Source organism: Homo sapiens, chromosome 7 (assembly GCF_000001405.40).
Source record: "Homo sapiens chromosome 7, GRCh38.p14 Primary Assembly".
Lineage (NCBI taxonomy): Eukaryota > Metazoa > Chordata > Mammalia > Primates > Hominidae > Homo > Homo sapiens.
The window spans coordinates 30746280-31027216 of record NC_000007.14 but is presented as its reverse complement, the minus strand read 5'-3'; the positions used below and the strand labels follow the sequence as shown (position 1 = coordinate 31027216).

The 280937-nt window shown below is 49.1% G+C and overlaps 4 protein-coding genes, 3 long non-coding RNA genes and 1 pseudogene across 12 annotated transcripts in view, besides 24 other annotated features; 1 reads left to right on the top strand and 7 right to left on the bottom strand.

Moving 5' to 3' along the window:
• Positions 1-399: part of an enhancer, noted in NCBI's record as "H3K4me1 hESC enhancer chr7:31066433-31067036 (GRCh37/hg19 assembly coordinates)", that runs on past the window's edge. NCBI's record gives its function as "activates a minimal SCP1, AML or CMV promoter by ChIP-STARR-seq in primed H9 embryonic stem cells {active_cell/tissue: H9 hESC(primed)}" and the evidence as "EXISTENCE:reporter gene assay evidence [ECO:0000049][PMID:30033119]".
• The window catches only part of LOC105375222 (uncharacterized), a 46023-nt gene extending 2630 nt beyond the window's left edge, over positions 1-43393 (bottom strand). Inside the window, exons 1-4 of one of the 4 annotated variants that reach the window (XR_001745156.2) lie at positions 42858-43393; positions 33865-34044; positions 1102-1199; positions 1-436 (exon numbers count right to left, since the gene is read on the bottom strand). The exon at positions 1-436 is cut by the window's left edge and continues 2630 nt beyond it. This is a non-coding gene — a long non-coding RNA (uncharacterized LOC105375222). The other 3 variants (XR_927159.2, XR_927160.2, XR_001745155.2) reach the window with 3 other exon arrangements.
• On the top strand, positions 20227-33592 carry LOC105375221 (uncharacterized). The gene is made up of 4 exons (XR_927158.3): positions 20227-20347; positions 25887-26123; positions 29340-32518; positions 33047-33592. It is a non-coding gene; the product is annotated as an uncharacterized LOC105375221 (long non-coding RNA).
• Positions 32907-34106: an enhancer, noted in NCBI's record as "BRD4-independent group 4 enhancer chr7:31032726-31033925 (GRCh37/hg19 assembly coordinates)". NCBI's record gives its function as "activates an origin of replication core promoter dependent on BRD2, P300/CBP, MED14 and CDK7 cofactors, and independent of BRD4, by STARR-seq in HCT116 cells {active_cell/tissue: HCT116}" and the evidence as "EXISTENCE:reporter gene assay evidence [ECO:0000049][PMID:35650434]".
• Positions 36545-37325: an enhancer, noted in NCBI's record as "H3K27ac-H3K4me1 hESC enhancer chr7:31029507-31030287 (GRCh37/hg19 assembly coordinates)". NCBI's record gives its function as "activates a minimal SCP1, AML or CMV promoter by ChIP-STARR-seq in primed H9 embryonic stem cells {active_cell/tissue: H9 hESC(primed)}" and the evidence as "EXISTENCE:reporter gene assay evidence [ECO:0000049][PMID:30033119]".
• Positions 42224-42749: an enhancer, noted in NCBI's record as "NANOG-H3K27ac-H3K4me1 hESC enhancer chr7:31024083-31024608 (GRCh37/hg19 assembly coordinates)". NCBI's record gives its function as "activates a minimal SCP1, AML or CMV promoter by ChIP-STARR-seq in naive H9 embryonic stem cells {active_cell/tissue: H9 hESC(naive)}" and the evidence as "EXISTENCE:reporter gene assay evidence [ECO:0000049][PMID:30033119]".
• Positions 43359-43518: a silencer, noted in NCBI's record as "silent region_18074". NCBI's record gives its function as "represses an Ori minimal core promoter by ATAC-STARR-seq in GM12878 lymphoblastoid cells {active_cell/tissue: GM12878}" and the evidence as "EXISTENCE:reporter gene assay evidence [ECO:0000049][PMID:35858748]".
• On the bottom strand, positions 47689-63264 carry GHRHR (growth hormone releasing hormone receptor). The gene is made up of 13 exons (NM_000823.4): positions 63092-63264; positions 58281-58383; positions 58047-58154; positions 57253-57350; positions 56001-56098; positions 55122-55254; positions 53079-53232; positions 52728-52788; positions 52177-52246; positions 51349-51440; positions 50659-50788; positions 49895-49936; positions 47689-48098 (listed from the first exon to the last, which is right to left on the bottom strand). Exons 1-13 carry the CDS (start codon positions 63146-63148, stop codon positions 47973-47975), a joined length of 1272 nt encoding a protein of 423 aa, NP_000814.2. The 5' UTR covers positions 63149-63264; the 3' UTR covers positions 47689-47972.
• Positions 51998-52357: an enhancer, noted in NCBI's record as "active region_25821". NCBI's record gives its function as "activates an Ori minimal core promoter by ATAC-STARR-seq in GM12878 lymphoblastoid cells {active_cell/tissue: GM12878}" and the evidence as "EXISTENCE:reporter gene assay evidence [ECO:0000049][PMID:35858748]".
• Positions 52168-52346: a silencer, noted in NCBI's record as "fragment chr7:31014486-31014664 (GRCh37/hg19 assembly coordinates)". NCBI's record gives its function as "represses an EF-1alpha promoter that drives an FKBP-Casp9 reporter gene in an ReSE screen in K562 erythroleukemia cells {active_cell/tissue: K562}" and the evidence as "EXISTENCE:reporter gene assay evidence [ECO:0000049][PMID:32094911]".
• Positions 88166-88315: an enhancer, noted in NCBI's record as "active region_25820". NCBI's record gives its function as "activates an Ori minimal core promoter by ATAC-STARR-seq in GM12878 lymphoblastoid cells {active_cell/tissue: GM12878}" and the evidence as "EXISTENCE:reporter gene assay evidence [ECO:0000049][PMID:35858748]".
• Positions 101701-115364, bottom strand: AQP1 (aquaporin 1 (Colton blood group)). 2 transcript variants are annotated; one of them, NM_001329872.2, is made up of 5 exons: positions 114924-115364; positions 104987-105151; positions 104573-104653; positions 103609-103767; positions 101701-103390 (listed from the first exon to the last, which is right to left on the bottom strand). In NM_001329872.2, exons 1-5 carry the CDS (start codon positions 115305-115307, stop codon positions 103208-103210), a joined length of 972 nt encoding a protein of 323 aa, NP_001316801.1. In that variant the 5' UTR covers positions 115308-115364; the 3' UTR covers positions 101701-103207. The 2 variants fall into 2 exon arrangements, with proteins under 2 accessions (NP_001316801.1, NP_932766.1); NM_198098.4 differs by having other exon boundaries at positions 101701-103767.
• Positions 105304-105484: a silencer, noted in NCBI's record as "fragment chr7:30961348-30961528 (GRCh37/hg19 assembly coordinates)". NCBI's record gives its function as "represses an EF-1alpha promoter that drives an FKBP-Casp9 reporter gene in an ReSE screen in HepG2 liver carcinoma cells {active_cell/tissue: HepG2}" and the evidence as "EXISTENCE:reporter gene assay evidence [ECO:0000049][PMID:32094911]".
• Positions 117876-118375: an enhancer, noted in NCBI's record as "H3K4me1 hESC enhancer chr7:30948457-30948956 (GRCh37/hg19 assembly coordinates)". NCBI's record gives its function as "activates a minimal SCP1, AML or CMV promoter by ChIP-STARR-seq in naive H9 embryonic stem cells {active_cell/tissue: H9 hESC(naive)}" and the evidence as "EXISTENCE:reporter gene assay evidence [ECO:0000049][PMID:30033119]".
• Positions 119500-119999: an enhancer, noted in NCBI's record as "H3K4me1 hESC enhancer chr7:30946833-30947332 (GRCh37/hg19 assembly coordinates)". NCBI's record gives its function as "activates a minimal SCP1, AML or CMV promoter by ChIP-STARR-seq in primed H9 embryonic stem cells {active_cell/tissue: H9 hESC(primed)}" and the evidence as "EXISTENCE:reporter gene assay evidence [ECO:0000049][PMID:30033119]".
• Positions 123383-124185: an enhancer, noted in NCBI's record as "H3K4me1 hESC enhancer chr7:30942647-30943449 (GRCh37/hg19 assembly coordinates)". NCBI's record gives its function as "activates a minimal SCP1, AML or CMV promoter by ChIP-STARR-seq in naive H9 embryonic stem cells {active_cell/tissue: H9 hESC(naive)}" and the evidence as "EXISTENCE:reporter gene assay evidence [ECO:0000049][PMID:30033119]".
• Positions 124186-124989: an enhancer, noted in NCBI's record as "H3K4me1 hESC enhancer chr7:30941843-30942646 (GRCh37/hg19 assembly coordinates)". NCBI's record gives its function as "activates a minimal SCP1, AML or CMV promoter by ChIP-STARR-seq in naive H9 embryonic stem cells {active_cell/tissue: H9 hESC(naive)}" and the evidence as "EXISTENCE:reporter gene assay evidence [ECO:0000049][PMID:30033119]".
• On the bottom strand, positions 134830-255800 carry MINDY4 (MINDY lysine 48 deubiquitinase 4). The gene is made up of 18 exons (NM_032222.3): positions 255661-255800; positions 248666-248785; positions 245005-245240; positions 241225-241468; positions 235643-236052; positions 198480-198538; positions 190453-190559; positions 187901-188017; positions 186369-186457; positions 176662-176763; positions 174938-175001; positions 173758-173823; positions 167893-167960; positions 154911-154974; positions 151561-151722; positions 144856-145036; positions 144224-144296; positions 134830-135260 (listed from the first exon to the last, which is right to left on the bottom strand). Exons 1-18 carry the CDS (start codon positions 255721-255723, stop codon positions 135212-135214), a joined length of 2274 nt encoding a protein of 757 aa, NP_115598.2. The 5' UTR covers positions 255724-255800; the 3' UTR covers positions 134830-135211.
• Positions 134830-275082, bottom strand: INMT-MINDY4 (INMT-MINDY4 readthrough (NMD candidate)). The gene is made up of 20 exons (NR_037598.1): positions 274913-275082; positions 273279-273483; positions 260656-260872; positions 248666-248785; positions 245005-245240; positions 241225-241468; positions 235643-236052; positions 198480-198538; positions 190453-190559; positions 187901-188017; positions 186369-186457; positions 176662-176763; positions 174938-175001; positions 173758-173823; positions 167893-167960; positions 154911-154974; positions 151561-151722; positions 144856-145036; positions 144224-144296; positions 134830-135260 (listed from the first exon to the last, which is right to left on the bottom strand). It is a non-coding gene; the product is annotated as an INMT-MINDY4 readthrough (NMD candidate) (long non-coding RNA).
• On the bottom strand, positions 136350-138117 carry OSBPL9P6 (oxysterol binding protein like 9 pseudogene 6; annotated as a pseudogene).
• Positions 142272-143173: an enhancer, noted in NCBI's record as "H3K4me1 hESC enhancer chr7:30923659-30924560 (GRCh37/hg19 assembly coordinates)". NCBI's record gives its function as "activates a minimal SCP1, AML or CMV promoter by ChIP-STARR-seq in primed H9 embryonic stem cells {active_cell/tissue: H9 hESC(primed)}" and the evidence as "EXISTENCE:reporter gene assay evidence [ECO:0000049][PMID:30033119]".
• Positions 165359-165518: a silencer, noted in NCBI's record as "fragment chr7:30901315-30901474 (GRCh37/hg19 assembly coordinates)". NCBI's record gives its function as "represses an EF-1alpha promoter that drives an FKBP-Casp9 reporter gene in an ReSE screen in HepG2 liver carcinoma cells {active_cell/tissue: HepG2}" and the evidence as "EXISTENCE:reporter gene assay evidence [ECO:0000049][PMID:32094911]".
• Positions 172760-173662: an enhancer, noted in NCBI's record as "H3K27ac-H3K4me1 hESC enhancer chr7:30893171-30894073 (GRCh37/hg19 assembly coordinates)". NCBI's record gives its function as "activates a minimal SCP1, AML or CMV promoter by ChIP-STARR-seq in primed H9 embryonic stem cells {active_cell/tissue: H9 hESC(primed)}" and the evidence as "EXISTENCE:reporter gene assay evidence [ECO:0000049][PMID:30033119]".
• Positions 178687-178756: an enhancer, noted in NCBI's record as "active region_25819". NCBI's record gives its function as "activates an Ori minimal core promoter by ATAC-STARR-seq in GM12878 lymphoblastoid cells {active_cell/tissue: GM12878}" and the evidence as "EXISTENCE:reporter gene assay evidence [ECO:0000049][PMID:35858748]".
• Positions 226302-226431: an enhancer, noted in NCBI's record as "active region_25818". NCBI's record gives its function as "activates an Ori minimal core promoter by ATAC-STARR-seq in GM12878 lymphoblastoid cells {active_cell/tissue: GM12878}" and the evidence as "EXISTENCE:reporter gene assay evidence [ECO:0000049][PMID:35858748]".
• Positions 227298-227417: an enhancer, noted in NCBI's record as "active region_25817". NCBI's record gives its function as "activates an Ori minimal core promoter by ATAC-STARR-seq in GM12878 lymphoblastoid cells {active_cell/tissue: GM12878}" and the evidence as "EXISTENCE:reporter gene assay evidence [ECO:0000049][PMID:35858748]".
• Positions 242707-243207: an enhancer, noted in NCBI's record as "H3K27ac hESC enhancer chr7:30823626-30824126 (GRCh37/hg19 assembly coordinates)". NCBI's record gives its function as "activates a minimal SCP1, AML or CMV promoter by ChIP-STARR-seq in naive H9 embryonic stem cells {active_cell/tissue: H9 hESC(naive)}" and the evidence as "EXISTENCE:reporter gene assay evidence [ECO:0000049][PMID:30033119]".
• Positions 255240-255389: a silencer, noted in NCBI's record as "silent region_18073". NCBI's record gives its function as "represses an Ori minimal core promoter by ATAC-STARR-seq in GM12878 lymphoblastoid cells {active_cell/tissue: GM12878}" and the evidence as "EXISTENCE:reporter gene assay evidence [ECO:0000049][PMID:35858748]".
• Positions 255390-255684: an enhancer, noted in NCBI's record as "tiled region #4; HepG2 Activating non-DNase unmatched - State 4:PromP". NCBI's record gives its function as "activates a minimal TATA promoter and a strong SV40 promoter by Sharpr-MPRA in HepG2 cells {active_cell/tissue: HepG2}" and the evidence as "EXISTENCE:reporter gene assay evidence [ECO:0000049][PMID:27701403]".
• Positions 255760-255809: a silencer, noted in NCBI's record as "silent region_18072". NCBI's record gives its function as "represses an Ori minimal core promoter by ATAC-STARR-seq in GM12878 lymphoblastoid cells {active_cell/tissue: GM12878}" and the evidence as "EXISTENCE:reporter gene assay evidence [ECO:0000049][PMID:35858748]".
• Positions 255870-255919: a silencer, noted in NCBI's record as "silent region_18071". NCBI's record gives its function as "represses an Ori minimal core promoter by ATAC-STARR-seq in GM12878 lymphoblastoid cells {active_cell/tissue: GM12878}" and the evidence as "EXISTENCE:reporter gene assay evidence [ECO:0000049][PMID:35858748]".
• On the bottom strand, positions 269615-275082 carry INMT (indolethylamine N-methyltransferase). Of its 2 annotated transcripts, none has more exons than NM_006774.5 (3): positions 274913-275082; positions 273279-273486; positions 269615-271795 (listed from the first exon to the last, which is right to left on the bottom strand). In NM_006774.5, exons 1-3 carry the CDS (start codon positions 275064-275066, stop codon positions 271366-271368), a joined length of 792 nt encoding a protein of 263 aa, NP_006765.4. In that variant the 5' UTR covers positions 275067-275082; the 3' UTR covers positions 269615-271365. The 2 variants fall into 2 exon arrangements, with proteins under 2 accessions (NP_006765.4, NP_001186148.1); NM_001199219.2 differs by having other exon boundaries at positions 273279-273483.

The following is a 280937-nucleotide window of genomic DNA, read 5'->3' as shown; positions in this document are numbered from 1 at the left end:
AGAGGGCTGTCTTCTTAGTGAGAAGTAATCTGAGGAAAACTCCCAGCTCTGATCTACAATAGGAAGTGAGTGAGCGACCTTGCTGTTCTTGACATTGCTTTCTCCTGATACGGACACAGGCAGGCCTCCGCCAGCATCACCTCCTCTGAGAAGCCTTCTGGGCCTGGGCTGACCCTGCCCAGGCTCTCTGCAGGGTCCCCTGACCCTCCCAGGGCCCACTGTGAGATTTCAGTCAATGGTCCTCTGTGCGGCCCTAGAGCTTCAGTCTATTTCAGAATGAGACTCTGGGTCACACCGTTTGTTGCTTTGTAGGGATTTTGGAGATGGCTCTAGGCTAGAAGACTTGTGGACTCCTCCAGGAAGAATGTTCCCGTGGAATCGGGAAACCTGGGCAGGCCGTCGGGATGCAGCGCAGCTACAGATCCAGCTTGTCTCCCTTTGGGGAAAAAGATAATCGTGACTTAGACCTTCACACCGCTCACGATTTCCTGTCTCCGTGCTTCCCCATGGGTTCCCACCACCTGGGATACCCTTCAAGCTACCTGGCATGCCTACATTTCTTCTATCTTAGTTGCCCCTAAAACCCCAGTTCAAAAACAAAACCCCAACCCTCCCTAGCTGAAGGGGTCCTCCTGCCTCCAGTGAGCCTTTGCACCTCCAGCTGGCATGGTGTTCATTTGAGGAGATGTCAGCCTGGGCTGCTGTGGTCTCACCTGTCAGCCCCTGGATCCAGCCTAGGGCCAGACATGGTCAATATCCTGGAAACATGCTAAGTGAGTGAAAGTGAAAGTTTCCTCTCTCCCAGCCTGGCCTCTCTCATGGCTTCCACCTCTGTTAGCTGCTATGGCTGCCACCTCCATCTTCTCCCTAATTTATAAGGAGGATCCTTGTCATGACACTTTATCCAGGGCCCTCCTGCCCGTCCTCTTAGGGAGGGAAACTAACATTCCCTAACTCCAACATGCCTTCATCCTGCCATGTAAAATGATAAGTGTTTTACACATTTATCTAATCTAACACTCACAGCAACAATGCTGTATATTTGCTGTAATGTTACCCACCTTACAGATGCAAAAACTGAGGCTCCGAGAAGATACAGACCTGCCCAAGGTCCTTGGTGGCAGAGTGAGGCTCGGTGTTCCAACTCTCTTGTTTCTGAGACAGGGCTCTTTCCTCTGCAATAGGCCACCTCATTCAACCTTCAACCAGAGTTCCAGTGACCAAGCTTCAGACAAAGAGGGCTGCTACTGGGAGAGCCCACACACCACAGCTCCCCTCCAGGGCGGACACTCATTATTATCAGCTAACCGTTGTGAGCATTTACCATATGCTGGATACAGGGCTAAGTGTTTTGCATAAATTGACACATGATAAATTGCAGATGAGGAAACTGAGGCACAGAGAGGTTAGCAAACTTGCTGAAGCTCATAGCTATTACGTGGCAGTCCATCTTCTTAATAGCATTCAGGCTGTGTGACACAGAAAATGTGGGTCATCTGCCTTTACCCTGCAGCTACACAGAATGCCCCCACCCAATTGAGGCAGGGTGCGAGCTCCCCTTTCCACCCTGCCTGCAGCTCCTGAGGGTAGCCCCAGAGTCCACCACCCTCTCTTTCCAAACTCTCATCCTGACCATGAGCTTGTCAAGGGCAGGGGCCAAATTCAGCCTCCTTCATTTCCTCCCACAAGGGAGCAGATACCAGAGTCAAACGAAAAGGGAGCATAATGATTTTATATGTGCATTTATGATGTTTACTCTTCCTGCTTCCAGAGCAAATGTAAGGTGGTTTCGAATATTGAAATGCATAATTAGGACAATAAAATTATTCTTTAAAACAGAGCTGTTGGGATGCAATCAGTAGGCAGGAAGATGGAGTTCTAGCAGGCAGCTGGGAGGAATCAGGCTGGGATGCAAGAACTTGGGTTTTTGTCCCTGGCTGTGCCACAAACGTCCTTGTGTAAGTCACTCCTTCTTTCTTAAGTCTCAGTGTGCCTATCCATAAAACAGGCAGGCCAAATATAGAATGCAGAGGGACTGAAGTCAAGAGACAGTTTTTCAAACTCTGCTACCTGGAGCCCTAGGAGTTCATCAAGGACACTCAGTGGCTGATATGGGTAGGCAGGAATAGCAGGGTCAGTAAGTGAGCCCAGGCCTTCCACCCACACTGCGATCAGATTGACTACTTTCATCTGTTTTAATCATTTGAGCTTCTAAGATGCCCAGTCCTTTGAGCTGCTAAAAATGTTTGAGAAACCACACTGGACAAGACTTTCTTTAAAGGCCTTTCCACGTTTAAGGCCCTCTGCCTTTCTTGTTGCCAGCTTGCCTACCCCCAGCAAGCCTCGGTTCTGGGCATAGCCTGGCATTCCTGATCTTGGAAGGACGTTTGAGCGCAGGGGTAAGATATGGGCATCCCTTGGGGAGGCGGCTACAGTTCAGGGGTTCACACGTGGTGGAGGTTGTTAAAGTGGAAGCCAGAATCCCTTTCCTCTCCAGGTAGGAGCTCACTCTCTGTCCCCAAGACCCAAGACTTGGGCATTGGTCTAGGGAGCTCATATGGTTTGAATTTGTGTCACTGCCCAAATCTCATGTTGAATTGGAGGAGGGGCCTGGTGGGAGGTGATTGGATCATGGGGGTGGATTTCCCCCTTGCTGTTCTCATGATAGTGAGTGAGTTCTCAAAAGATCTGATGGTTTAAAAGTGTGTGGCATTTCCCCCTTTGCTCGCTCTCTCCTACCACCATGTGAAGAAGGTGCTTGCTTCCCCTCTGCCTTTTGCCATGATTGTAAGTTTCCTGAGGCCTCCCAGCCATGCTTCCTGTTAAGCCCGCAGAACTGTGAGTCAACTAAACCTCTTTTCTTCATAAATTACCCAGTCTCAGGTAGTTCTTGTTAGGAAAATATGAAGGAAGAGAGAAAGAAGGCAACTTGATGGCCAAACAGGTTTATTTACAAGAATAAGCCTGTGAGGGGTCCCAGTCAGGAATGTGGCTGAGACCCTGTCACTTAGAAACTGAGGTTTTTATAATAAAGTTTCTATAGGGGAGGGTTTGCGTAAGTGCTGGCAGGTTGGAACTGTTGGGGGCTGGAGAAGGATGTGGTAAGGGCCATCAGGCTCTGTTGTGGTTAGGGTTGTTATGCTCTATTAAAAGTATGGGCAAGGTTGACACCTGCTTTGTTTCTGGGAACACCGTCACCAAGGTAGAAAACACAGTCACCAATGTAGAGAAATGGCATCGCTCTTGTTAGTCCCCACATTTCTTTACAGCATTGTGAGAAGGGACGAATACAGGAGCCATAGATTTCAAGGGTCCTCCCTTACCCCTCCTCAGCCCACGTCTGCAGGGCCTCCGTGCTGCAGGCAAACATAGGCCCCTGAAGGAGATCACATCAGACATAGGCAGACAGGCACATGGTCCAAATAAGTGCCTGTCCACCAGTGGGGACTGGATGTTCCAGGCCCAGTGGCTGCAAGGATGACTCAGTCACTGCCCAGATCACCAGGTGACCCCTATATGTGCCTCAAGGAGGCTGTGCTATCAGCTCCCCACTACCAAGGGTGTAGACTCCCTCCCTCAACCTTTGCCATAGCTGTGAGCACTGATTTTTGACCACTGTGATGGGGAGGGCAACATAGAGCCATTCATGCTGCCCCAGCCAGTGCTCCTATAGCCAACTTGCTGGTGAACTTTGTCACTTCAAAGTCTGGTCTCAGCTTGAGCCTCCTCTTAAAAGTCTAATCCCCCAAGCCCAGTCATAAGCGATCCATGAAATCAGAGGTCTGAGCTGCAGCATAAAATTCAGGTTCAGTCTGAGTACTCCTGCACTCCTGGAAAGAGAAAGTTCTAAGTCCTGGGAGAGGGCAGGAATGAGGACACACTCAGGCCTGTGGTGGTCTAGTCCTCTGGCCCTGAAAGTGGGAGGAAGAGAGAAAAGTAGGTAGGAGGGCAGCTGGCCAAGACCCAGGGCAAATGCGCTGGGATAGGGTAGAGCTGCTGTGAGTCAGCTTCCCCATCCATAATCACAAGATGGGACTTTGGGGGCCTGGAGTAGTGCAGCCCCACATTCTTCCCAGGACAGCTTGGAGATCCCAGCCTACCCAAGGGGTGCTGACAATGGCAGGCCTGACTTGGCTTCTGAGACTTGGGCTTTTCCATCAGCTGCCCCCAGGAGGACTCAGAGTCCCCATGACCTCCTGGTCACTGGGCCTGCTAGCCTCATGCCTCACCTTACTCTGTCTCTGTAGCACAGGACACCTATGACCACACCCCTCAGCCTCCTTGATCCCACCCACTGCCACGCCTCCTCTGCCTCCCTGGGTAAGCCTCGCCCCTCCCCTTCAAGGAGGGTGGTCCCCAGGGTGTGGGTCCTGACCTTCTTCTCCTTCTTGCCAGTAACTCTCAGCCAACACTTGAACTAGGACACAGCACAATCTCTGTGGGACGGGGGACTATGTAATTAGAGATGTCTCCCAAGGGGGTCCAGAACTCGGGGGAGGGAGTGCAGGGCAAACCGCCCTCCAGCATCTGGAAAGACCACTTCATGCCATTGGCCCTTACCTGGCCTGAACAACAGCTTTATGTCTCAGGGGAAAAACTCTGGGCCCCCAGTTGTTCTGGAAGAGTTTTGTACCATGTCTTGTTGGGTGAGGGGTTTAGGAGCCTGCATCTTGCAGAGGAGAAGCCTGGGCCAGGCCCCCTGACTCTGGCATTTTCTTCTCCCCCAGCATCTACCTGGGACTGATGGCTGCTCTCGGGCCTTGCTGACACCCTTTGATTCGGAAGCTATTCTCTTCCTCCCTGCTCCATGTGCTGCTCATCACCCGCCTTTCTCCTGAACTGTAGGCTGAAAGCTCCAGGCCATTTTAGTCCAATTTTCTCCTCAAATAGGCAGGTGATTGTAGCATTAAGACCTAGTACATGCTGTTCAGAATCAGCAAGGAGCAATAAATGGGACAGATAATGAGAGTTGTCGGGCAGGAACTGAACCTGTCCTCTCTCCTCCCCACCATGTCCCCAGCCCTCAACACCCCCTGAGGTTTCTCTCCAGAGATCAAATTGAAAGGAGTCTCCTCAGGCACAGGGAGTCCCAGCCTCCCCAGCTGGTGAGATCCTCCATGTGGCTCTGGGCAAACTACCTGTCTTCTCTCAGCCTTAGTTTCCTCATCTGTACAATGGACATTAATACCTCCCTCAAAGGGTGAGAAATGTTTTTTAAAGCCAAGGAGGAAGCCAGTCATTGGCAACAGTCGCTGTTACAGTCCATCATCAACATGGATTCTCTCACCATCCATGGCAGGCTGTCTGAGCCAGGCTCATTCTCCTCTTTTCTGTGAATAAGGAGACAGGTGTGCAGGAGTTAAATGTGGCCTGCTGTCTCTGCATCTGTTTGAAGCACCCCAAGCAATAATAGTACATATTCGGCCAGGCGTACTGGCTCACACTTGTAATCCCAGCACTTTGGGAGGCAGAGATGGGTGGATCACCTGAGGTCAGGATTTCGAGACCAGGCTGGCCAACATGGTGAAACCCTGTCTCTACAAAAAATACAAAAATTAGCCAGGCGTGGTGGCGCATGTCTGTAATCCCAGCTACTCAGGAGGCTGAGGCAGGAGAATCGCTTGAACCCAGAAGGCAGAGGTTGCAGTGAGCTGAGATTGCACCATTGCACTCCAGCCTGGGTGACAGAGCGAGACTCCATCTCAAAATAATAATAATAATAATAATAATAATACATATTTATGCAGACCCTATGATGCCCCGGGCTCAGCACTCTACTTATATTATCTCATTCAAACATCACATCACCACCTTGAGATGGTTATTTTATTATCTCCAGCTTATAGATGGACAAACTGAGGGAGACAGCATTCAAGCTAGTTGCCCCTAGAATCATTTAGTCAGCAGCAGGCAGATATTTGAGCCCAGACAGTCTGATCTCCAATGCACACTAGGCCATGACCCCTCACAGACCACTCAATGCCCCATGACTCCAAGGACCAGACACCTGGAGAGAGAGGGAATGAACCTGGATGGCTCAGAGTGGTCACCAGCTCATGCAAACCAGGAGTCATTCCTGAAGAAGGTACACTTTAGCATTTCCTATAAACAGGGAGATTCTGTTTTGTCTGACCAAGGGTAAGGAATGGGGAGAACAAAACCCTCCCAGGCCCTCCATTGCTTCTCCCTTCTGCCTCCCTCTTGGCCTCTTTCTTTTCTCCAGGTCTCCACCCTACTCTTCCCCTCCCTCCATCCTGTTCCACCTGGAGCTGCCTCTGGCTCACACCTCCTGCTCTCTCCCTTTTGTGTTTCCCCAAATCTCCATATGTCTACCTGCCCCTCCCCCACGAAAGTGGCTTCCCCTCCCAGACAAGGGCAGAGTGTGAGAATGAGGAAAGTGTGTTGCTGCTCACTCTGGCTGCAGAGCTTACAGCACAAAAGCCAGCATGGGCAGATCTTGGGCTCAAACATCCTGGACCCCCGCCCCACCTTCTCTGGTCACTTCTGGCCAGAGGGTCCCAGCTGGCCAGAAGTGACACCCACGCCTAGCCTCTCCTCCAGGACACCTGCCCCTTCTCTCTCTCCTCTCTTCTTTCCATCTACCTTCCTCCTGCATTCATTCATTCATTCTGCAAGCACCAATCCAATGCCTATTCTGTGCCAGGTATGAGGCCTGGGCCTGGGGGTCAGAGATGAAAAGGACACAGCCCAGGCCCCGGGTGGCAGAGGAGTGGCAATTCCTCTCAGTGTGCGAAGGGCATATAGAGGCTTCCATAGAGAGGCTCACAGAGCCTGAGGAATGGGCCTGTTCTCTGGTATTTGGAAAGCCTCCTGGTGCACTTCCTGATCACCCTGAGCTGATTCATCTCTTTTGAACATGGATGTGTTGATGACCTACCTACAAGGGCATTTATGATATCTGTGCTGAGGCTTGAAGGAGGATCAGAAACTCCTGGGGATGGACCCATCTCCCACCCAATCTCTACCCCACCCCACACTCCTGTCCCCAGCCAGCACGGCTGATGCCCAGGGAGGCCAGGGGTACAAACAAGGAAGGGAAGACGCTGCTTCTGTAGCTCTCTGACTGAGGTGGAAAGAAAGCACAGAGTTCTCCCCTCCCAGCTGGGAAGCCTCCACCCATTATCCTCTCTTTCATAGCAAATTCTCCTCCACCAAGACTAGCACCAGCTTCCAGCTGGGCCCCTCACCCTGTACCCCTGCACCTCATATCTGGGCACTGACTTGGCCCTCTAGTGTCCTCACTCTGATCCATAGCCAGCTTCCTATCATCATGGCCTTGTCCTGGGTGACAGGCTAGGGTCAGGAGATGGGGGACAAGGAGGAGGAGAAAGTCCAGAGCATCACCTGGTGTCAAGTACTCCTGCCTCACATCTTCCCAGGCCCTCCCCACAGCCCCCACCGCCCCACCCCTGAATGGTCAGCTGCTCCTCCTGCTGGCATTGGTGGTGCTATGGAGGAAGTGTGGGTGAGGGTGGGGCCTTCTGACCTCCCTCCTTGTTCATGAAGTTGTAGGAAGTGGGAGACCACAGGAGCCAGGAGGGGCCCCTGGCAGATAGCAGGAGCTCTAAAGGTCCTGGGAGGTGGTGGGGGGATGAACTCAGGAGTCCCCCAGCAGCTCAGAAGTGGCTTTGGTCTTCTGCTTGAGCCCAGGTGAGAGCCAGGAGAAAAGGCTAACTCTCTTGCCCCCGCTCCTTGGAGGACCTGACTGCTCCTCGCCACAGAAAGACAACCTTATACAAGGCTCTTTATTTAACAGATGAGGAAACTAAGACCAAGAGAGGCTATATGAGGCACAGATCAAGTTCCTTGGGATGCCCCAGATGATGTGGGTCCTGTGGCTGTGGTGGGCTGTGGGGTGGGCATTGCTACCCATGATGAATGCCATCTCCTTCCCCAGGGGGGCAGAATAGAGGTGGCCCCCACTGAGTATTGCAGAAGAAGAGCCAGTGCTACCCACCTGCCAGGCCCAGAGAGTGTGCAAAGCCAGTTCCAGCAAGACTTTGCCTCCCATTACCAGCCCTCTCTCCCACCTCCCTCCTGCCCTACCCACACCCAGGAGGGGTCAGAAACTGGCTTATAAACTGGAGGGCGGCTGGAAGAGAGAAGGCCAAGGAGAACAAAGAAACTGGCCATGTCCTCACCCCCTGCCCCTTCCACTGCAGGTTCCAGCCCTGAGTCTGGCATGGGGAAAAGAAGTGCCATTAAATCAATTTCAGAATTTTAATGAACATTTTGTCTGTGACACAGGAGTGAGCAGAAAAAACATGGGACCTACCTGAGTTTTCAGCTCATAAAGCAAGCAAGGATTTCTCCCATAATACAGTTTAAAGGGCCTGTGTGGTACAAAAATAAAATATCTTTTCAATAGACCCAAACTCTGCTTGTTCTGGTGCCTGTCCCAATAAATGTGGGCTAAAATTAACATCATTCCCACACCTTTGTGGTCTCGTCTCACCCTGATGGGACACATCGCTTGTCACGTACTCACAGGAGCACATGCATTCTTGGGTCATCCTTCTGTTTATCTGCCCTGGATACCTCCAGCTGCGGCTTACTACTAACCCATCCAGTGCCTTTGGCTAAGGAGGTCTCTGCCCCACTGGGCCCCAGTTTCCCTATCTGTAGCAGGATGAGACAAATAAGACCATTTCTAAGGGCTTGGTTTATCTTAACTGTTCAAGGTAACAGCAAGGTTTCCCTCATCCATGATCTTGAGAAGGCTTGGGCCTACGTGGGCAGAGGAAGCTGGAATGAGGACTATAGTAAGGAAAAAGGCACACATCAGGGAAGTCCACATAATCTGTATTTCTGGCTTCGTCTGAGCAGTTGGACAATCTGGCAGCATTGACCCAGCATGTGACAGCAGTCAGATGCAGCGTGTAGAACAGTCCCCTCATCCAGAACCAAAGCTCTCCCCTTAACCACACTCCTCACCAATCCCCATTGCTCCCCATCCCTAACGCCAGCTGGCATCTACCACTGGACCTGAGCTGTTGCTTTAGTAGAGATTGATTACTCTATCACTGTGTCACTATCAAAGGTAGAAAATTGAACTGGAGGATGAGAGGACATGTGTGTTTTACAAAAGATAGCAAAAGGGGACTATTTCCTTGGAAAGTACAACATGTCGACCCACCACTTGCCTGGTCCTGTGCTCTTATTGGATGTCCCAGCCTGAGGCTTCTAGCAATTGAGTCAGGGTTCTCAAGCCACTCAGAGACCACCTGGCCCTGCCCTACTTGCTGCTCCCTGCTGCCCCAACAGGACTGAAGGGTCTGCACAGGTCCCCAGCCTGCTGACATTCTCTGGGGGGCTCCCTCATCCCCTTTCTTCACCCATGCTAAGACAACCTTCTCTAGACCCAGAACCTCCTGTGGCAGCAGGGGAAGCCCATGCCTCCTCCCAAAAGGAAGAACGCCTGCATGGCAGACGCGGGAGCCTCCTGGAGCCAGGCTGGGCATGTGAGACGTGGGGCACTAAGGGGCCTTCCTGGGTGAGGGTCTTTCCTGGGACCCTCACTCTTTACCCCCCGCAGATTCCCCCTTGGAGAACCAGCCGAAACTGAAATTAATTCAGCCTCCTCAGGCCCTCTCCCTTCCTCCCTCTGCTGGAGTTCCCATGACAACCAGAGTTCACCTTTGATGCCAAAAACACTGCAAAAACAACAAAACTCCACCCTCCACTAAGAGGGAAGTGGGGCAAGGCCCTTCCCCTATATCCCCCCAAAAAAGCACAGTGCTGGAAATTTGGTAATCTGCAAGGAACCAGAAGCAGAGTGGGTGGGGCAATTCCAAAGGGACTTTTCCATTTTCCCTCCTGGGCTGCACTCCATTTTCTGCATGCTCACTGGTGGCTTACAGCTGACCCAGAGCTTCTTAATAGTGTCCATCTGATCTGGCGCTATTCAGGATGGTGAGCAGAGGACTGCGGGGGAGGGGGCAGTGCAAGGCTCAGAGGAGCAGCTGTAGCCCAGGTATGTAGGTTCAGAAGCTGCCCCGCTCTGCCTGGCCCAGGCTGTGTGACTTCAGACAAGGCGTCTCCCTTTCTGGTTCCCTAAATCCTCCCACTTCACTCCCTAGCCCCCTTCCTTCATTCACACCAAAGTATAAGTGACTGATAAGGCTTCAAGTGGCATGAGGAGCGGGCCTGTGACAGTGGCATTTAAGTCTTGAGGAGCCAGGCTGAACATCTGGGAGCATTTTCTACTTCTCTGAGATCGCACAAGATGAAGAAGGGAGTGAGTCTGACTCTCTGCCCAACCCCAGCCCCTGCCCACACCAGTCCCTTCAGGGGACAAACCACCAGCATGGGCCACTGCCTGAATGCTCACCATGTGAGCTGAAGGACAGTCATCACCAACATCTTGCCCTCCATCCCATTCCCCTAGGGTGGGACAGCTTCTGAAAAGCAGTGGTTGGGCAGCAGGAGCGGGGAGGAGTGTTGGGGGAGGAACAGCGGGACTGAGGTGATGGGAAAGGGCAGATAGTGAGCCTTAGGGCCCATATTTGGACCTGTGAGTGGAGAGAAGTGGCGTCTAGGCCTAGCTCTGCCCTCAGCTCCCTCAGCACAGTGTCTCCTCCCTGGGCCTCAGCCTCCTGAACAAGGAGAGAATTGGATGAACAGTGGTGGAGAGCATGGCATGATGATGTCCCACCAGACTGCACCTCAGTGGGACTTCGCCTTCACATCGGACCCCAGGCTTCCAATTCAGGTTGTGGAATGAAGGAAGGAAGGGTGAGGAGGAAGGATAGGTGGTGGGCATGGAGGTCAGGAGCAGAGGCAGGTGGCGGGGGGGGGGGGGTGCTGAGCCCCAGCAGGTGGCCAAGGCCCAGCCAATGGGGGCAGGTCAAGGAGCTGCCTCTACCTGGGGCCCCGTGGCCCCTGAGCCTGGGGAGGGAAGCTAAGAGACAGAAGGAAGATGCTGTGCCCTATGGGATTTACACCTGCCCCTAACATCCAACAGGGGCTTTAGATGCTCACTGACAGATAGGGAGACCCCCAGGTAAACAGGTACGGCTCCATCACTGCATGGGAGATGGAAGGTCTCCTTAGGGAGCTTCAGGTGAGAGTAATGAGGTGGGTGAGTATGATTCGGCTCTCCCTGAATGTGAGCTATCTGAGCAGAAGAGGCATCCCAGAGAAAGTGACAACAGAACCAAAGCCAGCATGAGGACCTCATGGGGCAAAAAGCAGGGGCAGCAGCTGGCAGGCAGAGAGGACCTAGCAAAGCCTAGAGGATGGGAACAGCCAGGAGCATGGGGGACCCATGGGAAGGGTGTGTGTGCATGTGCATATATATGTACCTTGTGTGTACATATGTGTGTGTGCGCATGTGTGCATATACATGCATGTGTGTGTGCACATGTTTGTGTGTGTATGGCTGAGAAAAACAGAGAAGTGGGAAGGGGCCAGAGCATGTAAAGCTCAGGCTCCTGAAAGCCTTGGCAATCCAACAGTGGAGAGGGCAGATTGGGAGGGGGTTAGCAGGACACAAGGGGACCTGCCAGGAAGCTGTGGCTGTCCAGAGCCAAAGGGACAGCCCACCTCCAGCACCCTGACACAATTCCACCCAGCAAATCTTTCTTGAGTGCCCACTTTGTGATAATTGGCAAAACTTTTGTAAGGCTTATGTGTGCTGGACACAGTTCTAAGCACTTTGCATGCACCAGCTGGTTTAATCCGTACAACAATCTAATTTGCTAGTGTTATATTCATACAGGTTTTGTAGGTGAGAACACTGAGGCATGGAGCAGTGATGGGACTCTGGTTTTCAAATCCAGGCAGCTGCTCCAAAGTCTCTGCCCTTGGCCATCCTGTGCTCCTGCCTCCTGCCCACCCAGCACAGGCAATGTGCCCGGTGGGGGCAAATAAAACATAGACCAGACATGCTGGAGCCTAATCTATGGCTGGCAGGGGTGGTAGGAATAGTGAGAAGAAGGTGGTTTGGGGAAATACTGGGAGATGATGTTTCATTAAGAGGCTATGGGGGAAGCAGTGACAGCAGTGGCAGTGGCAATGGGGAAAGGGCTGGTGCATTGCCAGGGACTGTTCCCCACTGAGGTGGCTGCACCTCACTGAGCTTCTCACTGAGGCCCAGGTGGAGGCGGAGGAGTTGGCACATGCTAGTGACAGTTTCCCCACCCACCCAGCCCTGGATCTGTGCCCAGCCTCTCTGGGGTCCCAATTAGAGCTGCGATGGGAAGACTGTGAAAGCAGAGAGGTGTGACAGGAGGGGCACAGCCACCGTCACAGCAAGAGCAGCAGAAGAAATGTCCCTGCTTACTCTGGACACACCTTTCTCCTTGGGGTCCATGGTGACCCAGATCTGGGTCCCTCTGAGGCCAGGGCACAGTAATTGGCAGGGACTTCTCACTCATCACAGGCTCCTGAAAACCAAGGCAGTTCTCCCTCCTCAGGTAAAACGCTGCCCACTGCCCAGACCACAGTGGACTTCACCCATCCATAATTTAACAAGTATTTAATTGAACACTAAATACCTTGTAACATTAATTTATAACCTGTATAATTATATATAAAATATATTTATATGAATACGTAACATACAGTCTATATATAATTATAAATTAACTATAACATTAATTAACAGGTTTAACAACTCCATGCCTGCTTTCTGCCGAGCACTAGGCCAGCCTCTGGAGGCAGGGTGGGCAGGTTCACACACCCTGGGCAGGGCAGTCAGGAGCCTGCTTTCACAGAGCTTGCAGCGTGATGGGAAGACAGGACAAGACCAGGGGAGGATGTTGCAGTATGAAGAAGGATGGGCAGAAGGGGCACCCATGCAATTTTGGTGAGGTGGGGAGGGCTGCAGAGTTGCAGAAGGCTTCCTGGGGGAGTGACATTTAAGCTGACACCCGATGAAGAAGGGAGGTCGGGCAGAGGAAAAGAGGCGAGGAGAAGGAGAAGACAGAAGATACAGGGAAGGAATAGGGAGAAGAGACAGGGACAACTCTGAGGGCTCGAGGTGAGACGTCAAGTGTGATGAGCACTATTTGGACTCCAGAGCACTCAAGGTGGGAAGTGGGGATGCAGCAGACGGGCCTGATGACAAGCCTCCTGGGCTGGGGCAGTGAGGAACTGCGGGGGAGCTTCCTTGTGTATTTGGGCATGAGCAGCATGATGAGATGGAGAGGTGTCTCTCTGAGCCAGACTTGGGAGAACGAAACCACTTAAGAGGCAGCTGCAGTCCAGTGGAGAACCGATGCATGGGCCAGACTGATCAAGGTGGCAGTGAAAGGGGGTGACCAGAGTCAAGAGGAAGTGGAATTTGAAGTGCGTGACAGCTGCGTGTCTTGGTGGGATGCATAAGGTGAATGGCAGGGGTATCCCCTATGGCAGGACACAAGAGAAAGAGCAGCTTTGGAGGGAGTGGGGATGAGATCAGCTTCAGGGATGTTGAATGTGAGGGGCCTGTGGTCCACACCATGCACCCAGGCCTCTGAGGAGAGAGCTGGGCTGGTGAGTGGAACCAGGGGTCGTCAGCATGGAGAGGGGCCAGGAGGCTTATGAGGCCCTGACTAGATGGCCTTCAGGAGACTTCTGGATCTTCCACGGTCATTTATGTTCTCTACACAGACCCCTGCAAAGCCCCCACTGACAGGAACAGACAACCAGAGGAGACAACGGGAAGCAATATGTTTGAAAAGGAAAGTGGAGGAACAGTAAATGCCTTGGCAGAGCTGAGAAGGCGGAAAGCTAAGTGCTTGTCAGGGGATGGATTTCACCTGGGCACCCGGAAAGGCTCAGGACGTAGAGCACCCAGTTCCTCCGAAAGCAGGAGTGAGGCTGGACACAGAAGGAGTGGTGAACATCTCCTTAAAAAAGGACTTAAACACTCCCCATTGCACTCTTAAATTCCCTTCCCACCTGGCTGAGGATGGAAAGTTTACTCTCACAAGAAATGCACCCAGAGTCTCAGGTCTTGGTGACTCTGGGGCTGTGAAGCAGGGTGGAGGATGAGACACCATACTGAAAACAGGGGATTATGCACAGAATTGTGGGACTCCAGCCCCTAGCTGCTACTCCACTTGCAGAACACTAACCATCCCCAGAGAGAAATTAGATAGCTCCTCTCTGGAAAAGCTAACCAGCCCAAGAGGAAAAAGACCTAGAAGCACTTGGACTTGCCACCTGATCACCTCCAGGAAAGCCCATGCCAGGACAAGCCCTGTCTATGCACACATACTCTCCTGTCAGATTGTTGGTGCCTCTGTCTTAAATATGGACTCCTGCCAAGGGTCCCCAAACATTTTAGAAATGTCTTCTACATGAAAGACATCAGCCAGAGAGGAGGAGCTAGGAAATGACTAGATAGACAGAGACAGAGACTTCAAGGAAACAGAGACAAATATGAGAAAAAACTAAAAATACAGCTAATACCCTTAGAAAATTAATAAAATATATTGGATACATGGGGTTGGCGGGCAGAATGGGGAAGAACATAATACATTTTTTTTTTTTTTTTGAGGCAGAGTTTCGCTCTTGTCGCCCAGGCTGGAGTGTAGTGGCGTGATCTCAGCTCACTACCACCACCACCCCCCAGGTTCAAGAGATTCTCCTCCCTCAGCCTCCTGAGTAGCTGGGATTACAGACGCCTGCCACCATGCCCGGCTAATTTTTTTTTGTATTTTTAGTAGAGATGGGGTTTCATCATGTTGGTCAGGCTGGTCTCAAACTTCTGACCTCAGGTGATCCACCTACCTCAGCCTACCAAAGTGCAGGGATTACAGGCATGAGCCACTGCACCCAATCTATTTTTATAAGAAACATCCGAAGAATAAGCAAAAGTTTCTAGAAAGTAAAAAGAAAAATATCATAGCTTAAATTAAAAATTCAAATGAGGCAGGGCCCGGTGGCTCACACCTGTAATCCCACCACCACTTTGGGAGGCCGAGGCAGGTGGATTGCTTGAGGTCAGGAGTTTGAGACCAGTCTGGCCAACATACTGAAACCCCATCTCTACTAGAAATACAAAAAATTAGCCAGGCCTGGTGGTGCACGCCTGTAATCCCAGCTACTCGGGAGGCTGAAGCAGGAGAATCACTTGAACCCAGAAGACAGAAGTGGCAGTGAGCCAAGATTGCCCCACTGCACTCCAGCCTGGGCAAAAGATAGAGACTATGTCTCAAAAAAAATAAAAATAAAAATAAAAAAGTTCAATTGAAAGGCTGAAAGATTAAGTTGAAAACATCTTTTGGAAAATAGAACAAGATGACAAGTTAGAAAATAAGAGAGATATAAATATCTTTTATATGAAATGGGAGGTTCAAATCATTAAGCGCTAACCCCTTACTAACAGGAGTTCCAGCAAGTGAAAGCAAAAGGAGGAGATTTTTCAAAGAGATGATACAAGATTTTCTAGAACCCAAGGATATGAGTCTCTGCTTTGAAACACCCATGAATCATAGGACAACTCATAGAGAATCCATACCAACGCACATGATCATGAAATTCAGAATATCAGGGGCAGAAAAAACTAAAAACAAGGGGGAGAACGGGTCACATACAAAGGACAAAGGACAAGGACTGAGCATGGCATGAGACCTTTCAACAGCAAATACTGGAAATGGGAAAACAACTGAGCAATGCCTTCAAACTCTTTGAGAGAAATTTTTTTGCAACCTAGAATATCATACCTAACCAAACTATCCATCTTGTAGATAAAACAAAGAGTAAATAAAAGTGAAATAAATACACAATCAGACATAAAAGGAGTCACAAACTCTACCTTCTGTATATGCTTTTCAGGAAGTTACTGGAGAGTGTGCTACACCCAAACAAGGAAGTTAGCAAAGAAGTTGGAAGCCATTGCCTCCAAGACACAGTGGAGTTGATTAGAAAGAGAGGAGAAGAAAACCTTCAACAAGATGAGGAAGGACAGTTCTAGAATGATAGCTGGGGAGACCTGGAGAGCAGCCCTTCCAGGCAGGAACAGGAGGCTCTAAGGAGCATGTCTCCAAAAAAAGAATAACAATTTGAACTGATACATTCCCTGAAGAGGGTGGCAGAATTGAAAGCCATTTTAGGTTTTGTTGCAGATTTTGAGGGAGAATTCATGATAGGTATATAGAAAACTACGTAAACAACAAGCAAACAAAAAAAAAATCCCTAACTTTAGGAAAAAAAATAAGTCCTGTGGAATTTCACTTCTGAAACATCTCCCAGGTGATTCCCACTAGTGCTTCTGCATCCCAGAGAGCCAGTAGCCACCACTCAGTCAGGATGCTGATTCTTCTCAAGAAGAAGAATTTTTTTTTGTGGCCTGAACAATTTTTTTTTGTGGCCTGAACAAAGCCACAGAAAAAGGTAAGATCTGACATTTGGGCATCCCCTAACAGAAAGGCAGGCTTACTGTGTGAATCCCACTGGTAGCCCCACCCTGTCCAGGCACAGTGGGCTTCAGTCAGCCTCTGAGAGTCTCTCTTAAATATGAACTGGCAGTCAAGGATCACCAGACATGTGAGAAAATCCTCCAACATTAAAGACCAACATCCAAACAAAGAAACTGAAAAAAAATAACCTAGAGAAAATAGAGAAGATGCAGGGAACAGAAGAAAACTTCAAACTATGATTAACGTTCTTAATGAAATATATATAGAGAGAGAATCCAGACACAAGAAAGCTTTGAAGAAGGACCAGAGAAGAAAAATGAGCTCTTGGAAAAATTTTTTGAAGTATTAATAAATTACCAAATCAATAGAAGAATGAGAGATAAAGTACAAGAAATTTATTTTAAAAATTTAAAAAAGTAAAAGATACGGAACATAGGGGGGAAACAGAACAACAAAAATTAGAGCTCCATTGTAGGAAGCCCAACATCTGGCTGAAGAAAATTCCAGAACGTAAGGTGAGGGGAAATTAAGAAGAAATTATCAGAAAAATTACACATAAAAGTTTACTGGCCTAGGACAGGGTTTCTGGAATAAAAGGGATATTCAGTGCCCAGCACAATGGATGAAAAAGGACACACAGACAAGCAGAGGGAGGGCAGTGAAGACATCTGAGAAGCCTCCAAGGTGACCGGTGTGGTTTGGATCTGTGTCCCCACCCAAATCTCATATTGAAATGTAATTCCCAGTGTTGGAGGAGGAGCCTGGTGGGAGGTGATTGGATCATGGGAAAGGAGTTCTCATGAATGGTGTTGCACCGTCCCCTTGGTACAGTCTTTTGTGATAGTGAGTTCTCCTGAGATCTGGTTATTTGAAAGTGTGTAGTACCTCCCCACTGTCTCTCTTGCTCCTGCTCTTGCCATGTAACTTGCCTGCTCCCCCTTGCCTTCCACCATGATTTTAAGTCTCCTGAGACCTCCCAGAAGCTGAGCAGATGCCAGCATCATGCTTCTTGCACAGCCTACAGAACCATGAGCCGATTCAATCTCTTTTCTTTATAAATGACCCAGTCTCAGGAATTTCTTTATGACAATGCGAGAATGGCCTAACACAGTGACAAAGCAAGTCACAAAGGACAAAGAATCAAAACGACATTAGGTTGCTTTTTAGTAATCCTGGGAATTAGAAGACAATGGTCAGGACTTTTGAGACTGTGAGGTAAAAGTATTTCCCACCTAGGTAACCTAGGGAAGCCATCAATCAAATGTGCAGAGAGTAACACATTTTCAGGCGTTTCAGATGTAAAAGCACTGAACATGTTGCTTCTTAAGTCCCCTTTCCTAAGTCCCCTTTCTCAGAACACTATGGGAGGATGTATGCAACAAAAACAGGGAACAAACCAAGGAAGAGGAAGAAAAGAGATTCCAGAAATGAGAAACTTAATGGAGAAGGGCAGAGAAGGTAAATCTCAGGCTGAAGAGAGAGGTCCTAAGAGGACAGTCGAGTAGCAGATCCAGCAAGCAAGGAGTTCAGAGAAGAGCCAGGAAACAGAGGGGAAAACGAAACAGATACATTCGATTGAACGGAGATGATTTCTGATTAGTGAGTGGTAGAGATGTGGAGCACTTAGAAAAAATTAACAATAGATACTAGACATCAGGCGAGTTAAAAAGGGGTTATTAACTCCAGAACAAAGGAGGGCTGTATAAAAAAGAATGCATAGTCATAATGTGTAATGGCCTCGACAGTGCTTGTCCTCAATCAAAAACTGGAACATAATGATGATGAGAGGATGGGGGGAGAGAAGCAGGAGGGAGATGGGAGATTTACCTGCTATTTACCATGGCAAAAGCTAATGCCCAAAACTGATGTATCAAAAAAAAATACTGTGTAAGCGTATATTTAAAAATTGAGTTAAAAACTAGAGGAAACACCCAGGAGAATTAAGGGTGATTAGAACCTAAAGGAGGCACTGGGCTTGGAGAAACAGGGAACAAAGATTGCTGCTTTTCATTCTAAACCTTCTAGTAGAATTAAATTATATGATGGTATTATCTGAATTCCCCACATACAGCTTTTTAAAAATTCAATCCCTGTATATCCGTAATCCGGCCTGTCATATAGTAGGATCTCAAATGTATGCTACAGAAGGAATGGAGGGAGAGATCCCGGGACAGGAGGCATTGGGAAGGACTTCCTGGAAGAGAGAAGACATGGGCTGCGCCTAGAAGTCTGTGTAGGATGTGGATGAGCAGAGGGAGGGACCCTAGTTTTCTGGAGTAGGAGACGATAGAGCAAAGGGTCTTCAAAGACAGAGCAAGTTAATTTGTCGTATCAGCTAATCATTCTAGGAGTTTCTGAATTCTAAGAGAATTCACAGAGAATGTCCCAAAGGGATGGAAGTGGAAAAGCAGAATGGCAGTCCCCTTGGCCGATGGGACCTCTCTTGTCTGTTAGCATATAACTCTTAAACAGTGCAGTCCCTTCTGAAGGGACCATATGGCATCTCCCATCCCTTCCCCTCTGCAACCTTCAGGTTTCATGTATTATTTCTTTCAGAGTGGGAGTACTCAAACCTCTGATAGCAGAATTATCTGAAGAGCTTTTCCCAAATATTACCATCTTGATCCCATTCCCAGAGAGGCCAACTCCACTGATCTGGGAGGAGCCCCAAGACTCAGGGCTGGGGTAGGGCGAAATGAGAAAGGCACTTGTTCTCAGGCTCCTGCCGGCACAAGGTCAAATGCTGCCTTTACTTAAGTTTGATGCTCTGTTCATCATGGATTTTTTAATTAATTTTGTTTTGTAAATACAGGACATTATTATGTATTTTGATTATGGGGTTTGGGGCACTCCTTAAATTTTGCAGCCCAGGTGAGTAGGCACTCTTTAGCCCCAGCCCTAGTAAACATCAGCAGTTTTGCTTGAAGCCCGGCCAGGGTCTGAACCGTGGGGCGTAGTCATTGCTCTGAAGCCTCCAGGGAGGCAGGGCAGGGATTCCCACAGCCCTGCACAGCCGGAGATGCAGGACAGGCTGCAGTTGGGGCAGCCCTGAGCTTCTGCAGGCCTTCCAGAGTAAAACCAGCAGCAGCCTGGCCTGGGTGGCTCCCTCTGCTTCCAGGGGCAGTGTCTAGATGAGCAGAAAGACTCCGTTGCCCCTGTTCTATGCTGGGAATCTTCTATGGAGGCAAAAAAGACATCTGCACAACCTTGTTTTTCTGGAAAAGTCATCCAAATAGTTCCCCGACACAGAACCCTTCAATTTTCCAAAGGAGTAAATTAAATGCCTGCTCATTGCTTGAAAAGCTAATGCTCCTCACACTGGTTTGAGGAGAAATTTTCAATCCAATGGAGCTGAATTTTCTGTGATAGCTAATTATCACTTACCATGTGTGAGATAGGGTGCTGGAGGGTTATCTTTGGGAGGGTTATCTAAGCGGATTCTCGTGTCACCTCACGAGGCAGATACCATTGTCACCCTAATTTTACAGATGAGGAAATGGAGGCCCAGAGAGGTTGAGTAACTTGCTGGAGGTCACACCGCTGGCAGAGGGGATAGTTGGTTTTGACGCTCTGTCATCCTGACCCCCATCCTTGTGAGTTCTCTATCATTCTCACAACAGGAACAGAAATGTCTAGCGTCTAGACTGTAGCCAGGAAGCCGGGGTCCTAGCATGGAGCCACTGCATGAGCTTGGGTGGCCTTCCCACATGCTGTTCATTTCCTCACCTGAGAACAGGGAAGGGGACAGCTGTGCTGGCCATTCTGGCCCGGACATGCAGGGATCCTGTGACTGGAGCCATCTGGGCGTTTCCAGCAGTCACGTGCTCTGCTGTTGTTTGTTCTGAAGATGCAGGAGCCGTAGAGGAGAATAACTCACAGAGAAGGGCAGTGGGAATATTCCAGGCCAGGGTCTTGGAAACCACCTTAGTCACCTTCTTCAGCATCCCCTGGTCAGAGGATTCAGCAGCTCCCAAGCAGTGAGTGTTCCCTCCTCTTCCCCCAAGGATCTTGAATCAGCAGGTAGAGAAGGGTAGAGAAGAGGGGGTTGCAAAACCCAGTATTAGTGGGGGAGACGAGGAGCTGGTCTTGGAGAGTACAGGGGGTGGAGTCAGAGAGCACAGACCTACCCAGAGGGCCTGGGGTGATGGGGCCAGGCGGGGATGGAGCCCTGAGAATCCCCCAAGTGCTCAGGAAACAGGTACTCCATGAAATATCTGTGTCTCCCTCTGAGGCAGGAGGGAAAAGGGAAAGAAAGGCTACCTGAGGTCCCCAGTCTGGGAGGAGGAATGCCCCCACAGCCTGTGAGAGGGTGGGGTGGAGAGAAGGGGGTCCAAGAGCTGAGGTGCAGCAAAACTTCTTACAGGGAAGCAGGAGCAGTCTCAGAAGCTCAGGTCTGCCAGTGGACAGGCATGAGGAGCTGGGAGCTCACAGCAGTTGAGCATGCAGTTGAGAGGAAGCTGCAGCCCTCCCTCCAAGAGACGGAGTAGCCTGCCATGTTCTCCAGGGCACCAGGGAGTCCTGGAAGCTGTGAACTCCTGGGAAGCCCCAGTTGGGACTGAGCCACCAGAGAGGCAGTGTCTGGTGACCAGTGGCTCTTCCTAGGATGCTTCCTTCTTCCTTGGTGGCCAAGTGTGAGGCCAGTAACTTTAACTGGAGCCCTGCCCTTTTCTGGGTGAAGGAGAGAGGACCCTAGCCTGCTAATGGCTCCTGGAGCCTCACTTCAATGCCACTGTCCCTCTCCTATGGGAACACACAGTGACCACAGGGTTCCACATAGTTTTCCTTCCTTGGATAGAAATCAAGATGCTTGTCATCTGTCATCAACTCTTTCAGTGCCTGGCTGGGAAACCATGTGGTCCCCAAACCAGAGGGTTACACTCAATCATCACAAAGGGTCTTGGTGTATCAAATAGCTGTGGTTCTTGGTGACCTGGGGATCCCAAGACTTTCACCAAAGGTACGTTCGGATGGTGCATCTTGATCTCCCATGGTGGAGGAACACGTGATTCTCCTGCAACATCTCAAGACCCCAGTCACCAGGCAGCGTGAGAGATTCAGAAGAAAAACAACTGGTCCTGCAGAAATGGACATACTGACCAGATTCCTCTGATCTGTAACCTCCTGACAATAGCAAGGTCCCAGCTCCTCGCCCTGCCTCCCTCTTCTCTCCTTCCTGTCTCCTTCCTCCCAGAGCTTCTTGGTCCCCAATTACTCAGAACTGCAGGAGGCCTGCCAGGGAAGAAATTAGAGCTACACATCAGCTATTCTATATTTACCACCTGATGGCTGAGGAGGATCTATCTTCTGCACAATTAAATGAAAAGATTTTTAATATCGGCAGGCAAAGGACTCTAGCAACAATGGAGAATTAGGTTAGAGCCAGCAATTGGATTAGCGCCGAGCTGTAAGTGAAATGAGGACTCAGACACGGGAGGGTCATACTTCTCCTGGTGACAGGCCCTTCCTTGGTGTGGCGTGGGGAGGGTCTGGGATGGCGAGGCCCAGGCTGGGTTCCTGAGCCTGGCCCAACCCCCATCCCTGAGGACTAAAGGCTGGCAGGGGCAACCTCTCCCAGAATCCTCTGCAGAAGAGGAGGCCCTCAGCCAGGTGCAGGGGCTGAGCAAACACAAGGGTTTTCATGGATGCCACCCTGGGGCCCCACAGACAGTCAGGAGCTGCATCCCCAGCTGAGAAGTAGACCTCACCAACGTCCTTGAACTTCTCCCTAGTTCAGGCCCTCCTCACCTTTCACCAGGGCTGCTGCAGCCATCCTACCACCTTGTCTCTCTCTCACCTTCCAGTCTGACCTGTGAGCATACACAAATCACCCTTCCCTAAGCCAGCCTCCTTCCCTGAAGTGTAGCGGAGAAATTCAAGGGCACACAGGTTCCCATGTGACAGTTATTGAGGGCACAGCAAAGATGCCACAGTTGGAGAGGGTGCAGACAAACAACTATCCCTTCCCTTTTTCCCTCAATTTTGCACTGAGTTATTTTTTCAAGATTTATTAAATGTGAAATGCATGAATGCACCCTGTCTTTGCTAGGTATGTGTTTGGGGACAAATTCCAGCACTGCCTAGGGAGAGATGGCACATGCATCTCACGTTGTTTCTGGCTGCCATCTACCTTTGCTAGGCCACTGCTGCTGTCCTGACATAGCAAACTCAAATTCCTGGCTAGAAACTAGGGCAAGTCTTTCCCATCAGCTTCCTGGAGGTGGGTGTCATGCTTCCCATTCCAAACAGAGCCCTGGGAGGTATCCAGTCTGACCCTGCCTCCTGAAAACATGCAAGCTCCTGTCCTGTTTGTGCAGAGCTCCAGAAGGGAAGACTCCACAGCCAACTGGATCTCTCCTAGTCACATTCCTCTTTCTCACTGACAGTGAGTTGTTCCTTCCTCTGCCCTAAGTCTCTCTGGGAGGGGTCTAAGTTTGCTAGCATTACCTTGAGAAAAGACAGAAGTCAGCTGGTGCTTATGAGAGAGCAGCAGTCATCTTCCCCCAGACTTTCAAATCTAACAGCCCTGAGTGAGAACCACGGGTCCTAGATTGTTATCCCCATTGCAGAGGGTAAAGCAGAGGCTCAGGAAGTGAAAAGGCCACCAGAGAATTAAGTATGGAGAAAGGCTATCCTGGGACTCCCTTGCCCCAAGATCAATAAGTGAAAAGCACAAGCCTTACTTCCCATCATTCCACTACATGCCCAGTCCTGTGCTGAACTGGAGTTGGGATGTCAGGAACAGTGCAGTGTCTGAGATTTTTACCCAATTTACAAGCTAACAAGTTAGCCTGCTATTGTTCCATGGATGCCAGCCAAAGATACAAGATTCCTGGGTCAGAGACAAAGGACTTCATCACTCACAGCAAAAGCACTAGCCAGAGCTGCATAGGATTGCTTCGGTTCTCCGACATCACCCAAGTCCCACAAAGACAATGCAAAGGGCCCATGATGGTGAGTCACCCAATGGATCGCATTACAGGAGAGTAACACTGAGCTTGGAACATTTGCCACTTCTCTAGCGAGTGGAAAGAAACCTGGTCTTTTCCTGGTGGGAGGTGTTACTGCATCTCTCATGGCTGCTCATGGCAAATACAGCCCTGCGAAACAGCCCGGGTAAAGAGTGACTAGAGCCTTGCATTCTCGGCACACCGAGCAAGAATGTTCAGGGATGGGTCCATGGCAAATTTTCTCATGGACCATGGCAAATTGTCTCTCACAACAGGGGAAATTGTCTCTCTCAACTAGGAGAAGAGAAGGGCCTTGTACCTGCCCTCAGGATGCTCCAGATGACCATACCTATAAGAGCTGCCTTGTACATGCACAGTGGATGCCTCGTTGCAGTTCCATATTTTCACTATAGAAGTAACATCAGGAAGAAGGGCTGGGTTCCTGAATATCACACAGTAAAAGCAAGTATCTAAAAAGAATTGTTGTGAAATGAGGTCTGAGTGAGACCCATATTAAAATACTGGAGAAACGTATCTAAATACATCTAGCCAAGAATAAGACTATGCTCATAGAACTTCATGAGTGTGTCAGTTAGGATAAGAAAGGGTAGGCTGCAGTAACAAATATCCTCGAAATCTCAGTAGTTTAAATCTCACACAGGTTTTTTTCTTACTCATGCTACATGCCTATCATGGGTTAAATGGGGCTCTGCCTCAGGCCCAAATGGATGGTTCCCCCAATATATCTGAACCTTTTCCAGTACCTGAGGTTGTAGGTACATGGTGAAGTATGTATTGACTCTTCTGAAAAGAATAAAGACAGGATCTCAGTCTGTCAGCCAGGCTGTAGTACAGTAGTGCAATCATAGCTCACTCAAACCTCAAACTCTTGGGCTCCAGTGATCCTCCTACCTTGGCTTCCCAAAGTGTTGAGAATACAGGCCTGGGCCACCATGCCCAGCCAACTCTTTTCTTTTCCTTTTTTTTTTCTTTTTTCTTTCTATTTTTTTTTTCCCCCTGAGACAGGGTCTTACTCTGTTGCCCAGGCTGGAGTGCAGTGGCGCAGTGTTGGCTCACTGCAGCCTCTGCCTCCCAGGCTCAAGCAATTCTCCTACCTCAACCTCCTGAGTAGCTGGGATTACAGGTGCCCGCCACTGTGCCCAGCTACTTTTTGTATTTTTAGTAGAGATGGGGTTTCACCATGTTGGCCAGGCTGGTATCCAACTCCTGACCTCAGATGATTCGCCCGCCTCCACCTCCCAAAGTGCTGGGATTACAGGTGTGAGCCACTGCACCCGGCCTCAGCCAACTCTTAAAGCGTCTGCCCAGAAGTGACACTCATTGTTTCTATTACAGTCGACTGATCAAGCTAAGTCATGTGACCATAACTAACTCCAGATGGGCACCAAAGGGCCATCCTACACTATGCACAGAAAGAAAGAGAGCTAGGGAATGGGGACTCAGCCCTTATGACACCCAGCGAGGGATTTTATGCTTTCCTTACTCTATAAAGAAACCAGAACAGGAAATCAAAGATGAGACATCATGCACGTGGTTTTTTAAAAATAAAGATATAAAAGAACTCTCATCAGCCAGCAGACTGCTGTTCAAAAAAGAGACCTTGGCCACACATCAAGAGTGCTTAATGAATATATATGATTTTTAAGCTGTCTCCAAATATTTAAGGTGTTTGTCATTGTTTACGATTGTCCACTTTGACTGACTTTTTTGGTTGTCTCAATAACCACATCTTGTAGGGCTTATCTTCCTCAGACTAAATTCTCTCTGGACCTCAAAAAGGAGTGTTTATTTTTTACTGAAGTGTTCAAATAAGTGTCCCAAAGTCACTCCAAACTGAGAGGCAAGACTTCAGAAGGCAGCTCACGTGACTGCTCCCCTGCTCCCTCACCTTTCCCCAGAGGTTTCCTCTTCACACGCCTTCTCCAACTGATGTTACTACCCCTCCTCCTTATCAGCGGAGTAACCTTGGTCAAGTTACATCATCTCTTTGTGCCTCAATTTTCCCATTTGTAAAATGAGATGCTGATAGTGACTGGGGTTTTGTGAGGATTAATTAAGGTGACACGTGACATGCTTTAAACATGCAGTCTGTTGCCGATGTCTGGAATAGGAAAGAATTAGCTATTTGCACAATTATTCCATGGACAACCAACCCTTCCCCTCAAGGTTAAGTGTTTCAGCAGCCCAGTACATCCTTGAGCTTTGTGAACTGCCCTGCCTCAGGCATTTGCTATATGTTTATGAGTCCCTGAATCTGATGGCTCTAGGCAGGAAGCAGACACTTCTATCCCTTCAGAGTCCAAGAGGAAGGCAGTGGCACTTCCACCTCTGGTTGGTCTCTGTACTGGCAATGTTGTACCTGTTTTTTTCCTATGTTCTTGAAAGCAAATACAACTCACCAAGTAGACTGATTTCTGTCAAAGATCACCCTGTCTAGTTCAAATGAAGAGTATCAACTTCTCCAGTTGCCCCAGTTTTGACCCTAACCCATGGGAAATCATAAGCCAGGACTGTGAGCCTGAAGGTGTGTGTGTCTCTTTCCCAGCAGAGTGCCCAGACAGTGGGGTGTCCCAGTGAACTGAAAGTACCCATCCCTAAGACAGTGGATGGTGCCGTTTGAACAGCGTCACTCTTGCGTGGTCAGCTCGGGCTGATGTGACCAATTCCACAGACGACCGGGATAACCGATTCCACAGACCGGGATAACCAATTCCACAGATCGGGGGGCTTAAACCACAGAAAGGCATTTCCTTATGATTCTGGAACCTGGAAGTTCACAATCAAGGTATCTGCGGGGTTGTTTCTTCTGAGGCCTCTCTCTCCTTGGCTTGTAGACAGATGTTTTCTGGCTGTGTCTTCACATGGCCTTCTTCCTTTGTCTGTCTGTGTCTGAATCTCCTCTTCTTATAAAGACACCCGTCATGTTGGATTAGAGCCCACCCCAGTGAACTCGTTTTAACGTGATTACCTCTTCAAAGGTTCTGTGTCTGAATAATCACACTCTGAAAGACTGGGGGTTAGGACTTCAGCATATAAATCAGGGGGTGGGGGAACAAAATTAAGTCCATAACACCTTCCATCCTCAAGTTTCAACTCCAAGAGCAAGGGTGGGGGGCAAGTTTCGATTCATGTCACTGTCAGTCTGGAGTAGAAGTTGCTCCCCTCTGTTATCCCCCCTCTACCTGGCCCCTCCATTGCCTCACCCTAGTTCAGTTCCTCCCAGCCATGCCCTCGCCCGCAGAAAGCCTCCTCCCTGGCCTGCTCTTCCTCCTCTAATCTCACACAGCTCTGGCTTTCTCTCCTGCTACCCCCAGCCTGGAAGGAACCCTGCAGAGGGTGTGGACGGGGTAGGCTTGGCCCATGCTGAGCCAGAGGCAGGACTAGGGAGTCTTGCGGTGAGGCTGGGAAAGAGCCAGGCCGCACAGGTTCCGGAAGCAATGTTTGGGGTTTGGGAGCAGGAAGAGGCCTGGGGGGTGTCCCACTGGATCTATTTGTCCACCCCCTGCCCACATTAGCCCTGGCCCAGTCCTCCTCAGTGGGAGAGAATGGCTCACAGATGTTCCAGATGTTCCCAAGGGCTCCTCCGCCTCCAAGTCCTGAAAAGGGTCAAAGGATAGGCTTGTCATTTCCTGGTAGAGAAGGACTGTAGCTAACCTCGGAACCAGTGCTTTGCAACGTTTCCCTGTGCCTCACCCTATTTCTGTTTTGAACTTCCCTTTTTTTCCCTGTGTATCTATCCGTCTCTTAATTGCCTTGCCAGTCTGTCCTTCTGGTTATGGGTCTCACCATTGCAAGAGGGTCTGTAATGGTAGTGAGGCATCTAAGTCAGGGACTGCTCACATCTTTTCTTGGTCTGATATTTTTGTTTTCATTACTCTATCCATGATGCCTGGAACAGTACCTGGTACACAGTACATCATAGGTTTAATAAACATGTTTGGGGTTTTTTGTTTCCCCCCCTTTTTTTTTTTTTTGAGACGGAGTCTCGCTCTGTCACCCAGACTGGAGTGCAATGGCGTGATCTCAGCTCACTGCAACCTCTGCCTGCCGCGTTCAAGTGATTCTCCTGCCTCAGCCTCTTGAGTAGCTGGGATTACAGGCACATGCCACCAGATCTGGCTAATTTTTGTATTTTTAGTAGAGACGGGGTTTCACCATGTTGGTCAGGCTGGTCTCGAACTCCTGAACTCGTGATCTGCCCCCCTCGGCCTCCCAAAGTGCTGGGATTACAGGCATGAGCCACTGCGCCCAGCCTGTTTCTTTTTGTTTTTTAGAGACAGAGTCTTGCTCTGTCACCCAGACTGGAGTGCAGTGGCACTATCATGGCTCACTGCAGCCTCAAATTCCTGTGCTCAAGCGATCCAACCACCTCAGCCTCCAGAGTATCTGGGACTACACATGCATGCCACCACACCTAGATATTTTTGAATAAATGAATGACAAGAATGAGCAAACCTTGTCTTGGGCCCCAGTGTGCTGTGTAGAGCAGAGAAGAAGTGTCAGGAGCCCTCTGTATAGACAAGGGTAGAGAGAAGCTCAGGAGGTCCTTAGCAGCACCCTGTGGGAGAGCAGGGAAGGCCACAGGAAACCTGACCCCTAAGACCTGGGTCCGGGACTCAAGAGAATGGAAATGGAGAGGAACCAAGAGGAAGCACAGACTGGTAGTGGGCACCCTGTCATTGGAGCTATGTGAGGCGATAAGGTTTGGCTGTGTCCCCACCCAAATCTCATCTTGAATTGTAGTTCCCATAATCCCCACGTGTCATGGGAGGGACCCGATGGGAGGTAATTGAATCGTGGGAGCGGTTTCCCCCATGCTATTCCTGTGATACTGAGTCAGTTCTCACAAGATCTGATGGTTTTATAAGGGGCTTTTTCCTTTTTGCTGGGCACTTCTTGCTGCCGCCATGGAAGAAGGATATGTTTGCTCCCCCTTCTGCCACGATTGTAAATTTCCTGAGGCCTTCCCGGCCCTGCCAAACTTGGTCAATTAAACCTCTTTCCTTTATAAATTACCCAGTCTCAGGTATGTCCTTATAGCAGTGTGAGAATGGACGAATACACAAGGTTACCCAGACGCTAGGAGTCCAGCCCAGAGGAAACACACTAGAGGCCTTAAAAGAGCAGATACCTTCAGGCTCAATGGTGACACGGAACTCTAATTCTAGACCTAGTCCTGCCTTGGGCCCCTGGACCTGGGCAGGCCACTTGCCTTCTCTAATCCTCAGTTTCCTCATCTATATGATGTTAAGAAGAGGTATGACACTGAATTTTTATGACAGCCCATCTAGCCCTGAAGATCAGTTTTCTTGACGCTTGGGAGAGTCTGTCGCAAAAGGGCGGGCTGTGGTCCTTCCCAGAGCTGCTCCAGTGAGCTGGCCATCCTCAGAGGAGAAAGGGAGGAGCCAGAGCACTGGGGAGCCCTGGCAGAGGCACGCAAAGACCTCAGTGAGAACCGGCTTTGCCCTGACTCCCACGCCTCCAGCCATCCCCACAGGCCTGCAGCTCTGAGCTTGATGGCCCCAGGGGTGCTGGAGGAGTGGAGGAAGGCTTAGCAGGGTCAGGGGCCACGGCTTCTTCCGGGGGAACCCTAGACACAGGCTAGAGATGGGCTCCGAAGAGCACGTGTCTGGCAGTAGAAGAGCCTCAGGCAAGGAAGCAGGAGGCCTGGCCTCAGCCCCTGCCCAAGCTCTGATTCTCTGTGTGACCATAGACGAGTGACTCTCCCTCTCTGAGTCCCAACATCCTGATTTACCAAGGCTGGATCTGGGCTCTGCTGAGAAGGGGGCAAGAAGGAAACAAGAAACGTGGAAGGGTCCCAGCCCTTCAGGAGTTCTCGATGTAACTAAAATTTGAGGAAGGGGGGAAAAGTTACACACAGGAAAAGATATTAATAAATAATAAATTATTTGTTGATATAATAACATATAATTTATAATAAACATGGTAAAATCTGGAAAATGGGCTTACTAATCTCCACCCTGCCTTCCTGCTTTCCTAGTGAGGAGCAAGAAATGAAAGCCAGCATCTGCGTGTCACCTGCAGAGCGCCCTGCAGCTGGTCCTCTCATTTGCCCTCCAAGTCAGCTCACAGGCTCAGCCTTAACACGAGGAAAGAGCTCCAAGGAGTTAAGAGACATACACTGACTGTTCTCTCCTTCTGGAACTTTCTCCCTTCCCATGGGCGCCCACAGCCCCCGGGCTTCCCTGTCATAACTCTCGTCATTGCCACCTGCTCCTCGTGGGCCTCCCCCAAGGCTGTGAGCTCCAGAGAGCAGGGTGGTGTCTCTCTTTCTCGCATCTCTATTTACAGCATCCAGCATAGAGCCTGGCCTCAGAAACCCTCCAAGTGCTTGTTTGTAGCAGACCATTGTGTGGCTATGCCCTGAATCAGAGCTGGAATTCACCCAAAGGAAAACAGAAAAGATTCTTTTAGGTGACGTGGGTTTCAAATAATTTGATACGGAAACTTCAGGGAAGTCATGGGAGAAATTAGAATTCTGGACATCCTTATGACTATTTTAATTCAATTTCAATTCATTTCCACAAACATTTTTCTCATGCCTGCTCTGTGCTAGGCACTGCTGAACAAACGGAACAAAAAATCCACCCTTATGCAGCTTACATTCTAATGGAGAAACAGAAATGATACAACAAAGTAAATAAACAAGTTATGTGGCATTTTAGTAGTAAGCACCATGGAGAAAAAAATAAAGTGAAGAAATAGCAAAAGCCACTGCAGAGGCTGCAGGTGGGACTAAGAGTGAAGAGGTGAGTGAGTCATATGGGTGTCTGAGGGAACCTGCTCCAGGCAGAGGGAGTGACAAGTGCAAACGCCCTGGGGCAGGAACTGCAAGGAAGTCAGCAAGGCTGGAGTTGCGTGAGCAATGAAAGAAAGAAAAGAAAGAAGATTCGTCCAGAGAGGCAAGACTCGGAGGTCTTTGTAGTCCTGCGTAGGCCATTGTAAAGCCTTTGGTGTTTTACTTTGAGTGAAATGGGGAGGACTTCACAAATAATAGGATTTATTTTCAGTCATAGTGGGATTTTATTTGAGGGGGCGGGTTGAATAGTTGAATAGCCACCATATCTTCCTGTGCCCCCAAACCTGGCTTGAACCCAAGTGCAACTAACGACAAACGTAGTGCCCACTCCGGAACCCATGCCTCCAAGAAGGGAGAGGCAAGAGAGGAAGAGGCCCTCCACTTTGAAGCCTGAGCCCCGGGCCACGGTGGAGAGAGCTCTGAGCAGCTCTATGAGGGAGTGTGCGGCCCTCTTGGTGACTTAGCCTCCACAGTGCCAGGAATGTGGTGTCTGCCACCAGACCGCTATTGTGAATTGAATGGGGAAAAGGTAAAGGGAGAAATGCAACCCCCAGGGCTGGGGCTGTGCAGCCTGCAGGTTGCGCAATAGACTCTGCTGGCCTCAGGCCTGGCTCTCCACAATCTGGTCCCCTCCCCACGCCCTCAGCAAGCCTCTGGGTCACAGGACTAAAAAGCTGCTTCCAATTAGATTCACTGAACCCCTTGGGCCCTAGAGGGAGGAACTCGACAGGAGCCATTGCTCTGGGTGTAGGGAGGAAGAGGAGGAGGTGATCAGGGAGGTGAGGTGGGAGGATCAGGCAAGCACCTAATCACTGCTTGCCTGGGTGCTCACCGCTCCCAAGCAGTGCTGCAGGCTGGTGTGAAGAGAGTGACCCGGGAAGCTCCAAGACCCAGATTTAAACTCAGTTATGACGTTTCCATGAGTGTCATGACTGAGCAAGAAGGTGAAGAGCCCGCGCCTGTTTCCTCATCTGCGGAACGGAGCGAACACGCCACCTACTTCATGAGACTTAACAGACGATGGAAGTGGAGCATTCAGCACAGAGCCTGGCACATGGTGAGCGTACATTATGCAGCGGTTCCTTTTCTCATCGCCCAGTCCACAAGGCTTCCTGTCTCCCTGTGTGCCCAGATCTCGACATGGCTCAGCAGGGCCGGGAGCGGGAGGCTTCTGAGCTCAGCCTGAGGGGAGACCTGGGCTGGCTGGGGGTCAATGCAGGAACCAAAATAGGATGCAAGAAAGGAGAAGGCAATCTACAGGACTGAGTGTCCTTCAAACTTGTTCACTTTCCCATAGTGAGAAGTTCATTTTTCACTCTGACTCAGCATAAACACGTGCATGTATGTAACATGGAGTTAAAAGCTTCAAGAAGCAATACTGACTCATGCTCTAGCTTCTATTCTCTTCTATTCCATCAAAAAATATTAAATGCTAGTCACAACCCAAACACAAGATTTTTAAAGCTAACGAAAAGTCCAAGCCCGGGCCTGGAACACAGTTGGTCTCACGACTGGTCCCTCTCAGTCTGGGCCAGGGCTGTGTGGACCGACGGGTGAGCAGGTCCACAGGCATTGTGACTATTCTCTTCAAGTCTCCAGAAGGCCACCAAGAGGCAGAAGGGGCAGGAGGCAGCAGAGGCTGAGTGGGCAGATGACGCCCTGAAGAACTGCTTCAGACCCTGTCCAGGACGGCCTTCTGCCCCACAGAGCCAGGTCAGGAGCAGTGGAGTGGGCACCCACGCTGGCTGTCTTCAGGCAGAGGCTAGAGGGCCATCCACCAGGCCACCTGCACAATGTGAACCTGACCTGGGAAGGGCCAAGGGCCTGGAGGACCTGAGAGAGGCCATGTAGCATGGTGGTCAGCACAGAGCTTCTACTACCAGGCTGCCCAAGCCAATGGTCCATGTCCTGGCGCCATGGCCTCCCAGCTGGGCGGCTGAAGGCAAATCATTTACCTCTCTATGCCCTAGTTTTCTCACTTGTAAAGTGGAGATGACGATCCTTCCTCAAAGAGCCCTGTAAGGACTGTGTATGGATGTGTGCATCCTAGAACAGTGCCTGGCGCTGTTGTCATTTTTATGCCAAGTCAGATGAAGGCGCTGACTGGCTGGAGGCCAGCCAGGTTGTGTGCCAACAAATGCCATATGGCTTCGGGGCCCAGCTTTCTCTCTCCACAGCCTCCAACCGGTGAGCCAGGTTCTCCTTGAGATTGGCAGGGGTGGGAGCAGCATGGGTATGTGCCCACCTGCCGCTGCCCTCAGCCAGGGCCCCTCGACAGACATTCTCCACGGTTCATTCATCATTTGCTTGCTGGCCAGGTTGAGCGGTGAAGGGGAGGAGCTTCGTTCTCTAGATCACAGGTGGGTCCTTCTGGGGCCAGGGGCCTTTCAGGGCCACAGGGTGCTGGGAAATCACTCCAAGTCCCAGCCTGCGTGCAGCTTGATACTGCGCCCCCCCAGGCCCCCATATAAACACTATGGAGCCTCGAGCTAGTGATGCTGGTGAGAGGTGACAACGTGCTAGCAGCTCTTGCTCGCTCTGGGCGCCTCCTCGGCCTCACCATCCGCTCTGGCCGTGCTGGAGGAGCCCTTCAGCCCGCGCTGCGGTGTGGAGGCCCCTCTTTGGGGCTGGCCGAGGCAGGAGTCCACTCCCTCTTCTCGTGGGGAGGTGTGGAGGGAGAGGCGCAGGTGGGAGCCAGGGCTGCGCTCGGCGCTCGTGGGCCGACGCTGGTTCCGGGTGGGCGCGGGCTCGGCAGGCCGGCACCTGCTGGGCTTCATAGGAGGCTGGGTCCCGTGCATGGACCCCGTTCCCTCTTCGCAGGGTCATTGGTCACCATGGCTAGTCTCAGTGTCTTTCTCGCTTCCCCTCTTTTCTTCTTGGTTGTCTAGGAGCTTTCTCTGGGCTGCCGGAGTGCCCAGGCTAGGTGCTGCAAACTCCTGCAGCGATTGCCAGTGAGAACTGAAGATGACTGGGCTTCTGTGACGGCTGGGGACTTGGAAAACTTTTGTGTCTAGCTAAAGGATTATAAACGCACCAATCAGCACTCTCTGTCTAGCTAAAGGTTTGTAAATGCACCAATCAGCACTCTGTGTTTAGCTAAGGGAGTGGGGACTTGGAGAACGTTTGTGTCTAGCTGAAGGATTGTAACGCACCAATCAGCACTCTGTGTCTAGCTAAAGGTTTGTAAACGCACCAATCAGCTCTCTGTCAAAATGGACCAATCAGCTCTCTGTAAAATGTACCAATCAGCTCTCTGTAAAATGGGCCAATCAGCTCTCTATAAAATGGACCAATCAGCAGGATGTGGGTGGGGCCAGATAAGGGAATAAAAGAGGGCCACCTGAGTCAGCAGTGGCAACCTGGTCGGTTCTATTTCCCTGTTTTGGGATGTCTGTGTTTTTCCTGTTTGCAATAAATCTTGTTGCTGTTCTCTGTTTGGGTCCCTGCCATTTTTTATGAACTGTAACACTCACCGGGATGGTCTGCAGCTTCAATCCTGAAGCCAGTGAGGCTATGAACTCCCCAGGAGGAGTGGGTAACTCCAGACACACCGCCTTTAAGAGCCGTGACGCTCACTGCAAAGGTCTTGCCCCTTCACCCCTGAAGTCAGACCACAAACCCAGCAGTAGTAAGAAACTCCGGACACGTTCGAACATCAGAAGGAACAAACTCGGGACACACCATCTTTAAGAACTGTAATACTCACAGTGAAGGTTCATGGCTTCATGCTTGAAGTCAGCGAGATCAAGAACCCACCAGTTCTGGAACCACGGGGTGGGGGCGACTGTGCGTGGGAACGGGTTCGGTAGAATTGGTGTGTATGCTCCGCTCACTGTCCTTCCTGGAGGCACGTGTGAGTTCCCACAGGGTCCAGCTACAGGTCACGCTGTAGGCAGGAGGAGGGCTATTACAAACTCAGGGGCTTCTTTTTGATGTTCCTTACATCAAATACCATACTAAAAACCAGAATCAAACCTTTTGTGGGGCACATTTCCACTTAACCTCACAAGGTCCAGAGATCTGTCCCAGTCCCTGTGTCAGACAGCCCCACCTTCAAATCCCAGCTCTGCTAGCTAAGAGCCTTAACCTCTGTGACACCCAGCTCTCTGTTGGTCAAAGGGGGGCCATACCTATCTATTGTGATGGCTAAATAAAGTGTGGAAATTCACCAGCACAGCGCCTGACATTTCACTCCATAGGCACTTGCCAAATGGAAGCTGGGGTTCCTCCTCTGTGGCCTCCCTGCCCAGTCTTCATCCCTGTCCTCCGAGTTCCTCACAGTGCCTCCTCCCGAGGCCTCTTCCAGGCGTTTGGCTCATAAACAGGCTCTGTGGCGGCGGCGGCAGCAGCAGCAGCAGCAGCAGCCTTAATTTTAGTTCTGGGTTTGGTAATTTCCCGTGATTGCAGGCCCTGTCAGCACAGCGGGTGCTCCAGCTGCTAGGGAGCCGGCAGGCCTTGTCAGGGCAGAGCCGGGCACATGCCCAGGCACAAGCCCAGGCACGTGCCTGCACCCTCAGCACACATGCTCCTGTGCGCACACACATGCGTGCGTGCAGGCATGCACACCATTCCCGCAGGACCAGGAGTGGCAACCTCGGCCAAGCTGGACACGTACTGCCTGTGCCCCTGGTGACACTTACCACGGGGAAGTGGACATAATCACATGTGCACACCAGGCTTCCCTGTGTTGAGCGACAGGTCTGACCATAAGGAGAGGGAGAATGGGGATGAGAACGCTTTAGGACAAGGGCTCTCACTTACCCCCGCTTTTCTTCCAGAATCTTTCTCCTCTCCCTTGCCTGTGGTGCCCAGGAGAGAAGCACCAGAGGAAGGGACACTCTGTGTCTTTTTCGCTCTGAGAACTCCTAAGGATTGTGTGTGTGTGTGTGTGTGTGTGTGTGTGTGTGTGTGTGTTGGGGGGCGGGGCCGGGGCAGTCCATTGATAAATACTTATTAGACATCTACTGTGAGACTGGACGCGGTGGCTCAGTCCTGTAATCCCAGCACTTTGGAAGGCTGAGGCGGGAGGATCACTTAAGTCTAGGGGTTTGAGACCAGCCTGGGCAGCATGACAAGACCCCGTCTCTACAAAAAAAATTTAAAAAATAGCCAGGTGTGGTGGCACATACCTGAAATCCCAGCTACTCTCGTGGCTGAAGCAGAAGAATTGCTCAAGGTAGGGAGGTCAAGGCTGCAGTGAACTGTGATCACATCACCACACTCCAGCCCAGACTGGGTGCTGAGAAGTCACTCCAAGTCCCAGCCTGTGTGCAGCTTGATACTGAGAGACCCCGTCTCAAAACAATTTAAAAATAGGGCCAGCCACGGTGGCTCACACCTGTAATCCCAGCACTTTGGGAGGCCGAGGCAGGCAGATCACTTGAGGCCAGGAGTTCAAGACCAGCCTGGCCAACGTGGCGAAATCCCATCTCTACTAAAAATACAAAACATTAGCTGGGTGTGGTTGTGCACGGCTGTAGTAGTCCCAGCTACTCGGGATACTGAGGCAGGAGAATCGCTTGAACCTAGGAGGTGGAGGTTGCAGTGGGCCGAGATCACACCACTGCACTCCAGCCTGGGCAACAGAGTGAGATTCCGTCTCAAAAAATAATAATAATAATTTAAAAATAATAAAGACATCTACTGAATCTTGACCATGACCTGTTTCAGGTGCTGTGGATGCAGCAGTAAGACAATGGGAAGACCAACAATAACACACAAATACGTAAATGACACACACTTGACCCTCATTACTTGCACATTCCATATCTGTAAATTTGCCTGCTCTCTAACCCCAGTGTCAACACTGGCAGCGCTTCCACCATCATTCTTGAACACTCTCAGAGTGGAGAAAAGCTTGAGTGGCCCAATGCACACCTCCCAGCACAGCCCAAGCAGGGGATGCTCTGACTTCTTGTTGCAGCTCTCAGACTATAAACAAGGGTCGCTTCCCTTGTTTACATACTGTCACCAAGTGGTATTTAGTGTCATGTGTTTCACATTTTTGTGCTTTTTGTTGATGATTTCACTATTTCAAGTGACCCCCCAGTGTAGGCTGGAGTGCTTTCCAGCATTCCTATGTGCAAGAGGGCTGTGATGTGCCTTACGAGGAAAACGTGTGCCAGAGAAGCTTCACTCAGACATGAGTCACAGTGCTGTTGGCCATTAGTTCAATGTTAATGAATCAATAATACATATTAAATAAGCTATCTGTAAACAGAAACAGACATGAAACAAGGTTATGTATCGATTGTATCGATCAGTTGACAAAAATGTGACCACAGGTTCACAGGAGCCTATACCCTAGGAGCAATGGTTCCATGTTTGCTAACTCAGTGTTGGTGGTGACTTTATGGAACGTAACTACCACAAATAATGAGCATTGTCTGTAATTACTGCTAAGTGCCATGAAGAAAATAAAACAAGGAAATGCAGTGGTGAAAGTGAGTGATGTCACTAGGCAGCCAGGACAGGCCTCTCTGGGGAGGTGATATTGGTACTGAATTGGGGCTATATGGAAGAAGGCAGCCATGGGAGGCATTAGGGGGAGAGTGTTCCAAGCAGCAGCTGAGCTGAAATGAACACAAGCTCAGGGGATCAGAAGACAGCAGGAAGGCCAGTGTGGCCAGAGCGGAGCACAGGGAAGGAAGGCAAAAGAAGCTGAGGTTGGAGAGCTGGACTGGCCCAGGACACCCAGGGCCTTGCAGGCTGCAGAAAGGAACTTGGATTTATTTTTCCCTGGTCAAATCAGAAAGCAGGGAGTGACGGGATCTGTTTTGTCTCTACTGTATGGGCTGTACCCTGTGAGGGCCAAGAGGGCTGTGATGAGAGCTCTGCCGTGGAGCTCAAGGGGCAGCCAAAGCAGCAGCTGGACAAAGGGTTCTGGGCTCAGGCGGGGCTATGCGTGGGGGTCTCTCGTGTGCCTTGCGTGAAGCTCTTCCTGCTGAGGTTGCCTCTGGGGGTCTCCCTGAGCCCTGTGAACCCACAACTCCAAGTCTGGTCTGTGTTGAGCCAGCCAGTGAGCCAAGGGTTTGCTCCCAGCCATCAGATCCTTCCCTGAGCTCTGTGCAGAGGTGAGCCTGGAGAAGCTTCTACACAAGCACACGGTCTATCTTTGAGAGATCAAATTCCATCCAGTGGGTCCTGCACTCTGAGCTCTGGACTCTCCACCTTCACGGCAGCTGTTCCACCTCCCTGGCGTTTCCCTTCCTCAAATTCTATCCAGCCTTTCCAGCCCCACACACCCACCATTGCCTCCCCCAGGAGGACTTCCTGCCTGCTCTGACCCCCAACTGTCAACTGACCTGTGACTTTTGAACCCGCACAGCTCTGATGGCCTGAGTCACACACACACCTCTGTTGTCTGCCCCCAAAAGTGAGGCTTGGGTCTGCCACTCTTCCCCTCCACCCTGTGAGGGCCCCCGGGCACAGCACTGGTTGTGGCGGGTACAGCACTGGCAGTGGTGGCATCGCCATGGCACCAGCATGGCCCGTGGCTCTGCTGGGCGTGGTGCGGGCACTGAGGGGCTCTGGGCTCTGGCTGCCAGAGAGATCACTGCGGGGACGGCCCTCCTCCTGACTCTTCACAGACCACCTCACTAGGAGGCCACAGCGACTGGGAAAAAACCCAGACAGGCTCTGTGAGCCTGTGGTCACAACATTTTTGTCAACTGATTGATACATAACCTTGTTTTATGTCTGTTTCTGTTTACAGACAGCTTGTTTAATATGTATTATTGATTCCTTAACATTGAACTAAGGGGTTGGGGGAGTGGGGGTGTGCAGGGGATCGGAGGACTGAGGCCATGGCCAGAGTGCAGGCAGAGTGCAGATGGAAATGCCCGCAGGGCCTCGGGGGAGGGCCTAGCTGTGCTCCACGAGGGCTCCAACTGGGCCCAGGTTAGGACTGAGTAAGGGGCTGCAAAGGACACGGGCTGCAGGCCGGGTCTGGGGTCAGGCTGGGGCTGAGACCACAACTCCAAGTGTGGTCTGTGTTGAGCCAGCCAGTGTGCCAAGGGTTTGCTCCCAGGTCACCATGGCTGCTGAGCTGAGGTGCCCTGCAAAGAGTCAAGAGGAAGGTCGTCCCCCGCAACAATCTCTCCAGCAGCCAGAGCCCAGAGCCCCTCCGTGCCTGCGCCACGCCCAGCAGAGCCAAGGGCCACGCCGGTGCCATGGCAATGCCACCACTGCCAGCCTTCCCCAGTCCCGTAACCATGGGAATGTGCACAGGGCCTCGGGCTGATTATGCAACGCCTCTGAGGGAGGGAGACTCGCAGGCCCTGACCTACTCCCAGGGACGCCTGCGGGGAAGCTGGAGCCCAAGCAAGTTCCCCAGGGAAGGGAGTGGCAGGCTGAAGGTCACACAGCCCTCCCTCACATGCACAACACTCTACCTGGGAGGGGACAGCCACGAGGGGAAGACAGGAGAGTTAGGGAGGGAGGGAGGGATGGTGTGGGGGATGGGCAGAGAGCACTCCGGAGGAGAATTCTGACAGATGGGGCTAGCTGGCCATCTGCATGCCAGCGGAAAGCTCCGGCCACCTCCAGCCAGCCCCGGGACTCAGATGTTGGTATCATGGAGATGGGGCAGCTGCCTGATGGGCTGCTCTGTTGCTTCCCCACAGCTAAAATCTGGGGCCTCAAAAAGAGAAAGATGCAGAGAGACAGAGAGTGTGCAAGAGCAAGCCAGAAGAGAAAAATCCACACGAGAGAGTCACACAGATGAGGCAGAACAGAGTGTCAGAAAAAAAAAATAATAATATCTGCAGTTTCCTGTTGGTTTCCAAAGCCTGGATCTGCCCCAAAGGCAGCCCTGTTCCTAACAGTTCTAGGGCCAGGGCCTCTGGCAGCCCCAAAGCTGGGAGGGCAAAGCCATAGCAGGATGGCTGGACTGGTTGCCCAGGCTCCGGAGGGCAGGGGACCAGTGCCTGGGGGTTTCGGTTCCTGCTCCGCACCCTGAGTCCTCTCCACCCCGCCCTGTCTGGACTCTCCCTCTGGTCTGCCCCTCCTCACTCCCTGCATCCCACCTCTGCCCCAGCCTCCTGTTTGCAACCCCCAGGCTCCTGCAGCCCCTTCCCCACCTTCATGGCTGGAGGCTCTGGCTCGAAAGTCATCCTTGCCCTTCAACCCCAGCCTTTGTCTTGAGTGACAGCAGTGCCCAGGCTGATGGTCTGTCACCCACTGACCTCACAGTCCCTGCCCTTCCTTCTCTCAGGGACCTTCTTGACCCCCAGCAGACACCCCCTCCCACACCAACATGGAGCCCATGCTACTGCTGGAAGTCACACCAGCTGTGCTGCAAAGCATCCTGTTCTGACCACACCCTTCTGTCCTCCTAGAACTCTTCCTCTGCACCCCCACCCAGCCCTAGCACCGAATACTCCACTCCCTTCCAGCAGACCCTCCAGCAGGGACCCTGTGGCATTGCACAAATGCTCTCTGACAAACACCTACAAGTCCCTGGTGCCTCAGCCTTTGGGGCAAAACCCAACCCTGAATAAGCCCAAGTCACTTTTGTCTGTACCAGATATTCCACCCAGAAAAAGTGGTCTCACTCCAAGTTTCCGCTCTTGGGGGAGCTGGCCCGCCAGCATGGCCTGGCAACTGTATATTCTTCCCTACTGGCTTGTCCTCCCACCTCTGCCGCAGCTGCTTCCGTCTTCTGCACTCTCAAGACCCACCCGCTCTCCACTCCCACCCCCTGTTGGCGCCCACCCCCAGCAGGCCAGGAACCTCACCTTCATGACGAATGCAGGAGCCAGCAGTTGGCCTCCCTCTCCTGCCCACCCCCAGGCCACACACCCACCTGCCAGCCTCTGGGGCAGAGTCCCCTTTCTCAGCCAAGGCCCCCCACACTGGGTTCAGGACCTGCCTTCTCACTCCTTCTCAACCACCCCGCTCCATGACGTGCCCCCCACTTTTCAGTGACTCCCATATCCACTTCTTAGCATTTTTACAGGCTGTCCTCTTACAACAAAACCAAATGACTCCTCCCGCTCCCTTCTGGCTCCCCCCGCCCTCCCAGAGGAGCCTCGGTAAAGGGTTGTTCTCCTGGGCTGCCCCAGCCGCTCCCTCTCAGCACCCCTGAGCCCAGCCTCCGAGTCCATCCTCCGCCAAATCCGCTCTCGCTGTGAGCTGCGCCTCCAAATCCTCTCACAAAGGCGGCTCAGCAGCACTCGGCCGGCTCAGCAGCCCCTCGCTGGGACAATCTTGGTTGGGGCCCCAGGATCCCACATTCATCCGGTTCTCCTCCCACCTCTCTGAGCACTCCTTCCCCTGCTCCGCCTCCTTTGGGGGCTCCTGCTCCCCCGTGGGATTGTGAATGTGTGGATCCCTCCAGGCTCAGCCCTCAGTCCCCTTCTCATCCTGCTCCTCACTCTCACTGCGGGGTGGCCCCACCTATGCCCTTGGCATCAAACGCCACCAATATACTGGCCACTCATGAACTCCACTTCTGAGCTGGGCCTCGCTCCTCACTCCAGCCCGCTCCTTGGCACCCTGCTGGCTGTCTCAGTGCACCCCAAACCCAATGTGCCCAAACTGAGCTCCTGCTCTTCCCCCAAAAGCTTGCTCCTCTCTGTCTCTCCTCATTCCAGTAGGCTTGTGGGACGCCTCCGTCCGTCTTCTTGCTCTCACACAGTTTCACCCCTGAGTTAGACAGCTTTGGACTTGGTCCTTATCTTTTCCATCACTATCACCCTAGTACGTGTCTCCATTTCCAGCCTCCCTGCTTCCAGCGGAGGTCTCTGCCTGAAATTCAGTCTTCGTATACCAGCCAGAGCGATCATTTAAAACACCTAAGCCTCGTCACATCACACACTTCAGTACCTTTTGGGATGAAACCTTAGCATAGCTTTCCTGACCCTGCGTGATCTGGGTGCCGCCCGCTCTACGCTCCCCTTTTCTCCCTAAGATCCAACCACAGTAGCTAACTTGCATCTCTTCCCACGCCGAGCTCCTTCCCACCTCGGGGCCTTCACACGTGCTGTTTCCTCTACCTGGTTGTTTTTTTTTTTTAATCCACTTCTTTTCCTGGCCAACTCATTCTCATGGTTCCAATCTCAGCTTAGCTGTCACTTCCTCCAGGAAGCCTTTTTATTTTTTACACTTCCGGTCTAGGTTTGGTCATCTAGATATTTGTTCTCCCAACACTTTGCTGTTCTTTCTGCATCCGTCACCGTTACTATGTGATTGCTTGAATGGTGTGCTTGCCTCTTGGTGCCACACATCTGTCATGCTTGTGGCCAGCCAGCATATTCTGAACACCCTTCTTGTGCCTGAGAACCTTGCCACAGTAGGAGGGCCCTCTCCAAGCTAGAGGTCTGAGCTTGCTGTACCAGCCTTCCTTGCAGCTAGTGGGCAGGGTCACTGGACTGTGCCATCAGGGGTAACTCTGTGGGACTTAGATCCAGAAGACAGCAATAAGAGGGAGCTGGTGCCAGGTGGAATCAAATTTTTGGCCAGCGTGGCAGGGAAGGAGTTTGGCTTTTCAGGAGAGCCATGTGGTGGTTCTGGCATTCTGTCCCTGGTGTTGGTGGTGTGAGCAGCTGTGTCCATGACCAAAAGTGGTGAAATGAGGAATTTGCCACAGTAGCCCCCTGGTGTGGGATGGGCACTGCCTCTGGGCCTGAGCTCAGGCCCTCCTAGAGACAGGGGAGCTACCTGATGTCCTTAAACTTGTCATGTTTTTGCTTAACTCAGCCAGAGTGGGTCCTGTTGTCTGCAACAGAGAGCCCTAAATAATGCCTTCTGTATCAGTCAGGATTCTCCAGAGAATAAAACCAACATTTTATATACACACCCCTCACACATACACACACACACACACACACACACACACACACACAGTGTAGAAAGAGCTTTATTGTATGGTATTGACTCATGCAATTATGGAGGCTGAGAAGTCAATCTGCCCTCTGCAAGCCAGAGACCCCAGAGGGCGGGTGGTATATTCGAAGGCCTAAGAACCAGGATCCTGGAGGGCAGAAGATAGATGTTCCAGCTCAACATCCAGGCAGAGAAAGCTCAAGTTCAACCTTCCTCTGCCTTTTTTTTTTTTTTTTTTCTATTCAGAACTTCAAGGGTTGGCTGGTGCCTGCTCACTGGGGAGGGCCATGGCTTTACTCAGTCTGCCAATTCAAATGCTAAGCCCTTCCAGAAACACCGCCACAGACACACCCACAAACAATGACTAATCGGATACCCAGGCATCCTGTGGCCAAGTCATATTGACATGTAAAATTGGCCATTGCCAACCAGACCCTAAGCCCCTTGTGTAGGGGAACATTTGGGGGTTGCTTGTAGCTGTATTTTCAGACTCTAGCAAGGTGCGTGTTCCCCAGATACTCAGTGAACACTCACCACATGGATAAATGTGTGCCCAGCAGACCCAGAGCCCTAGCAGGAATGTCATGAAAGTCCCTGGGGAGAACGAAGCCTGGGCCCGATACCACCCTCCTACCGGAACTTTCCTCCACGTATTGCTCTCTAAACTGAGATCAACCCCATTCCGCTTCCTGCCCAGCAAACGGTAGAAAGGGACCACTGCGCAGCCTGGCCTGGTGGGGCTCTAGGGTCTACACTCCCTGCCTGAGTCCCCTCATCCAGGAAGCCTTCCCTGACTGCTCCTGCCCACACTCACACCCAGTCCTCGGAGCTCCCACATCCCAGAGAGTCTGAGCCCGGCACACCAGTTCTCACCTCTAGGTTCAGGCTCATCCTTGCAGATCTTCCCAACATTCCTGGGGGCTCTCTGGGGACAGAGAATGGGCCCTTCATTTTCCTCTCTCCTCCTCTTTCTCACAGAGGAGCCCGAACATAACAGGAGGGAAGTCCGAGTTTCTTCCTTCTCTTTAGGAAACTCTCCTCTCAGGACCCGCGGGGAGGCTGGCTGGAAGGAGGACACCGGGGTAGTTGGGGGTGAGTCCTGCAGAAAGCCTGGGACCCAGGGAAGCCCCTGTGCTCCGGATCTTGCACGGGCTCTCGTGGTCCCTGATTCTCCTGTCTCTTCAGCTCTCACTCTTCTTAATCCGCTTCTTATTCATCAACACTGGGGTCTGGGGCAGGGGGCGGGGGGCGTGGGGATGTCTTGCTCCTCCACACTCCCGCCATGACCCTCCCTCCCAACCTAGGCTGCCCAGACCAGCAGCCCCTTCTCCACCAGCCCCTTCGGCTCGCTGAGCTCCAGTCAGGCCGCAGGGGTCCTGCGTCCATCTCCAGCGTCAGCTCAGGCAGGCAGCACCGTCGGCCCAGCCAGGGCTCTTGGCTGCAGTTAGACTGCCACCTGGTGGCCAGGATGATCATTGCGCTTCTCAGCCTAGCTCGTTGCTTCCCATCCAGTGTCCCTGGTGAGACGTCCTCAGACATCATCTCCTGAGCAACTCCCCCCACCCCCCCGCTCAGTTGTGGAAGCTGGAGTCCTGAGAGAGGAAGAGCTTGCCAGTCAAAGGATCTGCCCAGGAATCTGCATCGTAGGCCCAGTCTGCGAATCCCTGTCATGGGAGAGACAAGAGAAGTGATAGGAATTTGAGGCTCCAGTTGAAACTAAAAGGGAGCAAGTGGTGAACCTGCAGCCATTGTGAAACCTGTAGGCGAGGGATGGACAGTTCACAGAGTGAGCTGCTTCTGCCACTGCCAATATCATACACTCACTGCTGACACTAATGGCTAACTAACCACCAACTAACATTAACTAACGCTAACCACTCACTGCTAACCAGCCACTAACACTAATCACTAATGAACCACCAACACTAACTAGCCACTAACTACTCACTGCTAACTAACCAGTAACACTAACCACTAAATAACATTAACTAACACTAACAGCTAGCTGCTAAACTAACTGGTAACTAATCACCAACACTAACCACTAACATTAACTAATGCTAACCACTAACTAGCCACTAACTCTACCAACTGCTAACCACTAAAATTAGTCACAACTAGTATTAAAGAGCACTAACCAAGCTAACTAACACTAACTACTATCACCACTATGCTAACACCATTACTAACAGTGCTAACACCAGTTAAAACTCAGAGAAACATATAATGATGCCAGCCAGGCACACTGGCTCACGCCTGTAATTCCAGCACTTGGGAGACCAAGGCAGGAGGATTGCTTGAGCCCCAGAAGTTTGAGACCAGACTGGGCAATATGTACTGAGACCCTGTCTCTACAAAAACATTTTAAAATTAGCCAGTATGGTGGTGCATGCCTGTAGTTTCAGCTACTTGGGAAGGCTGAAGCGGGAGGATCACTTGAGCCCAGAAGGTTGAGGCAGCAGTGAACTGTGATCACTTTACTACACTCCAGCCTGGTCTACAGGTGAGACCCTGTCTCAAAAAATAATAACAATGCAGAAAAACTGTAACACTTATATTGTTTGTGCAAGAATTCTCTAGACCAATTTTCTGGGAGGCAATTTGCCAACAGGTACTAAAAGACTTATCATGTGCATTGCATTGGTTCAAACATTCTTCCACATTAGGATAATTTATTCTGAAGGTCTAGGAGTTTAAGTTTTTGTCTTTTTGAGGTATACATGAAAAAAATGTATGCAAGGAAGTTTATCATCACAATTTTTTTTTTTTTTTTGAGACGGAGTCTCGCTCTGTCGCCCAGGCTGGAGTGCAGTGGTGTGATCTCAGCTCACTGCAAGCTCTGCCTCCCAGGTTCACACCATTCTCCTGCCTCAGCCTCCCGAGTAGCTGGGACTACAGGTGCCCGCCACCATGCCTAGCTAATATTTTTGTAATAAATATTTATTTTTAAAATCGACAGAAACTTTCACGAATAAAATATGTTAAATAACTATTGGCTAAATAAATAATATTATATAGACTTTTCAAATTATGTAGCGGAAAAATTGTCTGCAAATGTTCTCCAGCAAACACTCATTTACTCATTTTTAATAACTGCTTTATTGAGATAGAATTCACGTACCACAACATTCACCATTTTAAAGTGTACAATTCAGTGGTTTTCGTGTATTCTCAGAGTTTGCAACCATCATCACGATCTAATTTTAGAACTTTTCATTACCTCAAACAGAAATAATGGAGCTAATATCCCATCGTATGGATATTCCACATTTTGTTAATTCATTCATAAGTTGATGGATGTTTAGGTTGTTTCTACTTCTTGGCTACTATGAATAATGATGTTATGAATATTCATGTACAAGTTTTGTGTAGACATACATCTTCAATTCCCTTGCCTATATACCTAGGAGTGGATTTTCTGAATAATTCAGTGTTTGACTTTGTGAGCAACTGTGCAACTTTTTACCAAAGCACCTGACAATTCTCTGGTCCCACCAGCAATGCATGAGGGTTCCAATTTCTACACATTCTTGCCAATACTTGTTATTGGCTATTTTGTTTTCCTTTTAGCCATCCTCATGGACATGAAACAATATTGCATTGTGGTTTTGATTTACATTTTCCTAATGACTAATGATATCGAACATCTTTTCAAGTGATTATTGGCCATCTATATATAATGTATATTGTTTTAATGCATACAAATCATATGAAATTTTACAAATATAATCTCAAGCTACTTCCAAAACACAGAAAAAAAATCTTTCTGGAAACATACAAAAGTATCTATGGTGAATGTCTTGGTAATAAGATGATGATTGATTTTTTAAAAAATCCTTCTGTATCTCCTAAATGCCTGCAATGAATATGAATTACTTTTATGATTTGAGACTGAATATGATGGGTTTTCAGACTGGGCCCGCACTTTGACATTTGTCTGACCAGGAAGGTGCCAGGCAGCCGGGCGTCATGGGCAACAATGTGGCCTTGGGCTTCATGTAGCTGTGTCTCCATTCCCTGGAACTCTCACGACTGTAAGGAAGGAGGATGTCCATCTGCTGCGTCCACCAGATACACACTTGTGAGCCAGCACAGGTAAAGGATGCCTACTCCTTCTGTTCCCAGTGCATGAGAAAAGATACCTGGTCCAGGCAGGCCATGGAGGACAAGCTAGATCCTCCGTGCAGAGGAGAGGGCCACCATGCAGGGGATCACAGAGAAGAGAGGCACCCAGGCAAGGACCAGGACAAGGCAAATGGCACCTGGCGATCAGCCCGAGTAGGCCTATTCTCTGTACTGGAATCTCCCTCCACCACTGTCAGTCAATAAATAGGTCCCCACGGACAGAGCCTGGGTCTCCTTCTCCTCCCCGCTGCCAAGAAGGAGGTTGGAAGAGGGACAGACTATGTAGATGTGTTACATTAAGGGAGTCCTCAGTTGGGTGGGGGACAGCAGGCAGTATGCTGGGACCCAGGAGGGCACACAATGGGGACGACGTAAGAGAAAGACCTGGAGTTGAGGCATCTCCACTCCAGAGGAAAATAGGGAAAGAGACTCAAGCAATTTCCAGAAGAAGAAACCCAAAAGGCAAGCGGGTACAGCAAGAGATGTTTACACCCATTAGATATCAGGGAGATGCAAATTAGGACAACAGTGCCATGGCACTTTACACCCATTTGGCTGGTGAACATTACAAAGCTGGGTAATGCCAAGTGTTGGTGGGGCTGTGGGACTTAGGGACCTCAAGAGCTGCTAGTGGGAGTGCAGAACTGAAGCATGCAATCTGGCACCTCCGAATCACATCAACAGGTGGCATAACGGATGCCCAGCACTGCTCCTCCTGGGTGTGAGTCCCGGACAGAGGCTCACTCTCACAGATCCTGGAGGGGACCGGCATGTGCATGTTCACTAGAGTGCAGGGGAGACAGGACAGGACAGTAACACGTGGGTGATGACTCTACACAGCACCACATACAGCCAAAACGACAGACCAGATGTATGCAGGGAAACACGGGAGCATCTCTCTCTCTTTTTTTTTTTTTTTTTTAAGACAGAGTTTCGCTCTTGTCGCCCGGGCTAGAATGCAGGGGCGTGATCTCGGCTCACTGCAACCTCCGTCTCCCGGGTTCAAGCAATTCTCCTGCCTCAGCCTACCAAGTAGCTGGGACTACAGGCACCTACCACCACACCCAGCTAATTTTTTGCATTTTTAGTAGAGACAGCGTTTCGCTATGTTGGCCAGGCTGGTCTCGAACTCCTGACCTCAGGTGATCTGCCTTCCTCAGCCTCCCAAAGTGCTGGGATTACAGGCATGAGCCACCGCGTCCACCCCGGGAGCATCTCTTAAAAGCACAGTGCTGAGGGGGAAACGTTAGAAGCAGGATGAGGCATATGACCAACAGCATTTATGTAAATTAAAGTACAGACACACAAAACACCACGTATTTTGCAAGACACACAGAAACACAAGTATTCACATTAAGCATGCTCTCTTTGCCTGTGAGAGGAGGCGAATGGGAGTGGTGAAGGCAAAAGAGAGTACATTTTAAGAATAAATAAAACAAGAGGCCCCTTGCACAGATAAATAATCATAATGTAGCATGAACTGAGGAATGATGAACGCAACTCAGCACCAGACGTCTAAATAAAGAACGCAGGTGCGCTCCCCTTTAAAGGCCCATTTACTCACTCAAACATGCGTCTATTCATTTACAGGTTTATTGGCTCCTCTGAGCCTTGGGCTAGAGCCCCAGGCCCCAGTAAGAGGAATGGATGAGAGCAGACACAGAGGGACCACAGAAGTCAGAGGTAGACATACAGGGACCTCAAAAGAGAGTCAGATGCAGAGACAGGGAGGAAGGGCTGCACCTGCCCCGGGCTGGGTAACAGCTGGGGTGGGGATGTGGCCCCCTTGCTCCTCCAGAGCATGGCAGACCCGTGGTAGCTGCCCAAATTCAAGTGTGGACTCCAGTGGCGTGATGAGGCAGCCTAGCACATAGATGTCAGCACCTTTGCCGCCGAGCGGGAAGGCGTGGTCCACTTAGCACGGGTCCTCCAGGCTGGCAGAAGCTCAGGGTCATGGCCATGCCACTTCCGTGAGATCTCAGTCCTCACCTCCAGGGACAAGGAAGAGGACGTTAGGAAGGTCCCCCTGTGGCTTTGCTACTCAACCCCAATGAGACTAAGGTGCAGGGAGAGGCCGTGTAAGAGAAACAGAGACATGGGGCAGGAAAAGTCATGCTTGGCAACAGGTACTGCTAAGTACTACCTCTGGAGGATACTACTTTTTCCTTCCTGTGAGTATTTCTCACCATTCTTTTAGCTCCTTTCTCTGCCTTTTAGCCCTGCCTTTGTCTGAGCCCAGTTAAAGACATTTATAGGTGCTTTCTTGAGTTCCTGGCCAAATAACCACCCTGTTCTCTCTTAATCACTTAGACCACTCCTTGCTCTGGGATTCAATTTTGTGAGCTCAACTCTGGCCACTGGAAATCTGTCCAGAGGACATGACCTGAAGGGAGAGAGGATTCAGAACTCTGTCTGAGGGGTTGCAGTTGAGGAAACTGAAAGTAAGTAAAAGAAAAGTAGCCTGGGGCAAGATGGAACGGTGGGATTGGGGGGTGGGGGTGCTGTCTGTATCTTCACATCTCCAAGGGGCTTTCAGGGGCATAGGGTGCTGAGAGAATGTGCCTCATGCAGTAGAGCCGAACTGGGGTTGTGGTGAAAGATAAAAGGAATCAGATATCTGTTCAACATAAAGATGATCTTTCCACAGCTGCCTGACAACAGAAAGAGCTATTGGGATGTAGTAAGCTCACTGTCACCAGAGGTATGTAACCACCTGGTCTCCGGCACTGCTTCCCAAGACAGCTCCCTTCACACCTCTCTGTGGAAACACTTTTTCCACACCCCACCAGCCTCAGCCTGGGATGCTTCTTGCCCCTCCCAGGACCCCCAGGGCCCATGGTCTGCTACAGCCAGACACCAGATAAGGCTGCATGGGACTTAGAGAGGTCAGGTGAGGAATAAAGAGAGGGAGAGTGGAAGGAGCAGTAAGGGACAGAGGTGGCAGATGAGATGGGAGCAAAACTCCACAGCGAAGGGGACAGGGCATCTGCAGCCAACTCTCACAGAATGCAGAGCCCATGGCAAATCCATGGCCAGCAGAGGGAGCGCATGGCCCTGCAGGTGCACAAAGGTGGAACTTGGGAGTCCGGGGCATTGAGATCAATTCTCCCCCGCCTCTCTCCCCAGAGCAGGACTGTCCTAAGGGGGAAATTCAGTGTCTCCTGGGTGGAATTCACTTTGCGTCAGTCTCTGTCGTGTCCCCACGTTTCCACATGTGCAGCAGCACCATCTGTTCTGTCTTTTCATGTCTATCTCCCCTTCTGTCCACTCTCTTTGTGTGTCTGTTTTCTTTAGGTGCTCTCTCTGTTTCTTGGGCTCCAGATCTTCCTCTTTGTCTCTGCATCTGATTATTTTCCTAGTTCCCTGTATGTTTACCTCTGACTTTCTTGGCTCCTCTATCTGTTCTCTCTGATTGTCTCTCCCTCAGCTGGCGTACCCCCTCCCCAACTCTCCTTTTTGTTCAATTTTAGGAACACAGAATTGGGGGATTCCTTCTGACTCCCTACCCTAATCCCCCTCCTTATCCCTGAAAGGCCTCCTCCACCTCCTGAAGAGTAGCTAGTAGAACTTGGCCCAGCTCAGAGGAAGGATGGATAAGAGATGTTTACAGGAAACATTCCGGTTCAGCTTGATCCAGAAGCTCAGGACAGACTACCACAAAAGCTCACAAGAGTGAAGGTGTGGCCTGAGCTGGGGTTTACAGGGCCTGAGTGGGAGAGAGGAGGAGGGGCCTTAGGTCTGGTGGGAGGGGGACTCCATGAGGGATAGCCTCAAAAATCACACACCTCTTGGTTGAGGAAGCAGTAGAGGATGGCAACAATGAAGCCCTGTGGGTCCAAAGAAGAAAGACCCCATCAGAACCCTTTGGCCTGGCCTGAAGGTGTCCACCGTCTTTCTGCTACCTTTTCCCTACTCATCCCCAGGCTATGGCTTGGGCCAGGTTTGATTGAAAGGGGAATTTAAATGCATTCATTACTTACTATGTGCCAGGCATATTGTCATAGAATTGTCATAGCAAGCCTGCCAGGGCTGTACTGTTGGCCCCATTTCTCTGACTTTATTTCTGCATCCCTTGTGAATGAGCACAACACTTGGCACATAATAGGGGATCAGTAAGAGTTGAATAGATTGGATGGATGGGTGGATGGATGGATAGATGGATGGATAGATGAGTGGGTGGGTGGATGGATGTATAGATGGGTGGGTGGGTGGATGAATGGGTGGGTGGATGGGTGGGTGGGTAGGTGGTTAGGTGAGTGGATGGATGGATGGATGGATGGGTTGGTGGGTGGGTAGATGGATGTATGGATGGATGGATGGATGCACGGATGGATGGATGGATGCATGGATGGATGGATGGATGGAAGAATGCATGGGTAGTTGAATACGTAGATGGGTGGCTGGAAGATGGACAGACAGACAGATATTTGAATAGATGGATGAAAAACATAGCCCTCACCCTGTCATGAACTCAGCCAAGGCCCGTGGGCAACAGCACCTCCCTCCAGCACCCTCAATGGAAAGAAAGAGTGCCTGTGGGGGCCCTCACCTGGAAGGAACCCAGTCCCAGCTCCAGGGGGAGGCGGATGCCCAGGCCAGCATTGTCTGGCAGGAAGTTGAAGATGATGTAGTGAATTCCAAAGAGTGGGATCAGGAAAAGTGTCGACTTGGAGAGACGCCTGCAGGAAAGACAAATCCTAGGCTCCCAAGACTGGGATTAGAAACTGTCGTGTGCACTTCATCTCCTCTCACTTCCTACCACCTCCCTATATCCACTCTGTGGAACAGCCACCTTGGGAAACGCCACCTCCCCACAATCACTCTGGGCTTTTTTATTTCTGGGCGCTGGATCCTGCTGATTCCCCTACCAACTGTTATTGCCCCAGTTTATCCCAAAGTCTATGCATCTTTCAAAGTGTGGATCAAAACCACTTCCTCCAGGAAGTCTTCCTTGACCACACCACCCTTCAACTAGAAAGGATCCCTCTCCCCAGGCTCCCATAGAAATTGATCCCAGCACTCATCGTTCTATTTGGCATGGGAGCTGGCTGTTTGGAGTCCTCATCCTTCCAATATTGTGATCCCCTAGAAGGAAGGGGCCAGGTCTATTCTGTCTCTGGGAACATAGGGAAGAAAGAGTATGGGGCTGAGGTCATGAGTGCTTATTGGATGAGACAGACACATTGAATCCCCCTCCAGTTACCCTTTCCCAGTATCCCCAGACACAAACACACAGTACCAATACTGAGACTGGGTATGGAGGCTGCCCTGAGCTGGCTCCAGTTTCCTCACCAGGATGCGGATAATATTGAGAAAAAGCCCAAAGTTCACCTGGAAATAGAGGCATAGGAAGGTGGAAGACAAGGGTCAGGGGGTAGCCTTGGGTGGCTGGGGTGAGCCCCAGCCCATTTGGGGACTAGAAAATTTAAATCCTTGAGACGTGAGAATGTGCAGGTGAATGAATGCACAGATCATTGCTCCAGAACTGGTAGCCTGGAGATGGGGGGGCGGGGGTCCCACATTTGAGCATTGGACAGAGAAGGACCAAGTCCTGGGATCAAGGGGGGCGATCAGGCCTTGCCACCTGCCTCCAGCCACCTCCCAGGCTCTTCTCTAGCACAAAGCAGATGTCCCTCACTTTGCACAGTTGCTAAGTTGCAAAACATTTGTACATTTACCAAAGCCATGCAAAGCAGTCTTCACTGCCTCTGTGTTGTGTGTGAGAGCAGAGGGAGGAGAGGGGTTTAGCTGCAGACTCCATTTACTGCCCCCACCCGGCACCCCTAGTCTCTCACTGTGGTGGTAAATGATCTGCAACCAGCACATTAGGCTCATCAAAATTGAGCTGGAACAGCCTGCATGCTGATGGAGACCACCACCCCTCTAGTTTTACCAATGGGATACTGAGGCCCAGAGAGGGCCTCACAGAGAATCAGTGGCAGAGCAAGGCTGGAGCCCAGTTTTCAAGACACCCAGCCTGGAGTTGCATTTCCTGCTGTGCACAGCCCGTCAGTAGTTCCAGGGAAGTTGACTGAATAAAGCAAAGGGCACTGGCCCAGGGACTGACCCCGACCGAGAGGACAATGGGCCCTTTGATGATCCACCAGTAGGGGGAGGTGTCGTCCAGGTCCCAGCACCTGGGGAGAGAGGAAAGAAGGCCGTTGTTGGAAAGTCCCCTTCACTGTGGTGACGCAGGCACCTCCCTCTCAGGCATTCATGCCTTCTGGTCTCACCCACCTCCCCTCCAGCCTTTTCTCCTGTCTCAGCCAGTTAAGGTCTCACCCAAAGGGGCACCCCAATCCAGGCTGGGCTCACCCTTTCTATCCACCTAGATGGACAAACGTTTCTGAACTCTGTTCAATGCCTCCTTGCTGGCCCCCTGGCAGCTCCCTCACCCCACCTTCCCCCAGCCCCACAGCCCTGGGAATCTGAGCTCCACTCTCCTGCCTGGCTCATGCCCCTTCTGTGCTACTCACAGACTGTTCTCCCACCCCCCATCCTAGCCGGGCAGTCCCTTCTCCTCCTCTTCCCAGCCTGGAGAACAGCCCATGGCCTGACTGTCCACTCCACACCCCATGTAGGACCAGCGGGTATGACAAGGTGGCCGCTCCGACTCACGCGATGTCCTCGAAGGCCAGTTTGCAGCTCACCCACGTGCCAGTGAAGAGCACGGGCAGCCCTACAGGAGTACAGGGAAGACACAAGCGAGGGAGTCTGCATCCTTGACTCTGAGATCTGGCGCCACCTCCCACCACCACCATCAGCCACGTAGGGCACTGCAAAGGCAGGGCCAGGCAGGACCCCAGAGCCAGGGCCCTGGTCCCACCCTCCAACACTTGCTGCCGGACTGTGGCCTGTCCCTCTCCTTCTCTGGGCCTCAGAGTGAGGTGGAGGGGCCTTTATGTAAACTCCCTGGGCCTTTCCAGCCCTTTACCTCCCCATGGTGCCCAACCCGCCCTCAGTGCTCACCCCAGCCAGCGAGAACCAGCCACCAGAAGGCTCTCCTTGAGCTGGGGGAGGTGGAGGCCAGGAGGCAGTTCAGGTAGACGGCTTCTGCCAACAGCCAGCTGAAGTTGGTCATGGTGGCGAAATGGGAGGCGGCCACAGAGACCTTGCATAGAACCTGGGGGCCAGGACCTGGGTGCTTCAGAGCTGGGACACCCACTGGAGCCCCATCCCAGTCTCCTCTACCCTACTCAGATACAGAACCTCCAGGCCCCTCCATGTTAGGCTGGGACCTGCAGCTCCTTGGGCCACCCAAGAGGGGATGTGGTGATATACAGTGAGGGTTAAGAGCACAGATTTGGTATCTAGACAGCCTGGCTTCTAATTTACTATCTATTTCCTGTGCAAATCTCCTCACACCTTAGCTTTTCATCTGTAAAAGGAAAAACCTCCAATACCTAGATCAAGTCCTCATCATAAGGATTAAATGGAAACTGCCTAAGACTTGCTTCTATTTTCACTTACCCCCATCCTTCCTGAGCTGAAGTCAATCCCTAGAGCTGTGACTTATTCAGCCACAGCTCTGTCTTGCAAAAAACACACACAGGCACCCGTGCATTCACTCACTCACTGCATGACTTGATCACCTGCCGGCAGGGGAGCAGGACCACCTCTGAGTTCAGTTGGCCCAGGTTTGATCCCAGCCCCACCCGTGTGCCACTGGGTGACCTTGCCAACTGTCTCTCCTCTACAAAATGGGATTAAAGTGATGCTTTCTTCTTCAAGCTGTTTTAAAAATTCAAGAGATAATGCCAGCTGACTCTTGAACAACAAAGGTGTGAACTGCTGAAGTCCATTTACACATAGATTTTCTTCCATCTCTGTCACCCCTAAGACAGCAAGATCAACTTCTCTTCCTCCTCCCCCTCAGGCTACTCAACATAAAGACGATGAGGATGAAGACCTTCATGATGATCCACTTCCATTTAAAAACAGCCAATTTTTATTTTCTCTATGATTTTCTTAAAATTTTTTCTCTAGCTTACTTTATTGTAAGAATACAGTATATAACACGTGTAACAGACAAATATGTGTTAATCGGTCATTTATGTTATTGGTAAGGCTTCAGGTCAACAGTAGGCAATCAATAGTTAAGTTTGGGGGACACAAAAGTTATACTTGAATTCTCAGCTGAAAGGGGGGTCAACACCACTAAACCCACATTGTTCAAGGGACAACTACATATGTAAAGCACTTAGTGCAATGCCTGGCACAAAATAAGTGCTCAGTATGAAGTATGATTAATTCTTTCATCAGTTAATTGAGGTCATGTGTTAGTTTGCTCCCTGATTTCGCTGTTCATTTCCAGCACACTTGCAGAGGATCTAGCAGGTGCTGGGTCTCCACATTCTGCCCAACTTCCCTTTAATTTCAATTGCCTCTTATTGTCTCCACCCCATCTCTCCCATGGTGCCTTCCCAGTTTCTTGGACATGGCCCAGGTCCTCCTGTCTTTGAGAGTTTGTTCACCCTGGTCTCTCCTCTTGAAATGTTCTCCTTCCCCATCTCCCTATTGTTGCTGCCAATACAGCTCCAGGGTCCTCTCCTCCCTGAAGCCCCCTCTCGTTCTCTCCTAGCTCTCAGCTTCCTCCACTTGGGAGTCCCCTAATCTGTGTGCATTCTGTCCCATGGGCTCTTCCTGAAGGAGGGACCCAGCTCCTCCCAGCCCCTTGCGTACACACCCCCAGCACAGACCTATGAGTGCTCAGGGAGGGGTGAAAGGAAAGGAAAAGGCTGTGCATAGTGAAACGTGGTCTAGGTTGGACTACAGAACGCGGAGTAGAGCATGCAATATGGGAAATGACATGGATCGACACCACAGTCCAGGAAAGGCGTGAGGACTTAGGGGGTGACATGGGAAAGGAGCATTTTCCTGTTCTGTAATTGGCCATGCGGGAGCCCCAGGGTCAGCCCACAGGGCAGGGAAGCCTGACGCAGGCACATCTGGGTCTGTAATCCTACCTCCTCTCTCCCCCACCTGCCCAGCCCCTTCACCCATGGCCATTACAGTGGAGAAGCTGCAGTGGTCAGTGTCGTCGCTGTGGAAAAGGGCAGCATCCTTCAGGAACACAGCTCCCGCCTTGAGGATAAAAGTGGTGAACAGCTGGGTGTGGACGTAGTTCCGGGGGCAGTGGAGCCTCCTGGGGGTAATGGGAGAAATGAGGAACAAGAAGCAAGCAGGGAGAGGGGATTCTGGTGTGCTGCAACTGGGCTGAACAGGGCAGGAGGTGAATCGAATCAAACTGGATGCAATCAAACTGAATTGAATTGAGCTGAACTTGAGGCTTCAGTTTAACCCTTGCAGGACAGCTGAGCAACCATTCCTGTGCTCAGGGTAAGTGTGGAAAGAGAGGAATATCTGGTCCCTGCCTCGAGGGTGCTCACAGTCTCAGGGAACAGAGGCAGAAACGGCAGGTACTGCCCATGGGAGCCCCCTGGATGATCAGAGACACTCATCCCCATGAGACCAAGAACAGCACAGGCCAGATGCAGTGCTCAGACTTCGAAGGCTGGAGGAGGGGGTGGGGTCTTAAAGGGGACAGTGGTCAGAGAGTTATAACAGTCAAGAGGGGCTCTGGGCAGGAGGCAGAGGACTGTCAGATGCAGATAGGAGCTGGGCTTTCTCAGTTATAAATACACTGAGAACAATGAGGAATTCCAAGCAAATAGAATGAGCACCACGTGAGCAAAGGGGCAGAGGTAGGAATGAGTTCTGGTGTTTGAAGAGATGGGTCTACATGGTGGGGAAAAGGGAAGGGAAAGTTAGACATGGGTATGGCGCCTAGATCTGGGAAGTTCATGGCTATGTAGGCAAGGAAGCAGACTTGACCCTCTGGGAAATAAGGAGCCAAGGAAGGTTCTTGAGCTGGTGATGAGGATGACAAACCTGAGAGCAACCAGGATGGTGATGGCCACGAAGAGGGCTACAATAGAGATGCTATGGCCCACGGTGTAGATAATCTTCACTGTGGAGAAGTAAGATTCCTGGGAAGGGCAGAGACAGAAGAAAGTCTCAGCTTCTGGGCCTTTGGAGGAAAGAGAGGCTTGACAATCAAGCAGGTGAAGCCTTTGCCATTCCACCCCAACACTCCCCATCTGGAGGCAGAGGTGTCCGCGAGTACCATGGAAAGCTCCCCCTGTGCACTGGAGCTTTAGTTTACAGCCTGCCTTCCACCTGACCTGCGGGTGAGGGAGGGGTAGTGGCGAGGAGTGGAGATGCTTAACATTCATGATGCTCTGAGGGTGAGGAGAGGCAGCCGCAGAAACTACATGTCCCTGGGGAATGACAAAAGCCCAAGAGGAAATCAGCTTGTTTATTGACATCCAGCTTGCTCACCAGCTTGGGAACACAATGTATCCAAATAAAGGAGATAGCCAGGGACACCTGGGGACAGCCACAGGCAGGCAGGCAAAAGGTTTCCGTGGCCAAGTGTTTGGATCAGTCAGAGTCCAGCCTGGCCCTGAAGATAGAGGGTGCAGGCAAGGGAAGGGAGCAGGGGCCTGGGCACTGGCCCCAATCCCAGCTCTCCTGTGGGGTCCAGGCAATCACTTCCTGTCCCTGACTCAGTCTTTCCATCTGAAAAATGGTTACAGTCATGCTTTACCTCTCAGAGATCAAGGGGACAGAGAAATGGGATGATGGGTTTGGGAGTGCCTGGCAAAGGCCCTGCTGGATACACAAGTGTGCGGTGTGCTGGCTGGTGTTAGGAGCTCTCTGCAATCACCCTGGGCTTGAGTTTCCCTCACTTGCCCACATCGCAACCATGCACACTGCTCCACAGACTGAGGGCCAGAGAAGGAAAGGAGCTTCCCAGGGCTGCTAGGAGCCTTGTTTCCTCTGGAACCACTTTAAGCTCCCTGCCCTGGAGGCCTGGACACAGAACCAAGACAGCAGCCGGCAGATCTCCCACCTGCCCTCTGCCCCGCTTCTCCCTCCAAGTAACTTGGCCCGTGGGTCACCCTTCAGTAACTTAGCAAAAGACCCCATCTCCTCCAGACACTTCACTGCTCTCTGCTGGAAAACTGCTGTAAGTAGTATTCCAATCTGCAGGCTAGAGAATGGCGGCCCCTACAGTTGTGCACCCACCCATACAAATGTCCATGGCAGTCCTTCCTCCAAGATGCCAGAAGACTCTTACCTCCTCAGCCAGCAGCTCCAGAGGCACAGGGCAGGCCACAGGGTAAGGTGGAAAGGGCTCAGACCAGCCAGTGATAGTACAATCCCGTTTCACAGCCCCTGGGAGGCAAGCAAGACTCTCTAGCCACAACTCCTTCCCTCTCCCCAGGAGGGGGCTGGGGGTGCCAGGGACCATCAAGTGACCCTGGCAGGGTTTGCATGGACAGCTCCTCTGAGCAACAGAGAGGGTGGCTCCAGAGGCCTGGGGCCCAGGTCTAGCCTGCCCAGGGACACACTATGGGGCCTTCCTTCTCTGGCTTCAAAGGTGCCATCTCTTCACAAAGAGGATTATTCCCCTGAGGGGTGAGGAGTGGTGAGCTGGGCTGCCAGCATCCTAAGGGCAGTAGGGAGAAAAGAGGCCCTCACTGTCCCAGCACCTAGGCCAGGGAAGTGAAGCAGAGCAGCAGAGTGCCCCACCCTCTCCATCCTGGGCAGTTGGTGGTGTCTTGGCAGTCAGGCAGGCCTGCCCTCCTCCACCCTTGCAGCCAGGCTTCTGCTAACACCTGGAGGGCATCCAGGTCCAGCACTTACAGGTTCTGCACTCTAATACTTTCCTGCACAGTTAATGCTCTTGTTCTCCCCAGTTCACAGCTCAGGAAGCAGAGATCAGGATAGACTGACTGGCCCGAGGTCACCCCAGAAGAGGGGAAGTTGGTATACAAACCCAGGTTAGCCTGCCCCCAAATCCAGTGATGATTCTGCCACTTCCAGATGAAAGCACCTCCCTTTCCCACCGCCACACCCAGCACCCCTCACCTGACTCTGAGCTGAAGTGAGAGAAGAAATCCGGGCAGGGGAGGGTGACCCACTCGCCAGAGCCTGCCGTTGGCCAGCACAGCAGCCCATCCCAGGTCGCAGGGCAGCCTGGATAGAGAGCCAGGAGCAGCAGAGACTCAGCCCAGGTGCAGGGCTGTCCCAATAATCCGAGGGGTGAGGCTGGAGGATATAAAGGAATCAGAGAAGCCACCACCTGCCTCCTAGGCCCCATACCCAGGGTGGTGTTGGGCATCTCCTCTGCTGCTTGTAGACAGGCACTCTCATCCTCTCTCAGCTGGGTGATGAAGTCACATTCTGGGTGCATGTGGCCCAATACCTGCTGGAAACAGTGAACAGGATGAGCCAAGCCATTTGGGTGTCTTTCTGGGCTCTGTGGTCCACATGACCTGAGAACAGGGACAAGGCCTGATTCATATCTGTGCCCTAATCCTAGGCAAAGACCTGCTCACAGTAGTTTCAGGTGTGTTTGGTAGATGTTCAGATGGAAGGAAGGAAGGAAGGAAGGAAGGGAGGGAGGGAGGGAGGGAGGGAGGGAGGGAGGGAGAGAGGGAGGAACAGAAGGTCTAATCCTCTCTTGTGCAGTTAATGCTCTTGTTCTTTCCATTTCACAGCTCAGGAAGCAGAGGTTAGGGTTGACCGACTTGCCCAAAGTCACCCCGGAAAAGAGGAAGTTGGTATACAAACCTAGGTCTGCCTAGGTTTGGATGGATGTTTCTCCATTCTGTCTCATGTAAGTAAGTTCTGAGACACATTAGACAATATGCTTCTGAAGATCTCACAGGGATGGCCAACTCCATTCTCATCAGGGCCTTTCCTCCTTCCCTGTGTCATTCTCCTTGCTCTCCACTCCTGCTCCCTGGAAGCAGTTCTGCATAATAATGGTAGACAGAATAATGGCCCCCAAAGATGTCCACATCCTAATCTGTGGAACCTGTGAATATGTTACCTTAAACGGCAAAAGGACTTTGCAGATGTGATTGAGTTCAGGATCTTGAGATGCAAAGCTCATCCTTGATTATCTGAGTAGGCCTGATGTAATCGCAAGGCTCCTTATAGGATGGGCAGTAGGCAAGAGAGTCAGAATCAGAGGAGGTGACATGAGGATGTGTGCCGTGGGAACTGAGATTTAAAGATGCCACACTGCTGGTCTGAAGATGGAGAAAGGGCATGAACCCAAGGAAAAGGCAAGGAAATGGATTATTCTCTACAGTCTCCAGGAGGAATGCAGCTCTGCCAATACTTTGGATTTACCCCACTGGAAACCATTTTAAATTTCTGACCTTTGTCTCAGTCTCTGCTTTTAGGGGTGCACACAGGCAGGAACACATGAGCAAATGGGTAGCTTAGTAAGTGAGAGAGAAGATGGATGAATGAATGAGCACATGGATGAGTGAGCACATGAATGAGGTGAAGGCTGCATAAAAAAAGGAAGGAGGGAAGGAAGGCAGGAAGGCAGGAAGGCAGAAAAGAAGGAAGGAAGGCTAGTGGAATGGATGAGTATACAGACAGACAGACAAATATATGGCTGGGGAGGTGGATGGATGGATAGACAGATGACTGGCTGCATGGATGGGTGCATGGTGGATGAGTGAGAGAGCTGTGTAAGGATGGATGTGTGGCTTCATGGATGTGTAGATGAAAGGATCATAACCTTGATGGCTGAGCAACCTTGAAAGATTATAGTTTTAGGAGCCTCCCAGATCTTGTGCTACACAGTGGCCATGAGAAATGATCTCTGGAAGCTGGAAACAAGTTGGGGTTTTTTTGGGAATCTTCTAGCAGTACTTCTGAAAGTGTGCCTCAAGAACCAGCTAGAGATCCATTGGGATGGAAGCAGGAATATGTAGAGATCTAGGGTGGATCCAGCACTTTGTATTTTAACAAGTTCTCCAGGAAACTGGAAGTGAACAGCAGGAATTTCTAGCACTTCTCCCTCCCACCGCCCCAAACCGAAGGAAAACCAAAACTGATCGCCCAGCAGGCCAGAGCCCAAACAGATACATACAAGGGAAGCCAAGTTTACAAAACATACTTTCTGCACTGTGAACTGGGTATACAGCATACACATTTTTGTATAAAACACACATCCAAGTCAACCAGTGTAGATGTCTGTTCCCCCAGGCTTTCACAGGAGAGGAGGGGCTGGGGAAGGGAGAAGGGCTGGATCCTAATAGACCCTGCGCAAACTGTGATCAGAAGCAGGACAGGGGCCGGGCGCAGTGGCTCATGCCTGTAATCCCAGCACTTTGGGAGGCCAAGGTAGGCGGATCACCTGACGTCAGGAGTTAAACACCAGCCTGACCAATGTGGCAAAACACTATCTCTACAAAAATACAAAAATTAGCTGGGTGTGATGACACGCTCCTGTAATCCCAGCTACTCAGGAGGCTGAGGCAGGAGAATCACTTGAACCCAGGAGGCGGAGGTTACAGTGAGCTGAGATTGTGCCACTGTACTCCAGCCTGGGCGATAAAGTGAGACTCCATCTCAGAAAAACAAAAAAAAAACAAAAAGAAGCAAGACAGGTACCATGGGAGGGAATGTCCCTCTCACAGGGATTGGGGAGGTGGCATTTGAGCTGGACCTGGGGACAAGGGAGCATTTTTTAGAGCCAGACACACACAGTGGGGAGAAGAGCATCTGGAACAGAAAGCACAGCATGTGCAAGGACAAGGGAAGTGGGAAAAGGTGTATTTGGGAAGTATCAGCTCAGGACTAATGTTTCTCTCCCCATGGCCCCCACCCCCACCCCACACACACACACCCTCAATGTCTAGCAGGATCCATGTCAGCAAATGTTTAATTAACAGCTAGTGTTCTTTGGGAGAAATGCAGGCACAGCAAATAGTGTAGCAGATGTAAGACCAGGGCTGGGGTCAGAGAGTAGAGACTTTGACCACCAGAGTGGGGACAATAGATGGTGGGTGACCACGTGGAGAGACCCGAGAGCTCTGCCGCAGATTTGTGGGATAGGAGAAAATCTGGAGAGCCAGCCCAGTAAGGAGGGTCACCCCCACCAGTGCTACCCTGGCAGGAGAAGTCACTCCTGTCCCGCCCTGCTGACCCCATGGGTCCATGGCTTGGACGCAGCTCTGCCATCTCCTGCCTGGCCCTGCAAGGCCCCAGGGTGCAGATGTCACCCACTACCCAGGCTCCAGGTCTTATTTTGGTGGGTGCCCCGGACTCAGCTCTTGGCTTCCTCCCGAGGACTCAGTAACCTCAGGTCCATCTCAGGGCAGAGCCCCGTTGCGTCTCCCCTACATCTCCCAACAGACTGAGCGCACAAAGCGGGGAAGGAAGAGCAGGAGGGCAGATGGGCCTGTATGGGACTTTCTCACACCATCAGCCTGATATTGACCCTGGGCTGTTGGAAGAGCTGTGGTCTCTGCCTATCCTTCTGCCTACTGCACAGTCTGGCAAGCCCCAACCCTGCCTGGGAAACTTTTCAGGGCCAATTTGGGGAAGCAACTGAGGGCAAAGGATGCCAGGAGAGCAGCCTCATGCCAAAAGGATGAACAGACAGTGCCCACACCTCTAAGAGAAGGAGGGAAATTCAGAGAAGCCCCACTAATGACTCAGGATGTGTGGGCATAGGGCCAGATGTAAGGAGAGATTCTAGGGAGGGAAGTGGTGGGAGTGGAAGGATAGATCGTTCTAAGATTTATCCAAATGCTCCTGCTGAATTAGGACTGGCGAAACACATCCTGGGGCTCCCAGTCACCCCCCCACACACATCGTGGACCCCACCCACCCCTGAGGGGAGGCTCCATCGCCCTGGACCCCCAGGCCTTGCATCTATGCCTGCTGCTCTTCCTGGTATCTGCAGGGGATGATGCCCACACTGGCAAACAGTGATTGAGTTCTAGCTTTGGTACTAGCACCATCTGCTGAATGGCCACCACCAGATCTTGGGTACCCCTGCTAAAAATAAAGCTTTTGCTGTAGAGTGCACACAGATGGCAGACAGGGGGGCAGTCGAAGTTTCCTGTGTTGCACCCCTATGCCCAGCCCTTGACAAATCAGATTCCACTCAATGCACAGTGACCCGGGCCAGCGGATATTTTCTCTTTTAACAAAAGAGATAAAAGCAAGACTCAGGAAGGCTGAGGAACTTGCAGTTCACACGGCTAGTTTCATGCGTCCAGGATTCAAGCTCAAAGCCTGTGCACTCAGGAGCAGGTGCAGCAAGGTGCTCGGGAGGGGCAGCACCCTCCAATAAGGCAGCGGAGGAAGAATGCTTCAGGCCCTCACCATCCCAGAACCTTGTGACTCCCAGCCTGGTCCCTGCTGTCACTTGCAGTAACCTCCTGGAAAGTTACTGGGAAACTGCAGCCCATTCAGGAAGGGCCCTCTCTCCTGATGCCCCGTGCTCCAGCGCTCTAGCCCATGGAGTACAATTTGGTTGCCAAAAGCCTCTCCAGCCCTCAGCATCGTGAGAAGATGATGGATCCCCTAAGTGCTGGAGCAGAAGCAGCTGGTCTCCACCAACTCCTTAGGTTCCATTCCTTCCCTGGCCACACCCTCTTCAAAGGAAACCACCAAACTGGAGAGTGGCTCAGGGAGTCATAGGGCTAAGGAAGGGTCCAGAAAGCTTACCACAGGAGCGTGTGGAAGCATCACAGGTGCACAGCTGAGAGAAAGAGCAAACTGCAGGGACTAAGAGGGGAGCCTGACTTTGCCTCACCAATTCTGAGGCACTGTCTTGTGGCAGACAGAGTCTCTGTGGCCCCCAGAGGCACAGCCAGGCCCTGGGGGAAGCAACAAGAAGGTGAGCTCAGCTCAGCCCCTGGAAGGACATGTTAATAGCACTACCCAGAGTCACTACAGATTGCTGGGCAGAGGGAGATGAGGGAGGGAGCCCCAGTGTCAGGGGCTCTCCAAGCCACAGCCTGCCACCTGCTCGTAGGGAGGGACTCTAGAGCAGGAGAAGGGCAGTAGGGTCTCCGCCAGGCTCCAGTTGGCCCTGTGGCTCCCAAATCTGGAGCCCAGTGGCAGAGGCCAGAGGGTCTCAGCTGGCTACTCACGGTCGGTAACGGGCTCAACACGCAGAAGACGTGGGCCCCCCACATCCGGCGGTCCATGGTGAGCCCAGCAGTGGCTCCCTCCACCAGCCTCAGTAAGCCTTGGCTATCTTCCTTCCCCTGCTGTCCCCTGACACAGCCGTTTCCACCGCACCCTCTGCTTCCCCTTCTCAGGTGGCTGTTTGCATAGGCAGGAGCTAGCCAAGGGGACACAGACCGCTGAATATTCACCAGGATTGCAGGACACCTGCCCAGCTCAGCATTGACCCTGAGGTGGGACTCTGTTTCCAGCAGGCAGGGGCTGAGCCCCCACCCTCATCGCCTTCTACTCTGGCTATAAGTCTGCTTGTGTGTCTGTCCTGATAGCAAGGGCCCAGAGAGGTGACAGCCACAGGTCACTTGGTCAATATTCTCTACCACTTTCTTCTCTAAGCCCAGGTCTCTGGTGGCCATCATTGGAGTGACCCCTCAGATTGATGGGATCTTAAAGAATAGGAAGGGGACCTGGGCCTGCCCTTGGGAAGCTCCCAGGTTATTTGATGTGTGCTCCTAGCCTCATCCACAGGGCTGGAGAGTGAGGTCAGAGCTGTGTGGAACTGGTGGGGAAGGGGAAGGGTATGGTATTAGTGGAGATGGAGGGTTGGAATGGTCTTAGGAAAGGAAGTATGATCTGTAAGCACTGGCATGGGCTGGCCAGGAATGTGTCATTTCAGCAAGACCTGGGTCCTTTACTGGGCAAGGACGCTGGCCTGGATGGTGAGCTGAAGCTGCAAGCATCAAGGCTCTGGATTTCACATGGGGGCTTATCAAAATCTCTCCAAAACTCTCACGGCAAAAGGGGAAAATGAGGTTGGTTGGAAGCCTTGTGAAGGATTCATGGGTCAAGCCATCTTGAATAGGGGGAGGACAACTCTCATCGGTAGCAGAAATGAGAAGACTTACACAGCAAACTATATTGAACATTCATTGCCTGGTCACTTTTATTATAGTTTTAGACTTTAAAATGCAGGGTCTCCATTGGCCAGGCTAAAGACAGTGTTCTAAATGCCCCTGGATCTTGCACAGCACTTTGAAATGTCAAAGATGTCACCTCTGAAAGACCTGAATATCCCAGTAGCCGACAGGTCCTGATGTTTGTGTGCACGTCTCCACTCACAGAAGCTGCTGGGCTGCGTGCTAGAACACCAGACATGTTTACAGCCCGATCACATCATGAATGTTGAAGGCTCCTCGCCCCCGCTACATCTGGATTTAGGGCTTATTTTGACATCAGCAGGGGTTTATTTTTCCATTTTTCTTCATTGTCAACAAAATACTGAAAAAAAAATATTTCGAAACAAAAACATGAACCACCCCAAGCTCCAAAACCCTCCTATCCTGTGCAAGTGTTTTCATGAGCTTAACTGTGAAATGGGTGCAAGCAGCATGCCACACAGAGCTCTGCACACTTTTACACTTTTAGGGGAGAGCAGAGCTCCTCTCTTGGCAGGCTGAGAGCTCACGGGTTGGAAAAGCAGAGTGCTGAAAAGGTATAACTTGAAGGGAAAGCTAGAACCTTCTGTTCCTCAGCTACAAAGAAGCAACAGCACCAGGAAAAAAAAGTCTTACGATTAATCACTGTTGATAATTAGCATCAATATCATTAGCATTAATGATGGCTAATTATTGAGGTTGATAGTGATAATTAATAATAGTTATTACTGTCTAAACGAGTGGTTCCTAACCTGGAGCAATTTTGCTTCCCTAGGGGACATTTGGCAATGTCTGGAGACATTTTTTGTTATCAAAATAAAAACTAGGAGTTAGGGTGAGGAGTGGGGTGGTGAGTTGCTCCTGGTATCGAATGAGTAGAGACCAGGGATGCTATTAAGCATCTACAATGCACAGGATGCCCCCACCCTTGATCATATGAAGAATTATCCAGTCTCAAAGATCAATAAGACCAAGGCTGAGAAACCCTGCTCTAACTGTACATGTTCCCCAAGGATCCCTGCAGGCCTGTTTCTTCATGGAGCTGTCTTCTCTAGCTAATTCTGTATACACTCAGGATTCAAATTCTGCCTCCATCACTTGCTAGCTGTCATACATTTGGCAAGTCATTTAGCCTTTCTGAACCTCTGTGTTAGTACATTTGTATTGCTATAAGGGAATACCCAAGGCTTGGTATTATATTTTTAAAAAGAGGTTTATTGCGGCTCACAGTTCTGCAGACTGCACAGGAAGCATGGCACTGGCATCTGCTTCTGGTGAGGGCCTCAAGAAGCTTCCATTCATGCTGGAAGGTGAAGGGGGAACCCCTGGTGTATCACATGGTGAGAGAGGGAGCAAGAGAGCAAGGGAGATGTCTGGCTGGCTCTTTAAAACTACTAACTCTTGCATGAACTAGCAGAGTGAGAACTCACTCATTACCATGGGGAGGGCACCAAGCCATTCATGAGGGACCCACCCCCATGACGCAAACACCTCCCACCAGGCCCCACCTCCAACAATGCAGGTCTATTTCAACATAAGATTTGGAGAGAACAAAACATTCAAACCATATGAGCCTCCGTTTTCCCATCTGAAAAGTGGGGATGATACTAACACCTTCCTTATAGGATTGGTGGGATAAGTGGACAAGGAAAGCCGTGTACTATAAAGAACCTCATACAGAGCCTAGATCCAGTGGGCAATCATTTATGACAGCATGTAACAAAGATGGACTAACAGCAAGTAAGATTGGAACAGCTGATTCTTTGTACAAAAAAATAAGATTGAATCTCTAGCTCACATTTACAAAATATAGATTCTAGGTTAAAAATCCTAATTATAAAACAACAAAATCATAAAAATGCTTCAAAAAATAGAAATTCATGTTTATGGCCTTAGAATAAAGGAGAGTGTCATATAAAATAAAAATCGTAAAGAAAAAAATCAAGTGTGACCACATTAACATTTTAAAATGTATGTTCAAGAGAGGATGCCATAGATGAAAACTAAAAGCATTTTTCTGCTACAAACTGAAAGAAATATTTGCAACCAATCCTGACAAACAAATCTGTAGTATCAAAAATGTATTTTAAAAATATCTAAAAATCAGCTGGTCGTGGTGGCTCACGCCAGTAATCCCAGCACTTTGGGAGGCCAAGGCGGGCGGATCACCAGGTCAGCCTGGCCAATATGGTGAACCCTTGTCTCTACTGAAAATACAAAAATTAGCCAGGCCTGGTGGTGCACAACTGTAGTTCCAGCTACTCAGGAGGCTGAGGCAGGAGAATCCCTTGAACCTGGGAGGTGGAGTCTGCAGTAAGCCAAGATCGTGCCACTGCACTCCAGCCTGGGCAACAGAGTGAGACTATGTCACAAAAAAAAAAAGAAAGAAGAGAAAAAAATCAGTAAGAAAGATAAAAATAACTCAGAAAAGTGAGCAAATGATACAAATAGACAATTCAGAAAAGAAGTGAAATATACAGGCCAATAAACAGATGAAGAAATGTTTAACATTCCTAATACTAAAGAATATGAAAATAAAAATAATAATAAGCTACCCATTTTCACCTAATACATTGCCTAAAACTTTAATGTCTGATAACACAGTGTCTGGAAGATAATGTAAAGAAATGGGAGCATTCATAAATGGCAGATGAGAGTGAATTTTGTATAACCACTTTGAAAAACAATTTGATATTATCTAATGAATTTAAGAATGAACATACCCTATAAGCCAGAAATTCCAGTTCTGGGTATTTGCGTTCTGAGTTCAGTGTTGTTTATAACATGTAGTAAAAACCAGAAAACAACACAATTGTCCAATGAGAAAGGAATAGCTAAACAAAATGTGATCTATTCATACAATGGAATACTACTGAGCGGTTAAAAGGTATGAACTAAATCTATTTGTACAAGAGGATTTCACAAAGTTCATGGAAATATGGAATTAAAAAATAAAAAATATAAACTTTATTTCTCAACATAAGCTTTCAAGACACTTTTGTAAGCAATGATACCAACCATGTAATCCATCCCTAAAACACTGAGAGTCCTGGGAATTTAGCCATGTCAATGCAGTCTTTTTTACATTACTACCTAAAGAAAAATGAGTGCCCTTAAAAGATTTTTTAAGATTAGAAAACAAAAAGACATCATGAAAAGCCAAATCATGGCTGTGAGGTGGATGTGTAATGATTTCCTATCAAAACTCTCGCAAAACTGGCCTTGTTTGATGAGAAGAATGAACAGGAGTATTGTGGTGGTGGAGAAGGATTCTCTAGTGAAGGTTTCCTGGGCATTTTTCTGCTAAAGCTTTGGCTATCTCAAAACATTTTCACAATAAGCAGATGTTATCGTTCTTTGGCTCCCCAGAAAGTCAACCTGCAAAATACCTCAAGCATCCCCAAAACTGTTTTCATCATGAATTTTGCTCTTGACCGGTCTGCTTTTGCTTTGACAGGACCACTTCTACCTCTTTGTAGTCATTGCTTTGATCATGCTTTGTCTTCAACATTGTACTGGCAAAGCCATCCTTCATCTTCTCTTACAAATCTTTGAAGAAATGTTTCAGGATCTTGACCTACTTGTTTAAAATTTCTGCTGAAATCTCTGCTCGTGTCTCCAGTTGATCTGGGTGCAATGCTTTTGGCAACCATCAGTTGGGAAGTTTGCCCAACTTTAATTTTTCTGCTGGAATTGTGTAGAGTGAACTGATTGAGATGTCTATGGTGTTGGCTATTGTTTCTGCCATTAATCATCAGTCCTCTTCAATTAGGGAATGACCAAATTAATTCTTTTCCTCACAAATTGATGTGGATGGTCTGCTGCTACAGGCTTTTTTTTTTTTTTTTTTTTTTTGAGACGGAGTCTTGCTCTGTTGCCCAGGCTGGAGTGCAGTGGCGCGATCTCGACTCACTGTAAGCTCCGCCTCCCGGGTTCACGCCATTCTCCTGCCTCAGCCTCCCGAGTAGCTGGGACTACAGGTGCCCGCCACCAAGCCTGGCCAATTTTTTGTATTTTTAGTGGAGACAGGTTTCACAGTGTTAGCCAGGATGGTCTCGATCTCCTGACCTCGTGATCTGCCCGCCTCGGCCTTAGAGGCTTTATCTTTAACGTCATCTCATCCTTTCTTAAAAGGAATTATCCACTTGTAAACTGCTAATTTATTTGGGGCATTGTCTCCTTAAACTTTTCATAAAGTATCAATTATTTCACCATTCTTCCACCCAAGCTTCATCATAATTTGATATCAGTTCTTGCTGCAATTAAAGCATAATTTATTTTGCTCTGAAAACAGCTTTTATTTTTTTTTTTTTTGAGATGGAGTCTCACTCTGTCACCCAGCCTGGAGTGCAGTGATGCAATCTCAGCTCACTGCAACCTCTGCCTCCCAGGTTCAAGTGATTCTCTGCCTCAGCCTCCTGAGTAGCTGGGATTACTGGTGCCTCCCACCACACCTGGCTAATTTTTGAATTTTTAGTAGAGACTGGGTTTCACCATGTTGGCCAGGCTGGTCTTGAACTCCTGCCCTTAGGTGATCTGCCCACTTTGGCCTCTGAAAGTGCTGGGATTACAGGCATGAGCCACCGCGCCTGGCCTGCTCTGATAAGAGCTCTTTTCAAACTTATGTCTTATCCTTCTTAGTGCCTCCAACTAGATCCTGTTCAGACACATTACAATAAGTTAGTACCAGTTTTTTCAGTGCTAAAAAATTTTGAAACCTATGCATAGTTTTTTCATAATATTTATTTTCCATGAGCTTTCTGGAGACCCCTCACATCAACATGGAGATGTCTTAAAAATATATATTGAGGAACTGCTTCCAGCCAAGATGGAGTAACAGGAACTGTTACCCTCCTACCTTAACAACAAAAATTTCAACCAAAATATACAAAACCTTTTACTTTTAGACATTAGTAGACAAGCTGATCCCTACAAGCCAGTTTTTTGTTCTTTGTTTTTCCCTAGAGGCAATTTCCAGGCCACAGCTCAAGAAGAGAAACCCAAACATAGTCTGGTGATTTTTATAAGTAAAGGAAATAAAGATTAGTGACTGAGAAAGTCAAGCTTGGTGAAATTTTTGAAGCGGAGCACTAGAGAGAGAACCATGACACAGAGACAGAGTTCCACAATTGTGAAAACAGGTCCTCCCAATGTTTTCACCTTGCAGTCTTTGGCTGGATACCTATCTGAGAATGTGTGAGAAGAAACTAAGGCTGGAGAAAGAATAACAGGAATGGAGTAGGCAGAAAATGCACAAAACTCACATAGGATTAAAAATAGTCTGTGGTATCATTAGCCCAAGTGGAAAAAATAAGACGTGTAACACACAGGGCATGAATGTATAATAGTAATGACTTAGTAGTGTGATGAAATTAACCTTAGCGTAAGGTTGCTCTGGACCCATTCTAACAAAGCTTAAGTGCAAACCTTAAAAAGATCCAAAATATAACTTCACTGAAAAAAAAAATCCAACACCACTTAAATAAACAAAATAAAATATAGAAATCAACGATGTAAAATTCACAACGTCTGACATCCAATAAAAAATTTATCAAGCAGGCAAGGAAGTAAAAAACGATAACTCATAACCAAGGGAAAAATAAATCAATAGAAACAGACCCAGGTCTGACAAAGATGGTGAAATTAGCAGCCGCAGATGTTAAAACAATTATTACAAATAAGCCTCATATGTTTTACAAAGAGTAAAACGTGGTCATAGTAAATAGAGAAGGAAGATATTTTTAAAAGACCAAAATTCAATTTATTAAAATAAAACATACAATATCTGAAATGAAAAAAATAATACACTGGTTGCAACTAATAGCAGATTAGACACTGCAGAATGAAGAGCAATGAGCTTGAAGACGACTCATTTAAACTATGCAGAATGAAATGCAAAGAGGAAGAAAAGACTGGGTAAAAACTGGAAAAAAACTTTTAAAAAATAACAGAGTGTAAATTAATTATGGAACAATATCAAGGGGTCTAATATATATGGAACTAAAGTCACAGAAGGAAGGGAGGTTCAGAAAAATATTTGAATAACAAAATGGCTGACCTTTACCAAAGTTGATAAAAAAATATATATCAAGGATTCAAGGAGTTCAATGAACAATATAAGCAATAAACTAAAAACACTCCAAGGCACATGATAATTATTATAAATTACTGAAAACAGTAATGAAGAGAAAATCTTATCAGCCACCAAAGGGGAAAAGACAAATTGTGTACAGCGGAACAAAAATAAGAATGACCACAGATTCTCATCAGAAACTATGCAAATCAGAAGACAGTGGAGAGATATTTTTAAAGCACTGACAGAAAAAAACTTTCAAACTGCATCTATTTATTAATGAAAATATCTTTCAAATATGGGGGCAAAGACTTTAAAGAGAAATCAAAGATGAGATAATTCATTTTCAGCAGAGCTGCACTACAGGAAATGCCTAAGGAACTTTTTCAAGCCAAAAGGAAAATGAGAACAAATGAAAATTTGGAACTACACTAAAGAATGAAAAATGGCCAGGCACAGTAGCTCATGCCTGTAATCCCAGTACTTTGGGAGGCTGAAAAGGGAAGATTGCTTGAGGCCAGGAGCTCAAGACCAGCCCCGGAAATGTAAGTGAGACCCCCTTCTCTACCAAAAAAAAAAAAAAAAGAAAGAAAAGTATTAATTAGCCAGGTATGGTGGCACGCATCTGTAGTCCCAGCTACTGAAGAGGCTAAGGCATGAAGATTGCTTGAGCCCAAGAGTCCAAGGCTGCAGTGAGCTATGATTGTGCTACTGCACTCCAGCCTGGGTGACAGAGTGAGACCCCATCTCAAAAAGAAAAGAAAAGGAAAAAACAAAAGAGGAGAGGAGGTGAGGGGAGGGGAGATGAGGGAAGAGAAGGGAAGGGAAGCAGAGACTAGAAATGTGAATAAAACTGAAAATAAAAGGTCTTCTTTCTCATTTTACACTGTTTAGAAGATAATTGATCTTTATTAATATAGATGTTAAAATACTCAACAAAATACTAGCAAAACAAATGTAACCACATATTAAGAGGATTATACAACATGGCCAAGTGGAATTTATCCCAACAATTCAAGGGTAGCTCAATATTTGAAAATTAATCAGTGTAATACACCATGTTAATAGAATAAATTTTTTGAAAAAGATAATCTCAAATGATGCAGATTAAGTATGTGACAAAATCCAACACCATTTCAAGATTAAAAACACTCAGTATATTAGGAATAGAAGGGTACTTCCCTAACATAATGAAGGCCATATATGAAAAAAAAAAAAAAAACCCACAGTTTGCACTCAGTTACACTCAGTGAAAGACTGAAAATCCCCCCTGCCCTCACCGAGATCAGGAACAAGACAGACTTCTTGCTTTCACCACTTTTATTCAACATAGTATTAGAAGTACTAGCCAGAGTAATTAGGCAAAAAAAAAAAAAAAGAAATAAAAAACATCCAAATTAGAAAGGAAAAAATAAAATTATTTGTTTGCAAATGACATGATCTTATATGTAGAAAACCCTAAAGAATCCACAAAAAAAACTGTTAGAATTAATAAAAAAATTCAGGGCCATACACTTATCTGCATTAGTTCAAATCCTGCATCTGCCTATTACTATCTTAATCACTCTGTGCTTCAGTTTTTCCTTCTCTAAAATGCGGATAATAAGATAATCTAAAAGGTTCTATGTGGGGATGAAATACATTGATTCATATAAAGGTGTTAATCAACTAGTCACGGGCACATAAAGCACATATGTTTGCTGTTATGTCACGTCTTACTGCTTCTTTTTGACAAAAGTGTCTTGGAAAAAGTATTTGAAATTTCTTATACTAGAATTTAACTTTAAAATTTTGTCTAGATGGCTTTATTTTGGTAATGATATTGAAATTCTAATACCAGACAAGTACTATGACGACTCAGGCACCCAGACTAAGTAACAAATAAAATAGTCTCTCCGGAAAGGAGCTGAGCCAAGCAGGGAGTTGGAAACCATACATGTTAAGCACCCGTGATAACAAAAAGGGTAGGAGTGGTGCAGAACACCAACTACTATGTAAATCGTGTAAACTTCCTTGGCTAGTGCTGTACTCCCCAAGCATTTGCTATGTAAATGCCAACTATGTCTGTGTGAAATAAAAACTTGGACTATCTTAAAGCTTTTTTTGTTTTTTCAGAATTCAAAATCATTTTTGTGGTTGCTGAGGATAAAATTTAGACTATAATATTTCTTTTTATTCATTAAAAAACAAATTCAGAAAAGTTTAAGAATACAAAATTAACATGCAAACTTTAGTTCTATTACTGTACATTAACAATGAGTGCTCTGAAAAGCAAATTAAGAAAACTATTCTGTTTACAGTAGCATCAAAAAGAATAAAATAGTTTGGAATAAATTTAATCAAAGAAGTGAAATACTTTTACATAGCAAACTACACAACTGCTGAAAGAAATTAGAGATCTAAAGCAAGGGAAATGTATCCCCTGTTCATGGACTGGATGACATAATATTGTTAAGAGGACAATATCACCCAAAGTAATATATGGATTCAATGCAATATCTGTAAAAAATTTTATTGCCATTGTTTTCAGATATAGAAAACTCCATACAAAAATTTATATGGAGTTTCAACAGACCCCAAAAAGTAAAAACAATCTTGTAACAAAGCCAAAACTGGAAGTAAGCTGGAAGTCTCACATTTCTAAAATTCAAATCTACAAAGCTATGGTAATCAAAACAATGTAGTGCTGGCACAAAGATGGATATATAGACCAATGAATGGAATACAGAGCCAGACATAAACCCTCACATATATGGCCAATTTATTTTTGACAAGGCTGTGAAGGTCGTTCAGTGGGGAAAAGTCAGTCTTTTCAACAAACAATGTTGAGAAAACTGGATGCTCATATGCAAAAGAATGAAGTTAGACCTTTACTTTACACCCTATACAAAATGTAACTCAAAATAAATGGATAAAGATCTAAATTTAAGAGCCAAAACTGTTAAATGAAAACATAAGGGAAAATCTTCATTACCTTGGGTTTAGCAATGGTTAATTAAGTATGATACCAAAAGTATAGGCAACAAAAGAAAAAATAGATAAATTGGGCATTGCCAAAATTAAAAACTTATGGGAATCTAAGAACATAATCAAGAGAGTGAAAAGACAATCCACAGAATCAGAGAAAATGTTTGCAAATAATATATCTGATAAAGCATTAATATCCAGGATATATAAAGAGCACTGTGATGGTTAATATTAAGTGTCAACTTGATTGGATTGAAGGATGCAAAGTATTGTTTCTGAGTGTATCTGGATGTTTCTGGGTGTTTCCAGAAGAGGTTAACATTTGAGTCAGTGGACTGGGAGAAGAAGACTCACCCTCAGCAAGATCCACCCACACTGTGGACAGGCACCAGCCAATCAGCTGCCAGCATGGCTAGAAAAAGCAAGCAGAAGAAAATGGAAAAAGTTGACTTGATGAGTCTTCCAGTCTTCATCTTCCACCCATGATGGATGCTTCCTCCCCTCAAACATCAGAACTCGGAGTCTTATGTCTGAGGACAGGAGGCATCCAGCATTGGAGAGAGATGACTTTGGACTCTTGGACTTACACTAATGGTTTGCCACAAGCTCTCAAGCCTTGGCCACAGAATGAAGGCTGCACTGTTGACTTCCCTACTTTCGAAGTTTTCGATCTTGGACTGAGCCACTACCGGCTTCCTTGCCCCTCAACTTGCAGACGGTCTATTGTGGGACTTCACCTTGTGATCACGTGAGTCAATTATCCTTAATAAACTCCCTTTCATATATACATATATTGTATTAGTTTTGGCCCTCTAGAGAACCCTGACTAAAACAGATTTTGGTACCAGGAGTGGGATACTGCTATAAAGATACTTGAAAATATGGAAGTGACTTTGGAACTGGGTAACAGGCAGAGGTTGGAACAGTTTGGAGGACTTGGAAGAAGACAGGAATATGTGGGAAAGTTTGAAACTTTCTAGAGACTAGTTGAATGGTTTTGACCAAAATGCTGATAATGATGTGGACAATGAAGTCCAGGCTGAGGTGGAATCAGATGGAGATGAGGAACTTCTTGGGAACTGGAGCAAAGGTCACTCTTGCTATGCTTTAGCAAAGAGAGTGGGACATTTTGCCCCTGCCCTAGAGATCTGTGGAACTTTGAACTTGAGAGAGATTACATGAAATTGGAACTTATGTTTAAAAGGGAAGCAGAGCATTAAAGTTTGGAAAATTTGCAGCCTGACAATACAATAGAAAAAAAATAACCTATTTTTCTGGAGAGAAATTCAAGCTGGCGACAAAAATTTGCAGAAGCAATGAGGAGCAATGTTAAGAACCAAGACAATGGGGAAAATGTCTCCAGGGCATGTCAGAGACTTTCATGGCAGCTCCTCCCTTCACAGACCCAGGGGCCTAGAAGGGAAAAATGGTTTCATGGGTCAGACCCACAGTCCCCACTCCTGCTCTGTGCAGCCTCAAGATTTGGTGCCCTGTATCCCAGCCATGGCTTAAAGGTGCCAACATATAGTCCCACAGTTGCTTCAGAGGATGTAAGCCCCAAGCCTTGGCAGCTTCCACATGGTGTTGGGCCTGCAGGAGTCAAGAATTGAGGTTTTGGAAAACTCCACCTAGATTTCAGAGGAAGTACGGAAATGCCTGGATGTCCAGCAGAGGTCTGTTGCAGGGGTGAAGCCCTCATGGAGACCCTCTGCTAGGACAGTACAAGGGGGAAATGTGGGATTGGAGCTCCCACACAGAGTCCCCACTGGGGCACTGCCTAGTGGGGCTATGAGAAGAAGGCCACCATCCTTCAGACCCCAGAAAGATAGATCCACCAACAGCTTGCACTGTGTGCCTGGAAAAGCTACAGACACTCAATGCCAGCCATGAAAGCAGCTGGAATGGGGGACTGTACCCTGCAAAGCCACAGAGGCAGAGCTCCCCAAGGCCATAGGAGCCCACTTTTTGCATCACCATTCCCTGGATGTGAGACATGGAGTCAAAGGAGATTATTTTGGAGCTTTAGGATTTAATGACTGCCCTGTTGGATATTGGACTTGCATGAGGCCTGTAACCCCTTTGTTTTGGCCAATTTCTCCCATTTGGAATTGAAGCATTTATCCAATGTCTGTACCTCCATTGTATCTTGGAAGTAAATAAACTGAGTCTGATTTTACAGGCTCCTGGGCCTTGTCTCACATAAGACTTTGGACTTGGACTATTTAGTTAATGCTAAAATGAGTCAAGACTTCGGGGGACTGTTGGGAAGGCATGATTGATTTTGAAATGTGAGAACATGGGATTTGAGAGGGGAGAGGCCAAGGTGAAATGATATGGTTAGGCTTTGTGTCCCGACCCATATCTCATCTAGAATTGTAATCCCCAGGTAGGGAGAGAGCTTGTGGGAAGTGATTGGATTATGAAGGTGAATTATGAGGTTGATTATTATGCTGTTCCCATGATAATGAGTGAATTCTCTCAAGATCTGATGGTTTTATAAATGTTAGTTTTTCCTGTGCTGACACATGCTCTCTCTTGCCTGCTGCCATGTAAGATGTGCCTGCTTCCCCTTCTAACATGATTGTAAGTTTCCTGAGGTCTCCCCCACCATGAGGAACTGTGAGTCAATTAAATCTCTCTTTTTTTTTTTTTATAAATTACTCAGTCTTGAGTATGTCTTTAAAGCAGTGTGAGAATAGACTAAGGCAAGAACATGCAACTCAACAATAAGAAACTAAACAATCCAATTCAAAAATAGGCAAAGGACCTGAAAGACATTTCTCCGAAGATTACACCACTGAAAAAATGCTTAACATTATTAGTCATTAGGGAAATACAAATCAAAACCAGAATGAGATAGAACTACTCTGTTTGACATTGCTATAAAGAATAACTGAGCTTGGGTAATCTATAAAGAAAAGAGGTTTATTTCATTCACAGTTCTGAAGGCTGTATAAGAAACATGGCACCAGCATCTTGTGAGGGCCTCAAACTGCTTCCACTCATAACAGAAGGTGAATGGGAGCTGGCATGTGCAGAGATCACAAAGTAAGAGAAGAAGCAAGGGGAGAATGTGCCAGGCTCTTTTAAACAACCAACTTTTGTGGAAACTAATAAAGTGAGAACCAGTTCACCCACCCCCACCAGGGAGGGCATTGATCTATTCATGAGGGATCTGCTCCCATGACCCAAACCATTGGACCATTAGGCCCCACCTTTAACATTGGGAATCCGATTTTAACTTGAGGTTTGGAGGATTCAAATAAACTATAGTATTCCATACCTGGACCCCCAAATCTCATGTCTTTCTCATGTAGAGAATATAATCATTCCTTCCCAATAGTCTTCAAAAGTCTTAACTTGTTTCACACCAACTTTAAAGTCCAAAGTCCAAAATCTCATCTGAGACTCAAAGCGGGTTTCTTACAGATATGATCCCATAAAATCAAAAGCAAGTTATTTACTTCCAAGATACAATGACAGAGCAAACATTGGGCAAACATTTCCATTCCAAAAAGGAGAAATAAGACAAAAGCAAGGGGTAACAGTCCCTATGCAAGTTCAAAACTCAGCAGGGCATACATGAAATTTTAAAGCTAAAAAAAATTCTCCTTTGACTCCAGTCCTACATCCTAGCCCCACTGGTTCAAGGAGTGAAATCTCAAAGCCTTGGGCAGCCACACCCTCATGGCTTTTCTGCAAACAGCCCTGTGGCTTCCACCATGGGTTGGACTTGAATGCCTGTGGCTTTTCCAGGCTGAGGTGTCATGCTGCTGGTGGATCAATAATTCTCAGGTCTGGAGGACAGCAGTCCTGCTTCCACATAGCCACTAGGCAGTGCCCAAGTGGGGACTCTCTGCAGGGGTTCCAACTTTATATTTCCAAGTAGCATTGCCTTAGTAGAGTCATTCTGTTGGGGTTCCACTCCTTTAGCAGGCATCCTGGCTTTCAGATACATTCTGTGAAATGTAAGTGAAAGCTGCCAAGCCTCCACCGCTCTGGCATTCTGTGCACCTGCAGACGTAACACCACATGGAAGCCATGAAGGTTTATAGCTGCACCCTTCAGAGAAGCACCTCAAACAGTACCTGAAGCCATTTGACCCTCAGCTGGAGTCAGAGTGGCTGGGATGCAGGAAGCAGTATCCTCAGGCAACATAGGGCAACAGTGCCACAGACCTCTCCCCCAAAATTATTCTGTCCTTTTAGGTCTCTGAGCCTATGCTGAGAGGTGCACCTTGAAGATTTCTGAAATGCGTTCAGGAACTTTTTTCCATTGTCTTGACTATTAGCACCTGGCTACCATTTTTTTAAGTTATAGATTCCCTTTTATCTATGCTAATCTCTCTAGCAAGAGGTTGCTTTGCAGCACCCTTGGATTTCTCTCCTGAAAATGCTCTTTCCTTCCCTACCACATGGCCAGGCTGAGAATTTTCCACATTTTTCTGATCTGATTCCCTTTTAATCATAAATTCAACTTTTAGGTCATTTCTTTGCTCCCACATCTGATCATAAGCCACTAAAAGCAACACTGGCACTTCTTGAATGCTTTGCCACTTAGACATTTCTTCCACTAGATACCCTAGAACATTACTCTTAAGTTTGGTCATCCACAAATCCTAGGGCATGGACACAATGCCCTAGGCATTGACAAGTTCTTTAACAAGGATGACCTTTGCTCCAGTTCCCCATAAGTTCTTCATTTCTGTCTGAGACCTTGTTAGCCTGGCCTTTACCCTCTATATTTCTATCAGCATTTTTGAAACCACCACTTAACAAATCTTGAAGAAGTTTCAAACTTTTCCTGATATTTTTATCTTCTTCTGAGCCCTCCAAACTCTCCCAACTTCTGCCCATTACCCAGTTCCAAAGCTGTTTCCACATTTTTAGGTATCTTTATAGCAACATCCCACTCCTCCGTAACCAATTTTCTGCCTTAGTTCATTTGTGCTGCTATAAAGAAATACCTGAAGCTGGGTAATCTATAAAGAAAAGAGGTTTCTTTGGTTAATGGTTCTGCAGGCTGTACAAGAATCACAGCACCAGCATAGGCACCTAGTGAGGGCTTCGGACTGCTTCCACTCATGGCAGAAGGTGAATGGGATCTAACATGTGCAGGGATCACGGAGTGGAAGAGGAAGCAAGAAGCAAAGGGGCCAGGCTCTTTTAAATAACCAGCTCTCACAGGAACTAACAGAGTGAGTACTCACCCACCACCCCCAAAGGGAGGACATTAATATGTCCTCCATGAGGGAGCTGCCCTCATGACCCAAATACCTCCCATTAGGCCCCATCTCCAACATTGGGGATCAGATTTCTACATGAAATTTGGAAGGGTCAAACGAACGTAACAATGGCAACTTTATATCCACTAGGGCGGTTATTTTTTTTAAAAAAATTAAGGAAAATACCAAGTGTTGATGAGGATGCTGAGAAATCAGAACTCTCAGGCATTGTTAGTGGAAATGTAAATGCACAGCTGCTGTGGAAAACAGTTTGTCAGTTTCTCAAAAAGGTAAACGTTGAACTACCATATGACCCAGCAATTCCACTCATATATATATATATATACACACACACACATATATATACACATATATATATGTACACACACACACAAACACACATACACGTATATATGAATGAAATTTAAAGGAGAGATGCCAACAGATATTTGTACACCAATATTTATAGCAACATTATTTATGATAGCCAAAGGCGGGTGACCATCAACAAATGAATGAATAAACAAAATGTGATTTATTATACCTACAATGGAATATTATTTAACCATAAAAAGGAATGAAATTCTGATATATGCCACAACATGGATGAACCTTGAACACATTATGCTAAATGACATAAGGCAAACACAAAAGGACAAAGACTGTATAACTCCATTTATATGAGGTATCTAGAAATGACAAATTTATAGACATAGAAAATAGAATATAAATCACCAAAGTCTGGAGAAATGAAATAATGAGGAGTTGTTGCTTTAATGAGTACAGAGTTTCTGTTTGATATGATTAAAAGTTAGATGGTGAAGATGTTTCCACAACATTATGAATGTATTTAATGCCACTAAACCGTACATTTTTAAATGGCTAAAGTGGCAAATTATGTCATGTATATTTTAACCACAATTTTAAAAGTGAAAAAAAGAGATAATTGATTGATTGCTTAAAGCACAACTAACAGTTAATGTTGTGGAGTTTGTGGCCTAGGCAGAAGTAAAAAGTATGAAAACATGGCAAAAAGGATTGAAGGAGGAAAAGAGAAGTATATAATTGTAAAGTTTTTATTCTATATAAAGCAGTATAATATAATTTGAAGGTAAACTGTTATGTATATTTGAAATCTGTGAGGTTCTACTTTTAACGAAATAAAACAAAGAGATATGATTAATTAGTCAATAGTAGAGATAAGATAAATCTTATAAAAACGATTAATCAAAAAAAGGAAAAGAAGCAAGACAAAACAGAAAGCTGATGAGACAAAGGGCAAATAGCAAAGTTGTAGGAATAAATCAAACAACATCAATCAATAAATTACATGTAAATGACATTACTCCAGTTAAAGAGATTGTCAGATGGAAAACAAAATCAAGACCCAACTACATGCTGCCTCCAAGAAACCCATTTTAAATATAAAGCAAAGATAGGTTGAAAGTTAAACAAAGGAAACAGACCACGCAAACGTAACTGAAAGAAAGTTAAAGTGACTATGTTAATATCAGACAAAGTAAATTTCAGTAAAGTAAACAAGAAATAGTAGCAAGGATAAATACGGACATTCCATAATGATAACGGAATCAACCTATCAAGAGGTCATAACAACCCTAAATGTGTGTGTACCTAATAACAAAACTTTAAAATGTATGAAGAAAGCACAGAAGGAATTTTTTTAAAAAAAGAAATAGACAAATCCAAAATTATAGTCTGAGGTTTCAGTACTCCTGGGTAATTAATAAAGCAAATATAAGACCATAGAAGCAATGACGCCCCAGTAGCAATGAGCATATCTAATGCCCAGATCTTGGTGCGTAATATCATTCTACAATAAAAGGAATCAGGAATCCTTTAAAAAATGACCAAATTTAACTCTGGGGCAGGAAATATACAGGATGAATCTGGAACTTCTTATAGTTACAGGAAGTAAGGAAGCACTCAAAAGTTCCACAATAATGGATTATATCAGAGGGACACAGGAGCCAACAGAAAGAGCTCCCAGTGGCCAAAGCTGAAACAATATGAGCAACAAAATTAATTAAATAATATTATATTATAACCCAGAGTATCAAATATATATCCATGAATCCAAACTTATATGAATAAACAATTAGATAAATAGATAAAAGGGAAGAATAGACTAATGGCCTATGCAGACTTCCAAATAATTTATGTAGCTACCCCAGCCTCAAAAAGTGGAGCATAACTCTCCATGCCTTAAGCATAGGCTTCCCTTACCAACTTCCTTCCAAAGAGCACAAATGGGAAGGAGGAAAAAACTTTACACTGGAGAAAATTTACAAACACTGTATCAGCCAACTGATTAAGGTTAATATTAACTACGATAAACTACACTGATAGTATATGCTCTTGATATGGTATGATAACAACTGCACTTTACCTCTGTGGTCTTTCTCCCACAAATCCAGTCTAAGTATGAGGAAAACATCAGACAAATCCCATTTGTCTTAGTCTGCTCAAGCTTTCAAAACAAAAATACCATAGGCTGGGGGGTTTTAACAATAAACATTTATTTCTCTGGAGGCTGGGAAGTCCAAGATCAAGGTGTCAGCAGATTCGGTGTCTGGTGGGTGCCCTCTTTTTGGTTCATAGACAGCCATCTTCTTGGTGGAAAGGACAAGTTAGCTCTCTGGGGTCTCTTTTATAAGGACATTAATCTTGTTCATGAGAGCTCCACTCTCATGGCCTAATCATCTCCCAAAGGCCCCACCCCCTAATATCATCACATTGAGGGTTAGGATTTCAGAAACATATGAATCTGGGGGGAATGACAAACATTCATCCCACCACATCATTAGAAGAGCATTGTACAAAATACTACCAATATTCCCTAAAACTGTCAAGGTCATCGATAACAAGGAAAATCTGAAAAACTGTCATAGCCCAAAGGAGACTGAGGAAATACGAAGAGTAAATATAATGTACTGCCCTAGATGGAATCCTGAAACAGAAAAAGGATATTACATTAAAAACTAAAGAAATCTGAATAAAGTATAGACTTCAGTTAATAATAATGTATCAACATTTGTTCATTAGTTGCAACAAAGGTATCACACTATTATAAGATGTTAAAAATAGGGGAAACTGGGTGTGAAGTAGATGGCAACTTTCTGTACTACCTTTGCAATTTTTCCGTAAATCTAAAACTATTCTAAAACTAAGAGTTCATTTTAAATATAACAGTTCATTTTAAAAAGTAAGAAAGGATATAGATAATTTGAACAACACAACCAATTTGAACAAATTGAGACATATAGAAAAACTTTCATAAATATTTTATCTAATAAAACTTTTATCTAGTATTTTGTACAAGAGAATACACATTCTTCTCAAGTACACACAGAATATTAACCATGATAGAGCATATTCTGGGCTACAAAACAAGTCTCAATCAATTGATAAGAATTGAAATCATACAAAGTATTTCTCTGACCATAATAGAATTACACCAGATATCACTAATAAAAAGGTGTCTAGAAAATCCCCAAATATCTGGAAGTTGAACTGTATACTCTAAATACTATATTGGTTGGAGAAGAAATCACAAGGGACATTAGTAGATATTTTGAACTGATTGATAAGAAAAATATAATGCATTAAAATCTATGGGGTGCAGCTAAAGCAGTGCTTAGAGGGAAATTTGTAGCACCAAATGCTTACATTTAAAAGGAAGAAATATCGAAACCAATGACCTAATGTCCCACCACAAAAATAACAGAAAAGGCCAACTTATGTACAAAATAAGCATAAGAAAGGATATAATAAAGATAGCATAAATCAATGAAATAGGAAAAAGAAAAACAACAAAGAAAGCAAATGAAACCAAGCCTGCTTTTTTAGAAAGATCATTGAAGTTAATAAATATCTGGAAAAACTCCTCAGGGGAAAAGAAAGACAGGTTACCAATTTCAGGAAGGAAAAAAATGTTATCACTATAAATCCTATGAATGTTGAAAGAATAATAAAGGAATATTATGAACAATTGTACGTCATTAATTCAACAACTTACATGAAATAGACTAATTATGTGAAAGACTTTAATAAAACTCAAGAAAAAAATTATAATCTGAATAGACATGCATAATTAAGAAATCTAATTTGTCTTTTAAAAAATCTTTCAAATAAGTAAACTTCAACATTAGAAGCTTTCACTGGTGAATTTTTGCAAACATTTAAAGAAGAAATAATATCCATTTTTTTTACAATCTCTCCCAGAAAAAACGAGGAAGGGGTGCTTTCCCTAGTCAGCCAATGAAGTCAGCATTGCTCTGATACTAAAACCAGGCATTCCAACAGAAGAAAATTGCAGACCAACATCTCTTAAAAACATACACAAAATAACCTTCAACAAAGTATTCGCAACTTGAATCCAGAAATACATACATATATATTTCTGGCTCAAAATTCAAGGTCCAATCAATATAATTCACTATATTAACAAACAAAAGAAGAAAAACCATATTATTATCTCTAGATACGTAGAAGAAAGCTTTTGACAAAATTTTACAACTGTTCATGACAAAAACTCTCAGTGAACTAGGAATAAAAAGAAACTTCCTTTACCTGACAAAGGAGCACCTGTAAAACACCTACAGCCATTATGTTAAATGATGAAAGAGTGATGCTTTCCTCCTAAAACAGGGAACAAAAGAAAAATGTCCTCTTTCACTACTCCTATTCAACATCAAGTTAGAAGCCAGGAAATAGAAATAAGAGGTATACAGATTTCAATGAAAAAATAAAACTGGCTGTTTTGGTTGAAACCCTAATTTATGTAGAAAATCCAAATAAATCTACAGAAAAACATCCTGGAACTAATAAGCAGATTTAGCAATGTTGCAAGATCCAAGTATACATACAAAATCAATTATATTTCCATGTATTTGCAATTAACAATCAGAAATCAAACTTTTAAAAGTGCTACATACAATAGCTTCATAAAATAAAATACTTATAGATAAATATAACAAAATATGCTGAAAACTATAAAACATAAGTGAAAGTAATAAAAACCTGAAAAAAATAGGGAGTTATATTGTGTTCATGGATTAAAAGATCCAATATTACTAAGATGCAAATTATCCTCAATTTGATCTATAGATTCAACATAATCCCAGTTAGCTGTTTTCATAGATATAATTGAGCTGATTCTAATATTTGAATGGATAAACAAAGAAACTAAAATAGATAACACAATTCTGGGAATTGTGGGAAAAAGTTAAGGACACACTATCCAATTTTAACACCTACTACATAGCTACAGGGATCATGAGAGTGTGGTATTGGCAAAAGGATAGGCACATAGATGAATGGAACAAAATAGAAAGCCCAGAAATAGACCCACACAAATACAGTTAACTGATTTTTAAATAAAGGTGCAAAGTCAATTTAGTGGAGAAAGTACAGTATTTTCCACACACGGTGCTGGAACAACTGAACATTTGTTTGGAAAAGCAAAAATGAACTTCAATCCATACCTCACAACTTTTACAGACTTAACTCAAAATGGATCATAGACCTAAATTTAAACATAAAATAATAAATGACCTAGAAGAAAATATGGAAAAAATCTGCATGTTCTTGGGCTTGGGAAAGACTTGTTAGATACAATACTAAAACCACAATCCATGTGAGAAAAAATCTTGATAAATTAGACTTTAACAAAATTCTACAAACTTTTGCTTTGCAAGGAGAAGAAAAAGACAAGCCACAGACTGAGAGAAAATATTTGCAAATTAAATGCCCAAAAAGGAACTTGTATGTAGAATACATAAAGAACATCAAAACTCAACATTAAGAAAGACAATGCAATTTTTTAAATCAACAAAAGAATTGAAGAGTCACTTCATAAAGAAAGATGCACAGATGGTAAGTAACATCTAAAAGATGCTCAACGTCATATTTCATTAGGGAAATGCAAATGCAAGCCACAAGCTACAAACCACAAACTATACACCTACTAGGATGGCTAAAATTTAAAAATGGACAAAACCAAGTGTTTGCCAAGATGCAAAGCAACTGGAACTCTCTGAGAACTCCAATGAGAATGTAAAATAGTACAACCAATTTACAAAACACTTTAGCAGTTTATTTTAAAGTTAAATATATACTTACTATCAATCCTTCTCCTGGGTATTTACCTAAGTGAATCAAACATTTATGCTTACCTTTACACAGATGTTTACAGTAGCTTTATTCATAATTATTAAAAACTGGAAATCACCTTTCTTTCAACAGATGAATGGTTAAACAGACTGTGGAACAGTGACACAATATAATATGACTCATCAATAAAGAGTAATAGACTATTGATTTATGCGACAATGTAAATGAATCTTAAATCCACTTTGGTAGGTGAAAGAAAGAAACCAAACCCCGAAGGCTACATACTATATTATTCAGTTTATGTGACACTCTAGGAAAGACAAAAACTGTAGAGACAGAAAGCAGATAAGTAATTGCCTAGGGTCGGGAGTGGGGGAAAGGTTTGACTACAAAAGTACAGCATGAGGGAATTGGGAGGGTTAACAAACCCTTCTATATATAAAGTGGTTTTGGATATAAGATTCCATGCATTTGCCAAAACCCATAGACCTGTACACCTCAAAGAGTGAATATTACTGTATGCAAATAGTTAAAAACAAAACAAAACAAAACAGGACGTCAGGGGTTCCCAAGGTGGAATGCAGACTGTGACAATGAAACTGACTGTATTGCAAACATATGACACAATCACCCTGGAGATGAAAAAGAAAGGATTGGATCTAAGCACTTCGCCTGGATGCCGTGAGATTAAAGATTAAAAGAATGGTCTATAAACACTGTACTCTATTTGTCAAGTTTGTTTTTCACAAAAGTATGAGGTAACAAGTCGAAAAATATTTTACTTGTACAGTAGAACAGGGCAAATAAGTAAATATACTGTAGATAATAAGATCCAAAGAAAGATTGTAGTTAATGAGAGCTAAAGTTACAAATAAGTAAAGGGAAAATGCCAGAATGAACACATTGTGCTGGATTGCAGTCACAAGTGTCAGTGTAAAGTTACGCCTTTCTTTAATAGATAGATGATGGATCAATAAATTGGTGGATTGATCGATTGATCAATTAATAGATAGACAATTTGCATACAAATGAATTAGTACACGTTCATATACTTCCTAGCTCTGTCTGATGAGAGAGCCACCTGCATAGAAGCTGGCACACAGATCTTGATATGTATTAATGATATTTACCATTCTCCAATTAAAAAAACTAAGATTGCTTGACGAAGTTGATTCCAGGTCTGAGACAAAAATAATTCAAGATAATCCTGGAGCATCTCATGGTTCCAGAAAGATGGAGAATGCTCAAAAAAAAAGGAAAGAAAAGAAGGCAGAGGAGGGAGGCTGGCAGCATGCCGAAGAACACAGGAGCAAACCTAGAGGAGCTCCCAACAGCCAAGGCTGGCCATCTGAGCAACCAAATAGGATTGGATTACAATCCAAGGAGTAAAATAAATAGCCATCAGTTCACACATAATAAATAAATGATGGAGAAGAGAAAACTCTTGCAGAAGGATTCCAGTTAATAAAGGTAGCTGGAATGAGAAGCATAGAAAATTGCCATTAGAACACCATAGTAATAATTGCTGCAGGCAAACTCACCAATGAATGCAAAAGATTTGTTTGTTTCTTTCATTTTGTTTGTTTTTGGTTTTTGTTTTGGGGACTGCATCTCACTCTGTTGCCCAGGCTGGAGTGCAGTGGCATGATCATAGCTCACTGCAGTTTCTAACTCCTGGGCTCAAGCCATCCTCCTGCCTCAGCCTCCTGAGTAGCTGGGACTACAAGCACATGCCACTATGCACTATGCTTGTCTAATTTTTTTTTTTTTTTTTTGAGATGAGGGCTTGCTTTGTTCCCGATGCTGGTCTTAAACCCCTGGCCTCAAGCAATCTTTCCACCTTGGCCTCCCGAAGTGCTGGCATTACAGGATTGAGGAAAGCAAAAGTTTAAGGAAAGAAAGGATAGTTGTTTGGTCTCAAAGTATCTCCCTCAAACTTTCAAACCAAATGCAAAGGGAAAAAATTTATAACTTTTTAGTGAAGAAACCCATCAGACACCAAGTGATGAAGGTTACCATTACCAGCGATGGTGTCCTATTCCTATCATGTGCCTCATGAAATGATGTAACCAGAAGGGCATTTGGTATTCTTCCCCCAAATCCACAACCTCAATGCAATAATGAGAAAACATCTGACAAATCCAAGTTGAGGGACACTGAACAAAATACTTGACTGTCACAGATAGAGGAAACCAAGAGGACATGGTCAAATCCTGGAACAGAAAAAGAACATTAGTGGAATCTGAATAAGGTCTGTGGTTTAGGTATAATATCATACTAATGTTAATTTCTTAGTTTTGATAATTGTACTGTGGTTATGTGAGACGTTGCCATGAATGGAACTTTTGTACTATCTTTGCAATTGTTCTGTAAGTCTAAAATTATTTCAAAATAAAAAGTTAAAGAGACATAGTTACATTAAGAAGATGAAAAGACAAAACACTGAAAGAGGAAAAATATTTCTAAAATATATGTCTTACAAAGGACTCACACCCAGACTATATACAATATTCCTACAACTTAATAATAAGGAGATAATTGATTTTAAATGAGTGGACAAGATTTGAATAGACACTTAACCAAAGAAGATGTGAATGGAAAATAAGCACATTTAAAGATATTCAACACCATAAGCCATTAGAGAAATATAAATTTCATCATAAGATCCTACTACACACCTACTAGAATGGCTTAAAGTAAAAACCTGACAACACAAGTCTTGGCAAGGATGTGGAGCAACTAAAACTCTCTTACGTTGCTGGTAGGAATGCAAAATGGTACAGCTTCTGTAGAAAACCATTCAGCAGATGAACATAAAGCTAAACATACACTTATACCACGCAACAATCCTTCCAAGTATTTCCCCAAGAAAAACAAAAGTATACGTTCACGCAAGGACTTGTACTAGAACGTTCATAGGAGCTTCATTCATAGTGGACAAAACCTGGGAACACCCCCAAATGTTCATCACTCATGAATGGATAAGTAAATTATGGTATGTGCATACAGTGGAATATTACTTAGTAATAAAAAGGAACAAAGTACTTACACACAACTATATAAATGAATCTCAAAAGCATTATAAAAGCTAAGTGAAAGACATCAGACTCAAAAACTCCATGCAGGACGATTCCATCTATATGAAATTCTATAAAAAGTAAAACTGTGGCAACTGAAGGCAGATGAGAGGTTGCCAGGGCGCAGAGGTGAGGTTGTGAATTGACTGGAAAGTGTTAAGAGAGAATATTTCAGGAATGTCAGAAATCTATACAGTGACCATGATGGTGGTTACACTATTGGACACATTTGTTAAAATTCATCAAATTGAACACATAAAATTGGTGATTTTTATAATACCTAAATTTATTCCTCAATAAAGCTGATTAACATTTATAGATTTTTAGCAGAAAAAAGCAAGTTGTAGAATGTATGTGCTTTTTGAATTTAAAAAACCCTATATTTGCATATATTTTAATGTCTAGAACTATAAAAATAGGGAAAAGAGGAAAGGGATGGGATGTAGGGGATGGTCAAATGGAACATGATCTTTAATTTCAGTATTTCAATTGTTAAGAAAAATTTATTTGTACCCTCACTACTTGCACAATTAAAATTATTTAAATTTAATATAGGGGGTAGCTGATGTTATGGTTTTTCCATGTAATCTTGGCGGATATGAGAGATATCAGCCGAGATTTTAAGCTGGCCTGTCTATCCCATTAGCAGATGGACTCCTTGACCGCGGGGACTGACAAGTTCTCAGAGAGCACGTCTGGTGGATGGTGAAACTCCCAGGGTTTAGTCCCACCTGTACTGGTGCCCCCTGGTGGTGATGACGCGCAACTGCCGCCTCTTCCCGACGGCGACAAGCAGCTCCCGGTCTCAGGATGGCGCCAGGCATGCGCAGGCTGAAGGGTGCCCAGACCTGGGGCCGGGGGCTTGGAGCTGGTGGATGGGCCTTGGGGATCAGCAGTTTCTGGATATTTGGCCCAAATCTCCCTTGCTGGGGGACCTGGAAGCGACTCCTTTGGCTGGGGTGTAGTCCCTCTCCTGCGCCCCACGCTGTCCTTCCTTCAGGCGCAGGCAGCAGTCCTGCAGAGACACAGGGGCCTGGGACTTCAGAACGGATCCCCGCAGACAGGAGCCGCCAGCCCCAGCCCTCACTTAGCTGTGGCTCTGCAGGGCTGCAGGGGCTTGGCGGCCTGGAGCCATCTGCCGCTCTCACGTGATCCCCTGAGAGACCCAGCTCTAAACAGGGCTGCAGTCAGGACTGCCAGGGCTAGGCTCTGGCCAGGGTCAGGTGCAGGACAAGGACCAGGGATGAGAGTCCTGGGGACACCCTTAATAATGACACTTAGATGCTTTAGGTTTTTAAGACTTTTAAGTCAAGAGCCAGGCACAGTGGCTCACGCCTGTAATCCCAGAGACTCAGGAAGCTGAGGTGGGAGGATCACTTGAGGCCAGGAGTTCGAGACCAGCCTGGGCAACACAGCGGACCTCGTCTCTAAAAAAAATTAATTAATTAAAAATAAAAGAAAAAAAGACTTTTAAGTCAACTTTGCAGTTCCAAAGTGAATTTGCTGCTGAACAGAAATGATGAAACTGAGGAAGGGAATCCCTTATCCCCCACTGGGGCAGAGGCACCATCCTTAAGGGCCTGCCTAGCCCCACTCCCCCACAGGCCGTGGCTCCTTCCTCAGATGCCTCTGTCTCCTTCTCCCAGCAGCAGACTCAACCCCTGCAGTCATTTAGGAATGTCCAAAAGTGTCCTATCCAGGGATCATGATGATTGTCACCCTATGGTCCACGTTTGTTAAAAATCACCAAAGTGTACACATAAACTTGCTGAATTTTGTTGTGTGTAAATTATTCCTCAATAAAGCTGATTAAAATATAAAGATTTTTAGTAGAAAAAGCAAGTGGCAGAATGTGGAGGATTTTTTCCATTAAAAAAAACTATATTTGTGTATATGAGAGTTTTTTAATGTCTGGAAGTTTCCACATCAAAATCATTAAAAATAGGGAAAAATGGGGGGAAAGCAGGCAAAAGAGGTAGCACCTGTTAGGGGGAGGGGTGAGGGCGAGGTGTGGGCAGGCAGGGGTGTGGAAGAAACACTGGCCTTCAGCCAGACAATGTGAGAACAATGTGACACTTTGTTTTCCTCCAACCGAAGACGGTGGTTTGATTTGTGCATGGATAACTCATTTCTTTATAAACTTTAAACTTCACTGCAGACTTTGCCCTGTTTCTCCTAGAGCAGGCTTTCTCTATCCAGCCCTGTGAGGGGAGTGGGGCTAGAGAGGTGAGATATATACACCTGTGAGATACACAGACCCACCTGTTCCTCGCATGTGCCCAGCATGGAGAATTGGCCTCATTTTGCAAAAGGAGAAAGTGAAGTACCCAGGGTCTCACAGGAAATTGTTCTCTGAGCTGGGACTTGGACTCAGGCCCCTAGGTTCCCAGCCTTGGGTGCTGTCTGCAGCCCAAGTTGCATGCTGTAACTCCCCTCGAAGCTTTGGTTCAAAATTTCAATGTGCCTATTTTGGTTTGAAGTGGTTATTACACACTAACTCAAGGCACAGAGGAAGCAGAGCCCCCAGAGCATGGTGGGAGCATCCTGGGGAAAGGTGCCTCCCAGGCCCCAGCTACACCCCACACATGCACTGTCCCACCTGGCCCCACTCCCCAGGCATTCCAGATGAGGCAAAGCACCACCTCCAGGCCAGGGAGGGACTGGGACACCACAGACATTCCAGAGAAAGGACCACTTCACCCACTCTCCTTACAGGTGGGGAGACTGAGGACAAGAGAGGGCAGGAGGCCCACCCAGGGTCACACAGCCAATTAGAAGCAAAGCAAGGACTCAGGCCCAGGTTGGTGCCCCTGGCCAGTCACTCCCTGCAGAGCAACATACAGATGGGAGAAGAGGCAGTGTCTAAAAATGTGGCCCCAGGTCTGGGTAGGGACAGAGCTAGACAGCTAGGGCTAGAGTGCTGAGGAAGGGGCCAGCTGGACTGCTGCAGGAGAGGAAGTTTGAGGGCCTGGAGGCTGGGGCAGACACAGTGGGCTTTGTGCTCTCCCTGTGGTCAGGAGTGGGAAACAGTGGCCGGGAAGAAATCAAGGGTGGTGAGTTCCCCAAAACAATGAACCACTGCCACAGGCACAGCATTGATGCATCTCCCAGAAACTGAAGATTGAGTGGACAGCCCAGAGGCTACCTACAGTATGCTCCCATTTTTATAAAGCTCAAAAATCAAGGAACAAATTATTGATTAGGTGTACAGGCATGAATACAAATGTTTTCTTTTTAAGCAAAGGAATGACAAACACAAAATTCAGGATAGTAGACACCTTTAGGGGATGCTAGGGGAGTGGGAGAGACGTACAAGCTAGATGCAAATTTTGGAAATGTTCCAGTTCCTGAATTGAGTGTTGGGATCATGAGTGTTTATTATGTTATTAAACATTATAATTTACATCTCCAATAATTCATACTTATTTAGCGCTTACTATGGGCCAGGCCCTTTAATAATCACTTTATGTATATTAGCTCATTTAATCTTCACACCAACCTCATGAAGTGGGTCATTTTCCAGATGAGGAAACTGAGGCACCAGTGATTTGTTGGAGTTCACACGCCTGATATCTGGCCCCAGATTCTGACCCAGGCAACCTGATTCCAGAGCCCTTGGTCTAAACCATTCTACTAAGTTCCATGTATTATTGTATAAGTAACAAACGTTTTATTATTTTAATCAAATAAAAAATTTAAAGTGTACTGGGAGAGGCAGGAAAGGAGGTAACCACCGTATCACAGGCAAGAGGGGCAGGGCCTGAGATGGAGAGAAAATCCCCCACCAACCCTCCCCTTCCCCAGGTTAAATTCCTCCCCTCCCTCACCCTCCCCTCCAACTGCCCAGCCTCTACCCTTTCTTCAAGGCTCCTCTCCCCGCAATAACCTCCCTCTTTTCTGACCCCTCTTCTCTGAGCACCGAGGGCTGATGATCCTGTGCTTTTGTTTACAAACCTGGGTGGCTTGGTGATGTGTACTGGTGTGGTCAAGATAAGCTGGACTCAGCATGGAAGACTTCATGGAGGAAGCAGCCCTGGTACCCTCTGGGAGGACCTGGAGGGCTAGACCAGAGCTCCGGCCCCTGGTGCCCCCTTCAGAGATGCTGAGCCTGGGGCTGGACACAGGGGATGCTAGAGTCAGCTCTGATCAGAGGAGGGGGCTGCCCCCAGGGTGATGGGGGGTGGTGAGTACCAGGAGCAGATGTACGTCTCCTGAGGCCTTCTCCTGGCCTCTCCCTGCAGCTCAACCGTCACCCTTCCCACCCAATCCATCCCTGCCCCACCCAGCTCCCTTATTTATAAACCATATGTCCCTGTGTCCCTGCCTGCCCCTACTGTTTGTCCAAAGCTTCAGCTGCTTCCCCTGATAACCCTAGGACAAGAGGTCCTGGAGAACTGGGAAGGGCCCAAGGGCAAGAGTAGTTCAGGGATGCTCCCCCGACCCCTGCTCAGGAACCTTCAATGGCTCCCCATAGACACTCCACGATCTGATGCACAGAACATGCTCAAAAATCAGTAGCTATCCCATGTAAAATTTTAATTTCAGTTTTTGCCCACAGGAGCTATTCCAGACTGCTTGGCCAAAGGCCTCAAAATCTACTGAGGAAATTCAGGTCCAGGGAGGGGAAGTGACTTGCTCTTGCTCACATAGCAAGGCCATCGGGCCCTCTCTACTCCACCGCCCTGCCTTTCTGCCCAACCATTATAGACAAAGGCAAAGAACTTAGTCCCAGACCTTTCCAGCTGTGTGACTTTGGGTGCTTGCCTAACCTCTCTGATTTAGAGTTTCTTCATCTATAAAATGCAAACATTGTCTGTTTTCTTCAATACCCAGCACCCAGAATGGTGCTTGACAAATAGTAAGAGCTTGATAAATATTTCTTGGATGAATGAATGAGTAATCCCTAACTCTCAGCTCATTTGTGAGTATCAAGCCAAGCAGTAAACATGAAATGCAGTTCCTGCGCGGTGCCAAATACACGGCAGGGACTTTGCAAACGGTGCTCCTTTTGCCCCCTCGCTGACCACGCTGAGGATTCTAGCCTCCCCTCTGACCCAAGTCAGGGACCCCTGATCTCCAAAGCCCAGACTCTATCCTGAAATCACAGGCACCCAGAGCTCTGAGTCTCATGAGTTTGCTCAGCTCCCCCAGGCCAGCCTCCTCCCCAGCAGCTCCTCTGGCCTCTGCTCCTACACCACAGGCCTTCCACTAGGCACCTGGGGAACCAGTGCCCCTGGCCTGGCCAGAATGCCCAGCCTACAAGGCCCGGGCCCCCTGAACACTGTTTTCTCCTCTTCTTTGTTCAGCGAATGTTTCTTTGCCCCTGGAACTGTCTCCTGGGACTCACAGTGGAAGAGAGGCCAGCAGGGATGGCGGTGCTCAGAGCAAGGACAGGTGAGCTGGCGATCGTGCCTGTGCTTAGGACCATTTGGGGGGCTGTAAAGGCCTTGGCAGGGATGGTGTAGGACTGTCCCCCATGGGCAGAGAAAAGCAGAAATGAGAAATGGTCACAGTAAAAGGCAATCAGAGGTGAGGGCCAACGCTAGCTCAGGGCAGCAGAAAGAGCTCCAGTCCCATCTCTGCGACTGAGGCCAGAGGTGACTTGGGGCAGGTCCCATCTCTCTGGCCTCAGTGTTCCCAGCTCTATGATGATGCAGGTGTCGGGGCTTTGGTTAAACCCCATCACCTCCAGCTCTCATCTGGCTTTCTCTTATCATGAACCCGAGTATCCCCACAGGCAGACACGGCGGTCCCAGGACAACCACGCCAACAGGAAGCTTCTGCCTCAGCCCCACCTGCTAAGGAGCCTAACTCCCTCCTCAATGCATTAAGCCCCAGAACCTGCCCTGCAGGGGTCCCCGAAGGATTAGCATCCAGCAGCAGAGGGTAGGGGCGGTGTGGGCACGTGGGCAGGGCTTTGAAGACGGTCTCCCTGGGAGTGCTAAGCTCTCAGCTTTGAAAATGGTTCCCCTGGGAGGACCCGGGAAAGGGGCCTCTCTGGCAGCTTCCCCACGAGTTGGGCTGAGGTGCCAGGGTGATGTTTCCACCCGGATAAGCCCCAGAGTGTATGGAATGAGAGCCAGGCCTGTGAGGGTCGCACGGGCTTCCTCCTCCCACAGGCGGGCAGGCAGGACTGGCTCTTGGCTCCTGCAGCAGGGCCAGAGAGAGGCCCCGCCACAGTGAGAGCACACAGCAGCCACCTCAGGCCTTCCTCTCAGGGCTGTGTTATGGGGGCCTCAGCACAAGGAGAGGCTGCCCAGGGTCACACAGCAAGGCAGCGGCAGGGGCAGCAGGTCCCCTCGGGTGAGTTCAGGCCTACCCCTTTTACAAGTGGACCGTCACAGTGGCCCCACCTAACGCTGGTCGCTGGGATGCCGGAGCCTCTGAGAAAGGTCCCCAGACCCCCGTCCCTCTGTGTGTCCCTGATAGTGAAGCTGAGCAAGCGTGGAGCCCGTGAGGTGTGATTTAGGGCAGAGCTGCAGGATATCAGCTGGGGTCTCAATAATAAGGCTCCAGGGCCAACACGTAGACTGCCGGGAGTGTCTTTCAGGACTCTCAAATTCAATCCCCATGTCTACATGGGGACACTGAGGCCGAGAAAGGAGAAGGGGCTCCTTCGAGGTGCCATGGTGAGTCAGTAGCAGAGGGGAGCCTGGAACTCTGGGCCCTGACTCCTAGCCCAGTGCTCACTCTACTTCCACTGGCTGCAGTGGCTCGGGAGCAAGGGAGTCTCGGTGTGCAGAGCCCATCCAGATGGGCTGGGATTGGCCTATTTTGGAAGCGTCTGGATGAGGCCGTAGCTCTGCCTGGGCTCACCCCCAGCCTGCACCACCTTTGCCCACAGCTCCAGGAGCTTGGCACGGACACCAGCCCCAGCTGGTTCCAGCACAATAGAAGGACAGTCAATGATTCATGGAGGCTTCGTTCCTGGGGACCTTCTCCCCCAGGAGAAGCTGCTGGCTCCTGTACAAGCTACCCCAGCAGGGCAGCACAGGGATTAATCAGTGATGGGCCTGGAGGGAGAGCGTGGGAGGGTCACAATCTCTTCCTCTCTCCTTCTCTTTCTCCCTGCTTCTCTCTGTCTCTCTGGCACACCCCATACCTGCCCCCTCTCCCCACTACCTCACCAGCACTATCACTGGGAACTCTAAACCTCACTTTCCTCCTTCTTCTCTCACACCTGCCCTCAGGAGAGGTTTTGATAGACTAAGCCACCCTGAGGCTTTATACAGGGCAATCTGAAAGCTAAGGGGCCCTCAGAGAAAACACCCAGGCCAGCATTTACAATGGGTGTTTTGTAGAAATCCAGTTGTCTGAAATGGTAATCCATGTCACTTCCGAAAGAAGGTTATGTGGACAAACAAGTTTGGTAAACGCTTGCTTAAATAAAATGAGTTCTTATTGAAGAACTTGTCAGAGCCTCTGCTCTGCTGACTCGAATGGTGAGGCTCCAAGAGGGTGATGTGGTTTCCAAACTTACCTCGCCACCCGTGAAAATCAGTCAATAGCTCCAAGAGCTGGGACCCTCACGGGGCGAGGACCACAGAGGGCAGGTGACTTCCCCAAGCCACTCCACTCAGGCCTTAGCCAGGAGCATGGGTGGCACCTATTGGTAAAGTCCCTCTGGCTGCTAAGGTGTTTCAAATCCAACTCTCCAGGATATTTCCCTCCAGAAAAATCTCCCCGAGGGCGGCCTGGGTAGCTTCACACTTAGGGAGAAAGAAGGAAAGGGGCAGGGGTCTGGAACCCTCTGAATTTTCTGGAATCGAAACTGCAAGCCCATGGAGGCATTCCTGGGCATGGCGTCTCAGACCTCACATTCCTGGAGGCAGATGCAGCTGTTCCTCCCAGCCCTGGAGGTCACTGCCAGCAGCGGAAATTCTTGGAGTTCGTCTCGGATGGAAGCTGCCACAGGCCCGTCAGCTACAATCCAGGCGCGGTAGCGGCTCACCAGTTCCAGGGAACTTCAGCTACAATCCAGGCGCGGTAGCGGCTCACCAGTTCCAGGGAACTTCACGAACAGTTTAGCAGAGGAGTCACTCCCACCCAAGGGCCCAGAAATCCTCCCGCAGGGCCTGGAATGGAGACTCCTCTTTAGGTCTGCAGAGACACAGATGGGAGAGAGGGGGGGAAAGCAAGGCAGGACAGAAAAAGGTACAGGCATAGGGAGGGCGAGGAGATCCCTGAGTCCATCTCCTCGCTGCTGAGACCCAGACACAGGGTGAAAGCACAGAACGCTAGGAAAGGGCACCCTGAGGTGTATTTCAGAGCTGCGGCACGTGCTTGGCGTTGGCATGCACTTGGCATTGGCACGCGCAAGGTGGCCTGTTGGAACTATGGGGCCACATCCCCTGTGACCAGCCTCCACAACCTGTCTCTGTCAATGATTTCACTGGGACATGAAACTAGCTCTGGCCACGCTATGCCGTCTTAAATATGGAATTCACCTCCCAGTGCCTGACTTCACAAGGAATGTCAGCTGAGGAAATGTGATCAATGAATACAAAGGTTACTGACATTCTTATCACATTTCGAATTTATTATACATTTCTTATTGAAAAAAAAATGTTCACTGACCCAAAAAAATATTTTGTGTATAATCAGTCCAAGGTTAGACGTTGGATCTGGCAAAGAAGATGGATGAGAGCATTGGTCCTGACAGCCTGGTTTGGCAAGTGAGGAAGGGGAGCCCAGCCTCCCACCAGACCCCCAGGAACTTGCTCTTCCCAGCAGGAAAAAACAACATCAGCTGCCCAGAACTCGGCAATGTGCCTCTATTCTGCGACTGGGTCTGGATAAGATGCCCTCATATTGTTCAACAGCTAGATTTAAAGGTTTCCTTGGAGTCCACATGAATCCTGTCATCCCCGGCAGGCAGTAGCCTGACACAGTCCAGAAGACCCTGCAGCTGGGCCCACAGGCAGCTCGCAGACGTGCACAGATGCAGCGTGGGCATTCCTGCTGACAGGCCTGACATGACTCTCCGAAGAACTGAACCTCCTATGCACGTGCACACACACACACACACACACACACACACACACCCAAAGTGATATTCCAAATATATTAACACCCTGTGTGCCATAAGCACCACCCCCAGCCATCAACTTTACACGTACATGATTAAAATAAATTTTCTTACTTTCATTGGTTTGATTTGTTTTGGTTTCCTATTTGAGTTCCTTAAAGGCATAAGTTATTACATCTATTTAAGTTGCATTATGAAAAATATAAGCTAAGTTTAAAAAAAAAACACTCATATGAAATAAGGCACCAGGGACACTTTGACCCCTTTCAGAGTGTTCAAGACTGCTGTGAATTGTAAGCTTCAATCCTTAAGAACTTTTTCATCTGTACTGATTCTCTGATTTGCTTTTTTTGGATTGGACTCTTTTGTTGAATCAGCTTCCCTCATATTACTATTTCAGAGGGAGAAAGGATAATACTCTTCTACAAATTATATATCTACTTACCTACTTAAGCTTATTGAGAAATGTATGCCAATTCACCCTTAATGAACACAAGCCAGGCCAGCCTTCTCAAATCAATATTCTACCTGGAGAGCATGCTGGCTCTAGGCAAACTGAGTCTAGTAGCTGGTGGTGACATCTGTTAGGAAGAACACGTCTCTTGAGTTCCACATAACTCAAGGCACAGAGGGAGCAGAGCCGTCAGAGCACAATGGGAGCATCCTGGGGGAAAGATGCCCCCCAGGTCCCAGCTGCACCCCACACATGCACTGTCACTGTCCCACCTGGCCTCACTCCCTGGGCATTCCAGATGAAGCAAAGCACCACCTCCAGGTCAGGGAGGGACTGGGACACCACAGACATCACAGAGAAGGGACGACTTCACCCACTCTCCTTACGGGTGGGGAGACTGAGGACCAGAGAGGGCAGGAGCCTTGGACTCCAGCCTTGGACTATGTGCCCCAATCTGCTGACACACACACACATGCACATACACACACTTTTTTTCTAACTTGGACCTTGCTGGATAGACACCTCTTACTGCTTCCCACCCAGGGTTGATGTGTAAAACATATACCATCCTGGTATTGTGGGGACACCAATCCATCAGAACTATCCCACAACTTTAGTACTGGACAGGGTCCGAGGGGCCCCCTTAACACATTGAGTGCTGGATTGTGGGGAGGTCTGGGGGAGAATAGAGAGAGGCCGGGAAGCTAGGAAGGCCAGAGAGCAGGGATGGGAGGATGTTACTTGGATAGCTCAAAACAGATGAAAATATTTTAATATTTTAAGAGCAGGTGGGCTGGGCACGGTGGCTCGTGCCTGTAATCCCAGCACTTTGGGAGGCTGAAGTGGATGGATCACCTGAGGTCAGGAGTTTAAGACAGCCTGGCCAACATGATGAAACCCCGTCTCTACTAAAAATACAAAAACTAGCCAAGTGTGGTGGCACACGCCTGTAATCCCAGCTACTCGGGAGGCTGAGGCAGGAGAATCACTTGAACCCGGGAGGCAGAGGTTGCAGTGAGCTGAGATCGCACCACTGCACTTCAGCCTGGGCAACAGAGGGAGACTTCATCTCAAAAAAAAAAAAAAAAAAACAGGTGAATCTGTACTAGCCCGTACGGCTGAAGATCAGTTGTGCTCTCACCCAGTTCCAGATTGATGCGCTGGAAAGAACAGAAAAATAAGCAAAATCCTACATGCAGAGAACATGGCTTTATTGGAATGAAGCAGAATCACCTAAGCAGGATGAGCTCATTAAAATTGCTGGATACCCTTTGCCATAGGTCTCTCTGCACACCAGGGCCCAAGGTATCAGTGGGGACTAGTGGGCTCTTGAGGGCTAGGGAAGACACCCCTGTAAGCACGGGCTTCACCTGCCTTCCCTACCTACACAATCGCCCCCTTTTTGGCAGTAAGGACAGTAAACATCACTACCTTTGGGTCTTTGGGCCCCCAAGAATGGCCCCATCCTGGCCCCCAGCTCAGCAGCAAATTCCACTCATCGTCCTCATTGTATTCTAAACCTAAAGAAAACAAGGTGTCATGCCCAGCAGTTCCTCCATGAAACATTAATCACTGTCCCCTCCTAGACAGGCTTCTGACCAGTGAAGGCATGACCTACAGGAGCGATGGAAAAATCCCAATGGGCCAGCACATGGCCTGGCCACGCCATGGGTGGGGGCCCCGGCACCAGTTCCTCCAGTGCTTTTCCAGACTCCTGGCTTGGGTTCCAGGGATACTGAGGACCGCCTAAGAATCCCGAAAGAGAGAGAACCCTCCTTGCACCTACCGCATCCCCCAAGAGTGCCGTGGTCCTTGTGGTCAAGTGGCCTTGAGCCACCCACACCCTTCCATTTGGGCCCTCGGAGCCCACAGGAGCTTTGAGATGGATGACGGTGCTGGGAGCAGGGCCAGGGCTATGGGCCACTAACCCCGCTGAAGCTTCACCACATCTCTGACCAGTGGATGAATCCTAGTCCACGGTATTTCAGAAATCAAGTCTTCTCCCTATAACCTCTCAACACCCCTCCAGGGCCAGGAAAGATGAATCCCCTTGATTCTGGAGGAGAAAGTGAAATGTCAAAAAGAAAATATGGATCTGTAAGGATCTCAGACTCCTGAATGTTTAGAAACCCAGAAGAGGTTGATCCGATGCTTGAGATCATAAATATGTGTGGCTGAAGTGAACATTCACTGCTGGGCTCTGGCTGACCTGATCTTCCTAGGGTTCCTAGGGGGCCTCAGAATAAATGGAGCAATTGCAGAACCGTAACTTTTTGCTCTTGTGAATTTAATGGAAAGACAAATATTCTAGGATTCAGTGGCTGCTGGATTACATCCTGCTTCCTTCTGGGCCAGGTGCAGAGGGCATGACCTTCCAAGCCAGCTGAGCCATTCCGTGTGCAAGTCTCAAGGGGAGGGCCAGGAGGGTGTCTGATGGAGATAGTGACCTGTTGTCTGGTCTCATCAGGGACCCAGTCAGAGATGCGTGACAGGTGCCCCTCACCAAGTCACATCACATGTGCAGTTGCCTGAATGTTCAACAGCCTGAGGAAAAAGATTGAATCCTGGGAGTTTTCAGGAAATTTACTACCTCCATTAAAGTCTGATGAACAAACAGACAAGGTCTCAGCTGCCCAAGGAGCACCACTTCATCTGTTATTTCCTCAAACCTCTCCCTGTGTTGGGCTGTATAGAAGATGAGAAGATCAGAGTCAGGGGTAGCCCCAAAGAGATGGGGTGCCTGGAGCACTAAACCCACAGGCTGGAAGGTGAGGAGGAGTCTAGGATCCCTTTAGCCCAAAGCTGTTGCCCCCTGGCCTGATGGGTAGCTGAGGGCCTGTCTTAGTGCATTATTATCCCTCATGGTGCAGCATTGCCCTTCCCCTTCTCAGGTATTCTGCTGGGTGAACATGGTCCTCAGACACTTTCCTCCCAAGGAGGGGGAGAGTCAGGCCGTGGAAGGCAGCAGGGAGGTTTGGGTGACACCACGTCCAGTTAGCCCTGGAATGAACAGGCTTCTCCAGATGCCAGATGGCTCTGTGGCTGGCCCTTCTCCTCCCTTCCCCCTCCCCATGCCCACTCTGCAGGAGTGGCTGCCTTCTTCATGCAGTCCGGCTTCCTGGCTAGCCCAGAGCTTAACTTAGCAGGAATCATGACAAAACCGGCCCAGACCACATCGTGCAAAGAGCCTGATCTTTGAAGCCAAGCAGAATAGGTTCAAATCCCAATTCTGCCACCAACCTGCTGTGTGGCCTACGGCAAATCATTTCATCTTCAGGGGCCCTGGCGTCTTCTACAAATGGGGACACGTATCTCTACCTTCTAAGGATGTTGTAAAGATTAGAGCGAATGTATGCAAAATCTCAGAGAGATTCTTCACACATGGTAAGTGCTCAAGAAATACCAGTTCCCTAATGGCTTATTCAGGCCCTGCCTCGTGGCTCTAGGATTCTAAAAGTCATATCTAAGCAATACACTAAAGAAGGCTGTGCCATGGAGCGGGGGTGAAATGGGGGTGGGGGTAGAAGTGAATGAGTAGGAGTTGAGGTGGCGTGGCTGGGCCCATAGTGGTGATTGGGAGGGCTTCAGGCCAAGAAGAATGGGACAAATTAAGGAGACAAGCTGAGAAGGGCTGTGAGAGATAGCCTCGGCACACCCTCACAGGCAGGCCTGGGATGCAGCGGGCTGGCCCATACCCAATTCCCATAGCTTGGCTGGCACTCTGCCATTTATATGCCCCTCTTAAGCTGGGAGATAAGCTTCCTTATCTATTAAATGGGCTAGAAGTTCTTGCAAGGGAACGGAAAAGAGTGTGCAGATGTGATGCACTGATTTGCAGGGACTTAGACAGCCTAGTGACCCAGGGCACACTTAAATTAGAAACCCTGTTCCATCAACATGGCCTCAGTCTTCATTGCGGATGCCTAGCCCCTGGCTCCCTGAGACCCAGCCCCCCTTATATCACCATCAGCCAGGCATTCCACAGAGGGGACAGGAACCATGTGTCTCCCAGGAGCAGTGCTGGGGCCCCAGGACCTGTCCATACACTATTTCCTGCCTCAGCCCACTGCCGTGGTGATACCTGTTCCCTATTATCAGGCACTACTAAGTGTGTGTGCACGTCGGGAGGGTCAGGAGCCAGGGTCCCAGTCTCAGCCTGAAGTAGCCCTAACTGCACTGGGCTCTGATGAGTGAGTCTGTCTCCCATGAGACGCCCAGCCCAGGTCAGATGGGTTGCAAATGTGAGTGGAGGGAGGGAGGAAGGTGGAGCAATCCCTAGTGTTCCCTGGGCCCTGCTCTGTGGAGGGTAGAGGGGATGAGGGGGCTGTTAGACTTCAGCCCTGCTTTCCCCCATCCCTTCCATACTCCGGAATCAGAAATGGCTCCCATCGGTCCATTTAAACTGATCAGAAGCCTGCCCCTTTTCCCTGCCCCCAGGTCTCCAAAGTCATCCCACTGGGCTCTGGAAGTCTCCTACTAGGGGCAGGACCCTGTGTCCCTCAGATGGGGTTCTGTGGTGTGGCTGTATCCATTGCCTGAGATCAGGGGTCTTGAAGGCAGAAGGGGAGGCAGTGGCTCCTCCTCAGACTGGGTCTCTAGCAGTGGCCTGATTTCCTTGTGGAGTAATCCAGAAACATTTGTGGGGACACAGCATCAAAAGAAGAAAAACTACAGGAAGCCTGAAGGACCTTACAAGTCATTTTCCTTTATTTTCTTAACATATAATGAAATTCCAACTCCAAAGAGACATATATGCAGAGCAGACAGATGCAGGGCCTTGGTGTGCAGCAGCCTAGAACCAGGCAGGGGGTGGGTGTGACCCCTCTCCCCTCCATCACAACTCTCCCCACTCCTGGCCCCTGGCCATTGCCCAGGCAGAAACTGAGAAGCTGGAAATGAGAGGAATCAGCCTCGTGGTCCAGGGAGTAGCCAGAGACAGGGCCTTGGTTACTAGGCCTGGCCAAATCATTGTCTAGCTGAAACCGTGGGCCTCAGTTTCTTTATCTGTTAAATGAGCTAGAAGTTCCTGCTAGGGAATGGAGAAGAGAGTGTGCAGATGTGATGCACTGGTGATAGTTAAGGGCCTTCTGGTTGTCCCTCTGCTTCTAAATACCTGCGTAATTGTGTCTCTTGGTTTCTGTTGCCATCATGGCTAAGTGCACAGTGGTGGAGCTGCTCTGGCCCTGGTGGAATTGAAAGGACTTATGTAGATAGAATCCAGCCTTCAAAGCTGATCCTGATCTCTGAACTGTCCTTGGGCTGCAACTATAGCTACCTCATTAGGTCAAGGCTGACCTCTCCCCTCCAGGTCAATGCAGAGGGAAGGCTGTGGCCAGGGGTCATACAGCAAGCCTGTGCAGGTTATTCAGCTGCTCAAATGCCTCTGATCAGGAGCTCATGAGCAAGGGAAGAGCTTGCTCCATCCTGGTCAGGACCAGCTGAGGGCTTGGAAAACCCCCAGGCCCAGCAAGGGCATCTGCCTCCATGGGCTGACCTGCATCAGGGTCTTTCTGTCCTCAGGCTTTGGGCTTCAGACAGCTCAAGTGCTCTTTGATAAACATACACCAGCATAATGGTGACCTGTGTCTACACTGACAAGAGGGAGTAGAGAACTGAAGAATGAGCAAGATAATGCAGTGATAGATGGAAAGACCAACTAAAACTCAGAGAAGTAACATGGGTATTTCTCCTTCACCCTCTAAATGGCTTCATTCTGCAATAGCAGGCCCTGTGTAGGGAAGCCTCTCCATAGGGAACAGAAAGTTCCAACTACCTGGCTGTCTGTCGATCTCTGCTTTGTAGCCTGTCTGCTCTGCACACATGTACACAGAGGCGTGTGGCGACAGTCATGCCCCTGGGGAAAGAACACAGGGCAAGTGGAAAGAGCAGCCCTGGTCTAGACCACGTCTTCTGGACCCATGCTGTGTTTGCACTTAGGGGCTGCAGGCCTGTAGAGCTCTGCCGGTCCCTGCCACTTTGCAGAAGGAGGTCACTCAGGCCCTGATATAGGGACGATTCCAAGGTCAGGCAGTAAGTCCGAGCGGGTCAGGGGCTTGGGAGCAAGCAGAACTGAAGGAGCAAAGCTTGCCCCCTCCACTGCACCTCCTGGGATCTCTTCCCCCTCCAAGCACCATTGGGAGCAAGGTGCATGTTAGGAAAAGAAGGAGGGCCGTGCCCAAAGGCACAAAGCAATTACGGTAGAATCCCAGGCACTTGCGCAGGTGAGTCGGTGAGCAACTTTGGGGCGAGGGGGGACTTTCTGGCACACCTCCCATCATGCTCTGAGGGGCGACTAGCAGGTGGGTCCCTTTCTTTCACCTCCTCCACAACTTCAAGGGAGTGGGTGAATTGGTAAATCTTGGTCCCCAGGAAGCTCTGAGGCCAGGAAACAGAAAGAGAAAGAAAGAGATAGAAACACCCCCATAAGAGGCTTGACCATGCAGGTCTGGCAGATCTTGGGGAAGTGACTTTGGCCAGCTTGTCAGAGTGTCTACAGTATGGATTTCACCCCTCCCCTCCCTCCGCCCGCCCCTGCCCCTGCCCCCTACGTGGATGCCCGGGCCAGACCCCTTCTATTTGGGCTTCATCTCCACCCTGGAGTTGATGTCGTCGGCATCCAGGTCATACTCCTCCACCTGGCCGCTGGTCCACACCTTCACGCGGTCTGTGAGGTCACTGCTGCGTGGGGCCAGGATGAAGTCGTAGATGAGTACAGCCAGGGCTCCCCCGATGAATGGCCCCACCCAGAAAATCTAGGAACAGAGCAGGTGTGTTCAGAGGGCTCCACTCAAAAGCCCCTGGGAAGCGTTCCCTAGGTTACCCCACAGCCCACCACCCCGTTGGACAGGTTTTTCCCACCTGGGATGGAGGCAGGTAGGAGAGCCAAATCCTAACATCATGATTCCGGTGCCCCTCAGAACCGGCCCAGGCCAGAGTACGTGGTAGGGTCAACTCCTTGCCTCTGTGGGGCCCAGCTCAGGCATGGGCAGTAGCAGCCCCTTCTTGAGGAAGGCCACTGCCCCCACACTCCCAGCTTTGGAAGGGCCCCAGAGACCATTGTCTAATGCAAAGCTGGCCTAGCACATCCACATCCACAACCATAAGAGCTAAAATCCACTGAGCGCCTCCTCTGTGTTGAGCTCAGTTTACAGATGGGGAGTGAGCCCTTTCCTCTTCTCGGCCACCCTGAGAGGTGGGCACCACCATATCCCCCTCCGCAGCTCAGGAAACCAAAGCTCAAGCACACTGCGCAAGGTCATGCTAAACCCGAAAGTGGCTGAGCCAGGATTTGGAGCCCCACTTTTAACCACGCAGCTGGGAAGACCTGGAGGCCAGGCAGCATGGGGCAGGGCCGAGCTGGGAGGGCAGAGACTAGGCCTGAAAGTGCTGGCAGTGTGACCCCCAGCCTGCCTCTACATGGCAGGCCTCAGTTTCCTGATTTCCTGTCCTCTGGCTGTCTCCCAGAGCCTCCAGAACAGGAAGGGACACTGTGAGGGTGGGGTCAGGCTTACCATGGGACACCAAAGCTTCCCACCCCACCCCCCGTGGGTCTCCTACCCAGTGGTTGCTGAAGTTGTGTGTGATCACCGCGGAGCCAAAGGACCGAGCAGGGTTAATCCCACAGCCAGTGTAGTCAATCTGTGAGGGAAAGAAACAGAGGGAGGGGCGAAGGCAGAGAGTCATAGGTGAAGAGAGAGTGAGAGGAGGGAGAGGTTGGAGGGAGAAAGAGAACAATCAGGGTGGGGGACAATGAGACCCAGGGAAAGAGGAGTGCTGACCCCAAGCTGGGCAGGAGGTCCCTGTGCTCCTCTCCAGGGCAGGACCCTGCCCCCAGCCCCCAGCGCTGACCCGCCATCCTCCACCCAATGGCAAGAGCCCTGTCGGGAGTCCCACTGGCTGCCCATGGCAGGGCACCCCACCAGCCCCCGCCCTCCCTTCCCCCACCTCCATCTGGGAGGGCCCCTGACTCACAGCCAGGAGGTGTCCAAGGGCTACAGAGAGGCCGATGGCAAGGGGGGCTGAGCCACCAAGGTCACGGCGCCTCCGGTCGGTAGTAGCCAGCACGCATAGCACCAGCTGGAGGGTCCCGATGATCTCGATGCCCAGGCCCTGGCCCGAGTTCACACCATCAGCCAGCTGCAGGGGAGAGAGGTGGTGAGGACTGGTGAGGAGGGTAGGCAGGGACTGTGTCCCAGGACCCCAAGGATACCCAGGCCTCCCAGGCCCAGGCATGAAGGGCGGACCCTCAGATGGGCCTTCAGAGCCCATCACAGGGTCCCAGGCAAGCCTACACGGCAGGTAGTGGAAATCAGGCCTTGAACCCACCCCCTGTGTTAATGAAACTCCAGCCCAGCCCCTAATACCTGCCTAGACCCAGGCCCCACTCTGCCTAGAAGCTGGAGAGGCCTGGGGTGAGCTGGGGCCTTTGCATCCAGCTGCATCCAGGCCAGGGTATTCTGGGGTACCAAGACCAGAGGCAAGGGGCGAGCCCCAGGCATGAAGGTGATGGTCAGGAGCACTCCTAGGAGAAGAGATGCAAAAAGGTGGGAAGGCCCAGCAGGGGACACGGCTTCATACCCAAAAGTCCAGAACATTCCACCCCATGCCCGACTGCATCTAAATTCCAGGGCTGAGGAGGCCTTCGGTGAGGTCCTGGCTCCCTCCACCCCTCTTTCTCCTCTGTGCCTGCCTCCCTATTGTCTCCACCCTCTCTCTCTCCTTCTCCACCCCGTCTCTTTCCTTGGTCCAAGGCCTGTCTCCCATTGCTTCTGGCCCTGCCCTCCCTGTCTCTCCTTCTCTCTTCTTCCTCCCCACTGCTGGCCTCAGCCTCACCCTCCCTCTGCCTGGCCAGATAGGCCCCGCCACCACCGTCTGGCTGCCACTTACTCCTGGGCCACTTTTAGAAACATGACTCATGGAAAGAGAAGGGAATGGAAGCTGCTGTGAGGTCATGAAGGCCCTCCCCATGCAGCTGCCCCCGGAGGACCCCTCCCCAGGAAGCCCCAGCACCTTCCACTATGCTTTGTGGCCGTCCCAGGGGCTAAGTGCACTCACACAGGGGAGATGGACCACATCAGCAAAGGCTCACTTGCAAAGATGCCCACTTGAGGCCACTTAGGCTGCCTTCTCCCAGGCAGGGCTGGTGCACCCAAACACTTCCCAGCTGGGAGACAAACTACCCAGCTCCCATCCTCAGGATATGGGAGTGTCTCCAAGGCCATAGAGAATTTTGCAAAATCCAAGGTAGGGGGGCACACCTTGGAGGTTTTCCCAGCCCCACCCTGAGGCCATCCTACAAGAACAATTCTCTTCCCGCCTTTGTCTGCAGCCCTGGGTTACAGGGAATGACTCACATCCCCTCCCCTGCCTTGCAGCCCCAGCTTTGGGCCTTTCCTGGCGGACCCCAGGGCTACATCCCTTAGGTCCGCCAGCCCTCTGGCCAATGCCCAGTTCCCTTTCTGTCCCAAGGTTGGGCCAAAGAGGCAGAAGCCCTGTGTTCAGGTTCTGACTCTTCTACTTTCTGGCACCATGAGCATGGCCTATTCCCTCTGGTCTTCAGTCTTCCCATCTGCAAAATGGATCTCATTGTCCGTGCCTGCTCTCCAGAGCAGCTGGGAGGTTCAAAGGCCAAAGGGGCCGTCTCAGGGCTTTTGGAAAGAGTTGTCGACGCAGGAGGGATGGGGCAGTGGTAGTGACTCTTGTTTTGGTTCTTCTCATTGTGTGTGCAGGATCTGGGGACAGGCAGAAGGAGTGACGGCGGGTGGAGCTGCTGGCAGAAGCCTGCCCAGAGTTAGGACAGGCTGAATGGGGTTGAGGCTGGTGAGGCCAGCCCGGCTAGTCCTGATGCCCACCCACACTTGCACCTGTGAGGCCCCTGTCCCTCTGTATCTGAGCCCTCAGGAAGCTCGTGGCTCCTTCTATTCCTCTCTCTTCTGCTCTCCAGGGTTGGCCTAATTGCTAGCTGGCAGAAGTCCTGAAACCAGCCCTTCCCCGATGATTAATGGAGTCATCGCTGTAAGTGGCTCCCGCCTTGGAGAACCCTCCCAGCCCCATCCCTCACAGATGTGACCAGAAAGAGCTCATCTCCTCTGGTTCTTAACCAGGTGCGAGAGCCCCAGCCCCTACCCAAAGACAACATGCTTTTCATGCAAAGTGGGCAGAGCAGAGGGTGATAGTTCCAGGCCCTGTACTCTGAGTCCTTGGGAAGGGGAGGGGTCAGCCACCTGCCCTGGGAATTCTGGAATGTGCCTTCGTGACTGCTGAGAACCACATGGGCTGACAGCCTTCCTCTCCAATACCCACTACCACTACCACCAGGAAGCCTCCCCTGATAGCTTCAACATCTACTGACAACCTTCCTTCAACTATCTAATACACTTGCATTATTTACATCTGGAAACACTTGATAATTCAGAATTGGAAGGGGCACTCAAAGGCCTGTTGAAACTCAATGTCCAGGAAAGAGCAGGTAAAATACTTCAAATGTACGTTACTGTTTACAACCCATTAAATTTGAAAACTTGCTTAAACAAGGACAGTTCCCATTGTAGTCACTTGTTTTATATATATGTACATATATATTTGCACATCCCCAGGTAGTTTTGCCTGGCCCAGGTCTTATTAAGGCAAAAAAAAAAAAAAAAAAGTAAGAATCAGAACAATTCTCAATTCTCAATTCTCAATTGTCTTCCCGCTTTTGTCTGCAGCCCTGGGTTTTGTGAATGCAAGTATTACCGAAAGAATAATCCACACATTTCTTCTGAAGTGTCAGAAAGATACAAGCTCTCCATTTTGTGCTAAGCCCTTGTAAGCCCACTACTCAAGGCCCAGTTCAGACCCCACCAGCTCCTAGAAGCCTTCCCAGATCCCTGGCTGGAATTAACTTCTGCTCCCACCCACCATGCCCTCACTGAATTCTCTGTGCATCTTGTAGGAAATCAATCTTCCTGCGGCCTATGTGGGTGCATCTCCTCCTGGCCTGGGAGCTCGGTGAAGACAGAGTGGGGGACCTCTGCCATTTCTCTGCCCACGCCTCTGAGGGGAGGCTTACTGTGTGCTGATAGAAGTGGCAGAGAATGCTAATTTTCTAGAACTCCCACCCTTGCTAGGGGCAGCCTGGCTCCAGAGATGCTCTCCGGACCCAGGGCGGTCTTCTTCACTTTCTAGCTGGGAAACAATGGGCCAATCATTAGCCTCTGGGAGCCCTAGAGGGCAGCCTGTGCGATGGCTCAGTGAGATGATGACGCAGAGGCTGAGGCCCAGGGAGGATGCAGCAAAGCCAGGATCCTTGCCCCATAGTCTGTGCCACCCTACACTCACAGGTCAATGGGCTGGCCACTCCTAGGCCCAGTCAAGGGACCTGGCTATTCCCAGCTTGGACTTGGGAGCTGGCAGAAGGTGGTTCTGTGGCTGCCAGTGTGTCCTGGCTCTAGGGCAGCCCAGGGATGATCTCTCCAGGCAATGTGCTCTAAGCACTCCCTGCTACCCATAGACAGGCCAACCAGGGTGGCTTCCAAGGCATGGGGCCCCTGACTTGGCCTGGGCACCCTGGTGCCCTGGCCTTGGGGAAGAGCAGGCTCCAGAGCCAGGCCTGACTGAGGCTCTGAGCTTTCGTTCTCAAGGGATAGGAGACATCGAGGCCTGCCCTGCCCACCCCAGTGCCTCCAAGACTCAGCACTGGGCAGTGAGGGGACCTATGTGGGCTCCAGAGTGTCACTCCTCCATGGGTGTTCACACGTGGACATGGGGGGATTCCTGGTTTTGTGTGCCTCTGTGTGTCTTTGTAGATAAGTGTCTGCTGTGTCTGTGATGACCACATGTGTCCAGGGCTGACTCCCTCTTTCTCTTTTTTGTTAGATTGTAAGTGGTTTATTACACAATAATTACATTTTAAAAATCTATAAAAGAACTGGCCAGGCGCGGTGGCTCACGCCTGTAATCCCAGCACTCTGAGAAGCCAAGGCGGGTGGATCACAAGGTCAGGAGATCGAGACCATCCTGGCTAACACGGTTAAACCCCGTCTCTACTAAAAATACAAAAACAAAATTAGCCGGGTGTGGTGGCCTGTGGTCCCAGCTACTCGGGAGGCTGAGGTGGGAGAATGGCATAAACCCGGGAGGCAGAACTTGCAGTGAGCCGAGATGGTGCCACTGCACTCCAGCCTGGGCGACAGAGTGAGACTCCGTCTCAAAAAAAAAAATAAAAATCTATAAAGGAACTGCAAAAATCCCCCACTTGTATGCACCAAACAACATAGCCTAAAAATAAATGAGGGGAAAATTGACAAAATTACAAGGAGGACTGGATCACCCTACCACCAGAGTGAAAAATGTTAACAATCTTCTATTAGAAATGTACAGAATAAATGAAGCAGCCGAAAACTACCAATAACATGATCAGGGAGGGTTTGAACCCCATAATTAACAAGCTTGACTTCAGAAAAATATGAAAACCCTGTACCCCTGAATTAGAGAATGCACACTCTTTTTCATCAACTGATGAGGTACTGACCAAGTGCCTCGGCCTCCCTGGGAACAGCTATATCATACAGGCATCCCTGCAGGACATGAGGTCCTGGAGGCTGTGCTGTGTGTTTGCACTGGTATGTCTGATGGCACTTCTGGGTGCCTCACTGTCTCCCTGTGTCACACACCCACATAGCTGCCACTACCAGCTAGAGAGGGAAGAGAAGAGAAAAAAATGAGCCCCCCATGTGAGAAAGCAGCAGGTCTCAACAAGGCCTTTATTTGCTCCCAGAAGCCATTTCATCTTCCTGACAAGAAACAATACACAAAGCAATGGCTTCCTCCCTCCCTCCCTCCTTCTTTTCCTAACTCCAGGGCAGGGAGAGGAAAAGGCTCCATTGAGGAATCCCCGCCCAACCCTCCTTGGGTCCCAGAGTCTGAGTGGGACCACCCAGTCTTGAGAATGTGCTTTGTGTACCATGTGTGTGTGTCCTCCACGTAAGAGCACATGTGTGTGCATGTTTGTGTTTGTGCCATGTGTGTACACTTTGGAGCAGCAGGAATAATCAAGGGCTAGGAGGCAGTGCCACCTTGACAAGTCTCCACGCCTCTGTGGGCTTCAGTTTCCCCATCAGTAAAATGGAGGCCTTGGCCCAGATTCGAGCCCCCGCAGTCTCCAAAAGTGCCTCCTGCCTCACATCGGGGTGGTCACTCTCCAGCCCCAGATCCAGAAACCTAAGCACAGGATCCCCCGCAGGCCATCAGAATTGCTGATCTCAGCATGACACAAAGCCTATGCTGCAGAACCTGTCACCCACCCCACTGGACCCCCGCATAGACTAGCACCCCCAAAGCAGCCTCCTCACCAGAAAGCATCTACTTGCACACCCCTAATGGCAGGGAGCTTATTGACTTAGAGACAGCCCCTTCTTCGTGTCAACAACAATATCAACAACAACCTTCTTTACACTGAGTAGAAATCTGCCTTTCAAGGGGCCCTGACAGCGAGATTGCAGGCACTGAAAGGAGCTGCTGGAAGGGCCGGGGGCATTTTCCGGCCTTTCCGGATATCTTTTAAGTTGGAGATTTCAGCCTCAGAGTCTGCCCACCCCACAGAACTGTAGCTCCTGGCTGAGTGAAGACAGCCCCTCATGATCCCCCTGGGCACCACTCCATGTGGGCAAGGAGCCCCTCTCATCCCCATGGGGAAGCCCTGACTGAGGGGATCCTGGCCACTTGCAGGGCCTCGCGGACAGCATTTTCCTGCCTTCACCTCCCGGTGTGAGGGCTCAGATCCCAGCCACTCAGGAGACTCCAGACTCATTGGTGCTTCCAGAAGGTAAGGGCCATGGCCCCTGCTGGGTGGGGGCCCTAGACTAAGTGGGGGTACCATCTGGAATTGGCTTGCAGTGAGCTAATGGCCACTTCATGCTGCTAGAAGGTTGCCTGGGGTGGAGAAGGGAAGGCAAGGTGTGACAGGAGGCTGTGGCCTGGGAGTGGTGAGCAGGGGGTGAGCCCCTCAGACAGGTATCCCAGGAGGCCGTGTCCCCTCTCAAAGCATGGCCCCTTCAGAGTTCCCAGGGCAAATCCCAGTCAGGGCCAAGCATCAGGGTGGGCAACACTGGGACCGGCTGGGCTGTTCTGAGGTCCCTAAAGGGGAAGCAGCGTCAGGATTTTCCATGGTGAGGGAAGTCTCCACCACAAAGCTCCCCATCTCTGTGCCCTCCCCCTCATCTGGGGCTGGCGGAAACAGTAATTATATGTCCCAGATGTGGCATCACCACCCAGCCCCCAGCCCCTCCCTGGGCAGGACGGGCTGGGCAGGGACATGGAAACTCTGCCTTCCTTTCCCCATCCCTCCCCTGAGCTCTGGAGGAGGCAGCAGCACCCCCGGGAGAACTGGTGGCATGAAGAGGCCTCTCACTCTATGACTGGGGAAACTGAAGCCCAGAAAAACGGGATAAAGGGGAGAACTTAGGGCTTCAGTCAGGCCCCTGATGCTGCAGGTAGAAACACTTCTTGAGCAGTCAGGCCTGGAATTAGCAGGGCTGGGAGAAGACCCCGAAGAGGGTAGCTTTGCCCTCTGCCTGAGCCCAGCGGGCTGAAATCACAGGCTCTGGGAATCCAGACCCCTTCCCCCGGATGCAGCCCCTGGCCCGAATCCTGAGCCCTCACCACCCTCCTCCCATGCACCCCCAGCCTGACCATACCCAACAACTCCCGTACCACGGCCCTCACCTCCTCCTAGCCTGTGCTTGCTCACACAGTCCCTCTGCCCCTTCCCTCTGCAGTGTCTCCACATTCAGGCTCCTACGAAACCTCCTCCCTGATGCCTTCCTGGCCCTCCCACCCCTTAAGTTCAAAAGTTCCCGGGCCCGCCCTGACACCTCTTATCGCATCTGCCTCCTGCTTCATATCACAGGCAGCTGGGCACTGGCTTATCTTGACCTAGGGCTGTGGGCTTCTCTCGGGAGGGAGCCGGGCTAACCCAGCCCTGCATTGAGCACCCAGCAGTCCCTGGTCATGCTTGCAGGGAGCCGGCTGAGCAGACCAGACAGCAGAAGAATGAAAAAAGCCAGCAAATGCCAGGAATCCTGAGTCCACCAGCATCTCCTACTTCTCAGAGCCCAGCCACACCCTGCTATGTCCCTATCTCATAGACAGGAACTAGGGCCACACAGGCCAGTCTGTTGTGTGATGCCACATGGTGTTAGTGGCTGAGCTAGGACAGGGACAGGTGAGAGTGTCCACCCCAGCCTCAGAGCCTCTCACCCTTAGCCAAAATTGGTATTTGGCTCTTAGAACTAGCCGGGACCTTGCAGGCTGGACGGAGGCCCACGGTCTCTCTAGGGCATATCCTGAGCCCTGAGTCAGTCAGGAGAAAGTTGTCCCCAGCATGTCCCGAAGGGACACCCCCTGACTCACCCCAACCACTTCCTGCCACATCTTTCTCTGTTTTCCTTGGAAATCTCCATGCCAACCACTTGCCCCACCCAGGTTTTGACTGGGCTGGGGCTCAGGGCCAGAGAGGCTGCAGGAGCCTACCCCAGGTCATGAAAGAGAGTGTGTCACCTGCTGCCCAGACTGTTCCCTGCTCCTCTTGAGGCATCCAGGCCACCCCTGAGGCCCCTCCAGTTCCAGGGCCAGTGTCTGACGGGAGCCCTTAGAGGGGTACCTTCTCTATTTCTAGGCCCAGAGTTGAGGTCCTGAACCCCACCCTTCCACTGTTGGGACAGGACAGCGCCTGAGCCCCCACCATCATGCTAAGCGCCCTTATGTTCAGCACTGCCCCTGCTGGGCTGCTCTTAGCCAGCTTTCGTGGGATGGGTGATAAGCTCAAAGCAATGAAGTGAGCTGGCTGTCTGGGTGTGGCTGTGAGGTCACAAGACCTGAGTTCCCTCTCGAGGGTCAGGGTCCGCAGCTCCAAAGAAGCTCAACAAGTTAGCAGTGGACACGTCTTGAACCCAGGTGTCTGCCTCTCAGCCCAGGGCCGGACCCCACACTAGGCTGCTCCTCTTTCTCTCCCATTTGCAACACGCCCAGCCCAAGTATTGGGGTGACTATAAAAAATGAAGGCCAGGGAGGGAATGGGGCACGGGAGGCTGGTGTGGCCTCTGTTCCAGATGGCACAGAAGGGGCCCACCCTCCCGCCTCTGCCTCGGATGCGCATACTAGAGGGTGAAGCCTTCGCCAGCAGGTGCAGAGGCTCCGCCCTGTGAGATGGGAGGGAAGAGACGGGGCCAGAAAGCCTGGAAATCACATCCACTCCCCTACAGGGACGCTCCCCCAGCCCATCATACCCAGCCAAGCTTCAGTGTGAGCTTGACCCTACCCAGCAGAACTCCCTGAGGCCACAAGCTCTGCACCCACTGGCAACTGAGGCCTGGGGGGGCAGAGCTTGATGTGGCCTGCCTGAGCTCTGTCCCGTACATCCCCCGCGGCCACGTCTAAACTGGCTAAAGTCTAAACTCCAGCCCACGGAGCTAATCTTCAATCTTGGGCCTAGCAGAGGTTGGCTGCAGAGGAGGTTGGGTGAGGTGTCACCGTGACACAGAAGTGCTAAGCCCCCCATGGCCAGGCTGAGCCAGCTGCCCTCTGCACCAGACCTTCACCTAGCCTCTCCTGGGCTGCCAGCCGCAGGATCTGAACTTTGGCTGGGAAGCGAGAGGACAGCTGCTGTAATCACTATCTGCCATCTCTGAGGCGCCCTCAGAGATGGCCCACACCGTCCCCACACCCACATGCCCTGCCCACAGCCCCGCCAGCCTCATCTCTCTAGACGAGTCCTCCTCTCTGCTCCTTGGCTTCTCTCCCTCCCTGTAAGGGCACCCCCAGGCCTGCTCACCTGTCCCTTGGGCCCTCAGAGACATCCTCCAAGCCTTCCCCAGTCTCTCAGGCCAAATCCTCCCCTGCTGTGGCCCAAGCCCGGCCTGAGTTTGCACTTGTCTGAGGAGCTGGGAAAGGCCGTGTCTGGGACAGCAGGCAGCTGCCACCAGGGCCAATTTGCCATGCTAAGCAGCCCAGGAGACATTCTTTTCCACAGCTGCCACCCAGTCACCAGCATCTGCTTGTCATTAGTGACCCCAGTCCAGACCCCATTCAAGCCAGGAGCCATGGGCACGTGTTGCAAACTCACCCCCACACACCCTTACACAGCAGCACAAACATGCACACAGTTGACACAAGCACAGAGACTCATGCTGGCAAACACATGCACACATACACACCTTCACACACACACACGCACACGCACATGCACACACACGCCACACCTCTCAGTGCCTAGAGACCATGGAGCCCAGCGCTTGCCCCCCAGCCCATACTGTAATCCAGGAAAACTGCCTTCAAACAGCCCCAGAGAGTGTTTTCACTCCCTTATCTTTGTCTAATCTCAGGGGCAAAAGAGTGGAAGAGGGCCTTTCTCTTGATTCCTAGAGGTGGTTTATTTGGAAACTAGTGTGAATATGGGGGGCTCCCTGAGGGAGTCCTGCTCACACACTTGCAGAGCCAGCTGCAGACAGGCTGGGCATTTGGTTCAGGGTGGCTGGGGACAGCGGGCAAAGTTTCCCCAGGGTGCAGGGCTGCAGGAGGAGGGAGCTGGCGGCACAGGCAGGACTGAGAAGGGCCAAAAAGCTACAGCCAAGGGGCGAGGAACTGCTGGCCAAGCTTATTCCCCATAATAGATGCCCTGCAGGGGACATTGGCAAGACCATTATTCTCTGGATCTCAGCTTCCCACAGTGCCTGGCAGAAAACAGGCTTTGGGAGGCATGCATAGCTGAGTTCCAGCCCCAGCTCTTCCCCCCAGCTCTCTACGTGACCTCCAGCAACCTCTTGTCCTCTCCGTTCCTCAGTGTCCCCATCTGCACAATGGGCAGAGGATGGAACCAGTGCCTTTCAGCATCATTCTAGAACCCCCCCAAGCCCAGGGACACCCCACTCACGTCATTGCGGCCAAGCGAGTTCCCAGTCAGGGAGGAGGTGATGCCTGAGAGGATGGCGGTGGCGACGATGGCCCCCACGCACTGGGCGATGATGTACATGAGGGCACGGAAGATGCTGATCTGGCAGCTGAGCAGCAGCCCCAGTGTGACAGCCGGGTTGAGGTGGGCGCCGCTGATGTGGCCCACACTCTGCGCCAGCGTGGCGATGCTCAGCCCGAAGGCCAGCGACACCTTCACGTTGTCCTGGACCGCCGTCTGGTTGTTCCCCACCGGGTATTTGAAGCCCAGGGCAGAACCGATGCTGATGAAGACAAAGAGGGTCGTGGCCAGGAACTCGGCCACCACTGCCCTCCAGAAGAGCTTCTTCTTGAACTCGCTGGCCATGCTGGCAGGGGGCTTGGCCTGAGACCGCTGCCGGGTGCTCAATTCCCTCTGAGAGCTGAGCCACAGCCTGGGCTGGGCCTATTTATAGGGCCGGGGGGCGGGGGGAGCACAAAGGGAGGAAGGCCTCTCTTCGCTCCTGGCCCGCCCCACACCACACAGACCTCCTCTGGATGGATGCAGACACGGCTGTGCTGTCGGCCTGCCAACTTTTTCCTTCCTCCTCTCCCCCTCCCTCTCTCTCTCTCTCCCTCCGCCCTCAGCCCTGCCCAGCCCAAGGAGGCAGGCAGGAGGCAGCCGTTGCTCTAATAGGCTTTGGGAAATTCTTCCAAGCTGGCCCCACTCAGGGAACCAGAGAAATCCAGGTGTCTCGGCCCTGTGTGCAAAGCTCAGGGAGTTCCTGAGGGCAGAGCCAGGTGCTCCGGAGTGGGTGGGGTGGGCGGGCTGGACTCAGTGGGTGGACGTTGCCCTCCCTGGAGGCAGGTACCATGATCCTGCTGGCCTGACATCCCCATCCCGACCCAGAGAGGCACTGGCCTGGAGTCCCCGGGCCCAGGGCTCCAGAGGGGCAGTCAAGTCCTCCCGCACCGCCACTGCATGCCATGTTAGGGATGTCCCAGAGTCCCCAGTCCCCCAGAGCCAGGGCTCTGTGGATGGGGGCACGGAGGCATCAGAAGTTGCAGAGAGGTTGTCTGTGGCTGCCCTGCATGCTGCGGTTGAGGGCAGGCCCGAGCTAGGCAGAGCTGTTAGAAAGCCCCCGCCCTGGGAGCTCCCAAACTTCTCGACAGCGATTTGAACCAATGATTTGAGGGCAGGCTGGTGAAGATAGGGACAGTTTAGGACTTTCCTCTCAAGGCAGTCACACTGGCGGGTCACTGGGAAGGTGGAAGGAATGGCAGCCCCACCTGGCATTGGAAGGTGCTGGAGAGGAGGGAGGGAGGGAGCAGGAGAGAAAGGCAGAGACAGACAGATGCTGGCTGAGGGGAGGAGAAGAGACAGACAAGGAGAAAGGAAAGACAGTAGCAGGGAAATAGAGCAAAAGTGGAAGTGAAAGAGACAGATCCCCCAGCCAGAGACAGTGAGACAAGCAGGGCTGAGAGAGACAGAGAGAGCGCAAAGGGCTAGGAAAAGACAAACTGAAACAGGGGAGATAGGACTGGACCCAGAGCCAAGAAGCAGAAAGGGAGAGATAAATGAGGAGAGGCAGAGAGCGGGAGGGACCAGACGAGCCCCTGCAGAGGGAGGGGCCGAGGCCCTGCTGCAGATCCCCGTGGGCCGCCTGTGCCCCGGGCATCTCCAATCCAGAGGCCTAGCGCCAGCCAACAAACAAGAATCTGGACTCCAGGGCCAGCAAGCTGTCAGGAACCCCTGGGCCTGGCCCTCTTGCCTGCTGCATGGAACGTGCTGGAAGAACCAGGCCCAGAAGGGAGGGTCCCCCTGCGTCCCCTAGGGAAGGCCTGGGATGATCTGGGCTCTCCTCCCACCTCCTGCCTGCCCCACCACAGTCCCACTCGGGCGTGTTGGCATCTTCCCATTTATAGGTGGGAAACTGAGGCCCGGTGAGAGGACTTTTCTAAGTGTGCCTGGGGCAGGGCAAGGATGAGTGGGTCTTATGCCTCTTGTCCAGGGGCTATCCTGCAGAGAATGACACCAGCTGTTACTGGCCACCCCTCTGCCCAGCTGTGGCCTGGCTCTTGGGGTGAATTGCCAGGGACCAGCCTGGTGTGTGTTTGCTGGGGCTGCAGGTGGGGAAGATTCATTCCCCTAAGTGCCTGTACAGGACGGTGGTGGCCAGCAGGCCCTGCCTGCTCAGACAGCCCAGGTGGCCGAAGGTCATAAGTACTTTCTTAGCTGTCCAGGAGAGGAAACTGGCCCCACTGGGCTACTTCCTGGGCCCTCCTCTACATCCTTTCCTCTGAGGAGCCCTGGCTCAGCATTCCAGTCTCTGGGAGGCTCCCTCATGCCCCTGGCCCCTGGCCCCTGGCCCCATGCCCTGGCAGGGACACTGACCCACATGAGGAGCTCTCTGGTCAGTTTCAGGGGCGTCCAACCAGAGCTCTCTCTGCAGGGCTAGGATCCCCTCACCTTGAAGTTTTGGAGGGCAAACTGTTTCTCCTGCAGACCTGGCTCCTGAGGGCAGGGGTGGCACCCCTTAGACCAGGGTCCTCTGGAACATGGCCATTTCCCTTCAGGCCACAGGCTCCTGGGCATCTCCCGTAGACCATGTCTACTGAGGGACATACACACCTCCTCCTCCCCTCACCTGTCCCTGCCCTGCTATGTTCTGAGGCTGTCGGGTGCTGGGACCCAGCCAAGAAGACTTGAGGAAAGAAGCAGGGGCAGAGCAGGCACCAGGCCGCAAGGAGCCACTGAACTCAGGCCAGTGTGGCCATGCAGAGTGGCAGAGACAGGAAAACGGGCCTGCATGGACCCAGGCATGTCCCGTGTGTCCATGATGGTGTCCGTGGCTGGGTCAGCATCTGTGCAGCCGAGGACCCATGATTTTCCAGGGGGCCCATGTGGGTGAGAGTCATCTGGAACTTACTAATTTATCCAACATATAGTTGGATAAATGTTTAGTGTGTGTCACATGCCAGACATTGCTCTGTGTACAGGGGAGACAGCCACGAGCCAGACAGACCAGCTCCTGTTCACATGCAGTTTCCATCTTGGTGTGAGGGCCCGCAGGTTAGGTGAGGACACGGTGGCTGATGATCGAGGTATTGCAGAGTGTGTGTGTGTGTGTGTGTGTGTGTGTGTGTGTGTGTGTGTGTGCACTCAGCAGAAGCCCTTGTTCTGCATTGGGGCAGGAGGCCAGGGGGACCAGGGGGAAGTGGTCAGGCAAAGCACTTTTGTCCAGGCAAGTAGGTGCCCACCAATCTCAGGAGGCTATGCGGGTCCTCAGGGTGTCACTCCACCACCCCTTGCATCTCCCAACCTCTCCCCCTTGTGAGTGTGGCCTCTGCCTTTAATACCACCATTATGGTGCCATTCTTTTGGAGGAAGGCATGGCTGTCGCCAGGAGGCGCCACCAGAATGCAGGCACGGCCAGGAATGCCAATACAGAGCTCACGTGCCCACCACCTCCGAGGGGCCCTGTGGCTGTTACCCGGCCATGTGGCTAAAAAGGGGAAAGGCTTGCCGCTGGAGCCCCAGGCCCAGGGACGTCTCCAACCCCTCCGCCTCCTTTTCCCTGATCTGCCACAAATCCAGGCCAACCAGAGAAGGAAGAAAGGAAGAAAGGACACAGTGTCCAGCTGGGGCCTGTTTCCTGCAACCCCGAAAGGCTCAGATTGTAAGTGACTTGCCAAGGAAAGGCAGAGCTGGCACTAAAACTCAGGATGCCCCCATCCCAGAGCCCAAATGCAGTTCTCTGCACACCTGTCAGGAAGGGCCCCCAATGACCTGGTTACCAGACAGAAATCCCAGTACAAAATCTGGGGGCTGCAGGCCCAGAGAGGTGCCAGGATGGGTTGGGGGTGGGGAGGGAGGGAGGGGACAGCCTCCAACAACCCTGTATAATTAGGGTGGTGGGGTGGGAATGGAAGCACCGGGCTAAGAGTGGGCAACAGAGGAGCTGAGGGCAGCCAGAGCCACCCCTGTGGTCCCAGTGAGCCCTAGGAGGCTGGGCTCCAGGGCAGGTACTGTGTGCAGCCCAGCTCTCTTCCAGGACTTCCTGACTTAGCAGGTGCTGTTCCCTCGCCCTCTGCTGGCTCCTGGGTCCTCCCATGGACTCGGGCCCGAGCCAAGCTAGTAAGGGGGCAGCCCCCACCCCCACTTCTGAACCCTGGGCGGGGCTTGAGGCCACTGAAGCTGGGCACTGCCTGGCCCTGCTGACAGCAATGGTCTCGGCAAAGGCTTTTCCAGATGTGCCTCATTCCTGACGTGCCTGGGTGACCCACGTTCCAGCCAGAGCTGGCTGTTCCCAGGACTGTCTGGGCCCCGTCTCCCGGTGGGAGAGCCTTGGGCTTCATCCGGAGGAGAGTGGACGGAGCCTCGGATGTTGGCTGAGGGTCCAGACCTTGGGTGTGGCTGAGGCTATCACTGGCCAGAAGCTTCTGCTAAGTGCAGGGCAGAGGGGCTGAGGCGGGATGGACCATTCCTCTGGGGCCAGCAGGGATTTCCCACCCACAAGCCTGGCTAGGGGAAACAGTGACTTCATTCCCTCCAGGAGGGCCACCAGGAAGATGGAGTTTGGGGTAGGAGGGGACTCAGACAGCAGACTGGTCCTGACCATCTAGTCACCATCAGCTCGCCCACAGCTTGGATGAATTTTCCAGAATCATTCAGGCTTTCCTGAATTGGGGCAGAGAACCCTGATGGAGGGTGGGAAGAAAGGACCCAGTCCCTGAGGCTGCTAAGAAAGGAGGTGGTGAAAATCAGAAAATGCTCCTCCCAGTGAATCCATCCCAACTGACCAGTGGCTCCTGGCTCTGCTTAAAGATCCTGCACAGGGCATCCACTGCCATCCCTCTCCTGACTCTGACCTGCCAGCCCTGGCTCTCAGGTCACCCGCACAGGCCTGCACCCACAGGAGGCCATGGGCCAGACTTGGTACCAGTCTAGAGTGGTCCTTTGCACGAGGCAAGGCCAGCCCTCTCCAAGCCCGGGGGAGCAGAGGAAGGGCCCAGGCCCAGAGCACACAGACCCAGAAAAGAGACAGGATGGCCCCAGGGCCTCTCAAGTTCCTCTGCCTGGAGCTCTCCAGTGGCTGTCCTTTTGAGGTCCTCACCATACCTTCCTGCTCTAGACAGAGGCCCCGGCTCCATACCCCAGGCTGGCCGTGCCTGGGTGCTGGCACCCACACTCTTCCTTCTGCCACAGTGCCATCGCCCTCCTCCCCAGCTGCAGCAGCCCCTCCTGACCCCTCCTTCACAAGAGAACTCTCGGCGAAGGCCAAGGCCATGCTCATCCCAGGCCCACCGTCCCCGAAGCAGGGCCTTGGCCTCTGTGTCTCTGCCCACCATGCCCCGCTGCAGAGCTGAGCACAGGGCTGGGCATGTGGGGGCTGATCCTAGTGGCATCTGCTGACTATCTCAATCCCCCAAGAGAAGAGATAGGCACCCACCTCTCAAAGCCTGTGAATTCCTCCCTGTCTGACAGATAATTCCTGAACATTTAGGTGTCACACGATCTCTCTTAAATCAAAAGCGGATTTAGCAGGCCACCAGTGATTCACCAGAGCTGGAACAATTTAGTAATTTTCTAGGCTACTGCCTCCCATGCACTTCTCTCCCTGCCCCCACCCCCTCCTCACCCCTGCCGCTGCCTGCCCTGAGCACTGGCCAGGCTTACTGTCCTAGGGGTGCAGGGATAATGCTGCACTCATTTCTTTCTGGAAAGCATGGTTTTCTGATGTTTTACCATCAACTCTCCAGCAATGGTCCCTGCTTCATGCCATAGAGGATGAGCCACAGAGACAGGATGGGAAAAAGTTGCCATCAGCCAGGCTGGGGTCCGTGAGGGCTTGAGGTGCTGCATTCAGGGATGGGGGCAGAGATTTGAGAGTCAAACTGAACTCTCAGAATGAGGGTGCCCTGAGGAGGCTGGGCCCTACTTCCACCCCAACTCTGTGGGAAGGAAGTCCAGGAAGGGGTGAATTCACATTTTCCCCAGCCCTGCCCTGAGGGTGAGGAATCCCTGCTGGCCCGAAAGGGCAGGCATTCCTCACTTGCAGAAAAAGCTGGGGGTGGCATCTGTGCCAGGCTGCCAGCCCACACCCTTAGGGAGGGCAGAGCAAACAAGGGCCTCTGCCTGGAGTGGCCTCGGCGCTGTGGGGCCCTGGAAGGAAGCGTCATGTGTGTAAGTGGCTTTGGAGCACATCCTTACGCCGAGCTCCTCCTCTCTCCTAGGCCCCAGCAGCCTCCCATCCTGCTCCTCCCGACCTGGGCTCCCTCAGAAGTCTCCCACATTGGCTTGTTAGATTACAAAGCACCAGGATTGGGAGAGGGGGTCAGATAGCACCGGATCTGACGCCCTCCTCTGGTGCATGGGAAACTGAGGCTCAGAGGGTTTTCTGGTGGGGCAGGGTGGAGCTAGGCTGGAACCCCGGGTCTCCAGTCCTGCCTGGCCTGTTCTGCTTGCCACACCCAGCCTCTTCCTCCTCCCTTCTCTGCTTAACAAGAGGCCACCTCCTCCTCAGGCTGCAGCAAGGACTCAGAAAAGTGCCCTCCCTGACCAGGAACCAAGAGGCCTGGGCAGCAAAAGGAATCCACAGGAGACCCTGCCTTTTACTCTCCCAGCCCCCCAGGACCTGACGTTTTTGCATCTCCAACCAGGGCCTCAGCCAAGATAGAGGCCTGTCAACCCCCCCATTGACACCACAGTCCCTGAAGAGTCAGCAGCCACTGCCTCATGGCTCTGGGCCATCTGCTGGCCTTTTGCGGTTCTCATGCTCCCCTTCCCCACCCCCTCCCACCCCGCACCTCCAGCCAGGTGTCTCCACAGGGAGTCTCTGGGTGCTGGACTCTCTGTCCACTTCTCTCTCTCCTGGAGGCTCCCATGACATCTGTCCCCCGGCGTGAGTCCCACCCTGTCGTTGGTGGCTGCTGCCTCTGCCATCTCCCACTGCATCTTCCTTGGCTCTGTCTCCTCCTGAGAGCGCCGTGGCCACTGACACTGCTCCCACCGCCTCCTGGCCCAGTCTGATCTTCTGGGAGCTTCCGGGTTCAAGCCAGCTGCTTCAAAGGCCAAAGCTTCCCTGGCTTCTTCGGTGTTCCCAGCATGCAAAGCTCAGTGAGTTTCAGCTGAAGAAACAGATGCCCTGCCTGGAACAGTCTCATGTTCCCTCCTGGGCCCAATGGTGGAACGGCCTAGATGCAGGTAGCCCCAGAGCTTTGGTGAAATTCCTTCTTCACTGCACTCAGGGCTGTTCAAACAGGCCTCACCACCAGGACTCATGTATTCATCTTAATGCCAACGCAATTGTAAAATTGAATTTCTAATATCTTAATGTCTGGAGGAAAGGGCCCATGAAGGCCAAAGAACCCTGGCACACAGAAGTCATAATGTGGCCCTGACACCACCGCTGCCACCACCAGCACCAGCCAGCAGCACACAGGGTGGGGCTGGAGGTGGGCACACTCCAGCTGTGCTCACATGGACCGTGCAACAAGCTCCAGGTGGAGGGTGGGTCCCTAACCCTCTCCTCCCTCAGGATGAGTCTGCAGTCCCTGCCGCAGGCCCTGCCAAGTCACAAGCAGGCAATAGACCTGGCAATAGGCCTGGTTAACCCTTCCTCCACCTCTGACAGTGCATGGGCTTCATGTACACACAAACACATACTTGCACACACACGTGCACGCGGACAACACACATCTGCACACACACGATGTACGTTTCACACCCGTACATGTGTGCACACATATACAAATGTGTGTGCCTGAACATACACATGTGAGGACACGCATGTGCATACATGCACACACATGGAGCAATGCACACTGTGGTCACTATCACCCTGCCACCTCTGAAGCCCTGTGCCATGTACACTGTGGCCTCCACCACCTGCAGCCCTGAGCCTGTCTCTCTGGCCCCTCTGAGTGCTCACAGCGGTTGCCACCTGTGCTGCCCCTCATCCAGGGACCTCCCTCACCTCCTGTCCTCACCGAGAGCTGAGTTTAAATGGCAGAACAGAGAAGCTATGGGTGTTTCTGTGACTGCATTGCTTCCTGGGCCCCCTCTTGGGGCCCACTTTGATATATGTGTCCTGGTCTCTATCTCCAGACGGTACCCCAAACCCTGAGTAGGGCAGAGACTAGGCCTGACCCAGTTCTCTATGCACAGCCAGGTGGGTGGGGAGCAGGCTCCATGTTCAGGCAGCTTGGGAAGGTGTTCAAAGCTGAACGGGACCTGCCATCTGCCAGCCCACCAGGCACTGTTAGGAAGGTACGCTGGGCCACCAAGAGCAGGGATGGGGCAGGGCCACCTGTGGGGCAACACTCCTTTGGTCTTTCTCCCCTAGGATGCTGTGGGCAGGGGCTGCAGTGGGTGAGGCCTGGAAGGGTGGAAGGAAGGGTGGGCAGGGCCTACCGTTGCCCCTGTCCACCCAGAGATCCCCCTCCCTCTGAGGTCCATCTGGTAAATCTATTCATGTGAAGCCAACATTCCTGGAGCCCACAGGGCCAGCAAGATCATCTCACATGGACAGATCACTGTCTCACCTAATGAGAAAATGATGACATGGTCCCCTGCCCTGGCCCCCTGTCTCAGCCAGCTCCCAGCTCCCCAGCCTCACCCCAGCACACACACCTCCTGCTTTATGATGTTGCTCTACAGGTACACAGGTCCTGGGAAGCCACCTCACAAGCCCCCCATGCCACATCCTCCAGGCCTTCCTGTCACCAGAGCGTTGGAACATCACAGCAGCAGGATCTGCAGGCCATTACAACCCCATAGCACCAAAATAAACTGAGGCCATGGGCTCAGTTAACTTCCCCAATGTCATACACAGCGAACCAGTCTCGACCTACTCCTCCCCAGCCCCATAAACAGCAAAGTGGCCGCCGGCAGGGCATGCAGCAGAGCAGAGGACTTGCCTCATGACCGAGGCAGGACCCGTGTCCCCACTTCCTCCCTGAACACCCCACTCCAGGCTGGCATCACGGGGGCCTTTGAAGAGCCAGGGCCAGATGTGGTTAGGGCTGCAGGGCCTGGAACTCAGGAAGCCTGGGTCCCCACGCCAGGCCCAGGCCTGTGAAGAAGGCTAAATACAGCAGCACTAGCAGCCACCTGGGTGTGGGGGATGAGGGTCCTTCCCCAAGCCCTTGGTGTTCGAGAACCAGAGGCTTTGGAAGTGGCCATTTTTCAGGGCTAGCCAAGATGGAGGGGCCTGCCAGGCCTGCATCATGGGTCTGCCCTTATCTCCTGCCCTTCTCTACCCGCTGAGCCTGAGGATGGGTGGACAGAGGAGGTCCAGGCCCTAGGTTCGAAGGCTGGAAGGGTGCCCAGACTCACAAACACCTGGAGTGGTGGGGGAGAAGCTGATCAGGAGGGCAGAAGTCACAAAGCCTTCCAGCAGGAGGCAGAGCTTGGACTCATGGAGCCTGGGGATCTGAAGGCCTCGCAAAGGCAGCCTGGGAGCACACATGTTCAGACTCTGGAATCCCCCGGAGGAATCCCTGCTGGAGGGCCACTAACCCCCACGTGGGTGCTCCCCTGGTGGGGCCCTGGTCATTTTCCTGGGCAGCTGGTCCCACCGTGGGCCAGCTCCGAAGGCTGCTCCTTACATGTGGCTTCCGGGAACTCAGCCCCCTGTCCCAGTGCTTCCCTGCAGGCCGCAGATCCAACACTTCCTGCACCCTCCACCTAGTGACAGCTCTTGGAGCAGAAGCGGGACTAAGGACCCACTCCCTGGGGCTGCAGCTCCTCAGGCCAACCACTCCCAGGTCTCTCGGGCCCTCCTTGCTCCTGCCTCGTCCTGGCGACAGTACCTGGGCCCAGTGTGACCACCTGTGATGTCCCATTCACCAGGAGTGCACCACACGTGTGCATGCACGGACAAGGCATCTGAAGAAACAGTTGCCCTGCCTGGAACAGTCTCGTGTTCCCTCCTGGCCCAGGAGCAGAACCCTGAGGGCCCAGTGCCATAGGAGGGTCAACTTAGTCTGTGAGGGATCAGCCAGCTTCTGGAGGGTCCCGATCCTGGGGCACAAGCTCGCTATCTTCCTCATCCCTACAGACCACAACACAGAGGGTCCCCTCCCACAGCCTTCAGTAACTGACCCTGCCAGGGAGCAGAATGAGGAGCAAAATCAGAACAAGGGCTGGTTTGGAAGGGATGGGGCTTGGAAGGGGTGGGGCTTGGAAGGGGTGGGGCTTGGAAGGGGTGGGGCTTGAATGGGGTGTGGTGGGGCTTGAATGGGGTGTGGTTGGGCTTGGACAGGGCTTCGTGGGAGGCCCCTGGTAGGGAAATTGGGATAGGAAAGGGGAAGAGGCATCACAGGTCTTAGTTCATGCAACTTTGATTTAAAAAGTTTTTTGGGATTCCATCAGTGCTTCTCAAACTATAATGTGAGCGTAAACACCTGGGGGTATTGTTAAAATGCAGATTCTGATTTAGTAGGGCCGTATGGGGCCTGAGATTATGTATTTCTAACAAACGCTCAGGCGATGCCAATGCTGCTGGTCCCAGAACCACACTTTGAACACTAAGGGACTGAATTACAAGAAAAACTCCTAACAACAATCTAGTGAAAATAAAACCAAAGAGAGGAAGGAAGCTGCTCGTGGCATCACAGACAGATTGCCATTCAGCATCACTTTCCATCTGCGCTTCCTGGAAGTCATGGCAAGAAAGGAAAGAAGTATTTACCAACTCTTACTCTATGATAACAGAGACAGCTGCCTATCACCAATACGAAGTCTTTTCCCCAATTCTGGCCGTCCAGGAAATTGATCAAGCAGATCTTCCTATCAGGAGATTTGAAAAGCAGGCTGTAGCAGGGCTTTTGATGGAAAGGACTCAGACCGGCACCTCAGTAGGGTGAATCCCTGATGCGGAGTCATCATGGTTCTGATAACACAGTGCCCCGGTGCCCAGCCTGAGCTAGTGCCAGGGTCAATGCCCACAGGAAACCATCCTTCCATCACTTACTGGCTCAGGCACTAGTGGACTCAAACGCCCCTGCCGATGGAGGAACCCTGGAGCTGTGATGCTCTACCATGCTGCCCTGGTGTGTAGGGGTGGGCAGCTGGGACCAGGCCTGAGCCACAGGAAGGGGTGAGGTGGATCTCTGGGCAGCGGAAGAGCCCCACCTCTTTCCAGTAATCGGGAAAGGCTTCCTGGAGTAGGGAACATGGCAGACAGATTTGTTTGTATAAAGGAAGGGAGGTGGTTTGGGAAGAGGAAGGTCCAGGCAGAAAGAGGGCCAGGAGGGGTGGGCTTTTAGCCACGGCAGGAGCAGGGGAGGTTCCCTCACTGCCCCTCTCCCCACGGTCGGCTCTGACTCTCAGGGAGGAGCTGGTGGAGCGGGGATGGCATGCTGCTGCCAGGATGTGGCCACGTGAGCCTGTCTTCTCTCCATAGCCTGAATTGGAGCCATGGGGATGCTCTGCTTCCCACTGCTGGGTTGGTGCAGACGAGGAGGACAGGCTCTGCCTCGGGAGCACCCAGGCTGGGATGTAGAGGTAAAGATGTAGGGGCTCTGCCCTCAGGGAGTCCTACACCACCCAAGTCCGTCCAAGTGGGAGCCAGGGCTGAATGAGAAGCTCAATTAGGGCCTCTGAAGACAACTGTGAGAACAGTCACGAGCAAGGGAGGCCTGGCAGCCTCGTGCCATGAGGCCCTGGGGAAGTCACTGCTCTGGCCTGGGTTGTTCACTCCTAAAACAGGTTTATCCCTATGACAGGCCACCCCAAGAGGCCTTGGGCATCATCACGGCCTCAGGCAGGTGTCAGCGTGAGCACTGCTGAGTCCCACAGGTCTTGGGTTCTCAGCCTTCCCCACTCTCACTTCTTGGGGACACGTGCCTCTCTTCCTAGCCTCCTTTGTGGAGACAGCAACGTGCAGGACCCAAACGACTTTCCAGAAAAGGAAATGGAAAATCCTTAGATAAATAAACCCAAGATGTGTCTGCCTTAGCTGGGAAGAAGGAAAAAGTGCTTGGCATTTTCTGTGGTGGCCTAGAGGCGATAGGAAGTGGGTTTTGCAGGAGGCACTGGGGCTGCGTCACGTCCCCGGGCTGGCTGCCTTCTAGGTGGGCCAGACAGGGGCACTGACCCATCTCTCCCTCCGGACTGCTTGTGAGGGGTGAGGGGAGGGGTCTGAATTGAAGGAAAGGCTGGGTTCTCACACAATAGCACACGGGTATAGAAACCAAGACACTCACAGATTTTTCCAGAGTCCCCAAAATAAGTCTCAGGAAATAAAGGAAGATAGGAGAGGAGGGGCTCCGGGAAGCCCCACCCTCTCCTCTGCCCTGCTTGGGGGCCTTCCAGAATCTCAGCAAATCCTCTGGGAGGCGAGGAATGAGCAGGGAGAGCTTGGGCACCTGCCATCTGTTAGCCTCAGGCCCCGAGCCAGCACCTGGCTGGCTGAGCCTCAGTTTCTTTATCTGTCACCAGGGAGGTGTGAGTGCCAGGCTCGTTAGGGGCTGTACACAGTGTCTGTCCCTGTTGCCCTCGATCTCAGTCTCAGGAGTGGTCACTGCTGGGAATGCTGGCCCAGTCGCTGTGCAGGGAGGGCCTCCTCATCCAATCACCTCCTTTCACAAGCAGGGAACCAAAGCCCAGAGCAGGGAGGAACAGCCTTAAGGGGGCAAGCAGAGAAGAAGCCATTTATCCAGTTGGCCCAGGAGCAGCTATGGGGCCTGGAGAGCCAGGGAAAGGAGAGGAGGGCCTTGCCTTTCAGGGCTGGGTTTGGAAAGGTACAGGGAGGGACTGATTTCCAGGGATCAGTCCACAGAGACAATGCCCAGCAGACCTCACTACATCACAGCATCTCATACGGTCACCCTTCCTGAATCTCAGTGAGGTGAACTTGCCCCAACCCCCACACCCTCCTATCAGCTCATGGCAAAAGAGCCAACATTTACTGGGCACCTACTAGGCGCCAGGTGCTCTTCTAGGCACCTTACACTTAATCCTCACACCAATCTTATATAGTTTACGCTGTTATTATTCCCATTTTACAGACAGGGAAACTGAGGCTCAGAAAGGTCACTTTATGTGTGTGTGTGTGTGTGCATGTGTGTGTGTGCGCGTGCGTGTGTGTGTGCGTGCATGCATATTTTGTAACTTAGCTACGGTGACACAACTGAGAGGTTGGAGCTAAGATCTAAACTCAGGTGGTCCAAATTCCAGTAGAAGCTTGTAATCACTTCATCATCCAACCCAAGCCCCTTTCCTCACAGACCACACCCTGCGGTAGGGGCAGCAAGGATCCCCAAAACCAAGAGAGAGGGAATGGCAGACAGACTTGCGCCTCTGATCCACAGGTCCAGGACAAGGGCCCCCAACAACAGCAGACACAGGAGGAGGTATGGGTCTCTGTTCTGGGGCTGGGAACTCACTTTCCTGCCTAATAAGAGATTCCTGGTCCTCAGGAGATAAACAGTCTCCATAATGCCAACTGGGACCCCCAAGAGCTGGGGAAACTAAGTCTCTCCATGGGTAGGGGGCCTACTCAAGACCACCTAGGGACTGAAAATCATCCTGCCAGCCTGGCTGTCTTCCGCAATGGACTTGGAGGTGGGAGCCAGCCAGTCCAGCTGGCCCAAGGTCACCAACGGCATGGAAAACAATAGACAGTGGGTCCAGCCATGGCGGGAGCCAGAACAAAGCCCTGGGCACTTCCTCGAATTGAGGCCCCCTCCTTCATGGTTTGCCAAGGCACGGGGGCAGAGGAAGCCTTCCTTCATCACGTGGCGGGGATGTTTTGCAAAGATGCTCTAGGGACAGCTGCAGCCACCAGTGCTGACGGAGAAGCAGGCAGACGGAACCGCTGCTGGAGGCAAGATCTGCCTGCCAGGAAGCAGGGAAGAGAGCGGGGACTTGGGTGCGGGTCCATGGGCCCACCACCTTGCTCCTTTGGCTGAAGCACTAAAAGGCAGGATGTCTCTGGGAGGCCTGCACAGGAGGATCGCTTGAGCTCAGGAGCTCGAGAACAGTCTGGGCAACACAGAAAGACCTTGTCTCTATTAAAATAAATTAAAAAATTAGCCAGGCATGGTGGCACACACCTGTAGTCCCAGCTACTTGGGAAGCTGATTTAGGAGGATTGCTTGAGCCCAGGAGATCAAGGCTGCAGTGAGCTGTGATTGTGCCACTGCACCTCCAGCCTGGATGACCCTGTCTCAAAAAAAAGAAAAAAAAAAAAAAAGCAGGCTCTCTCACACCGGATCCTCCTCTCCATGGCCCCAGCTAAGAAGTTAGCGTCTTCCTTCTGATCTGTCCTCCACATTGTTGCCACATCAGTCTTCCCAAACAGCTTGGACCCATCACTGTCCTGCTCTGAAACCCTCCATGGCTCCCTAGTGCTCACAGCTCAAGCTCCTTAACCTGACATTCAAAGCCCTTCAGGATCCAGCCCTGACATCCTTAACCTTCCCACCACCCCCAGACTCCCCAGGCCCCTTGCCCCTGACAACCCAGACCCTCTGCTTATCTGGAATGCTCTCTGCCCCTCCTCCCACCCACTTTCCTTCAGGGTCCAGTTTCAATCCTCCCCCTTCAAGAAGCTTTCGACTGCTCCAGCCCACCAAGAGGATTCCCCTCATCTGAGCTCCAACCCCCAAATACAATCCAAGGATCTGAACCCGGAGTTTGAAGGGCACGGTGGTGGGAGATCAATCAGTAACAGAACAATCCTCCCGCAGACTACAGTTCCCGTGCACGGCAGTTCCTGATTACAAAACTGTCCTGATATAATTATTAATAGCACTCCTCAGGGTCAGTCCTTGTGCTGGGGAGGGGAGGGGAGGGGCAGGGCCCAGGAATGGTGCCAACCCTGGGCTCCCCACAGAGCAGGCCACAGGGAGGTGGACCCGCGAGTGCTGTGCTTATCATGGAGGGCTCCGTGGGGAGGTGGGACTTTGCTGAACCTCAGACAGGCCTTAAACAGAAAATGCCAGAGAAACACTCAGGATCACCCTTATCAAGGGCCACAGGAAAGGCGCCAGGTTTAATCTCAAAGCCACACCTGGAACCAACGGTTTGGAGCCTCAGGCAGCACCTTCCCGCCCTGACACCCAGCTGCCGAGGCTTTCTGCCTGGAGTGGGTGTGAGCAGGGGAGGGGCCTCAAAGTGGGCAGAAGGAGCTTTGGGCTTGTCCCCCAGGGTGGGACAGGTACCTGGGGGAGGGAAAGAGGCAGGGAGGAAGGAGCCCCGGGCCCAGGGGTAAGGAAACAGCACTAGAGGTGTACAGGGGTGTGTGTGCATGTGCTTATGTGTTTGCTTGTGCATACACCTGTGGCCAGGTGACCGACACCCTCTAACTATTAAGACCTAGGCTTGTGAAAGAGGAGGTGATTGAGTCCTGTGAGCACTCAGAGGGGAGGACTTGAACTGTCGGCTGGGTAATCCAGGAGGGCTTCTTAGAGGAGGGGCCTTGGAGCTGGCCTTGTGGGATGGGTAGGATTTGACAGATGGACATGGGGAGCCAGAGGGCAAGGACCCAGGTGAATCAAAGAACACCAGGGAAGGCTGCAGGCAGCCAGGGGCAGTTTGGGAAGAGGCTGCTGGGGTCTGTGGTGGGTGAGGTGTGGGGCTGGAGGGGGAAGCAAGAGGGGAGGCAAAAGGAGGCAGGTTGGAATCACCCCCACCCCCCATCAGATTTATTCCATCCAGCCCCAAGACCATCTGGTGGTCTGGTCTCCAAGAGACCCCTGTGGAAAAGAAATGCCCAGGAGGACTCTTAACTAATGATTCCTGTCTGGGCCTCGGTTTCCCCATCTGTATGGAGAAGGCCTTCAGTGACTTCTTGGAGGAACAGGACACAAGATAGGTATTTTGTGGGAAGGTGAGCAGGAGAATGGAAGGAAGCGCCGCAGTCTGGGAGATGGCGTAAAAAGGAAGGGCAGGAAAGGCCACCCACAGGCGTTGGTAGCCACTGGCCCTTGACCAGCAGGGTCCTGATCCCTTTCTGTGCATAACAGGTCTGCCGGGAACACACACGCAGACACTATAGCCATGTTCTTCCTGGCCCCTCCCCCACGCACCTATCAGTCCACCCCCTCATGCTGGAGTTTGCATTAAGCAATCTCTATTATCGCAAATGCCTGGCATTTTTGCCTGGTAATTAAAGCTCCCACAGCCCCCATGAGGATTAGTGCATGATTAGGAAGTAGGGCGGACTGTGGTGGGTGGAGAAATACCTGCAAATAGACTTGGCAACCTGACTGCCTCCTGCAAATTTTAGGATCCCCTAAGAGCTCAGTGGCCACGTAAGGATGGTCCACTGGGCCTCCAGTAGCAAAGGCCACTAGCCATCTTTCACTTCCATCCCCTCAATGTGCTCCCAGCCTCTGCCCCACACCCCACTCTCCTGCCAGGGAGAGAGAGGTCTGAAGCAGCACGCTGAGAAGTTCTCCTCTCCCAGGGAAACGTCCCAGCCCCAGACCATTGTCTGAGGCCCTCTCCTGCTCTTTGCCTCCACTCCTACTGCTCTGGGCCTCCCACACTGTGGTCACCCCAGAGGAGACCCGCAGACATCAAGGACTTCCCTGGTCTCTGCTTTCACTGTTCCTCTCAGCTGGAATGATCTTCCATCTACTTCGCCACTTGTTAAAACCCTGCTCATCCTCCAACACCCGGATGAGATACCACCTCCTATCTCACTGGAAGTATTAGGAGCCAACATTTACCGAGTCCTGATGCTGTGCCAGGCCCTGTTCTAAGCACTGCACCATGTAGTAACTCACTTAATCCTCATCCCAGCCCTAGGAGGTTGTAATTCTACAGATGAGGAAACTGAGGCCCAGTGAGCTCGAGTCAAGTGCTCAAGGCCCCAGAGGCAGGAAGCAGGGGAGTCAGGGCTGCACTCAGGCCTGGGATCTGATGCAGCTTCTTCCTCATGTGCCCATGACCGCCTCCCACACATGCCTTCAGTACTTCATTTTGGTGGCTATTTGTGCATTTCACACTGTCTCCCCACAAAATCACAACCTCCAGAGCAGGCTTTAAGTGAAAGCACAGACTCGGATCCCCTAGTTCTGGGCACAGCCTGAGTCCGCATTTCTAAGCCTGGACATCAGGCGGTGCTGCTGCTGCTGGTTTGAAGACAGCACTTTGAGTGGTGAATCCGGACTAGGGCAGAGACGCCCTGCTGTGCCACCCTTGCTTAGCAGAGCCTAGGGTCTGTGGAAGCCTCTCTGAGACTTCACCAGCCCCGGCCCTCACGGCGGGCGGGAGCGCTGCTGCTCCTCTTCCACGGCTGGTGTTCTGGATGGGCTGGGTCCTGCCCCCAACGCTGTGTTCCCTTTGGGCTCAGACATGGAGACCCTGGGGAGCAGTCAGGTGGAGTCTGGACAAAGCTTGCCTTAGTACAGCCTCCAACACCCCTCCAAGCCCTGGCCCAGCTCTGACCCCCAGGGAATTCTTGCAGCTCTGGAAACCGCTCTTCTGACAGGTGCTCCCTCTATGTAGAACTAACAGGGAGAGTGCTGTGAATGATCCTCCCACCACGAGAGAGGATGAAGAAAGTATTGGGCTGGCAGTCGAAGAGGTCGGGGCTAGTGAGGATGTCCCTGGAGAGAAGCATCAGTGTGCTCGGGTCCCTGGGTCCCCTTCCCCTAGCCATGGGGAGCAGAGAGGGTGAATCTCCACTCCTAAAGTCAAGTGAGGGAGGCTTCAAGGAGACTGCCTGAAAGCTTGATTTGTGTCCCCAGGATGTGGGACACTCGCATGGAGTGGGGAAGGTTAAAGGTGAGGAGCTCCCGACAGATGGTGGGGCAGGAGATGGGGTGAGTGGGGAAGGTCTGATCTCCAGGATTTGGGAGGCAATGATATGTTGGTGCTTTGCACAGTTCAAGTGTGGATCCTGCAGAAGGAAGACTCGGGTCTTCCATAAAGGTGGTGGAGGAGAGGTTGGCTCTGGCAGAGGGGCTGGAGAGCTGCCATAGCAGCAGTTGGAGGGGGGATCAGCTGACGTGGGGCAGTCCTTAGCAGTGGGAAGCCCCCTCACAAAAGAGGAGGCCAGCACTTCCTATGTGCTCATCAGAGGGCCCACAGCAACACCCAGCACTGCTGCAGGACAGGTTAAGTAAGACCTTGCTGCCCTGCCCCTCCTCCCTGAAGGAGCCACAGCCAGCTTGGGCATCTGGGGAGGACTCCAAGGGCAAGGTGGAAAGGTGACAAAAGCTAACCACAACTCCCTCTCCCAAAATGACCACTGCAAGGGGAGGGGAAACTTTCACATAATCTGGGCAGCTCTGGACTCTCTGAAGCCCACCCACAGTCTCCCTAGAAAACTCTGCCCCTTGGATGGAGATCGCCCATGGGTGAGGAGTCAGGAGCCTGTATTTCATTCCTGCAGGCTTGGTGGCAGCACCATGGACTTGTCCCAGTGTCTGGGTCTGGGGGAGGGTGGTGCTGGGCTGTGCTCATCTTCCATTCCAGGAAAACCTAGGCAAGGAATAAGAAACTGCACAATGTACCTGGCTTCTAGAGAAGCAGGTTTGTAATTTGTTGGAAATGGTCTTCTCAAGCAACACTGGGAATAGTTTGTTTTCTCCAGTGCTGCCAAAGGGACCTTGGTCAGGAGGTTAAGTGAGTTTCATTGAAAAGACACACTTTTCCTTCCCAGGCTGATAAACAAGGCTGCTGCTGGGAAACCGATTTCCTCTGCCCGGGTGCTCAGCTGGAGCGCCCTATCCCTGGCCAAGGAAAACAAATGCATAAACATTTCAGGGATATATAGGAAGCATTTCTGCTGGAAGCCTGCTGTGAATGGCTGCTGGAGTTTACATAGCAAACCCCACCGGGGCCTCGGCACAGCCTGGACAGAGCAGTCCCTACCCTCCCACTTCCCTCCCAGCCTGATTGGCTCTCCGCCTGCCTCTCCCCAAAGACCAACAGTCAGGCCTCTACACATGCCCCATCCACAAGAACACAAGACAAGTGCTTTTGCTGTCACCACCAAATGCCAGTTTTACCCCTGACATGCCTGGCGTCTAAAATAAAAGGGGTCTCCTGTAGCCAGTACTGCAGAGAGACACAGCTCCTGAGCTGCTTGTGTCCTGAGCCCCAGGCGCACATGGAAGCTGGGGACAAGCTACTGTCCGGTGCTGGTGGCTCTCCTAGGCTTCTCCCTGGGCCAGAGCAGACACAGCAGGGGTGCATCCCCTGGTTCCTGTGCGTACACACCCACCTCTACACAGCCCCCTCACAGTCCCAACTGCAGCACTCACTGGGCACAGACAGGGTGGGGTACAGGGCCGGCAGCCTTCATATGGGCAGCCATGTGACAGAAACCCTGAGAGGCTAGTGCTCTGCCCCTGGGCTCCTGTATCCATCCTGTTCTTGTAAACCACTGCAGAGGAGTCCTTCACTGTGCTTTTCACACAACCTCTCTCCTCACCCCCTTCTTCATCAGCAGGCCACCGCACTTCTGCATGTTCTCATCTTCTTTTTGAAACTGGTGGGATATCAATGAATGGAACAAACAAGGCTCAGACTACTATATCCCCTTCATGAGTGATTATTGCACTTTTCCTATTTCAACTTTGCCATCTTTGTTCTGGAATGTGAGGGCTCCACAGGCTCTGCCCATCCAGATTTTCAGACAGCCCTCTCCCCACATGCTCCCCTACAGGTACCAAGGACCTCACCTAGTCCCCAGTCCCTCTGTTTATCCCTGTCCTATTGTCCCCCCATGGCCAAGAGGTCCCTCCTCCTTGGAAGGCTCTTTTCCCACATCTACTTGGCCAGGTCCAGCTTACCCTCCAGGTCCACCTCCATTCTCCTGGGGCCTCACAAGGGCTCTGGGGCGAATCACCCTACCACATTCTCCATACCAGCCATGATCAGCACAGACAGTGCACATCACGCTCTTTGCAGCTGTAGAACAAATGAGCCTGGGCCCTTGACATGGGTTTGACCCATTTTTATAGAAAGCCAGCTACCAGAAGTAATGAGTCCCCAGGGCCAACCACATTGGAGGCCTGGGTGAGGGACCACCCAGCAGGGAGCAAGGGAGGGATGCAGACAAAGGTAGCAGAGACCCTGGCAACCTCCTTCCAGTACTCAGCAGTCACAGCTCAGCTGGGAGGGGACCCAGCAACACACTGGGTCCCCAGCACAGTCTTGGGTGGGCCCTTCATGGAAGGGGCAGGGAGGCTCTGGATGCTTCTGCAGTCATGCTGACCCAGGTTGGGGTACATGAGACCTGCCCCAGAGGCTTGGGGTTCAGCTGTCATCCTCGGTGATGAGGTGATGAGTGGTGGACCACAGGGTTTACCCACATCCAACGGTCACAGGATGGGGTCTGAGCCGTTCCAGTTCACTGATGCCCCCTTCCACCTAAGCGTAGAGTGAGGAGAGAGACAAAGAGAGATCAAGCTTCAGGGTCCCAGATGAGAGCCCATCTCTTGCCTCCACTTCCTGAAGGTTTTGTCTTGGAGGCTTTGAATAGTTCGGTTTCCATCCTGCTCATCTCACCCCTCCAAATTCACACAAACCCACACACCAGTCTCTTACGAAACACAAATACACCTAGGACCCCAGAGAGCAATGGAGAGGCCAGGCGGCAGGTGATGCATTCTTTTGTGCCACAACCTACTTTGCGCCTGGCACTGCTGGGCCCTCCACTGAGGCCCTCCACTGACATGAATGATCCACACACATCTGGACCAGCCGCTCTCCACTAGGACCCAATGGTTGGCACTTTAGAGGCACCTGTGCAGTCCTAGATATGGCTGAGTGCGAAACAATGGGGACAGAGGGTGGGGAGGGGCCGGGAAGCTGGCAGGAACTTGTAAGGGTTCTGGGCTTTACTGAGAGCCACAGAAAGGTAGTGAATGGCTGTGAGCACTGCAGTAACACGACAGTTTTTTGTTTTGTTTTGTTTTTTAACCTGAAGAAGCACGGAGTATAACTAAATTGTGGTCCAGGGTTAGAGACAACTGAATAACAGTTCAGTTGCAAAACGAAAAGTTACTGTAGGTGAGACCATGACATTTCCTAGCACTTGATTTTAACACATGGTGCTAATTTTCTAAAAACACTCAGAAGAATCAAATTTATAGCAGATGGAGTGTTTACGTAAAATCTGGCACTAGGTATATTATACATATACAGATATCCTAAGACTATATATGAACTAGGAAACAGATGTTGAATATCTCACAGCAGTTCTACAGTGCAGAGTTTGAGGCTGGAATTCATAAATGCTTTTCAAAGTATGAGGTTTGGGCAGGGAACAGACATCTTGTTTTCAAAACCTGAAGATTTTCTTCAATTCTGAAGAAAATCTAACTGCCATGGAGGAAGAAAAAGGGGAAGCTTTTCTCACTTCAACTGAATTGTACATCTACATCCAGAAAGTCGAGGATTCCTGACATTGGAACTGCGATGAGAAGGGTGGGAACAGGTTCTCCCAAAGTAACACAGTTGCATTTTCCAACAGAAGGCTTGGAACCACCAAGAGGTTTCAGTCAATGGTTCATCCTCAACCCACTGTTCCCCATGTTTATGACATAGCCTAAACTTCCACTGAATCTCTTTCTTTCTTTCCTAGGCTTCGGCTCTTTGTCTTTCTTCAAGTCAGTGCTTTCCTTCAATTGCTGCATCAAAGTCTCTAATTTTTAGGTTGAAAGTGTCCCTTCCAAAGGCAGCAAGGTTCATATTCACTCCGTTCTTCCAACTCACTTCCCTCTTGGTATCTGTAAAGACTAAATTTTCCCCTTGCATATTTTGAATACTTTACACCATTCCATTTCCCTTTGAATGAGCAGAAAGATTTCTTGTCATTTGGAGAAAAAAATCTTAATGGCAATTTTGTGCTTCTTGCTCCTATAGAAAGGTTTGGTGTGGAAGTTATTTGCATGCAGCCCATTTGGGAACAATTAATATTGCATTCTCCTCCTAGCTCTGCCCAGGGCACTGTGAGGATAGATCGTGCATACCATCGGGGAATGTAAGGATGTCACGTTCATCCTAGTCTAGACACAAGACGCAGTCCTGCCCTACGTTGTGCTCCCTAGTCAACAACCCAAGAAATTTTGATTTGTCCAAATAGGAACGCTGAATTGTACCTTCTTGTTAAAACACTCGGCATAAAAGGTTGAAACAGGTGGATGCTGGAAAACACGCTCAGCCAGGAATGTTACACTGTTTGGGGCAACTGTGTCCAAAACTTTCTCTGCGTCCTCCTCCGTGTCATTTGGTGATGTTCAGTGATGCTGAAAGATCTCACCCAAAATCAGGTTGTATGGCCTTTTGGCAATCAATCCTTTTCTGCCTGCATGAAAGGCTGAGAGGTACCCTTTTATCACCTGAACCATTTGGTTCCTGGGATCCTTCTGGTCATAAATGCTTAGAAACAGATCTGGATGTGCAAAAATATCTGCATACATTTTTAAAAGATATTTCAAGAATAAATACTGAAAGAACTACCTTGGTGAGATCCATTCCCAGTCTAACCTGTGACAAGAGGTATATGATAACACTTTCATGTTCATCCACAACCCCACCTCCCCTTCATCAATCGTTTTGAAGTGAAAATGCCAGCATCATCACTTACTCCATTGGATGTGGAAGAATTAAGTGCTTCTATGCTATCCAAGTGCTTCAGACTATTTACTGGGCTTCTGTGTGTCAAGCAGATCCAGAGGAGTCTATTGGGTTTTGGGGTTGAGCCACTTTGATGGAATTTATCCATATCAGAGCGTTCATCTTCACTGCTCAAATAAGAGACACTGGTGCCGTATTTGGAGACAAACTGGCTTGGCTTGGTGAAGTCAGACTTCTCCTCGGCAGTGAGTGCCCATTGCTGATACTATTTGGGGGTGGAGTCTGATGATGTCCTATACTGGCTAATATAGGTCCAACCAGCAGGAAAATGGCCACTGCTCTGGCTTATACAACTGAGCAGGTTCTGGAGGTAAGCAGGCTGGGAAGGCATTGTGCTGACCCCAGCTCCTGGGTACTGAGTTCATCTATTACATCTGCTGGGTTAAAAGCACCTTAGCAATCTGCAGCAACACGATGAGCATTTGAGATTTTCAATTTTCTTGTTCTGTTCATCATCTTTGCAGTTTGGAGTGTGTCATTAAAAAGCTTTTATTGTTCTATTAAGATTTGTGGGCAAGCATTGAAATCTTGGACACTAAGGAACACATCCTGAATCCAGACTCCCAGAGGGTGGCAGAAGGGAGGCAGGAAGGAGAGCAACATGCCTGCTCTCAGCCTGGTCCCCAGGCCCCTTCACCCCGCCCCTCTCTATCTTTTCAAGCCTTTACCCTCCCCACTCAGAAAGACTGAAGTACCTCGTATGAGCTCCCAAGTTACAAATTCCTTGAATCCTGGCAAGCTGCTTCAGTGCAGGGGTGAGTCACACTCATCTACCACTAGACAACATCTGTGTCACCACAGTGGCTGAGTCTTACTATCAGGCTGTTGAGTTTGAGCTTGGTTTTGAGGCTTTCTACAGACATAACCAACCCGCTCCATCCAGCCAACAGGGGCAAATGCAGGGAGAGTACTGGAAACACCAGAGGGAAGCAGTTTGCAATTACAATAGAAAATCAAAGCAGAGACATTTTAAAAATTGAAAGGGCTGAGCCATGACGCATGTTGTGCTAGTGTAGGGGACGAATCGAATCGTTCCCCGATTGGAATGGTTCTGAAAGCTTGTGAGTCGATTACAAGGACAAGTAAGAAGGGCTCTGCATATGCAACCAACAACTGCGGACAGGCACAGAAAGGGGAGGGATGAAATGGAAACACCTCTGAGGAGCAGAAGAGACACAATCAAAGTTCCAGACTCATTCATCAGTGCTAATGCAGGAGGCGGCTGACAGCCAGCCAGTTTATAGCCGGGTCTCTCATCCTCGGTACCTAAGGCATTTTGGCTGGGTAATTCTTTGTTGTGGAGACCGTGGTGTGCATTATGAAATGTTTAGCATCCTCTCCCAGGGCTGTGACAACTAAAAATGTCCTCAGACATTGGCAAATAACCCCAGGGGCACACAATTGTCCCGTTGAGACCACTCGCTCCGTAAAAACACCATGGTCCCTGGTGCTCAAGTCAACTTAAAATCACAGAGAAAGGCACTTCATGGTGGAAAATAAGGCCCTGTCCCCCCAGAGGCATCACTGCAACAGAGGGGTGGTTACCTGCCTTAACTGCTTTTCAACGTTGATGGACCCAGTGTTTTTCATGGGGAAAAAGGTGCCTGATAGAGCCTGTGTCAGCCAGGACAAGACAGCAGGCCTGAGTTCAAAGCTCCTGACTGGTAGAAAAGCATCCAGGGACGCCTCTTGTATGCTTTAAATCTCCAGACAAATAGGCCTGTGTGAAAGTTTCCGTTCCCGTGCTCCAGCCATTCGGAATGAGGAGCAGCTCTAGGATGAGCCACGTGGGTATCCCTCACCCCTGGGCCTTAACCCCTGCTGGGCCCTGCCCAGTCCGCCATCCTGCAGGATCAGATCCAGATTCCTCTTTGCAGAAGTGTTCTCTGACTGCCACCCGCGGGTCCCCGTCAGCACCCAGGCCAGGCTCCAAGGCAAAGCTGGTTTAACCAGTGCCTGCAGCCTGGGCTCCAGGTGGAGGTGGCAGGTGGGGGTGCTGCTGCATGAACACGACCCCCACCAGGCCAGCTGTTCCTCCTGGACGCCTGCTTAGGGAGTGGCCCCGCCCTCCCAGGCACTCAGCAGGGAAACCATGGTCCTCGCTGGCTCACGCTTCAAAGCCCTGCCTTGCACTCTCCTCTCTGCCTGCTCCTGAGCCCTGGCCCAACTTGCCACCACCTGATTCCTCCTCCTCCCCAACGCATGCCCAGAGGCCATTGTGGCTCACAGGAAAGGCAGTGCTTCCACAGCTCTTCTCTCAACCTCACAGCAGCTCAGGAGAGGGATCCTTAGACCCCAGGGACAGATGGGGAAACTAAGGCTGGGAGCAGAACCAGACCTTCTGGAGCTCACACAGCTTGATGACTGCAGAGCCAGCACAGGGCAGGTGTGTGTGGGGGGCAGGGCATCAGAAGAGGGCTGGCATGGACAGTGGGGAGTGACAGCGCCCAGAGAATGCTCCTCCGATGGGTGGGAGGCACTGTGGACAGGGAGCCTGGGCAAAATGGTCAGCATGGAAGCTGAACGGGAGGTTCCGCAGGGAGTGGGGGTAGCTGAGGGAGGCGGGGGCTCTGCCTCTGCCCCTCGAAGGCATCATACCCAGCTGGAATTACATTTTCAATTTCTTGTCTGCACCTCCGAACAGAAACATCTGTGCCCCAGCCCCAGGCTCCGGTTATGAGTTCTTTCCTCTTTTCTCTGGACTGTTGACAACCGTTTCATTTTTCTCACTCTAGCCAGGCTGGAAGCATGAGAGAGGTCACTGTGTGTGTCTCGTTTGGAAATGACCATAATAAATTAGCCTGTTTTTTTGCTGAGATGGTTACAGTATAACAGTGGGAGGGGGCAGGGGACAGATCCCACATTCCTGACACAAGCAAAGGTAACAGGAGACTCTCTCAGGCCGAGGTTTGCGTCACAGCAAAGCGCAGAGACACATGGGGTCTGGGATGGTTTGAATTAGGATGCTCTTCTCTGAAGGCGAAACCAGCAGTCTGGGCTTGTGCAATGTCACCGAGGCAACAAAGCCAGGTGGTGGGAAGTCACTGCCCACTAAGTGACCTTCCAATGGGCTGGGACAGCAAAAGCGTAAGCCACAGTCCTTGGAGCTTGTGACTCAAAGTGTGGCTGGGACACGGACCTCCATTCTGGAGGCCCCCATCTCCCTGTCTGTAAAAGAAGAGGTGATAACAGGGGGTGCCCAAAGGCCTTTCTGTAGAGCCAAGCAAGCTGCCAGACAGCCAGCTGTGTGGCTTGGGGGTTCTTGCAGGGCAACAGAGCTGGGTTTAAGGGTGGGTGGTGCATCTTTCCCTGGACTGGTAACAGGGTTGATTCCAAACTTGACTTTTGGCTGATGGCAAACTCTCTGAGAGCAGGAGCCAAGTCTTACTCAGCTGTTTCTTCCATGGTGTCCAGCCCAGGGGTTCTATGAGGGTTGACCTGATGTGGGGGAATTCTACCTGCCCACCAGACTGGCCTACCCTGCAGCCCCACCTACCGAGCAAGATGGACAAGATGCTGTGGGCACACAGCTGCATCTTATCAGGAGCTTGGGCTCTCACTGCAGCCTTTGAAATGACCTGAGCTCATGCCACGATGTCACGTGTATCCCCTTCCTGACACGGTGGGGCCTTCCTACAGACAGCAGGACTTACCCCTAAGCCTGCTGTTTCCCACTGCAGTGGTATGTCACCTGGTGGGTATGGGGGCAGTGTTCCCACTCACCACTCACCCACTCAGCTTTTCTAGGAACAACTGCCAAGGTGGACCCACCATGATGGGGGATTGATGGGGGAAGTGGAACAGGCAGGCAGCTGGTGTCAGCAAAGTTCTCGCAGACATGGAACACAGACCTGGGGATGAGGGGATAGCTAATGGAGCCAGGAAGAAGGTTCCCCTGGCCCAGTGCCTATGGCGGGCCAGAGAATCAATGCCTCACTTGATACCCAACTCTCACAAGGCAGCAGGGTTGGGGGGGGGGTGGGCACTGCCCTTACCTGGTTCTCAAAGTGTGGTCCTGGGACCAGCAGCATCAGCATCACTGGAGGACTCCTTAAAAATGCAAATTATTGGGCCCTACCCTGGACCTACTGAATAAAAAGCTCAGAAACCCTTGGTGTGGGGCACGGCGCTTTGTGTTTTTTGGTTTTGGGTTTTTTGTTTGTTTGTTTTTTTGAGACGGAGTTTCCCTCTTGTTGCCCAGGCTGGCGTGCAATGGCATGATCTCAGCTCACTGCAATCTTCGCCTCCCAGGTTCAAGCGATTCTCCTGCCTCAGCCTCCCAAGTAGCTGAGATTATAGGCGTGTGCCACCATGCCCGGCTAATTTTTAATAGAGATGGGGTGTCTCCATGTTGGTTAGGCTGGTCTCAAACTCCCGACCTCAGGTGATCTGCCCGTCTCGGCCTTCCAAAGTGCTGGGATTATAGGTGGTGATCTGTGTTTTAACATATTCTCCAGGTGACTCTGATGCCCCTGAAGCTTGAAGGCCACTGCTCTGGAGCAAACTTTCCCCAAGCATGAGCCACAAATGCATATGGGCTCCTCTTAGCCCCTGTGTGCTACACAAATAGAATTATTTTCCATGCATGACTGCTCAAGGAGATGGTGGGGCTCAGCCTTGTCCAAGCTCACACAACACTAAGCAGATGTGAGGGCAGAGAAGGGCAGGGCCCTGGCCCAAATCATGCAGCCTCTCTGCTTCCCACATAACCTCACTGTCACCTGCTTGCAAGTGAACAAGGGGCAGGGGAAGGAAGTTTTGGGAGATGAAGGCAGCCAATAGAAGAGGAAGAGGAGGTTCAGGCCCGTGTCCACACACTAAGACTCTCACTCTGCATGGACTAAGCTCCATGCAGACCAAGGCCCCAGGTCGATCTCAAACAATTGTCAATTAGAGCTGAGCCCAAGAAGTCCAATCCTGGGCCCACGCTGGGAGGTGCTTGGTGAGTCATGCAGTGGAATAATTTCTGGAGAAAAAGGAGTTACTCCAGAAGAGGCAGTGGAGAGGTTTCAGGTGGTGGGCCACCCCCTGGGAGGGGTAGAGAGACACAGAGTCAGACGGAGGCCTTCAGAGAGGGTCCCAGGAGTCCAGAGGCAAGCTGCGGCTGTGTCCAGGGTGTTGGAGCCCTGCTCAACAGGCCCACCTGCAGGAAGGATGCCCTGTGGCCTCCCACGCTGTCCTGTACAGATGCCAAGGCTAGTGTCACCTCCTGTCCCCACTGCTGCCTTTCTCTCATCATTTTGAATGAGTGGCCCTTTGTACATGAAAGGAAAGCGACCTGCAGGTGCCCTTAATCCTCCCGACGAAAGAAGCACCAGCACATGACCCTGCAAGAATGCTTCATCCCTGGCTCAGGGGGCGGGCAGGTGGATGGACGAACGGATGGACGGACGGACGGACAAAGCATGTCGAGGATGTCTCGGCGCTCCTCCCATTTCCCCTTCCTGGTGTTTCCACCATGTGAACATTTCTCTTTCTCTGCAGCTCCTCTCAAGGGCTCGCTTTCCTGTGGTGGGCATCAACCCTAAGCTTGCTGTGCCCCCTGGATCTCAGGCAGTAAGCATTGCAGGGCCTCACCATTTTGCATCCCCCGTCACAACCCCAACCATTTCACAGGCAGAGAAATGGAGATTCTCTGAGATCACACCAAATCAGGAGTGGCTGAGGTCATCATCGTGAGCACAAACACCATGGAGCACTTAGTAACGTCCCAGACACTCTTCACAAGGTCCAGTGAGAAAGGTATGCATCACCCCCATTTTACAGATGACAAAGTGGGGTGCAGGAAGGTGAGGTCCAGTGGCTCACACCAAGAAGCAGCAACACCAGGGCTGGAACCCAGGCGACTTCTCTCCAGAGCCCACACTCATAAAGGTTACCAGTTCCACTGCTCCCCCAGAAGGGACCAGGATCCAGGCCTCTCCCTCCCGGGCTGCTCCTCTCATGCACGCTGAGGCCTCTGGGTCATGCCCCAAGGGCTTTGTGAAGGGCCTGCCGGGGCAAGGGGAGCACTTCTGACAGCTACCGCACCACCAGCCCAGGGGCCCACTCAGAGAACACAGCAAGGAGGTGAGCCCCAACTCACCCCAGTTACTGAACATTCCCCTCCCCTGGCCTGAGCCTCAGCCTCCCCTTAAATACAGAGGGGCTGGGTCAGAGGAGTTGAAGCTCCCACCTGCCTCTGAGGCCAGAGGCACACTGCTCAGTGTTCAGAGTGGCGGAGCTGCTCCTCCGGCTCCTCCGCAAGCAGAGGGTGTCGCTCCAGGCAGCACCTCCTGCCACCCCCAGGCTGGGCCAGGCCTCCCAGCTTCCTATCCTGCTCAAGCCTCCCCCACCCTCAGGTAAGCACCCCTGTCCTGCCTCCTTCGGGCCTAACGGTACTTGCCACATCTGGCTGCTGCTGCCTTGAGGGAGGAGGGGCTTCAAGAGGTGCCCATTTAGCCCCCACCCCCAACCATGAAGGCAGTCTCAGAAGCTGTCTAAAGACGCATCACCACTGCAGACCACACACTCCTGAACCTGGGCCCCAGTGACCACGAGTGGAGAAACCTGTGTCTTTCCAATCACCACACCTCTTTGAATCAGGGTGGTCCAGGAACCTATCTGCCTTCCTGCAGGCCTGACCACCCCCAACCATGGCTCCTCAAAGCTATTCAGGGTGAGGCTCAAAGCCAGAGAGGGGCTTGACTCACTTGGTTCTGATGCAGAGCTCGAGGGGTGGGACAAGGTCGTTGTCTGTGTCCTCAGAGATGGTTTGGGTGGTGTCTGGGAAGGAGGAGAGAGGCACACACATGTCACCCAGGGCCCTGCACTCACCCTGAGGTCAGCGCTGACCACTCCCGAGACCCGCCCCCTTCTAGTCCCTGTCCCCTCCTCTCCATCTCAACTGGACCCACCCTCATCCCTGACATCCATTCTCACCTGCACAACTCACTGGTCCCCACCCGTGTCCCACTTTAGCTACCACAATACTCTTTCTAAAAACACTTCTGATCTCACCACCCTGATTCCAAAACCTTCCATGGCTCGCCACTGCCTGAAGAATACATCCAAACTTGTCAGCATAGTATTCAGGGCTCTTTACCATGTGGTGTAGGCTTTACCCAACGCCCTTAATGCCACTCACTGCTCAAGGCCCAGCTCTGGCCGCCTCCTGCAGGGAGGCCCTGCTGGCATTGGCTCTCTGATCCCCCAGTCTGGATGCTGGAGTCTGCACTGCTCTCTGTCATGGGGGTTGGTGGTGGATAGGAAGGCTGGTTTCTGTGACCAGCCTGGAGGCTCCTTGGGGACAGGGTTGGGTGGGTGGGGGGGTGAGGGCCCGCACCAATGGTCAGCCGGATCTGCTCCTGCTGGTTGGCCAGGCCATCGTAGTAGTACAAGTCAAAGAGCCTCTCAGTCCTCCAGTCACGCAGGAGCCCCGGCTGCAGGCTAAAGAGGATGCTGAAGTGGCTCTCACTGCAAACCACCCAGATGGGGAACCTCGGGGTCTTCAGGAAGCAGCCAACCTGGATGAGGGAGAGGCCTGATGTGAAATGCCGTCCCCAGGGAAAGGGGTCCGGGCATTTTTCTGTCTGACTCAAGGCAGGGCTGACCTCAGAGAGGCCCTGCTGAAGATCACGTTTGTGTCTGATGCTGGGAGCCCCTCACGCTGCTCAGGCCACTGGGCTGTTTCCCAGGGCCATCCCTGCCCTGCCACCCCACCTGCTGCTGCTCGCAGGGCCTCTGCCATACAGACCTGAGACCCGGTATCACTCGCCCCCTCATCCCCCACATCTAATGGTTCCCAGTACTGCTCATTCTGCATCCAAGAGCTCCCCCACTGCCAGCCTTTCCTCCTGAGATCTACTCAGCCTCCAACCTGCACCACGGCAGTGACCTCCTAACCAATTCTTCCCACACCCCTCAAACAAATTCAGCTTGTCCACTAGCCTAGAGCTTGCTTACCGTTGGACAGCCTGCATCTCCCAAATCCCTTGTTGGAGCAGAAATAGTTTCCTCCTTCCAGTTCCCAGGGAGCACATCACTAGGTGCCCACCCACCTCAGCCGCAGCACCTCTGCCTCATGCTCGACAGATCATACCCTTAAGTTCCAGGAGCCCGGGGTAAGTAAATGTCGGGTGAATGAAATTCCTCATGGATGAAGCAGGACTTGAACTAGAACTGCACGGTAAAGACAACTAGGAATGGAGCCCTGGGGAGCCAGGAGGGAAAGGTCTGAGTGAGAAGTCTGTGGGGGTGCCAGGAATGGAGGGACAGAGAAATTCAGGGTGCAGCAGGGCACTGAGGTTGCAGCAACACTTGGATAAGGAGCATTCCAAGCAGGGGAATTTCACATGGTGGAAGTGTTTGTGGAAGAAGACACAGAGGAATAAGCACCAGGGCCCTCAGCACGTTGCTAGCATCTTGACTACAATGGGAAGAGAAGTGACAAGGGCCCCCTGTGAAGCCCCTGAATGCCTGGCCTCCATGCACTTTCCCCCAGCCCCTGACACTTCTTGGCCAGCGCCTCTCCTGACCCTGGGCCCTGGTTTATCCAGCTATGTACGTGCCACGGGCCAGGCTGATTCTGGCCTAATCCCTACCAGCCCCAGGGAGATGTTTGCATGCTCAGGTATTTACAGCTACAGCCTGTGGATTAAAGAAAGAATGGGAATTATTTTTCCAGTGGGGAGAAGGGCATACTTTTTCCAGAACCCTTTACAGGAGAGTGGGTGAGCAGCTCCCATCTTGATCTGGGATGTCTCTGACAGAGGGGCTGTGCTCTGAAGGTCCTGAACCAGGTCCCCAGTGAAATTCCTGCACATTTAAAGCTGCCTCCTCCAGAAGGTAGGGGGACAGTCTTTACAACGCACTCATCCTTTCTTACGGTTCAAGTGTCCCCTCCCCCCACACCGAAGCCTCACCCCAGCCCTGTGTGCCATTGAAGTGGACTGCAGAGCTCATTCCTTAGTGAAGTGTGGGGGAATTAGATGTCTTACAGGACGTGGCTGGACGTGCCTAAACCCCACGTAAACTTGGCTTCCATTCCATGCTTCAAAGAGGCTTTTCTGGTGAGGGCATCGCCAGGAACAGGGAACCCTGACACAGGGACCCAGCATTCATTCACGGCAGGGAGAGAGTCCCAAAGCCAACCAGGGAGCAGGCCTTTGCATAATCAGCCACCCTGAATTTTCCAACGGAGAGACAAAAGTGCAGCTTGCCATGCAGAAGTAACAGTCGAGAGATTAAGGGAAAAAAGCTGCCCACAGACTTTATAAATGAGTTTCCTCATTCAGGAGCCTCTTTCCAAGTGGGTGACATTTTCCAGAGATGAAATTCACTTCCTTTAAATTCTTGGGTAACCAAAGGCTTGGGGCAAGGCCGCAGTCGGGGGTGGGGGGGGGTGCGGGGGAGGGCCACATTTCCTACAGCACAGTCTGGGACTTTGTCCTGGTGGGGGAACATGTAGCACAATTAGGGATTACTTAATCTTCTAGGGCGGGGGTTGTGAATGGCCTAAAGCCATCCATGGACAGCCAGGTTAGAAGCACTCACTTCAAAGGGTCAGCATTTACTTGCGTAGAGTTATGGTGTGGCATTTCTAAGGAACAGCAATGGGGACATAGTGCTAGAGACAATAAGAACAGTGCTGTCCTTATGGAGCTTACCAGATTGATGGGGATGACACATTAATTAAATAATCAAACCCACACATTTCCACTGCACTTCAGTGAATCCAGGATGCCCTCAGATTCGCCATTATTTTTTGTATCACTAAGTAAGAAAAAGCAGGTGTGTCAAAGTCTGACACACCATCAACTGTAACAATGCATCAGAATTTCAGAAGTGCTCAAATGTGGGCAAGTTTGCATCTTAAAGGCGATGAAATGCGATGCTTAAAATCCAGAGGAGGCCCTATGAAGGAAAGAATTAAGATACCCTGATGGTGATTGACAAGGTATGGAGGGGACAATGAGAAGGACCCCCTACTTAGATGGGGTTATGAGGGCAGGAAAGGCTGCCTTTTAGGAAGTAACGTTTAAGTCAAAACGATAACAGGGAAAAGCTGGGCAGGTGGAGGGTGCAGCGTGCACAAAGGCCAGGAGGTGGGAGAGAGCCCGAGAGAAGCCCCAGCCTGCGGGAGAGAGTGGTGCGGGCTGAGGTGGGAGAGGAAGGCAGGTGCAGGTCTGGCAGGGCATTGGGGGTGGTGAGAAGTTTTGGATTTTAGTTTCTGCATTAGTCTGCTCGGGCTGCCATAACAAATACCACGGACTGGATGGCTCAGACAGCAGACATTTATTATCTCAGAGTTCCGGAAGCTGGAGGTCTGAGATGTCACTAGGGTTGTTTCTGAAGGCCGTGCCCCTGAGCTTGTAGATGGTTGCCTTCTCCGTACCTTCAGAAGGACTTCCTGCTGTGTGATCTGTGTCCTAACCTCCTCTGCTTAGGAGGATACCAGCCATACTGGATTGGGACCCACCCTAGTGACCTCATTTTACCTTAATCATTTCCTTAAAGGCCCTTTCTCCAAATACAGTTATTAATACATTCTGAGGTACTGGGGGTCAGCGTTTCAACACAGGAATTTTGGGGAGACATAGTTCAGCTCACAACAGTCTCAGAGGACTGGAAAACCACTGAGGGTCCAGAGAAAAGGAATGATATGATTGTGTGTATATTTTTAAAGATCACACTGGTTTCAGTGAAGGGACAGGATTGGAAAGGGGGAAAGCGATGGGGACAGGAGCTGAATTTGGCTAGGCTGTCACAGGTGTCAAAATCAGCGATGCTGGTGGCTCTGACCTGGTGAAAGTGGATGGGCTTGAGAAACAACTTCAGGGGGAGGCACATGTCCTCCTGATGGAGAGGACGTGCTCCTGGTTGAGTAAATGGGTGGATGGTGGCCATCTCTGAGCTGGGGAGGATGGGAGGAGGATGGAGCTTTCAGAACTCTTGCCCGTCAAGCTGTTTTCCTTTGTGGGTCCCTTCATGAAGATGGCAATGAACATGCCTCGCAGGTCATGAAAGAAGTGCTGAGGCTAAACTCCCTGTCCCACCCCATCCCTCCTGGACTGTCAGTCCCCCATCACCACCATGACCATCAGCCTGGAGGGGCTTGGCCTCCAACTGCAGCCTAGAATGCAGTCCACCCCTTACCGGTGAGCCTTGTCCTGGGCCAGGTGTGGGACTGAGGGAGCCAGCTGGAAGTCAGATGGGCAAGACCAGCTGGTGGGGTCACAGATAGCCCATGGAGGTCCGGCAGGACACAGCCAGGCCGGACCAGTTACTTATGGCAGGGGGTGAGTTTCTCCAGCTCAGAGTTTCATCTGTTTACCCCAGGTACACCCTGAGTATGGGTCATCTGGGTAGCTCACTTTTAGGTAGGACCTCCTCCTCCCACATACCCAGTGAGGGCCCCAGAACCCCAGGCTGCAGTGAGAAGCCTGGAGACAAGCTGCAAGTGAGAGGCTTCACCTGCTAGTGAGTGAACGCTGCGGACGTCATGGCCCAGGCTGTTCCAAATGCCAGTCTTCCCACGGCTGTGTCTGTGCTGCCTGAGGAGAGGGCCAGGCCAGGCCAGAGCAAGGGCCCTGGCTCTGAGTCCAGGTCCAGGCTTGGGTGCTGGACCCCCTTGGACTCCTTCTATGTCCAATGTGGCTAACTGTGTAGGGCCCGAGGGACTTGGGGACAGAAGGGATGGAAGGTGGTGTTAAAGAAGAGGGAAGGGGCCAGGCGCAGTGGCTCACACCTGTAACCCTAGCACTTTGTAAGGCTGAGGTGGGTGGATCACTTGAGGTCAGGAGTTCAAGACCAGCCTGGCCAATATGGTGAAACCCCATCTCTACTTAAAAAAAAAAAAAAAAAAAAAAAAAAAAAAAAAAAAGCATGTCCCTGTAATCCCAGCTACTCAGGAGGCTGAGGCAGAAGAATTGCTTGAACAGAGGAGGCAGAGGTTGCAGTGAGCTGAGATCACTCCAGCATGGGTGACAGAGTGAGACCTTGTCTCAAAAAAAAAAAAAAAAGAAGAAGAAGAAGAAGAAGAAGAGGGAAGGGCTTTGTCTGAGCTGCTGGGCCCTGAGTCTTCAGTGGAAGGCAGGGGTTGAGGCCCAGCCCTCGGTGAGCTCATGGAGGAGGAGAGGAGGCCAGGGCTCCTTCCTTAGTGAGCTTGCAGTTGCAAGGCAGAGGAAGGAAGCATCCACCTACCGCAGGGAAACAAAACTCCCAGTCCTCAGCTGAGCACAGAACAGCAGAGGGTCTATGCGGATCCAAGAAGCCCACGAGGAGGGGAGATGGTTGTAGGGCCTGAATTTCTTCAATTTTATTACAAGGGAAGGATGACCCCAACTGGTTTTCCCATCAAGTACCCTCCACAGACCACAGGAAAATAGTTTACTCTCTGACCAACGCCCTCGACCCAAGAATGAAACCAGAGCTCATGGTGAGCCTGGGAATTCCATGAGCCTAGCCAAGGTTGCCTCTCTTGGCCCATGGAATTTTGAGCTGAATACTTTCAGAGCACACCCAGGATCCGGTGCTCGAGAGCCCTGGTGCTTCTCACCAGCCACATTCCTGGGCTCCCTCCTAACACCAGCACAGCCAGGAAGCAGCTACTCTCATTCTTTTTTCCCGCAAGTCTTTGGGACCCAGAAGTCTGCTTTTGGCATGCTGGGGGTATCATCCAGAGAGGGGATCTGGGGAGGGGGCTGCACCACATGGGTCATTAGCAAGACACAGCACACCCCAACATGTGGTCATGTGGGAAGGGTGGGTAAAACTGAGCCCTGGCTTAAAACCCTAGTCTTTTTCCACCCTGAAAATCCAGGGTGGAATCGCCTGGCGCTATCTGCAAGGCCCTGCTGAGTCAATCTCTGCGTCCTGGTTCTGAGGATAGGTGGTGAATGAGGCCTCATCCGGACCCTCCAAGAATCTTTGCAGGGGGTGGCCACTGTGAAAAGCACTCCTGCTGCCCCTCAGGACAACCTTTCCCATTTAATCAACCACAGAACAATGGACTCTCTGAAGCCATGGAAAGCAATGCTCAGAAAAATGTTCCATGGCAGCTGGAACAAGAAGGCAGGGTCCAGTGCTCCTCTGCCCAGCCCCCTCAGCACCTGGCCACATTCTCCAGAGGTACAGTCACCCATGCCCTATCCAGCTTTACCTGGGGGCCCAGCCCTTTCTGAGCCCCTGGCTGCAGTGACACAGGATGCAGAGGGACCACATGCCAACAAACAGGATGTGTGAGGCCTACTATGGGTTGAACTGTGCCTCCAAAAAGATGTGTTGAATCCTAGCCCCCAGTACCTCAGAATGTGACTGCATTTGGACACAGGGTTGTTGCAGGCATAATTAGTTAAGACGAGGTCATACTGGAGTACGGTGGGCCCTTAATCCAATATGACTGAGGTCTGTATAAGAAAAGACACAAAGGGAGAAGGTGGCCCTGTGATGATGGATGGAGGCAGAGACTGGAGTGATACATCTACAGAAGCATCACTATATGGTCGAGGAATGCCAAGGATTGCCAGAAAACACCGAGAGCTAGAAGAGACAAGGAAGGATTCTCCTTATGGGTTTCAGAGGGAGCATGGCCTTTCTGACACCTTGATCTTGGACTTCCAGCCTCCAGAACTGTGAGACAGTTAAGTTTCTGTTGTTTCAAGCCACCCAGTCTGTGGTACTTTGTTAGGCAGCACTAGGAAACTAACACGAGGCCTAAGACCTCAAGTTCCTGTCCCTTGAGAAGGCTCCCCCACCACACAGACACCAGCTGCAGCCACTGTGACCCACAATCACGGCAGAAATCCCTCGAAGTCCTTTTCAAACCATCTTCCCCAGAACACGGTATCAGCTGGCTTTGGGTCTGAATTATAGGCCTGTAGCCACAGCAGAGAAGCTGTACTTCTTCCCAAGCCCTCTGTGATTCTAACTGGACCCGAATTTCAGCCAGCTCTGAGAAGTGGAGTCCAGCTTTCCTTCCCCACTTCCCTCCTCATTGCTCCAGAGAGTCAGGCTCCCCTACTTGTGGTGAACGTGAGCATCTGGGTACCTGGCACATGTTGTAATGCTCAAAGAGAGATAAGAAGCCAATATCACTGCGTGCAGCAATGCCTCTGAGAAGTGTGATGTTCCCATCCCCAGAATCCAGCTCAACCACATCGTTGAAAACGTTGGACACAGCTTTCCCAGTCAGGAGCAGATTGACAAGTTCCTGCAGATGAGAGAAAGGGGAAAGACTCATCAAGTCTGAATCAGTTACTGAAAGAGTGGAGAGGAGACTGGGGAAAGACAAAAAGGGTGGAGAAGGAAGGAAAGCAAGGAGGGAGAGAGCCTGAGAGCAGAGGAGGCTGTGACTTCAATTCTCCCACAAGTCCTGTGGGAAAGGCACCAACTTTTCTCATCAAGGTAACTCCAGGCACCCATCCACCTTTATTCCACAAGCACTCCTTGAGTACCAACCATTCACAGGACCCTGTCCTATGCTGCAGGCTACTGGGGGCACTGGTGAGAGGGTGAGACATGGCTCTTGACATGTGCTTTGGGTCTAGACTGTGGAGTCAGGTGCATGTCTGCACATTGACTCAATGCAGGATGTGGCTGGGGCTGTAAAAATGTGTGCATGGAGTATTCTGGAGCCAGATGAACACGAGGCCACATGACTGAGTCAGGGCAGCTTTAAGGAGAAGTGACATTTGGGTGAGTCTTAAACGATGTTATTTTTTAAAGAAACCTTTTTATTTTGAAATAATTTTAGATTCAAAAGAAGTTGTAAAAATAGTACAGAGAGTTCCTGTGTACCCTTCACCCAGCTTCCCCCAACGATAACATCTTACATAACCAGAGCCCATTATCTCAACCAGGAAACTGACCATGGTGCAGTACCAATAACTAAACTCCAGGCCTTGTTTGAACTTCATTAGTGACGGTGGGGTTTTAACAGGGCAGGGAAAGCCGAGGAAGGTACTTCAGTAGGCAGCAAGAACAGAAGCAGAGAGGTGGGAGTAGGAAGCCCAAGTATGAGTTCTAGCTCTGCTTCTGCTGTTGTCTTGCTACGTGGCATGAGGCATTGGGTGGTCCTGTGACTCAAGCTACACACCTGGCAAGCCAACAAGCATGCCAACCCTGGAACTTGGAGAAAGTGACGTGTGGAGCAACATTCCTCCAGCAGTCACCTGCAACCCATGCCTCCCACATTTTGGTGTACCAACAAGGCTGGAAGGTCCCTTCCTTATGCAGGATAACCAAGGATCCAACCTCCTCTTAGGAATGGAGAAACTGGGGCTCACAGGTGGGTTACTCAAGCCACACAGCCCATTAGGGCCAGAGCTGAGCTTCCACCCACATCTGGTTCTCTCTGTCCCATGTGACTTCCCTCTTCCCCCAACCCTGTTACTTTCATGGTACTATCTGCCTGGGCACAGATTCAAGATGAAGGGTGGCCTCTAAGGGCCTACTGAGGAGGAATTTGAGCGAGCCCAGCCCCAGCACTAGGGCAGGCAGGTCTCTCTGTCTCATCCACCTTCTGCCACAGCTGGCGCTGCCTGTGACACAAGAAGGCAGGCATCACTCCCACAGTGGAGCACGTAGGAATGGCCAGAACGGCCCTTGACCAGTGTAAACTCTGGAGGGTAGAGTTTATAGAGGTGTTTTCGCCTGAATCGTTAAAATGACATCGGGGGTTAATAAATCCCTCAGTTAACACCAATACCCCTGCCCCAGTGACAGTAAAAGAGGCCTCCTCTGATGGCCGCAGAGGGACCCCCACTGGAGGGAGATACCAAAGGGGACTTATTGTGTCCTTGTAGAGGAAATGAGACACAAGAATTTGGAGGAAATGTCTGCTGTAAAATAATGCACGTCAGGGGCAGCAGCTGCTGAGAAAGGCACAGCCTTTTTCAGGCAAGTTCGAGTTTTCCCATCTGGTTTTTCAAGAGGGATAAAAGCCCCTGCTCCCTGATCTGTGTCTAAAATCTTCCTCATAGCAGGAAGCCTTCTTGAGATGGTGAAGAAGGGGCATCAGGCCTCTCCCTGCTCCTAGACTCCAAAGTCACACAATGGCAAAGCTTAGCAGTCCCTTTCTACTCAGTGTGGTCCATGGACCAGCAGAATCGCCCTCCCTGGGGAGCCTGATAGAAATTGAGAATCTTAGGCCCCAGCCCAGACCCACTGAATCTGAGCCTGCTCTTCAACAAGACCCCTAGGGGATTCATTCAAAGTGTAAGCAGCCCTGTTCCAGTCCAAATGCCTCTTGTACAAATGAGGAAACTGACACACAGGAGGGGAAAAAGACTGCCCCAGCTCATATTGTGAGTGAAACAGAGAACAGGGCTTGGGACCCAGCCCCAGACTCTGATCTGGGTTCCTCTGCACCCTGCTTGACTGCCCACACCTGGGCAGCATCCTTCTCTGCCCCAGAAAAGGGAAAGCTCCCATGGGGCAGGCAGATGCCTGGAGTGAGAGTGAGGCCACCCCGGGCAGCCAGAAGAGTAGCCACTCCCCGTGAGGCCTTCCTCTAGGGTGGTGGGCAGCAGCCAACCCCACGGTCCCTCTGTGGGTGCCCTGGACAAACCACAGGCCCCAAGCTTGCCTTGTATGGTGCCCACGTAGGTTTCCAGAGCTGGGCGCAAGTGAGCCAGGACCCCCAGGACAACTGAGTCCTCAGTTGGGCCCAGAAGATGTGCAGCTCTGTCCAGCCCGTCCATGCTACGCATTGTGGCCCCCCATGTGCTGAGAGCCAGATTTCACTGTGGCCTGTGTGGCCACTCTGGGAGGCCTCATCATGGGGAGAAAGGCATGGATAGAAGCCAGGTGTAGAGCTGAGCTCCCAGTTTTGATGCTCACTAGGTAACATCTTGAAAAGGTCCCTTCCCTGGTGTCACCTGGGTGACTGAGAGGACTGATGACAAGCAACTGTGCTCAGGGTCTTCTTTGCCCCTGTGAGGTCCATTGAGGGCCCCTCTGTAAAGATGCAAAGGGAAGGGTGGCTATAAAGACAATACCTTGTGCAAACATAGAAGAGGCCAGGGCCATCATCTCCCCAGCTGGACCCAGGGTCCCCTGGCCCATGCCTGAGACATCACTCCCTGTGTCCTGGGCTCCGGGCTGTGTAGCACTTTGGTCTGAGTTCAGCCTCTTTTGCATCCTCTGCAGCTCTGAGCACATACATCAGTGCACATAAAGCTGTCCAGAAACAGAAGCTAAACTGAGCTCTCTTTCTGGGTCTCCATGACATGACAGTGAAACCCAGCAGAGGTGGGCACGTGAAAGCTGCTTGAAGAGTGTTGGCAGAGGCAAGAAAGACTTGTCTTTTTCTGGGGCAAGAGGAGGGAGGAGGACCTCTCCCTCTCTGAGGGACAGAGGAGGGGGAAGGACCACCTGGGCCCCACAGCGCCCCCTGACCTGTGTACAGTAGCCATGTGCTCCAATCAGGTGGCTGGTGGGGACATCAAAGTCCTGGCGGATGCTGGAAAACACAAGAAGCATTGTTAGCACAGCTCTGCCTGACCCAGGTTGCAAACCTCGCTAGGTGACCAGGCGCTCCCCTTAGGTTCCAGGCTAAGACCCAGAATTCCAGATTTGGTGGGAACCTGAGCGCTCTGTTCTGTGCCCTCCACGGAGGAGGCTCCCACCCAGAAGGGATGGGGCTAGAGCCCAGGCCTCCTAGAGTAGAGCTCACTGCATTCTCTGGGCAATGGCCTCCACTCCAGCCGCACCAGGGCTCTGCCTACACTAGAGAACAGCGACTGAAGCGTGACACGGTAGAGAGGACCCTGGGTTTGGAATCCAGTGTCCTGAATTCACATCCCAACTGTCACTACCAATGGTGTAGACTGAGGAACCCTCTTCCACCTCTGAGCCTCAGTCTGCCAGCCTGTAAAATGGGAGGAATGGACTCTAATGTTTCCTTGAGTTATAGAGTAACAGTCACCACCACCTGCTCCTGCACCAGGCACTGTACGCACATTATTCCCTAAAACCCTTTGAGAAAACCAAGCCTCAGAAAAGGGATGTCTTGCTCAAGGGTGCCCAGCTCTGAGGCCTGTGCCCCCACCCCCTGGTACCACTGTGGTTCCACCCTCAGAATGGAGTCCTTCAAAAGATGCAAGGTGAAAACCTACTTTGCTGAAGACATTCCCCAAACTGAAAGAAATGGGCTGAGCACCGCTAGGAACCAGAACAATTCAGTATCCCGGTGAGCAGAGGTGTGCCACACGTGAGGCAGAAAACCCTCCCAAGTCTCCATCCTCCTTCCCGGCTTGCTGTCCTGCTAGGAAGCCTGCCATTAGGACATGGTTCCTTTTAGCCACCCCAATGTAACTCCCTCTGAGAGATGAAAACTCTGTTGAACAGAGCCCTGTAAGGAGCACACAGGGAAGGAGCTGCTATCTACTCACTGTGCTCAGCAGGTGGCAATTGCAACCCCCAGACCCGAATGAAGTAGGAATTCCTGTCTCTATTTTATAGATGTGGGAAGAAGCACAGAGAAGCTGGCTCTGGGGGGCAACGTGAGACCAGGGAGCCTGGGTCCCAGGTCTGTCCCCCCCACTTCTGCACATGACCCTGGGGGGAACACACAGCCCTGGGGGCACACACGACCCTGGGAGTCACAACTGAACCTGGCGGTCACATGCAGCCCTTGGGGGTACACACGACCCAGGGGGGTACACACAACCCTGGGGGCACACACGGCCCTGGGGGTCACACTGGACCCTGGGGGGCACACATTACCCTGAGAGGCACACTTGACTCTGGGAGGCACACACGACCCTGGGGGGCACACATGGCCCTGGGGGGGCACACACAGCCACCCAGCACTGTGTTCAGAGCCTGGCCCCCTTCCTTCAACCACACCCCAAAGAGAGAGGCCAGGTATAACATTTAGAGAGGAGACCCAGGGGTAGGAAGGGCTTAGCAATCAGAGCATTTATTTTTTCCTTTCAGTAGAGGAGAAGATAAACTTGGTCTCAATGTATGCTTTAAATCTAAGATCTGCCATAAGCCCACAAGCCTAAAATACATGCCTGAGTCTCTGTCTGCTTCCAAAACAAGTTTAGCAATTCCAGCTCCACAATACTTGGGGAAAACACTTGCTTGTGGTTTTTAATAACCATGGCCAAACACGGAAGGTTTATGGTCCACATGAGAAGATGAGCTGGGGTTACCCTTGCAGGAGCTTGCAGAGAACCACTAAGGCTTGGGGGTCTTCTGGGAAGGGTGGTTGAGGCTCACCCACCACAGACAGCCCAGCAGGCCTGGGAAGGAGCCAGCTGGGAGTGACTCATGGCAGAGCATAGCGCTTCGCTGGCGCTAGCTCAGGCAGAAGAATTGATGGAAATGCTCTCTGCAGCATATACAAGCATCTTCTGAAGAGAAGAAAATAACCTCAAAAGGGTCCTGAGGGGGGGCCGATAAGCATCACTGGCCCTATGCCACCTGGAGCTTTTAGAAGCAGTCCAATCTTCATAAGATCATTACCTCGTGTTCACCCAGCGGGCTCGAGAGCCTGCGTCAGCTGGGAGCAGGGGGACAGGCAGAAAGGACAATGGGAGGAAATGGTAATTGCATCCTTAGGTGCAAACACGATGGGAAATTCAGCAGTGCACTGAGATCTTAAAAGGGAGGAACATCTGCATTTCATATCAGGGCATTCGAGAGAGAGAGAGATGCCAAGGAGTGGCTTATGGTTTAAGAGATTTATAACTTTGGCAAATCTACAAACCTAGATGCCCAGACCTCCCTCTAGGGGAATAGGGGAATTCTCTGGAGAGCTGAGTGTGAGGAGTCCTTGAGCAGAGGAACAACAGCCTCAGCACTGCCCCAGAGAGAAGGCAATCCATATGGCTTAGTTCCAGCCTGCTGTGTGGCCTCGGTCTCCCCTCCTGCAGCACGAGGGGCCTGGAGAAGATGAGAGGTGTAATGGCATGAACTGCGTCCCCTTAAAATTCATATGTTGAAGTCCTAACCTCCAGCACCTGAGAATGTGTATTTGGAAATAGAGCCTTTCAAGGGGTGACTAACTTAAAATGAGGCCATTAGGGTAGGCCCTAATGCAATCTGACTTGGAAGAAGAGGAAATCTGGACACATAGAGGGACACCAAAGATGCACACTCACAAGGAAAAGATGAAGTGAGGACTCAGTGAGAAAGTGGCCACCTGCGAGCCCGGGAGAGAGGTCTGACAAGGTACCAACCCTCTGGCACCTTGATCTTGGACTTCTCACCTCCAGGGCTGTAAGACACGAATGTCTGTCATTATGGCAGCCCTAGAAACCAACACAAGTAGCCTCCAACATCTTTTTAGATTCAGAGCCCTTTCTTCAAATGCAATACTACAGGCAGAAGCCCATTACATGAAACATACGGGCTGAAGGCAGTGTGGAGGCTTGTCCCATCCTTCTCCTCCTCTATCAGCCCCTGGATCTCCAAGAACATGCAGCATCCTAGGAGCAGGGGCCACCTGAGCCACAGCTGTGACTGTCCCTTACCAAAGACTGACTTAACCATCCAGTCTAATGAGCAGCTGTCTCCTCCATGTCCTCCTGGGGGCTGGATGACCCTGGGCCCTCAGAGAATTCTGCACAGCCTGAGGAACCAGGCACCAAGCTGGATGACAGGAGCCAGGAGGGCCCAGAACCACACAAAATGGAAGCTGTCCTGCACTGGGGGCCCCTCCAGGGAGCAGAGCTTGCTGGGATTTCAATCCAATAAGCACAAAGGAGAGATGGGCTTGACCAGGGGGTGAAAACTCACAGAATAGGCTTGGCCCTGGCTGCCCTGGCTGCCCTGACACCAACCTCTGCAGCATTCTGGCAGCGAAGGGTCAGAACCCTGAACCAAAGGTCTGGGGTGATGACCCAGCCTCCAGGGATGCTTGGATGACCCAGCCTCCAGGGATGCCTGTATCACCCAAAGACAGAGAAGGAGGAATAGAGAGCTTTGCCCAGGATGCCAGCAAGGACCAAACCTCCCAACTCTGTCCACCATCAGAAGGTCCCTGAGATACTACGCTGTATCAAGAAACAGAACAAAGGGGATATCAGGGCTGGGAGAGTTTGCAAGGCTCAGAATTTTGCAGAAGGTCAGATGAATGCCCAGAGAGAGTACAGAACTGGCCCTGAGTTAGTGACAGATGTCAGCCCAGACTCAGGGCTCTCTGCTTCCCTTCTCCACCTGCCCTCTGTCCATACATCCCGGAAGGGGAAGAGGCTCTGCCACTGAGCAGGCTGCACAATGCATGGGCTTCGAATCTGCATAGTCTCAGGCACCTTCAAATGCATCTTTCTCTCAAAAGCCTTGTAAGGCCAGGAGGGTAAGACCACCATCTCTGTTTTACTGATGGGGAAACTGAGGTCCAGTCAGTAAAAAGGACTCGTGGTTTTGTGGTCACACAGAGTAGGCAGGACTAGGACTCTGTCCCTAGTACCAACATCACAGTGTCTGCTGTGGCCTGAAATATGGGATGATCAGCCAGGTCAGCCAGCTCCAAGCAAGCCCTAGAGTCCCAAAGCCCTACCCCTAGCCCCCACCATTGCTGGCTCAGGCACAGCTTGTCCCTTCATCTAAAAGCCTCCCTGTGTGAATCTGGGCATGTGGTATAAAAGTTTCTGAATAAGAAGGAAAGTAAGTCCAAGTGGCCTAGAGACCAGGTCCCAGCCTACAGTCACAGCCATTCACCTAACACCAGCGTCCACTCGGCCCCTGACTGGGTGAGTGACCTCAGGCATGTCCTGACCTCTCTCTCAGCTTGTGTCTTCACTTAGAAAGCCAGAGGACTGGAGCAAGAAATCTCTAGGGGCCTCCTAGGATGTGCACAAGTGTGCCTGGTCCATGACTCTATTGAAAACACCAAGCCTGAAGCAGGCAGTACTTACCCTGGGGAGACCCAACCAGCTATCCCCCCTCCACCTGACCACTAGGGCACCAGGCCCTGGAGGATCCCTGTCCTACCAGGCCAGCTCCTGCTTGCCACTCTCAGAAACTGACCCTTGACCACACTTCCCCCACCCACCAGCAGTGACCTCCAGAGATAACAGCCCTTTCGTGGGGTTTATATTGACTTTTAAGGACAACATCAATAGTGTAAGGGCAGCTGTGGTACAACCAAGAGAACTTGGGCTCTAAAGTCAGAGGGCCCTGGTCAAATCCAATTACTGCCACTTATCAGTTATTTCCCTCTCTGAGCCTCAGTCTCCCCATTTGCAATACAGGTACAATGATGCCTCCTTCTATTAAAGACTGCTGTGAGAACTGAATGAGATGAACTATATAAAGCATTTGGCATTCGGTAAATGTCACTTCCTTTTTCCTACTATAACAACCAGAATAACAAAAAACAAAACAAAACAAAAAACAATAACCAAGAGGTCATGATTCCTGCCATCTCAACCACTCATATCACGGCCAAGAACCCAGATTAAACCGAGACCTCCGAGCAGTTGAAATGGAGCTGTGAATATCTGAAGAGGATTTGGATACAGCGGATATCAACTGTTTTCCCAGGATGGCCAAGAGGGAGTAGACGATGAGTCAGAACCAATGGGTGTCAGGCCCCTTCTGCCACCTGCACTGCGTGACCTTTGGTAAATCGCTTTCCATTTCTGAGCCTCCAGTGTGTCATCCTGACAGGGATAACAATAATTACCTCAAAGGGCTGTTGCAATAAGGGACTAGACCATATCAGGTCTTGCAAACTGCAGAGTGCCCCACAGGCTAGAGGGTCAAAATTGTTTCCATTCTCAAAGCAGTAAGAGGAGAGGGCTAGGATGGGAGCCCAGGAGGCAGGGGGAGAGTTGGTGGAAGGCTCCGCAGGACGGAAAAAGAGGGACCTGCAAGGAGGAAGAAGGGAAAGCAGGGGCCCAGGCTCATCAGCAGCTGGCCAAAGCCCTTCCCAAGCTGCCTTCTGCCACCCACCTCTTCCCACCCACCATGTCCAGCTCCTTCCCTCCCAACTAGACCCTCTGCAACTGATCCCTGCAAACCCCCACCAGTGGCCTTTGCCTGCTTTGTTCTTGCTGCCTGCCAAAACCCTTCCCACTTATCCCTCAGAGCCCTGCTAAATGTCACCTCCTCTAAAATCTCACTCAACCCAGGGACAGAAATGCCCCATCTCTCCTCCGCTTCCTAAGGGTACCCACCAACTGCTTTTCACACACTGGTCTTGCCTCTCCAGGTGGCAAGGACTTTGAGGGCTAGAACTGGTCTCCAGACCCCGCAGGTGCACAGCAACTGTGCCCCTAAATGACATGAGCCTACCCACACCTACCCCAGGTGACACTGCATGTGAGAAAGGCCCTGGTGAACAGCTTCCAGGAGCTGGAAGAGGCAGGTGGAAGTGAGCACCCCACCCACACAGTTGAGGCTGGTCTGGCACAGGAGACCCTTTCAGCAGGTTAATTACCTCTCCCTCCTTCTGAGGCCTGTCCTCTTTCTCTGCGCACCTGGCCCTGCATGAACATGTAAGGTCCCTGGGTGAGTGGATAGGGGCAGGAGATGCACACAGGACCGAGGGTCTTGAGACCTCCCAGCTCTTCAGTGGCCTGGGTGTGGCCCCCCTTCTCAGCTGTACCAGGTGGACCCCTCCCACCCAGCTCTCAGGCTTGGTGTCCATGACAGAATGACTGTCCTCACAGCTCAGTGGCTGTGACTTGCCATCTCAGCAGCTTAGGGGTCTGGCCCAGGCACAGTTGGCTTGCTTTAGCCCAGCCCATGCCAGCTGCACTGCGAGAGGACAGCAGGTAGTCAAGCACCCAGCTGGTATGGGCCTATCTAGGGCCTCATTTGCCACCTCTCTTTCTAAGTCAGCAGACACAGCTGAGCAGCTCCTGTTACCCCTCCCACAGTCCAGGGAAGACGATGCAGGCACAGGGTCTTCGATTGAGAGCCAGGAGCCTCAGGTGATGCTGCCAACTGTGCCATTAACTGACCCCTCACTTCTCAAAGTTCCCACACCTGTAAATGAGAAAAGGGTTCCAGCCTGTGGGCCCATCCCTTGGGTTGCCACAAGACAACAAAGGCCTAAGATGGCAGCAAGGGCCCTTTCCCTCTCTCCTCCACCTCCAGCTCCCGCTGAGGCTAAGCCTCCAGATTCAGGTGTCTGCACAGGGTCTCCAGAGGAAGCGAGGCAGAGATCTACAGGACAGAATTTGGTTCCCTGTAAAGGGGCCTGGGGACAAAGGAGCAGGTGGCTCCCAGGGACGGGACCAGGGAGAGAGACAGAGTCAGTGGAAGGAAGTGGAGTCTCAGTGGTGGGCCCACTATTTCCATGACACTGGCATCCATGCCCCCGTGGGTCCACCTTCCATTGTCACCTTGGTCTCTTGAGACATTGCTGAAAATCTTCATTAGTGGGGCCTCTGCCCTAATCTGAATCAGTGTCAAAGTTCGGCTGGAGTTTATTGAGGAAGTTCCTCTTCTCCTGTTTCCCAGCTAAGCTTCAAAAGGTCTTAGCATGCTGGGTAGGAAGGACACTTACCCAACCCACCCTGCCTCACATGTGACCTGGGGGAAGATTCAGGTGAGAGAGGGCAAGTGAGCCACAAAGCCAGGTGTCGGTGCAGAGACGGGAGCCCATGGGTCAGGCTCCTGGTCTGGGTGGCTCTGTTCACACCTCATTATTCATTATTCTGGGCTGGCAGAGGCTCAGCAGAGTCCCAGGTAAGCTGACGAGCATCCCATGGACCCCTCCCGTTCAGAACAGCACACTTAAACCTCCAAGAGCCCGTGATTCTCAAGGGGAACAGCCCCTGTTCACATCTCACCCCACGAACCACCCACCCCCGTGATTCCCCCCAGAGGGTCTCTGACGGGGTGAGCACTGCCCACAATTGCTGGAACAGAAAGCTTGGTGATCTCTTTTCTCCATTACTGAGAGGAGCCTGGGGGCCTCCATGAAGGCTCAGCCCACCCCAAACCCACATCTGCTCTCCTGTTCTCAGATACCTGTTTCCTGACTCTGCCCTATCCCTTTGCTAGCAGATGTGGTGGCCTTCTCTGGGCAGTGACTGCCTTTTGGGGATACCCCATGTCCATATATATGTGATGGTGCAGCCCAGGCCTGGCCACGGCAATCACACCAGGAATGGCACCCAGCACCCAGCAGGCTGAGGAGCTGCTGGAGAAGGGCTCCCTTGAGCCCACCGTGCAGAAGGACCTTCCTGAGAATGCAGCTGGGACAGAGGAGCCAAAAGTGAAGAGACAAAAGAACAGACACCAATTCCCAAAGACAATGTCTGGGTTCCTGGATCCAGCCCCTCTTAAAGCCTGGGCTTCTGATAGGAATCAGTCAGTAGCTTTGTTTCTGCTTACACTGGCTGGGAATTGAGCTTCTGTCACTGTCTTTCCAACCAACACTCACAGTTGGCTTTTGTTTCAGGACTATTTGCACAAAGGAATCAACTATTTTGTTGCTGCCATTGCTTTTAATCTCTTGAGGAGAGTTACAAAGAGCCACAGAGTGACATGGCGTGGGTCCTGCCCAGCGTCATCCCTCACCCTCAGCACCTAGCTTGTGCTGTTCTAAAACTGTTTCAGCAAATGAGAAGCTACCACCTCTTCCGGACTTTCAAGACTGCCTTTGGGCAGCTGAACTTGCTGCTGTAATGAAGGCCAAGAATCTACTGCATGAAAAGGTTTTCACCCCCACTGGACCTTCTCAGGGCCTCAATGACCTGGCCAGGTCTGTGCTCCACTGAGGCACCAGAGCAGCCCATGCTCAGTGCTGCCCAGGTCTGGTTCAGAGCTGGTCCTGACCCCAGGACCCTGAGCATCCTTGGGGCTTGTGAGAGCTCCCTGGGGAAAGTTCTAGCCATGTGGTTTGAAAAGCAGCAAAGCTTGGCAAGCATGAAATCCTGCATGAGATTTACCGGAAGCAATTCGAGATCTTAGAAAAGAAAATAAACGGCTTGAAATCAAGTGGAAAAAAAACCTTCACAAGGCTTTGCACAGCCTGGGATAAACAAACCTCAAAGGTCTGTTTCTCGACTCTTCTTGGGGCCTCTGACAATGAAGTGGCCAGGCAGGCAGTGGTCGGCAGCACTCGGCTAGGTTTACATCTGTCCATGATGTCCTCACCCTGGCTCTGGTCTGGGTTAGGAATGGCCAACAGACAGGAGGCACTGACTTTGGTGCAAGGGCCAAAGAAGAGAAGCCTCCAGTGCCCAGGCATGAGTCAGAGAACCCTCACCAGGAGGGAGGAACGACTATGCCCTCTCCATCACACATCACAATCACATGCACATGTACACAATCAAGTCACCCTTCACACAATCTCCAACACAACCACCAACACCCATGTCATCTCACACCCGGCCATACAGTGTCACCAATCTCTCCCATCCGCACACACACTATCACACCACCACGAATGTACACATACACATGCTGTATTTGTAAAGAACTGGCTGGGTTTTCCCAGCCCACCACTCTGCTTCTCTCCAGCTGAACTGCAGTTGGTCCTGGAGACTCAGCTGTCTCTTTTTGCTACCAGGACATGTTTTCAATTGCCCAAAGTGGTAACAGATTGCCCTGAAATGGCATCAGAGGATTCTTTGGCAAAGCTGAATGTGAACCCCAGAACAGGAAGGCCCTCGGCGATCATCTGGTCCCGAGGTTTTTAAGCTGTGTATGCAGAGCTGGGGCTTCTCCAAAGGGGGGTCTCAGGGACAGTGGCTGGAGAGCAGGGGTTGGTGCTGGATTGGCAGGCTGGGGAGGGGGGCAGCAGGGGCCTCTCCCTCCCACCTCTGCCGCTCTAATCAAAGTCATTCCGCTGCATCTGCTTCACACAGTGAGCTTGAAAATAAAGCTTATTTGGGTAAAAAAAATCAGATTTTGTTTTCATTACAAACATAGTTTAAAAAAGCACCAGACTAACCCCTCCTGTTAGATAAAGAACCTAAGGCACAGGCTGGGTTAGCCACACGGCTGTGGGTGACTGAGCTGCGCTGAGGACCTAGGTATCCTGGTGCTTTTCTTGTGGTCAAGAAGTGAGTGCTTTCCTGTGACTTGCCACCTCACTGGGCTTCCCTGGACAAACCTAATGGAGCCTGAGGTGGGTGACATTTGCACCCAAGTGTCCAAATGTCTGTAGAGAAAGGCCTTTGCCAGCGGCTAGCCCCGGAGGCAGCAGGCAGAGGTGGGATTCCAGCCCCAGAACTGTTATCATTGCCCTGCGAATCACCGCAAACCTTCAGCAGAGCCTGGTATCCCTCAGAGAGCCAAGGCTGGAGGTGCCGGGATGCAGGGAGCGCCGCTGGAGTGCAGTGTGCCTGGCACGTGAGAGGAGCAGGCTGTTCTGGGGACTACTCTCTGGAAGGCCAGAGAATGGCTTATTCACGGGCGCACTCCCACATGCAGGAATGCTAGCACATTATCTGAAATAATTTCAGTGTGGCTGTCTCATGGGATCTGGGCAGTGCCACGACTGCCCGGGCTATTCCCATCCTTGCTGGCATTCCCGTCTTTCCTCTTCAGGAGTCTCCCCTGGGCTCCAGGTGGGGTAGGAGGGTTAGCTCCACTCAGATGCCCACATCTCCTGCAGGCCCTCGGGGGAAGCATGCAACAGTCAGGAGGGAGCACTGGAGGAGCCCCCAGGCAGCACAGGCTGCCCAAGGCCTGCCCTGTTCCTCACTTGAAGCCCTCAGTTTAACTACAAGCTTAACTAAAGTTCTTTTGAACTTGAACAAATCAGAGAGAGCTGGGTGTCTTCTCAAGTACACCTCTGAACTGCATGCCCCTGGGCGGGGCTTGGTCCCATGGTCCCTCCTCACACCCCCAGTGGCACTCAGCACAAGATGCTCTCGGTTGCTCTGGACATGCCTGCCAAGGGTGAGTGTCACCACAGAAGCCCCATCAGGAATTGCCGGACATCCCTGTGGCTGTGCCTACTGAGATGGCAGCACGGCCTCCACCACAGGGCCCCAGGCCAAGGCTGCAGGCAAGGAAACACAAGAAGACACACAGAGCCATCTGAGCTCCTGGGATACGGTTGGACCAGCCGTGGCCATTATTCCCGGCTTGTACCCACCAGGAGCTGTGCTAAGCACAGCTACATCTTATGAGGCAGGAATTCCCACTCCCACTTTAGAGGAAGAAACTCCAGCTCTATTCAGAGGAGTAGAGAGTCAGGCCTAAAACCAACCAACTTTTTCCAAAGTTCAGGTTTTCAAACAGCAAACCCAAAAAGCCAGCTCTAGGGCCAGATGGCCTGGGTGGGGCCCAAGGCCACCAGTTTTACTTGCTGTATAATCTTGAAGCCTACTCACCTCCCTCAGCCTTGCTTCCTCCTCTGAAAAACAGGGATGGTGACAGCACTCACAGCAGCACCCACCTAACAGGGCTGCTGTGGACTCGATGCGTTCATGTGCAGAATGTTAAGGCAAGGGGCCTGGCACATGGGAAGCTTCACAGACGCTATCCTTACCGCTGGCAATGAGACCTGCCTACACACTGTCGTCTTAGGAGAGGGGAAGGGGAGGCCACAGTGTAAGACAAAGCCCAATCCATGCCTGCCTGCCTGGCCCGAACACCATAGCAGGGCTCTATTTGGGCCCTCTGGGAGGCAGAGGCCTGTACTGCCCCAGGGGCCTTGACCATCTGCCTGCAGGACCCAGGGAAGGGCCTCAGATGTCCTGGAAGAACAGCTGGACTATGTGTCTCTGTGTGTGTCCATGTCTTTGTGAGTTTTCGTGTGTCTGTGTGTGTGTGTCTCTGTGTGTGGCCACGTATGTGCATCTGTATATCTGTGTGTATCCATGTTTGTCTTTGTGTATGTGTGTTGGCAGGGGTGTGACTTCAGGCCCATAAGCATGAGGCTGTGAAGGTCCAGCAGGGCAGCATTCCCCACACTAATTCCCCACAGGTGCCCAGCTTGATTGGAAAGGGTAGGGAGGGGGAAGAAGCAGCCCTAGTCCCCCAGCTGTGCACAACATGAAGACTGGCCTGGGCATGGAACCCTGAAGCCCCTTTCAGAGGGACAGGGCTACATGCAGGAGCATGCATGTAACAAGGCGCCCACTCCCAGTGACCACCAGAACTGACACACTCGAGCACAGAGCCCTAGACTCCCAGAGCCAGAGGGCCCCCGCATGGATGGGGGCGCTGAGACTGGCATCATTGAGCCTGGCCCTCCTGAGAGTGCAGCTTCCCCTCAGGGAGATCTGGAGACTCCCACCCAACCCGTCAGCCCAGAAATGAGCCAAACCAGGAGCAAACCCAGTCCTGGGGAGAAGGTGGTGCAGCTTATGGTCTCCATGCACGTGAGTCCACGCCAGGAATGAATCATATCATTATGGCAGGATTAGAAGTTGGAAAGCGCTGTGTACTCACACGCATTTAATAAGGTCAGAAGCAGCAAGCAGCAGGCAGCCTGGCGCACGAGGCCACAGAGCCCCCACTGTCCTCCCCCGAATCCACAGCAGAGGCCCCTGGAAACAGGGAGGGCGCCGACCAGACCCAACCAGGCCGGGAAAGAAGTGTCTCCTGCTGTGACCTCCCGCCCCTGGGCACCACAAGGCTACTCACCCTGCCTCCCCACTTCCCAGGGCCCACCTGCTGAGAGCTGTTCCCAAGTCCTACCCCACCTGCATCCCTCAAAGTAAGATTCACTCTCCCAGGACTCCAGGCCCCCAGGGCTCTGTCCTCTGCTTGAAAGTGAATGGGGCAATTGACTGTACTTTCCACAACCGTTCATGCGCTATTAATCTGCTACACTTCCTGGTGACATGCCCAGGTGACAAATACAGACAAAGAGGCCTAAAAAGCTCCTAGCAAATGAGCTTCATGGGGAAACTCCGGCTGTGGAGCAGGCTGGGGACCATGTTCCACCTGATACAGAGTCAGCATAGAGACCCTGCCAAAAGGGGTCAGGCAGGGGAGATTAGGACAAGCCGCCCTGCCACCTCTCCCTGCCTCCAGGGCCTCCTGGCCACCGCCCATTCACCACCCAGGATGCCAGCCTTGTCCACGCGACTGCAGGGCTGCCTTGGTCTACAGCGAGGCCTTCCTGTCCCGAGCTCTAGAGGGCCCTCAGCCATCTCCTGGGTCTCAGCCTCAATTGTCCATCCCCTGCACAAGTGCCAGGGGCATCCCCCTGAGTGCTCAAGTGTGCATGCACTGCAGTTCCAGGCAAGCTCCTCAAGGGCTGGTGGCGTGTCTTTCAGGTTGTCCACCACACACATGGTAGCCCTGGACACGTGTATATGTAGAATGCCACTACTTTCTCTCCTCCACCAGCAGACCTTCCCCTACTCCACTGCTTCATTCATCCTTTCCACAATACTCACAGAGCCCTCAACATGTGCCAAGCACCATCCTGGGCTCTAGCGAGGCAGCAGTGAACAAGACAGACCAGCCCAGCCCCAGGGAGTTGAGGGAGAAAGATACTCACAGCTCTGTAGACCTGGACAGGATGGCAGAAAGGGTGAGCAGGATGCAGCCATAGGGGCCCACTTCAAACTGGGAGGGGGAGAGAAAAATGAGCTCCATCCCATTTGCACCTCCCTCTTCCCAGCCCCACACCTCTGTGGGAGCCACACCCCAGGGAGCAGCCTGCCCTGAGCCAACTGCCTCCAGCCCAGCCCTGGGGTTGCTGGGTGGCCCGAAGGCTGACCTCCTAAAGGATGGGACATTGCAACAACCTGAATGACAATGACAGCAGAGCGAGGGTGATGCAGGGGCCACCAAAGAGAGCATCAGTGACCTCAGAGTCCTCAAAACTCACAAGACAGCAACAGTCATGGCCAGCTCCATTATGGTGCAAGCATCTAATGGGCATTATCACCCCGAACACTCTAACAGTCCTGGGGGACAGTACTATGATTACTGCCCTCTAGCATATGTGGAACTGAGGCTCAGAAACTGAGTGACCAGTTCAAGGCCACACAGCTTGTCAGCAGCACACTGGGACTCCAGGGATCTCTAATTCCAGATCCCTTACTCAGAAGAACTGTGCTGTGCTAAGAGCAGCAGAGAGCAGGTTTGGAGCAGAGTCAGGATCTGGTGAGGCGAAGGAGGCAGCCATGTAGATGCATGTCTTAAATTTATATATATATATATATATTTTTAAAACATCAACATTTTGGTATTTTGTTCATTGTGGATTTTTCTGATAAACTCTGATTTTTAAAAAAGATAGGTTTTGCTAATTTCTGAGATTTTTGGCACCCCCTTAGATTTTGCATCCAAAGTGAGTCCTCCTCCCAACTCTGGTTTGGAGCTGGTGTCCCGGGGCCTGACCGCCTAATTTAAATCCTCGCTCTGCCACTCCTTGCTATGTGACCATGGAAACACTCCTGGACTCCTCTATCCTCAGTCTTCTCATCTGTAAAAAGAGGGTAATAATCACAGCACCTACCCTTATCAAGTTGTGAAAATTACGTGAGTTAATCCTTATAAAGCATTTCAAACAGGGCCTGGCACCTGTGTTAGCTGTTAAAACAAAGCTGGCTCTGCCCTGCCCATCTGTCCAGTAAGCCCAGTGGGCCACAGCCTACTGGGATCGGCCATGTCACTTCTGCTCCCCGGAGAAACACCATCCCCACCTTCAAGTCAGTGTGAAGGCCTCACTCATTCCACTTTGGAAACCATGAACTGTGACTGAAGACACCGCCTGTTATAATAGTCAGTGTTCCTTATGTGTAATCACATTTTGGACTTAAAATTAGAAAAAAAAAATCCCAACTTGTTTCTCCTGGAACAGACAATGAAAATTATAAAACTTACCATGTTTACATTTTTGCCTTGGCTGCCAGGAAGCTCAGAGCCAAATATGGTGCTCTACTATGGTAACTATTGCAGCTCAAGCTTCTGATAAAATTACCTTTTCTTTTCCTCAAAATATACTCTTTATTGTCATCCAGGAATTCACTTGGTCAATTAGTCTTTTTAAAAAGATTGTATTGGTGAAATTTCTGTGCCAAGAGGATGCTCCTGGCTAAGGCTGTACTTGTTAACAAGGTGGATATGGCCGGGCGCGGTGGCTCACGCCTGTAATCCCAGCACTTTGGGAGGCCGAGGCGGGCGGATCACGAGGTCAGGAGATCGAGACCCCGTCTCTACTAAAAATACAAAAAATTAGCCGGGCGTGGTAGCGGGCGCCTGTAGTCCCAGCTACTCGGGAGGCTGAGGCAGGAGAATGGCGTGAACCCGGGAGGCGGAGCTTGCAGTGAGCCGAGATCGCGCCACTGCACTCCAGCCTGGGCGACAGAGCGAGACTCCGTCTCAAAAAAAAAAAAAAAAAAAAAAAAAAAAACAAGGTGGATATGGATCTCTCCTCTTGGGGAAATAACTTAGGGAAGAAAAAACAATAAGCACCTTGAAAAGGCTGGGAGAAGGGGTTCTGCCATGACAGAAATGCAGGCTCCTTCAAAAACACACAGGAAGGGCCTTCAACACAGACTTCAAGTTCGGGGAGGGAGTATCAAGGAAGGGTTTTTGGAGAAAGCGATGTCTGAACAGAAACCTAAGGGACAGTAAGGAATCAGAAAAGTGAACGTCGCTCCAAAAGGAGAAGCACGTGCAAAGGTCCACAGGCAAGAGAGGGCAAGCTGACTATGCGGGGGCACAGCAGAGCCCTGAGGACATCATTTACTTTTCAAAGCAACTTCCAGTCTTTTTTTGGAAGTAGGAATGGAATGAATGAATCAACAACAATGTTAAATCAACCTCGTCTTCATTCTGTGATCTCAGGCCAGCCACTTCATTTATGCTGCCCTCAGTTTCCTCTTTGCAAAATAAGAATAATGAAGACCCACCTGGCCTATTTCCTTGGCTTATGGTGCACATTCTTGAGACAATGTCTGTGGAAGTGCTCTGACAATGGCAAAGAGTAATGCTGATGTCTCCCCCTGCACAGGGGGACACAGGCTCAGGAGGACTTGGGTCACCAGTCCCTTGTACCAGCTCTGCATGCTGCCTAGGGAAGTCACGAAGCTCTTGGTCTCGGTGTCCCTTTCCATAGAAAGCCTACCTAATCTGCCACAAATTTCCATCTCCCCTTGGACAGTCACAAAGTGTTCTTGGTCTCAGTTTCTCCTTCTAGAACTCTTGCCTACTTCTGCCATGGACATACATGCAGTCCTGGGGCAGCTGCAGTACTTTCTTGGTCTGTGGTCTGTTTCCCCTTCCGCCAATGCCTGTAACGCCTACCTACCTGCAGTGAAGTAACAGACACAGAAACCCACTGTAAACCCCAACTCTGTGTAAATTTGGGGAACTATTATTACATTTATGCCAGCGTTGCCCCCAGTCCTAGGAACACCCTCAAGGGGACCCCTTGAGCCCTGGACATGCCTCTCTGCAGTGGGTGGGGAAGAACCCTGCTTGAGGCTTCTTGCCCTTGCTGGAACACACTAAATGGCACCAATATTCCATTTTGTTTTTTAAAACTTTTATTACAATTATCTCATCAAATTCAAGCTGCCAAGACATGGGAGGCCACAGGGCAACACGCCTGCATTGAAAGGCGAGGTCAGGCAAGGCAACTGGCCTGAAAACTGCCATCAGGGTCTAGAAAGTGGTGCCACTTGGGAAGAAGGGGCTATTCTTCCAGTGCTACTCTGCACTCCACAGAGACCTGAGTCTACCAAGGAACTCCAATGGGAGGCAGAGGTGGGGGCATCCTCCAGCTGGCCAGGAGCCTGCCAGACACCTTGCCCAGAGGGTGAGCAGTAATGAAAACACAGCAAGGAGGCTATTGATTTTGGGCAAAGATGGCTTGGTATACATTTCCAGGCCTGGCACGAGGAACCCCTCTTAGGCCCAGGCCATGAAAAATGAATTTGGTGAGGGCAGTGCTGAGGCAGCTCAACTGCTTCCAGCAAAAACATGAATTAAACTGCAGGGGGAGAGCTGCCTTCCAGAGTGAGGAGGGCCGAATATTGACCGCCTGTACCAAGGACCAAAGCCAGGCGAGGAGGCGACTGCTTTGAGTCCAGAGGCATCACTGAAAGGAGGCCCCCTCGCCCTGGAACAAATCCCACTCTCTGAACCCCTTCCACAGTCCCTGTCTTGGTTAGGCTTCATCAAAGCCCTGGGGTACAGGCTGAGGGGGAGGCTCCATCTCATAGACAAGGATGCAGAGGTCCTGGTGCTGAGGGGCCACCCCAGTCCATCAGTGGGCAGCTACAAGCCTCAGGATCTGTGGTCATTTGAGCAATCACCCTCAGGCTCCACCTTAGCCCCTGAAGCCTCACCAGTCACTTCCTTTTCCTGGCTCTGGTGGCTCCACGTTCTGCTTCAGCTGGGAGTGTGACCAGGTGATCCCATTCCTGGCCACCCTGGCCAGATCCCACACACGGATGCCATCAGGCTCTGCTCGCCTCTCCTGTGACTGCTGCACTCTCACAACACTCCGGATCAACAGCAGGTCTCCTTTCTGCTCCTTCAGACTGCCTAGTACTGCATTTGGAAGACACCCTTCTCCAAGTGTTTAAGGTTCTTCTTTGAGGACCACCCTTAGATGATGAAGAGCTGGAAGCTACCTGATAACTGCTCCATCTTCCATTTTCCAGATGAGGAAACTGAGACCCAGTGACTTTCCCAAGGCTACATATGACTAAGGAATAAGCCAAAGGGGGCCCCCAGGCCCCTGCTCCAGGCCTCCTCTGCCCAGGCCAGGCGGTGGATGCACCGCATCAGCAGTTGGCCTACTGAGTGACTCCAGTGAAAAACCAGAGCTGGGGACAGGCAGCAAAGGACAGACAGCCTGGGGCTCCCGATGCCCCGGCCAGCACTCCTTCTCCCATGCGCCTGGACAGAGCAACCCACGTAGAAAGGGAGCCATCCTAATCCATGCTTTTGGGACAGGCCCTGAGGCCTCTCCCCAGGCTGAGGGGTGAAAGCACTTCAGGTGGATTGCCCCTCCGGTGACCTCACCTGCCTCCTTTTGTTCCTAGGGTAGGCCCCATTGCCTACCCAAGGGACATCTGGTGCTGCCAGGGCCTGATCATTTCCCAGGGCTGTGCCCAGGCCTTCAGGGTCTTTGGGAAAGTTCTGCGGAAGGCAGTCTGACAGCAGGAGCTTTAGTCCTGGTCCCATTTCCAGCAAGTTCTCCCACTCTCCGGCTTACCACCAAACCCTCCAGTGCCTTCTGTGGGGCCAAAAAGAATGGATCCCACATCCAGAAGGTCAAAGGGAAGGCAAGGTGAGGCTCAGGGACCAGCCAGCACACCAGGAGAGAAAGGTCTGTGTTCTTCCTCTGCTTCGTAGTGGGGGTCTCAGAGGTCGCGGGTCTGCTGGCCTTAGTTCAGGCCACACCTGCCTTCTGTAATGCTTCCCTCTCATTTCTACATGTCTACAAGGAACCCATCTCAAGGCTGCCCTTAGAGCATCATTACAATGGCAATCCTAATGTCAACAACAGAAGCTAACAACTACTGAGAACATCAAGCACAGCCCAGCTGCCCTAGGCTCTCTGCGCGATGCTCTGAGGCAGGCACTGTTCTTCTGACCCACATTTTACAAATGAGGAAAGTGAGGTACAGAAGGATTCAGAAAGTTGCCTGAGGTCAGGGAGCTACTGAAGGGTGAATCTAGATTCAAAGTCAGGCCAACTGGCTCCAGAGACCGTGTTCTTTACCCCTGGAGTGTGTAGCCCCTCCCCACAGAGTCTGTGATACCACAGCTCTGCCATGACTTCCCGGAGCCCTGTGATCTGCTGCTGTCTGGCCCTGGCCACGTCCCGCCCAGCTCATGGCCAGGAGTGGATGTACAGCTCTCCTCTGGCAGGCGGGGGGGCTCCAGAGCCCCCACCCAGAGCAGCCCTGCCACCCCAGGGATACTAATCAAGGTGTGTATCACACTGCTAAGCCCTCCAACCCACCCAAGAAGCCGCTTTCTGGTTACCTCACCAGCTGGTCCCAGGACCCACTCCACTGACAAAGAGCTCCTGTATTCCAGTGGCGGCTGCTTCCACTCAGACAGAGAGAAAGCTCTGGTGACCTCCATCTAACAGCTGCTTCCTGTGTCCTGACCCCACCCGTCCAGCTCTGCTGTCAGTAGTCCTGGCTGTGGCTGCTACCTGTGCCCTGCCTCCAGGACCAGCTCTTGAGGATGCAATGGCAGGAGCCAGATCCCTCACCCCAAGTCCATTCTCCTCAGCCCCCAACCAGGGGCCAGCATTACTCCTTCCCAGCTTCCTCGCCATCCCAGGGTGGGACGACAGGAGAACAACTCCAGTTCACAGCATTGTTCCCACAGTGAAATCAGAAGGCTTAGTGACGCACATCCCACAGGAGTAAGGCATGCTTCATACCTGATGAATGCTTTGTTGAAGAAAAGTCACCAGGTCCTCATAGCAGGTCAAACTGTGAAGCGTAAGCTGAGAAGACACAAACACTCAGGATGAGTGGCCCAAGCCCCACGCAGTGCCCCATCCTGAATTAGCTTCTGCTCCCTGGCTTTAGTAGCTACAAAATCCAACTTGGGAATGTCCCTGCGTCAGAGAGCAGCATCTCCAAGTCAGGGCTGAGAGGCACGGCCATACCTGTATGTGAGTGAAAGGCTGGCCGGTACCGCTGGAGTCGTCAGGGTTCAGGTGGCCCTACGGCAGCTCTGGGCCTGAGACCCCAGAATTCCAGCATCCTGTGTGGCCCCAACAGGGGAGGGCTGCACCCCATGGGCGAGTCACTGATATCAGAGAGGCGGCTGGCAGGGAGGTGGATAAGGCAGGGGCCATATCCAAATCACAATAGCCAGGCCAGGTGGAAGCCAACAGGCTGTGTCCTGAGTTCAGCAGGAAGCAGCCCTTAGGAGTCTCCTTTGCTTTTTCAGGCAGGCCAGGAAAAAACACTTCAAGAGAAAACATTCAACAATGCGAGACCCTCAGTTAGGGTCACAGGGCAACACGTGCCCAAACCGAGGTCAAATGAAACTAATTTGTTAAAACAAAAATTCTCAGTGAAGAGGTTGGCAAGAGGTAGCTGAAAAACTTCACTGCTCTTATATTTTACAAAATACAAAAATGTATGTCTTCCATTATTTCCCCGATTGTGTATGACTTAGATCTGGCTTTATGGCTGGTGTTCCATGCTATTAAAGTTCCTCCCCACATTCTAACTTTCTCTCCCTCTCCTTACCACCCCTGCCCCACCCCCTCCCACAACAATCCTGGAGCAGATGCTAAAGAAAGAGGAAGAAGGACACAGGGAAGCCTGGGGCTTAACCAAAAGGCATTCCATACAGACTTCAGCTCTGCACACCCTCGATGGGACAGGAAGCCAGTCAGCCTTTTGGCCGTAAAGCCAGCTCTAGCAGGAGCCCATCCCCAAAGCCACCCCACGTCTGTCCCCACCCTAATCCCAGGATGAGGATTCCTGGGACCTGGGCTGCGGAAGGCCAGCCTGTCCCCAGCTGAGGAAGGATTTACTTATATGAAAGGAGACAGTCCCCAAACAAAGCCAAAGTTTGCGTGATAATTTTCCAGAAAGTCGTACTGTTTCTAAGACTCCATCTGCTTTGTATTTCCCTGTTGGACTGAACTGCTGTGTTCTCGAAGCCCTAAAAAGGAAAGGAAGGTGCATGAGTCCTCTGAGTGGAGAGAAGGCGTGCCCTCCAGCCGGGGCGAAACCACATGTGTCATTAAATAAGGACAAATAAGAAGGTGGCTCCAGAGAGAAAATGGAGCCAAGAGTTTCTCATTTTTCCCCACTTTGAACTCACCCACTAGGCTGGGCCCAGAGAACTCCAATAGCAGGATTTAAAAGAAAAAAAAAAGAAATGGAAAAAAGACTGCAAAGGGAGAGCTTGGAATAACCAAACCCAAACCCAAGCCCTGGCAGTAGGAAGTCTGACTCTCACCCACAACTGACAAATGTGTTTCCAGACTGCGGAATGCTGACTTGCCCTTTGTTTTCACTGATGGAGGAACTCCACCTCCATCCTCTCCGAGGCTCCCCCTGGGTGTGCAGTCCCCAGGGGTGTGTAGCCCAAGACGTCCAGGAATCGGAGCCGGGTTTGGGGCCCCGTGCTCCTTTAGTGGCTGTGTAGCCTTGGACCAGCCACCCTCCCTCTCTGGGCTTCTGTTTCCTAATCTGTAAAACAGGGAGAAATTGAATTCCTGCCCCATCTGTTCTCAGGGCTGCCCTGCAGATCCTAAGGGCCGGGGTTAATAAGTTAACTGGAAGGTGAGTACCAAAGACAAGTGACAGTAATAATAACAAAAACAAATAACGATATCTAAAACGTGGTGCTTAGTATGTGCCAGACACTGTCCTAAGCACTTCGCAATTATTATTATTTATCAGCTATTCATATTGATAAAATGATTTAAACTGATAATCATATTTATATCATTTCTTTATACTGACTCATTTAGGTCTCACAGCCATCCAAGTAAGTAATTGTTATAATCATCCCCATTTTCCAGATGAGTAAACAGAGCGATTACATCCATTGCCCAACGTCACACAGCCAATAAGCAACAGCATTGGGAGTCTGACCTAAGAGTCCTTTCTCTGAAGCAATATGCTACAGTGACCAACGTGCCCCCAGAGTATGGTCCTTGGCCCCAAAAGTGATCTCCTTATACTACCGCTTAGCCTCACAGCTGGGACAGCGATGCTTCCACTCTGACGGATCAGGCTGAAGACCCAGCAAACCTTGCATGTGGGTTATATGCAGTAGAATGGGGCCAGCGGTGAAGAGACGATGCGGGTCAGGATAACTGGGTCCAGGGCCTGGGCTCCACCTCACCTCCCTGAGTCTTTATGGGATGGGGACCCAAGTGACAGAGCAAATGGCAGTGTGCTTTGGGGACTGGGAAGAGCAGTACAGTGGGGTCAGGACTGACTCAACCTGAGGGGCTATTTCCTGAGGCCTCCAGATCAGAGAACTATAGAGAGGAGCTGGCTGCAGGGGTCAGAGGCTTCCTCTGAGGGGTCACCCCAGAGCTCCTCAGGAGGAAGGCAGGGCAGACAGACCACGCCTTCCAACATGAGAACTGGAGCCCAGAGAGGGCATCGCAGGGCCGCATGGAAGGCCAGGGCTCTCCCTGAGTCTGCGGCTGCTCAGCACATCAGGCTGGCTTGCAGGGCTCATCCCAGCATGTGGCACAGGGTGGGTAACGGAAGGACCCAAGGATAGGAGCATACACAGCCAGCTTGCCGGCAGCTGCCAGCAGACGATGAGCCACGGCAACACAGACCTCGGAACCACTTACAGTGCAACAACGGCTCTCTCTCGGCCCCCTGCCCGCCACACAATGTCTGCGAGGGCCAGGACGAGGCAGCGGGTCCGGTGGGCATCTGAAGGCTGCAGTCCCCTGCGGACAAGAAAAGGAAGGCATTTATGCCCATGTGGACACAAGGTTGAGATGGTGCAGCTCTACTTAGTGTGGTCAGGCAGTCCCCTCCGCAGATGGCCTGTTCTTTCTCTGGCCTGCAGAGGGGCCACCTGCAGCCCAGGAGCCCCAAGGCAAAGCCCAGGAAAGAGGGGTCTCCACAGCTGAGGGCCAAAGGAGGTGCCTTCAAGTGGGAGGCCCTGGGTGGGGCTGGTGAAGGAGGAGGCAGAGGAAAGGGCCCACAGGAGCAAAGAGGGCTCTGCAGGCTTGGTGGGGCCCAGAAGTGTGTGAGAGAAAGTGCCATGAGTTCTGGCAGGGACTGGGAGGCCCAGCCAGCAGTGCTCGGGAATGACTGCCATCTCAGGACCCTGCCCTGGCCCTGGCCATGCCCACCTCCAAGCCTCTGGAGTCAGTAGCACGTACAGGCAGGTGCTATTCACTGCCAGGGCCAAGGGGACAGCAGCCTCACTTGCTGGACATTTAGACACAGAGAGTGGGGGATGAGTGGCAGGACAGATTCAAGGATGAGCTCTGTGTTTTGAGTGGGCACATGGTGGTGCCATCAAGCAAAATAAGGACAATGTGGCTGGGAAGAGGTAGCTGGAGATAGAAGATAAAGAGTCACACTTCAGACTTACTGAGTTTGAGATGCACTCAGATCTTTAGATAAGGCTGTCAGACATGTAGAAAGCCCAAGAGAGCAGCTGGGGCTGGGCACAGATTTCCCAGAGACAGAATGAGGAAAAACAGAGACCGTGGCCAAGGGTGGAACCCTGTGGAACTCTAAGGAATCAGCGGAGGCAGAGGAAGAAGGGTCAGAGGGGCAGAATGAGGAGAGAGTGCCACGACACAGTCGTAGGATCAAATGGACAGGCAGTCAGCTGTATCAAACATGGCAGAGACCTCTCTATAATAAAAATGGTAACTAAGAGGTCCCTGGTGCCTGAACTGAATGAGAGGGAAGGGAAACAGCCGAATATACGTATTTCTTTCCATTTCATATTCCCAGGACTCCTTCGAGGTGTACTTCTAGGCTTCTCTTGGATTCTGCAAATTTTTAAAAAACTCATACGGAAGCTAGCTGGTCTCTCCCTAACAAACAAAAGGACTTGATGAAGACTCTGCTAGGGCTCAAAGGAATACAGAGGAGGGGGTTCTCTGCCTTCAGTCACCAAATAATTCCTGAGCTCCATGCGGAACTGTGCTGGGGAGGAAGAATACTGAAGTTCGTCCCTCTTTTCCAGGACAGGAGAAAAGAAACCAGACCAGAACCCAGCCCACCACAGTGGGCAGCATGTGGTCACTGCCCAGTGCCTGGGACACATAGCCAGTGACCTACACCTAGGCTGCTGTGGTCCAATTACTTTAAAAGGTGACAGAACACAGTGGCCCCTCAGTTTCCTCATCCATAAACTGGCAATGACCACTGCACCTCCCTCGTGGCTTTAAAGGAGATGTTTGTAAGGTCCCTGGACCAGTGGCTGGCACGTGGTGACTATTCAATCAATGGCGCGTATGACTATTGTCTTTATGAAACCATTAAGTCCCCACTTGGGCCATGACAAGGGGAAAGTGGATTTCCAACATCTAATATGAAAGTGACACCAAGCCTCTGACACTGGAAATCCTTCAAATCCAATGAGACAAGCAACAAGCACTCAAGCACTTAAGAAAATAAAACAGCTACTGCCTGACACTTCTTTGGCCTCAGGAAGCCCATCATGTTCCTTGGAGGAAATAGTTACCAAGCATTCACCGAACCGGATGCCCCAGCTGCTGGGAGCACTGGCCCAGGTCACGGTTCACTATGAAAACCACCATGAGAAAACATTGCTCTAGGTTTCAGGAGAGCCCACACCAAGGACTAAGGGGGCCCTGGAAAGCAGAGCTTATCAGAAAAAGGAGAAAGGACTGGACTCAGAACCCACAAATGTGACTCCATCACCCCCACAGCTCCTGCTTCATGCCCTGCTCTCATACAAATGATGGCCATGTACTGTCAACTGCACATCCTGAGTACCTCATGCCCACCCTTCCCCTGCTGTGTGGCCCAGGCCAGGGTGTTCTGCCCTCAGTTCAGCTGTTACAGCCAGTGCCCCACCAGCAGTTTTGCTCCATCTCACCCCACCGTCCAATCACCATTGCACATACACATGGGGTGGGGGTGGGGGCGTGTCTTCCTACAACACAGGTGTGACCAGTGTTCCCCAACATGGATAGACGTTACACAAAATCGTGCCTGGAGTGTACTTTCTGCCTAGAACACCTAAGCTGGAAAAACTCCATATCTGGAAGTAAGGAGACCCCCTGTCAAACACTTCTACACTAACTTACTGAAGCAGGTAATTCTCAGTTGGAAGCTTCTCAGTGTAGCAACAAATAAGATTTTAAAAGCCAACAGTGGCCAGGTGCAGTGGTTCATGTCTGTAATCCCAGCACTTTGGGAAGCCCCAGGTGGGAGGATCGCTTGAGGCCAGGAGTTTGAGAACAGCCCAGGCAACATAGCGAGACTCTGTCTAGAAAAATCAAAAAATCAGCCAGGTGTGGTGGCATGTGCAGTCCCAGATACTCAGGAGGCTGAGGCAGAAGGATTGCTTGAGCCCAGGAGTTGGAGGCTGCAGTGGGCCATGATCGTGCCACTGCATTCTAGCCTAGGTGACAGAGTGATACCCTGTCTCTAAAACAAAAACAAAAACAAAAACGAACAAACAACAAAAAACACACACACATATATAGAGTATTTATCATGTGCCAGACACTGTTATAAACTCTTTCCATGTTATTTCATCAAATTGTTAAAGCAACCCTATGAGGGAGGTACCATTATATCCTCTTTGTAAAATGGGGAAACTGAGGCATGGAGACACAGTGATTTACTCAGATCAGATAGTTAGTAAAAACTGGAAAAAATAAACACTGAGGAAGGAAGGAGAGCTTGGGTAAGTAGAACCAACTGCCGTGGGCACCTGGTTTCAGGAACCAGCCTCCTTTGCCTTTGACCCTGTCTTTTCAGCACCATGTAACACAATCAAGAGATCTTGCTCTTGGGCAGGGCCTGTCCCCTCATCCTACAGGCTCTGCTTACAGCCCCTTTGAACCACCATGTCTCCAAGCACAAGTCCTCATTCTTTTCATTGGCTTCCAGTTAGTAACTCTGCCAGTCTCTCTATTCTTCCCTGGGCCTTCTCCATCTTTCTCTTTTGAGACACAGTTTTCTAGAAAACACAGTAGAGTTGGAAAAAGTACAGTGATCAGACAGGTAAGAGGCTTGGGCTGGATTCCTGGTTCACAGGTTCTGGTAAAACCGTTGCCCTCCCTGGCCTTTGTTTCCCTGCCCACCTACAAATGCAGACACTGGGTCAGATGCCCCCAAAGCATCATTCCAACACTGCCATTCTGTCTTTAACCCAGGAGTTCCCAACCCCCAGGCCACAGACTGGCACTGGTCTGTGGCCTGTTAGGAACCAGGCCGCACAGCAGGAGGTGAGCAGCGGACGAGCCAGTGAAGCTGCGTTCTGCCTGCTGTCAGATCAGCAGTGGCATAAGACTCTCGTGGGGGCAGGAACCCTATTGTGAATTGTGCATGCGAGGGATCTAGGTTGCGCGCTCCTTATGAGAATCTAATGATAAATGTAATGCACTTGAATCATACCGAAACCATCCCACCCCCACCTCCAGTCCATGGAAAAATTGTCTTCCACAAAACCAGTCCCTGGTGCCAAAAAGGCTGGGGACCGTGGATTTAACCCACCCCAGATTAGCCAGGGCTGTATGTGCCTGCGTGAGAACCTGCACCCACAGATGATGACAGGGAAAGGTCCTGCGTCTGAATCACCCAGGCCTTTACCAGATAGCTCAGCGCACGCCTTCACTGGCAGAACCCAGGTGACAAACAGGTCTGCATTTCCTGATCAGTCAGACTCCTCCCAGGAGGCTGGCACCTGGCCAGGCTCTTAAACCAAGAGAAGTTTCTTTAAGAGTCGAATTCCTCACAGGTGAAGTGCAGGAAAAAGACATTTATCTAGAGATAGGGAAAATAAATGATCTTGAGGGAATAATACATCCTGCTTTTACCTAAATTACCCAAGTGTTTCAGATGAAAGAGATGTTTCTACCCTAACTTTCTCAAAATAGCCTCACCTGTCCACTGTGACGTGCCCATGGAGCCATGTACAGAGTCTATAATTTGGGGGAGCTCCCTGTCTGCTCCCTCTCAGGGTCAAAAGCTGCAATAGGGGGTAGAAAGGCTGGCCTGGGGCTGCAGGACCATAGGTTCTGCTACCAATGTCCACAGAGGCCTTGGGCAAGCACCTCTCCTTATCTGGGCCTCGAATTCCCCAACTTCAGAGGGGAAGTGGAAGTGAGAGGAGGACTTCCTGGATTCCCCGACTCTCAGATCCGCACCCGCCTCTGAGGGCCGTTCCTGGCCTGTGGCTCTCTCCAGGCCTTCAGGGGGATCAAGAGCTCTTCATCTCTTTCTGTGAGCCAAGCCGGCACAGCCTCTTCTCAAGTGGAAAAACACCAAGTACTGCTGCCCAGCTCCATCCTTCCCGACTGAGGAGAGGCCGGCTGCCGGCCTGATGGAATGAGTCGTAATGAAGCCAGACAGTCCTGCAGAAAAAACACCACCACTGCCAAGATGCCTTTATTTCAGCGTGACTTCCCTGGAGGGTGCGATCCCATCCTCCATCTGCTTTCACAGAACCATTTCCCCACCAGATGTGGTGGGCAACATCTGAGGTGGGGGCCTCCAGGGCCAAGGCAGACCCCGCACACAGGCAGGAAAGTGCAGGGGCTGCCTCTGGGTCCACAGGGCCTGAGCTCCCCAGAGCCGCAGAGCAGATGGCAGCTGATGGCAGGTCATCGTGGTGTTCCTGAAGAAAACAGAAGAGCTTGCCCTTTTTTTTTTTTTTTTTTAAGCTGGATCATGTCTGAAATCCTAGAATTTCAGAGTCAAAAGGGAGTGCTGAGGCCTCACACCCAACCATTCACACATGGCTTTTGAAGGAACATCAATAACACAATCAATCAATGTGAAAACTATATAAGTCAATGAAACCGAGGAGCTGAGGACTGAGAGAGGTTCCTGCCCACGTGACCCAGTGTTTCCCTTTGCTCGTGTGGGGCAGGGGCTCTGTAGGTGTTTGCTATGTTGCTCTCTGTACTCTTCTGTGTTCATCTTTTCTAACTTAAAGCCAAAGGGGAGGTTCCACCGTGAAGCCGTTCATGAACAGAGCCACCCCTTGGTCCCTAGGAGTCTGTGTGGGTGTCCAGCGATGGAAGTCTAAAACTCAGAGCCCTCAGCCTTCCTCCTGGCCTCCCTGGGCCCCCACTGCTCCATGCCTCTTGCAGGGCACAGCAGCACAATGTGACACAGGGGCACCAGGTGCCAGTCTTGGTTCTGCCAGGGATGCCAGATGTGACCCTGAACAACCATCTTTCCCTCTCTGGGCCTCAGTTTCCCCATCTGTACCATGGCAGGCTGAGTTCAATGGCCCTACTCACTTATAGAGCCCTTGAAGATTTACAAAGGACTTTGCATTTTCTTACTGAGTCCAATTTAGGCAAGCCAGAGATGACTATTCCTAGTTCACAAACGGAGAAAGTGATGCTCTGTTTCCACACAACCATAATCCAGGTCCTGACCCGGTCTGGTACCCTCTTCAGCACCCTTCCCCTCTCCCAGGGTGGCTGAGGGGCACAAAGCCAGGCATTCCCCCTCCCAGCCTGGGCACCAACATCTACAGGCTAGACACCCACCCACTTGGCAAGGACAACCTTCTGTAGCCTCTGACCTTCAGGGCCTTGGCAAAGCAGTGACATGGACTCCACCTCCCTTCTCTTCTCCAGGCCCCCGACAGCAGGCCCTCACTCCCTGGTCTTCCGGGTCTTCACTTGACAGAAGCCCTAACCTGTCCTCAGGAGGGTTCTTCCTCCCCAACCCCTATCTACCTGCGACCTGAGGCAGGACCAGTGCAGGAGAGTGGGAGGAGACTGGGGTGGGAGGGCTGGGGAGGGCATCTGGTGCCTGCTGCCCAGGGCCCATCACCAGGAGGAGGCGAGTCCTTGCTGGGGTCAGGGGAGACGGTCTCTGGGCCTCCCCAGCTTGTCTCCCTGTGACAGCTCTGCCTGAGTCCCCTGAGGCTTTTTCAGCGAGCTCCATAACTAAGCCAGGCTCTCCACTCCTCCCTCTCAGGGGAGTCTGAAGAATGTCCCCTGAGGCCTGCTAGGAGGTCTGTGGGAGCAGGAAGTCAGACCGCTTCACTCAACCTGCACAGCACAGCACCTCTGTGATGGGGCAGCAGCCGGTAGGGGTGGGCTACAAGCAGCACCCAGTCCAGGGGGTGGGCTACAAGCAGCACCCAGAGTTGCAGGGCTCCAAACAAAAGCGAGGTCACTCTCCTACACCATGAATCCTTCCAGGCTCGCTGGAGAAGGTGGCCCTGGCCAGCAGGCCGTGCTCTCCCAGCTGCATGGCACAGACCTCCTCTGGTCCAGCCAGGCAGGCCCCCCCATAAGGTCTGGCTCCTTGGCACCTGGCACACCTCCACACATGATGACCCCCAACAGGCCAGCAGCTCCTTCTTCCCTCCTCCTCTGCCCACCCCCACAGCCCCAGGACCCACTGGGCTGCACCATCCTTGGCCTGCAGCTAGGAGGTACCTGCCTGGCCGGCAACGACAGATAGAAAACCTCACTCCTCCAGCTTAGCAGTTTTCTTTCTACCCAGACACCCCCTTGGGATCCCAACCTGGATGGCTTTTGCCTTCTAAGGCCTGGCTTCCCTCCCTGGTGTGGACAGCAGTGGGCTTCCACCCCATGGATGTGGCCTGGGGGTGGGGTAACAAAAACCAAGTCTGCCTTGTGCCCTGAGCAGAGTCGGCTCTTCCTGGAACATGCTTAAATGCCTTGTCCTGACTGTTGGGAAACCATCCACAAGTTCCCCCAGAAGCCCACGGTGAAGTTCAAAAGCAACTCTGAAGGAGCACTAGGCTGAAATGAGTTTAGAGACAATCTCCTGCAAGGGCCAAGGCTTGATCCAAGCAGCTGGCAGCACCCAAGGCCCCTCTGGCAGCCTGGCGCTGACCTGCCACTACCCCAGCTCCCACCCTCCTCCTCCAAATGCTGCCCTAACCACCCCCAGTGACTCCTCCACTCCTCTCACTGCCCACAGGCTTTGCACATCTTGTTCTCTTTACTGGAATACCATTCTGCCTCCCCTCCCTGTTTGGATAACTCATTCATTTGTCCATGTGTTCTCTCAACAAAAATTCTGAGGGCCTCTTCTGTGGACCAGACACAGGGCTGGATGCCAGGGCCCTGGCTGTGAACCAGCTCAGGAAGGTCCCTGTTCTCACGGGGCTTGTGTTCTGGAGTGGGGTGGGCAGTAGTAGGTGGCGGCAGATGTGGACAGGTAACCATATCGATGAGCAAGAGCACCAGCTGGCAGTGGAGTTATTAGAGGCAGGGCCTGGTTTTATCTTAATGGGGGAGGTCCCAGGAGGCCTCCACAAAGATGTGGCCTCTGTGCAATGAGAGGAGCCAGCAGGCACAGCGCCTGAGCACAGAGCCTGAGGGCTCAGGAAGGTGTTTGAGAATATTTGCTGGGAAGGTGAAAACAATTTGAGGGGGAATAAGAGTGTGCAAGGATGCATATGAAGGGGAATCAGGGGTTCTGTCCATCCTTCCTATCTCCGTAAGATGAAAATGTCAGTCCACCAGGCTGCCCGCCCTGAGCCACTTCATGTCCAGATGAACCCTTAGCACCGTGCATGTCCCCTGTAACCACCTGTTCCTGTCTGGCTCTCCTGTTCAATCATAGGTGCCATGAGGGCACCTGTATGTGTCTTGTTCAGCCCTGTATCCCTGCTGAGGACCTGCTAAGCACACTCTGCACATTTTTTTCAGTGCAAGGAAGGAAGGTGGGTAGGTAGGTAGGTGCATATGTGCTCAGTATCCCTGTACCCTCTGAGGGCAGCCAGCGGTTCTTACTTAGCAAAGTTCCACCCAGTCAGGAGCATTCCTGAGCATACAGGACTGTGTTGAGCCCACCAGGGAGAGCTGATGGCAGGGTCTCTGCCCATGACATTCAAACCTCCCAGCCCTTTGTGGGGCTGAACTTCCAGAGCAGGCAGTGGGGCATGATCCTGTACAGACAAGAGCCACGAAGGATCGACCGGAGAGCAAAGGGGAGGGGAAGCAGAGAGAAGAACAAGGACAGGTGAGATCTTGCCACGGAAGTGTTACATTGCTGTGCTTCTGATTAGCATTTTTGGTTGGAGAGGAAACACCTCAATTATTATTGTGCAAAACCATTGGAAAAAATTTTAAGATGCCAAGCATGAAAAGCCACCTTCACTTGAACCCTAACTAAGGAAAAATCATCCGTGCTGGTGAAATGTGTTTCATTGGAGTACCAAGCTTGGCTGGATGGCTCTCCTAGTGAACAGTGTCGTTCCCAGGAATGCATGGGAAATGGGTCTTGTTGTCTGGGTAACACCTAGGCTTTTTTAAAAAAGATTCTCAAATGCTTATTTCAAAGAACAAGTACCTTTCAATAAAGTTCAGGAACTGGCAAGATTAAGCTATGGTTTTAAAATCCATTTAATTATTAATATAACTTCAGGAGAATAGGGGTACCTGCTGGGTACCAGAGGATGCTTCTGGAGTACTAGAAATATTTTTTCTTAATCTAGACAATGTGTTCATGGGTGTGCGGTTTTGTGATAATTCATTGAGCAGAACACACATAGTATAACTACTGTGTATATGTTATATTTTAACTAAATTTTTTTTTTTTAAAAAAGGCCAATTGCCAGAAGTTCTGTAGCTCTGAGGGTGACTCGGTACAAGCTGGTAACCGGGCCTGCAGGGAGGGAAAGAGAGGCAGGTCACTTCCTCAAGAAGGCCTCGCCTCCAGCCCCACCAGTGCCCTGCCAATCCTTTCATCTTGGCACCAACGATGGTATGGGATTGGGGTTTTCTATCTGCCTCTCAACCTCATGGAGCATTTCTGGAGAGGACAGAACTCATCTAATTCTCCCCTGTATCATTTGTGCCTGCACAGAGATGTTCCAGGAATGTGTGCTGAATGAATGAGAATAAGGTGCTCATGTGCAAACACTTAATGTGTGAAATGGAAACTGAACGGCTGCAGGGAGTGGAAGTGATGATCTGTGGGGCGGCCTGGAATGTGTGGTTATGAATGTTGGCAGAGGGGAGATAGCGTGGGGAGGGAAGGGAGGCCCGGACGCAGTCGAAAGGTCGGCAGGTCGACCTGGTGGGTGGAAGGGATTCGGGCAGCTTGCCGTCTGAGGAGGGAAATTGGTTTTGATGTCGTTCCTGCAGCCCCTTCCCAGGTGGAGCACCACTGAGAACCCTCCCCGCTTTCAGAAACAAACGCGCACAAGTCCCCTTAACACTGGTCTGCGCAGGCCTTGTCAGCTAGCTGCCATTAACCTCTCCTTTCTTGACCTGCAGAAGACAGGAAATATCAGGGAACACACATGCTTCCTTGCTTGTTTTTTCTGGACACTCTGGGGAAGACTTGGGAAAATAAGATATTGCCAGAAAGAGCACTGACTTACTGAGCACAGTCGGCTTTGCTATCTCCTTCAAACAGGAGTTTCTGTAGGACACAGCCTTGGACAGCTGCCAGGACTCCGCAAGGACCACCCTGCAAAGAATGAGACCATTGCTGCCAGTGAGAACTGGCCTGGGGCAGAGTTTTTGGTTTCACCCAAACCCACCCCAGAACCCACCTGATAGAGTAAAGGGGCCCTGCCTTCTGCAACAGAAGGGCCTCTGATGTGGCAACTGCTTCTACAACACACTAACCTTGGGCCACAGAGAGGGAGTGACAAGACCCTTTGTCCACTCCTAGGGGAAGGGGCCAGTTGTCAGTGTGTCATGGGAGGAAAGTGACTCCTCATAACCAGTCAGCTGTGAAGCCAAGGACATCACCATAGGTTTTCTATCATCTAGGGAAATGTTTCTGTGTCTACAGGTTGAGGGTGTTAATTGTCTACCCAGCCTTCAAGGCCCATCCTAAAGTTCTCCTCCTCCAAGAAGCCTTTCCTGACCATCTCGGCTGGCAGTGAGCCCCTTCAACAGCCTGTGGTTACATGAGCTCTGCGCTCTCTTCTGCCCCACTTGTGGCCTGCTTCAGCACCACATTAGGTGTATCTTTGTCCTTTCTCACCCTGTGGTGCAGAGGCTTCTTGAGGAGCTCATCTCTGTAGGCATCACGGGGCTTAGCACAGGATCTGACTCCTGGGACACATTGGCAAAGGCTAGTGGGACTGAACAACACAAACAGACCTCATCCAGGTTTAAGGATTGTCTGAACGGCAGGTTGGGGTGCTCATGAAGACCAGCTGAGTTTGGCCACAAGAGGGAGGGACAGAAGCTGGTGGTCCTGGGGCTCGACCTCAGGCAGTGTGGGGCAGGGGAGGTTCCTGGGGCTTAAGAAACTGAACCGGACCAAGCTGCCCTGCTCAACTGCTGATTCTTGATCCTGGGTTTAGCTTATTTTCTGCCCATGAGTATAATGTGGGAACTGGGTATAAGCCATGTTCTAGGCCTGCAACCATTGGCCTCCGCTGGCCCAGCTTCTATTACATCCTTCTCTTCAAGCACTTGCTCTGCACACTTGATCCCTCTGCCTTTTCATGCAGCCCCTAGACTTTCAAACCGCCTCCCCTTCATTAATGCTGCCACCTGCCTGGAGTGCCCTTTCTCCAGCTCTATCTGCAAAATCCTGTGAATCTCTCAATGATCAGCCTAAGAAGGCCCCTCTAGTGGCCCCAAGCAGACTGAAGGCCTCCTACTGCTCTCTCTCCTGCTGAGGATCCCAGCACCTGCACCACTCACAGCAAGTGCTCCTTAAATCCATGTTCAATTTTAACATCTCCAAAGCAGAGGGTCTTATTCCCCAGCTCTTGCTGCACCAGCCACATCTGAAGTGCCTGCACCAAGTGACAACTCAGCACATGTGGGGCTGGCTGGTCCAGAATAGCTCAGCTAATGCTCACAGGATTAACCAAAACTGGGAGGTACACCCACCCCTATGCATGATGGCCCAGCAGAAAGGTCCCAAGGAAACCTAGGAGCAACCTGCCTTGTTCTGCACTATGCCGTATTTTAATGAGGCTGTGTTACTAAAGGAAAAACTCTGAAGTTTCCATTCTTCATTGAAACAGCAAAAGCTGGAACCAAACAGAAGGGTCTTTATTTCCTATAAAAAGAAGAGAGAGTTTTACTGGTTGTTTTAAAAGCAAGCAACAATACGATGTTCAGTGTGCATATTCCTGCAGAAGTTGTTCTTGAATTCTAGCAGGGAAGCCCATTTTCTAGCATGGTTCATCTCTTCTCTTTTTATTTTTCAGGCTCATTCTTCTTATATTTGATGAAAGAGAAACTCAATAATGAGGGTCTTACCTCTGGAACATCTTTAAACCAAGCTAGCCTGTGCTGACATGGGCCAAAATCTTTGTAAGCTCCTTACAGGGGCCTTGAGAAACAAAATTTTAGATTTGCAAGGGATCTTGGAGGTCCTCTGATCTTCCACAGGCAAGACTAGGGGTTTTCAAACTCGACCTCACATTAGAACCATCTAGGATACGAAGTTCCTAAAAACAATCTTGATGTTCAGAAAACACACCAGCCAATTAAACCCCAGTTGCTGAGGGTGAGACTCCAGTATCAGTAGTTTTAAGATTCCCCCAGGTGATTCCACAGTGTGCCGGGTTTGAGAGCCAGTGCTCTAGTGCAGGGTTACTAAACTGTGACCCACAGGCCAAATCTGCCCCCACCACCTGTTTGTAAATAATGTTCTACTGGCACACAGCAAAGCCCATTTGTTTCCATACCACCCATGGCTGTGTTCATACCATGATGGCAAAGTTGAATAGGTGCAGCAGAGATCACACTGCCAGCAAAGCCAAAAATACACTATTGAGCCCTTTACAGAAAACACCTGCCAACTCCTGGTCTAGTACAACTCTCTACCATGCGTAAGAACCTCCTCTGTGATGCCGCCCATGAGTGGTCCCCCGTGAACTCTGCTTGAACCATCCCAACCCCCCAGTGAAGGGGTTCCCACCACCTCTCAAGGCAGCCCCTCTACTTTCTCACGGCTGTCTTCTCCAGACTTCTGGCTGATAATGAGTTCACTGTTCATTTCCCATCAACCCACGCATCACCCTCCAGAGCCCCCAGAATGGTCAATCCCTTCCCCATGGACAGGCCCTCAGATGAGAAAGGCAGCAGGTCCCCGCCCACTCCCCTCATGATGGGCCCACCCTCTCTCTGCCATGGTTTTACATCTGAGGGGGTCTCTGAAGCCTTGAGTGAGCCCCAAGACCAGCAGGTGGATTCTACAGCCACTTCCCTGTACCCCCTCTCTGGGTCAGACCTTTCCTACAGACTCATTATTTTCCACCAGAATCAGCTCTTTTTTTCCTTTTCATTAAATATAAGGAAAAATCTCTTTGACAGAAGCATTTGTCCACATGTCATCAAATGTGGGCTGGTGGCACACAGGAGAAAGGATGTGTGGATTCATCTGTCAGGGCTCAGAATGACAGCTCCCGCTAGGCACAGTGTGGTCAACAGAGCCTGGGAACCTGGACTCTGCTTTCCAGAGGCCACGTGCCCTGGGCCCTCCTGTTTTCTCTGCAGGCCTCACTTTTTCCAGTTGCTTTTGGAGACGCTACTGCTGCATAGTCTTTAGGAGCCTGAGGGGTCTGCCCCAAGCATAAGTGCGCTCTGCAAAGACTCATTGCATGGTGACAGATGACAGAGCACCTCCTCCCAGGTTTGGGGCCATTTAAGTGTATCTGACCCTCTGTAGCTTCAAAAGAGAGAATGGAAGAAGGGGGAGATATGAGAGAGAAGGGGAGAGGGGAGGAGAGGGGAAGGAAACGAAAGGACAAAACCTCTAGAAAAATATTTTGCTCTTTGATTTGTATGCTGAGTAAATATGTAGTAAGTAGGAAGAGAAGGAAGTCAGCTGTGTCCCTAGGAGTTTTATTTTTCCCTCCTGGATCTTGGTGAAAGGCCAGAAGAGGACAGCGGGAATGACATTCCATCCTGCAGGAGCCTCTGGTCACGGGAGTGGTGAGGCCACCCTGGTAGCCGAGCATGGTGAGCAATCCCAGACACCCCTGCAGAAGAGGCTGCTGTGGCCAGGAACCTGCTCCTGGTCCCCTGTGACCACGGGGCCCTTTAAGTGGCCAAGGGAGTACACCTGAACAGTGCTGAAGAATTGTTAACACCTCCCTGTCCTTCCTTCACTGCAACCTGGCCAGGGCTTAGGAGACCAGTACAGGAGCAGCGCTGCTCTAATGGGGACAACTGGACCATTTCCATCACACCCTAACGGTGCCCACAGGGACATGATGAAGCAGCTCTATTCCCACGGTATTTGGAGGGGAGGACATAACCTCCTCCCTCACCTTTTGTCTTGGAGAGGGAACGAGAGCTGCAAGGACTAGACTGCAGTTTTCCTGACTCTCGGTTCACATTTTCTTCTACATCACACCCAAATTTCCATTTCAACAATGACCAAGAGATTACAATGAGCTGGATTGGGGCAGAAACACCAAAATCACGCCATCTATATCCATTCAAATCAAGACACATTTAACCCAGGAGTCTCCTTACACTTACCTTTGCTACTGAGAGGTCAATTGGTTTTGATGCTGTCTGCAACTTGAGCACTGATGGGACTGGCGACAGGATGACCTCTTCCCTTATCAACTCATCCTCCACATCCTCTGAAAGAAAACCATGGCCATGTGAGCCCTTCGTTATGACTCACGGAGAACAGAACATGAAGTCACTGAACACCACAGACATTGCTAAGTTTGTAGAAGGTTTGAGTGAAAGGAGGGTTCCTCCCCGCATTCATTCACCCCAGCTCTGTTCTGAAGTTCCCAGACCCTTAGCGGAAGGAAAGCAACCAGATCAAGAGAGTCCATGCTCCTTGTCACAACCCTGCTCTGTTCATACCACGAGGATGTTGCCGAGTGAGACTTAGCTACTGGTCCACTAGAAAGTTCCACGCATGGACATAGAGTGGAACAAGTGCCTGGGTCCTAAGCCATCGAACCAGGACCAGGAAAGCCTAGCTCAGACACATTTCTTACAAAAGGTGGGCATGACTCGAAAGATCATTCCCCCAAGGACAAAGGTGAAGAGGACAGGACTGGGAAAGAAAATGGAACCATTGCTGATAAAATAATTATTGCATATAATCACTATTGTAACTTGCATTTATTGACTGCTTGAATTTGATCACCTTCTTCCACAACAGCCTTATGAGAAAGTAATTATCATTACCCCCACTTATAGATGAGGAAACTGAGGCTTAGAGGAGTTAAGTAACTGGCCCCAAATCAATCAAATGGAAAGTGGCAGAGAGAGTGACTCCTAGTAACTCTACCATCCCACTGTCCTGGACCTCCAGCAGGGACCGTAAGCCATATTCCAGATATTGTTTTCTCATAGTGGGACAACTGAGGCCTAGAGAGGGTCCCAGCTGTGACTTCCCCGTTAGCTAAGGCCCCCTTGTCATTACACCTGCTGCCGCTGCATTCACCAGAACACAGTGATAAAGGACCCAGGGAGAAACAATGCCAAGGCAATGGTGCCGGCAAGGCTGAGCAGAGTGAACTCCAGAGGGTAGCTGAGGGCTTGGCTCTGTGAATCCAGCTCCCTAGAGGGGCCTGCCAGAGTGGGCCTGTGTGGGCGGGGGTGGTATCAAAGGCCACCATTCCCAGGACACACAGCTTATATCTTATGCTACAGCCTCCTTTCTCCCCAGGGCGACCCAGCCACAGCACAAGGGGAACTCCTAGAGACTCAGGCCACTGAACAAGCACATAGATTCTACCACTGGGCTGGGGAATAAAGTCTGGAATTTAAATATGAACCTGAACTTAGATGAGAATGCTTCTGATATGGTTTGGCTCTGTGTCCCCACCCAAATTTCATTTTGTAACTCCCATAATTCCCATGTGCTGTGCGAGGGACCCAGTGAGAGATAACCGAATCATGGGAGTGGGTCTTTCCTGTGCCGTTCTCATGATAGTGAATAAGTCTCACAACATCTGATGGCTTTAAAAAACAGGAGTTTGCCTGCACAAGCTCTCTTTGCCTGCTGCCATCCACATAAGATGTGACTTGCTCCTCCTTGCCTTCTGCCATGATTGTGAGGCCTCCCCAGCCATGTGCAATTTAAAGTCCAATAAACTTTCTTTTGTAAATTGCCCAGTCTCAGGAGTATCTTTATCAGCAGCATGAAAACAGACTAATACAGTAAATTGGTACCAGTAAAGTGGGGCGCTGCTGAAAAGATATCCGAAAATGTGGAAGTGACTTTGAAACTGAGTAACAGGCAGAAGCTGGAACAGTTTGGAGGGCTCAGAAGAAGACAGGAAAATGTGGGAAAGTTTGAAACTTCCTAGAGACATGTTGAATGGCTTTGACAAAAATGCGGATAGTAGTATGAACAATAAGGTCTCAGATGGAGAGGGGGAACTTGTTGGGAATTGGAGCAAAGGTGACTCTTGTTGTGTTCTAGCAGAGATTGGCAGCATTTTGCCTCTGCCCTAGAGATTTGCAGAACTTTAAACTTGAGAGAGATGATTTAGGGTATCTGGTGGAAGAAATTTCTAAGCAGCAAAGCATTCAAGAGGCGACTTGAGTGCTGTTAAAGGCATCCAGTTTTATAAGGGAAACAAAGCATAAAAGCTCAGAAAACTAGCAACAGAAAAGAAATGTAATAGAAAAGAAAACCCCATTTTCTGAAGAGAAATTCAAGCTGGCTGCAGAAATTTGCATAAGTAGCCAGAAGCCAAATGTTAATCCACAAGACAATGGGGAAAACGTCTCCAGGGCATGTCAGAGGTCTTCATGGCACGCCCTCCCATCACAGACCCGGAGGCCTAGGAGGAAAAAATGGTCTCATGGGCTGGGCCCAGGGTCCCTGTGCTGTGTACAGCATAAGGACTTGGTGCCCTACATCCCAGCCACTCTAGTGATGACTAAAAGGGGCCAATGTACAGCTCAGGCTGTGGCTTCAAAGGTGCAAGGCCTAAGCTTTGGCAGCTACCATGTGGTGTTGAGCCTGCAGGTGCACAGAAGTCAAGAATTGAGGTTTGGGAACCTCCGCCTAGATTTCAGAGGATGTATGGAAACACCTGGATGTCCAGGCAGAAGTTTGCTACAGGGGCGGGGCCCTCATGGAGAACCTCTGCTAGGGCAGTGCAGAAAGGAAATGTGGGGATGGAGGCTCCACAAAGAATCCCTACGGGGGCACCACCTAGTGGAGCTGTGAGAAGAGGGCTACTGTCCTCCAGACCCCAGAATGGTAGATTCACCAACAGCTTGCACCATGTGCCTGGAAAAGCCACAGACACTCAACACCAGCCCATGAAAGCAACTGGGAGGGAGGCCGTATCCTGCAAAGCCACAGGGGCAGAGCTGCCCAAGACCATGGGAACCCACCTCTTGCATCAGCATGACCTAGATGTGAGACATGGAGTCAAAGGAGATCACTTTGGAGCTTTAAGATTTGACTGCCCTGCTGGATTTTGGACTTGCGTAGGGCCTGGGCCCCTTTGTTTTGGCCAATTTCTCCCATTTGGAACAGCTGCATTTTCCCACTGCCTGTACCCCCATTGTATCTAGGAAGTAACTAACTTGCTTTTGATTTTACTGGCTAATAGGTGGAAGGGACTTGCCTTGTCTCAAATGAGACTTTAAACTGTGGACTTTTAGGTTAATGCTGAAATGAGTTAAGACTTTGGGGGACTGTTGGGAAGGCATGATTGGTTTTGAAATGTGAAGACATGAGATTTGGGAGGGGCTAGGGGCAGAATGATATGGCTTGGCTCTGTGTCCCCACCCAAATCTCATCTTGTAGCTCCCATAATTCCCACATGTTGTGGGAAGGACACTGTGGGAGATAACCGAATCATGGAGGTGGCTCTTCCCTGTGCTGGTCTTGTGATAGTGAGTAAGTCTCATGACATATGATGGCTTTTAAAAACAGAAGCTTGCCTACACAGGCTCTCTCTTTGCCTGCCACCATCCACATAAGATGTGACTTGCTCCTCCTTGCCTTCCACCATGATTGTGAGGCTTCCCCAGCAACGTGGAACTGTGAGTTCTCTATTAAACTTGTTTCCTTTGAAAATTGCCCAATCTCGGGTATGTTTTTATCAGCAGCGTGAAAATGGACTAATACAATTTCTTAGTTAGGGTCTCTGAAAAGCTACCCTATGACCATGGCCTTACATAAATAACCTAAAACAAAGATCAGATGTCTACCCAGCAACAAGAATGGGACTTAAAAACATGGTGCTGGGTAGAGAAAGTAAGAAACCAAATGAGATATATAACACAATGCTATCTATGTCAAGTAAAAATGATGCATACAAAACAGTATAGATTTTGCAAGAACATACACAAGAAAAAGATATAGATTAAGCATAAGAGAATGGTTGCTTATGGGAAAGGAAGGTAATAAGAGTATAAGGGGTAGGGCTAAAGATAAATAAGGAAAGAAAGTTAAGAGGGAGAAAGGGAAGGAGAGAGGGAAATGTAAAAGGGAGGGAAGGGGGCCAGGCACGGTGGCTCATGCCTGTAATCCCAACACTTTGGGAGGCCAAGGTGGGTGGATCACCTGAGGTCGAGTTTAAGAGCAGCCTGGCCAACATGGCGAAACCCCATCTCTACTAAAAATACAAAAATTAGCCAGGTGTGGTGGCACGGGCCTGTAATCCCAGTTACTCAGGAGGCTGAGGCCTGAGAATCACTTGAACCCAGGAAACAGAGGGCGGAGGGTGCAGTAAGCTGAGATTACACCACTGCACTCCAGCCTGGGCAACAGAGCAAGACTCCATCTCAAAAAAAAGGGTGGGAAGGAAGAAAGGGAAGAATACTGATAGGCAGGCTTTGCAAAGACCAACATTGAGAATGTTCTCTGGAGGAAAAGAGATGTGTGATTAATTCCACCTTAGACATCTGAGGCCCCAGACAAAGGGGCAGGATAACCTGAGTGATTCCAGATTACTGGAGGACTGACCCTGAAGGGCTTCTTGCAATGCCTTGAGCCAGATTGTTTCCTGGAGGCACAAAGTGACAGTATTTAAGCCTATTTAGAGGTTTCTATTTAGTCTGAGGTTGTCAGGGAGGGATCCAGGCCTGAAACACGCTCTGCCTGGGTCCCATGAAGTAAATCTGGGAATGAAGGCTGGGGGCCCAGGAAAAGCAGACGCCAATGGAGCATAGGCCAGAGTAAGCCCCTTGGAAAAGGCAAACTCCTTTGGCTTCTACAGGGAGGAATTGGCCCAAGTGCAGGGAGTTGGTTTAGGACCATATAGCAGGCCTCGGGCCCAGACGTGGTGGGAATGCCATGCAAGGGAAAAACAAAACACTCCAGAACGACATGTTGGCCAGGAAGACAAAGCCATCTGTAAATGTCAGTGGTTTGAGAATGCTATTTCTAAGGTCCTGGTTTAAATGTCGAATTGAAAAGAAGCAAGGGGTTTTGTTTCCCATACTATTTTATGTGCTTTTTGTAGGATACATGTACGTATGTATAAAGTAATTGGATTTTATTTCCATAGGGAGTCAAAGATACCAAGGGGAATGATGTTCATAGGAAGATTCCATAGGGAGAATGGGCCACACAGCTTTTTTCTGGGAGCCTGTGCAGAATTTCCTACTGACCACAAGATATCTTCTGGAAGTGCCCCAACACCAGAAACTCAGAACCCTTCCTGGCTTCAGTTTCAATAAAAGACCCCATCTCTCCTCTACCCTTCTACCAGAGCCCCAGGCTGAAACCTCCACCCTCTCTCACCCACCATGCCGGTCCAGCCTCTGGATCACTCTGCCTCCAGAATGTCTCATATCCTGCCCCCCTGTTGCCTTTCTCTCTCCACTGTTACAGGAATATGTCCTTATCTTTCTATTTGCTCAGCAAGTGCATTCTTTAGCACCCATGATGGACTAGGGATGATGTGGGACAGAGGTAAGAGATGACTAAGGCCCCACCCCTTCATTCAAGCAGCTGCCTGCCAAGGGAGAGATAGAGCCCCCTGAAAAATTACAACATAACCTAGTAAGTGCTGAAAAAGGAACGAGTGCAAGGGTTTTCAGAGCAGAGAGGGAGGCAATTAATTCTGCTATAAATGCTCAGGGAAACTTCCTATAACAGGTGAAATTCGGGCAGGTCCTGAAATACCCATTGGATTTCCCAGGTAAGAGGGGTCTCATTACCTCTTCTCTGGACTATGCCAAGAGCCCCTCACCAGTATCCCAACATCTAAGCTTGTATCCCTAAAGTCTATTCTACACCTAAGTCCAGATATAGCCCCCAAATGCGCAGCCCTAGGTATCTCACTAGCACAGAATCTCTGCCCAGTGACTTGCTGTCCAGCTCTTTAGCACAGCACTCAAAATCATCTTGCCCAGCCCAGTCTTCATTTCAGCCTCATCTCACACTGACCCCCACATCCTCCCCAACAGGGCCATTACCTCCAACCAATCTTTCTCATATATACACCAGGCATTTGCCCATGTGGCTCCTTCCACATCGCTATTTGACAAGACCTTGCCCATTCTTCAGAGTCCAGACTAAATACCTACACACTATGGAAGCTTCCAGAACTGATATGGTTTGGCTGTGTCCCCACCCAAATCTCATCTTGAATGGTAGTTCCCATCATCCCCACATGTCATAGGAGGGAACTGATGGGAGGTAATTGAATCATGGGGGCGGTTACCCTCATGCTATTCTTGTAATACTGAGTTCTCATGAGATTTGATGGTTTTATAAGGGACTTTTCCCCCTTTTGCTGGGGACTTCTCCTTCCTGCCACCATGTGAAGAAGGACATGTTTGCTTCCCCTTCTGCCACGATTGTAAGTTTCCTGAGGCCTCCCCAGCCATGCTGAACTGTGAGTCAATTAAACCTCTTTCCTTTAAAAATTACTCAGTTTCTGGTATGTCTTTATTAGCAGCATGAGAATACACTAATACAGAAACCCATCACAGAACCTGGCTTATTAAAGCACTTAAGCACTGCTGGGCATCTGCTTCATGTGTTGCTATGGGAAGATACCTCTCTTCCTTTGTCCTACCCACCCCACCCTCCAAAAAGGCAAGGCCACCTTTTATTCACCTTGGTCTGCCTTCTACCGAGCCTTGCATATGCGCTGGCAGGTAATTGCTGACAAGAGTTTACTGAATCGAACCAAAGTAAAATGAACTGGGGTGGAGGAGGAGTGTTGTTCCTCTAACCAAATTTGATTTTTGTTTCTGAACTGCTCAACCCCCAACCCCCTGGCCCCCACAAGACTTCTCCTTCCTTTCCTTTCATGAACTCTCTCCGTGACTGGGTTCCATGGCCTCCTATCCTTCACCTTCTTCTCCTTTCCTAAATCATTAGCTGAGCCATTAGCAAAGAGGGGTCGGCCTCCCTCCAGAAAACATGCACACACACACTTCAAACAGCTGCTTCTGAGAATTGCTAACAGCCTTCCTTCCAGTAGAAGTTCTCTGGGTTCTGAAGACCAGGAACCGCTTTTCTTGTGTCCAAACACAAGCAGCTTTCACTGCAAAATCTTAAAGTGCAGTGGTGCACAAAAAGGGTTTGGATGCCAGCACCTCCTGACTCCATGCTGTACTCTGCACAGCCATGCACAGACATCTACCCCATCTGGGGAGCTCTGAGGATCTGCTACTTCTAGGATCAGTTAGGCAGAGTAAACAAACCCCCACCTCCACCTCCGCAGCTCAGAGGCCTGCACCTTTCTTTCAATCTCATCAAAGCAAACTGTCAGACTACACCTCTCACACAAGAGAGTTCTAAATAGGGGCACTGCTTTCTTCCTTCAGTTTAAAAGGGAGAGTTCAAAAGGGAGATGAAGAGCATGTGAACAGCTCTTGTCTGCCCAAATGGTGCAACAGGTAAACTGTTGGCTCCAGAAAAGGAGCAAATGTTGGCAGCACTCAAGCCTCATCCTCTCACGGCCAGTCCTTGGTCTCAACATCCGCAGTCTCTAGCTGCTTCTGCAAAACCCTGCAAATGCATGTCTTTGGAGAGTAGGGAATTACAGAAAGAGAGAGAAAAAAAGTTTGCTTCAAAACTAAAGAGTGGAAGGAAATGTGCTCTATATTGATCTTAGAGAGCAGTTACACAGATGTACACAGAAGTGAAGATGCAGACCAGGGCACTTAAGGTTGTACACTTAATGCCTTCACTGTTTGTGTCTTATGCCTCCATAATACACTGATAAACTTTTAAAAAGGACGGGCCTTCCCAGCCAGAGCTATACTGATACTTTGAATGAGAACTGTTTTCTGGAGACCTTAGTTAACTTACTAAGAGGCCATTACTGAATGGCCCTAAAAAAATACCAAAAGCAGAAAGAGCTTCTCTGGCCCCACAGTGTAGATCCAGAAATGACTGGTCTTCTTACTAGGATGTCCCCAGGAGAGAAGGGCAAGCAGTAGAAGACATCAATCAGAGAGAGAGTAGTCTACTCTACTCACTTGACCAGCCCCACTCGCTGAGGTCAGGTGGAAGGAAAGGGGCCCCCGACCACCCATCTCCCAGACAGAGCCAACGAGGACCCCTTGGGCCCTGATGGGCACAGCACAGAGGCACCCGCTGCACCTACCGAGCCGCAGGGCACCCAGCTCACCATCCACCTTGTCAGACGGCAGCAACTGATTTTTCCTGGAAAATAGAAAATATCAATGTACCAGAGGAGACTGACAGAGAAATGTAAACGGCAGAGAAGACTGTTAAGAGCGATGGATAGGCATTCAGGAGACAAGTCTCTCTAGTCTTGGCCTTGCCTCTGTGTGCCTTGAATACTCCCCCTCTCTCAGCCACAGGTTCCACATGGGATGGGACCAAATAGCCCCCATGATGCTTGTCGATTCTGTGTTCTCACAAAGAGACTCATACACCAGCCAATACAGGATGGTCAGCTCTGTAGGTTGGCGTTTGCCAAGCACTGCATGTAGGCTATCTCGCCAATTTCACTGCAATACTTCTGGGAAACACACACACACACACACACACACACACACAAATCGAGTTCTTGTCATCATTGCCCAGAATTTGTTCATCTCATCTCTATGTTTTTTGTTTGTTTGTTTCCTCTCTCCTAGCTTTCTTGTAAAGCCATCAGCAGCTATCTATAAGAAACCTCTGACATGCACCAAAGTGTTTAAAGGAACCCTCCTGTATCTTCCTGTTACTTAAAACATTGCCCTGTGATTCTGATTTGTAAATTCAGGTATGTGCACACAGAGCTTTCTTAAAAGGGTCCACCTTTTAAGGGTGGACCCTTTGAGGGAGCATTTTCTAAAGCTCCCTTTAGATTTTTCTGTTCTCCAGCATACATTGACCTGAACTAAAGTAAAATCATTTCTAAACAGAATGTATTAAAAATAACAATATTACATCACTCTCTGAAAACCCATTTACTATGTTAAAAAGTGACAGCTCTTTTGAGTGTGGCATTGAAATATATTTTCCTTCAACATCCTTGCAGGGTAAGATATGATTGAAGTAACAATCGTAATCTTGCCCTGGTGCACTCCATTGAATTGGTTTCCTCCTGAAGATGTATGAAGGGGCGTGAATGGAAGAGCTAGAGGACGCACAGTACCAAATCTCTGAGTACACACTTCTTCAGACTCCAGGTTTCTTTCACTGGCGCTAGAACACAGAACTCCCTCACCCTCCCTCCCAGGCAGTCCTCATCCTCCATGTGTCCTCCTCAACTCAGTCAAGTCATTTGCCTTAATTCAAAACCACAAAACCCCTCTGCCCAACACCACCAGGATTCTACAGGCATTCCTGTGGGGACTGGTGGAAGAATGAGCTGGAAAGAGGAGTTAAGGCATAGAGGGGTGGTTAGAGGGATGTGGAAGGGGCAGTCGACACTGAGTTTGTGTCAGAGCACCCCCACCCATGAAGAACTGCACTTCCATCAGAAGCCTCTTCCAGCCACACTTCTCCCACCTCCGCCTGCTCTGCAACAAAGGGCTGAGGACCTCGGTTCTACCCTGCCTATCCCGTCTGTCACTGTTTCATCTGGAGATGAAGGCAAGGCATCCTCCCCTTGCTGTGCCTCAGTGTCCCTTTCTGAAAATCAAGGACTAAGGCATTGGTACTAAGCCTCTAAAATCCTCCTTGAACCATTTCAAGCAGGGAACAGCAGCAGCAAAGACATCTCTCCAACATCCTGCATCCAATAACATCTCTCTTGAACCCCCACCTCTGCTCTCTGCCTCTTCACCTCTCACCTAGATTATTTTAATAGGCTCCGAACTGGTTTCCCGACCCTTAGTGTCACCCACCCTTGGCCCCTGACATCTTTATATGGCTGCCAAAGTCATCTTCCTAGAAAGCAAATCTGACCACGACACTGAAGCCTGGCTGAAATTCTTCAAAGAGTCCCCATCATCACCATCAATAATAACAATAATCACATGTATTAAAATAACAGCAAGAATGCCAATACATTCCTAAAGGCTCCCTTGACCGTTCCACACACTGTGCTAAGTGCTTTGCAAGCCTCAAAAGTCATCTGCTTCTCAGAACAGGTTTATGAAGCACTTATTTCACTGAGCCTCAAAGATGTTTAGTAATTTTCCTAGGGTTACACAGCAAGTAACCCTATCCCGTGGCAGCACAGGAATTTAAACCCAGGCGATAACTCCAAAGACAAGGGCAATAACTACATTTACTGCTTCCTTATAAAAATAAAATCCAGGCCCATGAAGGTATCCTGCAAGGCTCTCCATGATCTGGCCACCTACTGCCCAGCCTCGTCTCACTCTGGGCCATCACACTCTGCCTGCATTTCCTCCAAGCTGAACGTCTCAGCTCATGTCTCTATATCTTTTCATAAGCTGCTCATTCCATCTAGAATACTCTGGCAAACAAACTCACATTAATCCTCTAAAGCCCAAGTGGAACATCAGCTTCTTCTCAGCTCCAAAGAACACATTCATTCATTTATTCACTCACTCACCCAGCACACATGTGAGGCTATCTGGCAGGCCTACCTCACTGCCCAGAAGAAACACATTACACAGATACGTAAAATGAACAGACGCTAAATGCAATGTCACGTGGTGTCATAGGCTGAATAACGGCCCTCAATTATATCCACATCCTAATCCCTGAATGTTACTTTACACGGCAAAAGAGATTCTGCAAATAAGAATAAGTGAAGGATCTTTAGACAAGGAAATTATCCTATATTACCTAAATGGGACCAATGTAATTATAAGAATCCTTATCATAAAGAGGTAAAGGGAGAAGAGAAGGCGATGTGAACATGGAAGCAGAGATTGGAGTGATTTACTTTGCAGACAGGAAGGAGCTACAAGCCAAGGAATCCAGGTGGGTACTAGAAGGTGAAAAGGGCAAGGAAACAAATTCTCCCCTGGATCCTCAAGAAACAACCAGCCCTTTCAACACCTTGACTTTAGCTCAGTGGAAATTCAGCCCTCCAGAACTATGAGATAATAAATTCATGTTGTTTGAAGCCACTTTGTGGTAATTTGTTATGGCAGCAATGGTAAACTAATACACATGGTAACAGTTATAAGCAAGGAAGAAGAAACGACTGCAGTATTCTCTTGGTCTCCTCTGGATCCCAGGTGTCCAGCATGTAGCCAGTGCTCCATAAATGGGTGCTCAATGCCAGATGATTCTCACAGAAGTTAGGTGGCTTACACAAGGTCACACAACTTAGAAGTGCCAGAGTCAGGATTCAAACCCAGGCTGCTGGCTTCAAATGCTCTACTTTGGTCTTGCCTCTATTTTCCACATCCTTCCCCTGCTCAGAAACTTCCATGGCTTCCTGCAGACCGCAGGACAAGGGCCAAATCTCCCAAGTGGTTCCCTTGGCTCCTGAGGGTAGGCAGGTGGCCATGAGCCCGCTGAGATGGTGGGAATGTTTCCACTGGGTAGGGTACAGCTTGGCCTCTCTCTCTGGTCATGGGACTTCCACCCAGAGGGCCATCCATCAGCACAAGAGCCCAGCTCAGATGCTTTGTGCCGGGTTCCCATAGATCTCATCACCAGAGGAGACTTCAATTATGCTTCCACATAGAGAATGTACTTATTGTTCCTTTCATGTGTCTCTTTGTGGCATAAGCTTTACAAAGTTTAAAAGGTCAGTTTAAAAGCATGTTCTTGCCTTTGAGTGAAAACTATTCTGAACAACAATGACAAAAAGATAAATCAAGGGACTCAAAACACTTTTTCAAAGTGTGATTGTGCTGATAACCCGGAGACATGTATCAAAGCATGCAACTAATAAATTCATGGGGGCCAAGTGGCAGAACTCGGCTCGACCCTCTGCTAAGGCCTCCACCTCCCACCACAGGTCCTCTCATGCCCCCCAGAGAGAGGCATGAGCTGGATTACTGCTGGTGTTCTGGGCTCCATGGGACCAGGACTCAATCTCTGAATAACTGAATCCTTGGCTTGGTGGAAAGAGCCACTCTCACATAATAACAGAGAAGAAGCAAGGTGTGGTGGCTCATGCCTATAGTCCCAGCATTCTGGGAGGTGGAGGCGGGATGATCACTTGAGGCCAGCCTGGGCAACATATCAAGACCCTCTCTCCACAAAAAATAAATAAATTAGTTGAGCGTGGTGTCACGCACCTGTAATCCCAGCTACTCAGGAGGCTGAAATGGGAGGATCGCTGAAGCCCAGGAGTTTAAGGCTGCAGTGAGCTATGATCACGCAAGCCACTACCTCTAAAAAATAAAAATAAAAATAAATAGCAAAAAAATAAAAACTGAGAAGAGGAGATGCTTATTCCTCTGTGTTTGTTACTAGATTCTTGGCTAAATTAGTTATGGGCTCTAAAAGAAAGGCATCTCATGAAAATAAAGATACTGATCACTTACTGCTATGGTTTGAATATCTGACCCCTCTAAAACTCATGTTGAAATTTAATCCCCAGTGTGGCCGTATTCAGAGGTGGGGCATTCAGGAGATGATTGAGTCATGAGTGCTTTGCCCTCATGAATGGATTAATGGGATCATAAATTAACAAGTTGTTATGGGAGTGGGATTGGTGGCTTTCTAAGAAGAGGAAGACAGATCTGAATTAGCACACTCAGCCTCCCCATCATGTGATGCCTTGAGCTACCTCAGCACTCTGCAGAGAGCCCCCACTAGCAAGAAGGCCCTCATTAGATGTGACCTCCCATCCTCGGACTTTCCAACCTCCAGAACTGTAGGACACAAATTTTGTTTCCTTACAAACTACTCAGTTTCAGGTTTTCTGTTATATGCTACAGAAAACAGACTAAGACATTTGCTATATATTTGATGAAATATCAGAACCCAGTGTCAGTGGAGTTCAAATTGACCCCATTTATATGGCACAAGAATCTAGAATATAAGAAATTAACATAAATTTTTCCCAAGTCAGTGATACCCCAGCACACCTAACCAAAGCAATGTAAAATTATCTGGCAGAGCATTCCTACAAACCAGTTCAAACAAGATTCCCTAGAAGAGAGAAGTTTTTTGTTTTTTTATTTGTTTTTTTAAGTCCTACTAAAATATGCTCAAAACAAAAAACTCTTAAACACATGAGAAATGATGTACCATGTACCATGAGTGAAAGCCAACAGACACAGCAAATAGGACTCCCAAAGACTCAAGATGGAGCAAAAATCTCAGAGAGGCTGTAAATTAGAAAGATTAGAGAAACTTTTTAAAAACAGGAATGGAAATCATAAGAAAAGAGCTAGACATTATGAAAAAAGAATGGGCAGTTTTGAAGAGTAAATGCAGTCATTGAAATAATGGGCATATAACAATGGTGATAGATGATACATTAAATATTGAAAAAAATTCATGAGTCTGCTACTGAAGGAGGAAGGAATGAAGGGAAAGAAGGAAGAAGGTGGGGGGAGTGCAAGGAAAAGAGAAAGAAGATGGACAAGCTCTTTTCTACAGAATACCGTCAATGAATGTAGAAGGAATTATAAAATTAGAAAATCATCATTTTACACACTCCAATGTAATCATTTATATGGGAAAGGGTCATCAGTAGATGCCAATACAACTGGATGGAAGGTTTTTGAGGAACAGGATATTCATATGGTCTAAAACTTTCAGATTACTTATTAATTGCAAAAGGGAAAGTTATCTTTACAATGATAGACAGAGTGACATACACCACGTTAACAGAGTGATCCAACTTAGCATCATCAAAATAAAACAAACTGACATTAATGTGGTCCTGATGTGATGTAACAGGAAATATACAACATCACTTATGTATTGTCCCTGCCAAAAAAAAAATGCTTAATGTAAACCTAATAATGAAACAAACCAACAAATCTAGAATATGGGTGTTCTTAGGACAAGCCCATTCTCTTCATGAAAAACTAAAACTGAGATTAAAATAGACTAGAGGCTGGGCACAGTGGCTCACACCTGTAATCTCAGCCCTTTGGGAGGCCAAGGTGGGCCGACTGCTTGAGCCCAGAAGTCGGAGAACAGTCTGGGCAACATAGTGATACCCCATCCCTGCAAAAAAAAAAAAAATTCAAAAATTAGCCAAGTGTAGTGGTGCATGCCTGTAGTCCTAGCTGCTCGGGAGGCTTCAGGTGGGAGGATCACTGGAGCCTGGGAAGTCAAGACTGCAGTGAGCTGTGGTCATGCCACTGCACTCCAGCCTAGCAAGAGTGAAACCTTGTCTGAAAATAAATAAATAAATAAATAAATAAAATAGACAGGCACGTCAACCAAGACAATGGGCAAACCTCGAATGGATCCTGGATTGAAAAAAAATAAAGCCTAAAAGAATATCTGGGGAACACTTGAGAAAGATTTGATTATGGGCTACATGTCAGATAATGTTATTGAATCAATATGAAATTTATTGGGCCAGGTACAGTAGTTCACACCTGTAATCCCAACACTTTAGGAGGCTGAGGCAGGAGGATCACTTGAGCCCAGGAGTTTGAGGCCAGCCTGGGCAACATGGCAAAACCCTGTCTCTACTAAAAATACAAAAATTACCCAGGCTTGGTGGTGTGAGCCTGTAGTCCCATCTACAGGACTGTGGGAGGATCCCTTGAATCTGGGAAACGGAGGTGACAGTGAGCCAAGATCACACCACTGCACTCCAGTCTGGGTGTCAGAGCAAGACTCTGTCTCAAAAGAAAAAAAAAAAAGAAAGAAAGAAAGAAAGAAATTTTGTGGGTACTGTGGTTGTGGAGGAAAATGTTCTTGCCCTTAGGAGACGCATGCTGAAATATTTACAAGTGAAATGTCAGGATATCTGTATTTTACTTTAGAATGAATCATCAGAAAAATACGTGTATATATAAATACGATTAATATATATTGGGGAGGAGGAGATGAGAGAAAGAGAGAGAAAGAACAAATGTGACAAAATCATACCAATTGCTGAATTTAAGTGAAAAGTCTACAGATATTCATTGTACTCTTCTTTCAAGCTTTTTACAGGTTTGAACTTCCTTAAAATTTGGAAAAATATTTTGGTAAACATAAACAGTAGATTAGTGAAGACATCATTAACTACTAAGAGCTATCAGATGACATTACTCAGAATATCACCATCAGGAGAGAGATAAACTGCACGAAGGAGCAAATAAATAAGAGAAATGGAGGAAAAACTTCTAAAGTCCAACATACATATAAAAGAAGCTCCAGAATGAAAGAATAAAGAGAATTTAGGAAGGGAAATACCTGAAAAGGTAATTGCTAAGAACTTTCCAGACATGCATTCTCATAGAAACATGAGATTCAAATGGACATGTAAAAATAAATGCATACCTAGACATGTCATTTTAAAACTACTGGAATACAAAAGACAATGAGAAAAATCTTAGACAAAAGGCAGATTACCTATAAACAGTTACAGCAGACTTCTCAATAGCAATGACAAGGGCATAAGACAATAAAATAACATCTTCAAAGCTGAAAGAAAAAAACTGTCAACTTTGAAATTCCCAACTAAAACATCACTAAAAGTAAGAACAAAATGAAGACATTTTCAGTCAAGGATTAAAACAGTTTAGTATCACAGACCTTCACTGAATGAACGATCAAGGACTCATATCAGGAAGAAAAGAAATCGGCAAGCATTTAGATAAACCTAAATGAGAACCGACAATAAAAACAATTAAAATAATAATAGCAACTAATTTAAGAGTAGTTAAAAACAAAGTGAAACTAAAACACCAGACATAATAAACAGGAGCATGGGAATGGGAAACAATCATCAGAGTTAAAGCTTCTTAAAATCTCACATTTTTTTGAGGGGGTAGAGGGATTGATTAAAGTCAATTAAGATTAAAATTTTAGAAGTAACCACTAGAACAATAAAAACATAGTGTATAATTTCTAAATGTGAAAAGAGTAGAAAAAAAATACATTTCAGTTAATTCACAAGTAAGTGCCACTGTGGAAAACAGTCTGGGAGTTCCTCAAAAAGTTAAAAATAGCATTATTCTGCAATTCCATTTTTCAGTATGCACCCCCAAAGAACTGAAAACAGGGACTCAAACAAATACATGTGCGTAAATGTTCACGGCAGCACTATTTACAATAACCAAAAGGTGGAGACAACCCAAATGTCAATCAACAAATGAGTAAATAAATAAAATGTTATATATCCATACAACGGAATATTATTCTGCCATCAAAAGGAATGAGGTACGGATACATGCTACAATATGGATGAACCTCAAAAACATTATGTTAAGTGAAAGAAGCCTGACACCGTAAGTTTATATATTATATGATTCCGCTTATGTGAAATATCACAGATCGGTAGTTGCCAGAGACTGGGGGTTGGGGGAGGAATGGAGAAAAACTGCTTAATGCATAAAGGATTTTCCTTTGAAGAAATGAAGATGTTCTAGAACTAGACAGAGGTGGTGGTTATACAACACTGTGAATGTACTAAATGCCACTGAATTGTTCACTTTCAAATGGTTAATTTAAAAAATAAGAAAGCAAGAAAAGAGGAGAAATTATATAAAGAAAAAATGTGGCAAAAGGGAAGTATGAAATATAACAGGACAAATAAATTCAAGTAAATCAGCAATTATACTAAAGGCAAAAAAAAAATTAAACTTGCCAGTTAAAAGAGACACAGATTGAATTTTACTTTTAAAAATTATTGGCCGGGCGCGGTGGCTCACGCCTGTAATCCCAGCACTTTGGGAGGCCGAGGCGGGCGGATCACGAGGTCAGGAGATCAAGACCATCCCGGCTAAAACGGTGAAACCCCGTCTCTACTAAAAATACAAAAAATTAGCCGGGCGTAGTGGCGGGCGCCTGTAGTCCCAGCTACTTGGGAGGCTGAGGCAGGAGAATGGCGTGAACCCAGGAGGCGGAGCTTGCAGTGAGCCGAGATCCCGCCACTGCACTCCAGCCTGGGCGACAGAGCGAGACTCCGTCTCAAAAAAAAAAAAAAAAAAAAAAAAAAATTATCTATATGCTGTTTTAAGACACATGATACAAAAGCTTAACAGTAAAGCATGGCAAAAATATACCACTTGTATACTAGCCATTTAAAAGGTGATGTAGCTAAATGCTATCAGATAAAAACAGATTTTGGGATAAAAAGTGTTATTAGTGATAAACTTACTTATTAGAGAATAATAAAAGGAAAAATTCAACAGAAAAATGTAGCCATCATGAAACTCTATGCTCCTAACAACAAAGCTTCAAAACATATTATCAAAAATTTGACAGAACTACGAGGAGAAACTCTTCAATCCGTGAGCATAATAGAAAATTTTAACACATCTCTCCCAGCAACTAACAGATCAAGCAGAAAAATAACATTAATAAGAATAAAGACTAAAATTTGAACACTAAATTAACATGTTTGATCCAAAACATCCAACTGTTAAATAATATATTCTTGTCAAGCACAAATGTATAAATATTGACCATACAGCAGTCCACATATTATGTCTCAAAAAATTCCAAACTGTGTTTCTGATTACAAAGAAATAAAAAAAGAATTCAATGATAAAGAGATAGCTCCTCTACACTCCCCCAAAATAACCCATGCATTAGAAAATTTTAAAGAAATAATGGCAGAAAATATTTCAAAATGGTTAACATTAAAAACACAACTTATAAAGTCTTACGGGAAGCAGTTAAAGTAATATGGAGAGGGCAGTGTATAGCATAAAGGCACCTATTATTGTGGAACAGTGGAAAGCAAAGTAAGCATCCCCCAGCAAAAGAGAACAACAGAATAGACCAAAAGAGAGTAGGAAGGAGGAAAAATAAATGCAAGATGAAAAAGTTAATGAAATAAAAAATAATAGATTCAACAACCTTCAAAACCGATTCTTTTAAAAGATTAGTAAAAAGGCAAACCTTTGGCAAGATTGATAAAGAGAAGAGAGTATAAATAAACAATACTAAGAGTGAAAAGGAAGGATAAAACTAAACATTATCAATAGGAGCTTTTCAGTAAGAAGAAACTAGTATGAATAAGTTCAAACCAATACATCTGAAAACTGACAGATGGGACCATTTTCTAGAAAAATCACAAAACTGACGAAAAAATGAACAGAAAATCTGAAACTACCTATAATCATTTTCTTAAATCATTAATTTAAAATTCACCCCCATTTCCAGCCCCAACATATACACGAAGAGTTTTACTGATGTGTTCCACCAAATATAAGAAAATCTCCCCAGTTTACATTCCCAAATAGAGTACACTCGGACTCTGGAACCACCCATCCCAGCTATGAATCTCACTGACACACTAAAAGTCTGTGCAGGAGAGGCAAGTGTCCAGCTTCTCTGGGCTTCAGATTCTTCATCTATTCTTTATTCTTCATCTAATGGGGCTAATAATAGTCTTCCCTCAAAAGACTGTTGTGAGAATTAAATGAGTTAATACATCAAGTACTAGGAATAGCACCCTACATACAGAAATTGCTACGTGTTAGTTGAGATAATGATGATTAATGAGGTTACCACAACCTTGATTCTAAAAATCTAATACCTGTAAACATAAAATACAAAAATATAAAATAAAATAGACAACTGTATCAGCCATGAGTTTGAGAGAAATTATGACCAAATAGAAATGCAAGACTATTTTAACAGTAGAAAATCTAATAATGTAATTCATATCAAGAGATTTAAAAAATACAAAATAATCTAAATAGATGCAGAAAAAGCACTTGATAAAAATAAATATCCATATATGTTTCTTTAAAAATAATTCTTAGCATGCTCAAGGGAAGGAAAGGGTTTTATTTGAACCCTAAAGAACATCCTACCTAACGCTGAGGCATTGGAAGCATCCCTGCTAGAGTCAGTAACAAGATGAGGATGTCCAGCATCCCACACATACCCAATATGCTGGTGATATACATACTAGAGGGCAAGCAACAAGGCGAGTGAAACTGAAAACCCCAGGACCAGAGTCCAGGTTTCCTGAATACAAATTCGGCACTCCTACCACTCTCCCACGTGAAACAGAACATCATTTTGCAATGAACAAGAGGGTTAGATTATAATGAATGAGAGAGTTGTTCAGACATGGACAGACATATAGGAAGTGGATGGACACGCACATGCTAGGTAAGACTGGCATCACCTGGCAACAGACGCATTGCCCCTAGTCTCAGCCTCCCTTTTGCCGGAGTTGTCTTTGAGGGGCTATAAGAACCACAAAACTTCGGGAACCCGGGCTTCCGCTTTTCAGACCCAGCCCCTCCCCACCTGCAAGCACTTCTTGGCCAGGTATGCACACAGCAAACACTGGAGGTGCCCACCAGGGACAGCGGTGCTGTACTCCTTCCTCGCTTCCATCAGTGACTCTGTATAACCCCCATCACTTCAACAGCTCTCATGAATGACTGAACTGCTGGAGAAGCAGTAAGTTTTTGTGAGTCAGATCCCTGAGGGCAAGTTGATATAAAAAGACTAAAAAAAATTTTTTTAATGTAGAATGCTAAAAAAAAAAAAAAAAAAAAGACAAACCCAAGTTCTCCATGGAAGAAAAGCTTTTTTCCTTTCACTTTCCTGCTCTCCTTTTTTCTTTGGTTTCCTGTAGCTCCTCAGCCAAGCTCCTCTAGGTATAGGTGGAGTACAGAATTGTGGTTAGAGCTGGATGGCACTTAGACGTCACCTGGCATGACCTTTGGTGTTACAGACAAGGAAACCAAGCTCCAGGGAGAGGATGGGAGTTCTTCAGTGTCTTCATCTCCTGGGAGCTCAGTGGGACTCTGAGCCTCCGGAGGGGCTTCCTCTACCTCCCTTGGCCACTGGATATTCACATGCATTTTTCAAATTAAGCCATAAAGAACATGAGGTCTCATGAAGGGTTGGGTTATCGAGAAGTCATCGCGTGCACTAACTATCACAATGTGTAGCAATTTTAACAGATCTTAAGTTTATACCCTGCAGTTGCCAGTTCTCAAACGGTTGACCTACAACATATAAAAGGAATATTTTTTTCTCTCTGTCTTTTCTTTCCTCTTAAGGATGTGGAAAACCTGACTAGAATTGCTGGCCTGACATTTCCTGTGAGAAAAGCTCTCTGCTTGGAATCCTGTGAAAACAATCTGCCTTAACAATTCAGCTCAAATAAATTATCTTCCTGAAACCAGTGACTCCCTTAATTGGGAACTGGGCTGCATACCCAAGTCTCTCTCATCTGGGTCCATGATGACAAAGGTGGACAAAGATAGGGATCGCCCAGTGAGGACAGATTTGGGAGGCAGGGGGGCGGGAGGGAGGGAGAAACGGATGGCCCCGCATCCTCCTGGAAAAGCCATCGGGCCCAGGCTGTTCGGCTGCAGAGAACACATGCTGTACTCCAGCCTCCTAAGCCATTGTTCTGTCGGGGTGATGGTTTCTCAGCTTAACTCTCTTTCCGTATGTGTCCCTCCCGACAGGCCTTGGCACACGTCCTTCACAAGAAGTATGCAGAGCCAGAGCAAGATCTGAAATCAGTTCCAACATTTCTCCTTCCTGTATCTCTGTTCCTTGAGTCAGGCTGGATTCTGGAACATTCCAGGAACGGAGAACAAATTTACCACAGTCTCAGACTCAGAAGTTTTCTTCAAGGGCATACAGTTTGCAAAACAAAACTGTACAAAGATGTGACCTTCCCTCATATTATTTCCCTATTCTTCCAATTTGGCATATGAGACCCGGGCACGCAATTGGTATTCAATGGATGCTCCCTCTGGAAGCTGAGGAGTACTCAGAGATCACCTAGATACAGCTCATCCAGCTGGAAGGGCTGAAAAGGCTAATCCAGACCATCTAGTCTAATCCTGCAGCCCTGCTGGAGGTGGGAGTCAAGGACAGAGCTTTCCCAAGGCCCCTGGTAAGTAGGCAGAAATAGAGTTTTAAGCTCCTGACTCTCATCTTGGTTTATTTTAATCTATCCCATGCTGGATATTTGAGGCACTGCCTTCATTTTCTTAAGACCCAAAAATGCATTAGGACTGATTGCTCTTCCCTTGGGGAGACACACACCAGGACTTTGTGGCCCTCCCAGTTCACACCTCCCTGCCCTTCTCTCAGGCTGGTTTCCTGGGCACGGCTGAAGTCAGCTCCAAAAGGTGACTGGTACAAGAGGCAGGAGTTGCTCAACAGGCAGTGAAAGGGTGGGTAGATGTGATGTTACCCCAGGGAGAGAAAAATATCTTCTCGAAGGAAAAGTGATCTCTATGAAGCATGTCTCTGGAACACACTCAAATTCATTGAGTAACCACTCTGGCCTGGGGTATGCAGTTCACCAAGCAAAATGTTGCTAGCCCATGATCTCCCTTCATCTTGGTCTCACCTCCACCCCTCTGCACACTAGCCCGTGGCTACTGGACCTGACCAAGCCCACCCATCATGAGATGCTGGATGAGACCAGTGACCAGGGCCAGTGCTAGAGATGTGATGGGGTGCCTGGCCCACAGCATGAGGTGTCCCAGGTGTGGGTGGGCCACTAAGGCTGCCTCTGATTAGGGCTTCCTGGCAGCCCAGCCTCCCTCCCCAGTGGTCTCTGAGGCTGCCTCCCAAGGATGGTGTAAGAGCCCAGGATGGAAAGGATTGCCTCTACAGCCTTGGCCCTGTCCCAGGGAGGTCTAAAGTCATCCTTGGCATGACAAAAGGGAAGGTTCTGACAGGCTGCCTGAAGGAGTGGCTGCCTGAAGGAGTTGCTGCCAGTTTCCACAGTGGACTGAAAAGCTGTGTGGAGATGTTTACTTAGCTGCTAGGAGAAGCCACTCTGGGGCACCAATCCTGCCCATGACTGTCCTTATAAAGACCAACCAACGTGTCAGGGAAGTAAGCTGCACCAACGAGAGGCTGAGTCCCACAAAACACTAAACTCACTTAGGCTCTGTTTGGTTAAATATGTCAAAGCATGGCTTAAAACAACTTCTAGGATGAAGTATTTTCCTTTCAAACTTATAAGGCATTCCCCTGCGTAAGCATTTATATAAGAGCTGTGAGCCACATGTTCGAAACAGCTCTGACTGGGTCCAAGGTTGACCTCATAGCCATTTGAAAAGAAAGATTTGGGTTCATTTACTTTTAGAAAGGTGAAGAGGCTTACACTTAAATAACACTTATTTTTGGAGCTCATGCCTTTCTCCAAGTGACCCTGGGCAAATATTCACCTTCCCTGGGCTTTGATTTACCTTTCTATGACCTTCTAAGGGTGTTAAATGTTCTACAGCTTTGCCCTTACAATAATAATTGCTTATCTAAGCAACACCTTCTACTTTTCCTAGCACTTGCTAAGCACGTTTTAAAATTTAATTCTCACGAAAGTCCTGTGTAGAAAGCAGCATAAGAACTTTTTAGCCCTATTTTTTACAAATGAAGACACTGAGGCTTGGAAAATTACCAACTGTCCAGGACACACAGGTCCATGGTGACGTGATAAAAATAAAAAACAATGCAGCGAAATGTTTCACAAAGCTTAATTTGTTCATTCTAAAGGTTGACATAATCTTGAAATAAGATTATGTCTACCTCAACTGGTAAAATTTTATGAAATTGTTTCAATGTCCTTACTTGGTCAGAAAAAAATGATAATAACCCGAATAGCATTTGATTTACCATGAAGCTAATGAAGCTTAAGCTTCAGGGACCTTTCTAAGAGGCCCTAGAAATGTGTGTTCACACGGTCTTGTATTTTTGGAAAATTTGCGAAAATTAAATACTTTCATATTCTTTCTCTTAAAGAGGTCACTCAGATTGTGTAAGTTTCAGGCCCACAATGTCTGACTCTGCTTCTGAACCTGACGCTGGTCCTCCAGTATTTTTTAAAGTAATTTATTTTACTGACTGCACCAAATGGATGACCCAAAGGTCTCCTTGGGCACAGAGACTGATTCTCTGTCCTGCCCTGGTTTGGCCAGAGCAAGATCAAGTCAAGACTGGTTCCTAGAGCTATGCTTCCTTCCACCCTACACTGCCCCATCATGAAAAAAGAACCTCCAGGAAATTTTGACCTACACCCAAAGCACAGAGAAATGACTGTTTTCTGGGCATTTTTAGAAGAAGGAGAAAGAAACATGTTGCTTTAAACCCAAGTTAGCTTTGCAAATTTTGAGCATTACACCACTCATACACATAAAACCAGAGAGCTGTGGAATTTCCATGAGGCAGCCAGCCCCAGTTCGGACAAGTACACCCTGGGCTAAAATTAGCTGTGTCCCTGAGCCGGCCTGCCAGCCCCCTGTGCCTCTCCTGGCAGTCCCCTGGAAATGGGTTGTGAGGGTCCTTGGGTAGCAAACCGTGGGTCCCATTCCTCCCTGCCCCCACTCTGGGGTTACGGCCTCTTGCCTCTGCTGAGGTTCCTCAGCTGTTCAGCACAGGTGGCTGTGAATGGAAAACCCAGCAGGTGAGGGCATTCACTGAGGGGCTGGACATGGCTGAGAATCCAGCCACTCAACGGTGGAAAGGCTGTACTGAAACTTTCCATGAACCCCACAGCACGGGAGCACAAGGCCCGCCTCACACAGAATTCAGGACCTGGGGATTGAACACTTTAACACAGGGCAAGTTTCCCTCCCAGATCCTTAACAGGTAACAATAATTCACATGAGTTTGTAGAAGTAGAAAAGAAAAAATCGAAGCAGCACAATCCCTTTTCTCCTGACGATGAATCTTCTACAGAGGCGGAATGAAGCCCTCTGACAGGGCTCTGGTTCTCTGGTTTTTAAGGATCTGAATCTAATGCAAGCATGAGGCTGAAAGTACCCCCTCCAAAATCCCGTGTCCTTGGTTCTCCAAGCTGCACTCTCCCACCATCGTCTCCCTCCCCAGTGGAACAGATGTGCAGGTACCTACAGACAGCAACCCCTTCTGGATGGTGTGGGCGAGAAATGGCCCAAGCAAGGCAGACGCCAGGAAGAGCGCTGACCAAAGGTATCTGGAGCTTTTTCCAGAACAAATGGAAAACCATCGGAAGCAGCTGGACCCATTCTGGGCAATCTCCTGTTGGAAATGTCATGTTGAGCCTCACGATGGGGGTGGAATCAAAGGTCCAGAAGTTTTGACAAAACAACCAGAAGGCTGGGTGAGGATTCCAGCCCCAGCTGGTTAGAGGGGGTAAGACTGGTCTGGAAAAGGGGGGTGGGAATCAGCTTCCCAGGGCTCAGCAGACCTACATGAAAAAGCCTGTTTTCTATGCACCTGGAAAACATGTGCAAGCTGTTGTTTCTGTAACCACTGATTCCTTGGAGTGCAAGAGCTTGCGGATGCCCATGTAACAAGAAATTCATCAGCTGCTCCCTCAGCGTGTTTTGGGCTAGCCTTGGGTTTTATACCATCACCTCACCCAGATTCCAGCATTGAATAACAAACCTGGTTCCACTTCTTTATGATCATTACCCAGAGATAAGAGATAGATCCTATTAGCTATTCATTTTTCCTGTCTATTCCATGTGTTTTTTAATTCTCTTTTTTATTTTGAAAAATGTTAGACTAACAGGAAAACTGAATGAAAAATAAAACACACACCAGCATATACCCTTCACTTATAGTGACAAATTGTTAACATTTGCCTTACTTTTTTTTTCTCTCAATGCATACATACATACCCCCCCCCCCTCAACACACATACACATTATTTTTCTTTTTGCTGAACGATTTGAAAGCCAGTTGTGGACATCATGATATACCATCCCTAAATATTTCAGCCTGCATCTCCTTAGAATAAGGACGCTCTCCTGCCAAATCCACATGGGGTTTGTTTGTACGACAACACTTTTTAAAACCAGGATCCTTGTCTAAGTTCTCCCAGATCCTTGCATCTGGTACACGTGCCCTTTTGTAGTTATTTTCTTTAAAAAGAAGAATAATAAATCAGTAGTAATGTCTTTATTAAACATTAAATGGACTGTAGCAGGACAAGCCACAGACAAAACCCCTCAGACATTGAGTTAAAGAAGGAAGGGCTTTATTCGGCCAGGAGCTTTGGCAAGACTCACGTCTCCAACAACCGAGCTCCCCAAGTGAGCAATTCCTGTCCCTTTTAAGGGCTCACAACTCTAAGGGAGTCCGCATGAGAGGGTCGTGATCGATTGAGCAAGCAAGGGGTATGTGACTGGGGGCTGCATATACCAGTAATTAGAACGGAACAGAACAGGACAGGGATTTTCACAGTGCTTTTCTATACAATGTCTGTAATCTATACATAACATAACTGATTAGGTCAGGGTTCGATCTTTAACTACCAGAGCCAGGGTGTGGCGCTGGGCTGTCTGCTTGTGGATTTCATTTCTGCCTTTTAGTTTTTACTTCTTCTTTCTTTGGAAGCAGAAATCGGGCATAAGACAATATGAGGGGTGGTCTCCTCCCTTCTTCCCCCACTTTGAGAATCTCACTCAATAGTGGGAGTTCTCACTTTCATTCTCACTACCCATGTCTTCTTGCAAGACAGATCGGTAGTGACTGATATAGTACACTTGTGCTGAAGCATTTTGGTGAATGAAGGTAGCGATGAAGCTTTTTATCATTTGAAGAAGTATAGGTAGCAAACAAGGGAGCTGTAAGCAGGTTTCTATTACTATTATAACTCCTATTACAAGAGTTTTAAATCTTTTTAGTGCAGCTGAGTCTTTCCACAGGAAGGGTGTCTGTCTTATAGTATAAGTTACTATAATACATGTAACACTGTTAACTGTTAACACGTTGACTTGGGTGTGATGAGTCCATCCCTTTTCCGCTGAATGAACAGCAGTCTCGGTGGTTAGCAGCACAAGGTAGGGTCCTTCCTAGGCTGGCTCAAGTTTCTTTTCTTTCCACCCTTCGATAAGAAGTGATCTTTAGGCTGGTGCTGGTTTACTGGAAATTCTAGGGGTGGTACCTGTGCTAAAATACTTTTAGTTTTGAGGGAAAGAAAAGTGGAAGATAAACCAAGTATATAATTTCTAAGAAACTGACTTTTTCTTTCAAATGTGGGGACATCAACAGAGGACTTTATAGTCTTTGGTGCCTTCTTACTGAGAAATTTCCTTTAGCACCTATTTTTATTAGTTTTTAGACCAAAGAAAGCCAAACACCATTTTATATTTAGTAATGCTTCTTATATGATTTTTATACCAGATAAGCTAAATTTCACCTTTATATTAGTGTGCTATTAATATTAAACTTAGTTTTAATAAAACTTTGTATACATATTTATTCCATTTTTAATGTTGGACCATAAGGTAAGATTTTTATAGACTCTTTTTAACCTTTTATAATCTTTGTTATAGAGCAGGTTAGTGCTTTAAGAAAAACCGGTCGTGTTTTTACTTTAATGTCCAGTTCACAGAAAAACTGGATGATACCCCTTTAACTGTAGCTAATATGTTTACACACAGAATTTTTTGTATATAATTATGTTTTAAAACTTGCTTAAACCTTCAAAAAAAGTTTTTTTAACCTTTTAATGTAGGTAAAAATTTACATTCTTATGCCTCCTTATAATCCTTTTACCAAAGGTATATTTTACTTTCCTTGTACACCTTGCACATAAACTTTTTTTTTTTTTTCAATAGTTTTACATTCAGGAGGCCTAGCTACTTTTAAATTATACAACATTTCTTGCATAAATTTTTTTATAACATTTTTCTCTTTCACGACTTTCGCAGACAACTCTTCGACATGCCTCAACTTTCTGACTTATTATAAACATTTCTTTTTTTTTTTTTTTTTTTTTTTGAAACAGAGTCTTGCTCTGTCGCCCAGGCTGGAGTGTGTGGCGCAATCTCGGCTCGCCACAACCTCCGCCTCCCAGGTTCAAGCGATTCTCCTGCCTCAGCCTCCTGAATAGCTGGGACTACAGGCAGGCACCACCATGACTGGCTAATTTTTGTATTTTTAGTAGAGGCAGGGTTTCACTATGTTGGCCAGGCTGGTCTCGAACTTCTGACCTCATGATCCACCCACCTCGGCCTCCCAAAGGGCTGGGATTACAGACGTGAGCCACTGCGCCCGGCCTAAACATTTCTTTCTTTAGACTACCAGTTAATTTATTTCAGGACAAGAATTTGCTATATAACACTCTTTTTACATAAATTCTGCCCCCCTTTTTTTTCCCCCTTTTTTTTTTCGAAGATGATAACCATTCTTTTCCAAAGCAAACTTCCTTTATGTCTGTGGACTAGATTGTCTAAGGCCACAAGATTAGAAGTTACTATAATACATGTTACACTGTTAACTTTTAGCAAACTTTACTTTTGTTGAAACACTTGTAAGTTTGGGATTTTAATTATCCTTTGCTATTAATAAGACCTTGTTTTGTCCAAATTAACTTAGAATTGTATAGATGGCTTTTTTTTTTTTCCTTCAATTACCTGGGAGGAACCATCGATGGTCCTGTCCTGAAGGGGTTCCTCCTAGGTCTGGTCGGGCCTTTGTATGGTAATTAAGATTTAGATCCCCTGTTAGGAAACCTGCTGGGTTAAGGGAATTTTCAGTGGTTAATATTAAATCATCCTTTTTTTTTTTTTTTTTTTTCCTTAGGATACTTCTGAACTGGTGAGGTGTGCTCACAATGAGGTTTCCTCTAACAGTTATTTTTTAAATTTTTTCTGTTAGCTAAGCAGTTGCCGCTACAGATTGAATGCATTTGGGCCATCCGCAGGTTACTGCAGGTTACTGGGTTAAGGAATTTTGATAGGAAGGCCTCAGTGCTTTCGGGATACACCCTTGTTTACACTGACAACAAAGTGGTACTGGAGTGTTATAGGGTTATGGAGAACACCTTCAATCATCAATTACAGGTTTTAAATTTACCTTGGCTTTTAAAGGAATAGGGTACACTGTTTTTTTTTCTTAACTACTTATATATCTCTCTCTTTCTTTCTTTCTCTCTTTGATTTTCTGTCTCTTTTTCTCTTTTTCCTTTTCCCATTTGTCTCTTTCTCTCTCTCTGCCTCTCTCTCTCTCTCTCTCTCTCTCCTTGACTCCCTCTTTGTCTCTCTGTCTCTTCCTCTTTCTCTCTCTGTTGGTCTTTCCTTGACTCTGCCAGCTGTTTATGCTGCTGTTGTCTCAGCCATTGTGCGGGGTGGGGAGGGCCGACGACGGGGCTCTAAAACCAGCTGTAACCAAGTGTCTATGTACAGGAACTGGTCTGGGTGCCCTGGCTTACAGGTTACCTTGTGCCATACCTTTGAAACAAGGGACCTGTCCAGGCTTCCTTCTGATGGCCAAACCACCTCTAATGCTGGCCAGTCTATCTTACACAAAGTTTTAAGTTTTCCTGGTGTCACAGTACTCCATAGTTTCCCTTAAATCCTTTCTTGAAATTTTTCAGCATAGTTCCTAGTGGGGTGGGCTTACTTTGTGCCTGACCCATGCTTCTTCAAGACAAAACACCACGCTCACACCACATGCACAACACAAAACAAAGAACGAGTAAAAAGGGCACCCACACACACACACTTTTACAGTTTACACCAAACCAGAATCAAAACCAAAATCAGAGTATCAAGAAATCCAAGCCATGTGAAAACCAAAACCAAAGTATCAAGCAATCCAAGTCAAGTCAAAAACAAAAACCAAAGTGCCGGTATAGGTATGCCATGGGTGATCAGGCCACGCTTCCACTCAAATGGAGTGGGCAAGTTCCAAAGACTAGTCTTACCAAGTTTCAGATGTCCGGACTCCAAGTGCCAATTCCTTCCTGGTGATCAGCCACCACATTGATCCTCCACGGGGGCCTGCCACGCACTGCTCTGGCAAGGCATTCCACCGGGGCAGTTGCCTACCCGGGAGCGCTCTCAGGATCTGCGTCGCTCAAGCTGGCCAGAGTCCCCCACAGGGCAGGCCTAAGCCGCCTAAGGGGCTGCCTTGACCGTCCATTAATCACCTTGCTTCCCAGTCAGGGAACCAAGAAATGTAGCAGGACAAGCCGCAGACAAAACCCCTCAGACACTGAGTTAAAGAAGGAAGGGCTTTATTTGGCCGGGAGCTTCAGCAAGACTCACATCTCCAACAACCGAGCTCCCCGAGTGAGCAATTCCTGTCCCTTTTAAGGGCGCACAATTCTAACAGAGTCCGCGTGAGAGGGTCGTGATCAACTGAGCAAGCAGGGGGTACGTGACTGCGGGCTGCATGCACCGGTAATTAGAACAGAACAGAACAGAACAGGACAGGGATTTTCATAGTGCTTTTCTATACAATGTCTGTAATGTATAGATAACATAACTGATTAGGTCAGGGGTCAATCTTTAACTACCAGGCCCAGGGTGTGGCACCAGGCTGTCTGCTTGTGGATTTCATTTCTGCCTTTTAGTTTTTACTTCTTCTTTCTTTGGAGGCAGAAATTGGGCATAAGACAACATGAGGGGTGGTCTCCTCCCTTAGACCAGACCGGCTTTTTTTTTTAAATCTAAAATGGATACTTTCAACTTCTCTTTTCTTCTTTTAATATACTCCTAGGAGTGTGTTGAATTTTAAAGATATCTGATCTTCCATGTCAAGGCTACAAAGTGACTTGAGATCTGTTAGGGAGCTGAGCAGGGGCAGAGGGAGACTATGGGTGTGAGAATTCTGTGTGTGGATGGGTTTCTTTGGCAGATCCAGGGGTTGATTCCTAGATACCTGCCAAAATGCCCTTATAAGATCATTTGCCCTCCATACAGCAGCTTCTGGAATACGGCCACTCAGTGTGCCACTGCTCCATGAGGAGGTGGACATGAAATAATGGACGTGGCTCTCAGCCTTGCCAAACAGCCTCTAATCCTCAGATGGTGGCAAAATACTTGGTCTCGGTTTCCATCTGGGACTTTTTCAGTTTACATGATTTCCTTTTCTTCTCATTCAAAAGAAATTTTATTTAAAGAAGAAAGGCTAAACAAAGTGACACTGGGACCAAAGGAAGCAATATCAGTTATAGAAATGCCACTGTCCTCTCTTAGACTTTCCATGCATCTTGACCCTTTAAACAATTGAGTGAAACCCTGGGCTCAAGGCAGAAGCAGGGACATGGAGGACCACAGCCACATGGGCCTAGGCAAGTGGAGCCAATTGTGCCAGCCCATTGTCCAGGCCTGACCTGGGAAAACCTTCTAGAAGAGAAGAGGGTAGGAAGACACATCTGCCTCACCCTCCAGAGCTTTCAAACAGACCCACCTTCCCCTAGCCTTCAATAAAAAAAGAAGGAAATGCCTCAAGGCAGGCAAATTCATTCAATCCACAAACGTTTCCAAAAGCCTGCTATATGCCTGACCCCAGGGGAAAGACATGCCCAAGGGCACAGGAGCCCTGGCCATGGCTCTCACAACTAACCTGAACATTTCTCTTTTGACCATCACAATCTTCCATAATCTGACTCCAACCTCACTTTCCATCCTTCTCACAAAATCCCCATCTATTCAGGAATATATCCATCTGTTTTTTTTTTTAAATGGGTGTTTTGGCTAACCAAATAGCTAGAGTGGGGGGAAGCTAATATTTATTAAAATAACCATTGTGGGCCAAATATTTGATATATTTTATTTTACTTATTCCTTATGACAATCCTAAAAAAGTTAAAAGAGGCTAAAAAGTTTTTGCCTTTGCCCTGTTAGTATATGGCAGAGCTAGGATTTGCACCCAAATCTGTTCAATTCTAAAGCGGGGCCCTTTCAACCTCACCATGCCAAGTTACTAAATATGTGAAAGATGGCGAGCCAAGTTTCAAAGTCTCAGAATACAATACAATGCAATGTTTCCCAAATAGCAGATCTCAATAACTGAACAAAGCTTTGCTTAATTGGAATAAATTTCAAGTAACTCAACAACTCTGCTGAGTAGAATTGACTCTTTCATTAGAGATTTAAAAGGCACTTCAGGAACTTGTAATGCCCTGGGCCCATCATTACAGACATCAATTATCGTTACTGAGCGTAACAGAAAATGACTCTGGTATTGTCAGCACTGTCCCCTTCCGGGCCCCACCCAAGCCCGTGCACCCTGCCTCTGTGAATGGTGAATTTCTTGTCTCTGCTGCTGGTGCAAACATGGCTCACAAACATGCACAAATCTCTCTTGTCCTGAATAAACGGCCCTATTCCTTAACCTTCTTCTTTCTTGAGCTGCCACCCTGTCCCTGTGTACCCTTCATCTCTAAACTTCTTTCACAAAGGCTCTCCACACATGTCCTCATCTCCTCCCATTCCTCAATACACGACAGTTGACTTTCTGCCCCGGAGCACTTTGCTCAAGGTGCTCTCTCCAAAGCCACCTGGGAACCGCCATCACCAGGCCCAGTGACCTCCCAACCTCTCCTAAGGGTCCGAAAATGCAACCTCCTGCCTCCAGGAGACTGGCTCTTCCCTCGCCTTGGGTGGGGCTCTGCTCTGACCACTCCGTTTTCTTGCCCTGCCCCACACCAAGCACGTGGTCTCCACTGCAAGATACTGACCTTGGCAATGTCCACCCTCCAAGGAATTCAGCTTTCAGCCCATGCCAGCTCCTCCCAACATTCCCTGGGATCTGCGTTTCTGCCCCACTCTTGACTGTGGAAACAAAAGCTCCACTGGACATATCCAGAAACAACTCATCTTCTTCCTGACTCAAGCAGCACCTCCCCTTCAGGTGCCCCTACTCCTGCTAACTGCCTGCCCAACCTCCCCTTCCTCCAGGCCCACAGTCCTCCTTGACTGCCTCGTCCTCTGGATTCTCCTCCTCAGCTCCCTGGCTCCTTACCCCTCTGGCACATCCAGGCCAGAGCCCACTTGCCTTCCCGGCAGGGGCCCTGCTGCCAGTCACCTTTCTCAGACCTGCTGCACCCCTAGACTCACCTTGCGGCACATCTTCCTGGTTAAAAAACAACAGAACCCAAAACACAAGAGAACTTTCTATCCCTCTCTATTGCCTAGAGAAGAAGGTCTGGCTCTTGGGGCACCTGTCGGGCCTGCAGTCTACCCTCTTCCCACCACTCACACATCCCCTGGGCTCCAGCTACACCAACTTGCCCACCTCTTTGCTCACAGCATCCCCTCGGCTTGGGATTCTTCCACTCTCTGAACTGCCAGACCTGCCCTCTATGTCCTTGCTAATGCCAGCTCTCAACAGTCCTCTTCCCCCAGGTCAGGGCCAAGGATAATGATTAAGACTAAGGCCCCAAAAGCCAGAAAACCTGCATGAACTCAGACTGCTTGGTCATTTTGTGCCTCAGTTTCCCCACTTGTAAATATGTAAAGTTGCTGTCAGGATTAAATGAAGTAATACATCCAAAGCTCCTATAAGAGGGCCAGTCAGATAGTGAGGACTCAACAGATATCGACAGCATAATTATCCCTGAAACTATCCAGACTCTATCTCTGTGGAACTCTGCCAGATCCCTTATCACACTCATCTTTTTCTTAATCCTGTAGTACATATTTGTCGGGATGTCTCAGCCTCTTGGGAGCAGGAACCTCATCTTCAGCATTTCTCTCCCCAACACCATTCGAACAAGCAAGAGGCACTCTATAAATGCTTTGTTGAATAAAATTAAATACCATGTATTTAGATTGAGATCAAAAACTGTTTACTTTATTGGGAAAAGGCCCCACTTCTGAGGGACCTATGACCACAAAACTGGCCTCAACAGGAAATGAAAGAAATCCCATGGCTTTACTAACTTCTTGTGGAATGAGTAGAGAAAACAAAGTAGAATTTTCTGGAATGAGGCACACACATGGAATCTAGCCATACAGGAAGCTGCCCTGGCAGATCATCTTTGTGATTTGAGGAACTCTGCCCAATATGCCCCTAACATAACTCAGCATCAGGGGCCATCTTTCCAAAATGGAGACACCACCTCTGACAGTCACAGCAGAATTCCATCCCTCAGCCACCATTTGAGAAAACCAGCCCAAGAGTCATGAGGGAAGGCATACACCCAGTACTCCAGCAGGACTGAATGGGATTTGGCAAGGGAAAGACTTTGGCTCTCTCTATGTCAGGCCCCAAGGCATCCAGCCTATCACAGGGTAGGAACAAGGACGCCCATCTTTTCCCTAAATAAATGCCATGATCCTTAGGTGGAGCTATGAGCTTAGGTTTTCTCCATGACCCACCATAAGTGTACATTATCCAAAAATGTCTGCAAATGCAGCAAAACCCAATGCAGGCCGTAGAAAAACACGCTGGGGAAGAACAAGAGAGCTGCTTCAGTCTTTAGGAATGAGACCCCAGGGATACCAGCAAACTTTCCCCCCTACCCCAAAAACAAAACCTCAGGCTTAGAGCAAGGCACAGAAGAGTGATGAATATGTTCCAGGCACAGTAATAAGGCCTGAAGAATAAGACTGCCCCCTGCCACACAAAACTGGGTTATTCAAACCCACTCAGCCTTCAAGGCTCAGCTTAGCCCTGCTTCATCCAGAAAACCCCCTCCCTCTCCTCTAAGCTCCTACGGCATCTCAATTAGCACCATCCATCTGACCCTGAAACAGATCTGCCTGCTATTTTTAGTTGACTTTTTCTGTGTGCTAAGTCACTAATTCTGCTCTTCTATGAACTTCTTAAGTTAAGGAAAGACCTCATACTTCATTCTCCCCTTCCAAATTCCAAGCAAAGTCAAGAATCCATCTCAATTCTTATTTATTGGAATAATTCTGAGCAAAACTCAAAAAGGTAGGGACACAGACAAGTCACCCCTATACTCAGGCAGCTGACAGTCCAGCAGGAGGAACAAAGTAGCCTGTCAACTCTCTCCAGCGTGACATGTGCCATGAGAGGTCTGAGAAACAGATCATGTCCAAGTATAGGTACAGTGAAGAGATCAGGAAAGGCTTCTTGAAGAAGGCAACATTCCAGACGACTTAAAGATGGGGCATCACAGTTGGGACAGTGAGTTGGCTGGTTTGATTGGGTGGGTTGGTTAGTTGGTTGGATGGAATGGATGTTTGGATAGTTTGTTGGTTGACTAGATGGTTGGTTGGCCGGGTTGGTTAGGTTGGTTGGTTGGGTGGGTTGGTTGGTTGGGTGGGTGAGATGATTGGATGGGTGGAATGGTTTGTTGGATGAATGGATGGTTGGATGGTTGGTTGGGTTGGTTGGTTGGTTTGGTTGGTCGGTTGGGATGGTTGGTTGGTTGGGTGGTCAGATGGCTGGTTAGTTGTTTAGTTGGCTAGATATATGGTTGGGTGATCAGGCAGTCATGTAACTAGTTTTGTATGAACAAAAAAATTACTGAGTAAATTAATGAATGCCAACAGGCAAACTAAAGTTCAAATTGTTTCAATTATATGAAAGACTTACCACTTTTAAGTTTCACGATACTATCACAGACAGATTAGCATAACTTTCCCTTCCATTCTCCTTGCTAAGTGCACTCTCTCATTTGCTTGGCACTTATTATTGCCAGGTACAGAGACATGGCTGAGTAAAGACAGAGAAATAAGGCCCCATTCCAGGCCTCAAAAAGTTCATGAATATAAATATGAGTTATCAAATCATTGTTCTATACTGAGGGTTGTCCAAGATACTGAAGGAACAAAAGAAAGCAGCCAAACTCTGCTAACCAGGATAGGATTAGGGTGAGATAATCAAGAAGCCTAAGGTGCAAAATTTTAAGAGACCTTCCCTCTCAGGTTAATGCAGGTGTCCAGCCTGCAGCTGAACAACTGTGAGAGTGAGTAGCTCCTTACATTTTGCATCCTAGATGCTTCACCTCACTCAGCCTTGTTCTGGTCCTACTAACCTCTATGTGGGCCTTTATATGGGATTCTGGTAGCCAGGAACTGCTGGAACATAGCTAACAGAGCAGCACAAAAGCATCTTGGAGTGAGAAAAAAAGGAATACAGGAAAGATTCTCCATAATACCACTCCTGCTCTCTCACACTCATCTCCCAAATATTATCTCAGAGCCCAACAACTTCCTTCCATCTAACAGCTGCTACTTCTCCTGCATGGAACATCTTCCCAGCCTGTATCCCAGGACTCAGAACCTAGGATGGAGCTGGCAAGGGCCCAGGTGTGGTCCAAGGGAGATCTCAGAGCTGCCATGCTGATGTCCACAGATGGACAATACAAGATCACTCATCTTCCCTTCCAGGGGGATGTGTGGCCACTCTCTCACTTCTTTAGCCGCACTTTCTGGATCTCAAAGGAAATCTGAGTCAAGGGAAATCTCTTTCCTCTGCAGACGCATCAGATCAGAGACTTGGAAACCATGGAACTGAAGGTACCTTGGGGTTATAATAACCACACAAGGTTTAGGGGTCATCAACCCCATTTTTGGAGGGCTCAGAGTGGCCTGTAACATGCACTGGAGCTGTTTCTCATGTTTAATCTCCTGTGCCTACTTTCAGGAGGCCAGCAATCAGAAGGAGAAATGGCATTCCACTGTGGACTGGGGGCACATGTATAGGGTAAAATGTGATCAACAGGCTGAGAAGTGGGGAGAAGTGGCTGAGCATCGGGCATCAATGGCAGGTGTGGAGGACAGCTGTATCCACCACAGAAGAGAGGTCCCCAGAACAGGTTAAGAAGGTGAGGCTGAACCAGTGCAAGAGCCCAAGCAGGCCACTATCCACACAGGATGACCGGCATGCTGGAAAGGAAATAGGTATTGTGTGTCTCAAGAGTCAGATTTTGAACCTTAATAGTCTGATGTGAAGTCCAAATAATGCATAAAGACAAATTAAAATGAAAATTCTCCCCATTACTCATCCCATGAGGTGCAGATGTTTTCAGAGCTGGGATGCTCAGAAGCAGGGAACAGTCAATGAACCGCAAATGCCACATCCTCTGTAAGCCTCCTCCAAGTCCCGGCTGGCACAATTCATTCCCCCTCAGGACACAGAGAGGCATCTGTGCGCCCGTGGCTTTCACTCCAGATCTGGGGGCCTCCAGAGGCTCTAGAGGACCTGGGAGAGTTTGGGATGCACTTGTCTCTCTCCCCCTGGACTGCTTAAGAAAGGTCTGGTAGGGCCTGGTGAATGTCCCCTGAATTAAATTATGCAACAAGGGCAACGAGACTAAATCGCTGGGGTTGGGAGGATTGATGAAGATCTGCTGCCATCTACTGTCCATTCTTCTGCAAAACCTGAAAAACTGCCAGGCATCCCCAGTGTCAGAGGAGTGTTTCAATGCAAAGGCAGAAACACTGAGGCTTTGGGCCCTTGGCTGTATCAAGGCTGCAGAGACCCACAGCAGAACAAGGCAGGTTAATCTTCCCCTGGATCTGTGAATTAAAAGTACAGCCATTCCTTCTCCAATGTTACTGGTTTACCAGGAAGTCTTTTGCATTAAACACTGCCTCTCCAAGCCCAGGGCCCTCCTGCCCCCTCAATAGCGTCCCTTAACTGCTCCCTGAACTTCCACTCCTTTGTGAGGGCCACAATTTAGCACCCAATTACACAGGGCATCCCAGTGCACCCTGGGCTTCTGGAGGCAGGGAACCATATCATGCACTGGCATCCCCAGTGCCTACCTGGGCTATGACACCTCTGAACTCACTAAGACAAAAGGACGTGACCCAGCCACAAAGCCAGTAATGGGTAATATGATGCTCTTGCAGAGGGCTGCACATGTCATGATGGGAAAGGCTGTCTGAGCCTGGAAACAGTTTCGTTTCAGTCTCACCTTCTGGAGTCTGTATCCTAACCTGTAAAAGATCCCTGCTTGGCCCATCTCACCAGGGCATCCAATGCATCTAAGGTGATATCCAGGGACAGGCTTTGCAGTTTATCTTTACTGTAATACCTAGGGGTTGGGTGAATGCAGAAGGAGCCATGAGAACTGACATGGAGGCCACAGGTGTCCCACCCAGCTGCCTCAGACAGGTAAATACTTCCCAGCTGCTGTCAATGTCAGCTGCTAAGGGCTCACAGCTGCATCCTTTTCTGGAGAATCGTCCTTTGCCAAACTCATCTAGGAGGTTGCACACTGCCCGCCCCACTCCAGGATGGGCAGCCCACAGCCAATGACTAAGAGGGGCACAAAAAGCTCACTCCCTTGCCTTAAACATGGGACTAACTCTGAGTCAATTCATGCTCCACATCTCCCCAGGGGATCAGCCTGAGCCCTTAGCCCTCACACCTTTGCTGAGCTCCTTCCCCTGCCCAGTTCCACTTTCCTCACCCCACTTCCTCCTGAGAGCATGCCCCCAACAAATTACATGTACCGGAATCTGACTCAGGCTTGGCCCCTAGGGCATTGCTTCCCAAAGCTTGACACGCATGACATCACCTAAAAAGCTTGTTAAAACCCAGATTCCTGGGCTCCACCCCCAAACTTCTGACTCAGTGGGTCAGACAAGCTGTTTCTAAAAAGTTCCCAGATGATGCAGATGCTGCCAGTCCAGAGATCACAGTTTAAGAACCATTGTTCTTAGGAACCTAACCTGAGAAACCATTCAACAAGTAATAGGCAAAGGGGTTAGGGATGGTGGAATTTAACCTTGCCCTAGTCAGCCTGCCTTCAGCTCAAAATGCTGCAGCCAGGAACAGCCTGGAACAGGCCTCCAGTGACAGATGCTCATACTCAGGGCTGGGAGTGATTCCAGGTTGCTGTGTCCTAAATCCATTTACTATATACCCACAGGTGCTCAGAGGAGCCTATAGTCTAGGAAGGACTCCAAAGTCACAGGACCCTGGTTTACAGGCTCATTATTTACATAAGATGAGCCTTAGAGAGGTCAACTGAATCAAAGTAATTCAGAGATTACAAAAGAAGTCAGAAGTCTGGTCTAGGCATGTGTAGAGGGTAGAATTGGGGAGCCATTACAGAGCAGCCCATCCTACCCCTTCATTTACAGACAGGAGCACAGAGGCCCAGAGAGGCCTGGAGGTCTGCTCAGCAGACTGCAACCTGCAAGCACAAGACAAAGAAGTGCATGACATAAAGGCAAGATGGGGACTTGCTTTTACTGTCCTTAGACAGTAGCTGTGAGCAACCCTACTAACTTGGGCTCTAGTAATAGTCCTGGTGTGGAAGCCTCTTAAACAGCTTCAATAAAACCCCAGTGCCAGAGGAGAAATGTCACAGCACAAAAGTAACAGGACAGCTCACTGCTCACATGTGTGGACTGCAAGCACATGGACCCTGAACTAAGGCCACAGGAAGGCCAGTTCACAAAGAAACACCACTGGCCTGATAGAAAGTAAGATGCAGGGCTGGGCGCAGTGGCTCACGCCTGTAATCCCAGCACTTTGAGAGGCCGAGGCGGGCGGATCACAAGGTCAAGAGATTGAGACCATCCTGGCTGACATGGTGAAACCCCGTCTCTACTAAAAATGCAAAAAAAATTAGCCAGGCGTGGTGGCGGGCGACTGCAGTCCCAGCTACTCGGGAGGCTGAGGCAGGAGAATGGCGTGAACCCGGGAGGCGGAGCTTGCAGTGAGCCAAGATCACGCCACTGCACTCCAGCCTGGGCGACACAGCGAGACTCTGTCTCAAAAAAAAAAGAAGAAAGTAACATGCAGACCAGAGGTATAAATTATGGCCCAATGACCATGACCTAAACCTGCTTCTCCCACAGTCTTCATTTCAGGGAACGGCAACCCCCCTCTTACAGTTGTTCAGCAAAATCTTTGCAGTTATCCTTGCCTCCTTTCTTTCTCTAACACAGCACATCCAATCCATACACGAATCCCAATGAGATATGTGGTTTCGGTCAATATCAGACCACATATATCACAGTGGTTCCATAAGATTATAGTATCATATTGTTACTGTACCTTTCCTAAATTTAGATGTGTTTAGATAAACAAATACTTCCCATTGTGTTACAATGGCCTATAGCATTCAATACGGCAACATGCTGTCCAGGTGTGTATACTAGGAGCAACAGGCTAAGCCATTTAGCCTAGGTGTGTAGTAGGCTGCACCATCCAGGTCAGTGTAAGTACACTCTATGATGTTTCCACTTCAGCAGTCTCGAGGAGAGAGACAGGTGCACCCCAAACTCTCCCAGGTCCTTCAGTGCCTCCAGGGGCCCACAGATGTGGATGCGCTTCTGAAAATGCACTTCTCAGAACATAGCCCTGCTGATGTATGTCTGTATGTATGTATACACCCATATTCTAGCCCATGTCTCACCACCTTCACTGCCATTTCCCTGATGCAAGCCACCACCAGCTCTCTTCTACTACTGCAGTTGCCTAACTGGTCTCCCTGCCTCCACACTTGCCTTCCTCCTTCCACACTTGAATCTATTCAACACAGCAGCCAGAGGGACCCTATTAAAACACAAGTGAGATCACAGCATGTCTCTGCTCGACCTCCAAAGGCTCCCATATCTCCTAGATGCGGGAGTATCCAAAGTAAAAGCCAATGCATTCAGCAGCTTCCAGGCCCCACATGACCAAGCCCTTGCTTCCTTTCTTGCTTTTTTTCCTCTCTCCCTCATGTAGTCCAGCCTCAATCAGTAACATGCTCCCACTGCAGGGCCTGTGCACAACTGCTGTCGGCATTTGCGTCCAGAGATCAAAGTGCAAGTTCCCTGTCTCCTTTCTGGCCTCCTCTCAAGTGTAACCCTCTCTGGTAGGTTTTCCTGGCTACCTCTTTATAAAATAGCAGCTCTGTCCCCAGGGCTCCCTGTCACTCTTCCATGATTTATTTTTCCCCTTAGCACTTGTAATCCTCAGATATGTTATATATTTCCTTGTTTTGGTGTTATTGTGGGCTGCCTCGTCTCACTGGAAGTGGAAGATCCAAGAGGGCAGGGACTCAATCTGCTTTGTTCACAGCTGACTGGCTGGTGGGTCTGGCACACAGTAGGCCATCGCAGGTGGTGTGCTGGTAAATGTTAACAACTGGCTCTCCAGGGATGGGGACCTTGATTTGCTGCATTTGCCAATCTCCATGGTATAAATATTCTAAACATGACCAATTCCAAGCTACCAATGTGATGTCACTGAATGCAAAGTTAAGAAGGGGCACTAAAAATCAGCATTCGAAGCCAGTACAAGCCATCTTTAACATACTGCTGGTCCTTGCTAAATAGTTGTTGAATAAATTAACTGAATAAATGAGTATGTCTGTGAATTGACAGGGTCTTTTTTTTTTTTTTGAGGGTATGACTCCAGGAATTCAGAGTCTGAAATCAAGTCTACCCAAAACCAAAGGATCTGTAACATGAAGAGCAAGACATCATATGTTGGTTAGTGACATCTGTGATGGAGGCTTTAAGTGAATACAGGAGGAGCATGCCTATTTAAAAAGAAAGCTTTAAACATTAACTACAAGGGAAAACAGAGTTTATGAAAATAACTTTGCTACACCTGCAAAAGCTCAAGTGAGTCATTTCCTTTCTGTTCTCTGGGGCTCTATTTTCCCCGCCTGCCAAATAAAGGGTTTGGATTCTAAGGATCTTTCCAGCACTGACAGTCTATGAAGTTAAGAATGTAAACAAGTCCTAAAGATGCATGTATTCCACCCTGCTTTTTAAAATGCTTAATTTAAAATCTTTTTTAAAAGTCTAAATTAGACTTCAATTGCATGGACTATATCATACTTCAAGGCTGTATTCTGGGAAGATACTCACTTTCTCCAGGACAAAATCCATTTCATGAAATTAATGATGACCCTAAGCTCCATGGACTCACCACAGCAGGCCCCAAAGCTAGACATCCTCCCCTCACCTAAGCCTGCTGCTTCTGGGGATGGCATGGCTGTGGGTTTCCTGTTGCCTTTTCCACACAAGGTCCAGATAAAAAAGAGACAGATGTGACAGTGAGACAGGGGGAAATGTGAAAAACACAAAAAAATCTTTTGAGAGTGGTCAGAAGGGAGATTGAGAGAGTAGATGAATATTTTAAAAACCATAGTGAGACAAAAAAAAAAAAAGTACAGTGCTCCAACAAACAGCTGCCCTCTGTGGCAGGCATAAAAATGACCCCCTCCCTCAACTATGTCCACATCCTAATCCCAGACCCCCTGAATGTGTTCGGTTACATGGCAAGGGGGGATTAAGGTTGCAGATGAAATCAAGGTTGCTAATCAGCTGACCTTGAGATATGCTGAGTGTTCTGGATCAACCAGGTGGGTCCAAGGTAATCACAAAGGTCCTCAAAAGCAGAAGAGGGAGCAGGAAGGGGAAAAGCAGAAAGAAGGCAGCCTGAGCAGGATTCAGCCAACGTCACTGGCTTCAAAGGTGAAGGAAGGGAGCCAAGGAATTCAGGTGGCCTCTTAAACCTGGAAAAGGCAAAGAAACAGATTCTCCCCTAGAGGCTCCAGAAGGAATGCAGCCTGCTGACACCTGGATTGCAGACCAGTGAGACATCCTTCAGACCTCTGACCTCCAGAACCATCAATCTGTGTTTGTCCTCAAGCCACTAAGCTTATGGTAATGCTACACCAGCAACAGGAAACACATGCACCCCTCTATTTGCCTATACTGTCAGGTCATCTGGTCCCTGACCCTGATGGCCTGTGTGACCCTGGAGAGGTCTGTGCCCCTCTCTGGGCCTCAGAACCCTCATTTATACCATAGGCCTTCATATCTTGGTACCCCTGGATCCCACGGCTCCATGGTTGAAGCCATGTGACAGGGCACACATTTGCTCACCAGCCCTGACCCTTAGATGTCAGTGCTGTGGCAACTGCTGTGGGTTGAATTCCTAAGGGAGGATAAAACTCTTCTCAATTCATGACCACAGTTACACCCAGGTTTCTGAAGCTGACTGAGCAAGTAAGTGGCTGGAACTTGTGCAGCCTATGCCTACACCTATTGCTAGATGCCCAGCATGGTGTGTTTTGAGTTAATCTGCAGAAAGCCAACTGTAGGAGTGTCCATGTGGCCATCTGCAGGTCCAGAAACTCACTCTGAGGGGCCCTCAGACAAATGACAGGCCAGCACACCCCAACGGAGGGCTGTGAGCAACACAAGTGAGGTGCCTCCAAAGAACCCACCTTCACAAAGTGCCCCTGAGGAGCCAAGAGGCTTGGAAGACCTAGCCCTGGGGGGTTGTAAGTAAAAATTTCCTCTCCCATGCTCCGTACTACATCTGAAGTTTCCTGAGGGTCTACTCAGGTCAGGTGTGTGGGTGACAGCAAGAGCCACAAATGTGTAGAGAAAGGCCCCCGCCCGCAACACAGCACTCTAGCGAGAGGGAGAGAGAGACGAGGGTTAGAGGACTGCCCAGTCAGGGCCAGAGTCCCCATGGTTCTGAGTGATGGTGAGAGGAACCCAACAAGGGCAGCCCTGACAAGCCAGCGACAAGTGACAGGTGGCCCCAAACAGCCACAACCCCCACAATGGGAGTCCAGGTGACATATTTTCCAAGCATCTCTTGATATCAAAGGGCACAGAAGAAAAACAAAAAATAAACCAGAAAATAGTCCCTTCAGCTCCCGGAGTCAGATCTGAGGAGTGTCAGAGTTAGGAGGGCCTGACTGCACAGATACTCACACCGCCTAACATCTCAGCAGGTTGCATCCTCCACCTGCCCCCTAACCCCACCTGTGCCCCTAGGTGTGACTTCCATGGATTTTCCTGAACCTGATGTTTGGAGGCCCAAAAAGGGCCCCAAGTAGCTCCCTCTCCTCCAGCTTCCTTAGGACAGAGCGGTGGAGCTGGCTCTGTGCATATGGCCAGCTCTGATGCCATCTCACTGCACTTTCCCACGCTTTAGAAGAATTATATGTGCACATGTGTGTCTCCCCTTGAAGAACTCACAGGACCTGGTACACACTAGGACTGAGACCCATGTTTACCAAACTGAATTAAACAAAAAACAAGGGGAAGGGGGCACTGATGGAGGGGAGTTGGGAAGGGCAGGGGATGCAGATATATTTACCATTGGGATTACTTTGGCCCTGGTTTCAAATCAAGAGCACTGTGTAGAGTTGTGTAGTATGTGCACTACACAAAGACGCCTCGCTGAGGCAGTGAGAGAGAGCTGAAATCCAGCCCATATTCCATTTGCCAGTCTGTGTGCCCTTGGATCTGCACCCACCCAGAACCTTGTCAGGTTCCTTGGATTCTCTGTGCCTCAGTTTCCTCATCTGTGAAATGGGGATAATAATTGCTGGGTTGAAGGATGCTTTTTCTCAACTCCCAGTGTTTTCTAGAAGTTTGAAGAAGGCTCTGCTGGTCTGGCCCACCTGGCCATTCTTCCCCTCTTTAATCACTCCACCCTAACGGAGGAAGTGTGAATTATATGACTGATAAATTCCATAAAAAATAAAAGGCATTTAGGCTCAGCTTTACCCTTTTTCCTCTTAGAAGTGGGCTGCTCTTCCACGGGCAGCCCCTCCCCACCATGTATTATATGAGAATACCTGCCCTGGGCCCACGATGGGAGGCTGGCTTGAGCCCAGGAGTTCACAACCAGCCTGGGCAACATAACAAAACCCCGTCTCTACAAAAAATACAAAATATTAGCCAGGTGTGTGGAAATAAGTGCATCTGTGGTCCCACGTACTTAGGAAGCTAAGGTGGGAGGATTGCCTGAGCGTGGAAGGTCAAGGCTGCAGTGAGTTGTGATTGCGCCACTGTGCTCCATCCTAGGTGACAGAATGAGACCCTGTCTCCAAAAAAAAAAAAGCAAACCAAAGACATTTCCAAATAAAAACTAGAAAAAAAAATTTAACATACCTGCTAAAAAAAAATACTAAAGGAAGTTATTCGAGTAAAAAGAAAATATAAATGCCATAATTATTCCAACTAGAATAAAAAATTATCGACTGGATTTAAAGTTCCAAATACATGCTGTTTATCAGAGATAGGCTTTAACTATATACTAGAAGGAAATCTCAGCAAATATCAAAGGATTGCAATCATAAAGAATAATACATATATAAACAATTAAATAAACAATATATATAATATATATATAAATATAAACAAAAAAAACCCTAAATGTATGAAATTAGTAGTACATGCCTAAATAACCCATGGGTTAAAAAAAAAAAAGAAACCACGATGGGAATTAGAAAATATATTAACTAAGTTATACGAATATGTAACGTATTAACTTACGGAATACAGACAAAACATTACTTACAGAGAAATTTGCAGCTTTAAAACATATTACAAAAGAAGAAGGCTGAGAATCAGTAAACTAGAAAATAATAGCAAATTAAACTCAGAGAGAATAGAATGAAGAAAATAATAAAAATAAGAGCAGAGGTCAATGAAATAGAAAACAAACATAAAGCCAAAAGTTTTCTTTGAGTATATTACACAAATGATAAATTCCCAGTGAGACTAGTTAAGAGAGAAAGAACATAAATTACCAATCACAGGAATGAAACAAAGACATAACTACAGATCTCACAAACTTCAAAGTGATAATAAGAGGATAATATAATTATACAATTTTATACCAATAAATTTAAAACACACATATAAAGTGGCCAAACTCTTTGAAAAAATACAACTTGCCAAAACTTACACAAGAAGAAAGTTGAAATTTGAATTAAAAAGTTTTTAATTGAACACATAATTTAACACCTTTCAACTTAATGCACAGAAAATTTCTCCAGTAAATTCTCCCAAATATTTAAGAAAGAAATCACATCAATCTTACACTCACTCTTCAAGGGGATAGAAAAAGAGGGACCACTTCTAGCATAACCTAGGTATCAGCATCTGACAAAGCTGTTGCAAGAAAGGAAATCTGCCAGCCAATCTTCTTCATAAACCTACACACAAAACCCCTACACGAAATATTAATAAGTCAAATCCAATGATATATAAAAAGATAATATATCATAGCCAAGTGGGATTTATTCTTAGGATGTAAGGTTGGTTTAACATTCAGAAATCAATCAATGTAGGAATCATTAAGGCTTATTGTAAAGAATAAAAGTAAGGATAGGATGAAAAATAAAATAAAATAGAAATAATGCCCAAAGGGAGCCTTGTGGGAGCTGATTCATCACTGTATCTCTGGCTTCCCACAAGAAACTCTTAGCCACGTCTGCCTGGCCATGTTGCTGCAGGTATGTTTTGGGACCATCTGCTAAAGCAAGCTTGTCCAACCCGCAGCCCACATGCAGCCCAGGATGGCTTTGAATGCAGCCCAACACAAATTCATAAACTTTCTTAAAACATTGAGTTTTTTTTGCAATTTTTTTTTAGCTCATCAACTATTGTTAGTATATTTTATGCGTGGCACAAGACAATTGTTCTTCCAATGTGGCCCAGGGAAGCCAAAAGGTTGGACACCCCTGTCTAGAGCATTCTTCAGCTTTCCAGGTGTGTGAGCTCTGGCTGAGTTTTCTTCCTGGTTGACCATAACAAACTCTACCTTGCCGGTTACTTCGCAGGCTTGTTCTGAGAGACCAAGGAGACTAAGAAGTTCCCTTCGGAGCCATTAGGGACTAGACAACATGTGAGAGGTGGAGCTTCTTTTTGAAAAGCCGTCACCTTTGCATAGCACACTCACCTGACAGGTGCGGGCTGGCTGCCCTGCCGTTTGAACGCTCTTTCCAGCCTCTCCTGGGTCATCCTGGAATTACCACCAGGCAAGTAGAGCTTCAAGGGCATCCTGTCCGTGTCTGTGCTGCCGTCCACTGCTGGGGTGTCCTCGGAGGGATCCCTCGGCCTGGCCCTGTCCCATGGGGGCAGCCGTTTGCTGGGCAGATGGGGAGGGCTGCTGGCAGTGGTTTTCTGCCTTTCTACGGTCAGTTCACTAAGCTGACCCAGGGAGGTCCTGGAGGGGGAGCTGTTGCTCGAAGCCAGAATGTCCTGTTGGGTGCAGACAAAGAGCTCAGGGACCTTCCGGCTCTCTTCTTGGGGTTGGGTGGAGCTGCTTGACGGTGAGGACCGTCTCAGATAGTGTCTGTGAAAAGAATCCTAAAGGGAGTAAGGACAAAAGCAGTGAGGACCCTTTGAGGGGAGCTGGAAAACAAAGATCCCACTTCAAGCATTTGCCCATGATGTGATGTCTCTCCCAGGAATGTCTTTTCCCACCTCGGACTCTTTCCCTTAAAATCTTGCCTATTATTTAAGGAGCTACTCAAATGCTCCCACCTCTGGGCTTTCAGTGATGCACACCCCGCCTGCTGGAACCTCAGAGCAGGCCTGGGCCTTTCTCTCGCAGCCCTTACAGAGAGCAGGTTCATGCAGCAGGTGAAGCCGTCGCTCCAGTCTGCATCACCACCTACCAACTGTGTCACCTGTGGCAAGCTGCTTAACTTCTCTGTCCCTGATTTCCTCACCTGTAATATAACCAGTCCACAATCCACTACCTGTCATTTCTAAATCCCAAAACCAGGCTGGGCATGGTGGCTCATGCCTGTAATCCTAGCACTTTGGGAGGCCAAGGCGGGTGTATCACTTTAGGTCAGGAATTCGAGACCAGCCTTGCCAATGTGGTGAAACCCCATATCTACTAAAAATACAAAAAAATAGCCAGGCTTGGTGGTGCATGACTGTAATCTCAGCTACTCGGGAGGTGGAAGCAGAACCAATTAAACCCAGGAGGCAGAGATTGCAGTGAGCCGAGATCACACTACTGTACTCCAGCCTGGGCCAGCAAGACAACCATCTCAAAAAAATAAATAAATAAATCCCAAAACCTCTGAAAATGAAAGGTTTTTTAAAATCCTGTGGTAAATTCTTAACTGCTGTGAGGCTGCTTACAGTCTTTTTAAAGTGTGAATATTCATACATGGAGTTGCTGAAATGGTCATGTTTTTTGCTTATGGGTGCTACCACAAACCCTAGTAAAGGCAGTATGTGGTATGTGGCTCATGCACTGTACTTCCTTTCCAAAATTAAAAAAAAAATTATAAATTCCAAAAGACATCCAGCCCAAAGGTTTTGGATGAGGGATGAGGCACCTGTAGTACTTCTCCCCAACAAGACTGTAGGGAGGATGAAATGAGACCTGTGCAAGGCACTAGCACAGAGCCAGACGTATTGCAGCAGTCAGCAAACGCTCACTACTCCTATGCGTATTTGCCCTGTGCCCACTTACATATGGTCTCAACCCCCTCCTGATGGCAGAGGTCATTCTTAATTCGCCTCTGGTGTTCACAGAGCACACAGCTCAGCAGCCTATACCTAACAGGCACTCAAGATTTGCTTAGTTTTTGAAATGAAGGAATTCTAGAGGAGTCAATTGAAATATCCAAATATCCTCCCTTACCGTCAAAGATGAGTAGAGGAAATGGGAACTCATGTTGTTATTAATGGGAGGGTGGGGAGACAAAAACAGACCTACCAGGCTTTTCCTTGGTTTAAAATTCTGAACCTCTCAATATTTCCAGAAATAATCCAAGACCAAATAGTAAAGCCTGGACTGGAATAAGGAAACCTTAATTTTGTAGTGTTCTGGCTAAGCAGACATTACTAAGCACTATAAACCTCCTCCCAAAGCCACTCAGGACATCCCCTCCACAAAGTGAGGAAGACATTAGTCACCATTCCCGAGGAGACTCAAACTTCTGGCTGAAGGGAGCTGGAGCTGCTGCAGGGAGCCCAGCCTCTTAAGTCATTCTTAAATACAGAAGTGATGTAGTAAATATGATGAAATACCCAACAATCTTTGGAGCTTTTCTCCTGAGCAACCAATAAGTACGGCCAAGGTACTCAAAGGCCACAATGTCCCTTCTAGAGAATCTGGCGAAATTCTATAGCAACCCATCCTTCAACATCCTTTGTGGGTTTCAGATACCACCTCCCAAAACAATTACCAAAAGGAGAAGTTTGCAGCAATGCCCTTGGCAGTGAAGCAGGTCCAAGCCATCTCCCTCACACCACAGGTATAAAGGGCATCTCCACTGGACACGCTTGATGATCAGGACGTCATGCTAAGACAGGACCCTGGCGCTCCTCTCTGGTTCACCGGTCCTCAGAGTAGTCCACCAACCCCTAAGAGTCCCCAGATCCTTTTAGGGAATTCAAAACTATTTTCATAGTAGTAAGATGACACAATTTGCCTTTTTCCACTGTGTTGACTTTGTGCACAAAGCAACAGTGGGAAAAACTGCTGGCCCCAGGCATGAATCAAGGCAATGGCAACAAACTCCACTAGTGCCCAAGGCCCTCTTTACCACCAACACACTCACAATGAAAATAGGTGAATAAAGTGCTGACTTCACCGAGGAATGTCCATGCTGACACAAAAATTATTCATTTTATGCCCTTAGACTCTCCAGCACACACCTCTTCAACACCCTGAGTGACACAGTGGGAGGGACACGGCAGGCATTCCGCTGACCGTGGAGGATGGCAGCTGGCACTGCACGACCATCTAGGCTGCGAGTGAACTTGCTGGTTTTTTCATGGAACCACTGACAGACAAACTATGGTTACTCAAGCGTGGGTATTTGGCAGGCATTTTCTTGAAAATCAGTTGAGCCTGTCACCTCAAGGGAAACAAATAGTGTATTTTTGTCAGTGATAAAACACAAGCTGTCAGGTAAAAATTAGAATTTTGGAAAACTTCTATCTGCCACCGTGAGCTTGAGAGCTTTGCAATACTTAAAAACTTCTTGGATGAGCTGGGGGTGACATCAATGAATGAAATTTTTTGGTGTGATTTTCTTTTTGTCTAATGAGATGTGTCCACATTTGGAAGATCTATATAACTCACTAACCAATATTTTCCAAATGGCCAATATATTATGTTACTAAATCATTCAGGGGTAAAAACTTCAAAGTGCAAGACATATCAAGCGAAACTGATAAGGTACAAAAAGTTCACTGATATGGTTTAAGATTTCACATTAAGAAACTACAACTTGTCTAGTTTTGGTGTAGTATCAAAGAAAAATATCTCAGTTTTCTGAAAAGACTATTAAAATACTTTCCCTTTTCCAGCTGCTTATCTGTGTGAGGCTAGATTTTCTTCATACACTTCAACCAAAACACCATATTGCAACGCACTGAATGCAAAAGCAAATATGAGGCTTGAATTGTCTTCTACTAAACAAGACGTTAAAGAGATCTGCAAAAAAATGCTACTCATGTCACTAATTTTTTGTTTTGAAAAATATAGTTATTTTTTCATTAAAATATACCATGTTACATGCAACAGGTTTACTACTGTTATTTTTAATGATTTTTGTAAGTAAATATTTTTAACTTCTCACTTTTAATTTCAAATATAGTAAATAGCATAGACACACCCACATAAACAAAAGCTCTTTGCACTCCACAATAATTTTAAGAGTATAAAGAGAGCCTGAGGCTAAAAGTCTAAGAACCACTGATGTGGTCTAAACTGTCACCCAGGCAGGGCTCCTTCCACAGTGTCCCCAGCAGATGGGTTACCTAACTTCCCTTTTACATAACTAGCCGAGTCCCTTCCAAAACAACCTTTTCCACTGCTGAGGTGGCTCTGACTAATGGAAGGCTCCCATACCAACCTCCATCCACTGGTGCCAGCTGTGCTGTCTGGAGCTACTAGGCAAGGCTACACCACTCAACCCAATAATGGTGCCAGCAAGCACACATGATGCACTACACAGAAACACAACAGTGTCCTGCTCTCAGGAGGCTTACAGACTAAGCTCAAGATTGCAAATAGAGTTTATCTCACATGGAGATGGGCTATTCCAACCTCCATATTCGAAGAAATCTCTTACATTCTGCCAACCTCCCACAAGATTAAACATCTCCAAATCTTTTAATTTCCTCCAAACTGTTCACCATTCTAGCCCCTTTCCCCTGGACAGGGTTCAGTTTATGAATGTCCTTCTCCAACAAGAAGGCCTAGAATGGGGTATGACATCAAGATGTGGCCTGAACTACACAGTGGCGGGAAGGCTCTTCCTTGATCTGGACCCCAAGACTGCATGATCTTGACAGCACTGAAATCCCAGAGCCCTAAGGGGCCTTAGACAGCTGGTCTAATAGAAGAGACTGCAGCCAAGAGAAATAAAAACCTTGACCAAAGACCCCATAAGATAGAGCCAGGGGCAGGGAGAGGACTCACTTCTTTCCATCCTAATTCCAAATGAATTGGGAGAACAGTGCCAGCACCTGCACCCACACCTAAACATACAGCAGGTAAGTGAGAGCGCAGGTGGACACAGACACCCTGTTTTTGATTGGCTCAGGCTCCCTGATTTGACTGATACGGCACTTTGAGTTTGGTGTTTGCTTTTGTTTTGCTTTTCTGATTGTTGTTTTACAAACTTCTTTTACATTTGTCTCTCATTTTGTTTTGTCTCTCTGCCTAATGGAATTCTACCATGGTCACCCTGTAAGAGAGACTATAAAACAATAATGTGAAATTTTTATAATCTTTCTTTGAAAGAGAAAAAAATAAAAGCAGAATAAATGAAACTATAAGGCTTGGGGGGTTTAGCCCCTTTTGACTATTGTGTTTTAGATTTATTTTAAAAGATGCTGTTTTTTCCTTTTTTTTTTTTTTTTTCTTTTTGAGACAGGGTCTCAGTCTTGCCCAGGCCAGAGTACAGTCACATGATCACAGCTCACTGTAGCCTCAACCTCCCAGGTTCAAGCAATCCTCCCCACTCAGCCTCCTGAGTAGCTAGGACTACAGATGCACATCACCCCACCTGCCTAACTTTTTGATTTTTTGTAGAGATGGGGCGGTGGGACAAGTGTCTCCTTATGTTGCCCAGGCTGGTCTCAAATTCCTAGGCTCAAGCAATTCTTCCACCTTGGCCTCCCAAAGCATTGGGATTACAGGTGTAAGCCACCACACTCAGCCTAAAGATGCTCTCTGAACCTGGATAGGTTCTCCACTCCTGAACTGCAAAGACAAAGCTGAGTAGGTATTCTTACCCAGCAGAGGAACAGAAAACCATGGCATCCACCTCACAAACAAAATGGGTAAGCTAAGGGCAGGAAAGGAGGCCTGCTCAAGGCCCCACGTGTCATTGACAGTAGAGCCAGGGAGAAAACAGAGGCACTGTTCTTCCCACCCCACACACAGACCCTCTTCTCGGACTGCCCTGTGGGGTACCCCAAATAAACCCAGGCGTGCCTTAAGCCCAGCCCAGTTCTCAGCCTCCAGTCCCATAACAACAGAAAGAGCAACAGCCCCACCTGTGGGGAGCTGGCGATGGGCCCAGACATCATGCCTCGCACAATCAGACCAGACTTTGGCCTGGAATTCTCTCCCATCCTCTTCACATCCAAGGAAGGCTCCGAGTGAAGCTTGTCTATCTTCTCCCATGCAGAAGTCAACACAGGAGTTTCACCCGGGACCGTCTGCATGGGCTTACTTTTGTGCGGGGGCCTTTTAGATGATACAAAATTACCAAGTACATCTCCATCAAGATTGTCATGTCTGTGAAAAAGGAATATTTCCATTAAAACAGACTCCCCAAAAGGAATCAGTAACAAAGATAGCAAATTCCACATTCAATGTGCATTCAAAGCAAGCCCATTAATAAATCTATGATGACTTCTAACCAGCCAGTGCGTTATCATGAAAGACAAGGAACAGAAAATACTCTGGTATCAAGGCAAGTCTGCCCTATAAAATAAGACCAGTAAACAAGCAAACAAATTCAGAGATGATGATCCATAACAGGACCCCTCAAGTCCTTAAGACTAAAGAGCATCCTTAGTCTTCCAGACCTGAATGATTAAGGAAAACTATAACCTTTCAGTACAGTCATGCGGTATGCGAAGCCCAGCCTTGCCGCACACCACTGAGAGGCGTGGAGAAGACCCATAGCAAACTTGGCATTCCCCACTGTTCAGCTAAAGCTGAAGTCAGGTGTGCCAATGGGTGTGTGTGTGTGTGTGTGTGTGTGTGTGTGTCAGAGAGAGAGAGAGGAAGTAAGAGAGCAAGAAAGAACAAAAGAAGGTGAGGGGAGTTGAGCGGAGTGTAAGAGGGTGGATGGCATGTGCTTCTGACCTACCAAAGCATCTGGAAATTTCAGACTGCTCTTTGTCTCTGAGACTGTGTTGGGCACACCATTGAATAAAGTGTGGATCAATTAAAAAAAAAAAAAAAGAAGGCAAGAGACAGTGAGAATAAGCACAGAGTGAGAAAGAACAAGAGAGAGCCCACGAGACAAAGTGAGAGACCTAGGCAAAGGGGAATCTTACCTCTGATCACCCAGAAGCCAGCACTCCTGTGACACAGGCTCAGCTATTTTCTACCACTGGGCTCTGCCATAAATGGGTATTGCCCCCTACCCTATGCCAAGCTGCTTACCAGGCACTGGGTCACATGTGGGAGGGGCAGTCGTGTGTGCTGTGATTGTGGCATGTCAGGCAGAGGAAGAGGCTGGAACCAGCCTTGTGATTGCGGCATGTCAGGCAGAGAAGAGGCTGGAACCAGCCTGGGGAAATTCTGAAGGGCTCCCAGAGAAGGCAGCACCTGAGTCTGAGAGAACCAGGCAGCAAGAGGTCCCCAGAAGGCCCAGCCCCAGCACGCAGGCCTCTAAGGCAGAATGTGCTCAGGGGAGCAGCCGGGGCTTGTATTCTAAGGAGTTTACCATGAAAGCTGCAGGGAACGTCTGAAGCCCTTCGGCAGGATAGCGGCATGGCCAGACTCTTTTCGTGGAAAGCTCACGCTATCTTAGGGCAAGGGCGGATTTGAGGGGAAGATCACTAGAGCCCTGGAGACCAGGGAGGGGCTGTGGGAATTAACCAGGAAAAGAGGATGGGAGTGTGAACTGAGGCCCTCGCCGGTGGGCAGAGAAAGGAGGAAAGAAGGAAAGTGCCTACTATCACTCTGGGTGAAGAGCTCACAGGACTCACAGATGCAGAAGATGACGGACGAGGCGGAGGCAAGAACACCCAAATTTTTGGCTTGGGTAACTGGGTGGGACTCAGGAGCTTCAACTTCCTAGTTGCCTTTTTATTGTACCAGAAGTATTTCACTTCCCAGCCAGGTAGTAAGTGCCTCGGAGGAAGAGCTTCTTCATAGCCCCTTATGAACCTCCACCTCTGAATCCTTGTGCTAATTGCTTGTCATGGTGCCACCTTTTGGCAGCTCGACACCCATACCCTGAGCTTCAGCGACCCTCAGGAAAGGAAGTGCTTTTCAATGGAACCAGAAGAAAGCACCCATTCCCAGGAAGTTAAGCTCACTACTGGGGACTGCAGTGTCTTAAGGTCATAATTTAATGTCATTGTTTTCCAGATAATAGAGGTTCAATCAAGAATGCCAATTCATTTTCTTTATAAGATTTTTAAAAGAGCTTATTTTCCAGATTTTTCCCATCTCTGCAGTGTTCTGTTGCCTTTTAGAATACCATACCCCTGTTTTTACGAAAATCAAATAAAGCAAGTGCTTGAACCTTACGATCATGGAATTTAAAATAAACAGTGAATTGTAACTACTCTTCATCACAAAGTAGTCCATTCTCACAGCCTCAACAGGAAAATAACAGCACTTCACAGCAGAGATTTTGAAAACACAAAGCGTGGGAAGTTGAATAGTGACCCCCCCAAAGATTTTCACATCCTGATCCCCAGAATCTATTAATTCATTTATGCCAGAGGTTGTAATTTTTTAAATTTTTGCATGAGTGAAAAATCAGACCTTGGCAATGACCTTGAGCAGTAGGATATAAATAACTCCCTCATGCTTAGTGTTCCAATAATGGAACACTAGGCATAAGTGGGTTAACCCATTTTTGGTTAACTATGTAAGTGGGCTAGCTACACAGTGAAAAGGATTTTGCAGATGTGATTAAATTCGGAGTCTTAAAATGGGATTATCTGGTGGGCCCAATGTAATCACAGGGGTCCTTCTTAGAAGGAGACATGAGGATCAAAGGTAGTAAAGTTAGGAGATGTAACAACACAAGCAGAGGCTAGAGTGATGTCCTTTAAAATGGAAGAAGGGGCCAAGAGTCAAGGCACATAGGTGGCCTCTAGAAGCTAAAAAAGAAAAGAAAATGGATTTTCCCCTCAGAACCTCCAGACAGAACCAGGCCTGCTAACACCTTGCCTTTAGTCTAGTGAGACTGATTTTACACTTCAGACCTCCAGAACTGTAAGAGAATAAATTGGTATTGCTTTAACTACTGTGAGGATTAAAAATGTGGCTAGGCTATGGTACCCAATTGTTTAGTCAAGTATCAATCTAGCTGTTGCTGTGAAGGCATTTTGTAAATGTGATTAACATTTACAATCAGTTGACTTTAAGTAAGGCAGATTATCCCAATGATGTGGGTGGGCCACATCCTATCAGGTGAAGGCCTTAAGAGCAAAATCTGATGTTTCTCAAATAAATTCTTGCTCAAGATTGTAACATAAAAATCCTGTCTGAGTTTCCAGATTTCCAGCCTGCCCTACAGATTTCAGACTTGCCAGCCCTTACAGTCCCATCAGCCAGCTCCTTAAAATAAACTTTTTTTTTTCTTTTTTAAGAGACAGGGTCTCACTCCATCTCCCAAGCTACCATGCAGTGGTGTGATCATAACTCACTGCAGCCTTGAACTCCTGGGCTCAGGTGATCTTCCAGCCTCAGCCTCCTAAGTAGCTGGGACTATATGTGCACACTGCCACCTCTAGCTAATTTTTTGTTGTTGTTGTAGAGACAGGGTCTCTCTATGTTATCCAGGCTGAACTCGAACTCCCAGCCTCAAATGATCCTCCTGTCTTGGCCTCCCAAAGTGCTGGGATTACAGGCGTGAGCCACTGCACCTGGCCAAACTTCTTTATGTATACATACAGGTACATATGCATATAGATACATGCACACACACACACACACACACACACACACAAACATACACACACAGAGACTATATTGATTCTGTTCCTCTGGAGAATACTGACTGAAACAGCCATGAAGTACATAGTAATTTGTTATGGCAGCAATAGGAAACTAATAAACATAATAATGGGAAAAGATACCTGGCTTTGCTTGTTTCTGACAATGATGTTCTCCATCCTGCATCTTCATCTGAAAGGTCATATATATTTACCAGTGTAGTCTCTGAGCATCTTGATGGCACTTTGTTATTTTTCTTTGGAACTGAGAGTGCAGGGATTGGGGTATCTTGAGTGAAATTGTTAGCCGTATTTCCAAAGTGATCCAGAAAGTATCTGGTGATGAGTTCAAGGCTTGTTTTTAGAGGATTTTCCTTTGCCTATCATTGGGAGAGAAAAAAAAATCATTAATTTATATACAGCTTCAGGGAAGAGTGGAAAAGACAACTATTCCACTTCTTTGACTAAGTTTATCAACTTCTCACTCATTCATACAAGCTTTCAGCCAACATTTACTGGCCACATATTATATATGTCAGGTACTATGTTGGGTACGGACACAGAGACAAAAACAAAATCTCTACCCTAAAAGAACTAGCATCCAACGCATGAGGCAGGTGATTCAATAAACAACTAGAATAAAATGTGATAGGAATAGAGGCATGCCTAAGCAAATTTCCTCTTCATTTTTTGCTCCAAGGAATAACTTTATAAAATATATATCCCTTCATTTAAAAAACGGAGTCTGTAGGGAACACTAACCCTACAGATTCATAAGTATTTGCAGCCTGAATATTTTTTTAGCTTGTAAGCTCTGCATCTAACACTGACACCAGCGATGATAGAGACAACTGAAGCAGGTCAATGTGAAGAGCACAGAGAGGCAGTCAGGACTGACTCACTTTACACCCCAACCTTAAAAACAAAAGGCAAATGAAAGTCTTCAGTAGTAGGTTTTGGAATTAAACGATACCAGTATTTTCCATCCTTGCCTATATCAAATATTCCCTTTGGATGTTTTTTAAAAATACAGATTCTCTCACCTTACTGACACTTACTACACCACAACAGCAAGGATTTAAATTCCCCTAAGTAATTTGGATAAACACAGCTATGCATGCAGCAATATGCAGGCTGGCCTCAGGGACCCAGCCATGTGTCAGTCCCCAACCCACTCGCCCAGTGACACCCAGTCTTGCCGAGCCGTGGCTGGACATGGGGCACTCTGTGATTTTGCAGACTAGCCAGGCACCTGACAAGGAGTCTGGCAGAGCAGGCCCTCAGGGCATGCCAAGTCCTCCCCCTTCCTACTCCTCTCATCCATGCAGCAGGACTCCAGGACTAAGACCCACAGCCCATGGACTACAACCAAACTCAACAGATTCATCAGACAAAACCCGGGACAGTTTTACTATTCTTTTCAGTAAGAGATTAAAAACAAAAACTATTTTGTCTAAGATTAAATGAAGCTTACAATAAAGAGAGTTAGGGGAAAGATCCTATATTTATTGTAGCCTTCTTGCTTTTTCTCTCAGTAAGAGAGACTTAAGCCCCTGAATTGCCTGACTATCCCTTATGCTTTTTCACATCACTTGGCTCACAACAGACACAGCCTTTATATGAATCTAGATATTGTTTTTCAAAATCTCAATTTACATAGGCATTTTTATCTATCCTATACCTAAGAGGTTAGAACAAGTTACTAGAAATATTAACATTAAATTGCAGGGCTTTCCTGGAATCAGGCGAGCTTTGTGCTGAATGAATGTCAAAATTATTATGTAGTAGATATTAATGAGTAATTTTCCTGTAAAATATACACTCCGATTCATTGTATAACAGCTAATAACTGCTGTATAAATCAGGGCACTTATCAGTATCTCATGAAAATATCTTAAGTATCTTAAGATAACAACTACTTTAGGGAGACTATATTACAATGAGGGAATAAAAATAGCTTGAATGTCAAAGACACTTTTGGGAAATTAGGTAAGGTACATTTACGTTAAAAGCCCAATGTAACCAGAATGGTTAACTGAATTTTCTGGGTAGTTGTCTCACTCTCTGCGCAAAATTCTCCTAAAGTGTACAGTCCACTCTCCTGCCTTAGAATACAGCAGACGGAGGATTGCAGAGCATCTGCTGCCTGGGTCACCAGTCTTTCCACAGGACTTAGAAAGTACTTGCTACAGGACAGGAGACAGAGGTGCCTGCATGTCACCCCAGGACCCAGAGGACAAAGGCCTTCTATTTGATGTCTTCACTGAGCCTCTGATAGACTTCACGGGGCTGCCATTGCCTACTTCTCCTCAAAGGGGAGCAAGAGAATTTCTGGCAACCTGAGTGCTCCTGTAGGTGCCAGTTGTTTTTAGTTTATATGTTTGCCTGAAATTCCATCCTTTACTTTATTGAGAGATGCCTGGCATAGGTTCCTCCCTGGCCTATGACATGTACTTGCGTAGTTTTCAAGTGGTTCAGTGGATCTTCTGGGTGTCTTAAAAAATAGCCTTGGTCCTACCACCATACGAATCCAATCTGCTGAAGTCTCATTTGAAAAAAGGATTACAGTTAAAATATGCTTGATCATCACTCCTACAATAGAATTGGGAATCAAAACACCTGGTTCTAGCCTCATCCCTACCTGGTAACCGACTGTGAGACCTTGGATAGCCAACTCTCTCTGGCTCACAGCTCCCCCTCCTGAGAGAAGGGAATTGATCAGTGGTTTAAAGCTGGACGCTGAGAGGCTAGACGATAAAGCAAGACCTCCTTTTCCCCACTTCAAATAGGGCATTTTCCCTTCTTTGCTTTGCATATTGGACTTCCACATGAGATATCATTTTATTGCTTTTTTAAAAAATTGTGATAAATGCTGAACTATATCATTTTCTTTTTGACTCTGACACTATGCCCAACCACACAGCAACATTTGCTGGACAGCCCATTCTTTTTCTGTCTTCATAACAAATTAAAAATTTAAGTAGAAAGTGTAGTTTCATTCATTCGTATAGTCATTCATTCATTTATTCCACAAATATATTTCACTATGCCATCGGACAACACTTTATGTTTGGGGATAAAATAGTGAACAAAAAAGACTGCATTTCTGGCTTCTGCTGTGTCCAAGGTATTGGCGGGGGGCAGATACTAATTTTAAAATCACATAAATATTCTATTGCCAATGTGATAAACACAAAAACAGGAAAACTAGAGGGTGCCATGAAAGCCTATAATAGCAGGTTGGGGGAGATCAAGTCTGGGGGATCAGAGAAGCCCCCTTCCCGCCCAAGAAAACACAGTTCCATTTGCTTTTCCAACTCTAATGCACCTGGGTTAGCTGAACCCAATTCCCTCCTCTACCTAAATTATATGTCACAGGAGACTCAAGACTAAGGTATTACTCAGAACTGAAGAAGGAAACTCTTACATAAGCAGGGCATGGAAAATTTTAGTATAACTGGATACGATATTCTTAAGTACAGTCTTACTAAAAATAGCCTCATGTTGGGAGGAGGGAGCACAGGGAATAACTGCGGGAGGCTGAGCACTGCCACAGGCTCTGTTCAAAATGAGCCCGACAACCACACACACACAACACGCCAATGGGCGGCACCAGCTGACCGAGATGGAAAACCCACTCCCGCTGGGGATCTGTCCACATTTGGGGGGTCCGTTTCTCTCTGACCGCAAGTGTGACAGGCCAGGAGAACCTCAAGCCTCTCCTGTCACTGGCAGGGCCCATGAGTGCTTTGGCAGTGCCAAACTCAGTTCCAAGACTCCACACCACACCTTAGAAAGCACATACCTTGTTCTCCTTATAGAGAAATTCAAGATGCAAAACCTTTCGAAGATCATTTCTGTTGTTTATGCTGAGGTCAGAGCGTGGGCGTTCCTGGTCCATGGTCACACATGTCTTCTTTAAGCCCTGAGGGAAGAAAGCTGAATCGCTGTTTACCATCTTAAATCAAAACCCGCTGTTCTCATAAAGCACAAGCAAACGATTCCTGATGTTCACCAAGATAATTCTCATATAACCTTTACACTTGACATCACCTTTGCAATAATTAATATTATTCTGATTCTTACAACAGCCCCATGGGCTAAGTGAAGGCTGAAGTTTTCAGGCCATTTCGCAGATAAGGAGTGAGTTCAGGACTCGCGCACAGGAGTCCTGGGTTTGGCCCTACATTTGGAACCATAGTATATGAAGCTTTAAAATTAAACAAAAGAAAAAATGTAAACAAAAGGCTAATATTCATTCCCTTCACTCTCAGATGGGGAAACCAGGAGATGGGGTTGACTTGCCCAATGTAACACAATGGAATCACATCACAGGTGGGGGCTGTAACCATCCCAAACTGTGAGTCCATGACTCTGGGACCCAGGCCCATGAGAAGCTCTTGGTAAATGCTAAGTCATGAGCAAAGCCACTTTCCATCATCCCACCCTGAACTGCCAGAAGACCAAGGTTCAAGGCCCAGCTGAGACATGCTCTAGCAATGGAAAATCTGGGGTTGGCGAAGTGAGGGTCCTGTTCGCAAGTGCCTGGCTTCTCTATTTGAAAAACAACCACAGCAGTTGCTCTCTGCCCACCTCACTGGGCCATGGTGATTGTCAAATGGCTGGAGGCTGAGAACATGCCTCACCAACAGCTCAGCCTGGTGTTAGGGGTGTTCCTTGTTCTTAATGGATTCCAGACCCCCAGTGCTACACAGGCTTCAGCCTCTCCCAGAGCCTTTGTGTTCAGAATTTTACAGAGGCTCTAGCTGCTGGGGAAACATGACAAAACCCATGCCCACCATGAATTTAGCTAAGAAGGTCAATTTGGGAAACTAAAAGAACACAATCTTGAAACAAACAGAGGAAAGAGGAGGCCGTAGGGAAGGGAAATGGAAAGAAATGGATATATGGGTCAGAAAAAAGGTGGATTAGGTGCATCGGGAAGAGTCCATTTGAAGGAGAGGTGGGGTTCAAAACCAACCACCCGCATTTCATCTGGGCTTAACCATGGCTTTCCCTCCAGTCAAAGTGATGTGGAACATGCTATAACGAGGCTCTCTCTGATGGATAATTCTTTATGTCTGTCAACAGTTCAAATCAGCAAGCCCTGTACATTTAACAAACCCCACCCCTACCCTGGCTCTAGAGCGTGATGCACACCAGCATTTGAAAACCACCGGGGGCCTGGGCATGGTGCCATAGGCCTGCAGTCCCTGAACTTTGAGAGGCCGAGGCAGGAGGAATCTTTGAGCTCATGACTTCAAGGCCACAGTGAGCTATGATTACACCACTGCACTCCATCCTGGATGAAAGAGTGAGACCCTATCTCTAAAAAAAAAAAAGAAAAAGAAAAAGAAAGAAAGAAGAAAAGGAAAGAAAAGAAAAGAAATACCATTGGGGTAGAGGACAAGGGTGCCCTTGGGAGTCAGCCAGTCCTCAGTCCCATCCAGCCCATTCAAACTTCATTCGCCCAACAAACACCTGTCATGCACCTCCTATGTGCCAGGCTCTGTTCTAGATGCAGGAGAGACAGAAGGAATAAGAGCTGATGTTCTGTTGGGAAAGCAGACCATAAATGTATAGTGTGGCAGCTGCTAATATGCACTACGAGGGAGACAAAGCAGGGAGAGGGAAGACAAGGATGAAGGCCACTGTTTTAGATGGCCAGCTATTTGTTCAGCATCATCCACATGCTCACTCCTGTCCCAGTTTCCCTATCTGTGAAACGAAGGGAACAGACCACTAGTCCGTAAGTCCAGTTGCTAGAGGCAGAGCAGTGAACAGATGAAAGTCCCAGTCCTCAGGGAGCTTGCACTCTATAGGGGGAGAGACAACAAGTATAGTATGATATGGGGAAAAAACATACAAAGTAGGATAAGGAGACAGAGAGGGCTAGGGTGGGTGTGGGGATGCGCTGCTACTTTATCAAAGGTGGTCAGGAAAGGCATCATTGATTGATGAGGGAATCAAAAGAGCAGGCCACACAGACACTTGGGAGAAAAGTGTTCCAGGCAAGGAACAGCAAGTGCAAAGGCCCTGAGCCAGTTGCAAAAGGCCAGTGCATCTAGAGCTGCATGGCAGGGGAAAGGAGGTAAGGAAGTCAGAAGTCACCCAGAGACTCATAAGGAAAGGTCTTGTGGGCTTTTATGAAATGGGAAGGCTACTATTTTGAACTGACATATTTTTGAAAGATCACTTGGCTGCTAGGTTGAAAATAAACTGTAGGAGGCAGGAGATTAAGGAGAAACCATTTAGGAGGCTATTGAACAATTCACAAATCACATGAAACAAAGGGGTGGCTTGGAGCAAGGTGTTTGCAACAGAAGTGGTAAGAAGTGGCTACATTCTGTATGTGCTCTGATGATAAAGCCAACAGATTTGCTGATGGACTGGATATGAGGTGCACAAGAAAGGAACAAGCCAAGAATAATTCCAAAGTTTTGGGCCCAGGCAACTAGAAGGACAGAGATGCCATTTATTCCAATGGGCACAGTTGTAGGAGGAACAGGAAATCAGAAATTGAGTTTTGGACATTATGATAAATATATATTTGTTCTGTGTCCCAGGTTCCTGGCACATAGATTCTAAAATCCTTGGAATCTCCAAGGTGATAAGAATGTCTTCTGTATGCTAATGTGATGACTAGTGGATGGGGACCCCTAGATAGCTTCAGGATGGGGGCTGGTCACCAGAAAGAGCAAACCTTGATTAGAGGGCTGGAACTTTCAGCCCTACCTCCCAATCTCCCAGAGAGGGAAGAGAAGCTATAGATTGAGCTAACCACCAATGGTCAATGATTTAATCAAACATTCCTATATAGCAGAATTGACACAAAATCTCCTGAATGATGGGGTTCAGGCAGTTCCCAGGTTGGTGCTGGGAGGGCAGCATGCTGAAGACGGCACAGAAGTTCCATGACCCTCCACCCACACCTTGCCCTATGCATCTCTTCCATCTGGCTGTTCCTGAATTGTGTCCTTTATAGTAAACTGGTAAATGTAAGTAAAGTGTTTCTCCGAGTTCTGTGAGCCATTCTAGCACATTATTAAAACTGTGGAGGGGGTTGTGGGAACCCTCAATTTATAGCTAGTTGGTCAGAAGTTCAGGTGGCAACTTGGGACTTCTGACTAGCATCTGAAGTGGGGGCAGTCATGAGCGTGACTTAACCTGCAGGGTCTGCACTAACTCTTGGTAGTGTCAGGACTGATTTGAATTGTACGACACCCAATTGGTGTCTGGAGAGTTGGAGATTTAGTTTGTATGGAGGAAAAATCCCCATACATTTGGTGTCTGAAGTGTGAGCAGAAACACTATCAGAGACATGTTGAGATGCTTGTTAGACATCCCAGTAGATATGTAGAATAGGCAGTTGTAAGAATTCAAGAGTTCAAGGAGAGGTCTCAGCTAGAGATAGACATTTGGGAATTGTCAGCATATAGATGGTATGGGAATCCACAAGACTGGCTGAGATGTCTTGAGAGTGAACGGAAAGAAGAAGAGAAGAGAGCCATAAACTAAGTCCTTGAGCCCACCAGAGTGCACAGGACAGAGAAACTAGGGGGACCAGCGAAGACCCTGAAGGGAGCACCCAGAGGAGTAGGAGGAAAGCTAAGAGGGACAGTCTCCTAGAAGACAAGCAGAAGGACACAATCAACTGTGACAAACATAATCATTAGATCAAGAAGGGCGAGGACTAAAAATTCCAGGTTAATAATGGCCCTAAGAAGAGCTATTTCCATGGAATGATGGGGACAAAAGTCTGATTAAAATGGGTTCGAGAAAGCAGAGAAAAGAATTAAAATGAAAGTAGACACAGGTCCTTTATGGGGTTTCTATAGAAAGGGAGGAAATAATAAACCAGTAGCTAGGGTTTGGGGGTCAAGATGGGATTCTGCAGGAGCACAACATGTGCTGATAGGAGTAACCTAGTAGAGGAGGGAAATGCATGGTGCAGGAGACAGCGACATCCCTGAGCACACAAGAGAGGGCATGCACACATGGAGGGGTGGGCCTAACCAGGGGTATGGAGAATTCATCCACAAGAACACTAAAGAGAGCAGAGTGAATGGTGCAGCCCAGGAAGGTGAGTAAGTGTGGTAGTGGGAGCCTGCTGGACTTCTCTCAAGACTTCTGTTTTCTCAGTGAAATTAGATGGGGAAGGAGCTTCAGGGTTTGAAGAGAGAGAAGGTATGAAATGGTCATCCAGGGTCTCAGAGGGTAAACAGTCTGGAGAGTTGCAACCAGGTGGGCAGGCACCCATAAGGCACCACAAGGGTGAGTGGCCATGGATTTAGAGTGATACCATCAACATAGTGGTGTGTGTTTCTCTCCAATCTCATTCAGCTCTATGGGCGCAAGTGTAGAGCAGGACGAGTGGAATTTTACTGTCAGAAGAGAATGATGAAAGGAGAGAAGCGCAAAAGAGCTGCACCTGTTATGGAGGGTGCAATTATAAGGATGGGTGGGTGAGAGGTAGGTGGGTTATGGTAGGCCCGAGGGACTGTGAAAAGTTGGCAGGAACAATGCAATATAGATGTGGTGAGGCTGGAGAAGAGTTTACGTGGGGCTATGATGGGAAACAAGCTAGAAATTTTGACAGGTGGGAAGCTTGGAATTGAGATTACAGAAAGGGCGCAGTACTGGTAACAACAAGCCCAGCTCATGACCATGGGGCAGGGTGGCAGAGGGAGGATGGCACAGTCACTGCAGGAGTGGAGCCACAGACTCAAGAAGCTGGGGCAGCAGAAGAGTCACCTCAGCAGACCCTGCCATCTCCAGGAGACTATCATGACTCCCCCGAGGGAAGACCACACTTGGTGAGTTCAAGTAGGCCAAAGTGGTTGAAGGGTAGAGGGCGGAGCAAGCAGTCATGGAAGATGAGGTCTGAGGGTAGCCAGAGCCAAGTAATGGAGAGACTTGAAGTCTAATTATGATGGGAAGCCAGTAGAGGGGTTTGAGCAGGGGAATTACATGGTCTGACCTGCTCACCCTGGGCAAGTTTCTTGGCCTCCTGGTCTCACAATAATCTTATGTGAAAGGGAATACTTATACCTATCTTTCAGGACTGTTACGAGGATCTGAGACAACAAACCAGCACCTTCTAGGTACCTGGCACCAAGGTGGCAGCTCTCTTGGTTACGACTGCTGGGTGCAATGACTGCCTGTGCAAAACCCTGTGGGGAGCACGTGGTCTCTGCCCTAGAGCAGAAGGCGATGAGAAAGCAGTATACCTGGGCTGCAGTCCCAGCTCACTGTGACCTTCTGAGTAACTGTGGGCAACTCCTTTCTACTCTTAGGGCCTTAGTGTGCCCAGATAAAACATGCGAGGGAGAGGAGACCAGGGGAACTCGGCCATGTCAAGTGGGGGGTGGTGGGGAGGGATGTGGGAGAGGCTAGAAATGAAATTGAGATGGTAAGCTGGGGTCAAGCTACAGGGCAGGCTTGGATGTCAGTGAGGACACTGGATTTCATTTGTACTCAAGAAAGAACACGAGGAAGCCCTCTCTAAGAGTTTTTTTCAGTGACCCAGACTTAAAAGAAATGATGTTAACAGTCAGCTTTCCAGGGTGTGTCAATTGATATCCAACATGCAGCCAGGACAGGTGATGGCAGGTCAATTAGCCATAAAGACAGGGCAGATGCGACAAAGCCAAACGCATTTAAAATTTTTTCAAATAAAAATAAATCATAAAAAACACACAAAGACACTTTCCAAACAGGTGCACTTCAGAGACACCTGTTTGGTGTCAGAAACAGTGAGGGTGGGAGGAGGTATAAAGTTGAACACCTACGTGCACATTGTATCTATATGTCAGATCCAATGCTTGGAAGCTGCCCATATGTTAATATTAATCCTCATTATAAATCTGCAAAGAGTAGGTCTTACTTTCCTGTTTTACAGATAACGAAATTGAGACAGTGAGTAAAGTACTGAGGTTCACACTGCAAACTAGTAGCAAATATTTGAATTGTCTCCGTCTGACTTCAAAGTCCTTCCCCTTTCCTCCATTCAAAAAATTACGTGTATGTGTTTTCATACAAGACAAGTACCCATCGCCCTAGCCCAGTATGACACTGCAAGGACAGACAAAACACACAGAGTGCAGCCCTCAGTCACCATGTGCTGAATGAGCTAATGTATGTCCCCCTCCACTACCACGCCCAAGACCCCCCGGCGAGCTCCTTCCCCACCGAGGTCCCCATCTCCACCCTGAGGCCAGATGACAGCTAAGGACCTTCCAAGCTTGTGAACACTGCAAAAACTCTCCTGGGACAAGACAATAGGAAAACTTACAAAAATTAAAGCAACCACTGGAATTCCCACTGTTGACTAAAATGACTAAGGGTTTGACCGTCAAGAACTTTTCTGGGCTTTTGGGGTTCCCTCTGGGAGAAGTTCTTTCCGAGTGGGACCCTGACTTGCGTGGGTAGCGCACGGAGGCCGGCAGCCAGGCTAGGGCGCAGGCCTGCCCGCTGTGCGCCCGCGCTAGGATTGCTTGGCGCGGCCCCCAGGCCCCCTCCCCAGCTGCCGCCGCCCCGGAGCGCGGATGCCCCAGGAGGGCAGCGGACGGGGTCCAAACCGTGCCTTGCGGAAGCGCCCGGTGACGACGGCAGAAACGCCTCGTGGGAAATGTAGTTTCCCCTGTCCCGGGAAAGCGGCGCTCTTCTGGGGCATCTCTGGAGCAGGCAGTAGGTAGGGAACGGGCGCCCTCCCAGAAGCTGCAAAGCCTTCAGGGGAGACCCCGATGATCCCCCCAAATTAGAGCCACTTCCTGGGCTTTGGAGGGGGCGAGCCGTTACCTTTCTGCTGAGGAACTCCCTGACCAAGGAGGCGGCCACCTCCTCCACGAAGAGGCTGTCCATGGCTCTGGCTCTGGCTCTGCCCACGAGGCCCACGCCGGGCCGCAGCACCAGGCAACTGGGTCTGTCCGGCGCAGTATGGCCGCGTTGCCGTGGCGACGGCGGCGTCGGCGCGGCAAGAACTCCTCCCCTTCCCTGGGGCTGGCGGGCTGGGGCGGGAGGGAAGGGGTGGAGCGTCCCGCAAACTCGCGTCTCGGAGTGGGAGGCCGCAGTCAGGGCGCCCTGGTGTCGCCTAGGGCCCCGTCCACGGCTCCGGACTCGGGGCCTCACTCTGACCCTGGCCCTGGTCATCTGAGAGGCCTAGGACAAATTACCGCTCCGCTCCGAGGCTCCATTTTCCTAGACATAAAATGGGAAGAATACCTGCCTCCTTGTTTCTGGAGGACTAAACTCACAGGGAAGTGACCCCCTCAGGTCCACCCTCAGCACCACGGCCCCCTCTGGGGCCACCAACGCTACTGACCTTGGCGGGCCTTGACGGTGGGGGCAAGGAAGCCCAGCATTCTGCTTCTTGGGCACCGAAATTAAAGGAGATGTTCCTCGCCCCCTTGGTGCCTGCTTTCCCGTAATGAGACTGCCATTTATTGATCACCAAGCTCTTAACTCACGGTTGCACTTTTAATCCTTACAACTTCCTGGCTAGGTAGTTACTGTTGGCCCCATTCTTTAAAACGGGACACTGAGATTCAGAAAGGCTAAGATTTTGCTGAGGCCCACACAGCTGGGTACTGGGAAAGTTGGGTTTCTAACCAAGCCCAGTACATTTTCCCCGAACTTAGTCACCTGGGTTCCACCTTCACAATCTTTGCCACTTCCGCATGTTACCTATTGTATTCCTTTGCTTGGGCTGCCATACAAAGTACCACAGACCATGTGGCTTAAACAACACATTTATTGTCTCCCAGTTCTGAGGGCTACAGACCAAGATCGAGGTGTCAGCTGGATGGTTTCTCCTGAGGCCTCTCTCCCTGGCCTCTATTATAGATGGCCACCTTCTCCCAGTGTCTTCACGTGGCTAGCCGTCCGTGTGTGCCTGTGTCCTAATCTCTTCTTATAAAGACATCAGTTGTATTGGAATAGGGTCCACCCTAATGACTGCATTTCCACTTCATCACCTCTTTAAAGACCCTATCCAACACAGTCACATTCTGGAATACCAGGCATTAGGACTTCAACACGGGAATTTTTTTTTCTTTTTTTTTTTTTTTTTTTGAGACAGAGTCCCGCTCAGGTGCCCGGGCTGGAATGCAGTGGCGCAATCTCGGCTCACTGCCAAGTGAACAACCACCTCCCGGATTCAAACCATTCTCCTCCCTCAGCCTCCTGAGTAGCTGGGATTTCAGGCGCCCACCACCGTGCCCAGCTAATATTTGTACTTTTAGTAGAGACGGGGTTTCACCATGTTGCCAGACTGGTCTTGAACTCCTGACCTCAGGCAGTCCGCCCACCTCGGCCTCCCAAAGTGCTGGGATTACAGGCGTGAGCCACCGCACCCGGCCCAACACAGGAGTTTTGAAAGACACAATTCAGCCCTTAACCCCTATACAGTTACTTATGTATTATTTTCTTTAAATCCACATACATGTTTTACAATTTATTTTAAAAGGAAAGTGTTCCCAAGCAGTAATAGCCACAAGATCTTGGGTTTTATGTGCTTATTAAATCTCTAATACACATTAAAACAAACACAAAACCAGAAAGGTATGCATTCACCTAAATCACCTTACAACCACCACTGGCACATGTACCACACTTGGGAAGCAACTATCTCACCCTATACAGTCTCCATAGGACGTAGCTTTAATGTGGCAGATTGCACCATAATCTCCAGGCAATTTCCCCTCTCAACGTGCAATGGTTCTTTGAGAAGCCTCTTTTGAACATGTTGTGCTATGTGAGAAAGAGCCATGTGCTCTTATATGTAGAGAGAGAAGGGCAGAGTTGCAGGAGACAGTATGATGCTTGGTCCAGGGGCCCTCATGTTCCAGCTGTGAAGACACACTGATGGATGATGTGTAATAATGAAAGAATAACATGAGACAGATTTATGCTCCATAAGAGATTGTGTATCAGGGGTCCCCAACCCCCTGGGCTGTGGACCGGTATGGGTCTGTGGCCTATTAGGAACCAGGTCACACAGCAGGAGGTGAGTAGCTGCAAAGGAACATTACCACCTGAGCTCCACCTCCTGTCCAATCAGCCACAGCATTAGCTTCTCATAGAATCACAAACCCTATTGTGAACTGCACATGCGAGGGACCTAGGTTGCGCACTCCTTATGAGACTCTAATGCCTGATGATCTGAGGTGGAACGGTTTCATCCCAAAACCATCCCCCACCTCCCATGCAAAAACTGTCTTCCACGAAACTGGTCCCTGGTGCCAAAAATGTTGAGGACTGCTGTTGTGTATCACAGATAGTAGGTGTTATATAGTAGGTCAGAAGAGAGATTTCCCCCGTGGAGGCAGACGAAGGTGAAAAGAGAAAAAATCATTCATTCCTCCATTCATTTACTCCTTTAAAAATATTTGTTGAGCCCTTACCACGTGCCAGGTGTATGGGTGCTGCAGATTTAACACTGTAAAATATATGCCTTCTTGAAGAGAGAATGGGGAAAGATGCAAATGGGGAGATGGACAGAAAAAAAAATTTATAAATGCATACAAAACACAGAGCACTGCAGATGATTTAAAGGGTATCATAGATATATGTGTGTATGTATTTTAGAGGCAGCATCTCATTCTGTCACCTAAACGGGGTTCAGTGGCACAATCATAGCTCACTGTAAGCTCAAATTTTTGAGCTCAAATGATCCTCCTGCCTAACCTCCCAAGGAGCTAGGACTACTGGCATGCACCACCCTACCTAGTTTATTTGTTTATTTATTTATAGAGATAGGGTCTCACTATGTTGCCCAGGCTGGTCTTAAACTCCTGGCCTCAAGCTATCCTCCTGTCTGGAGGATAGCTTGAAGATATGCAGCTTCCCAAAGTGCTGAGATTGCAGGAGTGAGTCACTGCAGCTGACCCCCAAAAATCATAGACTTGAAGAGGGAAAAAAGCATGGAGGGAGTATAGGAGGACTTTTTAAGGCAAGCAGAAATTATAATTTTTAAAAGTTGACTGGATAAGATCACTTCGATGGTAGAACTTCAGCAAGGAAGAGAGGATGTGAGCTATGCAGAGACTTGGAGGGAGAGCACTGCAGGCAGAAGAAACGCAAATGCAGAGGCCCTGCAAGGGCGACCAACCTGAGTGCTTGTGAAATTTTGAGGCCAGAGGGAGCAGAGAGGAGACAGAAACAGGGACCTGGTGGTATAGGGCCATCAGAAGGGCTTGGCTTTTCCTCTGAATGGGGAATCCTTTGGAGAGTTTTGGGCAGAGGAGAGACAGGATCTGACTTAGGTTTTGACAGGATCTCTTTGGCTTTTGTTTTGAGAATCGATTGTAGATTAAGGGCAAGTACAATGGATCCTCAAAAAACATTGCTTCCTTCAACATTGTTTCATTATGACGTTGAAAAGAAAAAAAAATCAGTTCCCAGCTGGGGCTACTGTCTGTGTGGAGTTTGCGTGTCCTCCCCATGTCTGCACGGGTTTCCTCCATCATCCCAAAGATGTGCACGCTGGGTGAATGTGTGTGTCTACATGGTCCCAGTGTGAGTGATTGTGGATGTGGGTGTGGGTGTGAGTGCTTCCTGTGATGGAATGTTGTCCTGTCCAGGGCAGGCCTTTTGCCCTGATCACTCATGATCCTGAACTGGAATAAGCAGGTAAAGATTGGTGATCTTTTTGGGACCAGAAATATGCCAGGAACTCAACTCTTGTTTATAGCAATTAGCCTATGGTAACACTGGTTTTGTTATATGTCATTTCGCTGAAAGCTGCAATTTCCAAAAACCTATGGATGATGCTAAATTAGGACTTACTGTATGGAAGCAGGGAGACTAGCTGGGGGACAACTGCACCAATCAGTGGTCCAGGTAAAACTTAGGCTAGACATGGTTAAGTGCGTGTGTGTGTGTGTGTGTGTGTGTGTGTGTGTGTGTGTGTGTGTATGTGTGTGTGTGTGTGTGTGTCTGTCACTTTCCTGGCCCTGAAACTCTTTTTTCACATTGGAATGAAAGGTTAAGCAAGAGAAGTGCAGGAATGCATTCTTTTTCCAGGCACATAGCTGGCTCCTGGGAATAAAAGAACCTTAACACAGCCTTAAGGTGGCAAGTGAAAGGGGCAATCTGGTCATCATGGAAGGGCAGAGGGTGTGCTACCAGACATCTGGGAAAGACTAGATCACATCATGTGTCCCATTCTTTCCCACCAATCCTCCACAAGGAATCCTCATTTCTCTACACCGTGTTCCCGTGAGCTGGAACATTCTCATAAACCTAAGGGAGCCCTGCTGTCCTGCCTGAACATGAATGGTAATTGAGGTCTTCTTATTAAAAAAACATGCTGGAGATAAAAACAGCAATGCCATCAAAATAAGGACCCAATCATTGTAAATATCTACAATCACTTAAAAAGAAAAGAAAATGCTTTTCCAGGTTTCATAAAATACGGACAAACCCACAAAGCCTGCTAAATAAGCAAGAACTATAAAACACACTTGCCCGGTACCCAGAAAGTAATAATTTCTCTGTGTTACTCATTGACCTAAAGCCAGATTTAGCCAAGATGAGCATGCACCTCATTAGTGATGGGCAATCATTTCATTCACATTCTCAACAATGCAATGGACTACACATGAAATCTTAACAATGGGAATACGAGTGCAAAGGTTAACTCCCAAAAGATGACAGATAGCATAAAATCTTTGTATAAGCTTAAAAACAACTTAAACCAAGAAGTCATAATTTCTGGTAGGAAAATGGAGCTTTGGTAAAGCTTTATAAAACTAAAAGCAAGAAAATGAAGCTACGATTCAGGTCAGCAGTTACCTGGGAATGGGAAGGTCAAGGACATGGCAGATGAGAACAACGCAGGTAATGATAAGTATCCGTCGTGCTCTGGGTGTCATGAGTGTATTTGTTTCTTCAGCATCTTTTATATTATTTCTATTGATTCATTAGTTAATAAAAGATGGCCTCTCAAGGACCAGTGATGGCAGGATGTCGTGAATTGACAAGAGTCGTGTTATTAATTAACTCCATGTCCCTGAGGTAGAAAAGAAAGGGAGGGAGAAAAATTCAATGGACTTTACACTGGAAGGACAATTTAGACGGCCTTGCCTCATAACACATCTGTCACACAGAGAAGAAAGGTAGGTGTGTGTGTGTGTGTGTGTGTGTGTGTGTGTGTGTGTGAGAAATCATATCCATCACCATACAGCTGTGGCTCTGTGCATCTCTGAGTCGACAAGCTCCTGCATTTGTGTGAGTTTACCCACAGGAATTTCTGGACTCCCTGAATTCTGTCTGGTGCCCCGTTTGGTTCTGGCAGCAGGATGCATCCGGTGTGTTGTGAGACTTGGAGCAGGAAGGTGAGGCCTGCTACATGGGGGCCAGATGTTTTGCAAGATTATGAGGATCAAGCATTGCCTCCTCCAGGATGCTCCAGGGAGGTGACTGACCGAATGAATCCCTCCCCAACCAAGGGCTCCTTGAGTGTCTGGAGGGCTTGGATCAGGGGGTTCCAGAGAATAAAAGCATACATGCTTGTCCCCATAACCATGTCCTCCCAGGGACTGGCTGTCAGGGTTTGGGGCTGGGAACAGGGATCTGACCAAATGCAACATGTCTGGACTAGGGGGGTTGGAAGAACATTGTGAAACTCCTTCTAATGATGTGACTCTCAGACCTTCCCAGCTGTCTGGCCACCATCCCCAAAGATCAGGACAGGGGGTCCAGCCCAGGCCACTGTCCTTGGCAATATGAAGAGACAGTTTATTTGCACACTCCCCCCATAGTTCTGTCTTATCCACCACATCCCAATCTCTGCTCCCAGGCTGTATCCACATGGTCGCCAACATGAGACTGGAGATGGAGGGGGAACCCAGGCCCCAGCCAGGCTCCAGTAGGAGGAGATGGGACAGCCACCCCTGCAGTGAGATTGTTGGTCTTTCACTAGGCCTGGCACATCCAAGATCTCCTCGCTGTCAGGAATGATGAGGCTCAGCCATTTGTGCAGGTCTGTGCACGGGGACTGACTGGGGAGAGAAAAGAAGATAGCAGAGGTATCCCATGGGGTTTTGAGAAAATGACCATTTTAATCAAGAAGAATGTATAATTCTCCACCAATGTGATAGTTAATTTCATGTGTCAACTTGGCTAGGTCATGATACCCTGCTCTTTGGTCAAATGCCAGCCTGGATGTTGCTGTGTGTAGACTTTGAGTAAAGCAGCTTATCCTTCATAGTGTGGGTGGGCCTCATCCAATAAGTTGATTGCCTTAAAAGCAAAAGACTAAGGTTCCCCAAGGAAGAGAGTGTTCTGTCTTCAGCCTGCCTTTGGACTCAAGCTGCAATATCAACTCTTCCCTGGGTCTCCAACCTGCCAGCCTGCCTTGCAGGTTTCAGACTTGCCAGTCCCCACAATCATGTGAGCCAATTCCTTAAAATAAATCAAGGGAGGAAGAAGGTTGTCCCCAGAGAAAAAGAACTAGTTAGGTCACACAACACACACACACACACACACCCCTGGATAATATAAACCCAACCTACTTTGCTGCACACTTGCCCTGGAATGGCCCTGGAAATTCTTGATCAAAGCTCCTTGGATGCTGTCCAGATAAATGTGCCTTCTCTGGGGCCAAGCAGAGACTTTTGGCAGTTGCTTGACATTCTAATGTTTTCACCAGCAAGTACAGACCCCAAACCTTCAGACATAGCTGTCAGTGCCTCCCTGTGAAAAATTCCTGTTGAAATGGTGCAGACATTCTTTGGAAATCATAACATAGTCTCCTCCAAAGTAGGATTCGGCATAAAAATTCTAGTCTGAGTAAATGAATTGAAACTGCTCCCAAAGTGGTGAAGTCCTGTGTGAAGTCTGCTAGTTGCCCAACAGAATCCATTATTTCCTTCATGCATGGTTATATGTTTGGAGCTGGGCAAAAGACTTCCAAGCCACGTGGTATTTCCCAGCCTTTCTTGAAGTCAGAGGCAGCCATGGAACTAAGTTTGTCACCAGCAGAATAAGAGGGCCGGCACCTTAAAACCAGGCCCTATCTCTTTCATCCTCTTTTCTCTCCTGTAAGCCAGAGCACCAGCTGCAACAATGAGTATGTGCTGTGACCCTAAAGACGAAAGCAACACCTAAGAACAGTGATTCTCAAAAGTGTAGCTGCCCGCCAAACACCAGCATCAGCACCACTTGAAAACTAGAAATGCAAATTCTCAGTCCCTACATCAGATGTGCTGAATCAGAAACTCTGAGGGTGGGGCCCAGCAATCTGTGTTTATAAGACTTCCAGGTACTTCTGATGCTCACTCGAGTTTAAGTGTGCTATCCTGGGGGATGGCAGAAATAAGATAGAAGGAACCTGGTTCCCTGAATGACTGCATGGAGCATTCACATGGTGACACGGACTTCAGATGGTTACAGGTGAGAGAAATACACTTTCATCTGGTTTGAGCTTAGTGTTTTTATTTTTTTTAATTTTTTTTCTATTTTTGGAAGTGGGGATGAGGGAGTCTTTTGTTAAAGCAGCTTTTTTTTTCAACCTAAATACTATGAATCTCTAAGAATGAGTGAAAGCTCAATCAGTTGTGGGGCAGTGGTCTCTTTCTCCAGGGTTTGCTAGACCAGATATTCCCACAGGGATTGTCAGTACTGATGTATCACAAATTGATTATAGGGATGCTGGAGTCACAATCTCCTCAGGCCTCAGGACAGCTAAATGGAGCCTATCTGGCCAGATACCATAGGCCATTACTACCATGAACAGTCTTCTCCATTTATCTCAGGCTGTACAAATATGATTTTCTGTATGTGCCCTGGAGATGCCTCCTGCTGCTCACAATTTTTAATCTTCTGCCTCTTGCTCTCCCTCTCCCCTGGTTCTCTGACTTCTTAGTCTACAGCTCTTTACAAACCTGGCTCCCTTGCTCTGATGGTTCAATTGGAGCACCTTCCTCTAGGTTGGTTACCTGAATATTTGAACTCCATGCACTTGGGCTGATGGTTATAGGGATTTTTCCCTTCTACTTCAGTCTCTATGCAGAGACCATGATATATCCTCAGCTTTAAGGCAGGCCTTGAGGATAGTCACAGGGTTTCTTCTCTGTGACTATCCCAGGTTTCCTGGCTTGAGTCCTTCACAAAAACAAGGCTGTTTGGAGCAAGCAGCAACTAGTGCCTTCCCAGCTCAACTCTAGCTGAAGGGTGGCTGCTTTGTGAACCCCTTCCTGTCCCCGGCATGCCAAGTGCTGGGCCTCTAGGTCCAGAGCTGAAGGAGGCAGCCCCAGAGCCCTCATCCATTTCTTTTACTCCTATGCCTGATTATAATGGTTAGTACCCATTTCCATTCAGAGTGACAGAAAAACTCAAAATAAGAGTAACTTAGTAAGGAAGTACTCAAAAAAATAAGGGAATCATGTCAGAAGAACAAACCACCACCCAGCTTAAAAGGGGTCCTACTGGCTAAATCTGTATATCAGAGTAAGTTATGATAGTCACAGATTATAACCAACTGAATAAAATAAGAACCCATGAGTCCATGTTTATATATATATATAGATAGATATATATATAGATATATAGATAGATAGATAGATATATAGATATATATATAGATAGATATATATAGATATATATATAGATAGATATATAGATATATATATAGATAGATATATAGATAGATAGATAGATATAGATATATATATATATATATAGATATATAAAGGAGAAGGGAAAGCCTCTCCTTACATTTGAATGTGAACTCATAAATGTAGAAAGGATGATGGAATTTGCCAATCATCATTTGGCAACCAGGATAATGATAATAATTCATTCAGACAAGAATCATCAATGGATGCTAAAACTAGTGGATACAGGATATTTATGTCATCTCAAAGAATCTCTCCATAAGATACTGCTTAATTACAAAGGGGAAAATGTTCACTTTATGATGGAGAAGTTGGCCAACCCATTAACCAAGTGATCAAAGTTATCATCCCCAGCCAGAGGACTATCAATGTTACATACCTCCTTATGCACTGAAAGAGACACAACACCACTTCTCTGGCATTTCTGCCATAATAATAATAAGGGTAACAATAATATCAGTGACTTAAACAAGATGAAAGTCTATTTGTCTCTCACATAAAAACCCAGGGCTCATGAGTGCTTCACATTATTAGGTTCCCAGTTTCCCTCTGTCTTGTTTCTCCGCCATGTGTGGCCTTGACCTCCTAAACCAAGATGCCAGCAGCCACATTCCAGATCACAGGACAGGGTAAAGGATGAAGAGTAAATAGCAGAGTCTAGGTTTACGACATCTTAAGGAAGGCTTCCAGAAGCTGGTACGACACTTCTGCTCAAATCCCTTCGGTCAGAACTCACTCACTTGACCGCACAAAGCTACAAAGGGGACTAGGAAATATAGTCTTGTTTAAGGCAGCCTTGCCCAGCTAAATGGAGCCCAGCCAAAAAATCTATTACTCTGAAGAAGTTAATGGGCATAGTGGGCACGGGAGAACAACTAGCAATCTCTGGAACACTGGCGTTCTTTTGTTTCAAGATGTCATGTTTCTATACCTCTGGTTCTTTTTATTAGGATCTCAGTTCATGACACCCCACACGCTTATTGTACATATAACATGCCCACATGTGCAGGATCTCAGAACTCAAGTCCTGCAGTCCTTGATCTCCACACGAGCCTGGGCCTGTCTCACTTCTGTGCTTGTACACAACTGTATGTTTTTATAGCTTTTCCCGTAAGTAGAGGCAGTTGCCTACGAAAATTTCTCCATGACCTCTGTGCTGCCTAAGCTGAGATGACCAGAATGGCCAACTTTTGTTCCTTTCCTTTCTAGATAAGCAGTTAAAATGACTCTGGTAAACAACCATGTTCCCCAAGCTTGGGTTTTTTCAGAGTTCTAGGAAAAAGAATAAATGCAGGGTTTTTGAGACTAGAATGGAGTCGCAAGATAAGCAGCATTTCTCAGCAAGGAGTCAAGAATGCATTAGGATAAGATAAGCTGAACTTACAGGCAGAGGGCAAAAGAGCTGTTGGGGTTTCATCCTCCTCTTCCCCACCTCCCCCACAGACCCTTCAACCTCCAGCTCCACCCCCATAAGGATACGGGAGTTAGAAATAGGTCAGGAAGAGATTGGGAAATGTACGTCCTTTTGAGCCTATGAAATGCTTCTGCTGGCATCTCTCCAAGTCTGGCTTGGCCTTGCTACTTGATTCCTATGATGTGGTGGAGGTAGATAGGTAGGAAGTAGGGGGTACCACACAGATAATAAATCTCCTGTGTCTTCTGTTTTCAAATTCAGGTTACTTCAGGACCACAGGGGCCATGACTTAGGAGTGGAGATGGGTTTTTGTGTAATTAGCCGCAACACACAGGTGTTCCCTCTGCTGGGAATGGCTAGCCCTTTTCTCCATCAGCCATCAGTGAACTATTCACTCTTCACTCTCAGCTCACAGATCACCTCCATGGCTTCCTGGACTTCCCCCAAGCCTAGTTAGATGTTCTTCTGCACCCCTGTGAGATGACAGTGTGGGGTCCAGGTTAAGCTCAGGCTCTGGAATGACAGTGCTTGGGTTCATAAGCCCAGCTCTCTACTTAATAGCTACTTTGAGAAGGTCTGTGCCTCAGTTTCCTCACCTGTAAAATGGAATTTCAAAATAATACTGTCCACATGAGCTGTTGTGAGAATTCAGTGAGTTTTACCTGTGGCTGGCCTCATAACGGCATTATTCACAATAGCCCAAACACAAACACCACCAAGTGTCCATCAGTGGATGAATGGATAAACAAAATGTGGCATATCCATACGATGGTATATTATTCAACCTTGAAAAGGAAGGAAATTCTGACACAGTGCAGCACGGATGAACCTGAAGACATTATGCTAAGTGAAATAAGCCAGTCACAAATGGACAAATACTGTATGATTCCACTTATATGAGGTACTTAGGGTAGTCACATTCATAAAGACACAGTAGAATGGCGGTTGCTGGGGGCGAGGGGAAGGGAGACCAGGAGTTACTGTCTAACGGGTACAGAGTTTCACCGTTGCATGATGAAACAGTTCTGTGGACCAATGGTCATGACTTACAAGTCTGCCTCTCTGCCCCAAACAGAAGGTTCCTTCCTTTAGTCACAATAGGGTTTTCTTCCCTAAAGAGTCCTTCCCCCATAGTCTTGACAGCATATCACAGGTTCTGCCCATTGGATAGAGTAAAACAAAATGTTTTATTAGAGCATGTAGAGAGTACTTATGGACAAATGACAGAGCACAGCATAGTCCCTCAGTCCATCCCAGCCCCATTTCATAAGGTAGAACAGCTTCCACAGCCCCCAAAGATTCCCTCACACCCTTGCCCACTCTCTCCTTCCAGGCAGCCAGCTGACTCTCTGCACTGAGCCGTCCAAGGAGCAGAGCCCCGGGTCTGGATCCTGTGTCTTTTCCCTGTGTCTTGGCCAGATCGCTCGCTAAGGGAGGTCCTGACATCACAAGGAGGGGGCATTTGTAGCCTCCTTTCCTTGGCAATCTCCTCTCCTGGACATTGCCTGGCTGCCACCTGGCAGAAGCCAGCCCCTTTTTGGCTGCCTCAACAGACAATTCACTTGTCTTTAAAATTCCCTACAAGACCTATTTTAGCCACTATTCTTCCCCTGTTTGTGGACATGGGCTCTCAGGGATCCACATCGGCTGGACCTCCCACTTCTTCCGCCTGTTGATCATTCTGCCATGAGCATGTCTAAAACTACCCATATTCGGCAAGGCACAGTGGTTCACACCTGTAATCCCAGCACTTTGGGAGGCCAAGGCGGGCAAATCACCTGACGTCAGGAGTTCGAGACCAGCCTGGCCAACATGGTGAAACCCTTTCTCTACTAAAAATACAAAAATTAGCCAGGCATGGTGGTAGACGCCTGTAATTCCAGCTGCTCAGGAGGCTGAGGCAGGAGAATCACTTGTACCCAGGAGGCGGAGGTTGTAATGAGCCAAGAACATGCCATTGTATTTCAGTCTGGGCAACAAGAGCGAAACTAGGTCTCAAAAAAATAAAAATAAAAATAAAAATAAAACTACCCATATTCAATGCCTTTCCAGACAAGGCCGGAGAGGGCTGTACTGAGAGAAGAGCTGGGGTCCACATGCTCTCTGGGGTAAAGCATGAGCCCGGAAGGGAAGGACTGCTGGCAGGGATGTTATCACAGAAACGAGTCTATGCTAAAAGAGAGCCAAAGGGAAGCAGGGCCCCCTGCCCTTCCAAGCCGGGTGGGGAGACCTGGTGGAATGAGGGTACACAGGGTGAACGAGGAGTCAGAACGCCTGAGTTCTTACTCCAGCTCTGTCACCAGCTTGCTGTGTGTCTCTGGACAAGTCGCTTTCCCTCTTGGGACCTATCGTCCCTGACTACAAAAAAAATGGAGATTTGGCTGGGCATGGTGGCTCACGCCTGTAATCCCAGCACCTTGGGAGGCCGAAGAGGGAGGATCACTTGAGGTCAGAGGTTCAAGACCAGTGTGGCCAACATGGTGAAACCCTGTCTATACTGAAAATAAAAAAATTAGCTGAGTGTGGTGGTGCACGCCTGTAGTCCCAGCGACTTGGGAGGCTGCAGCAAGATAATCGCTTGAACGTGGGAAGCTGAGGTTGCAGTGAGCTGAGATTGCACCACTGCACTCCAGCCTGGGCGATAGAGTGTGACTCTGTCTCAAAACAAACAAACAAAAAACCCGGAGATTAGACTGGGTAATTTTGAAAGACCATCTCAGCCCTGACCCTCTGGGGGAATAACATCAATGGGTCAATTTGTGCAAAACCTTTTACTTTTTAAAGCACAAAAATTTGCTGGGCATGGTGGTGCATGCCTGTAATCCCAGCTACTCAGGAGGCTGAGGCAGGAGAATCACTTGAACCCAGGAGGCGGAGCTTGCAGTGAGCTGAGATCGCACCATTGCACGCCAGCTTGGGCAACAAGAGTGAAACTACACCTTAAAAAAAGCACTTTCACCATCCTGGCTAACACGGTGAAACCCCGTCTCTACTAAAAATACAAAAAATTAGCCGGGCGTGGTGACGGGCACCTGTAGTCCCAGCTACTGGGGAGGTTGAGGCAGGAGAATGGCCTGAACCCGGGAGGCGGAGCTTGCAGTGAGCCGAGATAACGCCACTGCACTCCAGCCTGGGCGACGGAGTGAGACTCTGCCTCAAAAAAAAAAGCACTTCCACATCAATGACTTCCTGCTGTTCTTAGGATGTTCCTGTAGATTATTAGATTAAATCTCATGGATAGGAATACGAGGCCCAGAGAAGTGAAACAATTAGTGGCAGGGCTGAGAGTAGATTCCAGGTCTCCTGGCTCTTATCAAGGTTGCTGTGCCCAGGGTGTACCCACACAAAGGCACAGATTGGGGCTGAGGGAAAAAGGGAGGCTGACAGGTGCTCAGTAGTGTGACCCAATCAGCCTTAAGGAAGGGACATCTTTCTCTAATTGGTCTGCCCAGAAGAGGCACCTTGTTCTCATAGCGCTTCCACAGGGAGATGGAACAGCTTTTCTCAATTAATCAGCCCTGAACACTCCTTTCTGCAATGTGTCCATCTGCAGGAGCACCTCTTCCTAATTTGCACAAAGGCACCTTATGTACGAGGAATACCCTTGATCCCTGGGCTGCTCCTCTTCTCACTTGGTGTCAGGTCCTGGGGTCCAGGTCCAGCCCGTGCTAAAGTCTGAGGGGAGTGGGTAGATGGACAGAAAGAACACTCAGGGCCCATAGGCAGGTGAATATGGTTTTATTCAGCAACAGCTCTCATCAACAGCTTACACTAGCTCTCTCACACTGTCCGCCCTGCCTTGGCTGCTTGAGCCCGTGGCTTCCACACACAGCTGTGCAGCCTGCTCTCCCTTGCCTTCAGGGTCAGCAGCTTAACTTTTTCTCTCTCTGGGCGTGAGCAAGCTGAGCTGTGTCCTGGCTCCTTCCTGTCCATCTGCAAAACGGACAGCTTTGGCTCTCTCTCTCTCTTACTGGGCGCCAGTGTGCCCACCATGTCAAGCCATGTTGAGCTGAGCCGAACCCCAAGAGCCCCTGTACAGCATTAGCAGGACAATTACCTTTTACAGACAACAGTGGCTCAGACCAAGTATGAACTTACACAAACAGGTTATATAACAAGTGGAGGTGTGTGCCTGTGCACCAAACCCACTGAGTCATGCAGGCATGGATCTCTGCCTTGGCCTATTCCTTGACCAAAGCACATCCATGTACCTTACACCTGGGTCTGAAGTAGGGTTGCCAGATGAAATACAGGACACCCAGCTAAATTTGAATTTCAGGTGAACAACAAATCATTGTTTAGATTAAGCATGTTCCATGCAGTTCTGGGGACATACTTAACCTTATAGATTTATTTCATTTATCTAAAATTCAATGAACTGGGGCAGTCTGTATTTGCTAAATCTGCTGACCTTAGTCTAGAGGCAGTGGTATGTTCCAGCTGACTCCAATCAGCTCATGAGAGTCAACTGTAAAATATTTAGGAGATTTATGAGCTGGTTATTAAACCACTGGTGGCTTGAAATCAACCATGGTGGGAGTATTTACACCACAGAAATTGGTGACTACCACACATCAGTGCTTTTCCTTTACAGAGCTGGTTATAGAACATTCCCCCTGGCTGGGTGCGGTGGCTCACGCCTGTAATCCCAGCACTTTGGGAGGCCAAGGTGGGTGGATCACCAGGTCAGGAGATCGAGACCATCCTGGCTAACACGGTGAAACCCCATCTCTACTAAAAATACAAAAATTAGCCGGGCATGGTGGCGCGTGCCTGTAGTCCCAGCTACACGGGAGGCTGAGGCAGGAGAATGGCGTGAACCCGGGAGGCGGAGCTTGCAGTGAGTCGAGATCGCGCCACTGCACTCCAGCCTGGGCGACAGAGCGAAACTCCGTCTCAAATAAAAAAAAAAAAAAAAAAATTAGCTGGGTGTGGTGGCGAGCTCCTGTAGTCCCAGCTACTCGGGAGGCTGAGGCAGGAGAATGGCGTCAACCCAGGACGCAGAGCTTGCAGTGAGCCGAGATCGTGCCATTGCACTCTAGCCTGGGTGACAGAGCCAGACTCCGTCTCAAAAAAAAAAAAAAAATTCCCCAATATACCACTGTCCAGAGGTTTCCTTGTCCTTAACATATTAGGTAGACTCAGAGGTTTCCTTGTCCTTAACATATTAGGTAGACTCTAAAACCACGTCCCTGGGTGCTCCACAGTCACACAGGAGTCAGATCGCATCTAAGATAGCTGTAAGGCTTAGTATATTAGAAAATGGAAAATTCCACTCCTAGGATCCTAGAATGAGGAATGTTGGAAACTTAGAATTCTAAAACAAGGATGTTAGAATCTCAGAATTTCAGAAGATGGAATGTTAGTGTTGAAATCAGAGACTGTTAGACAGTATCCATTCCTCACCCCTCTCTAGCATACAGATGGCCAAGGCCTCACAGCCTGACCAGACCTCTGGCTGGCCCTCCTGGCTCAGGGCCCAGGCTTCTTGCGAGCCACAATGAAGCAGACCCCATTGTTGGCAGCATTGGTGACAGAGTAGCTCTGGGGACTGTGTAGGAGCTGTTCAATGTCAAAGCCAGCATCCAGGACAGCCTGCTCCACCTCCTCTTTCTCCAGGGCCACGCAGGAAAATTCACGCTTCCCCACCATGTAGGACGGGAGCCGAAGCGTGACAGTGGTCACCAGGTGGCCACCCGGCTTGAGCAGTGAGGCAAGGTTGCACAGGGCAGCGCGGTAGGCATCAAGGCTACAGCAGGCACACTCCATGGCCAGCAGGGTGAGCACACAGTCGGCGAGAGGCAACACAGCCGGGGCCAGCGGGTTGCCCAGGTGGACATCGCACTTGAGCACCCGCTTCACCGCTGCCCGCAGCTTCTCCTCCTTCTCCTCCCATCGGCCGCTGCAGAGAGAGAGAGGGAGTCGGGGAGGCCCTTTGAGGTTCTGAAGGGAACTCTCAGTCCACTGTGACCAGCAGATGGAGATGATCTCTGGATCCCCAAAGGATTGCTGTCCCTGAGTCCCTGTGTGACCTGACAGCAGGCTCTTCTTCAATCTGAGCCTCAGTTTCTCCCAAAGAAAAATGGTTAGGGAGAATGGCTAGAACAATTATAGGAAACTTTCTCTCTCTGATTCCATGTGAGCCCCCTTCCCTTAATCCCCAGGATGGACAAAGCCACCCCAAGCACAGAGAGGGCAGTTAACAAACATTATTGGATGGATGGATGAATGAATTAATGAATTTACTACAGATAATGTATGAATATAGCTATCTTAAAAATATAATTTTGAGTGATGAAAAGCAAATCGCAAATGACACAGAGCAAATTACTCTGCTATAAAGCTCAAAGGCGACTAAAACTAAATTATAGATTGTTTAGATATACATAAGTATGCAAGAAAAAAATTTTTTGAAAAAGGGAATGATAAGCATAAAATCCATATTAGTGATTACCCGAGGTTGGGAAAGGCAGAGGCAAGGAGTCACAGAGAAGCACAGGTAAGTCTTTATTATATTCGAGTACTCAGGTTGGGTGGTGAGTTCACGTCATTATACATTATATAGTCAGTCACACAGGTACAGACAATAGAGGGAAGAAGGAAAGATGGATGGATGGGTGGGTGGGTGGATGAATGTGGATGGACATGGATGGATGGATGGATGGATGGATGGATGGATGGATGGATAGATGGATATGGATGGATGGGTGGATGGATTGATGGATGTATAGATGGATATGGATGGATGGGTGGATGGATGGATAGATGGATGGCTGGGCGGATGTATGTGGATGGATGGATGGATATGAATGGGTGGATGGATGGATGGATGGATGGATATGGATGGATGAATGGATGGGTGGGTGGATGGATGAATATTGATGGATGGATGAATGGACGGATGGATAGATGGATGGATAGGTGAACGGCTAGTTGGCTGGCTGGATGGATGGATGGATATGGATGGGTGGGTGGATGCATGAATATGGATGGATGGATGGATGGATGGATGAATGGATGAACCGGTGGGTGGACGGATGGATGGATATGCACGGATAGTTAGATACATAGAAGATAGAGAGGTAGATATATAGATGAGGGTAAGGAAGGAAGAGAAGAAGGAAGAGATGAAAATCATCTGGTTTTCAGTGTTCATACTTGACTATATCACACCTCAACATAGTCCTGTGATCAGAGTCTTGCCCCTAAAACTGCTGTAATCCTGAAACTTGGGATTCCATCTACTCTATCCCCACCACAGGACATCTGGTCCTATACCTGAAGGTCCTACTGTCCTGAAAATGTCAGAGACAACAAAGAGGCCAGGGAGACTTCTGAGAAAGAAGGTTGACTGGGAACCCCCTCCCCAACCTCTGCACCCCTACCTGTTTCCTTCCAGCTCACAGGCGAATTTCACCGCTGGGGTCCAGTCATAGGCCCCCGGCTCCTTCTTCAGCCACTTTTCCAGCTCCTCCCGGTTGCGGTCGGTAAAGTCGGAGAGAGTGATGTCTTGGAAGGAATCACAGGCAGCAAGAACTTGGTAGATGGTAGGACCTGAGCCAATGTCAATCAGCGTGTCCCCTTGGAGGCCTCCTGTGGGAGGGAAAGACTGGTAATGGATGGGTAAAAGAAACGAGACCCAAGGCAGACACAGGGATGAGGACACACACCCTGGTCTTACCCAAGGGGCAAACGTGCTTGGTGGTTATCACGGATTGGCAGCTCCCTGTAAGCCAAGCCTCATGCCAAATATTTTATATGTGTTAATTTCCATTTACACCTCAAAACTACCCTGTGTAGTGACTGCTATCACTATTTTCATTTTGCAGATTAGAAAACTGAGTCTGTAAAAGGTTAAACAATTAGCCCAATACCTTTCAGTCAAGAACATAAGCCAAGAGTATAATATTTCTGGGACAGAGAACAGAGGCCCAAGCCCTGCTCTGGGGAAGATTCGGGCTGGAGAGTTCAGAGAGGACATGCTGGGGTCAGTGGCCCTTTAAGTTTCAGGCTGACTGGGAGCTGGAAGCCTCCCCTGGAAGTCCAGCCCTTCCTGGATGGGTTTCTTGTTCCTTGGAGGAGGGAGGGGTGAAAGCATACAGGAATAGGAAGCCGGGGCTAAGGAGATGATCTGGGAAGATGGCCCCAGGAGTGAATCCAGGGTCACCTGGAAGCTGGAATGAAGCATGACTTCCAACATTCTGTCTGGAGCCCTGGCGTGGGGCCATCACTTGGCCTTCCAAGCTTGGTCACACCCAGTCCGGCTGTTCTCTGATTTCTGCCTCCCACACCGGCCTGCTCCTCCAGGCTCAGCAGCCTTTTAACCCCCTCTTATCCCACAGACCACCAGGAGACTCACCCTTACTGTTCCCCAGTCAAGTGCCTAAAGTGAGGACACGGCTGCTTGAGTTTAGAAGACACAATCAAATCATGGGGTCACCATGGGGAGGGCAGTGATCATCGGGAGACAGGCAGAAGTCACCATCCATCGTGCAGATGGCTCAGTTGAGGTCCTTGGGGTCTGAGCCCCTTGCTCAGGGTTGAGACCCCACCTAGCAATCCTTGTCCCAGGGCAGGGCTTTTCCAGGTCCTCATCACAGACACATCTAGGCTGCACACTCCGGGCACAGGCGATCCCGTCCCACTGCAACCCTGCTGTTTGCCCTTGGCCTTCTGGGGGCCCCAGAGGCCTGGCTGTGCAAGGTCAGGACTGAACTTGATGATGACCTGGAGAGCCTTTTCTGCTCCACCCCAAAGACCTAGGGGCTAATGGAGAGCAGTGTGGGAACTGCACGGGGCTGTGCTCTTCAGCTGGCACAGAGCTCCTGAGCCATGGGGAGACAGACTCAACCTCCAGCATAACAGCTGCCCAAAGAGAGGGGGCAGGGCCCCAGAAGCTCCCCCAGCCCATCCCCAAAAACCCCTAGAGGAGACCAGACTGCCCCCAGGACACCGTCTCCCCATCCCCATCCAGGTTCCTTGGAGAGAGGCTCAAGGGGAAGGGCCACCCTCTGCTCACCAGGGCCGAAGGTCTTGTGGAGACATTCCAAGTTAAACTTCAGCATCTCGGCCTCGGGTGAGGGGCTGCCATCGAAGCTGTAGTAAGTAGCCAAGTAGTCCCTGGGCAGGAAGTGCTTCTGGTACTCATCACCCCCAGTGAAGCCACCCTTCATGGTGTCCCTGAAATGTGCCCCCTCCTTGCTATCAGGTCTTATGAGGGCTCCAAGCTCTCCAGGCTCCACCCCCAGCATTCCAGCCTCATCCCATGGCTCCTCCCAAGTATGCCTTTCCTTGAGCTTCTCCTTCTAGGGGGATGCAGAAGGCAGTGCATGTCTCACCACCTCCCAGCCACACTGACACACCTGAGGTTTCCCCAACCCCAGAGCTATGACAGCTGGGGCTGCAGCCGCCCTGGCCCTGCTGCCTCTAGGGACCAACCCATGTCCGTCAAAGGCAATTGATGGTGCCCAGCCCTGGGTGCAACTCTCAGCCCTGGCAGCCACATGCTGCTCTGTGGCCTCCAAGTAGGTGTCAGACCTATGTTTCCCCACCTGCGTGCCCACTTCACTGACTGTAAGGACCAAAGTCACTCCTCTAAGTCACAGGTGTTGTGACCTGAGTGCACAGTGAGATCCCCATCTTGTCGCCTGGTGGTCACTGGGGCCCAGTGGCTCTCTCTAGGCCAGGCAGTGGGTGCAGCTTCATGCATCCCCCATCCCTGCTGGAGAACACAGTTCAGACCCCAGGAGGCAGAGCAGAATGGCTGACTTGGCATCACTGTGCAGGTCACTGGGAGAAGAGCAGAAATTGTCGTCAATCTCCATGAATGAGAACAAGGGCGCCCGGTCATAAAGCATAAACTGTCAGAGGGGTCCTGGCTTCCTGGCCACTGACTCACCTGGCTACTCCGGGTAAGACACTCCTGGCCTCAGTCTTCTCTTTGAAATGGGACTGGGTTGTAAAATCTCCCACAGACAGAAAAAAGCTCAGTCTCTGTTTTTGGCACTAGGAAATGGCTCTGACTTGGCCACAAACCGGACAGAAATGAATCCGCTACACTGGAGGTTCAGGCCTCTTGCCCTGAAAGTGGGAAGGACAGGAATGCCTTGTTCTGGCTTTAAGTAAACAAACAATTCTGAATCCACAGGGCCCAACAGATGGGTGATGCCACAGACGCAGGAACACCCAGCGGTCGTCAGGGCCTGGCTTCCAAGGGGCGGGTGCCTGGGCAGCCTCCAGGGAGGCCTGCGGCTGTCGTGCTGGCCTGCAAAAGGCATACAGAGCAGGCAGGAAACTGCAGGGCTCGCATTACATGATTGGAGGAGTGTGCAATAAAGGCACGGTGCTAACTAAGTTGTGGGCAGGGTGGAAGGAAGACATATGGTACCTCTATTAGTCAGGGTTCTTCAGAGAAAGAGAACCCAGCTTGTGTACACTGAGAGAATCAGATCTATTTTAAGTAATTGGCTTGTATAATTGTGGAGGCCAGTAAGTCCAAACTCTGAAGGGTGGGACCAGGAAAAGCCAATGTTGCAGTCCAAGTCCAAAGACCAGCTGCTGCCAGAATTCCCTCTTGCTCGGGGAAGGCCAGTCTTTTGTTCTACTTGGGCCATCAGCTGATTGGATGAGTCCCGCCCACATTATGGAGGGCGATCTTCTTTACTCAAAGTTTAAATGTGAATTTCATCCAAAAACACCCTTACACAAACAGCCAGGATCATGACTGACCACCTATTTGGGCACCATGACCTAGCCAAGTTGACTCATAGAAAGCACCATCACAGAACCTGAGGGCTAGCAGCATGGAGGAGCCATCATCCCAGTGAGACTGAGACAGAGCTGTGCAGAGAGGGCCTCCTGCAGCAGCCAATAGCAAAAGAGCTGATATGATTTGGCTGTGTCTTCACCCAAATCTTATCTTGAATTGTAGCTCCCACAATTCCCACATGTTGTGGGAGGGACCCGGTGGGAAGTAATTGAACCATTGGGGCAGGTCTTTCCCATGCTGTTCTCATGATACTGAATAAGTCTCTTGAAATCTGATCATTTTATAAGGGGGACTTTCCCTGCACAAGCTCTCTTTTTGCCTGCTGACATCCATGTAAGACATGACTTGCTCCTCCTTGCCTTCAGCCATGATTGTGAGGTCTCCCCAGCCATGTGGAACAGTGAGTCCATGAAACCTTTTTCCTGCATAAATTACCCAGTTTTGGTTATGTCCTTATTAGCAGTATGAAAACGGACTAATAGAGTAGCTAAAGAATAAATACCCAGACCTCCTTCTCCTACCTTCCTCCAATATCCTGCCAAATTTAGAGGGAAGGGAGTGGTGACTACAGTCCACATGTCAGCTTCCTGGCACTTGCAGTAGCCTGGAGAGGATGGAAAGCAGAATGGAGAGGCACATGGAAGACGCCCAGCATTAACACTTAAGGAGTTGAACCGTGGACATGCATGTACTATCCAGGGATTACCCAGAGCCCCTGCAGCAGGACGTGAGCATCTAGGGGGTCTGTACAGGGCGGGAAGAGACCATCCTTCCCAGAACTACACATCATGCTGCAACTGGATGTCCTTGGATGGATAGAGGATGCCCCTCCTAACGCAAGGCCTCCAGTGCCTCCTGCTGCCAGAGGAATGAATCCAAACTCCCCTTTGGCATTCAGAGTCTCTACCCTCTGGCTTCCACCTGCTTCTCCACCACTCAGGCCTTCTCCATCCCTACATGCCTCGTGACTCTGGCCTAACCAAGGGTCCTAACAGCACTATGGCAATCTTCTCAAAGTGAAGCCTCTTACGGATATATTCTAAGAATGAGTTTCTCAACCTCAGTACTATTTGCTCTTCAGGCCAGGTAATTCCTTGTTGGGTGGGGGTGCGGAACTGTGTCATAGGATTTTTAGCAGCATCTCTGGCATCTACCCCCTAGATGCCAGTACACTCCGAAGTTACAACAACCAAAAATGTCCCCAGACATTGTCAAATGTCCCCTGGGAGGCAAAATTGTCCCCGGTTGAGAACCACTATCCTTAGGTTTGCCTTCATCAATGTGACAACTTTGTTCATGACAGGGCTAAGCTTCAGGCCCTTTTAAGAATGTGCACCTCATCTTAGGCACCTTTCTATACAGTGATATTTTTTTAAAATAGAGCAAGGAAATTTCCATTCAAGAGGACTTCTGTTGCAATAGTAAGCAAAGGGGCAAATTTCAAACTGCCTATCAAGAAACTAAGACCACTTGAAAAGTCAGACAGATAAGAAAAGGATCAAGCTCCTTTTCAAGATTAGGGAAACTACCATCTCAGCATTCCACGCTCCCTGATACCTTGCTACTTCTCTTCCTGCCTGGCTCTGTGGGGTGAAGAAATGAGTCCAAAGAGGGAACTTGCCAGTGTAAATGAGATTGTTTTCTCTGGTGAGTTGCAAGCAGCTACTCAGACCCTCGTCTCACACAAAACACCAAAATAAAGGCTAAAATGTCTTTCCAAAAATCAACCACAGAAGCTATCATGGTCAAATTGTTATCAAACTTCTGGGTAAGAGAGGATTTTCTAAACCTAGATTGAAGAAAGCCTGAAGAGAAAAAAAAAAACCACATTTATTATTTTACATTATATTACATTATCTCATATTTTGTTAGAGAAAAATTAAAAATTTTTCCTAAAAAATTAAAAAGAAAAAGCACTATTTTCCTTTTGGAAAAAAATTTGGTGATTATTTGCCTAAATTATTTATACTAAAAGTTTTTAGAACTCTGACCCAGGAATCCTACGTATGGGAATCCAAAATACAGAAAAATACAGAATGCAGAAATACAGAAAAATAATCCAAATACAGAAAAAGCAAATGTACAGGGGTATTAATTACAACATTATTTACAGCAAGGAAAACCTGCAAGTCTCTTACCTGCCAAGCACTGGAGAGCAATTAAGTCAACCTTACTTGAACAGCCCCCAAAACTGACATTCCTGAGCCTTCCTGGTGACATGGAGAAGTGAGTTTGGCCCAGGGCTAGGAGAACAAAGCGATCCAGATAGGTACACACAGTGAGGAGATCACAGCCCTGCAAAGACTTTTCAGATGCAAGAGTGCAGCGGCAGAGGCCAATTCTGACATGAGAAATGCTGGGACAAATATAAGACCCTCAATGTCACCAATCATTTTAACCCACCTAGAATTCACGTTAATTGGATTTCAATATGAATTTTTTTTTTGAGACAGGATCTTACTTGGTTTCCCAAGCTGGGGTGCAGTGGTGGGATCATAGCTCACTGCAGCCTTGAACTCCTGGGTACAAGCAATCCTCCTACCTCAGCCTTCTGAGTAGCTGGGACTGTAGGCACACGCCATCCCATTCAGCTAATTTTTAATTTTTTTTGCAGAAGCAGGATCTCGCTATGTTGCCCAGGCTTGAAATTCATTTTTAATAAACTGGGTAGACATCTAATTTTATTTTCTTCCAATCAGATAGGTAGTTATGCCATCACCATTTATTATGTAATTGACACTTTTCTCACTGAACTGAAATTCCACAGAGTATGAGCTCTGTTAATTTTAGAAAAGAGGAAAATTTACATTTAACACAATAAAATGATAAGAATTATGATTTAAAAATGGATTAAAATCTACACTCTGTTGAAATGTTTTCTTGTGAACTCAAAACCTGAAGAAATAAAAAATAAGGCCAGTCGTGGTGGCTCACCTAGCAATTTGGGATCTCAAGGTGGGAGGATCACTTGAGTCCAGGAGTTCAAGACCAGCCTGGGCAACATAGGGAGACCCCACCTTTACAAAAAATAAAAAAAAATTAGCCAGGTGTGGTGGTGCATGCTTGTAGTCGCAGCTACTTGGGAGGCTGAGGTGGGAGGATCACTTGAGCCTAGGAGGTCGAGGCTGCAGTGAGCTGTTGTCGTGCCATTGTACTCCAGCCTGAGTGACAGAGTGAGATCCTGCCTCAAAAAAAAAAAAAAATTGACCATCTTTGATTCTGGGTGGTGGGATGGGGCCTTAGTGCTCAAAGTGTGGTGGCCTCAGTAGTGTCTTGGAGCTTATTAGACATGCAGAACCTCAGAACTAGAGCCTGCATTATAACCCAGTCCCCAGGTGACTCCCAGGCATGCTAACATTTAAGCAGTTCTATGAAGATATGAAGACAGGAGGGCAATGTGAGGATGAGGCTTGGAGTTCGTCTTTATTTTGGCTTTGGGCATAGAGCCTTGAATTGGAATCTGAATTCCATCCTTTGCTGGGTAAGGCACGTCACCTTCAGCTTCCTCATCTCTAAGGGGGCGCATCAGCATGTACTTTGCAGATTGTTGTGAAGATGACAAGGTGATGCCCAGCACACAGTAGGTACTCTGTGAGTGCTAGGGACCTTCCAAGGTGTCTCCCTTCATCTGCTCTTACAGCATCTGCAGAGGGGCAGCTCATCACCAGCTGAGGCCCCAGACTTGCCCATTTGCAAAAGACATGACAGTCTGCTGCCTGAAATCACTATAAGGTGAATTTTGGAAAGAGCTTTGGCAACACTCTTTTTTTTTTTTTTTTTTTTTTGAGACGGAGTCTCGCTCTGTCGCCCAGGCTGGAGTGCAGTGGCGCAATCTCGGCTCACTGCAAGCTCCGCCTCCCGGGTTCACACCATTCTCCTGCCTCAGCCTCCCAAGTAGCTGGGACTACAGGCGCCCGCCACTACGCCCGGCTAATTTTTTGTATTTTTAGTAGAGACGGGGTTTCACCGTTTTAGCCAGGATGGTCTCGATCTCCTGACCTCGTGATCCGCCCGCCTCGGCCTCCCAAAGTGCTGGGATTACAGGCGTGAGCCACCGCGCCTGGCCGGCAACACTCTTTTAATAAAACTTTTTATTTCAAGATAATTCTAGATTCGTATGCAGCTGTAAGAAATAATACAGAGAGATCCAGTGCACCCCCTACCCAGGTTCCCCCAGTGGTAACATCTAGTATAACATCAGAATAATAGTACACTATCACAACCAGGATATTGACATTGATACAATCTACTGATCTTATTCAGGTTTCTTGAGTTT

Excerpts from the sequence above, each read along its gene's own strand:
- GHRHR (NM_000823.4), bottom strand. The coding sequence starts at position 63,148 with ATGGACCGCCGGATGTGGGGGGCCCACGTCTTCTGCGTGTTGAGCCCG. Across the intron at positions 52,247-52,727 it reads CTGGCCTTCGAGGACATCGC|GTGCTGGGACCTGGACGACA; the intron begins GTGAGTCGGAGC and ends CTCTCTCCCCAG. Across the intron at positions 48,099-49,894 it reads ACTGCTTCCTCAACCAAGAG|GTGAGGACTGAGATCTCACG; the intron begins GTGTGTGATTTT and ends TTGTCCCTGGAG.
- MINDY4 (NM_032222.3), bottom strand. The coding sequence starts at position 255,723 with ATGGACAGCCTCTTCGTGGAGGAGGTGGCCGCCTCCTTGGTCAGGGAG. Across the intron at positions 241,469-245,004 it reads TCAGAAACAAGCAAAGCCAG|ACATGACAATCTTGATGGAG; the intron begins GTATCTTTTCCC and ends CCTTTTTCACAG. Across the intron at positions 173,824-174,937 it reads CAGATGGAGTCTTAGAAACA|CTTACGCTTCACAGTTTGAC; the intron begins GTACGACTTTCT and ends GTGTCTTCTCAG.
- INMT (NM_006774.5), bottom strand. The coding sequence starts at position 275,066 with ATGAAGGGTGGCTTCACTGGGGGTGATGAGTACCAGAAGCACTTCCTG. Across the intron at positions 273,487-274,912 it reads CCACAAGACCTTCGGCCCTG|GAGGCCTCCAAGGGGACACG; the intron begins GTGAGCAGAGGG and ends TCCCTCCCACAG. Across the intron at positions 271,796-273,278 it reads TGTGAGCTGGAAGGAAACAG|CGGCCGATGGGAGGAGAAGG; the intron begins GTAGGGGTGCAG and ends CTCTCTCTGCAG.
- AQP1 (NM_001329872.2), bottom strand. The coding sequence starts at position 115,307 with ATGGCCAGCGAGTTCAAGAAGAAGCTCTTCTGGAGGGCAGTGGTGGCC. Across the intron at positions 105,152-114,923 it reads ACTCGCTTGGCCGCAATGAC|CTGGCTGATGGTGTGAACTC; the intron begins GTGAGTGGGGTG and ends TCTCCCCTGCAG. Across the intron at positions 103,391-103,608 it reads CCGACGACATCAACTCCAGG|AGCTTCCTGGGGACCAAGAT; the intron begins GTGGAGATGAAG and ends TCCTGGCCTCAG.